General features: G+C 39.0%; 9 protein-coding genes and 1 pseudogene across 15 annotated transcripts; 5 read left to right on the plus strand and 5 right to left on the minus strand.

Annotated features, from left to right (window-relative positions):
* Positions 1-53,109: 53,109 nt before the first annotated feature.
* On the minus strand, positions 53,110-64,758 carry LOC131929050 (lymphocyte-specific helicase). 2 transcript variants are annotated; one of them, XM_059285234.1, is made up of 9 exons: positions 64,632-64,758; positions 58,657-60,678; positions 57,655-57,880; positions 57,057-57,176; positions 56,593-56,709; positions 55,993-56,152; positions 55,572-55,751; positions 53,735-53,880; positions 53,110-53,235 (listed from the first exon to the last, which is right to left on the minus strand). In XM_059285234.1, exons 2-9 carry the CDS (start codon positions 60,657-60,659, stop codon positions 53,149-53,151), a joined length of 3,039 nt encoding a protein of 1,012 aa, XP_059141217.1. In that variant the 5' UTR covers positions 60,660-60,678; positions 64,632-64,758; the 3' UTR covers positions 53,110-53,148. The 2 variants fall into 2 exon arrangements, with proteins under 2 accessions (XP_059141217.1, XP_059141218.1); XM_059285235.1 differs by lacking the exon at positions 64,632-64,758 and adding an exon at positions 64,438-64,513.
* Positions 64,759-67,816: 3,058 nt separating this feature from the next.
* LOC131929051 (glycosylphosphatidylinositol anchor attachment 1 protein) lies at positions 67,817-78,380 on the minus strand. 2 transcript variants are annotated; one of them, XM_059285237.1, is made up of 14 exons: positions 78,300-78,380; positions 77,416-77,604; positions 77,140-77,227; positions 76,931-77,036; positions 76,442-76,604; positions 75,408-75,509; positions 74,804-75,003; positions 74,159-74,370; positions 73,473-73,626; positions 72,916-73,123; positions 71,391-71,512; positions 70,507-70,706; positions 69,795-69,968; positions 67,817-68,900 (listed from the first exon to the last, which is right to left on the minus strand). In XM_059285237.1, the coding sequence occupies exons 2-14, from the start codon at positions 77,585-77,587 to the stop codon at positions 68,627-68,629; spliced, it is 2,175 nt and encodes a 724-aa protein (XP_059141220.1). In that variant the 5' UTR covers positions 77,588-77,604; positions 78,300-78,380; the 3' UTR covers positions 67,817-68,626. The 2 variants fall into 2 exon arrangements, with proteins under 2 accessions (XP_059141220.1, XP_059141219.1); XM_059285236.1 differs by having other exon boundaries at positions 78,270-78,305.
* A 318-nt stretch (positions 78,381-78,698) lies between these two features.
* Positions 78,699-89,765, plus strand: LOC131929052 (nucleolar protein 9). 2 transcript variants are annotated; one of them, XM_059285238.1, is made up of 13 exons: positions 78,699-78,948; positions 81,427-81,701; positions 81,915-82,077; positions 83,249-83,356; positions 83,878-84,040; positions 84,422-84,608; positions 85,063-85,191; positions 86,266-86,388; positions 87,541-87,768; positions 88,212-88,322; positions 88,434-88,581; positions 88,807-88,874; positions 89,400-89,765. In XM_059285238.1, exons 1-13 carry the CDS (start codon positions 78,780-78,782, stop codon positions 89,760-89,762), a joined length of 2,235 nt encoding a protein of 744 aa, XP_059141221.1. In that variant the 5' UTR covers positions 78,699-78,779; the 3' UTR covers positions 89,763-89,765. The 2 variants fall into 2 exon arrangements, with proteins under 2 accessions (XP_059141221.1, XP_059141222.1); XM_059285239.1 differs by having other exon boundaries at positions 89,403-89,765.
* A 448-nt stretch (positions 89,766-90,213) lies between these two features.
* Positions 90,214-100,325, minus strand: LOC131929048 (uncharacterized protein F13E9.13, mitochondrial-like). The gene is made up of 5 exons (XM_059285232.1): positions 100,156-100,325; positions 98,675-98,757; positions 97,815-98,152; positions 92,044-92,171; positions 90,214-91,371 (listed from the first exon to the last, which is right to left on the minus strand). Exons 1-5 carry the CDS (start codon positions 100,244-100,246, stop codon positions 91,154-91,156), a joined length of 858 nt encoding a protein of 285 aa, XP_059141215.1. The 5' UTR covers positions 100,247-100,325; the 3' UTR covers positions 90,214-91,153.
* A 2-nt stretch (positions 100,326-100,327) lies between these two features.
* Positions 100,328-125,741, plus strand: LOC131929047 (G1/S-specific cyclin-E). 2 transcript variants are annotated; one of them, XM_059285230.1, is made up of 12 exons: positions 100,328-100,447; positions 101,436-101,492; positions 102,927-103,032; positions 104,428-104,478; positions 121,621-121,805; positions 122,060-122,195; positions 122,421-122,567; positions 122,731-122,826; positions 123,044-123,190; positions 123,672-123,783; positions 124,023-124,180; positions 124,650-125,741. In XM_059285230.1, the coding sequence occupies exons 2-12, from the start codon at positions 101,479-101,481 to the stop codon at positions 124,800-124,802; spliced, it is 1,305 nt and encodes a 434-aa protein (XP_059141213.1). In that variant the 5' UTR covers positions 100,328-100,447; positions 101,436-101,478; the 3' UTR covers positions 124,803-125,741. The 2 variants fall into 2 exon arrangements, with proteins under 2 accessions (XP_059141213.1, XP_059141212.1); XM_059285229.1 differs by lacking the exon at positions 100,328-100,447 and adding an exon at positions 100,781-101,073.
* A 3,908-nt stretch (positions 125,742-129,649) lies between these two features.
* LOC131929055 (uncharacterized) lies at positions 129,650-134,275 on the minus strand. Its single transcript, XM_059285242.1, has 4 exons — positions 134,062-134,275; positions 133,428-133,734; positions 132,619-132,829; positions 129,650-131,989 (listed from the first exon to the last, which is right to left on the minus strand). The coding sequence occupies exons 1-4, from the start codon at positions 134,167-134,169 to the stop codon at positions 129,892-129,894; spliced, it is 2,724 nt and encodes a 907-aa protein (XP_059141225.1). The 5' UTR covers positions 134,170-134,275; the 3' UTR covers positions 129,650-129,891.
* A 10,327-nt stretch (positions 134,276-144,602) lies between these two features.
* LOC131929043 (large ribosomal subunit protein uL29m-like) lies at positions 144,603-145,649 on the plus strand (annotated as a pseudogene).
* Positions 145,650-148,498: 2,849 nt separating this feature from the next.
* LOC131929044 (hemocyte protein-glutamine gamma-glutamyltransferase-like) lies at positions 148,499-176,183 on the plus strand. The gene is made up of 17 exons (XM_059285227.1): positions 148,499-148,578; positions 148,828-148,943; positions 151,692-151,931; positions 152,557-152,654; positions 153,389-153,548; positions 154,422-154,540; positions 155,703-155,810; positions 157,614-157,788; positions 158,067-158,196; positions 158,745-158,848; positions 164,515-164,677; positions 165,530-165,609; positions 168,822-168,910; positions 169,470-169,671; positions 170,075-170,235; positions 175,088-175,218; positions 176,039-176,183. The coding sequence occupies exons 1-17, from the start codon at positions 148,499-148,501 to the stop codon at positions 176,181-176,183; spliced, it is 2,301 nt and encodes a 766-aa protein (XP_059141210.1).
* A 6,898-nt stretch (positions 176,184-183,081) lies between these two features.
* LOC131929054 (uncharacterized) lies at positions 183,082-211,935 on the plus strand. 3 transcript variants are annotated; one of them, XM_059285241.1, is made up of 4 exons: positions 183,094-183,179; positions 210,015-210,254; positions 210,655-210,768; positions 211,706-211,935. In XM_059285241.1, exons 1-4 carry the CDS (start codon positions 183,124-183,126, stop codon positions 211,842-211,844), a joined length of 549 nt encoding a protein of 182 aa, XP_059141224.1. In that variant the 5' UTR covers positions 183,094-183,123; the 3' UTR covers positions 211,845-211,935. The 3 variants fall into 3 exon arrangements, 2 of the variants coding, with proteins under 2 accessions (XP_059141224.1, XP_059141223.1); XM_059285240.1 differs by lacking the exon at positions 183,094-183,179 and adding an exon at positions 209,181-209,255; XR_009383883.1 differs by lacking the exons at positions 210,015-210,254; positions 210,655-210,768; positions 211,706-211,935 and adding an exon at positions 183,724-183,838 and having other exon boundaries at positions 183,082-183,179.
* Positions 211,936-219,928: 7,993 nt separating this feature from the next.
* Positions 219,929-221,067, minus strand: LOC131929046 (salivary glue protein Sgs-3-like; the record flags this gene model as incomplete). Its single annotated transcript, XM_059285228.1, has 2 exons — positions 219,929-220,374; positions 220,922-221,067. Coding segments are annotated over 2 exons (592 nt in total), but the record flags the coding sequence as incomplete, so codon positions are not given.
* Positions 221,068-223,963: the final 2,896 nt, after the last annotated feature.

Raw genomic sequence — 223,963 nt, forward strand, 5'->3', positions numbered from 1 at the left:
ACTCCGTCTGTTGGGGATCTGTATTCGGCCAACGTGTCACTTTCATATGTACAGTTAAATTTTTGGCCAACATGTTAATCATACGTAAACAGTTCTTTCATTGGCCACTGTGTTAATTAAGTGAAGGCCTAAACTGTTCTGTTTTTGGCCACTGTTTTAATTAGGTGTGCACAAATCTTTGTCAGCTAATGACTGGGCGCTAGAATATTGGGTTCATATTCGTTTTTTGGGATTTCCATTTCTGGGTAGGTTGCTGTTTGTTTTTTTGCAGGTTGGCTTTCTTCTGCTTGTACTAATTGCTAGTTGGTATTGTCAATGAGGCTAGAAACTGAAGTGCTGTCGGGTTGCGGATGTTTGCTGATTCATAACTGGTTGGGCGAGTGACTTGCGGATAACTGCTGATTCTCGGTCGTGCGGGATGCTTGTCGGCTAGCGGACCAACTGGATAGCTGTTGACTAATTAGTTTGCTGCTAATTAGATGGCGGCAGGTTTGTTGACATGTATATGGCGGCAGGTTTGTTGACGTATATAAGGCTGGCGTCTTGATTGTGGACGTGTGGGCTAGCTAGTAAAGCGTTGATGATTTATAAGCTGGCGTCATTTTTGTTGAGAGCTAGCAGGCTTTATGTTGAAGATTAGAAGCCTGGCAGCTGGTTGGCTGTGGGTTAGTGAATCGGCTGATAACGGACGCTAGACATATTGAGGCTGGCTGGTAATACGTTGATGGATGGTTGGGTGGTGTCTACTCTGTTATTTGCTTTTGGGCTGATAATGTTTTGACATATAATAGGTTGACGTCCATTTTCTTGTTGGTAATACATTGACTGATAATAGGCTGGCTTCTTCTTGGTTGTGGGCTTGTGAGCTGACTGAAAAATTATGGTTGATTTTTTATTTTACTGCTTCTCTTTATATATCGTAATATTGTAAAACAATAATTCCTAATCGGATTGATTACTATGCAACACAAACAAATATATTGCTTCTGTTGTATATTGCTAACCATAAACAGTATTGAATATTTATTAGCACTGAGAGCTAAACTGTGAAAACTGAGTGTTAAGAGTTAGGAACTCACCATTTATTTCTGAGTGCTAAATCTTTCTGTCAGTTGTGTTGCAGAATTCTTGTTGGGTTGTAGAATTCTTATTGACTTGCTTAATTCTTGAAGGGTTGCATGATTCATGATGTGTTGCAGGATTCATGATGGGTTGCAGGATTCTTTTGGGTTGCAAAAAATCTTCTTGGGTTGCAGAATTCTTGTTTTTGGCAGGATTCATGTTGGGTTGCAAAAATCATGTTGGGTTGCAGAAATCATGCTGGATTGCAGAAATCTTGTTGGGTTGCATAAAGCATGTTGGGTTGCAGAAATCTTGTTGGGTTGCAGAAATCTTGTTGCATTGCAAAATCTTATTAGGTTGCAGAAATCATGTTGGGTTGCAGAAATCTTGTTGGGTTGCAGAAATTATGTTGGGTTGCATAAATCTTGTTGGGTTGCAGAAATTTTGTTAGGTTGCAGAAATCTTGTTGGGTTGCAGAAATTATGTTGGGTTGCATAAAGCATGTTGGGTTGCAGAAATCTTGTTGGGTTGCAGAAATCTTGTTGCATTGCAAAATCTTATTAGGTTGCAGAAATCATGTTGGGTTGCAGAAATCTTGTTGGGTTGCAGAAATTATGTTGGGTTGCATAAATCTTGTTGGGTTGCAGAAATTTTGTTAGGTTGCAGAAATCTTGTTGGGTTGCAGAAATCATGTTGGGTTGCAGAAATCTTGTTGGGTTGCAGAAATCTTGTTGGGTTGCAGAAATCTTGTTGGGTTGCAGAAATCTTTTCTTTTTTACAGGATTCGCGGGTTGTAAAAATCACGTTGGGTTGTAGAAATCATGTTCGTTTGCAAAAATCTTATTTTTGGAGGATTTGCATTGGGTTGCAGAAATCATGTTAGGTTGTAGAAATCATGTTAGGTTGTAGAAATCATGTTGGGTTGTAGAAATCATGTTGGGTTGTAGAAATCATGTTAGGTTGTAGAAATTGTGTTAGGTTGTAGAAATCATGTTAGGATGTAGAAATCATGTTGGGTTGTAGAAATCATGTTGGGTTGTAGAAATCATGTTGAGTTTCAGAATCTTTTCTTTTTTTTGCAGGTGTCATGTTGTGTTGCAAAAATCATTTTGGGTTGTAGAAATCTTGTTGGGTTATAGAAAGGATGTTGGGTTGCTGAAATCATGTTGGGTTGCAGAAATCATGTTGGGTTGCAAAATCATGTTGGATTGCAGAAATCATGTTGGGTATTAGAAATCTTGTTGGGTTGCAGAAATCTTTTCTTTTTTGCATGATTAGTGTTGGGTTGCAAAAATCATGTTGGGTTGTAGAAATCATGTTGGGTTGCAGAAATCTTGTTGGGTTGCAGAAATCTTGTTGGGTTGCAGAAATCTTGTTGGGTTGCAGAAATATTTTCTTTTTTGCAGGATTTGCATTGGGTTGCAGAAATCTTGATGGGTTGTAAAAATCATGTTGGGTTGCAGAAATCATGTTGAGTTTCAGAATCTTTTCTTTTTTTGCAGGTGTCACGTTGTGTTGCAAAAATCATTTTGAGTTGTAGAAATCTTGTTGGGTTATAGAAAGGATGTTGGGTTGCTGAAATCATGTTGGGTTGCAGAAATCATGTTGGGTTGCAAAATCATGTTGGATTGTAGAAATCTTGTTGGGTTGCAGAAATCATGTTGGTTTGGAGAAATCTTTTCTTTTTGCAGGCCACTGTGTCAATGACATGTTTACAGTTATGCTTTTGGCCACTGTGTCAATGATATGTTTACACTTATGCTTTGGGCCACTGTGTCAATTTTGTGTGCAATTTTTCTTGTTACAGTTCAGTAAATATGTGTTGCAGGATTTCATGATGGGTTGCAGGATTCTTTTGGGTTGCGAAAAACCTTGTTGGGTTGCAGAATTCTTGTTTTTGGCAGAATTCTTGTTGGGTTGTAGAAATCATGTTGGGTTGCAGAAATCATGTTGGATTGCAGAGATCTTGTTGGGTATTAGAAATCATGTTGGGTTGCAGAAATCTTGTTGGGTTGCAGAAATCATGTTGGGTTGTAGAAATCATGTTGAGTTTCAGAATCTTTTCTTTTTTTGCAGGTGTCATGTTGTGTTGCAAAAATCATTTTGAGTTGTAGAAATCTTGTTGGGTTATAGAAAGGATGTTGGGTTGCTGAAATCATGTTGGGTTGCAGAAATCATGTTGGGTTGCAAAATCATGTTGGATTGTAGAAATGTTGTTGGGTTTCAGAAATCATGTTTGTTTGGAGAAATCTTTTCTTTTTGCAGGCCACTGTGTCAATGACATGTTTACAGTTATGCTTTTGGCCACTGTGTCAATGACATGTTTACACTTATGCTTTGGGCCACTGTGTCAATTTTGTGTGCAATTTTTCTTGTTACAGTTCAGTAAATATGTGTTGCAGGATTCATGATGGGTTGCAGGATTCTTTTGGGTTGCGAAAAATCTTGTTGGGTTGCAGAATTCTTGTTTTTGGCAGAATTCTTGTTGGGTTGTAGAAATCATGTTGAGTTGCAGAAATCATGTTGGATTGCAGAGATCTTGTTGGGTATTAGAAATCATGTTGGGTTGCAGAAATCTTGTTGGGTTGCAGAAATCTTTTCTTTTTTGCATGATTAGTGTTGGGTTGCAAAAATCATGTTGGGTTGCAGAATTCTTGTTTTTGGCAGAATTCTTGTTGGGTTGTAGAAATCATGTTGGGTTGCAGAAATCATGTTGGATTGCAGAGATCTTGTTGGGTATTAGAAATCATGTTGGGTTGCAGAAATCTTGTTGGGTTGCAGAAATCATGTTGGGTTGTAGAAATCATGTTGAGTTTCAGAATCTTTTCTTTTTTTGCAGGTGTCATGTTGTGTTGCAAAAATCATTTTGAGTTGTAGAAATCTTGTTGGGTTATAGAAAGGATGTTGGGTTGCTGAAATCATGTTGGGTTGCAGAAATCATGTTGGGTTGCAAAATCATGTTGGATTGTAGAAATGTTGTTGGGTTTCAGAAATCATGTTTGTTTGGAGAAATCTTTTCTTTTTGCAGGCCACTGTGTCAATGACATGTTTACAGTTATGCTTTTGGCCACTGTGTCAATGACATGTTTACACTTATGCTTTGGGCCACTGTGTCAATTTTGTGTGCAATTTTTCTTGTTACATTTCAGTAAATATGTGTTGCAGGATTCATGATGGGTTGCAGGATTCTTTTGGGTTGCGAAAAATCTTGTTGGGTTGCAGAATTCTTGTTTTTGGCAGAATTCTTGTTGGGTTGTAGAAATCATGTTGAGTTGCAGAAATCATGTTGGATTGCAGAGATCTTGTTGGGTATTAGAAATCATGTTGGGTTGCAGAAATCTTGTTGGGTTGCAGAAATCTTTTCTTTTTTGCATGATTAGTGTTGGGTTGCAAAAATCATGTTGGGTTGTAGAAATCATGTTGGGTTGCAGAAATCTTGTTGGGTTGCAGAAATATTTTCTTTTTTGCAGGATTTGCATTGGGTTGCAGAAATCTTGATGGGTTGTAGAAATCATGTTGAGTTTCAGAATCTTTTCTTTTTTTGCAGGTGTCACGTTGTGTTGCAAAAATCATTTTGAGTTGTAGAAATCTTGTTGGGTTATAGAAAGGATGTTGGGTTGCTGAAATCATGTTGGGTTGCAAAATCATGTTGGATTGTAGAAATCTTGTTGGTTTGCAGAAATCATAGTTTGGAGAAATCTTTTCTTTTTGCAGGCCACTGTGTCAATGACATGTTTACAGTTATGCTTTTGGCCACTGTGTCAATGACATGTTTACACTTATGCTTTGGGCCACTGTGTCAATTTTGTGTGCAATTTTTCTTGTTACAGTTCAGTAAATATGTGTTGCAGGATTCATGATGGGTTGCAGGATTCTTTTGGGTTGCGAAAAATCTTGTTGGGTTGCAGAATTCTTGTTGGGTTGCAGAAATCTTTTCTTTTTTGCATGATTAGTGTTGGGTTGCAAAAATCATGTTGTTGGGTTGCAGAAATCTTGTTGGGTTGCAGAAATATTTTCTTTTTTGCAGGATTTGCATTGGGTTGCAGAAATCTTGATGGGTTGTAGAAATCATGTTGGGTTGCAGAAATTGTTTCTTTTTTGCAGGAATCGCGTTTGGTTGCAGAAATCATGTTGGGTTGCTGTAATCGTGTTGGGTTGCAGAAATCTTGTTGGGTTGCAGAAATGAAATCGTATTGTGTTATAGAAATCTTTTCTTTTTTTTTTTGCAGGATTCGTGTTGGGTTTCAGAAATCATTTTGGGTTGCAGAAATCTTGATTGTTTTGGTAGATTCTTGATGGGTTGCATGATTCTTGTTGAAGAATTGTTGATGGGTTGCCAGATTCTTGTTGAGGTTCAGGATTCTTGATGAGATTGAGGATTCTTGTTCTGTTGAATGATTTATGTTTTGTTTCAGAGATCTTGTTGGGTTGCAGGATTTTTTATGGCTTGCAGGTTTCTTGATGGGTTACAGTATTCTTGATGGGTTACAGGTTTCTTGATGGGTCACAAGTTTCTTGATGGGTTGCAGGATATATGTTAGGTTGTGTTATTGTTTTTAGGTGGCAGGTTTCTTAATGGATGGCAGGTTTCTTGATGGTTTGCAGGATTCTTTTTGAGTAGCAGGATTTTTGGTGGGTCACAGAATTCTTGATGAGTTGCAGAGTTCTTGAATGATTGCATGATTTTTTATGGGTTGCACAATTATTGTTGATTTGCATAATTCTTGTTTTTTTGGTAGGATCCTTGTTGGATTGCAGAAATCTTTTTGGGTTGCAAAATTCATGATTGCTTGCAGGATTTTTGATGGGTTACAGTATTCTTGATAAGGTACAGGATTGTTAGGTTGAAGAAATCTTGCCTAATTCTTTTTTTTGTAGGATCCTTGTTTGGTTTGCAGAAATCATGTTGGGTCGCTGAATTCTTGATGGGCTGCAGGTTTTTTTGTTTGGTTGCAGAAAACTTATTGATTTGCATAATTCTTTTTTTTTTGTAGGATCTTTGTTGGGTTGCAGAAATCTTTTTGGGTTGCAGGATTCTTGTTCGGTTGCAGGATTTTAGATGGGTTGTAGAATTCTTGTTGATTTGCACAATTCTTTTTTTTTTGTAGGATCTTTGTTGTGTTGCAGAAATCTTTTTGGGATTCTTGATGGCTTGCAGGATTCTTGATGGGTGGCAGGTTTCTTGATGGGTGGCATGTTTCTTGATGGGTGGCAGGTTTCTTGATGGGTGGCAGGTTTCTAGATAGGTTGCAGGATTCTTTTTGAGTTGCAGGATTTTTGATTGGTGGAAGAATTCTTGATGGTTTGTAGGATTCTTGTTCGGTTGCAGGATTTTTGATGGGTTGTAGAATTTTTGATAGGTGACAGGATTGCATCTTTTTATTGGGTTGCAGCTTTTTGCTGGGTTGCAAAATTCTTGATGGGTTGAAAGATTCATGTCGGTTGCATGATTCATGGTTGGTTGCAAGATTCATGGTTGGTTGCATGATTCTTATTTGGATGCAGAATTCTAGGCTTGATTCGTGTAAGCTCTGGTCTATTGGTTTTGAATGATCTTTGGTTGATGGCTAGAGGTCAGGTTGCTGGTCAACTAATAGGCTGGTTACTTGTCTGCTTCTTTGCGGACTTATGTCTAGTTGTTAGCTGATGTGCTAGCAAATGGTTGCTTGTATGTTATTGCTCTGGATGTTAGAATATTGGGTTTGTAGTCGTTATTGGTATTTCCATTTATGGGTAGATTGCTGTTTGTTTTTGGCTGGTTGGCTTTCTTCTGCTTGTACTATTTGCTAGTTAGTATTGTCAATAAGACTAGGTACTGAAGTGCTGTCGGGTTGTGGATGTTTTCAGATTCATTACTGGTTGGGCGAGTGACTTGCGGATAACTGCTGATTCTCGGTCGTGCGGGATGCTTGCAGGCTGGTGGGTTAGCAACTGGAAATCTCTTGGCTAATTAGCTTGCAGCTAATTAGATAGCAGCTGGTTTTTTGACGGGTATAAGGCTGACTTCTTGGTTGTGAGAATGCTGGTGAAAGGTTGATGATAAAAAGCTGGCTTCATTTGTGTCGTGAGCTAGCAAGTAATATGTTGATGGAAAGTAGGCTAGTCTCTTTTTTGTTAAGGGCTTTGGGCTGATAATATTTTGACATATAATAGGTTGACGTCCATTTTCTTGTTGACTTGAAGGCTGGCAGATATTACATTGACTGAGAGTATGCTGGCTCCTTCTTGGTTGTGGGCTTGTGGGCTGTCTGAAAAATGGTGTGTATTAGTTTACTTAGCTTCTTTATATATCATATAATTAGAATACAATACTTCCAAATCTGATTTATTACTATTTAACAAAAATGTATTGCTTCTATTAAAACTTTGAACATTATTTTTGTTTATTAGTACTGAAATCTAAACTGTGAAAACTGAGCATTAAGCATCAAGCACTCACCAATAATTTCAGAGCGTTTAATCTTTCTGCCTGTTGTGTCGCAGTGTTCTTGATGATTCACAAAATTCATGTTGAGTTGCATCTTCATGTTGGGTTTGTTTAAGGGTTGCAGAGATCTTGTATTGTAGAATTGGGTTGGAGGGTTCTTGTTGGACTGTAGAATTCTTGATGGGTTCCCGGCATCCGGGTTAGATCCAGGTTCTAGCTGGCTGCCGGTTGGTTTCTGATGCTGGTTTCAACGCGTTCTTGTTCTTACCTAATAAACTTACTGTTTGTTGTTTGTCGTTTAGTGGTGTTAGTTGTCTAATGCTAGTTTGTAGACCTTGGATGGTTACGTTTGGTGATTGAGTTGTCGTTAGTTAGTCGGTTGTAGGTTACTGGTGCTAGCTGTGGTTCGTTGGTTGGTGGTCGTTGGTTGGTTGTTAATGGGTAAGTTGTCGTTCGTTGGTCAGTTGTCGGTTAGTGGTGTTAGTTGTGGTTCGTAGTTTTGTGGTCGTTGGTTGGTTGGTCGTCGGTTAGTGGATTAGTTGTCGTTGGTTGGTCGGTTGTCGGTTAGTGGTGTTAGTTGTGGTTCGTAGTTTTGTGGTCGTTGGTTGGTTGGTCGTCGGTTAGTGGATTAGTTGTCGTTGGTTGGTCGGTTGTCGGTTAGTGGTGTTAGTTGTGGTTCGTAGTTTTGTGGTCGTTGGTTGGTTGGTTGGTCGTCGATTAGTGGATTAGTTGTCGTTTGTTGGTCGGTTGTCAGTTAGTGGTGTTAGTTGTGGTTCGTAGTTTTGTGGTCGTTGGTTGGTTGGTCGTCGATTAGTGGATTAGTTGTCGTTGGTTGGTCGATTGTCGGTTAGTGGTGTTAGTTGTGATTCGTAGTTTTGAGATCGTTGGTTGGTTGGTTGGTCGTCGATTAGTGGATTAGTTGTCGTTGGTTGGTCGGTTGTCGGTTAGTGGTGTTAGTTGTGGTTCGTAGTTTTGAGATCGTTGGTTGGTTGGTTGGTCGTCGATTAGTGAATTAGTTGTCGTTGGTTGGTCGGTTGTCGGTTAGTGGTGTTAGTTGTGGTTCGTAGTTTTGTGGTCGTTGGTTGATTGGTCGTCGATTAGTGGATTAGTTGTCGTTGGTTGGTCAGTTGTCGGTTAGTGGTGTTAATTGTCGTTCGTAGTTTTGTGGTCGTTGGTTGGTTGGTTTGTCGTCGATTAGTGGATTAGTTGTCGTTGGTTGGTCGTTTGTCGGTTAGTGGTGTTAGTTGTGGTTCGTAGTTTTGTGGTCGTTGGTTGATTGGTCGTCGATTAGTGGATTAGTTGTCGTTGGTTGGTCGATTGTCGGTTAGTGGTGTTAGTTGTGGTTCGTAGTTTTGTGATCGTTGGTTGGTTGGTTGGTCGTCGATTAGTGGATTAGTTGTCGTTGGTTGGTCGGTTGTCGGTTAGTGGTGTTATTTGTGGTTCGTATTTTTGTGGTCGTAGGTTGGTTGGTTTGTCGTCGATTAGTGGATTAGTTGTCGTTGGTTGGTCAGTTGTCGGTTAGTGGTGTTAATTGTCGTTCGTAGTTTTATGGTCTTTGGTTGGTTGGTTGGTTGGTCATCGATTAGTGGATTAGTTGTCGTTGGTTGGTCGGTTGTCGGTTAATGGTGTTAGTTGTGATTCGTAATATTGTGGTCGTTTGTTGGTTGGTCGTCGATTAGTAGATTAGTTGTCATTGGTTGGTCGGTTGTCGTTCGTTGGTCAATTGTCGGTTAGTGGTGTTAGTTGTAGTTCGTTGGCTGGTGGTCGACGTTTGGTTGGTTGTCGGTTAGTGGTAGGGTTGTGGTTTTTTTGTTTCGTTTTGTTGGTTGGTTTTCAGTTGGGTAGTTGATGCTGGTTCTTTAAGGATATAATAACCTGACGGTTAGTTGGTTAACTTATTTTTTACTTAAACGCTAATGGCGGGCCTCTGTTTACTTGGCTCATGGCGGGCCTCTGTTTACTTGGCTCATGGCAGGCCTCTGTTTACTTGGCTAATGGCGGGCCTCTACTTGAAGGCTAATGGCGGGCCTCTGTTTACTTGAAGGCTAATGGCGGGCCTCTGTTTACTTGAAGGCTAATGGCGGGCCTCTGTTTACTTGAAGGCTAATGGCGGGCCTCTGTTTACTTGGTTCAGGGCGGGCCTCTGTTTACTTGGCTCATGGCGGGCCTCTGTTTACTTGGCTCATGGCGGGCCTCTGTTTACTTGGCTAATGGCGGGCCCCTGTTTACTTGAAGGCCAATGGCGGGCCTCTGTTTACTTGAAGGCCAATGGCGGGCCTCTGTTTACTTGTAGGCTAATGTAGGGCTAGTTGGAATGCTGCTGATGACAATGGCTACTTTTCTTGCTGATTGACTACTCATAAATTGACGAGAAACGATGAAGAATCGTGCTTGTGACTTGAAAGCTACTTGACTTTCTGTTGAAGTCTTGAATAAATTAGCTTGCTAATGATGACATGATGGCTATTTGAATAGCTGATGATGAATGGGCTTATTGTCTATTTTCTTGCTAATTGGCTAGTTGAAATCTTGACGGCTAATAAATAGATTGTTTATTAGTTTACTTCTTATAACACGACAGCTATTTGACTTACTGCTGTTGATTTAACGGCTTGTTGGCTTATTGATGATGCCTTGACAATTAGTTGGCTTGATGCTTATGACTTGATGGCTAGGTTGCTTGCTGATGATGTCTTTGATGGATACTTGGTTTCTTTCACTTGACTTAGCTATTCTGCCTGCTGCTTATCACTTGACAGCTACTTTTCTTTCTACTAATGAATAGATTGTTTATTAGTTTACTTCTTATAACACGACAGCTATTAGACTTACTGCTGTTTATTTAACAGCTAGTTGGCTTGTTGTTGATGCTTTGACAACTAGTTGGCTTGTTGCTGATGACTTGTTGGCTAGTTTGATTGTTGTTGATGAAATGGCGGCTAGGTGGCTTACTGATGATGACTGGATAGATAGTAGACTTGCTGTAGATGACGTGATTGTTAGGTGGCTTGTTGGTGATGACGTAATGGCTATTCGAATAACTGAATATGAATTGGCTTAATGTCTATTTTCTTGCGAATAATGGCTAATAGGCCTGTTGTTGAAATTTTGATGGCTATTTGGCTTGCTGTTAAAATCTTGATAGCTAGTTGGTTTGCAGCTGATGACTAGAGGGCTAGTAGATTTCAAATTTATGAACTAAAGAGAAGTCGGCTTGCTGCTAATGACTTCATGGCTAGTTGCATTGTTTTTGATGTCTGGATGGCTAGTTGGCATGCTGCGGATGACAGGATGGCTAGTTTGCTTTCTGTTAATGAATTGAAGGCTATTCAAATTGCTTATGATGACTTGGCTTATTCTCTACTTTCTTGTAAATGATTGGCCAGTTGGTTCCTGCTGATGACTTAATGGCTAGTTGGATTGCTTATGATGTCTTGATGGATACTTGTTTTGCTTCTCTTGGCAGCTACTTTTCTTGCTACTAATGAATAGATTGTTTATTAGTTTACTACTGATAACACGACAGCTATTTGACTTATTGCTGTTGATTTAATGGCTAGTTGGCTTGTTGATGATGCCTTGACAATCAGTTGGCTTGATGCTTATGACTTGATGGCTAGGTGGCTTGCTGATGATGTCTTGATGGATACTTGGTTTGCTTCTCTTGACTTAGCTACTCTGCCTGCTTCTAATCCCTTGACAGCTACTTTTCTTTCTACTAATGAATAGATTGTTTATTAGTTTACTACTTACAACACGACAGCTATTTGACTTACTGCTGTTGATTTGATGGATTGTTGGCTTGTTGATGATGACTTGATGACTAGTTGGCTTGTTGCTGATGACATGACAGCTAGGTGGTTTACTTATGATGTCTTGATGGATACTTGGTTTCTTTCACTTGACTTAGCTATTCTGCCTGCTGCTAATCACTTGACAGCTACTTTTCTTTCTACTAATGAATAGATTGTTCATTAGTTTACTACTTACAACACGACAGCTATTAGACTTACTGCTGTTGATTTGATGGCTAGTTGGATTGTTGCTGATGACTTGATGGCTAGTATGCTTGTTGTTGATGAATTAATATCTAGTTGGCTTGCTTATGATATCTTGATGGATACTTGGTCTCCTTCACTTGACTTAGCTATTCTGCCTGCTGCTAATCACTTGACTGCTACTTTTCTTTCTACTAATAAATAGATTGTTTATTAGTTCACAACTTATAACACGACAGATTTTTGACTTACTGCTGTTGATTTGATGGATTGTTGGCTTGTTGATGATGACTTGATGACTAGTTGGCTTGTTGCTGATGACATGACAGCTAGGTGGTTTACTTATGATGTCTTGATGGATACTTGGTATGCTTCTCTTGACTTAGCTATTCTGCCTGCTGCTAATCACTTAACAGCTACTTTTCTTTCTACTAATGAATAGATTGTTTATTAGTTTACTACTTACAACACGACAGCTATTTGACTTACTGCTTTTGATCAGCTAGTTGGCTTGTTGATGATGCCTTAATGGCTAGTTGGCTTGTTGCTGAAGACTTGATGGCTAGCTGGTTTACTGATGATGTCTTGATAGATACTTTTTTTGCTTCTCTTGAAAGCTATTCTACCTGCTGCTAATCACTTGACAGCTACTTTTTTTTCTACTAATGAATAGAATGTTTATTAGTTTACTACTTACAACACGACAGCTATTTGACTTACTGCTGTTGATTTGATGGATTGTTGGCTTGTTGGTGATGACTTGATGACTAGTTGGCTTGTTGCTGATGACATGACAGCTAGGTGGTTTACTGATGATGTCTTGACAGATACTTGGTATGCTTCTCTTGACTTAGCTATTCTGCCTGCTGCTAATCACTTGCCAGCTACTTTTCTTTCTACTAATAAATAGATTGTTTATTAGTTTACTTCTTATAAAACGACAGCTATTTGACTTACTGCTGATGATTTAACGGCTTGTTGGCTTATGGATGATGCCTTGACAATTAGTTGGCTTGATGCTTATGACTTGATGGCTAGGTGGCTTGCTGATGATGTCTTGATGGATACTTGGTTTCTTTCACTTGACTTAGCTATTCTGCCTGCTGCTAATCACTTGACAGCTACTTTTCTTTCTACTAATGAATAGATTGTTTATTAGTTTACTTCTTACAACACGACAGCTATTTGACTTACTGCTGTTGATTTGATGGCTAGTTGGATTGTTGCTGATGACTTGATGGCTAGGATGCTTGTTGTTGATGAATTGATATCTAGTTGGCTTGCTGATGATGTCTTGATGGATACTTGGTTTCTTTCACTTGACTTAGCTATTCTGCCTGCTGCTAATCACTTGACAGCTGCTTTTCTTTCTACTAATGAATAGATTGTTTATTAGTTTACTACTTACAACACGACAGCTATTTGACTTACTGCTGTTGATTTGATGGATTGTTGGCTTGTTGATGATGACTTTATGACTAGTTGGCTTGTTGTTGATAAATTGATATCTAGTTGGTTTGCTTATGATATCTTGATGGATACTTGGTTTCCTTCACTTGACTTAGCTATTCTGCCTGCTGCTAATCACTTGACTGCTACTTTTCTTTCATGTGGTCTCTAGTTTGGCAGGTGCCCCATATAATTTTCCCCTGAGTGGGGTGGTCAGGGGCCAGTGTCTGACTCGTGCCTTGCTATACAAAGTACATTCCTGAAGTACGTGCTCCGTATTTTCTGGCTAATTGGCTTGTTGTTGAAATCTTGATGGCTATTTGGATTGCTGTTAAAATCTTGATAGCTAGTTGGTTTGCAGCTTGATTATTTTGCTTGCTAGCTAGTAGATTTCAAATTTATGAACTGAAGAGAAGTCGGCTTGCTGCTAATGACTTGATGGCTAGTTGCATTGTTTTTGATGTCTGGATGGCTAGTTGGCTTGCTGCTGATGACTTGATGGCTAGTTGGCTTGCTGCTGACGACTTGATAGCTAATTAGTTTTCTGTTAATGATTGAAGGCTATTGATGACTTGATGGCTGTTTGACTTCTTACTGGTGGCTGGGCGGTTATTTGGCTTTCTCCTCATGACTTGACTATATGACTTTCTACTGATGACTTGACCACTTTTTGGTTTTCTACTGATGACTTGACGACTATTTTGCTTTCTTTTGATGACTCGACGTCTATTTTGCTTGCTAACTATGACTTACTGCTGTTGATTTGACGACTGTTTAGCTTGCTATTGATGACTTGACCATTTTGCTTGCTAACGATGACTTTACGGCTATTTGACTTACTGCTGATGACTTGACTTTTTGGTTTTTTACTCATGACTTGACGACTATTTTGCTTTCTTTTGATGACTTGACGACTATTTTGCTTGCTACCGATGACTTGACGACTATTTTGCTTGCTACTGATGACTTGATGGCTTTTTGGCTTCTTACTGGTGACATAGCGGTGATTTGGCTTTCGCTTTATGACTTTGACGACTATATGAATTTCTACTGATGACTTGACGACTATATGAATTTCTACTGATGACTTGACGACTATTTTGCTTTCTTTTGATGACTTGACGACTATTTTGCTTGCTAACGATGACTTGACGACTATTTTGCTCTCTTTTGATGACTTGACGACTATTTGACTGACTGCTCTTGATTTGACGACTATTTAGCTTGCTATTGATGACTTGATGGCTGTTTGGGTTCTTACTGGTGACTTCGCGGTTATTTGGCTTTCTCCTCATGACTTGATGACTACATGACTTTCTACTGATGACTTGACGACTTTTTCTTTTTGGTTTTTTACTGATGACTTGACGACTATTTTGCGTTCTTTTGATGACTTGACGACTATTTTGCTTGCTAACGATCACTTTACGACTATTTGACTGACTGCTCTTGATTTGACGACTATTTAGCTTGATATTGATGACTTGATGGCTGTTTGTCTTCTTACTGGTGACTTGGCGGTTATTTGGCTTTCTCCTCATGACTTGACGACTATATGACTTTCTAGTGATGACTTGATGACTTTTTACTGATGCCTTGACGACTATTTTGCTTTCTTTTGATGACTTGACCACTATTTTGCTTTCTTTTAATGACTTGACGACTATTTTGCTTGCTAACAATGACTTGACGACTATTTTGCTTGCTACTGATGACTTGATGGCTGTTTGGCTTCTTACTGGTGACTTGGCGGTTGTTTGGCTTTCTCCTCATGACTTCACGACTATATGACTTTATACTGATGACTTGACCACAATTTGGCTTTCTTTTGATGACTTGATGATTATTTTGCTTGCTAACGATGACTTTACGGCTATTTGACTTACTTCTGATGACATAACAACTAATTTGCTTGCTACTGATGACTTAATGGCTGTTTGGCTTCTTACTGGTGACTTGACGGTTATTTGGCTTTCTCCTCATAGCTTGACGACTATATGACTTTCTACTGATGACTTGACGACTATTTTGCTTTCTTTTGATGACTTGACGATTTTTGCTTGCTAACGATGAATTGACCACTATTTTGCTTGCTAACGATGACTTTACGACTGTTTGACTTACTGCTGTTGATTTGATGACTGTTTAGCTTGCTATTGATGACTTGATGGCTGTTTGGCTTCTTACTGGTGACTTGGCGGTTATTTGGCATTCTCCTCATGACTTGACGACTATATGACTTTCTACTGATGACTTGACGACTATTTTGCTTTCTTTTGATGAGTTGACGACTATTTTGCTTGCTAACGATGACTTGACGACTATTTTGCTTGCTACTGATGACTTGATGGCTGTTTGGCTTCTTACTGGTGACTTGACGATTATTTGGCTTTCTCCTCATGGCTTGACGACTATATGACTTTCTACTGATGACTTGACGACTGTTTTGCTTTCTTTTGATGACTTGACGATTTTTGCTTGCTAACGATGAATTGACGACTATTTTGCTTGCTAACGATGACTTTACGACTGTTTGACTTACTGCTGTTGATTTGACGACTGTTTAGCTTGCTATTGATGACTTGACGGCTGTTTGTCTTCTTACTGGTGATTTGGCGGTTATTTGGCTTTCTCCTCATGACTTGACGACTATATGACTTTCTAGTGATGACTTGATGACTTTTTACTGATGCCTTGACGACTATTTTGCTTTCTTTTGATGACTTGACCACTATTTTGCTTTCTTTTAATGACTTGACGACTATTTTGCTTGCTAACAATGACTTGACGACTATTTTGCTTGCTACTGATGACTTGATGGCTGTTTGGCTTCTTACTGGTGACTTGGCGGTTGTTTGGCTTTCTCCTCATGACTTCACGACTATATGACTTTATACTGATGACTTGACGACTATTTTGCTTTATTTTGATGACTTGACGAATATTTTGCTTTCTTTTGATGACTTGACGACTATTTTGCTTTCTTTTGATGACTTGACGACTATTTTGCTTGCTACGGATGACTTGATGGCTGTTTGGCTTCTTACTGGTGACTTGGCAGATGTTTGGCTTTCTCCTCATGACTTGACGACTATATGACTTTCTACTGATGACTTGACGACTTTTTGGTTTCCTACGGATGATTTGACGACTTTTTTGCTTTCTTTTAATGACTCAACGACTATTTTGCTTTCTTTTGATGACTTGACGACTATTTTGCTTGCTAACGATGACGTGACGACAATTTGACTGACTGCTCTTGATTTGACGACTATTTAGCTTGCTATTGATGACTTGATGGCTTTTTAGCTTCTTACTGGTGACTTGGCGGTTATTTGGCTTTCTCCTCATGACTTGACGACTATATGACTTTCTACTGATGACATGACGACTTTTTCTTTTTGGTTTTTTACTGATGACTTGACGACTATTTTGCGTTCTTTTGATGACTTGACGACTATTTTGCTTGCTAACGATGACTTTACGGCTATTTGACTTACTTCTGATGACTTAACGACTAATTTGCTTGCTACTGATGACTTAATGGCTGTTTGGATTCTTACTGGTGACTTGACGGTTATTTGGCTTTCTCCTCATGGCTTGACGACTATATGACTTTCTACTGATGACTTGACGACTTTTTGGTTTTTTTACTGATGACTTGACGACTATTTTGCTTGCTAACGATGACTTGACGACTATTTTGCTTGCTACTGATGACTTGATGGCTGTTTGGCTTCTTACTGGTGACTTGGCGGATGTTTGGCTTCTTACTTGTGACTTGGCGGATGTTTGGCTTCTTACTAGTGACTTGGCGGATGTTTGGCTTTCTCATCATGACTTGACGACTATATGACTTTCTACTGATGACTTGACGACTTTTTGGTTTTCTACTGATGACTTCACGACTTTTTTGCTTTCTTTTGATGACTTGACGACTATTTTGCTTGCTAACGATGACTTGACGACTATTTTGCTTGCTAACGACGAATTTACGACTATTTGACTTACTGCTGATGACTTGACGACTAATTTGCTTGCTATTGATGACTTGATGGCTGTTTGGCTTCTTACTGGTGACTTGGCGGTTATTTGGCTTTCTCCTTATGACTTGACGACTATATGACTTTCTACTGATGACTTGATGACTTTTTGGTTTTTTACTGATGACTTTACCACTATTTTGCTTTCTTTTGATGACTTGACGACTATTTTGCTTTCTTTTGATGACTTGACGACTACTTTGCTTGCTACTGATGACTTGATGGCTGTTTGGCTTCTTACTGGTGACTTGGCGGATGTTTGGCTTTCTCCTCATGACTTGACGACTATATGACTTTCTACTGATGACTTGACGACTTTTTGGTTTTTTTACTGATGACTTGACGACTATTTTGCTTGCTAACGATGACTTGACGGCTGTTTGGCTTTTTACTGGTGACTTGGCGGATGTTTGGCTTCTTACTGGTGACTTGGCGGATGTTTGGCTTTTTACTTGTGACTTGGCGGATGTTTGGCTTCTTACTAGTGACTTGGCGGATGTTTGGCTTTCTCATCATGACTTGACGACTATATGACTTTCTACTGATGACTTGACGACTTTTTGGTTTTCTACTGATGACTTGACGACTATTTTGCTTGCTAACGATGACGTGACGACTACTTTGCTTGCTACTGATGACTTGATGGCTGTTTGGCTTCTTACTGGTGACTTGGCGGTTACTTGGCTTTCTCTTCATGACTTGACGACTATATGACTTTTTCCTGATGACTTGATGACTTTTTGGTTTTTTACTGATGACTTTACCACTATTTTGCTTTCTTTTGATGACTTGACGACTATTTTGCTTTCTTTTGATGACGTGACGACTACTTTGCTTGCTACTGATAACTTGATGGCTGTTTGGCTTCTTACTGGTGACTTGGCGGATGTTTGGCTTTCTCCTCATGACTTGACGACTATATGACTTTCTACTGATGACTTGACGACTTTTTGGTTTTTTTACTGATGACTTGACGACTATTTTGCTTGCTAACGATGACTTGACGACTATTTTGCTTGCTACTGATGACTTGATGGCTGTTTGGCTTCTTACTGGTGACTTGGCGGATGTTTGGCTTCTTACTTGTGACTTGGCGGATGTTTGGCTTCTTACTAGTGACTTGGCGGATGTTTGGCTTTCTCCTCATGACTTGACGACTATAAGACTTTCTACTGATGACTTGACGACTTTTTGGTTTTCTACTGATGACTTAACGACTTTTTTGCTTTCTTTTGATGACCTGACAACTATTTTGCTTGCTAACGATGACTTGACGACTTTTTTGCTTGCTAACGATGAATTTACGGCTATTTGACTTACTGCTGATGACTTGACGACTAATTTGCTTGCTATTGATGACTTGATGGCTGTTAGGCTTCTTACTGGTGACTTGGCGGTTAATTGGCTTTCTCCTTATGACTTGACGACTATATGACTTTCTACTGATGACTTGACGACTTTTTGGTTTTCTACTAATGACTTGACAACTATTTTGCTTTCTTTTGATGACTTGACGACTATTTTGCTTGCTAACGATGACTTGATGGTTGTTTGGCTTCTTACTGGTGACTTGGCGGTAATTTGGCTTTCTCCTTATGACTTGACTTTATGACTTTCTACTGATGACTTGACGACAATATGACTTTCTACTGATGACTTGACGACTATTTTGCTTCTTTTGATGACTTGACGAATATTTTGCTTGCTAACGATGACTTGACGACTGTTTGACTTAGTGCTGTTGATTTGACGAATATTTAGCTTGCTATTGATGACTTGATGGCTGTTTTGCTTCTTACTGTTGACTTGGCGGTTATTTGGCTTTCTCTTCATGACTTGACGACTATATGACTTTCTACTGATGACTTGATGACTTTTTGGTTTTTTACTGATGACTTTTCCACTATTTTGCTTTCTTTTGATGACTTGACGACTATTTTGCTTTCTTTTGATTACTTGACGACTACTTTGCTTCCTACTGATGACTTGGCGGATGTTTGGTTTTCTCCTCATGACTTGACGACTATTTGACTTTCTACTGATGACTTGACGACTTTTTTGTTTTTTACTGATGACTTGACGACTATTTTGCTTTCTTGTGATGACGACGACTATTTTTCTTTCTTTTGATGACTTGACGACTATTTTGCTTGCTAACGATGACTTGACGACTATTTTGCTTGCTAACGATGAATTTACGGCTATTTGACTTACTGATGATGACTTGACGACTAATTTGCTTGCTATTGATGACTTGATGGCTGTTTGGCTTCTTACTGGTGACTTGGCGGTTATTTGGCTTTCTCCTTATGACTTGACGACTATATGACTTTCTACTGATGACTTGACTTTTTGGTTTTTTACTGATGACTTTACCACTATTTTGCTTTCTTTTGATGACTTGACGACTATTTTGCTTTCTTTTGATGACTTGACGACTACTTTGCTTGCTACTGATGACTTGATGGCTGTTTGGCTTCTTACTGGTGACTTGGCGGATGTTTGGCTTTCTCCTCATGACTTGACGACTATATGACTTTCTACTGATGACTTGACGACTTTTTGGTTTTTTTACTGATGACTTGACGACTATTTTGCTTGCTAACGATGACTTGACGACTATTTTGCTTGCTACTGATGACTTGATGGCTGTTTGGCTTCTTACTGGTGACTTGGCGGATGTTTGGCTTCTTACTTGTGACTTGGCGGATGTTTGGCTTCTTACTAGTGACTTGGCGGATGTTTGGCTTTCTCATCATGACTTGACGACTATATGACTTTCTACTGATGACTTGACGACTTTTTGGTTTTCTACTGATGACTTCACGACTTTTTTGCTTTCTTTTGATGACTTGACGACTATTTTGCTTGCTAACGATGACTTGACGACTATTTTGCTTGCTAACGATGAATTTACGACTATTTGACTTACTGCTGATGACTTGACGACTAATTTGCTTGCTATTGATGACTTGATGGCTGTTTGGCTTCTTACTGGTGACTTGGCGGTTATTTGGCTTTCTCCTTATGACTTGACGACTATATGACTTTCTACTGATGACTTGATGACTTTTTGGTTTTTTACTGATGACTTTACCACTATTTTGCTTTCTTTTGATGACTTGACGACTATTTTGCTTTCTTTTGATGACTTGACGACTATTTTGCTTGCTAACGATGACTTGATGGTTGTTTGGCTTCTTACTGGTGACTTGGCGGTTATTTGGCTTTCTCCTCATGACTTGACGACTATATGACTTTCTACTGATGACTTGACGACTTTTTGGTTTTTTACTCATGACTTGACGACTTTTTTGCTTTCTTTTGATGACTTGACGACTATTTTGCTTGCTAACGATGACTTGAAGACTATTTTACTTGCTAACGATGACTTGATGGCTGTTTGGCTTCTTACTGGTGACATGGCGGTTATTTGGCTTTCGCTTTATGACTTGACTTTATGACTTTCTACTGATGACTTGACGACAATATGACTTTTTACTGATGACTTGACGACTATTTTGCTTTTTTTTGATGACTTGACGAATATTTTGCTTGCTAACGATGACTTGACGACTGTTTGACTTAGTGCTGTTGATTTGACGAATATTTAGCTTGTTATTGATGACTTTATGGCTGTTTTGCTTCTTACTGTTGACTTGGCGGTTATTTGGCTTTCTCTTCATGACTTGACGACTATATGACTTTCTACTGATGACTTGATGACTTTTTGGTTTTTTACTGATGACTTTACCACTATTTTGCTTTCTTTTGATGACTTGACGACTATTTTGCTTTCTTTTGATGACTTGACGACTACTTTGCTTGCTACTGATCACTTGGCGGATGTTTGGTTTTCTCCTCATGACTTGACGACTATATGACTTTCTACTGATGACTTGACGACTTTTTGTTTTTTTACTGATGACTTGACGACTATTTTGCTTTCTTGTGATGACTTGACGACTATTTTGCTTTCTTTTGATGACTTGACGACTATTTTGCTTGCTAACGATGACTTGACGACTATTTTGCTTGCTAACGATGAATTTACGGCTATTTGACTTACTGCTGATGACTTGACGACTAATTTGCTTGCTATTGATGACTTGATGGCTGTTTGGCTTCTTACTGGTGACTTGGCGGTTATTTGGCTTTCTCGTTATGACTTGACGACTATATGACTTTCTACTGATGACTTGATGACTTTTTACTGATGACTTAACGACCATTTTGCTTTCTTTTGATGACTTGACGAATATTTTGCCTGCTAACGATGACTTGACAACTGTTTGACTTACTGCTGTTGATTTGACGAATATTTAGCTTGCTATTGATAATTTTTAATGGCTGTTTTGCTTCTTATTGGTGACTTGGCGGTTATTTGGCTTTCTCCTCATGACTCGACGACTATATGACTTTCTACTGATGACTTGATGACTTTTTACTGATGACTTAACGACCATTTTGCTTTCTTTTGATGACTTGACGACTATTTTCTTGTTAACGAAGACTTGACTATTTTGCTTGCTACTGATGACTTGACGACTATTTTCCGTGCTAACGATGACTTGATGGCTGTTTGGCTTCTTACTGGTGACATGGCGGTTATTTGGCTTTCGCTTTATGACTTGACGACTATATGACTTTCTACTGATGAATTGACGACTTTTTGGTTTTTTACTCATGACTTGACGACTATTTTGCTTTCTTTTGATGACTTGACGACTATTTTGCTTGCTAACGATGACTTGACCACTATTTTGCTTGCTAACGATGACTTGATGGCTGTTTGGCTTCTTACTGGTTACATGGCGGTTATTTGGCTTTCGCTTTATGACTTGACGGCTATATGACTTTCTACTGATGAATTGACGACTTTTTACTCATGACTTGACGACTATTTTGCTTTCTTTTGATGACTTGACGACTATTTTGCTTGCTAACGATGACTTGACGACTATTTTGCTTGCTACTGATGACTTGATGGCTGTTTGGCTTCTTACTGGTGACTTGGCGGTTATTTGGCTTTCTCCTCATGACTTGACTTTAAGACTTTCTACTGATGACATGACGACTATATGACTTTCTACTGATGACTTGACGACTTTTTGGTTTCCTACTGATGACTTGATGACTATTTTGCTTTCTTTTGATGACTTGACGACTATTTTGCTTTCTTTTGATGACTTGAGGACTATTTTGCTTGCTAACGATGACGTGACGACAATTTGACTGACTGCTCTTGATTTGACGACTATTTAGCTTGCTATTGATGACTTGATGGCTTTTTAGCTTCTTACTGGTGACTTGGCGGTTATTTGGCTTTCTCCTCATGACTTGACGACTATATGACTTTCTACTGATGACATGACGACTTTTTCTTTTTGGTTTTTTACTGATGACTTGACGACTATTTTGCGTTCTTTTGATGACTTGACGACTATTTTGCTTGCTAACGATGACTTTACGGCTATTTGACTTACTTCTGATGACATAACAACTAATTTGCTTGCTACTGATGACTTAATGGCTGTTTGGCTTCTTACTGGTGACTTGACGGTTATTTGGCTTTCTCCTCATAGCTTGACGACTATATGACTTTCTACTGATGACTTGACGACTATTTTGCTTTCTTTTGATGACTTGACGATTTTTGCTTGCTAACGATGAATTGACCACTATTTTGCTTGCTAACGATGACTTTACGACTGTTTGACTTACTGCTGTTGATTTGATGACTGTTTAGCTTGCTATTGATGACTTGATGGCTGTTTGGCTTCTTACTGGTGACTTGGCGGTTATTTGGCATTCTCCTCATGACTTGACGACTATATGACTTTCTACTGATGACTTGACGACTATTTTGCTTTCTTTTGATGAGTTGACGACTATTTTGCTTGCTAACGATGACTTTTTACTGATGACTTAACGACCATTTTGCTTTCTTTTGATGACTTGACTATTTTGCTTGCTACTGATGACTTGATGGCTGTTTGGCTTCTTACTGGTGACTTGACGATTATTTGGCTTTCTCCTCATGGCTTGACGACTATATGACTTTCTACTGATGACTTGACGACTGTTTTGCTTTCTTTTGATGACTTGACGATTTTTGCTTGCTAACGATGAATTGACGACTATTTTGCTTGCTAACGATGACTTTACGACTGTTTGACTTACTGCTGTTGATTTGACGACTGTTTAGCTTGCTATTGATGACTTGACGGCTGTTTGTCTTCTTACTGGTGATTTGGCGGTTATTTGGCTTTCTCCTCATGACTTGACGACTATATGACTTTCTAGTGATGACTTGATGACTTTTTACTGATGCCTTGACGACTATTTTGCTTTCTTTTGATGACTTGACCACTATTTTGCTTTCTTTTAATGACTTGACGACTATTTTGCTTGCTAACAATGACTTGACGACTATTTTGCTTGCTACTGATGACTTGATGGCTGTTTGGCTTCTTACTGGTGACTTGGCGGTTGTTTGGCTTTCTCCTCATGACTTCACGACTATATGACTTTATACTGATGACTTGACGACTATTTTGCTTTATTTTGATGACTTGACGAATATTTTGCTTTCTTTTGATGACTTGACGACTATTTTGCTTTCTTTTGATGACTTGACGACTATTTTGCTTGCTACGGATGACTTGATGGCTGTTTGGCTTCTTACTGGTGACTTGGCAGATGTTTGGCTTTCTCCTCATGACTTGACGACTATATGACTTTCTACTGATGACTTGACGACTTTTTGGTTTCCTACGGATGATTTGACGACTTTTTTGCTTTCTTTTAATGACTCAACGACTATTTTGCTTTCTTTTGATGACTTGACGACTATTTTGCTTGCTAACGATGACGTGACGACAATTTGACTGACTGTTCTTGATTTGACGACTATTTAGCTTGCTATTGATGACTTGATGGCTTTTTAGCTTCTTACTGGTGACTTGGCGGTTATTTGGCTTTCTCCTCATGACTTGACGACTATATGACTTTCTACTGATGACATGACGACTTTTTCTTTTTGGTTTTTTACTGATGACTTGACGACTATTTTGCGTTCTTTTGATGACTTGACGACTATTTTGCTTGCTAACGATGACTTTACGGCTATTTGACTTACTTCTGATGACTTAACGACTAATTTGCTTGCTACTGATGACTTAATGGCTGTTTGGATTCTTACTGGTGACTTGACGGTTATTTGGCTTTCTCCTCATGGCTTGACGACTATATGACTTTCTACTGATGACTTGACGACTTTTTGGTTTTTTTACTGATGACTTGACGACTATTTTGCTTGCTAACGATGACTTGACGACTATTTTGCTTGCTACTGATGACTTGATGGCTGTTTGGCTTCTTACTGGTGACTTGGCGGATGTTTGGCTTCTTACTTGTGACTTGGCGGATGTTTGGCTTCTTACTAGTGACTTGGCGGATGTTTGGCTTTCTCATCATGACTTGACGACTATATGACTTTCTACTGATGACTTGACGACTTTTTGGTTTTCTACTGATGACTTCACGACTTTTTTGCTTTCTTTTGATGACTTGACGACTATTTTGCTTGCTAACGATGACTTGACGACTATTTTGCTTGCTAACGACGAATTTACGACTATTTGACTTACTGCTGATGACTTGACGACTAATTTGCTTGCTATTGATGACTTGATGGCTGTTTGGCTTCTTACTGGTGACTTGGCGGTTATTTGGCTTTCTCCTTATGACTTGACGACTATATGACTTTCTACTGATGACTTGATGACTTTTTGGTTTTTTACTGATGACTTTACCACTATTTTGCTTTCTTTTGATGACTTGACGACTATTTTGCTTTCTTTTGATGACTTGACGACTACTTTGCTTGCTACTGATGACTTGATGGCTGTTTGGCTTCTTACTGGTGACTTGGCGGATGTTTGGCTTTCTCCTCATGACTTGACGACTATATGACTTTCTACTGATGACTTGACGACTTTTTGGTTTTTTTACTGATGACTTGACGACTATTTTGCTTGCTAACGATGACTTGACGGCTGTTTGGCTTTTTACTGGTGACTTGGCGGATGTTTGGCTTCTTACTGGTGACTTGGCGGATGTTTGGCTTCTTACTTGTGACTTGGCGGATGTTTGGCTTCTTACTAGTGACTTGGCGGATGTTTGGCTTTCTCGTCATGACTTGACGACTATATGACTTTCTACTGATGACTTGACGACTTTTTGGTTTTCTACTGATGACTTCACGACTATTTTGCTTTCTTTTGATGACTTGACGACTATTTTTGCTTGCTATTGATGACTTGATGGCTGTTTGGCTTCTTACTGGTGACTTGGCGGTTATTTGGCTTTCTCTTCATGACTTGACGACTATATGACTTTCTACTGATGACCTGACGACTTTTTGGTTTTCTACTAATGACTTGACATTTATTTTGCTTTCTTTTGATGACTTGACGACTATTTTGCTTGCTAACGATGACGTGACGACTACTTTGCTTGCTACTGATGACTTGATGGCTGTTTGGCTTCTTACTGGTGACTTGGCGGTTACTTGGCTTTCTCTTCATGACTTGACGACTATATGACTTTTTCCTGATGACTTGATGACTTTTTGGTTTTTTACTGATGACTTTACCACTATTTTGCTTTCTTTTGATGACTTGACGACTATTTTGCTTTCTTTTGATGACGTGACGACTACTTTGCTTGCTACTGATGACTTGATGGCTGTTTGGCTTCTTACTGGTGACTTGGCGGATGTTTGGCTTTCTCCTCATGACTTGACGACTATATGACTTTCTACTGATGACTTGACGACTTTTTGGTTTTTTTACTGATGACTTGACGACTATTTTGCTTGCTAACGATGACTTGACGACTATTTTGCTTGCTACTGATGACTTGATGGCTGTTTGGCTTCTTACTGGTGACTTGGCGGATGTTTGGCTTCTTACTTGTGACTTGGCGGATGTTTGGCTTCTTACTAGTGACTTGGCGGATGTTTGGCTTTCTCCTCATGACTTGACGACTATAAGACTTTCTACTGATGACTTGACGACTTTTTGGTTTTCTACTGATGACTTAACGACTTTTTTGCTTTCTTTTGATGACCTGACAACTATTTTGCTTGCTAACGATGACTTGACGACTTTTTTGCTTGCTAACGATGAATTTACGGCTATTTGACTTACTGCTGATGACTTGACGACTAATTTGCTTGCTATTGATGACTTGATGGCTGTTAGGCTTCTTACTGGTGACTTGGCGGTTATTTGGCTTTCTCCTTATGACTTGACGACTATATGACTTTCTACTGATGACTTGACGACTTTTTGGTTTTCTACTAATGACTTGACAACTATTTTGCTTTCTTTTGATGACTTGACGACTATTTTGCTTGCTAACGATGACTTGATGGTTGTTTGGCTTCTTACTGGTGACTTGGCGGTAATTTGGCTTTCTCCTTATGACTTGACTTTATGACTTTCTACTGATGACTTGACGACAATATGACTTTCTACTGATGACTTGACGACTATTTTGCTTCTTTTGATGACTTGACGAATATTTTGCTTGCTAACGATGACTTGACGACTGTTTGACTTAGTGCTGTTGATTTGACGAATATTTAGCTTGCTATTGATAACTTGATGGCTGTTTTGCTTCTTACTGTTGACTTGGCGGTTATTTGGCTTTCTCTTCATGACTTGACGACTATATGACTTTCTACTGATGACTTGATGACTTTTTGGTTTTTTACTGATGACTTTTCCACTATTTTGCTTTCTTTTGATGACTTGACGACTATTTTGCTTTCTTTTGATTACTTGACGACTACTTTGCTTCCTACTGATGACTTGGCGGATGTTTGGTTTTCTCCTCATGACTTGACGACTATTTGACTTTCTACTGATGACTTGACGACTTTTTTGTTTTTTACTGATGACTTGACGACTATTTTGCTTTCTTGTGATGACGACGACTATTTTTCTTTCTTTTGATGACTTGACGACTATTTTGCTTGCTAACGATGACTTGACGACTATTTTGCTTGCTAACGATGAATTTACGGCTATTTGACTTACTGATGATGACTTGACGACTAATTTGCTTGCTATTGATGACTTGATGGCTGTTTGGCTTCTTACTGGTGACTTGGCGGTTATTTGGCTTTCTCCTTATGACTTGACGACTATATGACTTTCTACTGATGACTTGACTTTTTGGTTTTTTACTGATGACTTTACCACTATTTTGCTTTCTTTTGATGACTTGACGACTATTTTGCTTTCTTTTGATGACTTGACGACTACTTTGCTTGCTACTGATGACTTGATGGCTGTTTGGCTTCTTACTGGTGACTTGGCGGATGTTTGGCTTTCTCCTCATGACTTGACGACTATATGACTTTCTACTGATGACTTGACGACTTTTTGGTTTTTTTACTGATGACTTGACGACTATTTTGCTTGCTAACGATGACTTGACGACTATTTTGCTTGCTACTGATGACTTGATGGCTGTTTGGCTTCTTACTGGTGACTTGGCGGATGTTTGGCTTCTTACTTGTGACTTGGCGGATGTTTGGCTTCTTACTAGTGACTTGGCGGATGTTTGGCTTTCTCATCATGACTTGACGACTATATGACTTTCTACTGATGACTTGACGACTTTTTGGTTTTCTACTGATGACTTCACGACTTTTTTGCTTTCTTTTGATGACTTGACGACTATTTTGCTTGCTAACGATGACTTGACGACTATTTTGCTTGCTAACGATGAATTTACGACTATTTGACTTACTGCTGATGACTTGACGACTAATTTGCTTGCTATTGATGACTTGATGGCTGTTTGGCTTCTTACTGGTGACTTGGCGGTTATTTGGCTTTCTCCTTATGACTTGACGACTATATGACTTTCTACTGATGACTTGATGACTTTTTGGTTTTTTACTGATGACTTTACCACTATTTTGCTTTCTTTTGATGACTTGACGACTATTTTGCTTTCTTTTGATGACTTGACGACTATTTTGCTTGCTAACGATGACTTGATGGTTGTTTGGCTTCTTACTGGTGACTTGGCGGTTATTTGGCTTTCTCCTCATGACTTGACGACTATATGACTTTCTACTGATGACTTGACGACTTTTTGGTTTTTTACTCATGACTTGACGACTTTTTTGCTTTCTTTTGATGACTTGACGACTATTTTGCTTGCTAACGATGACTTGAAGACTATTTTACTTGCTAACGATGACTTGATGGCTGTTTGGCTTCTTACTGGTGACATGGCGGTTATTTGGCTTTCGCTTTATGACTTGACTTTATGACTTTCTACTGATGACTTGACGACAATATGACTTTTTACTGATGACTTGACGACTATTTTGCTTTTTTTGATGACTTGACGAATATTTTGCTTGCTAACGATGACTTGACGACTGTTTGACTTAGTGCTGTTGATTTGACGAATATTTAGCTTGTTATTGATGACTTTATGGCTGTTTTGCTTCTTACTGTTGACTTGGCGGTTATTTGGCTTTCTCTTCATGACTTGACGACTATATGACTTTCTACTGATGACTTGATGACTTTTTGGTTTTTTACTGATGACTTTACCACTATTTTGCTTTCTTTTGATGACTTGACGACTATTTTGCTTTCTTTTGATGACTTGACGACTACTTTGCTTGCTACTGATCACTTGGCGGATGTTTGGTTTTCTCCTCATGACTTGACGACTATATGACTTTCTACTGATGACTTGACGACTTTTTGTTTTTTTACTGATGACTTGACGACTATTTTGCTTTCTTGTGATGACTTGACGACTATTTTGCTTTCTTTTGATGACTTGACGACTATTTTGCTTGCTAACGATGACTTGACGACTATTTTGCTTGCTAACGATGAATTTACGGCTATTTGACTTACTGCTGATGACTTGACGACTAATTTGCTTGCTATTGATGACTTGATGGCTGTTTGGCTTCTTACTGGTGACTTGGCGGTTATTTGGCTTTCTCGTTATGACTTGACGACTATATGACTTTCTACTGATGACTTGATGACTTTTTACTGATGACTTAACGACCATTTTGCTTTCTTTTGATGACTTGACGAATATTTTGCCTGCTAACGATGACTTGACAACTGTTTGACTTACTGCTGTTGATTTGACGAATATTTAGCTTGCTATTGATAATTTTTAATGGCTGTTTTGCTTCTTATTGGTGACTTGGCGGTTATTTGGCTTTCTCCTCATGACTCGACGACTATATGACTTTCTACTGATGACTTGATGACTTTTTACTGATGACTTAACGACCATTTTGCTTTCTTTTGATGACTTGACGACTATTTTCTTGTTAACGAAGACTTGACTATTTTGCTTGCTACTGATGACTTGACGACTATTTTCCGTGCTAACGATGACTTGATGGCTGTTTGGCTTCTTACTGGTGACATGGCGGTTATTTGGCTTTCGCTTTATGACTTGACGACTATATGACTTTCTACTGATGAATTGACGACTTTTTGGTTTTTTACTCATGACTTGACGACTATTTTGCTTTCTTTTGATGACTTGACGACTATTTTGCTTGCTAACGATGACTTGACCACTATTTTGCTTGCTAACGATGACTTGATGGCTGTTTGGCTTCTTACTGGTTACATGGCGGTTATTTGGCTTTCGCTTTATGACTTGACGGCTATATGACTTTCTACTGATGAATTGACGACTTTTTGGTTTTTTACTCATGACTTGACGACTATTTTGCTTTCTTTTGATGACTTGACGACTATTTTGCTTGCTAACGATGACTTGACGACTATTTTGCTTGCTACTGATGACTTGATGGCTGTTTGGCTTCTTACTGGTGACTTGGCGGTTATTTGGCTTTCTCCTCATGACTTGACTTTAAGACTTTCTACTGATGACATGACGACTATATGACTTTCTACTGATGACTTGACGACTTTTTGGTTTCCTACTGATGACTTGATGACTATTTTGCTTTCTTTTGATGACTTGACGACTATTTTGCTTTCTTTTGATGACTTGAGGACTATTTTGCTTGCTAACGATGACGTGACGACAATTTGACTGACTGCTCTTGATTTGACGACTATTTAGCTTGCTATTGATGACTTGATGGCTTTTTAGCTTCTTACTGGTGACTTGGCGGTTATTTGGCTTTCTCCTCATGACTTGACGACTATATGACTTTCTACTGATGACATGACGACTTTTTCTTTTTGGTTTTTTACTGATGACTTGACGACTATTTTGCGTTCTTTTGATGACTTGACGACTATTTTGCTTGCTAACGATGACTTTACGGCTATTTGACTTACTTCTGATGACATAACAACTAATTTGCTTGCTACTGATGACTTAATGGCTGTTTGGCTTCTTACTGGTGACTTGACGGTTATTTGGCTTTCTCCTCATAGCTTGACGACTATATGACTTTCTACTGATGACTTGACGACTATTTTGCTTTCTTTTGATGACTTGACGATTTTTGCTTGCTAACGATGAATTGACCACTATTTTGCTTGCTAACGATGACTTTACGACTGTTTGACTTACTGCTGTTGATTTGATGACTGTTTAGCTTGCTATTGATGACTTGATGGCTGTTTGGCTTCTTACTGGTGACTTGGCGGTTATTTGGCATTCTCCTCATGACTTGACGACTATATGACTTTCTACTGATGACTTGACGACTATTTTGCTTTCTTTTGATGAGTTGACGACTATTTTGCTTGCTAACGATGACTTGACGACTATTTTGCTTGCTACTGATGACTTGATGGCTGTTTGGCTTCTTACTGGTGACTTGACGATTATTTGGCTTTCTCCTCATGGCTTGACGACTATATGACTTTCTACTGATGACTTGACGACTGTTTTGCTTTCTTTTGATGACTTGACGATTTTTGCTTGCTAACGATGAATTGACGACTATTTTGCTTGCTAACGATGACTTTACGACTGTTTGACTTACTGCTGTTGATTTGACGACTGTTTAGCTTGCTATTGATGACTTGACGGCTGTTTGTCTTCTTACTGGTGATTTGGCGGTTATTTGGCTTTCTCCTCATGACTTGACGACTATATGACTTTCTAGTGATGACTTGATGACTTTTTACTGATGCCTTGACGACTATTTTGCTTTCTTTTGATGACTTGACCACTATTTTGCTTTCTTTTAATGACTTGACGACTATTTTGCTTGCTAACAATGACTTGACGACTATTTTGCTTGCTACTGATGACTTGATGGCTGTTTGGCTTCTTACTGGTGACTTGGCGGTTGTTTGGCTTTCTCCTCATGACTTCACGACTATATGACTTTATACTGATGACTTGACGACTATTTTGCTTTATTTTGATGACTTGACGAATATTTTGCTTTCTTTTGATGACTTGACGACTATTTTGCTTTCTTTTGATGACTTGACGACTATTTTGCTTGCTACGGATGACTTGATGGCTGTTTGGCTTCTTACTGGTGACTTGGCAGATGTTTGGCTTTCTCCTCATGACTTGACGACTATATGACTTTCTACTGATGACTTGACGACTTTTTGGTTTCCTACGGATGATTTGACGACTTTTTTGCTTTCTTTTAATGACTCAACGACTATTTTGCTTTCTTTTGATGACTTGACGACTATTTTGCTTGCTAACGATGACGTGACGACAATTTGACTGACTGTTCTTGATTTGACGACTATTTAGCTTGCTATTGATGACTTGATGGCTTTTTAGCTTCTTACTGGTGACTTGGCGGTTATTTGGCTTTCTCCTCATGACTTGACGACTATATGACTTTCTACTGATGACATGACGACTTTTTCTTTTTGGTTTTTTACTGATGACTTGACGACTATTTTGCGTTCTTTTGATGACTTGACGACTATTTTGCTTGCTAACGATGACTTTACGGCTATTTGACTTACTTCTGATGACTTAACGACTAATTTGCTTGCTACTGATGACTTAATGGCTGTTTGGATTCTTACTGGTGACTTGACGGTTATTTGGCTTTCTCCTCATGGCTTGACGACTATATGACTTTCTACTGATGACTTGACGACTTTTTGGTTTTTTTACTGATGACTTGACGACTATTTTGCTTGCTAACGATGACTTGACGACTATTTTGCTTGCTACTGATGACTTGATGGCTGTTTGGCTTCTTACTGGTGACTTGGCGGATGTTTGGCTTCTTACTTGTGACTTGGCGGATGTTTGGCTTCTTACTAGTGACTTGGCGGATGTTTGGCTTTCTCATCATGACTTGACGACTATATGACTTTCTACTGATGACTTGACGACTTTTTGGTTTTCTACTGATGACTTCACGACTTTTTTGCTTTCTTTTGATGACTTGACGACTATTTTGCTTGCTAACGATGACTTGACGACTATTTTGCTTGCTAACGACGAATTTACGACTATTTGACTTACTGCTGATGACTTGACGACTAATTTGCTTGCTATTGATGACTTGATGGCTGTTTGGCTTCTTACTGGTGACTTGGCGGTTATTTGGCTTTCTCCTTATGACTTGACGACTATATGACTTTCTACTGATGACTTGATGACTTTTTGGTTTTTTACTGATGACTTTACCACTATTTTGCTTTCTTTTGATGACTTGACGACTATTTTGCTTTCTTTTGATGACTTGACGACTACTTTGCTTGCTACTGATGACTTGATGGCTGTTTGGCTTCTTACTGGTGACTTGGCGGATGTTTGGCTTTCTCCTCATGACTTGACGACTATATGACTTTCTACTGATGACTTGACGACTTTTTGGTTTTTTTACTGATGACTTGACGACTATTTTGCTTGCTAACGATGACTTGACGGCTGTTTGGCTTTTTACTGGTGACTTGGCGGATGTTTGGCTTCTTACTGGTGACTTGGCGGATGTTTGGCTTCTTACTTGTGACTTGGCGGATGTTTGGCTTCTTACTAGTGACTTGGCGGATGTTTGGCTTTCTCATCATGACTTGACGACTATATGACTTTCTACTGATGACTTGACGACTTTTTGGTTTTCTACTGATGACTTCACGACTTTTTTGCTTTCTTTTGATGACTTGACGACTATTTTTGCTTGCTATTGATGACTTGATGGCTGTTTGGCTTCTTACTGGTGACTTGGCGGTTATTTGGCTTTCTCCTCATGACTTGACGACTATATGACTTTCTACTGATGACCTGACGACTTTTTGGTTTTCTACTAATGACTTGACATTTATTTTGCTTTCTTTTGATGACTTGACGACTATTTTGCTTGCTAACGATGACGTGACGACTACTTTGCTTGCTACTGATGACTTGATGGCTGTTTGGCTTCTTACTGGTGACTTGGCGGTTACTTGGCTTTCTCTTCATGACTTGACGACTATATGACTTTTTCCTGATGACTTGATGACTTTTTGGTTTTTTACTGATGACTTTACCACTATTTTGCTTTCTTTTGATGACTTGACGACTATTTTGCTTTCTTTTGATGACGTGACGACTACTTTGCTTGCTACTGATGACTTGATGGCTGTTTGGCTTCTTACTGGTGACTTGGCGGATGTTTGGCTTTCTCCTCATGACTTGACGACTATATGACTTTCTACTGATGACTTGACGACTTTTTGGTTTTTTTACTGATGACTTGACGACTATTTTGCTTGCTAACGATGACTTGACGACTATTTTGCTTGCTACTGATGACTTGATGGCTGTTTGGCTTCTTACTGGTGACTTGGCGGATGTTTGGCTTCTTACTTGTGACTTGGCGGATGTTTGGCTTCTTACTAGTGACTTGGCGGATGTTTGGCTTTCTCCTCATGACTTGACGACTATAAGACTTTCTACTGATGACTTGACGACTTTTTGGTTTTCTACTGATGACTTAACGACTTTTTTGCTTTCTTTTGATGACCTGACAACTATTTTGCTTGCTAACGATGACTTGACGACTTTTTTGCTTGCTAACGATGAATTTACGGCTATTTGACTTACTGCTGATGACTTGACGACTAATTTGCTTGCTATTGATGACTTGATGGCTGTTAGGCTTCTTACTGGTGACTTGGCGGTTATTTGGCTTTCTCCTTATGACTTGACGACTATATGACTTTCTACTGATGACTTGACGACTTTTTGGTTTTCTACTAATGACTTGACAACTATTTTGCTTTCTTTTGATGACTTGACGACTATTTTGCTTGCTAACGATGACTTGATGGTTGTTTGGCTTCTTACTGGTGACTTGGCGGTAATTTGGCTTTCTCCTTATGACTTGACTTTATGACTTTCTACTGATGACTTGACGACAATATGACTTTCTACTGATGACTTGACGACTATTTTGCTTCTTTTGATGACTTGACGAATATTTTGCTTGCTAACGATGACTTGACGACTGTTTGACTTAGTGCTGTTGATTTGACGAATATTTAGCTTGCTATTGATGACTTGATGGCTGTTTTGCTTCTTACTGTTGACTTGGCGGTTATTTGGCTTTCTCTTCATGACTTGACGACTATATGACTTTCTACTGATGACTTGATGACTTTTTGGTTTTTTACTGATGACTTTTCCACTATTTTGCTTTCTTTTGATGACTTGACGACTATTTTGCTTTCTTTTGATTACTTGACGACTACTTTGCTTCCTACTGATGACTTGGCGGATGTTTGGTTTTCTCCTCATGACTTGACGACTATTTGACTTTCTACTGAAGACTTGACGACTTTTTTGTTTTTTACTGATGACTTGACGACTATTTTGCTTTCTTGTGATGACGACGACTATTTTTCTTTCTTTTGATGACTTGACGACTATTTTGCTTGCTAACGATGACTTGACGACTATTTTGCTTGCTAACGATGAATTTACGGCTATTTGACTTACTGATGATGACTTGACGACTAATTTGCTTGCTATTGATGACTTGATGGCTGTTTGGCTTCTTACTGGTGACTTGGCGGTTATTTGGCTTTCTCCTTATGACTTGACGACTATATGACTTTCTACTGATGACTTGACTTTTTGGTTTTTTACTAATGACTTTACCACTATTTTGCTTTCTTTTGATGACTTGACGACTATTTTGCTTTCTTTTGATGACTTGACGACTACTTTGCTTGCTACTGATGACTTGATGGCTGTTTGGCTTCTTACTGGTGACTTGGCGGATGTTTGGCTTTCTCCTCATGACTTGACGACTATATGACTTTCTACTGATGACTTGACGACTTTTTGGTTTTTTTACTGATGACTTGACGACTATTTTGCTTGCTAACGATGACTTGACGACTATTTTGCTTGCTACTGATGACTTGATGGCTGTTTGGCTTCTTACTGGTGACTTGGCGGATGTTTGGCTTCTTACTTGTGACTTGGCGGATGTTTGGCTTCTTACTAGTGACTTGGCGGATGTTTGGCTTTCTCATCATGACTTGACGACTATATGACTTTCTACTGATGACTTGACGACTTTTTGGTTTTCTACTGATGACTTCACGACTTTTTTGCTTTCTTTTGATGACTTGACGACTATTTTGCTTGCTAACGATGACTTGACGACTATTTTGCTTGCTAACGATGAATTTACGACTATTTGACTTACTGCTGATGACTTGACGACTAATTTGCTTGCTATTGATGACTTGATGGCTGTTTGGCTTCTTACTGGTGACTTGGCGGTTATTTGGCTTTCTCCTTATGACTTGACGACTATATGACTTTCTACTGATGACTTGATGACTTTTTGGTTTTTTACTGATGACTTTACCACTATTTTGCTTTCTTTTGATGACTTGACGACTATTTTGCTTTCTTTTGATGACTTGACGACTATTTTGCTTGCTAACGATGACTTGATGGTTGTTTGGCTTCTTACTGGTGACTTGGCGGTTATTTGGCTTTCTCCTCATGACTTGACGACTATATGACTTTCTACTGATGACTTGACGACTTTTTGGTTTTTTACTCATGACTTGACGACTTTTTTGCTTTCTTTTGATGACTTGACGACTATTTTGCTTGCTAACGATGACTTGAAGACTATTTTACTTGCTAACGATGACTTGATGGCTGTTTGGCTTCTTACTGGTGACATGGCGGTTATTTGGCTTTCGCTTTATGACTTGACTTTATGACTTTCTACTGATGACTTGACGACAATATGACTTTTTACTGATGACTTGACGACTATTTTGCTTTTTTTGATGACTTGACGAATATTTTGCTTGCTAACGATGACTTGACGACTGTTTGACTTAGTGCTGTTGATTTGACGAATATTTAGCTTGTTATTGATGACTTTATGGCTGTTTTGCTTCTTACTGTTGACTTGGCGGTTATTTGGCTTTCTCTTCATGACTTGACGACTATATGACTTTCTACTGATGACTTGATGACTTTTTGGTTTTTTACTGATGACTTTACCACTATTTTGCTTTCTTTTGATGACTTGACGACTATTTTGCTTTCTTTTGATGACTTGACGACTACTTTGCTTGCTACTGATCACTTGGCGGATGTTTGGTTTTCTCCTCATGACTTGACGACTATATGACTTTCTACTGATGACTTGACGACTTTTTGTTTTTTTACTGATGACTTGACGACTATTTTGCTTTCTTGTGATGACTTGACGACTATTTTGCTTTCTTTTGATGACTTGACGACTATTTTGCTTGCTAACGATGACTTGACGACTATTTTGCTTGCTAACGATGAATTTACGGCTATTTGACTTACTGCTGATGACTTGACGACTAATTTGCTTGCTATTGATGACTTGATGGCTGTTTGGCTTCTTACTGGTGACTTGGCGGTTATTTGGCTTTCTCGTTATGACTTGACGACTATATGACTTTCTACTGATGACTTGATGACTTTTTACTGATGACTTAACGACCATTTTGCTTTCTTTTGATGACTTGACGAATATTTTGCCTGCTAACGATGACTTGACAACTGTTTGACTTACTGCTGTTGATTTGACGAATATTTAGCTTGCTATTGATAATTTTTAATGGCTGTTTTGCTTCTTATTGGTGACTTGGCGGTTATTTGGCTTTCTCCTCATGACTTGACGACTATATGACTTTCTACTGATGACTTGATGACTTTTTACTGATGACTTAACGACCATTTTGCTTTCTTTTGATGACTTGACGACTATTTTCTTGTTAACGAAGACTTGACTATTTTGCTTGCTACTGATGACTTGACGACTATTTTCCGTGCTAACGATGACTTGATGGCTGTTTGGCTTCTTACTGGTGACATGGCGGTTATTTGGCTTTCGCTTTATGACTTGACGACTATATGACTTTCTACTGATGAATTGACGACTTTTTGGTTTTTTACTCATGACTTGACGACTATTTTGCTTTCTTTTGATGACTTGACGACTATTTTGCTTGCTAACGATGACTTGACCACTATTTTGCTTGCTAACGATGACTTGATGGCTGTTTGGCTTCTTACTGGTTACATGGCGGTTATTTGGCTTTCGCTTTATGACTTGACGGCTATATGACTTTCTACTGATGAATTGACGACTTTTTGGTTTTTTACTCATGACTTGACGACTTTTTTGCTTTCTTTTGATGACTTGACGACTATTTTGCTTGCTAACGATGACTTGACTACTATTTTGCTTGCTAACGATGAATTTACGGGTATTTGACTTACTGCTGATGACTTGACGACTAATTTGCTTGCTATTTATGACTTGATGGCTGTTTGGCTTTTTACTGGTGACTTGGCGGTTATTTGGCTTTCTCGTCATGACTTGACGACTATATGACTTTCTACTGATGACTTGATGATTTTCACTGATGACTTAACGACTATTTTGCTTTCTTTTGATGACTTGACGATTATTTTGCTTGCTAACGATGACTTGACGACTATTTTGCTTGCTACTGATGACTTGATGGCCGTTTGGCTTCTTACTGGTGACTTGGCGGATGTTTGGCTTTCTCCTCATGACTTGACGACTATATGACTTTCTACTGATGACTTGACGACTTTTTGGTTTTTTTACTGATGACTTGACGACTATTTTGCTTTCTTTTGATGACGTGACGACTACTTTGCTTGCTACTGATGACTTGATGGCTGTTTGGCTTCTTACTGGTGACTTGGCGGATGTTTGGCTTCTTACTTGTGACTTGGCGGATGTTTGGCTTCTTACTAGTGACTTGGCGGATGTTTGGCTTTCTCATCATGACTTGACGACTATATGACTTTCTACTGATGACTTGACGACTTTTTGGTTTTCTACTGATGACTTCACGACTTTTTTGCTTTCTTTTGATGACTTGACGACTATTTTGCTTGCTATTGATGACTTGATGGCTGTTTGGCTTCTTACTGGTGACTTGGCGGTTATTTGGCTTTCTCGTCATGACTTGACGACTATATGACTTTCTACTGATGACTTGACGACTTTTTGGCTTTTTACTCATGACTTGACGACTATTTTGCTTTCTTTTGATGACTTAACGACTATTTTGCTTGCTAACGATGACTTGACGACTATTTTACTTGCTAACGATGACTTGATGGCTGCTTTGCTTCTTACTGTTGAATTGGCGGTTACTTGGCTTTCTCTTCATGACTTGACGACTATATGACTTTCTACTGATGACTTGATGACTTTTTGGTTTTTTACTGATGACTTTACCACTATTTTGCTTTCTTTTGATGACTTGACGACTATTTTGCTTTCTTTTGATGACTTGACGACTACTTTGCTTGCTACTGATGACTTGATGGCTGTTTGGCTTCTTACTGGTGACTTGGCGGATGTTTGGCTTTCTCCTCATGACTTGACGACTATATGACTTTCTACTGATGACTTGATGACTTTTTGGTTTTTTTACTGATGACTTGACGACTATTTTGCTTGCTAACGATGACTTGACGACTATTTTGCTTGCTACTGATGACTTGATGGCTGTCTGGCTTCTTACTGGTGACTTGGCGGATGTTTGGCTTCTTACTTGTGACTTGGCGGATGTTTGGCTTTCTCCTCATGACTTGACGACTATAAGACTTTCTACTGATGACTTGACGACTTTTTTGCTTTCTTTTGATGACCTGACAACTATTTTGCTTGCTAACGATGACTTGACGACTTTTTTGCTTGCTAACGATGAATTTACGGCTATTTGACTTACTGCTGATGACTTGACGACTTTTTGGTTTTCTACTAATGACTTGACAACTATTTTGCTTGCTAACGATGACTTGAAGACTATTTTCCGTGCTAACGATGACTTGATGGCTGTTTGGCTTCTTACTGGTGACTTGGCGGTAATTTGGCTTTCTCGTCATGACTTGACGACTATATGACTTTCTACTGATGACTTGACGACTTTTTGGTTTTTTACTCATGACTTGACGACTATTTTGCTTTCTTTTGATGACTTGACGACTATTTTGCTTACTAACGCTGACTTGACGAATATTTTGCTTGCTAACGATGACTTGACGACTGTTTGACTTAGTGCTGTTGATTTGACGAATATTTAGCTTGCTATTGATGACTTGATGGCTGTTTTGCTTCTTACTGTTGACTTGGCGGTTATTTGGCTTTCTCTTCATGACTTGACGACTATATGACTTTCTACTGATGACTTGATGACTTTTTGGTTTTCTACTGATGACTTAACGACTTTTTTGCTTTCTTTTGATGACCTGACAACTATTTTGCTTGCTAACGATGACTTGACGACTTTTTTGCTTGCTAACGATGAATTTACGGCTATTTGACTTACTGCTGATGACTTGACGACTTTTTGGTTTTCTACTAATGACTTGACAACTATTTTGCTTGCTAACGATGACTTGAAGACTATTTTCCGTGCTAACGATGACTTGATGGCTGTTTGGCTTCTTACTGGTGACTTGGCGGTAATTTGGCTTTCTCGTCATGACTTGACGACTATATGACTTTCTACTGATGACTTGACGACTTTTTGGTTTTTTACTCATGACTTGACGACTATTTTGCTTTCTTTTGATGACTTGACGACTATTTTGCTTACTAACGCTGACTTGACGAATATTTTGCTTGCTAACGATGACTTGACGACTGTTTGACTTAGTGCTGTTGATTTGACGAATATTTAGCTTGCTATTGATGACTTGATGGCTGTTTTGCTTCTTACTGTTGACTTGGCGGTTATTTGGCTTTCTCTTCATGACTTGACGACTATATGACTTTCTACTGATGACTTGATGACTTTTTGGTTTTTTACTGATGACTTTACCACTATTTTGCTTTCTTTTGATGACTTGACGACTATTTTGCTTTCTTTTGATGACTTGACGACTACTTTGCTTGCTACTGATCACTTGGCGGATGTTTGGTTTTCTCCTCATGACTTGACGACTATATGACTTTCTACTGATGACTTGACGACTTTTTGGTTTTTTACTGATGACTTGACGACTATTTTGCTTTCTTGTGATGACTTGACGACTATTTTGCTTTCTTTTGATGACTTGACGACTATTTTGCTTGCTAACGATGACTTGACGACTATTTTGCTTGCTAACGATGAATTTACGGCTATTTGACTTACTGATGATGACTTGACGACTAATTTGCTTGCTATTGATGACTTGATGGCTGTTTGGCTTCTTACTGGTGACTTGGCGGTTATTTGGCTTTCTCGTTATGACTTGACGACTATATGACTTTCTACTGATGACTTGATGACTTTTTACTGATGACTTAACGACCATTTTGCTTTCTTTTGATGACTTGACGAATATTTTGCCTGCTAACGATGACTTGACAACTGTTTGACTTACTGCTGTTGATTTGACGAATATTTAGCTTGCTATTGATAATTTTTAATGGCTGTTTTGCTTCTTATTGGTGACTTGGCGGTTATTTGGCTTTCTCCTCATGACTCGACGACTATATGACTTTCTACTGATGACTTGATGACTTCTTACTGATGACTTAACGACCATTTTGCTTTCTTTTGATGACTTGACGACTATTTTCTTGTTAACGAAGACTTGACTATTTTGCTTGCTACTGATGACTTGACGGCTGTTTGGCTTCTTACTGGTGACTTGGCGAATGTTTGGCTTTCTCCTCATAACTTGACGACTATATGACTTTCTACTGATGACTTCACGACTTTTGTGCTTTCTTTTGATGACTTGACGACTATTTTGCTTGCTAACGATGACTTGACGACTATTTTCCGTGCTAACGATGACTTGATGGCTGTTTGGCTTCTTACTGGTGACATGGCGGTTATTTGGCTTTCGCTTTATGACTTGACGACTATATGACTTTCTACTGATGAATTGACGACTTTTTGGTTTTTTACTCATGACTTGACGACTATTTTGCTTTCTTTTGATGACTTGACGACTATTTTGCTTGCTAACGATGACTTGACCACTATTTTGCTTGCTAACGATGACTTGATGGCTGTTTGGCTTCTTACTGGTGACTTGGCGGATGTTTGGCTTTCTCCTCATGACTTGACGACTATATGACTTTCTACTGATGACTTGACGACTTTTTGGTTTTTTACTGATGACTTGACGACTATTTTGCTTTCTTGTGATGACTTGACGACTATTTTGCTTGCTAACGATGACTTGACGACTATTTTGCTTGCTACTGATGACTTGATGGCTGTTTGGCTTCTTACTGGTGACTTGGCGGTTATTTGGCTTTCTCCTCATGACTTGACTTTATGACTTTCTACTGATGACATGACGACTATATGACTTTCTACTGATGACTTGACGACTTTTTGGTTTTTTACTGATGACTTGACGACTATTTTGCTTTCTTGTGATGACTTGACGACTATTTTGCTTTCTTTTAATGACTTGACGACTATTTTGCTTGCTAACGATGACTTGACGAATATTTTGCTTGCTAACGATGACTTGACGACTGTTTGACTTAGTGCTGTTGATTTGACGAATATTTAGCTTGCTATTGATGACTTGATGGCTGTTTTGCTTCTTACTTTTGACTTGGCGGTTATTTGGCTTTCTCTTCATGACTTGACGACTATATGACTTTCTACTGATGACTTGATGACTTTTTTGTTTTTTACTGATGACTTTACCACTATTTTGCTTTCTTTTGATGACTTGACGACTATTTTGCTTGCTACTGATGACTTGATGGCCGTTTGGCTTCTTACTGGTGACTTGGCGGATGTTTGGCTTTCTCCTCATGACTTGACGACTATATGACTTTCTACTGATGACTTGACGACTTTTTGGTTTTTTACTTATGATTTGACGACTATTTTGCTTTCTTTTGATGATTTGACGACTATTTTGCTTGCTAACGATGACTTGACGACTATTTTGCTTGCTACTGATGACTTGATGGCTGTTTGGCTTCTTACTGGTGACTTGGCGGTTATTTGGCTTTCTCCTTATGACTTGACTTTATGACTTTCTACTGATGACTTGACGATAATATGACTTTCTACTGATGACTTGACGACTATTTTGCTTTTTTTGATGACTTGACGAATATTTTGCTTGCTAACGATGACTTGACGACTGTTTGACTTAGTGCTGTTGATTTGACGAATATTTAGCTTGCTATTAATGACTTGATGGCTGTTTTGCTTCTTACTGTTGAATTGGCGGTTATTTGGCTTTCTCTTCATGACTTGACGACTATATGACTTTCTACTGATGACTTGATGACTTTTTGGTTTTTTACTGATGACTTTACCACTATTTTGCTTTCTTTTGATGACTTGACGACTATTTTGCTTTCTTTTGATGACTTGACGACTACTTTGCTTGCTACTGATGACTTGACGGTTTTTAGGTTTGTTACTGATAACTTGACGACTAGATTGACTTGCTATTTATGACTTGACGTCTATTTGACTAACTATTTATTACTTGACGGTTTTTTGGGCTTCCTACTGGTGACTTGACTTATTACTAATGAATTGCTGACTTTTTTCTTTCTTCTGATGACTTGACGACTTTTTCCCTTGCTGCTTATGACTTAGTGGCATTATACGTTGCTACTGATGACTTGACGACTACTTTAAATTCTGCTGATGACTTGATGGCTATTTGCCTTGCTAATGAAAACTTGACGGCTGATTGGCTTCATAATTATGACTTGACGGCTTTAGGCTTACTACTGGTGACTTGGAGGTTGTTTGGCTTTCTCGACTGACTTGACGACTATATGACCTTCTACTAATGACCTGACGACTTTTTTGTTTTCTTTCGATGTCTTGACGACTATTTTGCTTGCTAACGATGACTACGGCTATTGACTTACTGCTGATGACTTGAAGGTTTTTAGGACTGTTACTGATAACCTGACGACAAGATTGACTGCTATTTATTACTTGACGACTATTTTACTAACTATTTATTACTTGACAACTTTTTCGATTGCTACTGATGACTTGACGACTATTTGACTTGTTACTGATTACTGGACTACGATTTAGTCTGTTACTGATGGCTTGACAGTTATTTGGCTTGGTTATGATGGCTTGAAGGCAAGTTTACTAGATGATAATTGCTGATTGGTTTTCAGTTAATGACTTGTAGGGTATTTGGCTTTATGCAGACGACAAGCCTCTTTTGCGAGCTGTTGACGGCTAGTTGAGTTGCTGCTGATTAATAGAATGTTGATGGCATGATAGCTATTTTAGCGGATTTTGTTTAGATGCTACGAGTTAGCGGGCTGCGAGTAATTTGATTGCTAATTAGCTTGCAGCTGGAATTTTGAAGTCTGTTTCGCGGGCGATTTATGCCTTGACTGCTTGGTTTTGGTTTTCTGTTGAATTGAAGGCTTTCTTGCGTGTTATAATTGACTAGGGCAGAGGCTTCTGATGACTTGGATGTAGTTTACTGGCTTCTGATGACTTGAGTGTAGTTTACGGGCTTCCATTTTCAATCTGGATATTTCTGGTCTGCTTTTTTTTTCTCGATAACGTGCTGTTGTTGTCGGTAAGTTGGTTAGCTTGTCTGTCAGTTGTATTTACGGTGTTGTGGTTTGTAGTTTTTTGTGTCTGTTAATGGATTAGTTGTCGTTGGTTGGTCGGTTGTCGGTTAGTGGTGTTAGTTGTGGTTCGTAGTTTTGTGGTCGTTGGTTGGTTGGTCGTCGATTAGTGGATTAGTTGTCGTTGGTTGGTCAGTTGTCGGTTAGTGGTTTTAGTTGTGGTTCGTAGTTTTGTGGTCGTTGGCTGGTTGGTTGGTTGGTTGGTTGGTCGTCGATTAGTGGATTAGTTGTCGTTGGTTGGTCGGTTGTCGGTTAGTGGTGTTAGTTGTGGTTCGTAATTTTGTGGTCGTTGGTTGGTTGGTTGGTTGGTTGGCCGTCGATTAGTGGATTAGTTGTCGTTGGTTGGTCGGTTGTCGGTTAGTGGTGTTAGTTGTGGTTCGTAGTTTTGTGGTAGTTGGTTGGTTGGTTGGTTGGTTGGTTGGTCGTCGATTAGTGGATTAGTTGTCGTTGGTTGGTCGGTTGTCGGTTAGTGGTGTTAGTTGTGGTTCGTAGTTTTGTGGTAGTTGGTTGGTTGGTCGTCGATTAGTGAATTAGTTGTCGTTGGTTGGTCGGTTGTCGGTTAGTGGTGTTAGTTGTGGTTCGTAGTTTTGTGGTCATTGGTTGGTTGGTTGGTTGGTCGTCGATTAGTGGATTAGTTGTCGTTGGTTGGTCGGTTGTCGGTTAGTGGTGTTAGTTGTGGTTCGTAGTTTTGTGGTCGTCGGTTGGTTGGTCGTCGATTAGTGGATTAGTTGTCGTTGGTTGGTCGGTTGTCGGTTAGTGGTGTTAGTTGTGGTTCGTATTTTTGTGGTCGTTGGTTGGTTGGCCGTCGATTAGTGGATTAGTTGTCGTTGGTTGGTCGGTTGTCGGTTAGTGGTGTTAGTTGTGGTTCGTAGTTTTGTGGTCGTTGGTTGGTTGGTCGTCGATTAGTGGATTAGTTGTCGTTAGTTGGTCGATTGTCGGTTAGTGGTGTTAGTTGTGGTTCGTAGTTTTGTGGTCGTTGGTTGGTTGGTTGGTTGGTCGTCGATTAGTGGATTAGTTGTCGTTGGTTGGTCGGTTGTCGGTTAGTGGTGTTAGTTGTGGTTCGTATTTTTGTGGTCGTTTGTTGGTTGGCCGTCGATTAGTGGATTAGTTGTCGTTGGTTGGTCGGTTGTCGGTTAGTGGTGTTAGTTGTGGTTCGTAGTTTTGTGGTCGTTGGTTGGTTGGTCGTCGATTAGTGGATTAGTTGTCGTTAGTTGGTCGATTGTCGGTTAGTGGTGTTAGTTGTGGTTCGTAGTTTTGTGGTCGTTGGTTGGTTGGTTGGTTGGTCGTCGATTAGTGGATTAGTTGTCGTTGGTTGGTCGGTTGTCGGTTAGTGGTGTTAGTTGTGGTTCGTAGTTTTGTGGTAGTTGGTTGGTTGGTCGTCGATTAGTGAATTAGTTGTCGTTGGTTGGTCGGTTGTCGGTTAGTGGTGTTAGTTGTGGTTCGTAGTTTTGTGGTCGTTGGTTGGTTGGTTGGTTGGTCGTCGATTAGTGGATTAGTTGTCGTTGGTTGGTCGGTTGTCGGTTAGTGGTGTTAGTTGTGGTTCGTAGTTTTGTGGTCGTCGGTTGGTTGGTCGTCGATTAGTGGATTAGTTGTCGTTGGTTGGTCGGTTGTCGGTTAGTGGTGTTTGTTGTGGTTCGTATTTTTGTGGTCGTTGGTTGGTTGGCCGTCGATTAGTGGATTAGTTGTCGTTGGTTGGTCGGTTGTCGGTTAGTGGTGTTAGTTGTGGTTCGTAGTTTTGTGGTCTATCGTGGTCTGTTGTCGGTTAATGGTGGTAGCTTATGTTCGTTGGTTTGTGTTATTTTGTTTGTGATATGTTTTTGTTTACTGTGTACATATACACTTATGCTACACACTTATCTGATTTTCACCATTTCTGGTCATCTAGCTGATGGGTCCTCTAGCTGATGGGTCCTCTAGCTGATGGGTCCTCTAGCTGATGGGTCCTCTAGCTGATGGGTCCTCTAGCTGATGGGTACTCTAGCTGATGGGTACTCTAGCTGATGGGTCCTCTAGCTGATGGGTCCTCTAGCTGATGGGTCCTCTAGCTGATGGGTCCTCTAGCTGAAGGGTCCTCTAGCTGATGGGTACTCTAGCTGAAGGGTCCTATAGTTGGTGGGTCCTCTAGCTGATGGGTACTCTAGCTGATGGGTCCTATAGTTGGTTGGTCCTCTAGCTGACGGGTCCTCTAGCTGATGGGTCCAGTATTTAATGGGTTCTCAAGTTAAAACGGTCCTTTAGTTGATGAAGCCTCTTGTTGATGTTTCCTCATGTTTGATTTTCTTGTTGATGGGTTCTATTGACTACGTAGTGACGATGTTCAAAAATAAACAGTCCTTGCTTATTCCACGAACAAATCATAATCCACACACAGAATCCACACAACTTTGCCCATTTAAATGTGTGTACCAAAGATAGTTACGTTATACAGTTGAGCTAGTTTATCTTGTGAGGTCTTTACAATAGGCTACACACTGCAAAAAATTTCCTACATCAATAATTAACACAACCGGCCTGTTTTCACAAGAAAGGGAAATAGTTGTTGAACACACCATGCCATGGGTTTTGACATGCGTGTTGTTTCATTTATCTCCCCTCCCCTCTCGGTTGTCTGTGCCACCAGTAGTTTCCCTTTGACCATCTCCCATTGGTCGTCGCGTGAACACGAGCTCAGCCACCCACACGTCAAAACACATCAACACATGTTAACCTTGCACTAGACACTGTCCTACACCCATCGAACATACACGAATTTTACACCATCTCACTACACATTGTTTACACGTAGAACTTTCACGTACACACAAAACTCCGTCATCACACAACCTACCCAACTGTAGTCACCAAACAACATATACATATATCAGTATCTATATATTTGTTAACCTAGCTTAGATCTTTTTAAAACAGTTTTGTATAACTAAAGTATCTATCAACATTGTGAAGTACTAAGGGTATAATTCGGAATTCTTTCTCGTAACTTGTTTTAAAAATGTAATACTACATCACACAAATCCAACACGATTCAATTTGCATTATTTTCTTTGAATTGTTTTAAACCGAAGGTGGATTTTCCCCCATACTTTAAATTTAAGAATGCTTCTTAAACACTTAAACAGCTCACGAAGAAAGAGAGAACTAGTCTTTGAAACTTGATGTATTTTATTAGATAAATAAGATGCCTCTAACGTGTAACATTTAATAAACGATTCCCATCGTCATCTTTTGATCCCATGGCACACGAGGTAGATGAAGTAGAGTTCATCTGTTTCAATGGCTCGGCATAAAGCGAGCTAATATGGTCAGCACTTTGCCTTTATTTCCCAAACGTGTGTTAGGTACCCATCAGAGCTGGAAGAACTGAGGGACATCATACACACTCGAGCTGGGAATCCGAACTCGAGACCTCTATGTGGGCAGTTCGCGAGACTTCTTGGTAAGCAGTTAGCACCCTTCCTAAATAAACAAGTAGCATACAAAAATTTGCTTTCGGGTTAAAATCTGGATGGCTCCATATTAAACTTCATGTGTTCTTCCATTCACAACTAATATTTTAACGTCAGAAATGTTATAAAGACTTATCGTTTTTATTAAGCGTTTTACTTGTCGACTGCAATTGGATTTAATATCTTATGAGAATTATGTTCTACGAGCTGACCCGCGACGTAGCACACGCAGCTATTCAGTTTAATCCTATTTTTCAGTAGTTAGTGAAGGATGAATATCCTCACCCCTCACGTTCCACTCCTCTTCCCCCCCCCCCCCTCCCCCGCCTCCGTGAAAGCAGCCGTCTGTAAAGTCAATGAAAAGAGCAGGCAGAACATGCGGGTGGGGGTGGTAGCGATATGGTCTGTTGAGCTTACGTCTTGGTGGTGTCTCGCAACGTTGAGAATTATATATATAGAGATTATTTACATTTATGTTTGAAGTTTTAGATAATCAATTTAACATCTACTAGAAAAAGATGTGATAAAAATGTATTTTTATTTTGACAGGATCCACATTAAAGTGGACGAACTTTTAAAAACAATTTATTCAAAGATGCCGTGAAGAAAATATATTATGAATTATGCTGCACTTACAAATTACAGAAACATTAACACATTACGGAAACAGTTTACAAGTTAAAGATCTAGACACACTTTATAAATTACAGACACATTCTTCACAAATTACGGAAACACGTTCCAAATTAGGGAAACACTTTACAAATTACGGAAACACTTTAAAAATTATAGACACATTTTACAAATTAGGGACACACTTTACAAATTACGGAGCCATTTATGAAACTGTCCAGTCCTGCTTTACATATTAAATAAATAACTAGTAAAAAAAAAACTGTTGTGGTTTTGTTTATTCACTGATGTTGTTTCGTCCTTAGTTGAAGTCGTTAACTTGTCTCCTCACTCTTCCATTCCCCCCCCCCCCCCCCACTCCATTCTACCTTAGCCTACGCCTCCACCACTTTTTCTTCCAGATTTGTTTCTCCGAGGGGTGGGGGCTATATAATTTCGGGGGGGGGGGGGGGCTACTTTTTCCGGGGGGGGGGCGGACACCGGTAAGAATCTGTTTTCTATATAAATTCCATTTCGTTGGGGGGGGGGGGGGGGAATCCGGCCTCCACCCTCCTCATCACATTCTGTTCTACCCTTCACACACTCATACTTTTTTGCTGCCTCCTTTTTTTATACAACCTCCTCATACCCTCCCATGACCCGGAGGAGAGGACAGGGGAGGGCAGTAGAACTGTATATCTCATGTCAATACATCACTCTAAAATAAATAGCTTATTTTTTTTTCTTGTAGCTTCTAGAGACTTTTATTTTAAACACACTACTCTTGCGAGTGTTTCAAGTTTCATTTATATTCATTTAAGAGAAGCTGTGTATATTTTAAAAGGAATTTACCTCAAAAATATTAAAATATTCTTTTATGGGTGGGATTTTGGTGCATAAAAATCATCGCATAATCACAGATCGCGCGTTGTGAGAGATATCAGGACCAGGTATAGCTGTCTGATATCCAGGGTTACGTACTGCATCATTTATGTGGTGATCACATTCTCATTATCTAGCTCACTCAAAGCGAAGTACTGCTGTCTGTAGTGCTGATACTTGAAAGTTGGGTAAGGCCGTTTAGTAAAAACTAATCAGTCCATCTTTAACAGGATGCGGTGGTGACGATTGTAATTAGTTTATGATAATTTATTTCATCTAAATTACCAGGCTAAGCAAGGCACCTTTGAAAAATAGCACTGTAATTAATTTTTATACAAATGTACAAAAACTTTTTTTAAAAATACTTTTATTAGTAAACTAAAAATAAAAATTTGGTAACAAGGTTTTTAAATCACAAAAATTAAAGAAAAACAAATACCTACATCAACAATATATTTTACTTTACAATACAAAAAAAAAAAAACATGAAAAAAAGGACAAAAAATTTGAAAGTTAAAAAAATGATGTACACCAATTATAATGTTGTGAAATACTGCAGCATAGATAAAACACAACCAAAAAAAAAAAAAAAAAAAACATGCCAGCTCATTTTTAGTTTCAGCGTGTATTATTTAAACAAAAGTTTTATACACACATTTCTTACACTAAAATTATTAAACTGTAATTAAAATTTTGGTTGCCAGGGAATTTACATTTCTTATACTAAAATTGTAAAAAAAAAAATATATACCATTTTGAACTTGTCGGAAGCTATTAAAATTTGATGTCAAAATTATTTAGATTTAGATTACACTAAAACTTTTCTGCTATTGAAATAGGTTAAGATCTATGTTTAAAATAGAGACTGCCCAACTACACCCCAAAAGTTTTGTTTGGGCTACACAATTTTTGTTTTATTGAGTGGTGGTTTGGACAAAGTACTTTTTGTGCATTTGATACTTTTAAAAATTATTTTAAGTATGAGAGAGTTATTTTTTTATGTATAAGATTTTAAATAATTTTTTTTTATAATGAGCTTACTAAAGCTAAAAATACTTTTATTTTATGTAATAATGGAATATTATTTATTTTTTAAATGGAAAAGAAAACTTTCTCTAGTTTATTTTAATTTGAAGTAATTTGTTTAAAAAAAAAATTTTTCTTTAAAATAAACATAAAAATTCACTTAAAATTTTCATTAAACTGCTAAGTCATATAGAAAATATAAATATATAAATATATACGTCACAGCTGTTTCCCCACACTAATTTTACTTTTAAAAATTAAGTAAAATTCTAATGCTTTAACTATTGACAATTTTAACTGTAAGACTAAAGTAAATTTACTTTGTATAAGATCTTCAAACATATAGTCCTAATAAAAGATATGTAATGAATGCTACTAGTAGTAATGCCCTGTTACAAAAACAGAGTTACACATGTTTCAAGTAGTAATGCTAATTAACAAAGACATGGTATGCTTCTAGTAATATAGTTATATAACAAAGGCAAGGATAATGAATGCTTCTAGTTTGTAATGCTTACTAAAGGATAAAGAATACTTCAAGCAGCATCCAACAAACAAAAATCCCAGAGATTGTCATAATGTACAATTTCAAGTCTTATATAGTAATAGTATTTTTAAACTAATATTGGTAATACTACTTTAGTCTGAAATTATAAGTACATTTTCAAGACTAATAGAGTAATACCATATTAGTCTAAAATTATGATATTTTCAAGACTTGTATTATCTTTGTATTAACATTTTAGTCTAAAATTATAATATTTTCAAGACATGATATTATTCTTGTATTAACATTTTATACAAGTGTTGGTCCAAGAAAACAATGGGAAAAAATATAACACCAAAGGCAATTTAACAACAATAACATAAGTAATAAGTAAGCTCCACATATTGTTTTCACAAGGTTTTAAAAAGAAAATTCTTGTTGAAAATGTCATTACTAATTTATAATTATACATAGCAGTAACAATAACAAGTAAAAAAATAGTCTTTACAATGTAAATTTTGTGTTACCTGTATGTTATATGGTCTTATAACTTGTGCTAGCAACATTTGAATTATTGGTTTTTAACACGTTAACCAGATTTCTAAAAAATCTATATATATAATTCTCTTCTGGGAGACCCTAGAAAACAAGCTGTAAGCGCGCTCCCTACCACCCCCACATGGTCTGGTGAGCTGTGGTTCACGCTAAATATTTACAAGCAGAGCCAGGTTTAGTGACGACTATTAGGGGCAGATAAATTAGTTTGAAACGATTTTAAACGTAGGGGGGTGGGTAACTAAGTGGAGTTTACTTTAACGAGGGGGGGGGGAAGGAGGGGGGGGGAAGGAGGGGGGTTATCGTATGATATGCCGCGGGTCGGCTCGTGTGTTATATTTGTTGTCAGAGTAATAAAACCATTTTAAATTCAGGCATTAGGTTTATAAAAGAACAGAAAACAATCTGTTTCAACTCTATACTTAAAACAAATTACCTGGTTGTGAAATAACTTTGACAATACACTTCTTTAAAGTAATTAAACTGCACTACAAATTGTAGTAAAAAAAATTAACAGTAGTTCGATAAAAGCAATGACTGTTGTATTTAAAACCTTCGGAGCGAAAGCTAGAAAATTTTATGAAAAGTGATGGAAATACTAAAAAAATTAAGGCAATGAAAGATGAGTACACAGGGATGAATTATACAATACAAAAGTATTTTTAACTTTCAATGAAAAGCTGAAACAATGTTATAATATTATATTAAGAACTTTAATTTACAAGCAGAATAATAAAAAATTACATACTAATGTGAAAGTAAACACATCAAAATTTTGTTGTTCTAAAACACATTTTAAAACACTGAAGATGTAGGTTGTATGCCGCAATAAGGAAGAAGGCGACAAAAAAATAACACCAAAGTCATTTATAATTACAGTAATTCTAAGATCGCACTGAGTTTATAAAAGTATTAACAAGATTTAACCAGAATTTTTAATTATTATAAACATGGACTGGTTGTAGGTGTTGAAGTCAGTAAATTTAAACAATTATTATGAACTGAAAGAGAATGTAAGAAATGTACATTGGGATACATATGAGATAACAACAGGTTAAAAAGCAATGTAAGATTTAAAGTCATCAAACCCTAAAATGACCGAGATACAACAAAAAAGCTGATATCTTAGGAACTTTGTTACTGTAAATAAAATGAATAAGTAAAGCTTATATTACTATTGTAAGTTTATTACGCAAATAAACCCAAGACAAGATCCTCCATATAATTGAGTATTCTATCTAAGCTTTAAGGCAAGCAAATATCGCACAAGCCACAGGCACTGAATGAATCACTTTCTTGTAGAACAAATTGATGCATGTCGCCCCCACTGCATACCTTGAAATACTGAACACAGAGACCAAGGCTAATGACCCCAACAAGCTTAATGCACTCACATTATTCTGTACAGATTATTCACAGCAGGAATACATCTGGATGAACCAAATGTAAATCTGACACATGTAGCTTTGTATCTCCTGTTTTTAAATTTAAGCAAGAATACATAAATGCAATCGAAAGATGCAAGCTTTATTTTACAGAAAGAACAATTTCTGTTTTTTAAATTAAAAAAAATAATTATTGTTACATATTCTAAATTGAAGACACATTTTGCACCATGTTTTATATATAGTTATATATATATATATATATATATATATATATATATATATATATATATATATATATATATATATATATATATATATATATATATATATATGAACATTTTGATTCATTATGCATTACTAGGGTCACTGTAAAAAAACAACTAGGTAAGCTTTTCATGGATAAAAAATGTCAGTTTTCAGGTGTTTCTATATATGTAGATTATAAAAGTCTATATATTTTTGTATTAAATAATCAAGAAAATTTCAATATCCTAAAACATATACATAGAGAACTGTACAATTACAAATGGTACCAATTTAAAATAGTTCTATTCATGCTAATGTATCAAATGATGATTCTTAATGTTTTTATAAAAACAACATTTCTTTTAAAAAAAAATAGTGTATACAATTTGTTAGATCACTGGAATAACAATTAGCTCAACTGAGAACAAGCACTCAGAACATCTTCCATGTCAACACTTTCTGCGTTACTTTGTTCATCCACTGTTGTGTCTATAACCTGTAAACAAACACAATTTTAGTAGTTGAAATTATTTTTAGCTGAATTTGTAGCAGACTGTAAAATACTTCAGCTAAAAGAGGACTGCACTATACATTTATAATTTAAAACATAATTATGTAATTAATTTGATTGTTTAAGACTTTTTTCTCTGTGTGTGTTTGTGTGTGCAAGTGTTTCATGCAAGATGACTGAAAGAAACTCTGGGTGACAAATTTATTTATTTAAGAACTATAAAAACAGACATTTTGCATTTTTATACTGTAGTTCAAATTTTAAAATTAATCTGACCCAAAAATATACTTTCTTTTCAAAATAAAAAATATACATTTATAAATTTACATTTGTGATGTGTCTATATAGTGTGGTCAGATATTTGAGCATACAAATGCTAACTGAAAAAGTCATAAATTGAAAGTTTAGTTTCATTAGAACATTCCTAAGTCAACCAAGCACTAATTATTTTACCAAATGTACAAATCTTATTAAACATCACTACCTTAAAGAGCTTTGCTGCTTGACTCTGACTGTCTGGGTCAGCTTGCTTTCCTTTCTTCCCCTTCCCTTTCTTTGCCTGTGGAGCTTTTTTAGGTTTGGCTTCTTCAGGTAGAGGAGTTGCTTGTGTTTCTTTCAATTTATCAGTACCTTGAGTTGAGTATTGAGAGCTCATAAGAAAAATATTTTAACCTACAGATAAAAATATGCTGAAAGTTTTAAACTTCTTTGTTCTTAGTTAAATATTATGTGTCAGCTTGTTATGCATTATGTTGGCATGTTTTAAACTAATCTGCTAAATTAAAGTATTTTAGCCCAGCAAGCAACTTCAGCAAACATGTTTGCATAAAAAGCTGAACTTTAATCAATTCTTGCTGATGATCTAATTCAGTGCTTCAAAGATATGTCCATGAATGCAAAAAATTTCGCATGGCTGCTATAAAATGCCATATAATACCTCTACTTTAAGTTACTTTAACATACTTTACATAAAATTTTCCTAACAATAATAATCATTAAAAAAGTTTTAAAAAACCCACGTTTTCTGATTGAACTAAAAAGTAGAAAATAAACGCTATACATCACAATAATGCAAGCGATCACTCTACTATAAGCGATGAAAAACGTGGGGCGCCGAAGTAAAAGTTATATTACTATTGATTAGATAATACTATTGACTTTTATTAGGGAGCTTGTAGAGAGTCAACAGTATTAGAAACTGTAAGAAAATGACGGCGCCCCACGTTTTTGATCGCTTATAGTAGAGTGATCGCTTGCATTATTGTGATGTATAGCGTTTATTTTCTACTTTTTAGTTCAATCAGAAAACTTGGGTTTTTTAAAACTTTTTTAATGATTATTATTTTCTACTTTTTAGTCTTTGTTTGTTTGCATTAAAATCTTGCTATCGATTTTATCTTTTCACTTTTTTTGGGTAAACGAAGACAACTCGTAAAAAGACAACTCGTAAAAAGACAACTCGTAAAAAGACAACTCGTAAAAAGACAACTCGTAAAAAACACGTTGTGTTAACACATAGATTTGAACCCGTGTCGAGTGGGATAGCAATCGTGTGCCCAACCACTCGACCATATCGTCTTTCCCAAACTGGCCTACCTCCTGTAAGATTTAACTCGGTTCAAACTAAATTATCTGCCCCTAAGCCTGTGGCGATGTGGGATCGTTCGCTTCACTGCGCGCGAGGTACGCGTCGCTCGTTTTTTTCTAATGGCTCGCAGAGGAGAATTATATATATAGATTATATAGCGGTCTAAAATGCTCAATAAAATGTTTCCATTGATAAATTTAGTAATAATAACAATAGAATATTCAATGGTCATCCAAAAGAAAGCTTCCCTGAAAATTTCAGCGCGCTAGCTAACTGGGAAGTGCCAGAAATTTCGATTGCAAGATTTGATTGGAAAGACAAACACAGAAACACAGACACAGAGAAAGCAAGTTAAAGAAAACGTGGGAAATACTAGAAAAAATACAGACATGACATGGTGAGTGATTTGTGTTCCAGACAAGTTTAGCAACTTACAAAATGCAGAGTTCAATCGATAACATACTTATTAGTTAAAATAAGCTTATAATAGTATAATATATAATTAGAGGAAAAGTGTAAGGTAAGGAATCTTCTGGAAAGTTTTTTAAAGAAAAAGCCAGCGATCAGAAAAGAAATCAGAAAACTTCCTTCAAATGGAAAATCCAGATTTCCACAACAATGAAAATGTTAACATTTCATCTCTGTTGATAATACGTAGTCTATAGAAATTAAAATACTAGCGATGAATACAACAAAACATAATCAACCTAATCTTTAAAAAAATATTTCTGACTTTTTTTCCATTTCTCCAGTAGATCAGATCTGTCAAGAAGAAGGTCGAGCTCTGCTTGAGTGATGACATAATTGTCACCTTTGATCTCTAGCTCATGGTCCTTTGAGTTCAGCAGGCTGCGCAACTCTTCAGGGGTGATGGGTTTAGCTTTAGTTGTGAAGTTCCCACTTTTGAATTTACCTACACATGGAAGTAGTGAAAAGAATGTTCATGTCAAACTGAAAATGAGGTTTAATTGATTTATATATTTTTTTTTACTATAAGAAACAAGCAAAGAAACAAGTGAAAGTATAAATCTTTTAAGTTTAAACAGCTAGCTACATACTTAATGCATTGTTTTATTTATATTGCTTTCTGAAATTTTTTTACAGGAAAGCTTTTCATAAACAAAACAACAGTGAAAAAAAGGATTCAAAGCTACCTTTGTGGATAATCATCTTCTCAAGTTTTCTTTTCGCCGCAGCTCTTTCAATAATCTTTTGGTCGATTGTATTGGCTGTAACAAAGCGGTAAACAACCACTGGTTTTGTCTGACCAATGCGATGGCAGCGATCCTGAGCCTGGAGGTCACACTGTGGGTTCTACAAATAAAAACGGCAGTAAAAATATGACAAAAATTTAGATTATGTTTTATAAAAACATTGTTTATCTTTAATAAAGAACTGGTAGGTATTTTTAAAAACGAAACTTTATATACAAGTAATTAACAGGGAAATAACAAAAAATATAACAAATTTTAGTTTAAAAATTGATTCTTAAAAGAGTCATTGTTAAAATTGGCAATTAACCAGTTCACTGTCAGCTCTAATAGGTTTATTTTTATAAGTTGAAGGTTTTTTAATTTTCTTAGCTGAATAGCTATATCCTTATTAAGTATTTAAATTAGAGTTGTAAGAATTATTATTTTATTATGATAATATGCAAAAAAAAAAAAAAAAATATGCTTCAGTGCATAAAGTCAGTAAAGGGTTATATGAATAATTATGAAGTAGAGTAAAATGTAGATGACAATTGTTCTCACCCAATCACTGTCATAGATGATGACAGTGTCTGCAGCTGTCAGGTTTATACCAAGACCACCAGCTCTTGTGCTCAGTAAAAACAGAAATTTATCCTTCGTCTCATTAAACACATTCATCTGTCACAAAAATAAAAGTAAACGAAAAGATATAGAGCCTACATATTTTTCGGAGCAAAAAAAAAATGTACAACTTATAATCAAACAATTTCAACACATTATATAAGAACTGTACGCAATGCACTTTTTTTTTTTTAATCAGTTACAATAACGTTTGAAAGCTATAATCTCTAACATTTTAGCTTCTGGTACTTTTTTTTTACATTAATTAAAAAAATCAGCTTTTAAAAAATTCTATCACCTAAATGACTTTTTTATAGATGGTATATACTCCACAAGCATACTACTAGCTATCAAATACATATTAAAGAAATATAGTTTCAAAAAAGATTAAAAGAGAAGCTTACACTGTCTTTTCTATCATTCATTTGTGTGCTGCCATCAAGACGGCAGAAATCATATCCCCGAATCTGGCAAAAATCTTCTATAAGATCCAGCATTTTTGTCATCTGACTAAATATTAATACCTGAAATGGTAACAAGAATGATATTAAATTACAATAAAACTTCTATTTACAAGTAATATGCACACCAACAAAAACACAAATTTAGACAATTATCGAAGATTAATTACTTAAAATTGTTTTTTAATTTAATCACACTAATTGAAAATAATATTATAGTAATTCAGTTAACTTGTATTGGTTCAAATGATTCCTTAGCGTTGTTTTTACAGAGAGAAAAACAGCTTATTAACTACACATTAACTTAAGAGTAGAATGAAGTGCCTCTGAATGTCTTGGTGACGTATGAATTAATGACAGAAGATGCAGTGGAGAGGTAGTGCACCTGGCTTAGTCCTGACCATATAATCCCTTCTTTAGGCTGAGGTACAAACTCTACCATTGTGACAGTCATGTCTAAAAAGGCATCACTTCTTAATGTGCCAGCGGGACCACAGACTAACATAACTACAATGATGATAACTTAAAATTCCAAACATACCCTGTGTCCCCTTTTCTTAAGCTCCTTCAACATACGATCCAGAACCAACATCTTCCCTGATGAGGTAACAACACCTTCGGTGAGTGCAAGGTCGCCCGTCTTAGGGTCAAGCGGGTGCTCCAGCAAATAAGGATGGTTACAGCATTTCCTCAGCTGCATCATGACATTTCTCATCTTGATTGTAACCTGAGAGGTCCTCTGTTTTTCTACTTTGTCAGCCCTGTTGCTGTTTACAACCAGTTGAAAAGGAGTCAATTATAAAGCTAAAATTTTAAATTAAAATATACAGTTTTGTTGAATTAAAACAACACTGGTTTACTTTAAATGTTAAGATTCCGCTGATCTGTATTTTTTTCCCTTCAGGTTAAATCTGGATATAAAAGTTGACTGAACAATAAATGGGTAAATGGGGTAAAGTGAACAAAGTTGAACAGCATTTCTGTTTACATTTAACATTTTTAAAGATGGAATTGAGTTGTATTTTTTAAAAAAGGCAGATTCTATCCGGAAAAAGATTTGCATGCTCAATGGAGAGAAACTGTCTCTTTCATTTGCTGTGATGTTTTCAATGGTACTGCGAATGCGTGTTTACACACCTATCCCTAACTCTAGCACAGCTATTAAGGTCACTATGCACAGAACTAGTTTCATGTTTTCAGCCGAAACATCTTTTTCCTAGTTGCTAAAAAAACAAACAAAACACAGGATTCTAAACTATAGTCAAAGTGCTAGGAAGATTATATCAGTCACACTGATTCATCATTTAGAAATATCAGGAATTAGCATTTGTGACAACAAAAACATAATATCTATATAGTATATTCATTATCAACATTATACTTGGGAAGATAGTGAAATAAAAAATTAATATGTTTATCATAATAAGAAATATTTAGCAACAGGCACAATAGTAATGCAAGAAACGAAAGTTCTACAATATTATTAACTAGCTTTAGTTTAGCAAGATCTTATAATCTTCAATTAATCTTACATAAAACTTACTTGGATTTGTCTTTCTCACTGAATGTATGTATCCAACTTTCTATCTCCTTTTCTTCTTCCTCCCAATCTTTCCATCTCTTCACACTGCAAGCTTTAGAGCCTTCCTTTTTGTTTAACTTCTTCTCTTCCTCAGTTTCCATCATCATCTTGTAGTCCACCACGACAGATGTGGATTTCCGTTTAGGACGGCCACTTGGAGTTGTCTCCACCTTTTCTTCCTCTTTGTCTTTGGAGTCAAGTAAGTTGAAAATTGTTCTGTCCACCAGCGCAGAATAGAAAGATTTTTGCTGTTGTGTCAATGGGGCGTAAACAATAATTTCTTTCTTTGGGGGTATGTTTAAATCTACATCCGACTTCAACCGACGCAACATAAAAGGAGACAGAATCTGATGAAGCATGCTAAGAATATTGTTGGCACGTTCCTGATTCACAATCTTCTCCTCAGATGATGCATCGCTGATGCAGTTTATATCAAACCAGGTCTCGAAACTGCCGAGATCATCAAAAATCTCTGGTAAAAGAAAATTAAGCAGGGACCACAATTCAGCTAAGTTGTTTTGCAATGGTGTGCCCGTTAACAAAAGTCTATGTGTTGATCTGTATAAACGTAGCTCCCTTATAAGACGACAATGTGTGTTCTTTATTCTATGACCCTCATCCACAATCAGGTATTTCCATTCATGGTTAGCCAGATATTTCCTATCGATCATAGCTATCTCATATGACGTAATAACAACAGGCTGTACAGATACCCCTTTACGAATCTCATGCTTTCTACGAATACGCCTTGACATATGCGCCCTTGCATCTTTGTGACCGTGGTAAAGAATTGTGGGAACTTTGGGAGCAAAACGCTGGAATTCCGAAAACCAGTTAGGAATGGTGGATAATGGAGCACAGACCAGAAATGGGCCAGGTATGCCCATGTATACCAGGTGTGCAAGGATTGCAACACACTGAACAGTCTTGCCTAGACCCATCTCGTCAGCTAAAATTCCATTTACACCATTTTCATAGAGAACCTTAAGCCAGCTGTAACCTTCAACTTGGTATGGTCTAAGTACCCCGCCATCCATTAACTTTGGTTGGAGAAGGGGGACCTGTTCACCGTTTATCACACGCTTTGAGCATTCATCTTCCTCGACACCAAAAGTTAAAGCTTTTTCAAAGAGTTCTGGCTCTTCTGGTTTTTCCCCGCTTGGTCCCGGTTCATTGTTCAAGGAGCTGGGTATGTCATCTTTCTGGGCGGTCTCACCTGAGTCAACTTTAACACTGTCAGAATGGTCACCCTTATTATCTACATTTTCATGGGTTGGAGATTTACTTTGAGGTGATAATGTTGGACTACCAACCGTTTTGGCTCTTTTCCCTTTTGTTTTTACAGGTAAATTATCAGTATCCTCGTCTGACTGTTTGCGTTTATTTCTCTGTCTCGCTGGCCTCTTTTTTCCAACCTCGTTATCACTTCCTATTTGTTTTCCAACATTTTGATGGTCCTCACCAACACTTTGCTTGGCCTCTTTGTCCTGCTTTCTCTTCAAATTTTTTTTCTGAAGCCTCGCTCTTCTTTTTTCTTCCTCTTCTTTCTGCTTTTTGATGCGCTCAACAAGATATTCAGTATACATGGTGCTCTTGCTGAGAAGAAATTTTAGCCGCTCGAATTTCTGTTCTTTCGATTGATCTGTCATCTCCCGAAGTAGCATGGCTTCTTCTTCTTTTCTTTTTTCTTCCTCCTTGATTGCTGAAGAGTACAGCCTTTTCTCCTCCTCCAGCATTTCCTCTGTGATGATTTTACTGGGGTCCACGGGGAAAGAATCAATGGATTCCTCATTGGAGATGCTGCTGCTAATGCTGGGAGACTCACATCTCCCGCCAGAAATGGAGCCATCGCCAAAAGTCAAACAAAGTGCTTCTTCTTCTGGAATGTTTGAAGCACACATGTTTTCAGGTTTGGAGGGGGAGCCATTTTCAGAAGCCGTTGTTGTGCTGTAAACTGTGCTCATAGTGAATGGCTCCAGGAATCTGTAAACAGAAACATTACAATAATTTTTATTATATATTAATGTTATAATTTTAAATTATAATTAATAGTCTTCTAGGTATACAATAACGATTAGCCATACAATGCAATGACAAATTTTTCCATTGAGATCCTGTTTGTTCATGTATCATTAACATTACAAACTGTGCATATACAGGAAGGTAATACTAATATGCTGAGAAAATGCTGACAATGTCTATATAGATTAAGAAGATGTAGTCTCTATTAAAATCTGTCAGGCTTTTAAAAAACCCTCATGTTTGATTTCTCTGATGGTAATAGGTATGTCTAAGGTCATTATTGGTTATAAAAGAAAAGTAAGAATAAAAATGTATCAAAACATAAATATGAAATATTGAAAACTTAATGTTCATTTGAACAGTCACTTTGAAGGGTGGGGCACAACATGATGATGTTATTTGGAGGGCTGTTTAAAGTCTTGCACATTCACTATATTAATTAATGTTCTATGTATGTCATCAGGTTGTATCAACGATAGTTTAGCTAGAATCGTTACCCTTAAGGTGCTCCTTAATTAATACTACACTACACAAATTCAGCAGATTTTTACCACAGTTACAAAAAGCTATTTCAATTTCTTTCATAGAACCTCCGTGGTGGCTGTAGTGAAAAAATTTAAAGCTGACCCGTACAATCAGAAAATATTTTAAGAATTGATGTCACAAAGTTGCAAATGCAGAAATCTTGAAAAATACCATTTGCATTTAAGAATGCACTTCTATTTATTGAAAACAACCTAACATTATAACCTAAAGTTTGTTTTAATAGACAAACTATGAATAGCAATAGCACATATCAGTAAACCCCACTTTGTTTTTTTTAAAAACTCAAAGCTTTTTCAGTAAATATTTTAAATCAACTTTAACCTTTGAGGACAATATTTTTAGTTATGTTTATTCATGTGGCATATCTATCTAAAAATGAGAAAAAACAAAATTGTTTTGGCTTCTTCCAAATTATACTAGAGTCTATGCTATTCCAGTGTATGATAATACCTGAATAATGGAGTCTTATAAGACTGCTGGTAGTTAAATAATTACACATATGACTTACTTATGTCAATGAGCCAATGCTAACCCGTATCTCTAACCATCTATATATATAATTCTCTTCTGGGAGATGTTAGAAAACAAGCTGCAAGCGCGCCTTGCAGTCCCTCTCTTCCTCGCTATCCCCCCCCCCACCTCACATGGTCTGATGAGCTGTGGTTCACGCTAAATATTTACATCTTACAATCGTAGAGCCGGGTTTGGTGACTGCTATTAGGGGCAGAATATTTAGTCTGAAACGATTTTAAACTTAGAGGAGGTAACTAAGAGGAGGCTGCTTTCACGAGGGGGGGGGGGGGGGGGTTAGTGTTTTAAAGCAAATATTTTCAGTGGCAGCATTGGAACTGTCAAATTCACAAATTATGAATTACTGAAAAGTAGAAAAAACAACAACTAAATAGCGGCGTATGATACACCGCGGGTCGGCTCGTAATAATAAAACTGAGATTACAAAGCTACAAATAACCTAACCAGAAGACAATGGTTGTACAATGATTTTGCTGAGTTAACAAAAATACTAAATAAAAGCATCAAATAAATAAAATAGGGCCTACATGCAAAAGTGTTTTTATCACAAAATGTGTTTTCATATAGATCTAGAGCTGCTGCACATGATTTTTAAATATTTAATGAAAGGCCATCTTGCGGCTATTCCCTCCCATTGGGGGCTATTAGATTAGTACATGGAGAAGAAGATATCTATTAGTATTACTATTACTATTATCTCTAAGACTTATCAGAATCTGAGAATATTTCAAATTAATAACTAAATATTAGCTAGACTAGTCTATATATAGATCTATATTCTATTAGGTTCTAGCGTAGTCAAGGCCTATACTATACTAGATCTATGTATTCATTTTCATTGCCTTAAAAATAAAATTAAATTAAAACATCATGACATCCCCAGTCAGGGACTGACTAGTCACTGAGGAGTAGGCGTAGCTTACTCTAGCTGCCTAGCAGCTAGCCTAGCTAGATCTATCTACTAACTAGAGATCTAGATTAGAATTATTAGATCTAGATTAGATCTAGAATCTAGTAGCAAGAGGCTACTCATCTCTTAGCTCTAGATTATCTAGATCTAGCTACTTGGCTAGAGTCACTCCAGTAGATTATGATGAGTAGTCTAGACTGTTAAAATCAGCAACTCTGGATTCTAAATATTAATATCCCCAGGGTTTAACTAAAAAAAGGATCAGTAAAATCACGTAACTGGCTGTCAAAGATATTAGATCTAATATTTAAATATATGACACATGTTTCTAAATTATAAAACTTACCTTTAACATTAAATGGTGATCTTTACTCCACCAATAAAAAAATCATTTCAATTATTAAATTATTTGTTCAACAATAATTGTAAATTAAATTATATCAATTCTATGATAACATACACATAACATGGTTGAAATATCATGAATATTGACAACATTTAGATACAATTTTAGTAATCTAAAATCCGTTTAGCATTGTACTTCTTTCTTGCAAAAAAGTAGTTGCGCAGAACAAAAATGACTTTTTAAATTTGACCAACATTGTAACAAAACCACATACGCTAAGTTAAATATTTTTACTTTGTGTGGATGTATACAATGTTGGCACCAATTAGGCCAATTTTCATTAAGATATTCCATATAATAAAAATTTGGCAACAGATTATGTGTTGCCTATAGCAGAATTTATTGTTTAAAATTAAGGGGGGTATATGAGTTTAAACCCCTTTTTCATTAAATAAAATATTTTTAAAATCAAATTTGAACAATGGTAATATCAAAGTATATAATAACCTTCATTTTTACAATATTTCTTGCATATAACCAAAGTAATCTAAAATCTACTCAACATTGTACTTCTTTCTTGCAAAAAAAGTAGTTGCGCAGAATAAAAATGACTTTTATTTTGTCCAACATTGTAATAAAACCACATAAGCTAAGTAAAATATTTTGACTTTCTGTTAATGTATACAGTGTTGGCACTATTCAGGCCAATTTTCAGTAAGATATTCCATATAATAAAAATTTGGCAACAGATTGTGTGTTGCCTATCAAAGACGCTTATTCAAAAATTTTAGGGGGGTGACCCTCTTTGTTAACATTATTTTTTATGATCATTCTCAATCCACTTCAATTATATTTATCTTACTCTTTTACTGATATCATAAGCTTGATCTTAGTGAATTTTCATTAAAAAATACCTGCTATTTAAAAAGTTACAGAGATTTTAGTTCGCATCCAAAAAAGTAGGGAAGCAAAAAATTGAGAAAACCCCATAGTAAAAAAACCCGAAAATTAAATACGTTAAAAATTCATAACTCCGTAACCGTTTGAGCTAAAATTAAAATAAAAGTATCTTTGTTCTTGTCTAAATGAGCTCTATAAACTGGTGCTACTACATTATTTATTTTTTTAAAATTGAAATTTCATCCAAGTCCCTAATTTTTACACATGGACATTCCTAGCTTGTTTGGGTTTACAACTTAAAAATAAACTTTTGCTTTGCACTCATGTTGATGTCGATGATGGGACACAGATTAAAATAAAAATACTGAATGTTTGTTGTGTCTTAAGTTCTTAAGTCTCGAAGATCTATTCTTATCAAGTACATTTTACACAATGAAGAAATTAAACACCCATACGCCATACACACGTTTTATTTTTTTATAACCACCTTCTTGCTTCAATCTTCGTCTGCTGCTAATAATGCCCCATAGCACGAGTAGTCTAGTGTGGGCGAGTGAGAGTTCTCTCTCGCGAACGGTGGTGTCTGTGAACGCGAATGTTCAATCGGGTAATAAACAATGAATTGCTTTCTAGCACTTGAACGTTCGTTTTATTTATTAAAATCAGGCTAATTACACTCACTTTCTTAAGCAGCTTACGGGGAATTTTCTATGTTTATAAGTTATGTTGTAAGTGTCAAATAATTATCGATGACCATTCATCTACTATTTTTGTTCAGATGTAAATATGCCACTTAAGCCTATTTTCCCGCCATTATATGCAATGCCAGATTTTTTAAATTATATTATTGCTTTGTAAATTTTGTTATAAATGTTAGCCTACATATTTAGTCATATAATACAATTTTCAGCAACATATAAAGGCATTATTAACACACTTACGTGGTAAAAAAAATTAGCCCACTATCATTAAGTCTTAATTGATATCTATATTAAAATTCTCTGAAACTAACTAAGGTGTTATGTTATCGTATGATTTAGGCCTATTATACTTCATCAGTAAGTATTTAAAGACACTTATCTCTTTGGGAGGACAAAAAGAATCAATATTGTAAAAAGAATAGTAACAATAAAAAAAAAAGAAAAACTATCATTCTTCTATTTTTTTTTTTTTTAAATTTCAGTTATTAAAGTACTTTAACTTACTATAGTAACTATATGAACGGCTTATAACTTTGGGGAAGAATATAAACACAAAAAACAGCATTTTAAGTGTATTTTGTAAGCATGTCTTTACATCTTAAAATATCACTCAGTGGTAGCATCAGCAAATAGACCTATAATACTATTTTAGTCATGCGGGAAAACATGCTATTGTAGTAGGCATAGAGTCTCGCATAGTATGTAAGTTTATTGTTTTACTCACCGATACTCGACTAAGTCTGTTGATGAAAATCCAAATAATAAATTTTCCATTTTTTTAAGTAGTTGTCACTGAAATCTTCTATGCTTTCTTTGTTTCTATCAACTATAATCCCTATGATCAGCACAGCGAGTCCCCGAAAACAAAAGTGTCACGCTAAAGAATATAGAAACAATGGGTGGTAATTTTTTGCGTCATTTCATATCTTAAAGGTTGCCTAAGATTTAAAAAAAATGCAAATAATTATTTTAATTTAATACATTTTACTAAGCCTAGATAGCTGGATTTTTTTTTATTCTTCTGACCACTATAGAACTGTGTCACCAGTTCTCTCTGCGATTTCATTGGCTCGCGTGACCGACCATTCTTCTGTCGATGCAAAATGTTCCTTTGTCGTGACCAGCGTGTCTTCTTCATCCCAAGCTGCCAATCACAAAAATCGAGACCACAATGCTAGACACACGTTCCATTTGCGCGTGTGAGTGAAAAGGAGCACGGGAGAAAGGGGGGTGGGGTGGGTCAGGTGGTGAATTTTTAAAAAACCAAGCCTTTTGACTGTCCACCGTTGTTAGGCTACGTTACAAGTAGGCTACATGTAAGCTATAATTGCAGTATGTTATTAAAAGTTATTTCAAAATATATTTCAATATCAAACAAGGAAAAAACATTTAAGTAGCTCTGAAAAGTAAGCAGTATCTACTAGTTATTGTGCCCCGTGTGTAAATGTGTGTGAGTGGAGGGGGGAGGGGTAAATTTAAAACAATTCCGGGGAAGCGAGTGTGGAAAGTAATTTTCTTAAAAAGTTAAAATATTTATTATTTTCTATTTCGTCCGAAAATACGACAGTACAGAGAGAAATACTGGCACGACCCCTCGCCTTATAAAAAATATATACTTTTTTACGCCCTATACACAAAGTATTAACTATATTCATTTAAAGAGTGCATTTATAAACGCCAAAATAATAACAGGCCTACACTATTTTCGATCAGAGCCCGTCAAATAAATAGTGTGTATCCGGCATTTCCAGAAAGATGGAATATGGTCCAACCATTTGCATTATTAATTGCCGCTTCCAGCAAGCCTAACGGTCGCTAGGCGTGGCCGCATAATGACGGAGTCCGATTGAATGCTGCAGTGGGCGTAGCCGGTCATAATGTCAGTCCCTGAAGCTAGAGAGTCAACGTGATCAATGCATGGCCTTCACGCCAAGAAACAATGAGTATTGAGTTTAGTTCGTGTTGTTTTTAAAAAAAGAAAAAAAGGTTGGTTATGATGTGGATGGGCCCTATACATTGACTTCTCGCGTACGTAAAATTACAGTCACGACATAGAAGCTGGAACTAGTCGTTGTTCACAGTGGGAGCAGTGTTTCATTCAGACTTTTTTCTCCGGGGATGGGGGGGGGGGCATCTAAAATTTGGGGGGGGACGGGACGGACGGACACTGTTAAAAGTATATATTTTCTATATAAATTCCATTTCGTTCGGGGGTGGGGGGTAAGACTTTTTCAGGGGGGGGGGGGGGGGGCGAAGAGATTTCTGGAAGAAACTGAGTGGGAGAAGGGGTGTCAAAAAATTACGTCACCAAAATCAGAACCCTTTCATTCCTGGGATTGTGATGTCAGTTATTATTTAAAGTGCATCAACCCCCCTCCCCTCTTCTTCACAAATATGGATAGCATATCCATTAACAATAAACTTTGTATAATTAGCTAAATTGATCTATTCTAGATGGATTGTATATGGATATAGGGCAAAAATATTCTTTTTTTTAGAGGTTTTTTTTCCATGCACATAATACAAAACAAGCTTATTCTGTGGGTGGGACTGGTCCTTCACTTATATTAAACCAGTATTGAAAAAATATCAAGTCAAACCAGCTATTTAGAGGTCAAGAGCCTCAATTACACCCACTGTTACTGGATAGTTATATAGGACTATATATGGTTTTCACTTATATCTAACTGGGAAATGACATTCAAGAAAGTAACAATAAGTTATTAACAAAATATAAATTTTACTTTAATTTCTACAACAAATTAACAACATTGTCATCAGTGTATAAAACAAACATTAAAATAACAAATATATTTAAATACGAAGGTGCAATACAAAGCAACTTAAACAAAAAATTAGGGCCTATGAATAATTTGTGAGGTTAGGTTTGGACCGGATAATTGTCCAATGTAAAATATTACAACTACAGGTAACAGAACTAAAAAAACTATCTTTTACTGTGTTTCTAACTGCTATACTATGCATTCAAGACATTTTTAGTCAATTAAATTTAGAAAATAAATTAAAATTTAAAATCTGAAACTAATGTGGTTGACTAGACCAGAGTTCTTTAAGGATAATGCAAAAGACATGCGTCAAACAGATCTAAAAATTATACAGAATATATAGTATTTTCTTCTGAAAAACTCATCAGTATTTAACAATGCACACCATGTAAACACTAGGGCTACTAAAACAAATGGTCGTTAGTTATAATTTTAATAACTAATCCAGATATTCTCAAATCTATTAGGACGTGCAAGTAAGACAGGTTTCATTTGATTATTTGGCTATATGTACAGCTTTTCACGGTGGATAAACAGGAATGTATTCAGGCTTAAGCCACTCCATATTAGTTCAGTCATCCGGTTCAAATGTGCAGGAGTCTCATCAGGCATCATTTGACCGTAAATAGTTAACAGTGGTACTTGGTGACAATGGTCACCTTTAATATTTGATAGAGAGATCTTCACAAACCATGCTTGTGTTAATCTAATGAAATGCACAATTCGTGATTCACAGAATTCACCCCTGCACAATAAAGCCAAGACATAGAAGTATGGTGTTAATTCAGATATTAATCAGCCTACGTTTTCTTTAGCAATGTTGATAAAATGGAATTTTAAAGAAATTTGATTACAGTTGTATGTATTTCCAACAAAAATCTTAAAATGTTAGAAGAGATGTATCATAAGTTTGGTGATATCTCCACTAACATGGTTTTATAAAAACACAAGTAAAAAGAAATTTTAAAAAAAATTTAATTCTTAAACACTGAACAAATACCTCAAAACAAGTAAAAATACTGTTACACTATTTATAAATCCAAACAGCATACTGTTAAAAGTATTACACCTTCAATACATTTTCTCAGTTAATTTACATCCCTACCACTGTCTTTCAAAGATCTAACAAAACAAATATAAATAAGAATTTTACTTGGCAATATTTATCCATACAGGCATATAAACAATTTTAAACCTCTGATTTCTTAGCATCTATCCACGGAATTGCCCAAAAAAGAAGCCAAATTGGAAAAATAACAGCAGTGATGATAGTTTCTGTCCAAGCATTAAAAAGATAGGAGTCCATTATTCCAAGAAAAATGAGGCTTTTGCTGTTTGCAAATCCTTGAGTCAAAAGTTCCAGTACAGAATTTCTAGGCATGGCAGAGATGACGCCCACAATAAACATAAGACAAAGTGGTGACACTAGGACTAAAGCAATCATTTGGAGCCAGCGAACAAATCTGTGAAAGTGTAAACATATAAGTAAATTACAACAATGATTTGATTTAAGAATAAAAGCATGATGCCTCTTACTTGGGTGCAAAGACATGTGCAATATAAACAAAAACAGCAAAACATAAAGTGATTTTTAAAAAATATTTTAAAACTATGTTATTTCTTTTTCTCCTGTTACTAAGATTTACACAGAGACAAATTTTGATCAGCTGAGTGCTGATAGTACTTAGAATCTGGAAGACTAACATTCTTTAAAATTATTTTTCTAATATAATTTCATTAACTAACATAATTTTTATCTTTATCATTAATTTTTTTTAAAATTGATATATAAGCAGGTACTGCTCTCCCCCTTAACCCATAATGCTAATTTCTATTTGTCTACTTCTCCACATAGTTCACAAAGCACACAAACTTGTTATCTTGGCAAAAACCATAATGATAAAAAAAAGAGTAAATATGAGCAATGAAAAATATTTTTCAGATGAACTGATCAAATAGGTTTGCAGGTAAGAAAAGGGGCAAACAATACACAAACTCATGATGTAAAAAGAAATTTATGCGTAAAAGCATACTGACAGCTGTTAATGATAAAAGATTAACTTTCAAATAAATATGGTGCAAAAATAGTTTAATATTTAGATACAATATTTAACAAATAATTTTAGAAATAGGTTAAAATGTCTAAGCTTTTATAAACATTTATATAATATGAAACAATAGTTCATGAAATAAGATCAATTTTCCACTTCATATACAACCATTTTTTACCAATACATTTTTATTATAAACTGAAGTGTAAATGCATTAAAATCTTCGTAACTTTAAAGTGTTTTTTCCCTGTTTTTTTTTTTAAAAACATGACATAACAAACACAATGTGGCAACTCAGACACCTACCTGTATGAAGATGGCCTGACAAGAGTTGTCACTGGCACCATAAAGGCTGTGAGGAAAAAAGCTTGTGAAATGTTGAGAACTGCAATAGCGGCCAGAGCCAAAGTTTGGGCAATGAGTGCCACAGATTTCAGCAGTTGCCAATCAAGTGACAAGATGTCCAGCTCAGATGATTTTCTTAAAGAAGAAAACACGGTGATTACAACAGGAAAGTTTTGTTTTAAATATTGTGTTTTGTTAATTAAATAGGAAAATGAAAGGAAAAATAAAGGAAAAAAAAAAGCTGAAGTAAAACAAAATCATGGACAGAAAGGAAGAGCGTGTAAAAAGTACTTGTAAAAAAGTAATTGATTAAAATATGTTTACAGCAAATTATTTTTCAATTTCAGACTATTTCATTTTAAAAGATTGCAAGATTAAGTAATAAAACATTGGATACAGCAATTTTGTTTGTAACTGACTGAATAAGTTTCTTGAAAGGCCAAATATTTTTTTTTTAAAACAACCACCCAGCGTAGAAGCAGCTGTGTAAAATATTTATCAACAGCAACATTAACATAACAGATATGTTAACCTTAGATCACCTGCCATATGGTTGTGTGGTCACTTATTTAACCTTTCCATGACTAACCGTAAAACAGTTACCAATCAGAACCAGATAGCCTTTGACTGAAGATAAAACTCTAACAGTAAAATAAAATAAAAAAGCTGTTACCTTTTCATAAGCTTAGGGTAAACAAGTGCTGCAGTGAAAATGGCAACCAAACTGTAAGCAAACACGTCCTCAGTTTGGATGCGGAATTTAGGCATAATGTGGGTGAGCAGTTCTGGCCCTTGGTGGGCCATCCAGCTGAGCAGCAAAGAGATCAAAATCACAGGGACGATTGTAGTCACTCCTTTACTGGACTTGGGTTTCTGTGACAAAGGTGAGTCAAACTATGTATACAACAAAATTAAACTTCAAGAAACATACTATAAAGTGATGGACAGTTGAATAATGACAGCATAAATTTGAAAAGGTGGTGCTCGTTAGCTGGGGATAGCAACCCATCTAGGAGAGAAAACTCAAAATCAAACAACTGCTGCTTTGGTTGGAAAAAGGCTATTGAAGCATTTCCCGAAGGAAAAGAAGGCTAAAATCAGTCAACAGCCTATATGGTGCACAACAAGTTGACACATAATACTTAAACGTGTTGGAGGAAATCTCTTCCAACATTACAATTAATAACGAAGAATAAGTTAAGTGAGTCAAGAATATCCATGGTATGCAAGCAAATAAGAAACAAACATGAAAAGTAGAGAAAATTATGAGGAATGGTTATAATAATTTTTATTCTCATGTTGTAACTGGGATTCTCAGATAAAAATATTCTACATTGAGATGGTGGAGGAAGTGTTTTGTTTAGTATTGTTTTTGAGTTTACTTATACAATGTTTATTTTATCACTTTTCAAACGTTTTATTTTTGGAGGAATGAGGTTTTAAAAAAAATGTTTAATGCAATTCCATATTACTTTTATTACATAAAAAAAAACTACTCAATTGAACAGAAAGTGACTGCTCCAATGTTTAGGATCAACAGGGTATAAACTTACAAACCTCATCTTCCATAATGGCAGCATCCCCTGATCCTCTTTTCCCTTTTTCTGTTTTAGTTTGATCATTATTTGTCTCCTCTTTCTGGCCAGATTTCAGTTCTTTCTTTTTAGATTTTGATTTTTCTAAAATAAAGAAAGGCATCTATCTATTGAACTATAGATGTTAATATAAGACAAATTAAGATAATGCAGAAAGCATTCAGATCCAAAATTATAGTTTTGGGACAATTTTCCTCAATTTTCAAAGGAACAAATATAAAAAATATCAATACACTATGCATCAGCTTTGTTACATATAAATTGAGAAATAAAAAAATTTGAGAGCACAGGATTATTACTAAACATATTACAAGTAAATTGTTGGTTCACCATAATCATCTAACCCAGGGGTCTCCAAACTTTTCAGTCCGAGGGCCACATTAACTATCAAATTTCAGTTCGGGGGCCAGTTTCTTCCAGGCATGTCGTTGATTTTTCCTCAGCCATCACCAACAAACGTTTTTTCCGTGGACAAAAAGATCTCGGCGGGCCGGATGAGAGGTCCTCGCGGGCCGCATCTGGCCCGCGGGCCGTAGTTTGGAGACCCCTGATCTAACCCGAAATAAGTTTTTAAAATGAAGTACTTTCAAGTAATCTGTGAAATTTAATACTCACAGTAAAATATATTTCATTACCAAATCATAAAGCCTGCTTACCTATAATTATGTAAAAAAAACTACAAAACAACTTCTCTATGTTAATCTTCAAACCCAAATGTTAATAATGTACACATGTTGGGTCAAGATAAAAATGTATCTTTTAAAACATTTTACTTTAATACTAACATTACATCACTAGTTATAATTATTTAGGAAATTAATCATTAATTAAAAAGTTATAATACAGCCAAAGTAACCTAAAATATGTTTTAATGATTATTTATAATAAACAGCATGTACTTGCAACAAGGTATTTCTAGTGACTGCTGACCATAATAAATGAATCTGCTTTATTTGACCAAAAACATAAATTTGTCACAAACATGAATACCTTTTACTAAACATGATTTTAAAATGCATGGCTTGAAGTAAAAAATTCTGAACTCTTGTTGTCTAAAACAGACTGTTATTAGGAACATACTTGGTCAGAGCACATTTTGTTTCTCTTACTTTATCACATTAAAACCTGAGCAGAATTTGTCATATAACTTAATTTACGCATTTAATTACGCAAATTATCTCATTAAGAAAGAATTATCCTTAATTATTGATAATGTACCTTCTATAAAGTTAACTCCATGCATTAGTACTGAAAAATTCATCAATCAATATCTAGTAAAGGATATTATGAGTCATGTTTAAAGACAAATCTGTTTTCTGCTATTGTAAAGGATAATGAATTTAGAAAATGAAAAAAAAAATGAAATGTGTAAAAATAAAAATCAATTTATCACATGTATAGGAAACTAATGCTATACATATCTCATTTATTTTCTAAGATTTGTAAACTTGAAAGAGAAGCAAATAGAATTGAAACATTTTTCATACTTTCTATGGCAGGATCTGGTTCGTCGCCTCTACTTTTGTTTTCTCCTTTCTTTAGTTCTTCAGCCTTCTGTTTGTCATCTGTTTGTGTGTCACCCTTCTGTTTATCTGTTTGTGTGTCACCCTTCTGTTTATCATCTGTTTGTGAGGCTTCCTCCTCCTCTCTTGTCTTAGAATCATCGCTGTCAGATCCCACCCACAGGGCTATACCGTAACATGTTAAGGAAAGTTTTTTTTTTATCTATTTAACAATCTACTTTTTATTCAATGATAAAGAACATTGTTAATTTGTACAAATTTCTGTTTAAAATGGCAGCTTATTTGTCAATTAAATTAGTTAGCAATTATATAGGTTTCAGCTATTTTAGTATTTTTTGTTGCATATTTATCAGATATCGTCACATTTACCTTACATTTGATTTTTCAGCTGAATTAATAGTCATTTTTTTTTAAATTTTAGTTTATGTGTTTCTGGTTATCTGATATGCTTCAAATAAGCTAAATTAACTCAGGGTGCAGCTAACCCAAAAATATCTAATTAAAATTGAATGAAAGGATATTTTGATCAGGCCAGCCAAAGCCATCAACCCAAATGGTGGCATGTACATTCCAATAGACACATATCTACTGGTAGATGGGAGGAGATAAAAGAAGAAAGACTGATGGAACCTCTCCAGCAGATTGTTTAAGCTCCTGAATATTCCCTCGATGATTCTGTAAGAAAGAAAGTTAGTTAAGATGAGCACAGCAAACCACAAACTAGTATTATTTCATTATTACTGACATTTGAACAAACACAATAAATACTAAAAATTCGTTGTAGGAAAGGCCAGTGGTTCACAGACAAGCTTGAATTCTCACAGAAAAAGTTAATTAGTTTCCCTTTTTTTAAATGTCATTATCAGAATGATTACAAGAATTTTTTTCTTAAGTATTTGAGAACAATATTATATGGGGTCATCCATTATTTATGACGTCCACACACGGGAGGGGACGGGTCCGAAAAAATTGACTTTTGCTGACGAGTGTGGACTTTTAATAGGGAATTATGTGGACTTTAGTGGAGGGGGGGGTCCAAAATCCAAAAAAAATTGTGGACGTCATAAATGGATGACCCCTATATGTCAATATTTCTTTAATCAATAAATATTTATACAAAACAATAAACAATGGCTTTTTCCATAACTAAGTACATGTATTGCATCATAGATTTTTTTTAACAACACTAAACTGGCATGTTTCTTACTTGGCAGTAGTGCTGAGATCAGTTGACCTATAACCTCTAGCAACAACCCCTTCTAGAGTGACAGCTTCAATGTGAAACTTCTGGAACAGACCATGGTTTCCAGAGGGGGCGCCACTTGCCTGGTACCACATCATTTTTAGCATAGTGGACAGTGCTTTCTTATAATCATCAAAAGAATCCCCAAACTCAGTGTGAATGTGGCCTTTGTCTTCCTAGAAAATAGAATAAGTAGGAAATTATTACTAACACTTTTTTTATTTGATCAATGAACATCTTCAAACTTTAAAATTTTTTTTTATTTTGTCCTGGTCATATTATTAGTCCCATGAGTAAAGGGCTTTACCAATTTAAGTTCCAAATATCAATGTAATACATTTCATCATTGTTGTTGAATTAAGTCTAAATTAATGCATTAATTGTTGTTTAAACTGCTTATTCTATCGCTACACTTTTTCATGGTTGGACTAACCATTCTACTATATAAAACATAAGAGTAAGATAAATAGTTTGAATAATATATTTAAAAAAAAAAACTTTTATGAAGTCTAGATGAGTTAAAATAATTAACAAACTGTTCAACTACCATTTACAACAAAACAAACAACTGTGTGTCAATTCATATCTAACATCACAAATAAAACTTACCAGAGATTTATGTAGTGCCACCTGTGAGCGCTCCCTCCTGCAAAGCCTGACCACCAGGTTGACAAGGTCAAGGTTAGGCAGCTGACCATTGAATCCCTCCAGCTTGATGTTGAAATAATTGATGTTCTCCAGAGGAAGTTCAAGGTTAATAGCAGCAATGATTGGACCACTCCTGCCCTCAAGACTGTCAGACAAGATATCTTCAGAGGGAAAAATTTTTTAAAATAGTAAATCAATACACAATTTTTTAGCATCAAAAATCAATTTTTTTAAAGAAAAATGTCTTCTATAAGCAAAACAAAATAAAACAGAAAAATTGCCTCTTTTCTCAGAGGTTTATTTTATTGGATCTACAGTAAAGAGCAGAAACTATTTTTCTTATTTTGAAACTGTTTTCATTATTCAAATCAACATTAACAGCATTTTAAGCCTAAATAATATCTTCACACTATAAGGGTAGATAATATAGAGATTATATGTAATTGTGTGGCTATCAAAAATATTGACTCTTCCAACACAGACAGTGGAAAAATGAGTTATTATAAGTAATGCTTTAGTTAGAATAACAATCAACTGCCAGTACCAAAAAAACCAAGCTACTTACAGCGAGACTTAGTCTGGTGATATCCATCTAACCAAGCCATAGCACCAATTTCATCAAAGTCAGAGAACAAGAAGATGATGTCCTTGCTCCAGTATGGTTTTTCTGAAATAATGACAAACTATGCAACTGATTACTGGGAACTGAGCTATTAGGTACAACATTACTAATATTACGCTTTAAAAGTGTCTTAGTAAGTAAAATGATTTTTTTATGCTGATGTGAATAATGGCAAAAAAAACAACAACATATATAGAAGTATTTATCTAATAAATGCCCTAAATAATAAGTAAGCATTATAATTTACAGTGCTAACTAGAAAGAAGCTAACTTAATACTGTCCATACATTAGATTGTGATGTTTTATTAAAGAGATCTAAATAAAATTGTATAGATCTTTTATTTTAAGAGAACACCATGAAAGAAATTAAATAGTCTAATTAGGTGTAAACATTAGAAAATATCCCCTAGGATAAATTTATACATCTATATATATAATTCTCTTCTGGGAGCAGCTAAAAAACAAGCTGTAAACGCGATCCCTACCTCCCCACCCCTACATGATCTTAGTGAGCTGTGTTCACTCTAAATGTTTACAAGCAGAGCCAACGATTTCAAACGTAAAAAGGGGGGGGGGAGAGGGAGAGGGGGGGGGGAAGGAAGGAGGGGGGTTATGGTCCTTACAGTGTTTTAAAGAAATAAAGAAATATTTTCAGTGTCAGCATTGGTACTGTTGAATTCACAAATTATGAATTACTGAAAAGTAGAAAATAAAACAACTAAATAGCGGCGTATGTTATGCCGCGGGCCGGCTCGTCTTCATATATTTTAATAGATCACCATGAAAGAATGTGAACAGTCTGATTCGGTGTAAATACAGAAAATATCCTAGGATAACTGGGAACAAATAGCTGGAGAAGAAAAAAGACAATAGTAACACAATATAAGGATGATGGAGTACCAAAAAAATGAATAACGAGGAACAAAGGTTTGATTATTCCTGTCAACAACGTTTTAAACCATATTTTGCCACTTACTTTTAAATTCTGTGGCTAAAGCAAGTGCTAAAGCTATTCCTCCTCCCGTCCCTGTCTTCTCTTTGCTGCCCAAGGGCCGAAGTGGGACAGAAAGAACAATAGCCTCAGTACTGGCTGACCTTCGAGCTCGAAGAATAGAAAATATATTTTCACCCTTCACAACCTGAAAAACAAAGATTAAAAAAAAAATGACTTTAATAAAGAATTAATACAGAACATAATTTTCATAATTAAATATATGCTGTCAAAAGAATGATTAAAAAAGAGTAAGGATATATAGTTAAATCATTTGAGAGTCTGATACACATTAATGTATAGACAAAAAAAATGTGAAAAGATTGACAAAAAACTGATTATATCACAAAATAATTGAAAGCTGAGTGTTTTGTTAAAATTGATAAGCTTAAAACATAAAAAGCATTATATACCAAATACAAATAAACACAATTTTATTTAATTAAAGAAATACCTCAGTAAAATCAAACTTACTGTTGTGGAGATGGACTTGAAGGGATAAACAACAGAGAAGTTCTGTGAGAAAGTCTCCAATCCCATGTCCTGGAACTTTTTATAAATCCACTTGTGTGGTGATACTCTGCAAAAGAATTACATTAATTCAGTACTACAAGTTCATTTACCAAAAAGCAATGGTGGGTGTGTGTGTGTGTGTAACAAATGTTATTTTTTAAAAAAATCACTTTGTATCCTTCTTTAACTCAGCCTCCACTTCACTTTTATACACTACAGCTGACTGCAGAAGAGATGGTAGATCTGACTCCACCAAACCTAGAGAAACATAAAAAAGTATGATTGCCACATTATACATTTTAACAAACATACATTGAGCTAATAGAACATTTTAAGTATAGAAATTTATAAAGCACTTTAACAATCTCATAAGTATAAGGGTGATCCATATATGATTACATCTGCATAGTTATACAAAAATGTTAATGAAAATATTATATTATTACCTGGCAGTAAGGCATTTTCAGAAAAGTAAGTTCCAGCATTTAAGGGTTGATAGGCCAAAGCTAAGAACCACAATAGTCCAGCAGTGTATGAAACAATGCATAACTTTAGATTGTGCTTTATAAGTAAAGCTATAAAGCGGTTGCGTTGCTTTTCACTTGTCAGCAAGCCCATTTTCTTATCACTTATTTCTGGACAAAAGATTAAATATTTAAATAATAAATTTATAATTTTTTTTAAACTAAAAAACTTGTTAGTAATATTCAACAAAATTGACTTGAAAAAGTTGAGGTAGGCCTACTTTTGTCATAGGTAGACTCAAACTTGGGAATTAAAAAGGCCTAAACTAAATAGTAAATAGGAGCAAATATTTTTCTAGTTTACACATTACTATAACTTGGCCACATTTATGTAGCATAACATCTAGATCTATTTGGTTAATTCAGTCTTTTTTATTTTAAGTCTAGTGACTAGTGACTCTAGTCTATAGGCCTAGATAATACATTTAAAAAAAATAGAGACTGCAATGGAGAGTGGAGATATAGTTGAGACTTAACTTTTAGTTACTAGATCTAGATCTACTAACTGCTTACTGTTACTAGATCTAGAAGTTTAAACTAGTTTAAAGTTTAAAGAAGACTTCAGTGAAGAAGACTCAACAAGACTGTACTGTACACTACAGAACTGAGCAGTATTATTATTATGAATGAATGGATTTATGTTTTAGCTTAAGTTTTAAAAGTCACTTTACTGACTTTTGTTTAGTAAAAGTAAACATTTAATTATAGATCTAGAATATATAGGTCTAGATTCTAGATAATATAAAATTATAAAATTAAAACATTTTTAGTTTTACATGATTTTTATTGAAACTAGGAAAGCTTACCGGCTTACTTCCGTATCCGCTTTTAGCACTTGCATTCGCTTTATTATTAATTTTATAATTTACAACAATTTTAACTTCAATATTAATTTCAACTAAATCTAATTACTCAACCAAAAACTATTTAAGCTTAAAAAAAGCAAATCTATAGAATAAAAGATCTAGATTTAGGTCAAGACTCTAAATGGCCATATAAAATTTTCAGATATAAGAGTTTAGCAACGTCTTACATTGAATAAATGTAATAGCTTAGATTCGATCTAGAGCTTAAGAGCTAGGCCTGTTCCCCCAATTTCAAGGGACGCAAGGCAAGTATTATGTTCATTTTGTCGAAATAAGAATATACCATTTAGTTCCCTTGTTTAAAATTTTTGAGTATTTTAGTGCTGAAGAGTTACGTTTAGAAAACCAAAACAGACCCATGTGCAGTTACCATAGAATACGAGTTTTGAATACAATTTAGATCTTTAATCTTTTTTAAAAATGTCAAGGGGAAGGGGCTCATTTAGAGGGAAAAAGGGATTTCCCGACGAAATGAAACCAAACGGACCTAAAATCGGCTATTTATCAGAAGATGTAATGGCTTACTATCGAAATGTGTCGTCAACTCTGGAGGGCGGTGGAGCTTTCGATGATGACCCTGTTTTGGAAGGTTAGTTTCTTACTAAGTTTCTAGATCTAGGCTAGATCTACTTATTTAGTGTAAAAAAAATAGTGTCTTGTAGTGACACGGTTGTCTATTTTGTTACTTTTAGATCTCCAGATTATAGATCTAGATTTCTAGATCTAGTTAAGTACAAGCAACTTTCTTTTTTTTTATAAAAAAAAAAGATAGTCTGTCTGAGTCTGTCACTGTCACACTGTGTTTTCCTTTTTCGGTAATCTATCGTTTTAGGGCATTTTAGTTACTACTTTAGGTAGATCTAGATCTATGTAAAATCGCCCGCGACTAGTAATGTGAAAACAGTTGACTCCTTAAATTTTAATAATTATCATAAACTGATAAAACCATAGTTCTAGATCTACAATCTTCAATTAATTCACTTTTGTACTCGCCGGGCTATTTTAATAGTTCTATTATTTTTAAGGATGCATCTATTCGGACCCGGGTCCCAATAGCCACGGCCGCTATTGGGACCCGGGTCCTAATAGCCTCGGGCGCTATTGGGACCAGCCAATAGAATTGTTTAGATTTAGTTATACAAAAGTTCTTTTAAGATGCAGAATATATCTTTTCTGTTGTGATTTTTTTCCTTGTAGATCTAGATCTAATTCTAAATGTTGAGATCTTGCTTTAAATACCCGATATCATTACTGACAAATGTTATGATGAGCAGGTGTCGTTAGGTCTATAACATAATTATGGTCTATGGTATGAGCTTCTATGGCCGAGCGAATGTTGAGCGCGCATGTTAAAATGTGTTTTATTTATTTTTTCTTCTGTTAAACGTAATTTGATTTTATAGGTCTGTCCGTCCAAATATATATATATATTTATAATTATATATATATATATATATATATATATATATATATATATATATATATATATATATATATATATATATATATATAAAATTGTATAAGATAGCTCATATAGGCTGCAGACTACAGATCCCGGGCCCGTTTTCTTGAACACGAATATCTCGCATGCGTTGTAGTACGCTTTAATAGAAGCAAGATGTAACATTTGAACTCACAATGACCCCAAATCCGTTTTTCCCTCTTACTGGCTTGGGAGAGGGGGGGGACTACGACGTCGACAAATCTCGACAAACTCATAGCAATGGTTTTGCTATGACGTATGCTAGACGCCTACACTGCGTACACTGTTCACATCTGAACCAAAGTGAACCCAGAGTGACCCTGGCTACACCGTGTCGGTATTTTTCTTGCGCTGACCAGAAAACGCGAGCTGGCGATCAATGGAGCAACGATGTTTTTATAATTGGCGTGTTTAAAAACCTAAATCTAGAAAAAAAATCTATTTTGTAATAAAAAATAATTAAAAAAGACACAACTCAAAGGGAATTTTAAACTTAGATAAATACACTTTACTTCACACAAAATAGAGAGCTTCATAGGTTCCGATCCCGTAACTGATCGAGATTCGGGAGGTACTGCGTTCTCCACTCGACCACGACGTCTTAAGATTATTTTAAGTATTTAGTATTTAATGATTTTGTATATACAGCTAAATATATGTTATTTAGATATAGCAACACAAGAACTAACGCTAGATAATCCGCATAACTAATTACAATAAAAGACAACAAAATACGAGCAAATCCACAAGAAAAATCAAATAAACATAAAAGGTATAATTTTAATACAGGTTGTACAAGTGCTTAACGAACTTAATGCAGGGTCCCAATAGAGGCCGAGGCTATTAGGTCCCGGGTCCCAATAGCGGCCGTGGCTATTGGGACCCGGGTCCTAATAGCCACTTCCTATTTTTAATGAGCCGACCCGCGGCGTATTACATGCATCTTATCTATTTAGTTTTATTTTCTACTTTTCAGTAATTCATAATTTGTGAATTCGACAGTGCCAATGCTGTCACTGAAAATATTTGCTTTAAACTTTAAAACACTAAAACCCTCCTTCCCCCCCCCCCCCCCGTGAAAGCAGCCTTCTCTTAGTTACCTCCCCTAAGTTTAAAATAGTTTCAAACCATATTATCTGCCCCTAATAGCCATCACTAAACCCGGCTCTATGATTGTAAACATTTAGCGTGAACCACAGCTCATCAGACCATGTGGGGGTGGTTTGTGATATACCTAGAGAGGAAGAGAGGGGACTGCTAGGGGCGCTTACAGCTCGGTGTTTTCTAACGTCTCCAAGAAGAGAATAATATATAGATGACACCAACTTTTTAGCCTTCATTCTCCAAAGCAAATTTTAAAATGCTTTTCTGGCATATTTAGCCCTGAAAAACCTGCCAATTTGCTTATGGTAAACATTTTTTTAATTCTAAGAAGCTCATTGGAACTAAGATGAAAAATTGTCAGAAGTCATGCATCTGGTGTGGACGCTATAATGTTGTTAGCAACCAGCCACGCCTCCAGGTAACGAGCAATACTACTAATAGACTTAATTATTTATCATTTCCTTTAAATTTTAACTCTAGAGCAGTTCTTGAAGAATGTCTATACAACACTGAAAGATGAAGCTATTCAAGTATCTCAAAACCAGACTGTGAGTCGAATTCTTGAGATGTTGTTTTCACACAGCCAGCCCTACCACATGCATGATTTGTTCTGCCAGTTTTCAAAAGAGCTTTCAATAGTGACATTTGATCGCTTTGCCAGTCACGTCTTCCAGTCCCTGATCAGCTACTTGCCAGCTATTTATGAAAATAAAGATGAAGTGGAAAAGAATCAAGGACAGTCTTCAAATCTTCATGTAAGAAATAAAAGTTTAAAGAATTTTTTTATTTTTTTTAGTTTTTAGAAGTTTAAGTAAAGTGAAAAATGTAATATTTTGGAATAACTAGAAATGGTACTAAAATTTGTAGATAATTGCGGAATCCTTTAATGTAATTTAGCATTAATTGTTTGTGAAATTATATAGAAATTACACATAGATTAATTTGATATTTGATTTTCTCCTTGATAGACTTCTGTAGAGCAGGTGTGTAAATTCATGGAGTCGCACATGCGAGATATCATGACACACACATATGCCAGCCATGTGCTGAGATCTTTTCTTGAAGCGTTGGGAGGTGTTCCTGTCAAAGAGGAAGTTGTAAGGAGTCGGGTGTCTCGGAACCAGCGCAAAGGTATTGACAGTTTTATAAAGTGCAGTAATGTTTTAAAATTTACAACTGTGGTTTGAATAGGAAGAGTTTCACCGCATTTCCTCCATATTTTGTTTTAGCCTAGTAAATGATTTGTATGGGACAGTGTGGCAGGGTTTAGAGCGCATAACTTCCTACCCTTAAGTCTTGAGTTAGATCTCTGACTCAATTCCACCCAACTCACATTGGCACCTGACTCAAGTTAGGGAGAGTAAAGGTGGCTGGGCATAGAACTCACCTATCCCTTCATATAAAAGGGTAACAAAAACAGGTGAACTCTACTTCAACTTCTCTTTTGACCACCAGGTCTGAAAGGGTTACTTTACTTTAATCAAATACTACCAATATTACTGTTATTTGTCTTTATATTACTATATTTGGGTTAAAAAGTATCTAGAATTATTTTGTAGAGTCATTTATATTTTACAAAGAAGTAAATGCAAATTGTTGGGAAATTGCAAATGTTTGTTACATTAGTAGCAAATGTAAATTGTAGCTTATTTCCCGAACTAATATACCATAATGGCTTTTGACTCAGTGTTGATTAATTATCATTTAAAAATTCCATTTAAATATTGTGTTAATACTTAGTAATTTAAATATAAACTTTACCCCTATAAAATCATAATGATGACCTTATGTTAAACCATAAGATTTGAATGAAAGTGTGGTGAAATAGATGGAAGGTGTGTATGTGGAACATAGTAATGTAAATTGTGTATGGATACCCTGATTTAGACTGTGTGTAGTCCACGTTTGTTGATGTGTGTGTTGTTGAACATTGTGAAAGAGTGTAACAAGGGAAGTGACTGGTCAAATGACGGCTGATGTGTTGTGAGTAGAGATAAAGGAGAGGCATGCATGCATCAGTGGATGGGTGTGGCAGTCATTGGTTGTACTTATAGATGAAAGGATAAGACATTGGAAATAAGAGAGAAGTGATAATGCTGTTACTTGGAAAAAGTCCATATTGAAACACTCGAGCATCTTGTGTTTGAGTCCCTTCTTGTTGAAACTGGTAAATCACCCCTCACGGAAATTTAGGACATATTTATTAATAATACTTTACATTTTTTAAAAAGACTAAAAACTTTTATTTCCTGGTAATTCAAACAAATCAGTTAACGAGTATTTATTTTTCTTATCCAATCAGCTGAAACAGTTGGACCAGCAAAGTTCTCTTACAAGGCACTCAGCAGGGACTTTAAATCATCATTTGAGTTGCTAACAGATAAACTCATGAAGCTTTGTAATTATGAAGGTACTTTATTTTTATTTATGGGTTTTTACAAGTACAAATTATTTGTATATTTCACCGAACTTTGTAAGAAAAAAGTTATTTTTACATTTTGGAAGTAATTAAACCAAAGAGGTTTTGCATTTTCCTTGGCAACATGAGTTGACATGTTTATAGAATTTACTAGAGATCTTATTCATAGTTAATTTGAAATTCCTGTACTGCTCCCTTAAATCTGACCAGAGTTGAAAAAACTTGCCTTTTCTGACTTATTAGTTAGTAGGAAAAAAGAAATAGTCATTAACCTTGGCTATCAAAGGAAAGGTGTTGTCAGCTAGTCTTCACTATGCTCAGCTGTCTTTAATTTCCATAGCTTATTTCAGGTACCCATCAGAGTCGGGTAGACTCAGCAACATCCTGACATTTCTGATGCTAACAAAAACCATACTTTTAGGTTATCAAACATGCACTCAGCTACATTTCCAATTTTTACAGTATATCAGATGAGACTTGTGGGTTAAACATTTTTCTTTAATCGTCCACAGACCACTTAGCAGACTCTAATTACTGCCCAGTACTACAGACAGTCCTGCTTACTCTCCACAAGACATCACCTGAAGCCTACAATGAGCTGTCCAACACAATTATAGAGAAAACTTGCACAATGACAGAGAGTGCAGAGTCTGCACCAGATGATGTCACAAAGAAGTGAGTTGGTTGGTTGATACAAATATTTTCATTTAGTCAGCGCTTGTCGGGTGAAGTAGTACTAGATTGTTTTTTTTTTACCTCTGCATAAGGAGGGAGAGTGTTGTCATCACCATACTTAGTGGGTTTTATTTGGCTGATTGACTATGACTTCAGCCTGTTTTTTATCTGACTGAGCTTCCACAGCTTTTTGTTTAATCAGAACATCAGCAAAGGCAGCAGTTATTAGAATACAGAAGATCCTATCATGGAACAGTAGCTTCCCTCACCCTGATCTGCCCTGGGGCACACAAACAGTTCAGAACATTCAGACCGTCGCTTCACCACCCAACCAGAGCTTCAATGTATTAACCTAAAAGATAATATTTGAATCACCTACAGGATTCCAGACATAGTACAGAATGAGATTGGCTCCTATCTCATTGAGCTGTTGATCACACTGGCAGATAAGAAAAAGCTGAAAGAACTGTACAAGCTCCTATTTAAGGACAAGCTTATCTACTTTGCTGCTCATCCCATAGCAAACTATGTGCTACAGAAACTGCTGACTGTTGTTGACAGTAAAATGGTAGGCATAGTTTTCTGGGTTTTTTTAATTAGCACCAATTAACGTTGTTCATTAAAATGATGTTAGGACAAGAAAAGATGTTTTTTGCATGTCTTGCAGTGTGGTTTATTTAAAAAGTGCTGCTTGTTCATGTTTCAGTCTTGTTTGAAAATAAATAATAAAAATATCCTCCCCATTATAACACCCCCCACCCCCACCCCATTCAAATGTAGAAAAATGCTACATATGAATGACTCCATTATAATATTTTCATTCTAAATGCTAAAAAATACAAAATCCATTATTTTATTTATTTAAAAATGTGCTCTACAAATGTTTTAACTTTTAGTGTTAGGATCAGCACCAGTATGATTTTAAAAAATTAGGGCTTCCTTTTTGAAAATAAATACATGTTTTTTAAAAAAAAGATTATTTAGCTACATTTGTAAAACATTTTAAGTAATTTTATTTTCAGTTTCAGAAAATTTTAGCTGACATAACCCAGTATATGGAAGATATTTTAGCAGTCAATCATATTGGTGTGATAACCAAGCTAGCTGAGGCTTGTTGTCGGACCAATTCTGCCCAGGAGGAGTTTCTTGAGGTAATTATGTTCTATATCAAGACAATAGTGGCGCAGTATGAATTGTACCCAGCCCATTCTCCCCTTGGCTGGTTTGTACAATTGTGGTCAAACTATTAAATAGAATTATATAAGGATTAGATCTAGTCACCTTGACTAAGTGACTTATTGCATCCTGTGCTTATTTTTGTTAATTGATTAAAACAAATCATTAGATACTTAATCTAGGTTAATTACTGATTGACAGAAGGATTAGTTACTTTCAAATGACCATATAATATGTATTCTTTAGCAGATGGTAGTCTAACACACAAGGAACATTAAATGACAAAACAACCAAGTTTTACTTTGCACTGTTTTTTAAGGTGCATTGTCAGAACAACTTGCATCATATTATCTAAGCTAACTGATGGGTACTACTGGCTAGGGTCATATCAAACGAGGCAGTTTTGCCAGAAGACTTGCGTCTTTATGAGAACCTCATTGACAGGGACCCTTATGTCAGGAGTCCTAATGACTGAAGCCCTTTTGTTGGGAGCCTTATTGACGGGTCCATTTATGGCTAGCCGTTTTGAAACTGCATTGTTTTGTAAACATAGGCATGCATTTTTTTAACATAAATTTCTTTCTACTGTACGCTTATTTTGCGCTCTGCCTAGAATGGGCATAAAATAATCTGGGATTACATTATACAACTATTTTATACGTGACATTTGTTAAAAAATGAAGTTAAGTATAAAAAAAAATTGAATTTATTTTAGTTTGGAGTCAGTTTGCGGCGTTGTTCTGTTTTTCATTAGCACTTTTTGTTTAAAAGATAGCTACAATCTTCTACAAGTTGCAGCTTTTACTGGGTGTTTTTTCCACAAACTGTGAACTGTGAAACCTGCTAAAATGGTTCATCATATCTCAATTATTTCTCGTATTTCAAAGCAAAACATCGCTTGTTCTAAAGCATGTATCTAAAAAAACAATTGTCTAGTACCCGTGTATTTGTTGATGGTGTAATTGATGTCAAAATGTGCAACTATATGAGTTTTACAGTCAGTGTAATAATATAAACACAGCAGTAAAAAAAAATATCTTCCATTCCAGGCGCTAATGGCAGCTTTCCACTGTAAGACACCAGAGACAAGAAAAAGCAAAATTGTTCCACTTTTGGCCTCTCTACAAACATATGAGATGTTTTATAAAGAGGATTCAAGCCAAGGAGATGGGGTAATAGCTCTTAACATTATGTTAGTAAATAAGACTCTCTTTTTTGATCAACTATCATCATCATCTTTTCCATTTTATTCCCCAAGACATGTGGCCCTGCACAGAAAGCTGTTTACACTTTTGCTGGTCTCTGGCAATTTTCTTCACAGCCCCCCAAAATAGTCCTGCCCTGTCAATTGCTTTTCTGCTGTGAACCTCCTGTCTACCTTGGCCTTATTGTTCAACTATTTACATTTTACACATTGCTCATTATTTCTTGTTTCACTATTAAATGTTTAAAAAAACAATTTATACACTTTGATTTTGTACCTGTGATTTTTTTATGCTCCTTTACTGTCAATTCACTAACACACTTTTCTATACAGCTGAAAGTTTGAAGTAGTGTTTTGGCTATAAATGAATATTGTGAAGATAGGACAGAGTTTAGCTTGTCACTAGCCCTGTTTCCTTTTTAGGCAGAAGGTTTCTGGTCAAAATAGTTACACGTCTGTTTTATATGCCAATTTTGAGATGTGTCCTTGAATCTGGCCAAACTAAACAGTTCTGTCTTGTATTATGTGTTCAATCTCTTTTATCATCTTCACCCATTGCTTTATATGGTAAAAATCAGTTTTGCGACAAAACAAATTTAATCTAACTGGTTATACAAAAAAAATTGATTGTTAGATTGTTAGTACAGTCATACCTAAGTTATTGTGGTAAATAAGGACCAGAACCGACAGCTATAAGTGAAAAACCGCGAAGTAGTGCCATCCTCTCAATTTTTACATTTTTGTATATGAAATATGTATAATATCGATAAGTGTATATGAAACCATATAAATGTTATCATTAGAACATTAAAGAAAAGTTTCAACTAAATGCAATATTAATAGTATATATTACATGCTTAAAATAATGTATTAATAATATAATATAATATGTGTGTGTAATGAGTGTAGATGTAAAAAAAAGTGTTCTTCCTCAATTTTGAATTTTTATGAATATTTTTGAACAATCAGTGATATTCTGAAGCCGCAATAAATGAATCGCAAAGTAGCAAGGGATGACTGTAATTTTACTTTACATCTATTATATTTGGCAAATAAAACTATTCTATATTGAGCTAATTATGAATTTACATTGAAAATGTATCAATGTACTTTGTTACAGACATCCAGAAGTCTTTTGAAGACTGTGAACTTCCATGGCTCACTCATTTTACAACAGGTTTTTAATTTCACCAACACAAAGCTGGTTGCTTCAAGCTTGACCAGTCTCTCACCCACTGAGATCGCAGGCCTCTGCTGTGATAAATGTGGAAGTCACGTGATAGATGTTTTCTTTCAGAGCGAGACTATACCTGATAAAATTAAAAGCTCCTGTATTAAAAACCTACAGGTAAAATAACGTTTTTATTTTAGAAATAAAACCAACATGAAAACCTTTATAATAACAAGCTTTTAAATGCACTGAAAATTAAAAAATAAAACTAATTTGTTTTTTTATAATGAAAGCATATTAGTTTTATTTTCTTATTTTCAGTGAATTTAAAAACTTGATATTATAAAGTTTTATATGTTGGTTTTATTTGCCATTTTTTTAGTTACTTGTTCAAAATGAAGTTAACACTATATGAACTACAACTAAAAAATATTTAATCTTGATTTTACATATCAAACTGAAAGTATGTAACTGTTTTACTGTACCATTAAAATGGGGGGACACAAAATTTAGTTACAAGTACGTTTTTGGAGAAAGGGAATATATGATTTACACTATTCATTGAGTGGATTAATGGCTCTAGTATACATTTCTAAACACTGTCTACGTTACATTTGCAGGGGGTGTATATAAACATTGCTTGCAACAGAAGTGGATCACGCTGCCTGGAAAATATATGGAAGTGTTGTTCTCTCAATCAGAAAACTTTAATAGCGGAAGATCTATCCAAGGTAAACTGTTTTAATGTTGTAAGTTAATTACATTGTCTTAAGAGTTAAACATTGCTGCTTAAAAGAAAAAATAAATATCTATGAATTAGTGTTTTTTGTTTGTTATTTCAGCATCAGGAAAGGCTGGAGGGTGACCAGTGGGGCCGTTACTTGTATGCAAATTTTGCCATCAGTAAATTTGTCCAGCGTAGGAAAGAATGGGCGGAGATTCAAGGAGCAAACGCTAAGAAACAACAAATACTTCAAGAAATTTTGCAAGGTAAAAAAAAATGGAATTTTTTTTTTCAATTTACATTTTAATGTATTTTATTTTTAATGTATTTTATTTATAAGCAATAAATACTATTTTCTTTAAGTTTAAACTTTAACTTTTCTTTAAGTTTAAAATGTTAACTTAAATATTTTCTTGTGTGAAAATGTAAGCTTTGTCAAGTGGATTTATTTATTTGTTTTGAGTGTTTTTTAAATTGTTTATTTTCTCTAGGCAATGCTGGCAAGAAGAAAAGAAAACAAAAATCTGGAGTTACAGAGGCAGCTCAAGTTGAAGAAAGTGTAAGTTTTGTTATAAATTTATAGGTATTCTTAATAAATAATAGTAATTATAATAAAAAATAGTCACTAAAAATTGTCCTTTTTATTTACTAATAACCACTTACAAAAACTTCTTTTTTATTTCTTAAAAGTATTTGTTAAAATATTTTCATGATTTTACTGGTTTAATGTTTGTGTTTTCAATAATTATTATTTAACTGGAATCTTTTTTTGTTTAAATATGTTTTCTTTTGCATTATGCGCATTATACTTTTTCTTATGGTTAAACATATTGTAGCCTTATATAGTTGGAGATATTGAGGTCGGGGAACAGGGTGTTTCAGTGGTGATTTATGTTTTAAAATGTTTACATAAAACCAAATACAGGGTCTGAGCCAACAGTCTGTTTAACATGTGCTGTTTGCTTTTCAGTCACTGTTGGTTAAATGACACCTATAGATGTGTTGGTTTTTTAAATATTCATAATGCGTTAAAATAATGTTATGGTTATATTTTGTTTACAATTATATCAATTTTTTTTATCAGCAGCCAACTGAATCACTATCCATAGACACAAAGACAAAAAAGCGCAAACAAGAAACAAATGATTCCACTAGTAAAAATTCATTTAAAAAAACAAAGCTAGGCACCCAAGATAATCCTGCAGATGAGGAAGAAGTCCATCCAAAGACACAGAGTGAAGAGACAAAACTTAAGAAAAGACAGAGAAGAAAAGAGAAGCAGAGAGTTGTCAGGAATGTTGACACAGATGACAGTGCTGCAGCAACTGGAGGGAGCAAGAAAAAGAAGAGCTCGGAGAAAACAAATGTAAATAGTAAGACCCTGGATGAGGACATTTCTCAAGTCAAAAAAGACAAGTCTGGAAAAAAGAAAAAGTTGAAAAAATAAATAATTAACAATTAGAATTTGTATTTCTTTTGTTTTTGCACGTGATTATTCATTTATGTTGTTTGTCTGTTCTTTAGAATGCTTAAGGATGAGTCATACAATTCTATTACCCCCTTATAACAAGCCCAAATGTGTTAAAACTATAAATAAGACAAGGGGTGCAAGTAACATTGGATGACAAATTTTATGGAAAAGTGTGATTACATTTACTTTGTTACTTCTCTATAGACTGGTATGGAAGTGTAGTGTATTTAAAGTCTATAAGTGAACCCAGTATTATTAGGTGCAATGTCATTTCTTACTTTTTTTTTTTTGACTAACTGCAGCATGACATCAAATGACTTGTGAGTATATAGCTGCCAAAGCACCACACAAAAATAATCATTCAGCAAAAAGTTATTTTAAAATTATTTTGTATGGTAATAAGCAACAATGACTCTTAATTGTGAAAACAGCAGTTTATTGGTGTTCTGTAAAATCATCTAAAGTGAGCAACTGTGAACATATAAGTTGCCATAAAGATACCCCTGTAAATTGTAAACATGGTATAACTATAAAATAAGGCTGACCAGAATATATTTGTGATATAAAGATTAACAATCATGATGATATAACATCAACTTGACCAACTTGCAAATCAAATGGTTACATGTCTTTTGAATAAGATTGGGATGAGAATGAGTGTTTAAGTTAAACCATTTTTTAATAATGAACACATTTATAAATTTTCATTATCTCAAAGTACAGAAAAAAAATTGTTATACACAACACTAATCTATAAAAATATCAATTTGATATCGACACCATTGGAATGTTTTATGTTCCTAACAGATTTCCAGTCTACCAGCAGTTTTTAATGAACAAGAACATGTGTAAAATTAAAATGCTTGGCATTGCAAAACAATTATATTACTTAAAATCACACAACCAATTGCTTATACAAAATGTACAATATCATTAGTGACAATTTTAAAATCTAGTAATTTCTATGTAAAACATCAATTAAAATTTAAAAAACAATAAAGTTCTGACAATAATGAAAAAAATCTGAATATAATATTACAAGTGATAATTTTACATAACTACCTTGGTACATCATTTCTACATAGAATATAGATCCCTACAATTGCAAAAAAAATACTACATGAAATGACAACAATCCATAAAAATCTAAGGACAATAAAATTGATCTGAACTCAAGTCATAACTGATAAAACAGTCAATTGTAATACTGCTAAATGTGAAACATATTCAAGTATTGGGTTTCATTTTATACCAGATAAGTTAACCTGCTTAATGAAAATGGATAATAAATTACAAATGGTGATGCAGGCTGTAACATGAGCCAGTGTTCTCTAGCCAAGCAGAATCAAAAAGCTGATTATAATCCACTACATAATCATTGTTGATTCAATGGGGACGTGCCTGACCTGGTGGACAGTCTCCATAAACTTCTGGACCCTGGCCACATCAATCTCCTCCAGCCAGTTGCTGTCCAGCTTGAAGTGTGAGCCCACGATGACAGCATGGGCCTGGCTGTACTGGTGGTAGTTGTCCTGGGTCACCCCGGACCCAACAAGCACTGGGATGGTGACACCTCCCAGCACGGCTAAAAAAAAGCACAGAAATAAACTTTGGCAAAACACATTTTTAATCTACATTTTACAACAAAAAATAATAATTTCAGGGTTTCTTGTAAAGATGGCAGGATATAGTATACTTTATGTAACATAAACTTTGGTTTCAAAGTACATTTCTTCAATGTACTCAATTGTTTCTGAGTGGTGTGGCAATGATGTGAACTCACCACAAACATTTCCATGACCTGTCAGTTAACAGATATGAGCATTAGCCAGAAAACTTATTAACCTCATCAGCTCTGTGTTGCATGCAGCATGTTAAGTACCAATATTTAGGAGCAATTTTTTGTGGATTCATAATGCTAGGCTGACTAATTTTAATCAGTTTTGCTTAGTTTTTCTTAAGCCTATTTCCAGTAAAATATCAAGCGGACACTACATTCACTGCAGGTTCTAACATGTCCGACAACCCCCCCCCCCCCCCCCCCCCTCCAATTTTTGGTGGAATCGTTATGCTAGGTTGAAAAACTAATCAATTTCTCAAGGTTGTTAAGTTTTTCTCACAACATATAAGCCTATTGTCAGTAAAATATCAAGCGGACATCACATCCACTTGAGGTTATTTACACTTCCAAACCTCCCACCCTGCCAAGGTTTCCAACCTACAATAAGATACCCCCAAAAAAAACAGCTGTTTCTACCTTTAACTTCTGTATCACTAGCAGCTTTCCCAGTGGCATCCCCTGTAACAATAACTCCATCACTCAGGAAGAACTCAGCAGCTTGAGCTGTGTTGACTATATCCACGTCACTTGTTATAGCATGAGCGCTGTGGATACAGGGATTGTTATGTACAGAGATGGGATGGAGTGGTTGGATGGTAGAGCACACAGGGATTGTTGTGTACAGAGATGGGATGGAGTGGTTGGATGGTAGGGCACACAGGGATTGTTGTGTACAGAGATGGGATGGAGTGGTTGGATGGTAGGGCACACAGGGATTGTTGTGTACAGAGATGGGATGGAGTGGTTGGATGGTAGGGCACACAGGGATTGTTATGTACAGAGATGTGACAGTATGGGATGGAGTGGTTGGATGGTAGAGCACACAGGGATTGTTATGTACAGAGATGTGACACTATGGGATGGAGTGGTTGGATGGTAGAGCACACAGGGATTGTTATGTAAAGAGATGTGACAGTATGGGATGGAGTGGTTGGATGGTAGAGCACACAGGGATTGTTATGTACAATGGGTCGGCGTGGTCGAGTCGGTAAAGCTCATGGTTGCTAAACCGAAAAGCCACGAGTTCGAACCCTCGGGCAGATGAGGCTCTTTAGCTGGGGACAGCCACTCTTCTAGGAGAGACAACTCCAAAATTAAACAACTGCTGCCTTGTAGTTTGTTCTTGGTTGGACAAAGGCTATGGAAGCAAATCCAAAAAGAAAAGCAGGCTGAAATCGGAGTCAATGGCCTCAATGGCGCATAACCAGTTGACACGTAACGCTTAATTGTGTTGGAGGCGTGGTCGAGTCGGCAAAAAGCTCATGGTTGATAAATTTGAACGAAGTCTCGAATTCAAACCCACTGGCAGATAAATCTCGATCCCCTTCAACACTAATAATTAAGAACGAAGAAGAAGAAAAAGAAGAGTTATGTACAGAGATGTGACAGTATGGGATGGAGTGGTTGGATGGTAGAGCACACAGCTGCTAACCCAAAAGTCGCAAGTTCGGATCCCAAACTTACCTCTGTAGGACATCCTGAGTCTACCGAACTCAGATGGGGACCTACTTCATATTAGGGAAAGAAAAGTGGCTGGGCATAGAGCTAACCACACTAGTTCTTCATATACTGAGTTAACAGAAAAAGGTAAACACTGTTTCCTCTGCCCTATTTACTACAAGGACAGAATGGATAACTTCATTTTTTTTTTTAAAAACAATATTTCAGCGTTACTTTTGTTTATTTATAATTAACAGCTCAATAGAATTCAAGATACCTTATCATGTTACAAAAGAAAAGGTCTGTTGAAATGTGCTACATTGTGATAGATTACCAAAAACATACTGGAAGCTAATTGGGTCTGTCATTTAGGAAAGTTCTGTATCACTGCCAGGAGATTCTTCCACTTTACAACTTGTCAAGATACTTAAACATACAGGTGCAGACTAGTCATTAAACCTTGTAGGAGTTACTAACTGTGCTGGGGTATGGGCGGCTAAACACAGATCTCCCTAGTCCTCATTCTGAGCTATCTTTTCCATGTGTTTCAGCTGTAACTTATCTAATTGGTGCCAGCCTCAAGTTCACATCACCAGGGTAACCTTTCCTTCCTTTGCTTTGTTGGTTCCATTTACAGCTTGTCTGGTGTTTTTTGTAAATTGTGGCAAATCTAGCCCCATCTTCCCTTTCTATTGGTCTTTGGCCTGTCCTTTGAAGAAAGTTGGCACTGCTAATGGTGTCTGACCAGGGTTTTCTTCAACACAAATATTAGTTCAACATGTTAGGGACCTATAGCCAGTTGACTGACTTCAGCCTCCTTTTTTTTCTTTCATAGCCTTTGTCCTTCCAAGAACCATCTGCAAGGCAGCCATTTGTTATTTTGAAGATTTCTCTCCTAGAAGGGTTGCAGTCCCCAGCTAATAACTTGGGAATCTGAACTTTAAACTTTTGGAGTTAGTTACCATGTGTTCTCATGCCTGACCAAGGTGTGGAACAATATTCTCAAACAAAGCCATCAACAAGACTATCTAAAGCTCCACAACTACTAGCAAGTAGAGAAGTCCTTTGGATGTGCTAGTAAAATGAGGAGCAGATGTAGCTTCAGATCAACAGTTCCTGGTTCCTTCATTCAACATCAAGCTGTAGTCATTCAGCAGACCACATCACAAATTTAACATGTAATGTTTAAAGTGCAAAAAGAAACAAGAATCCTTCAACTGTGAAGTTGAAAGCCATCTAAAATTGATGGAAGAAAGTATGGGAAACTATTGGTTAGAGTTGTTACAAATTTGCAAATCAGCAGGTTATGAAGTCCAGGGTCTGAAAAACAGGGAACTCAAAGAGTGGATGACACCAGCTAGAAGAGATTTAGAGTAAAACATTAACCAATGCCTGGACCAGCAGAAGAAGGAAGTCCCATCAATCAGAGTGCAAGAGGTGACTAGAAATGCCATCAATCAGAGTGCAAGAGGTGACTAGAAATGCCATCAATCAGAGTGCAAGAGGTGACTAGAAATGCCATCAATCAGAGTGCAAGAGGTGACTAGAAATGCCATCAATCAGAGTGCAAGAGGTGACTAGAAATGCCATCAATCAGAGTGCAAGAGGTGACTAGAAATGCCATCAGAGTGCAAGAGGTGACTAGAAATGCCATCAATCAGAGTGCAAGAGGTGACTAGAAATGCCATCAATCAGAGTGCAAGAGGTGACTAGAAATGCCATCAGAGTGCAAGAGGTGACTAGAAATGCCATCAATCAGAGTGCAAGAGGTGACTAGAAATGCCATCAGAGTGCAAGAGGTGACTAGAAATGCCATCAGAGTGCAAGAGGTGACTAGAAATGCCATCAATCAGAGTGCAAGAGGTGACTAGAAATGCCATCAATCGGAGTGCAAGAGGTGACTAGAAATGCCATCAATCAGAGTGCAAGAGGTGACTAGAAATGCCATCAATCAGAGTGCAAGAGGTGACTAGAAATGCTTCAATCATGAAATGACATAAGAGGCTGCATGACAAAAGGGTAGAGCAGAATCACAGGAATTTTGTCAGGCAAGAGTACCAACCCCAGTAGGCCAGTGAAGAATAAAGTTGACTTAACAATAATGGGATAAAGAACAGAGATATCGTCAGGTCCAATGCTTTGAGAGTATTTTTAATACATCTCCCCCCTCCCCCCATCTATTCCAGAGAGCAACAGAACTACTACACATGAACATATATTGAGAGTTATTGATTTGAGAATCAGAAGATCAGCCTAAAACAAAAAAAAAGCTGGAGTTTGGACCCTCACCAAGCAGCTTGATGACCTTGACTTTGTAGCGTATCTCCTCTCACATCATCAACAACATGCCCATTCCAAGCTAGGCAAACTCGCTCAAGACACTCTTGAAGAACAACTTGATGAAAACAAAGGTGAAGAGAATTTTCAACAAATAGGAGCTTTTACTTCATACAGAATAAGTCAGCTTGGTTGAATGGTAAAACATACAACTGTTAACCCTGAAAGCCTTGAGTTTAAGTCCCTGAGTTCACACAGCTCTGGCGGGTACCTAACTCAAATTAGGGAAAGTAAATGCATTTGAGCATAGTGCTGACCACACTAGGTCACAGACAATAGGTCACAAAAATAGGTGAACAGGTTTGAAAGGGAACATTTACTTCAAGTTGAAGGAAAAACTAATTCTGAGGTAGACTGCTCCAAATATATTGGATTTGAAGTAAGCAAGGTATGAGAGAGCAGTTGAGGACATCAAAAGTCACATAAGCAGGTCATGGTGCATTTTACCATTATCTGGAGTATGGCAAGGCTGCATGCTTTTGCCAATAATCTTTTTGATAGTCTTTGACTAAATCATGAGAAGAACAACCTCAGACCAAAAATGGTGGAATTCAGTGGACCATAACTTAACAGCTGGAGTATCTAGATTTTGTGGGTGACATCAGCATCCTCTCACATCAACAACAGCATGCCCAGCCCAAGCTAAGCAAACTCAGTGAAGAAGCTCTTAAGACAGGCTTAAAGTTAAAGATCAACTGGAAAAAAAACAGAGGTGATGAAAGTTAAAAATAAAAAGGAGCTCCCACTAGAAATGACTATTTTTGGGGGTGAATTGCTTCACGTATCTAGGAAGTGTAGTAAGCAAGGTTGGGAGAGCAGATGAGGACATCAGCAAGGCCAGGTATGCATTCAACACTCTTAACACAACCTGGACGCCAAGAGCACTGTCTACACTTTCCAAAATACGACTATTTGACAGCAATGTGAAATCTGTTCTCCTCTATGGTTCTGAGACATGAAGCTACACAAACTAGTAACAACAAACATCAGATTTTCATTTATGGATGCTTCTGCCACAAGTTTAACATCAGGTGGCCTGACAAAATTACCTATACCAAACTGTGGAGAAAAGCTGGGCAAAGAAATATAAAACAGCAAATGTGTAAACCAACTCGTAACATCACCAGACAGGCTCTAGATTGGAATCCCCAAAGTAACAAGAAAGTAGGTTGGCCAAACCAAACTTGGAAAAGGTCAGTTGTCAGTGAAGCTGAAGCAGCTGGAATGTCGTGGGTCCAACTTGGAGGAATCCCCCAGAAGGGGTCCAAAGAAATGATAATGATGAATAAACTTCAGACCTTGGTAAACATATGCCTGAGCCACATCAGGTGGCCTGTGAAAATTACAAAGTCTATGCTATGGGAAAAACCTAGGTAAAACGCTTTGGTAAAGAAATACAAAAGTACAAATAAGGATGGATTGGATATACCAACTAACAAAATCAACAGACATGCATTAGATCAGAATACCCAAGAAACAAGAAAATTGGCTGATAAACATACATAGGAACACAAGAAGCCAGAATGTTTTGGACTCAACATGGAGTTTAGTTAGTTAGGTTTGCCAGTCGTCCCTCCTGGGACATAGGCCGCTGACAAGAGCTTTCCAGACGTCTCTGTCCTGGGCTAGTCTCTCCAACTGACCCCAGGTGTATCCAATCTTCTTGGTGTCTTCTGCCATGTCACGTCTCCAGGTCTTTCTTGGTCTTCCTCTCCTCCTCCTGCCCTGTGGATTCCAGATGAGGGCCTCTCTTGTTATGCTGGATACAGACTTTCTGAGTGTGTGGCCAATCCATTTCCATTTTCTCTGGAGGATCTCTACTTCAACTGGCAGTTGATTTGTCCGTTGCCATAGAACATCATTTCTGATGGTTTTAGGCCAGCGAATTCGCAGGATCTTTCTGACGCATGCGTTTATAAATGATTGTATTTTCTTCTTATTTATGGCAGTTATTCTCCATACAACATGGAGGAGTCACCCAAATTACAGTAAGATGGAGAGAGCATTGGAGTACCTTTGCTTCACAAGAGGTCCCAGTGAATAATGTTGAGACTGTATCAGTGAGATCAATATGTTCAGTTAATTTGTAAGAACTAAGGGGGAATGTTCATGGGTTAAGTGGTTTAGAAGTGACTGCCAGTGAGGGATTATTTCAGTAAAAAGATTTTAAGTTTTGTTACATGAAAACTCAAAACTTTCAAGTTCTGTTCCTGTAAGATGTTCAGTACACCCAGCTCTGATGGCAGGCTGGTATGGTGGAGAGTAAAGGCAGATAGTAGACTAGCTGACCACACATTTCGTTTATAGAGCAAAGGCAAACCTATGCCCATCCTGAGAACTTCTAGTTTGAGAGGAAGCTTACCTTCATTTTAAAATAAAACTAGGCTTTCACCATGAAATGGACAGCTCACCTGTGTTTCTTCTTGACATCAGTAAACACCATGACATCTTCAGCATTTATGTGTTTACGAAATCTCATGAGTTCACCAGCGCAAGCATTCATCAGCCCTTCATCAGCTACATGAGAAAACACAAATCCCTCTGCTCTGATAAACTGCAGCCCAGCTGCTTTGGCTACTGCCAGGGCTTCTTTGTTGGCTCCAGCTAAAACCTGCACGCCCACCGGAGCGTGGGAGAAGATGCGCTTGACTTCATGGCAAACAACAGACATGACTGAAGTGACTTCAGGGCCAACTTGAGAGCTATGCAGGTAGGGTATATCATGCATGTTTTCTACAATGATTCCATCCTAGAACAAAATATTTCAATCAATATATCTTAATTAGATTTGTATTCTACTATATTTGAACTATAAACAATTTTTAGAAATAAAGTAATAAATGTTATTTGCATTTATAAATATTATCTATGATAATTCACAGTTCACCAAACCATAAGTATTATGATCATCACTATCTTTTCCCATCTGTGCCTAAGGCATATGGGGCAGATGAAGTAGAGACCATCATTTTCAATGACCTAAGCATACAAGGGGGCATTGTGGTCAGCACTATGCCCAGCTGCCTACGTTTCCCTGACGAGAGTCAGGTACCCATCAGAGTTGGGTGGACTGGGACGGATGTCAAACAGACCCAAGTCTGGAATCCAAGCTTGAGACTTTCAGGTGACCAGACATAAGCTCTACCATTGACAACACAGGCCCTAAGTATTGTGATAAAAGACAGAAGTGCCCCTGATCACCTTAAATGATAGTTGGAATATCCATTTTATTATTTGAATATTTTTTTTAAATAAGAAAAAATATACATACAACCCCAGCATGTTTATAAATAGCTGCTTCTTTACATGCAATGTCAACTATTTCCTTTACAGAGTGACTGTTCCGTGGAGTACCTGAAAATTGTGATAAGGAAAGGACAATTGTAAGTTAGTTACTTGGATTGGCTTACTTTCTTTTGGCTAAAACTAACCATATAAAATATTCCCAATTGCATTACTCGTATTATATAGGGCCTACTACCAGAGGCATAGCGAGGGGGGGGGGGGCGGGGTGCGGACCGCACCGGGTGACACCAGGCGAAAAATAGTAAAATATACAGAGAAAAATTTGAGGGGGGGGGGGGTGCACATCGAAAATTGAAAGTTTGTCCCTGGGAAGGGTTGCTATGCCTCTGGGGGGTGACACCATTAAGTGCCGCACCGGGTGACACCCGACCTCGCTACGCCACTGCCTACTACTACTAGTATTACTACTCCTTCCTTCCTTAGCATTCTGAATCATTGTGGTAGTGCAGTCTAGTAGTTAAAAACTTAAAAAGTAAAAGTAGACTTAAAGTTTTAGTGCTTTCTACTTATTTTATTATACTAGATCTATAGAAATATAGATGATGATGAATCCTGAATGAATTGAATGGGGTAACTTTAGGGCTTGGGGTTCGTTTAAAGTTTAACTTCACTGTTACTGTTTCACTCGCAACTTGAGCCATGCTCACCAGCATTTCTCCCATTTAGTACTCAGTAACACTGGATACCGTCAGATCAGATACTCAGTACAGTTACAGTTGAGTATTGACGTATGTATTGTGTCACAGTGTGACAGTACAACTGCTGATGAGCTGAGGGAGGAGCAGCATAGCGTGCATGACAACTAGATCTGGTAATCTATCGTTTTGGGTACGTAAAATCGCCCGCGACTTGTAATGTGAAAAACAGGTGACTCCTTACATTTTAATAATTATTTAACATTTTGAGGAGGATTTATGTTTTGAAAAATACAAAAATGTTTCCTTGTTTCATTTATGTACCTGTTTTTAAACAGTTGAATTAAAACTTTTCAGTAATAGATGAACACCAGCGATGTTTCCAACAGATGCAACCATGCTCATTTACTATAGCAGCCATCTTGTTAAAGTTTTATTTTTATAGACTTATAGCGCAAGATTCAAGCGGAAGTCACTCTATTTTACAAATGGCCGCTGTTTATATAGCAAATCTTGCTTGCAGACACTGCTGTTTAAAGTTAATTTCTGGCCTATATTGACATATTTAGCCATTGATTTAGGTTTATTATTCATTTATCTATAATATTTGACACAAGCATATCACAATATACTTCTATTACAGCCTTGACATTGAGGTAACGTTTTCGTACATTAATAGCCGCGGGCGATTTTACGTACCCAAAACGATAGATTACCCTAGATCTAGATGTAAAACCGTTTATTTTTATTAATGGAGGAAAACTAGCTTTAAATATCATTGTAGCACATACACATTAAACTAACTTCTGACCTGGTAACGCTCTAACATGAATCATTCCAATAACATTGCCAGTTTTATGTTTGAATGTTCCCCAGAAACGTTCTAGTACGGAGGCCGCCATTGTTGTTGATATTTTTGGAGGTGTGTCTCAACCAACCAATCAAAACATTTGACATGCGCAGTGGGCCGCAACATGGCTAAGTTGATGGTTTCAGAAACGGCCCCTATGCCATTGCTTTTTTCTGTAATCCTTGAAAACAAACATACCGCTTAATGCATTTTATGAGCTAACATGAAAATTCGATTTAAAAGCTTTCGAATGGTATGTAACTTTATTATATCCAGTCACACATATGCTTTTTTTCAAGTCATATACTATCTGCCTGTCCGATTGTTTACATTTTTCTGATACATTCGTGCTAGGGCTATGCGTTCACTAGCAATGGGTACAAAGACTGGACGAACCTAAAGACGAATTGTAATGACAGTTTCAAGTTATTTTTATCAGTTTTGATGTTTTAGTGTTATTTATGTTTGTAATTTTTGTGTATTCGCGCCGATCTTTTCGGCTGAACTCGGAAATCTGACTTTTTTACCATTCTTCCCGCGATGACCGCCGATTCTGCTGATAAAGCAGTTGGGTTGACACGTTGAAAGAAAGTGATCGGCAATATCAAATTTAATTAAAATAAACGGCTAGTTTTCGACGTTATTAGTTGGAATTTGGCTAATTTAGAGTATATCAAGATAAAACTGAAAAATTAAGTCAAAAAAGTAATAACAGAGTACTATACGATGACCTCAATTTGGCGCCGAAAGCAAGCTTTGTGAAGTGATTCGGCGGGGAAGTCCGGCTGTGACTGAAGAGACCTCAGAACGAGCCTTCATACGGACTGTGCAATATGGTTTAGGACTAGTCTTCCAGTAACGTTTTATACCTTTACTAAGGTTTGTTAACTTATGTTTCAATGTGCAACCGGAAAGTTCATTTATATAATTTAGTAGTGACGTATTGTCGGGTAAAAGCTGATGCAGCCAGCTCGACATAGCCGTGTCAGCAGGTGTCGGTGTTAAAAAAAATCGCCAGACAAAATGCATTAAGACTGTCTCGCCACATCCAATTTTAATATTTCCAGATCTATAGAGCCTATTTCTTTTAGGTATTAAAAAGTAACTAAAATATATCGTTTTGTTTATCTATGTTTGATATCAGCTCCTGATGTTTCTCCATTATAAATGGGTAAATTAATGGATAACTATTCCCACCCATACTGGATGACTGGACTCAGCTGATTTTTGTCTTATTTCAGTGTGGAATAAGAGGAGTGTACTGTTTATCCCCAAAGAAGAAAAATGTCAAGAAGAGGGTAAGTATAGTATAAACTAATATTCCTGCTTTAAAATAAGATGATTTCACTTTAGTCATTGCATTTAATTATTAATGCTAATAAAACAGTGAAAAATTAATAGATCCAGCCCTAATTGAAATAGAATAGGCCCAAAGCCCTAAGTATTATTTTCAATGAATTGGATATTTTTAATTATTCTCTTTTTCCATATTTTATTTTAAGTTTTTGTATTCTAAGCCTATAAAATACCTTCATTTATATATATTATTAAAGTTACTAATTTTTAGTGGTTATAATGAAGTGATAACTGAGACACATGATGTCACTCAATATCAATGATTATTGACAGTACAGGTGCATTTCTTTGCCATATGGTCAATCTTAAAGTGATGGATGTAAACTCAAATAATAGACTTATTTTTGTTCATTTATTTCAATGAAGGTTTGTCACCTCCCCTATCCACATTAATTTTGATGAGTTTGTTAGGCTATAGAATATAGATCTAATAATAGCTGGATTCCATTTACCTTTGGTGCACCGTGGGTTTAGATTATGGCTAGTCACTGAAACAATTGTGATGCTAGGAAAATGTCTGTGATTATTTTCTTCAATAAATAATTACTGCTTAGGCCATATAATAGCTGGATTCCATTTACCTTAGGTGCACCGTGGGTTTAGATTATGGCTAGTCACTGAAACAATTGTGATGCTAGGAAAATGTCTGTGATTATCTTCTTCAATAAATTATTACTGCCTAGGCCATGTGGCTTAAAATACTGAAACTTTGAAACACTGATCAGTACTAAAAGAACTATACAGATGAGTGTTATTTGAAGCTGGAGAACTGCACCATGAGCATGAGAAAAGAAAAATGCTGTTTGAATTATACAAAATATGAAATCCTCATCATTTATAACAATCATTTATAACTGACAAGTAACAGACTTCAAAGCCTTTATTTTTATTTTTATTCTATTCTTTTTTTGGTATCATATTTAGGTATGTAGGCCTAATGTTATGTATAGAAATAACAAGGATGTCTCTTTAGCCTTATCCAATGGCATCACTTGTTTCCTATGCTAGTATGTCTGACAATATGGTACTTACTGTCAAAGACTTGTTCAGAATTACTAATAATAATGTTGTGTGATCAGAAAACTTAAAAATTACTGACTCACATGGTAGAATGACCACTTTGTTAAATGGCTTTGGTAAACATACTTGGAGCAAAAAACTCCCAACAGCCTATAGTAATGTGGGCATCAGGATTTTGTAGCTTGCAAGTCAAAATTAAAATAAATCATTGTGCAAGAAATGGTCACAGTACTAAAAAGTTAGAAAAGGATTAATGTTCACTTCACACATCTACTGTGCTTACTAAAAACCTTTTCTAATATTTTACAACTTTGCTGAATACATAAATCTTGATACCAGAATATTTTTTATTTTAGCCAGAGGCATGCGCTACGGTCTAGGTCATCAGACAATGAATCAGCTGTAGACTTCCCCTCATCTAAACGCAGAAGAACAATGGAATCAGCAGAATTAGATGTCATTGTAAGTATTTTTTTATCAGTCGTTTGTTTATATAAACTGCAATGTATGTATGTATGTTAATGTATATTCAGGCCAATGTTTGTTTTCTGTGTGGGTGTAGAACCAAATAAATTACATCACATTCTTAACATACATTGCCCTTGTTATATTGTTTTCTGTTGAATTGCAGTTTTTTTCATCTGCATCACTGGTTTTTTTTCCCTTTTGATCCCAAGTGTATTGACCCTGAACAAGGTCTAAAAATATACCTACCTTTCAACATTGTTTGCTTGTCATGGTTCACAAATCTTTTGAGGCATACGTTTAAAATCCTGATACAGTTTAGGGCGTCCTTATGACATACTGCTATTCATCATATTTACATTTTTCCCACGCTAGGTGTGCTATTTGAGTACAAAATTAAAGAGAAAAAACTTTAGTTACACCATCCATTCTTACTTAACATGAAGCCAGAAGCTGTTCTGCTGCTGCACATTAATTAACATTGTTTTAAAGGTTAATTAAACCCATATGTTATGTAGACATATTACAGTTTGGTATTAGTGTATAAATTCTTATCTGAAGTCTCAGACATGAGTTAATTTCCTTAGGAAGTCTTATCTGAAGATGCAATTTTTCATACCAAATAATTATTTTTGTTAAACAATGTTAAGTCTGATTCTTTTTTTTTTTTTTTTAAATTCTTGATTTTGAACTTTCTTAAGTTATTACTTCAAGTACCTACACATGATCTGAGCTAGAACCATGAGTGGTACTGGAAGATTAATCTCTGGTCATGTTGGAACTTAGCAAAGTATTTGTTTGACCTTATGTTTGGATATAGTTGGGTTAAATTTTCCATGAAACAAGTGGAAGCATGTTTTGTTATCTTTCAAACAGCGAGGATCAATTTTTTTCTCTCTCTCCTCCCTTTATCCCCCTCCTCCATTACTTGATGCTGTGACTTGGACATTATCATAACTGGGGTGCTATGTGTGTCCTCTCGTCAGCGTGACATGGACAAGTGCTCTCTAGGACCCAGTGATCTGTTTGAACATGTTTTTACGTTTTTTGTTTCGTTGACTGTCAGTGGTGACTTTTTATGTTTGTCGCAACTTGTTTTGAGACCACTCTCTGCTGTGGCTGGAGTGACTGTCTTTTGCCCCTTGATAAGCATCTGATTAAAATAATAGGGCAAGTCTTTAGTTGTTTTGTTACTGGTGAGGGGGGGGGGGGGATAAACTTCTGAAACTGGAGTATGTGATACCAGGTAGTAATCTAGGGCAGTTGACATCACCGTTCAGCTGTTATCATTGGCTATTTATAAGCTTGTCCCCCCACAGTGTGGGTGTGTTACTTGGTGTATCAAGTTGTTCTAGTGCAACATTGAAACTTTTTGTTTTACCATTTACACAGAATGAAAATCAAGAACTGGCACAGCCCAACAGACAACACTTCAGAATCAGGGTGAGTTGTTTTATCCTGGCTTCATTCTCTTGCTCATCACTTCGATCAGCCACTCTGAGTTAGATCTGGGTGTAAAGTTACTTTCATTCTTTTTGTGTAACTGTTGATTAATGCCATCTTTAAACACTAACTTCTTGTTCTTAAATGTAATATTGTTATATGGCCATCAACGGTCTTTTGATTTATTTATGTAAGTGCCTTTCACTAAAATATTTAAAGACTGTTCACATTTTATGTATGAAAAAAATAATTTAAGTACCTATTAACTTAGCTAATTATATACATTACTTTGAAATTGTGTATTAATGGTAGGCCATTTTTCACATTCTCGTTAATTCTCAGCTACCGTTATTTTGTTGTTTTTAATTTATTATATTTAATCAATAAAACCCCTGCACTGTGCTGACTCAGCTGTCTGGTTGAATGTCCTATTGTCTTAACACCAGCCTGCGGAGATATATTTTTTAGTGGCTGTTTGTTTAAGAACACAGTGGTTGCTGATGCTAATTGACTGTTGAATTAGTTTCCTAATGACAAAGTTGTAGACTAACAAATAACTAATTATTAAATTCTCTATATTTTCCCCTGATTTTTATGCAGCAGTCCTTAACAGTGAAGGAATACATTTAATTTTTGCTATCAAAAGTTGTCATCTGTGATTGTGAAATATTCACATTTTAAAAAAAAAATCTACCATTTATATTTTAGCAAACTATTATCTTTTATTACAAAATAATCCTTAATGTACTGGTCATTATTTTTTTACGAAATCATCTCTATTGAAATGGGGTTTTGAAGTTTGAAAGTAATTTTTCCTGAGGATAAAACAAAAACAACTTTAATTAGTGGAATCCATGGTTTGGTTCTCAAAATAGCATTTTTAAAATGTGTGTATCTGTCTGTTGGTGCTGTTAGAATTCTAAACTAATTTCTTAAAGTAAGAACTGGTAGTAGTGTAGTTGTAGTTTTGTCTTGTAATAAATTGTCTAACAATAATAATTATATTAGATCTAGACGTGGGATAAGTCAATGAAAATCCCCCAGTCCTCAAAAACAAAAAACTGCTGCGCTTGTGGGTTTTTTATTCCTCAATGGTCATGACCCACGTTTTTTATTTTAATTCCGCTTACCGGTGCCCAAGTCATTGTTCAATTTTTTCTGTTTACGTTTTTTGTTTGCTTGCAACTTTTTTTTGTGTGTCCGCGCCGCGTGCAATCACCTCTGCCGCCTATTTCGCTTTGATATGGCCCCGCGTACAGATTAACACTGGTACTAATATTTGCGCTCCAAACCTGCCGTTTCCACCTTTTTTCTCTTCATTATTAGGAAGTGGGAGGGGGGGGGGGCATTTCTTTTTTTTTACCTTCCCCGCCCCCTCCTCATCTTCACCCAATCTGCGATCACCGTTAACAGATTATGATAGTGCGGGGGAAATACGTGACCTATTTTTGCATAAAGGACTTTAAGCGCGAATTTTTTTTTCGTCTTCATTGCTAAAAAAAAAACAGGTGTTGCTCCTATTTTTTCCCCACTTAACTTCCATTATTTAGAAAGTCTTAAGTTAGATTGTTTAATCTTTAAAAATGATTCTTTTATTCATTGTATTCTGTTTCGTATTTTTTCTTCTATCATTTACTAAACATAAATCTATCTGACTTTGTGTGCCTGCTCTCAGCTCGTCTGCTCCCATTTCTGAGTGCAGGTAGGCGTCTGCCGGCTTGTACGTGCAATCATTCTCCCGCCATATACTGCTCACCGGCGTTTCTCCCTCTACCCTCCCCTCGCTTGTGGGCTCAGCTCATGTCTTTATGCAATGCGACGCGCGCGCGTACGAGCACTTTCTTGGCCATGACGGGCCGTCTAGTCACTGGCTTTTTTTCTTCTTCCAAAATAAGCAACTCACGTGTTTTTTTATGGGCACACACACACCATCCTGTATGGGTACACACCATCCACCATCCTGTATGGGCACACGCCATCGTGTATGGGTACACACACCATCCTGTATGGGTACACACCATCCTGTATGGGCACACACCATCCTGTATGGGTACACACCATATGTATGGGTACACACCATATGTATGGGCACACACCATATGTATGGGCACACACCATATGTATGGGTACACACCATCCTGTATGGGTACACACCATCCTGTATGGTACACACCATCCTGTATGGGCACACACCATCCACCATCCTGTATGGGTACACACCATCATGTATGGGTACACACACCATCCTGTATGAGTACACACCATATGTATGGGCACACACCATATGTATGGGCACACACCATATGTATGGGTACACACCATCCTGTATGGGTACACACCATCCACCATCCTGTATGGGTACACACCATCCTGTATGGGCACACACCATCCTGTATGGGCACACACCATCCACCATCCTGTATGAGTACACACCATCCTGTATGGGTACACACCATCCTGTATTGGCACACCATCCACCATCTTGTATGTGTACACATACCATCCTGTATGGGTACACACCATCCTGTATGGGTACACACCATCCACCATCCTGTATTGGCACACCATCTTGTATGTGTATCCACCATCCTGTATGGGTACACACCATCCACCATCCTGTATTGGCACACCATCTTGTATGTGTATCCACCATCCTGTATGGGCACACACCATCCTGTATGGGTACACACCATCCTGTATGGTACACACCCGTGTTGGTGTGTGGGTCGGTGAAGACATCTGCTCATTTTTATCTTATTTATCTTTTAATTACTTTTTTTTTTGCTGTTGTTATTCTAACGTTGTTGATTTGGTCAGCCGCCGCCGTGTAGGCATGATGCTAGTTATTTTTGACAGGATGTTGTGTTTGTTTTAACTACTGTGGCCGACTGTTGACTTGTCTCTCTGCTGACGTATGTTGTTGTCACTCAAATTTTGTTTTTTTTTTCTTCAAAAGAATATATCGTCTTAATGAAAGGGGTGGAGGTACCTTTATGTGACCTATTGTCAGGACAGGTCCGTGTGTGTGTGTGTGGGGGGGGGGGGGTGTTGAGACCGGACTGTGTCAACTGGTGTGGTCATATAGTTAATACACTGAGGTGATGTATTGAGTTTAACCAGCGTGCATAAGGCCGCGTCTCACTCTGATCGAGTAGCCGGTACCCATGGAATAGCATAACTAGAATCGATCAATTTTTAACATGCATTCTATTTTTGGGTTTGTCTGTACATTATGTCATGCACGTCGGGATTGGGGGGGGGGGGGGGTTCTTCCAGTGATTTGGGGGGGGGGGGGATAAACTCTTGACCCAGTATAGATTTTATTTTCAAACCCCATTTTTTTTTTTAGTTTTTAGATCAAATTTTAATTTTTACTATTGGAGTGGATTAGGTGCTCCTTATTTTTATTGGGGGGGGGGGGATAACGGTTTGGCTAAGGGCTATTTATTTTTTATCACACGGTTTCGATAAGCAATTAGAAATATTAACTTTAAAAAGCATTTTCTTGTTGTCGCTTTGAGGCGTAATATATATAAAAAAAAATCATACAATAATATGGGCCATGTTTATTTTGGGCGTGTTGGTCATATTGAATCTATATTTAGATTCGAGTTGATCGTGCATCAAGTACTGGGTGAACAAGATCGATTTGGTGGCTGAACTTTTCTGCACGTTGTGTTTATTTATGGTGGGAGGTTTAGAGCTTTGTCCTAAAATGCATTTTTTGTGGTGTGTGGGGGGTTTAATTCATGTGGTTGGGCTGCCCTGGTTCGTGTGGCTGTCAAGTTAACCACCCCACCACATTATAAATGTGATCTTTAAAGCAAATAATCCCGAATTATATTCCGAGCATGGGTGGGGAGTGGGGGCGGAGGGGAAGCACATGTCGCCTTGAATTATTTGCTGCGTCTGCAGTGGCCAGTGACGTCACGGCTCCTGTTACACGTGACCCCGCGGTGAACGATATGGAGCTAACGTTTACGTCATTTTAATTATTGTTGTCGTAAAAAAATAAGGCCCAGCCTTGTATAATATACGTTTTATTCATTCTGCTTTCGTTTATTGTTTATATTATTTATTGGTCTGTTTGTATAATATTGACCAATAATAAATAGTCGAACAAGCGGGCTTGTTATCGATTATAGGGAACTAGTCAATTCATCATTAGATTGAATAGCATTGTAGTGTTGGTATTAGAAAGATTGATCGTATGTACGCTGTCACGCAAAGGTAGCACAATAAGCTACCATTCGTCGCAACTTTCGTTTTTACAACATGCCACGAAAAGTGGTGGCGGGCGGATACCGTGACGTGACAAGACCTGAAATTAGAGTAGCCTCCCTTGATGCGATAGTTTTTGTTTTGTACCGCTGGCTGACCACCTTGTGAGTGACCTGCCACCCCCCTCTGTCCGTGTCAGGGGTGGATGTTATTCCCTCGCCGTATGTGTGTCTTGTGTGGTGTTCATGTAAATAATTAGCAGTTATACGCCCCCTAAGGTGATCATTAGTGACGTTGATGAGCCTGCTGTGAGAGTTGGTCAGCGACACGGTTTTAAACCCCACCAACAACAAGCGATGGCGTTCTTTCTTTTCATTTTTTTTTTTTTTAATGATTATGCCTTTTCTTCAACCTTTCCTGTAAGACTTTCATTACCTCTACTTCTCTTGTAAGACGAATTTCTGATGTATATAAAACATTTCAGAATAATCGGATACATCCGTATTTCTGTTTCGAATGAATGAACTCATTATGACGTAATAATTAGGGAATGACCTCTGTCGTAATCAGTTAACTTTGGTAGCAGCTGAACATCTTAGACCTTACGTCTACAGATGGTCAGCTCTAGCATTCGTCTATGGGCGGTCAACTCGACCAAAACGTCGATGGACGGTCACCTAGACCAAAAAGTCGATGGATGACCTAGACCAAAAGGTCGATGGACGGTCACCTAAACCAATAAATCGATGGACGGTCACCTATTACCAAAAAGTCTATGGACGGTCACCTATTACCAAAAAGTCTATGGACGGTCACCTATTACCAAAAAGCCTATGGACGGTCACCTATTACCAAAAAGTCTATGGACGATCACCTATTACCAAAAAGTCAATAGAGGATCATATCGACCGAAAAGTCTTTGAGAATTACCACAGCTCAAGGCAGACCCCGGGTGGCCAGTGGCAGCTTGTCCCAGTTGGAACAATAGCGTGTTTATGATGGCCAAGTTTTAATGAATAAAACCCCTCGGGTTAAAATGTGTAACAATAGGTTTCATGGCATGAATAGCTCAGTTTTCCCACAAACATGGACATGCTGTGCTGGTTGAAACGACCCTATAAATTAGTTACCAAACCATTCTCTTCTGTGGTCATTTTGTGTACCAAAAACTTTTATACCTTTGAATTAGTACACTAAATATGTGCCCTGACCGTGTAAAATTGTATTGTGTACGTTTATCTTGACCTACTTTGTTGGCTACTGTTTACACTGATTACCTAGTACAGAAAAAAGTGTACTCTGACCTAGGAAATTTGTATTGTGTACAGTATTTTCTACTGTTTATACTGATGACCTACTTTTGGGGAAAAGTGTACCTTGACCTAGTACATTGTGATCTTGACCTAGTGCTCTAAAGCAGTACGTTTGACCTAGTGTACTTAAATTTTACCACGTCATTTTAAAAGTGTACGTGTACTTTTGACCCACTACACTTGTCTGCTCCTATACTTTATCGTACAACATAAAATGTGTACTTGGCTTACTTCAGAAAATATATAGGCTACTTCGACTTAGTATACTAAAGGTGTAATTTGACTTAGTACACGAAATGCTTATCTTTTTAAAATTCTGTCCAAAGTGATAAATAAACCGTCCCTGTTACCCTTCTTATAACATCACCGCACTAGCAAATTATTAAACAATCCTAAAATCTAACAATACAACTTTAAAATCCTACCTTATGCTCATATACCGAGTCATCTTGTACGATTGCCATATTGTAACTAAGAAATATAACTCAAACATCACGTGATGCCACGAAAATCAGTCCAATAACTTATTAATACGTTTCTATAAATCGATTATATCGATTAAAAAAATTCCGGTTTGACAAAGAATGAAGTTAATCGCTTATTAGATCTCCCCAGTTTTTTTTTTCTTCTTGTCTTTGTGTTTGACGGCTTGAAGCCGACGACACCTTGTCCAATTTACATTTCCGCACCAGATGTCGCCTGGTTATAACCACGGACCCCACAGTCTAGTTTCTTCCGTCTTATATGATAAGCGGACAGAGGTTGGGGAAGGACGCTTCTTGGAAAGCTAAATTTAGAAATGGGTAGACCCCTTCTTGTGTTGTCAACTTGGTGGATGTTGTTGGTGTGTGTTGTTTTCTCTGCACGTGGTCGGTGGTGAGCAAGGAGGTGAGGCGTGGGCCGATCCGGGTAACATCTTTAAAAATAGATGTAAGTAAATGCGCTACATTTGTTTTGTGTTGATGGGGTGGGCTGAGTCGATACTGATTCAACCAACCGGTTCTCTTCAACGGTAAGTTCAATATACTTTATTATCGAGTTTAGTTTTTATTTTATATACTTTTAAGGGAGAGGGGGGAACAACACTCTGAAACCATCTATCTATTGAAGATCAGGTTTTCAAGTAGAACCTACATTTTTTTAAAACGTAAATTTAGCAGAAAAATGTCTACAAAAATCTTGTACACGCTCGTCTAATCCAATCCAAATTACAATGGCCAACAGACTTAAGGCACTAAGGATTTGAGTGGACCGTGCTTGTTTCCTCCTCCCCCCTCCCCTCAGTCACAGTTGGCTGACATGACTCACCACGGGTGAGTGGACCCGGGGCTCGTTGTTTGCCGGCCTTGTCCAGACCGAGGGTCTAAACTTGTGTTGGTTATCGTGACCGAGGGTCTAAACTTGTGTTGGTTATCGTGACCGAGGGTCTAAACTTGTGTTTGTTATCGTGACCGAGGGTCTAAACTTGTGTTGGTTATCGTGACCGAGGGTCTAAACTTGTGTTGGTTATCGTCTGCGTCCAGCTTTTGTCGAGGTGTTTTTATTTACCCGCCTCGTATTGTTGGCTGTTTGCGGAGCGATGGGGGAAGGGGTGGGGAAGATGACGCAACCTTTGTTCCTCCGTCGATGGAACTGCCAGGACACGCATTGATGGAGCCGTGACGATATTCTTAGACCGGCCCGGCCCCCACGCGAAAATATTGACGCTACCCACGCCCTTTCACTTTAGTATGGGGTGTAACTTTTCCACCCACGGGGTTTGTGGGTGCCTCGGAGCATTCCATTCAGCTTTGTTAGGGGCCTTTTGTGGGGAATTTTCACATCCTTTACCTAAGTACGGCGGCGCTTTAAGGTACGACTCAATGGACGACTTAGAATACTGGGTTTAACCAGAGTCAATGTTTATCTATCCCAAACACTGCATCGACATTGGCCCACACTACCCTAAATATAAACGACCATGACCTACACTACCCTGAAAAGTATATCGACATTAACCCACACTACCCTAAACAAAAACGACAATGACATTTAAAAATATATCGACGTTGGCCCACACTACCCTAAACATAAACGACAATGACATTTAAAAATATATCGACTTGTGGCCAACTGTACCCTAAATATAAACGACAATGACCTACACTACCCGGAAAAGTATATCGACAGTGGCCCACACTACCCTAAATATAAACGACCATGACCTACACTACCCTAAATATAAACGACCATGACCTACACTACCCTGAAAAGTATCGACATTGGCTCACACGCAAAACTTGGACCTTTTTGTTTTGCAAAAATCCATGTCCTAGTCTTGACCTCGACCTGCACAAGAAATTTTAAGGCAATACAAAACAATACTTAACTGTCATGAAAATAAAGCAAACTCATAGACCTAGATAAAGTGTCAAGTTCTAATTTGCTCACTTCTCGCCACAAATTGTCTGTGTACAGCCGCCTCCATAAAGATGGCTCAGTGGCAACATGTGGATGTTGTTGTATTCGGATGTGGATGGTTAATGTGTGTGCTCGTGTGTTTTTAAAAACTGTCGTGTTTTTTTTTTTTAAAACAGATTATCTTCCCAGCACACGTGAAACATTCAGATAAATTTAGAAAAAAAAGGCTGATACGTATAATTACTTAAACTTCACATGATTAAATGTTTTTGTTTAGTAGTCAATTGGCTGTTATTGTGTTGAAAGTGTGGTGGTGATTTCTTGTAGTTCTTGTTTAACATTTTGAAGAAGTCATTCGTAATTTCTTATCCCTACAACACCCTTCCCTTTATCGTTGAACTTTCTCGTCCGGTCTGGTCATGTTATAGTTTCAATAAATTAGCTATGCATGTTATAGAATCGCCCTTCCCCCCCCCCTTCTTCCCCGCCCCTGATGATTAATTCATGCCCAGATTTCCAGCACTCTGCACGGCCCGGTCATGGTTTAGTTGCCATGGCACCCACTGGGTCCTTCCTGTTGGCCACGCCTCACCTAGGCTGCTGGTCACGTGGCATGTCCAGCACGATTGTCCCTTGAGCATCAAGCATTGATGTCCACCCCCAACATACTTTATTAACTTAATCTCTCTAAAAATGTTTGCTTACTTTCAATGATGCTTTTATATAAACTTATAAAAAAAAAAAACAGTTATTGCTGGGAAATTGTCTACAGTTTTAGAGTATTTCAACCAGCTTCATAGTTGGATGGTTTTTGTTTTTTTCTTCAGATACCCACATTTTTGTTTATTTTTATTTCCCCTCCTAAAAACCAACGAACCGTAACCGAACAAGGTCCAGTGATCCAACCACTATCTCAAACCGTCGGTTTTATTGCTAAATGCTATTATCTCCCGATGGATGGGCTTAAGGTTGCTGGTGGGCACTAATGACTTGCGATGGCGTGTGTGTTGGGTAACGGTCATGGTAGTCCTGCCCCAGGGGGGGGGCGTCAGTCAGAAATAAATACCGGGTGGGTTTTTTAATTGTTGCCTACGCCTAATTAGATCTTTAATTGCCTTTCCCTGGCCGGGAGATAACGGAGACAGGGCGTTGGGAGAGTGGGGGTGTTACGGTTGAAGAAATAATTGCGAAGGGGTTTTTTTTTCTTCTTTTCGGATAGCGTGACGGGTTCGGTTTTAGATGGCGTGGGTTCGCATCCTTGACACCTGATGCCTAGGGAGGCCGAGGCTTTTATCTGAACCTTCATGGAAAAATTTCATGCCCGTTAATGTCCGCGTGGAATAGTTCGAGGTGTGGGAAGGGGGTGGGTAGGAGAACCTAATTACCTGGACTAATTAAAATGTGTAGTTACACACATGACTTGGAGGGGGGGGGGCTAATATCCTCTGAGATGTTGGTCTAATATCGTTCACATTACTGATTTAAATTTCTTAATGGTGTACTGTCCTATGCTAAGATAATAAATCTGTATCATCCATGTATAAAATGTGTTCAAGCATAAACAAGAAAGAAAGAAAGACGTTCGATATAGGTCCGCATGTGAACATAACAACGGATTTGTTTCGTATACATGCCGCGAACACTTTACATATGTTCAATATACATGTACAACAACAAACATGGATATGTTCCATATACATGCGAGAACACTGAACATTGTTACTAAATCGTTGCGCATGGGTTGCTAGTCCGCAACGCTTGACTGGCTATGTATGAAATCTTACAAAACTTCTTCCGTGCTTTCCAGGAAAGAATTCCTGATAGATAAAAGTAGGAAAAAAAAGCTTTAGAAATATTTCTCTTACATGGTTCACTACCCTCACCCACCCTATACCCGTCTAATGTTAGAATGTGTAGATGTAAAGCTCGAGTTTATGAGAAAGTTTTGTAATGACTTGAGGATAAGTCATGTGATTACACAACTTGACTTGTGTGGGAAAAATCTCGATTAAATTAGAACTTTGATTTGCTTATTCAGGCCGGAGTGTCCCGCGTCTCTAAGCTGAGTGGATAAGTTTAATTAAAAATGGATCATTGTGGATAAGTAGCATTATCTTGAGCCGTTGTGGACAAGTATAGTTATCCTGGGTTGTTTCCTAGACCAAAGACCGCGAGCTGTAAGTGTTGTTGTGGATAAGTACAAATATCATGTGATGTTGTGGATAAGTACAAATATCATGTGATGTTGTGGATAAGTACAAATATCATGTGTTGTTGTGGATAAGTACAAATATCATGTGTTGTTGTGGATAAGTACAAATATGTGATGTTGTGAGGGGACTAAAGGACGCAATCACGGTGGGTCGTTGGATTGAAAACAAAAACATGCTCGTCCCCCCGGGCTGATTGTGTTGGTGTGCTAGAAGTGATACCTGACCCTGGCGTGGGTTAAAAGTAAAATGGACGCGATAATTATGTTAGCTACAAACAACCTCTATCGGGGCGATAAGGGGGGTGAGGATGGAGTATGTCCATGGGGGGAGGGGGTGCCTGGCTTACACTCAGGGGTGGCAATACTAGTTAAAAATCTTATGATGAATGAGAGTTGTGGGGGGGGGGTGCTTTATTGTTGAGTACTTGGGGGTGGGGGGCCTTTATTGTTGAGTACTGTGGAGGGTATTACGTAGTTGACCACACTTGGAACATGGTTCAACATTCTTTTCTCATTAGCATGCGGCTGTTGAACCGCCCAACTTCCTGCCCTGTCCAGGGGGGGGGGTGGTATTTCTGAATAGCTGTGTAGGACCTTGGTCGGGGGGGGGGGGGGCATTGCTGAATAGCTATGTAGGAGCTTGGTCGGGGGAGTTGATGACAAGTTTTCTATTTATTTCAAATTAAAAATATTTTGTTAAAAATTTAATGTATTAGCCAGTCTGGCCACACCATATTATTTAATATTCAAATTTGCTATTCCCCCCCCCCCCTCCCACCAGAATCACTTAGTTCGGGGATATTTAATAACTTAGTCCAGCGTAATTGAATACCTTTTTCCGCATCATCCTTCCTGGCACATCAACTCTCTTTGTCGTTTTTTTTTTTGGCCATGAAATCTGGGGAGAGAAAAAAACCAGCCACGTGTCTGTGATCATTAAAAAAAATTCAAGCTGGCCAAAGACAAATTCACATCAAAGCCTCCAGCAGATACAGATCGCGGGTGCCCAGTCACCGATGGTTCGGTCGGTGATCCCTTCACGCGTGATCGACCCGTGGCATTTGAAACAAAAATCGATGAGATCGTCAATATTGCTTTGTTCGGCCTTTCTGTTTCATTGAGGGGCGGAAAAGACGAGAGAGACACTACTCGCGGTCATCGCCAGGCGATAGATAATTAAACGGGGGCTAATAATAGCACCATCGTGTACAACGAGACTAGCTGTTTGTTAAAAAAAAATGTCGAGTTAATTTTTCGGCCCACTTTTTGTAGTTAATTGTTTTATTAGCTTCTGAGCACAGCATTGATCACAATTGCTTATTCGTGGCAATTAGCGTTTTATTACCTGACCACCCTACCTCCCTCTGTTTAAGTTATCTTACCTACCTTGTTTTACTCTGGACATCCTCCCTTTCTCCATTGAGCTTGACCATCCATCCTCCCTTATTTTACTTGACCATCCTCCCTCACTCTTTAACCTGACCACCTTCCCGTGTTAATCCTGACCATCCTTCCTCTCTCAACTCACCGCACCCTCCTCCTCCTTTGAAGCTGACCATCCACCCTTCTTCCGTTGAAGCTGACCATCCTCCCTTCCTCAGTTGAAGCTGACCACCCTCCTCCTCCTTTGAAGCTGACCATTTAAGCTGACCATCCTCCCTTCCTCAGTTGAAGCTGACCATCCTCCCTTCCTCAGTTGAGCCTGACCATCCTCCTGTTTAACCTGCCTAATCCCCATTTGTTTAGCTTGACACACCTCCCCCCTGTCCCCACCTCCCAGTATTAGTACAACCCCCACCTCCCCCAGTCCCGATGTACATGAACTGCGGCACGTCCCCATCCCACCGCCCCACCGATTAAACTGGACACTCCCCCCACCACTCTCATCCTGCTGACCAGACCTAGGCACTGTGAAGATAATCTTAATCCCCACCGCCAACAAGGATAATCCATTAATCTTGTCGCGAGGAATTTACAAAGCTTCACCAAACATGTACCAAGGATTTATATTTTAGTATCAAAAGTCACATGGCGACTTAAGAAATCTCCTCCACCCCCCACCCAATCATTTCCTATGGGCCTATCACACGGGGGTCTAATGGACCCTGGAACACGTATTCTAGGCTCCAACTTAGTGTAAACATCAAACATTCTTTAACACCAAACATCGTGGAACGCCTCCCACCTCCCCCTCCTTGGCTTAAATATGTAGGCCTACTACTTTTATAACAATTACTTGATGCAAATCGTAATTGTGACCGTTTGTTTATTTCGTCGTAGTCTACATCATGAACACACACTCACACACACTCGTATTATTTTACACAAAAAGTAGAGTAATTCGTTTAGAATCATTTAAAAAAAAAATTCTTCATAATATGGTCAGTTTTGGGATAAAAGAATGTATATATTGTAACACAACGCAGTCTTTTAAAAAAATTCTCCTTCTCTCCTATCCTCCCCTTCCCCATCTTGATAATAAAAAAAAACCAGACATGATTTTTGTTACCAAACTACAATTGAGCCAGCCAATAATCATTAATCCTCTGAAACAAATCGCCTGTAGTCCGGCTAATTGCCAGAGATCATCTCCTTCCATCCATGTATTCACCTGCTGATAGAGCATTTGTTTTCTTCTCTTTGCCGCCCCAACACCTGTCTTACGATTATGCAATACGTTTTTATCAGCCCAATTTTTGTTTCTCTCAAGTCATGGATCATCTCTTCTTACTCCCCCCCCCCCCTCCCCGAAATCACCTCCTCCCCCCCTCCCCGAAATCACCTCCTCCCCCCCCCCCCCTCCTGCACCAAAACTAAAACCTCGTGGTCTCGTGAGATTTGACCGGCTGACCACTGAAAGAAGCAGCTTGTTTTCGCCCCCTCTCTTTTCTTGACCAGACAGCGTTAAAAACCATCCATCCTGTCTAGAGGCTTCCATTGAAGTTTTAACCTTGACCTTGGCTTCAGAAAGTCGCACATAAATTTTCTCAGTGCATTAAAGCATGGCCGTATTGTATTCCTGTCTCTCTCTCCCCTCCCTCCTATATCTTTATTTTTCATCACACATGTCGCAGTTTTGGATTTAAAAAAAAAAAAAGTGTTTTTAGTTATACCTATACTAGTTATACTAAATATACACAGCAATCTAGGGAATTTAAAATGGTTGGTACTGATGTCGATCACGTGGTACCCTGGAAACCGTTATAACCTGGATTAATTGAATACGTCACATGACATCAATTTCCTGCCCCGCCGATCAAGACTTTTCAATTTAGGTCTAGTGTTTGTTAAAAACTAGAATCGGCTTTTGACCTGGTCTGCGCCATTGGGCATATCACTCAGCTTAGAAATGGAAAGGAAATAGAGGGGGGGGGGGGGTGGAGTTTGGCGGGAGAAGTAAAAAAAAAATCCTTCAACCGAAGGTCAGTACCCCGAGGGTGCCCCCCCCCCTGTGACGTCCATTCAACAAGCAGACGATTACGTCACCGGAGATTCCCGGGCGTCCACTCCCGTCCCGCCCGAGCGGTTCATATCTCGTCTCGCATGAGTTGCGATGCTGTATTGAAGCCGTCTGGCCGATGAATGTGAGGCTACCGCTGTGCCTAGCCCGCTGACCCGGTGTTTTATGAGATGTTCGAGAATTTCATTCTTTAATAAATTGTAGACCCCATTTACAAGCAAGTTGCTCAAACTGCATTGAAATAGTTATTAATTTGCTATGTACATTGATTTGGTCATCTTTGAGCCATGTTCGCACCAAGTATGCAGCGAATGATGCAAGGTCACCCTAACATTTGTTAGGTTTTCCACCACACATAAGGCATTCTTGGATTCATTTTTTTCATCGCTGTCTACTGAAGATTATTCATCAGTAGTTGGTTGTAACTTGATGGCTGAGGTTGCTGGATGAACCCAACTCCTTCAAATGTTGGATCCGTAGTGTATTGGTACAATCATTATTTTATCCAGACGATGAAAATGTATCTGCTCATCCATCTAGCCGCCTTAAGTTAATCTTGTTCTTTAGGGGCGGGCTGGGTGTGTTTTACACGTCTGGGGAAAAATACGCTTTAACCCACTTACTGGACAAAAGGATAAGTCAAGGCCATGTTTTGTTCTCGCTAATCAGCCTCGAGCCGGTCTGCGATGACGTAGTGGATTGTTTCAACATGGACTTGACCACAGGTGTCATCAGCGAGGCGTGAAAAAAAAAACCGCGACGACGTAAGTATTTTGTAACAAAAGCACTGGCGTCAGTGAGTCTACAAGAGCGGTCATCTTCCGGATTAAGATAAGCAAGTAGACCGGACAACAACCACATGTGCGGACTGCCCGGGGAGGAGTCGGTGGGGTGGGCAGGGCCTATTTAAAACTAAAGAAGACATAGATGGCCGGCTCACTTTCAGTTGGGAGTTGAATTTTAAGCCAGTCAAGTGGATCATTGCTTGCCCGGTCTGACTTGGTTTCGTTGGAGAGTTGGGCGCAGTCGAGTGTTCGGATTTTATAGCGTGACTAGCGACTTCACCATTTTATTCATCGTGCTGGCGGCTTCACATCTTTAGGACCTGCATATTTATCAACATTGTATTTCGGACTTTCAACCTTTCCGTGTTGTCTGGACTGGAGTTATAAAAATTTATTTTGGACTTGGTTTGAATCTCTGCACGTGCTCAAGTATCTGCATGTGAGTGTGCAAATAACGTGCAGCATGCCTCAGGAGCCGAGCCTTCTGACGGAGTTTGCCGAGTTCTGTGAGAACCAGATCTACGTGCAGCTGGATGTAGCGTCAGAGGTCGAGGTGTTGACATCCTCGCCAGTGGTGAGAGTCCTTTAAAAAACTTTTGGATAGTTTGATCAACTTTTGCCCCACTGCTAATATCGTAGTGGTTTCAATCCGAAGTTCTAAAAGTTTAAATTTACGTATTTTAGTATTCATTTAAGACTTGAGTTTGAATGAGGATTTAAAATGCGAACTAGCAAGGTAATTATATTATTGTGGTTTTTTTTTTTATTCTTGCCGTTTATCGGAACAGTGAGACCCTTTATGCAATCAACGTTCTGAGCTAGGTTTGCTAAAGGATATCGCTCGTCTATTTGAAAAGAATCATGTTATTGTTCAAAGATGGAAACAATTTCATATCAAAGAAGCATGTCTTAACACCCTGCATACTTTAAACTTGATTGGTCTTAGCAATTGAGAATTATTTAAATTACAAGTAAATATTTAGTAGGCTTTTTTTATTGCATTTTAAATTAAAGCAAGCTTCTAAAACTGGAGTCAATGAACCTTTCGCTTTCAGCAAATAATCTGATATTTTTTTTGTAAGTTAAGATGTCGGGTTCTAGAGTTCACATCCATATATTCACTGATAACACCCAGCAAGCACAGCCAACACTTGCGTGTTCAGCTTGGCTGTTGAACTCATCAACACATGTGTTGTGATGTGTGAACGATAGTTTTCCCCGTAACTCCCCCCTCCCCTACATGACCACCTGTAGCGTTCCCGCGTGTTTCAGTACTTTCGTGTGGACACTACCCTTGGTCGTTTGATGCAATTAAACTTCATTACCACTTCCCTAACTCGAGTTAATGTGGGTACCAGTTGGTACAGAACCCGTAACTTTTCATCACAACGTAATAAGTAGCCCATTGACTTCGTTACGTCCTCTATTTCCGGTATCTTTAGAACAGTCCCAAATATTCTCAACTTCGTTCAGAGGGAAAGACAATTTTAAAGACGTAGAACTTTTAGTTATCTCCCGTTAAAATAAAATTATAAATAAAAAACACACCTTTGTTTTATTGGCGCGTAATCTCAGTGAACACTGGTCATCGGGAGCTATTTTTGGAAAGTGATGAAAAATACCGTCTTTATTCTTAGCTTGGTCTAAGCTTAGTGACCACGGCTAAGGCTGTGTTTTGGTTGTATTAGTTAGGAAGGCTCTTCACCAACACATAACTTTTTGGACTAGTGTATTGAAGCAGTGTTTTCATATGTGGAAGATCCTAATGTGCCTAGTGTTTATATTGTTAAAAGAATGGCGTTAGGCAGTATAAACAAACATTTGAAGACAATGACCATAGCCACACCTGATATGTCAGAGTACTTTAATGTTGATGATAGTTATGAGGAGACAGAAGAGGTTTTAGATGGAAGTACTTGGTCTTCTGAAAAGTTGGAGAATGACAATTTTGAGGCATGTTGGTATCTAGAACTTGTTCTTTGTCTTTAAATACAGGTTGTTACAGGTGGTTAAAAATAGTTTGATTTCATCAGTATCTATTGGAGATTGTCTAGTCTATACAGACAGATCTAACATATCAATGGTTCTATTGCAAAGACTTTGCTGTCATATAACTAAATGTCAACATGTTTTCATGATGTACATGTTTTTTTCTTCAGTATTTTTGAGCAATATTTTTAATAGAACTATAAACTGAAATCTTTAAAGATATGTCTCTTCAATAAACAATTATTCCTGTTTACTTAGAACTTAATACACTCGGCTTGTTAATGTCCAATGCTAATCCTTAGCCTATTCCTACGATAAGCCTAACCCTATTTTCTAACCATAACACTAGTCAAGATTACAATACTACTAACAATTTTACACACCTATTTTTGGAAGTCTATTACAGGATATCAGTATTTTCAATGAAATTTTGCAAGTTGTAAACTAACATAACTACTTTAGCCAGATAGTTAGCTCTACGTTTCAAAATCGGAGTATAGTCTATTTGGGAATTATTTTAAAATATAATTTTTTTCCAAATTGTAGTAGATCTACATACGCCTGTGTGCTTTTTTGTCTTTGGTGCCAAAGGAAATAACTTAAATTCTCTATTACTTCTTCACAATTAGTGTTTATTATTATTATCCTTTTTAGTGTTAACTTTAGGAGATAGTTTAAAGTAAAAATTATGTTCCTTTCCAGAAATCATTGGATATCATCTTTGCTATTAACTTAAGGAAAATATTTTTTCTTTCTTTCCAGAATCAGTGGATATCATCTTCTTTGGTGCCAGCCACAGGTGCTTCCTCCTCAGAAGATGAGGTAGACGGGGGAGAGGTCTCTACCCGGGGCACAGACAGGTTCCGGTCACTAGATTTCCAGTTGCGCTTCACAAATGTGTTCACCACGCCACTCGGCTCAAATAAATCTCCACTTCCCAGCTTTAAGTAAGTAACCTCTTTGTACTTGGCTTTAGACTTAAAAAATACAAATTCCTTGTGTTTCCTATAAATGGCTTTACTGGCCACACTTGACTTTAAAATTTTCAAGTAGTAGAATTTAAAAAATGCTATTCCATTGTATATTCTGTATCCAAGTCTTTTGGACATCTACAAAAAAAATTTAATTACAAAATTAGCAAAATCTTAGTTCAGTATGAATGTTTTTAATAATCTCCTATTCCGTAATTTCCATTTTCCAGCTGGGCAGATTCACAGGAAGTTTGGCAGAACATGATCAAAAAGGAAATGACATTCCAGCGGGATTCTGGTCTGTTCCAGAACCATCCAGAACTCCAGCCTCGCATGAGGTCCATCCTGCTAGATTGGCTCTCAGAGGTAATTGGCTTAAAACCCACACACATTTGTACCCCAGGACTGCTATAAACCACCCAACATTGTAGGCTTTAAACCCACACACATTTGTATCCCAGGACTGCTATAAACCACCCAACATTGTAGGCTTTAAACCCACACACATTTGTACCCCAGGACTGCTATAAACCACCCAACATTGGCCCAAGGGAGAGCAAATGTATACAAATACTTGTGCCAATCCTTTAGGTGTGCGAGGTGTACAGGTTACACAAAGAGACCTTCACCTTGTCAGTTGATTTCATTGACCGGTACCTGAGTGTGACCAAAGGAGTCCCCAAGACACAGCTGCAGCTCCTTGGTATCTCTGCTCTCTTCATTGCTGCCAAGTTGGAAGTAAGTTGACATTTGATTGGTTCAAGTATAATGAAAAATTGTGTGTTTCATTGGCACATGAAGTAGCCTGAACCTTACAAAAGAGTTATAATCATATAAATTTCTAGATTAAATATTTGATTTTTTTTACTTGCTCTATATTTGTGTCATTTTATTCTCCTAGGAAATATATCCCCCTAAGCTTGCGGAGTTTGCTTATGTGACTGATTCAGCGTGTTCAGAGAAAGATATTATTAAACAGGAGATGATCATTGTTAAAGTAAGTCTTTAAACACCAGCTTTTATTTCTCAATACAAATATAAATAAAATATTTATCATTATAAAAATTGTAATTTACAGATTAAATTTTAATGCCAGACTAAATCACAATATGTAGAAATCACAATATGTAGTGAAAGTGAATATTTTAAACTGCTGCGGTAATTTCCTGTACATTTTGTAGTAGCTTGAAATTTTAAAAATAATTTTTTCCCAGGCTTTGAAGTGGGACCTCTCACCCATGACAACCAACGCCTGGCTCGGGGTGTACCTTCAGGTGGCCAACATGGAACACATCACTGACCAGGAGCTGGGCTTCGTGTTCCCACAGTTCTCCACACATGCATTCATCCAGATCTCCAGAGTAAGCACAGTTCTCATGTTTCTTTACTGTGGGTGTCTTTGTTTGTTTTAGTTGTGTTTCTTTACTGTTGGTGTCTTTGTTTGTCTTAGTTATGTTTCTTTACTGTGGGTGTCTTTGTTTGTCTTAGTTATGTTTCTTTACTGTGGGTGTCTTTGTCTTAGTTATGTGTGGTGATTTAGGCAATAGGTGTGTTTGTTTAGTGTCTACCTCTGGTGATAAACTGTGTGTAGTGGTTTAGGGGATGTCTGTTTAACTGTGTAATGGGTGAAGGAGTGTTTCTATTTTAGCTAGCTAAATTCTGTGATTTATGGAATGTGTTAGTTGATATGATATAGGAAATGTCTTATATGAATAGTTCATTCCGTGATTTATGGAATGTGTATTAGTTGAGCAATATGTACTGAAGTAGGAAAGTCTAAGTAGTGGTTTATTGTGTTGCTGTACAACTGGTGTAACTCTCCTTATTTTATCATTGTTTTAGCTCTGTGACTTGAGCTTGATGGACGTGGGATCCCTACAGTTTAGGTACAGCATTATTGCTGCGTCAGCCCTGTATCATCACACAAACGAGCAGCTTGTTATGGACGTCTCAGGTAAATAATGCAAAGTACCTTTCTTTTTTTTCTTTTAAGTTTACTACCTTCAGAAAATTTGTTATTGGATTTTAAAAATTTAATTTTTATTGAATTAAATTGTATTCCATTCAAACAATTTAAACTGTACAAGTAATAATACTTGTACATTCTCCTAGAGCCTTTTTAGTCTACAAGACTTGCATTATTTTATTCAAGAACAGCTTCGCAAGTATTTTAAACTTTTTTTATTGTTCCAGGTTTTAACTGGGCCGACCTTTACCCCTGCATCAAGTGGATGGCACCTTTTGCCAAAGCTATCCTGGAGGTGGGCCAGTCCCCCATCAAGTTCTTCCAGAACATCAACTCTGAAGACTGTCACAATATACAGACACATAATGTGGATATGGCACTAGTTGTGAGTACAATTTTTTTAAATTGTGAAGATTTGTCTTTAGACTTAACGATCCATAAAGTAGAGTACACATGGTTGAGGCATACTTTCCCAACAAAAGACAGGTGTTTATCAGAGCTGGGTGGAATAGGGATGTCCTACAGCCCCAAGTCCAAACTGAGATCCAAACTCATGACTTACGTGCTATCAGCCCAAGACTATTGGCTGCACGGTTATTTATCTAACAGAATATAAGAGAATATGAATGGCTAGTTTTGTTTTAGAAGGCTTCTGTACATTATGTAGATCATATCAGTCAATAATAAAAACACATTTATTTATTCATATTTCCATTTTGAGTTTGGCCTAATCATGGGATCATAAGGACACTATGTTTTTTAATATTGATTTTCATTTTAAGTTGATCTTTAATACGCTGTTTTGTTTCCTTTTGGTATTTGAAATTAAATATAATTTTTTTCTTTTTGTGTAGGATCGCGCGGCTGCTCATCAAACTGCATTCAAAGAGAAAGAACGTGAGTGTCCATCATCTCTGGACCTCTCTGCTCAGCTTGTTGGACTTCTGACCCCGCCCAGCAGAGGTCACCCAGAAGCTGTGATGGAGGATGATGACCCAGACAGTTAGTACCAAGCTACCACACACAATTTTTTTACTCTGTGGATTTATGTTAATGAAATGCATAACTTGTGAATTGGAATGTTTTAATTACATGACATTCTTAATGTAAAATAATGTAAAAAAAAAAAGATTTAAAGAAACTAAAAAAGATAACATGTAAATATTAGAAACAAGTTAAATGTAAATGAAATATCTAGACATTCTTCCTACTTGATTTCTGTGCATGCAAGTGATTTTGAGTCCAAAAGAGGTTGAAACTGTACATCTGAGATGGTTTCTGTATTGTTTTGAGGAATTTTGTAATGTGTTCAGATGTGTTAAGTACCACTTAAATGTTTGTGTTTATCATCTGAGATTGTTTATCTGTATTATTTTGAGGAATTTTGTAATGTGTTCAGATGTGTAAAGTACCACTTAAATGTTTGTGTTTATCATCTGAGATGGTTTATCTGTATTGTTTTGAGGAATTTTGTATCGTGTTCAGATGTGTTGTGTTTACTGTGTGACCACTTAAATGTTTGTGTTTATTTGTTTGTCATGACAGTAGCCCATCATTCCATTTTTACTGTCACGGGAAAACATTTGTTTTTATAAACAAAAACAAAACTTTGTTGTATGTGTAAAGTTAATTCATAATATAATGATGACCATAATATGTTTTAAAATAATAATGCATTTTGTATCATAAAAGTGTACATAGTTTTCATATTACTCAGTGACATTTCAGTTTGACAAAAAAAAAAGTTGTGTACATAAGAAAAAAAAGGGTTTAGTAAATTCTAATATATTTTTGTTTGTGATTAAAGTCTTCGTATGCATACTGTCTAAGGAAAGATAGTTGATTTATTATGTGCAAAAATATCCAGTGGTGTAATGCAATTTTATTTTCGTTGCTACCAGTTGGTCAAGCTGTTGGCTAAAAAAAAAACCAGAATATTTTGGTTATTGTCACAATATTTTGGTTGTCACAATATTTTGGTTATTGTCACAATGTCCAAACACAGCTTAGCCATGTCAGTCATCTGTTTGTCATTTTTAAAATGTATACGCATGAAAGAATAAGTGATAAATCTATGCCACAGTGTGAATGATTTGTCAGTGATAAATCTATACTAAAAAGCTGTGTGAATGATAGCGATTGACCTGTACCATTGAGCATTTTGAGTGATTGATCTCTACTTCAGAGCTGTGAATGATTGTGTTGTCAAAGTGTTGTAACACAGTATTGTATTGCCTTCAAGTGCCTTATGTGGAATATTTATTCTCCTACTTACATAAATTATTTCAGTTTTCTGCTCAACTGCTTATTTTTTCCTGAATTTTTTTTTTTTTAAGTTAAAGAATTCTCGTAGTGACCCTCATTTTTAAAAAAAAAAAAATCTGTTTTCTGATGACTTTCAGGGTTACGGGTATTTAGTAAACAAATATTTTAGTAAACAAACCCACAGCTTACTGCCATGCTGCTGGTAATTGTTCTATTGTGATGACATGACACTTCTTATGATTGAGGAAATGTGATTTTTCAAAGTATACCAAAATATAAATAATTTAATTGGCCATATAGGTCACCTTATTTTACTTATAAAAAAATTATTTTTCATTTTTTTTTTATAGTGTTTTCTTTGTATTTTTTTGTATTATTTTAAACTTGAGATAAAACACTTCTAGGGAGAGAATGAGTTAAAATCTTTACTAAATCTAATGCTATGAGAGCAGACCTTCTACATTTCCACAAATATTTTGTTTTATATTCCACATTTTTCATCTTTATAAATGAATTTCCTTGCTTGAAAAAACAGACTTTTGAATATTAACTATCCATTGTTTTCACTTTTTAAAAGTATTTACCTTGCAGATATAATTCTGTCTAATGGAAAAAAAATATTCTTTTTTATATGTGGAAATATTTATACAGCCACTAGAATAGAAATATTTTTTTTACTGCTAGGAAGATTGTTTTGCATATTATAACAGTGATTTACAATACTTAACATTATCCTATCAAAGCATTATCTATTAGCATTAACACTATTTATATTAAATGGTATTACAGTGACATAGAATTCAGTTGCAATGTCACAGACAAGTTATGATAAAAATGGCTGTTAAAATCCTAAGAAGTTAATGTTGTGTTGGTATTGTCTGTTTGAATATTCTAAAATGAAATTATTTTAAAAAAACTCTTCCCTGTTTATGCTTTTTATTGTACTTTCTACCAATAATATCTTTCCTTTAATGTCAATTAATTTTTTTTGTAAATGGAATGTTTTTTTTTAAAGTGAAGAATGACAACCCAGTGGCTTTGTTGTTTAAAAAAAAATTGTGCATTAATGTTCTTTGCATGACCTCAGAATGGTGACCAGCATCGTGCAAAACTGTTATATATCTTTATTTATGTGTGTATGTATTTATTGACATGTAAAATTCAAATAGCTGACATACAAGTTGCGTGCTAGAAAATTGCGGGTCGTGCAATCAAAATAATCTTGTTTGATATTATGCAATGTCAGTTCACTTGGTTCAAATTTTGCTTTCAATCCCTACATAAGTGTCCTGTTTGTTGATGTTTTCTCACTGATTAAAACATAAATCTTTTTTAAAAACTTCTTTGAATAGTATGTGAAAATGTGTTTGTACATAAAATATAAAATTCAGAATGTTTTGTTGTTAATCCTGATCCAAAATATCATGACTACTTTAGCTTAGTTTTTTTTTTAAATCATAGTAAAAATGTAATTTTAATTAATGAATTAGTCGGATGTTATACAATACGGTTATATGTATTTTAAGTATAGGTAGTTCTTAAAATTGTGGAATGTTTGACTTCTATAAGTGCTGCATTGCCATATGTGTTCATTAAATAGTGCATTTAGTTTTTAGGCATTAATTTACTTTAAAATTAAGGGCCTACATCTTTGTATTACTGTTTGAAATGTAATAGGCATTAACTTACTTTAAAATTTTATGAGCCTACATCTTTGTATTACTGTTTGAAATGTAATCTAATCAACATATCACTGATCTGTTTTTTTTTTCTTTTAATTATTATTAAAATATGTGAAGTAGTAGATCTAGTTGGCATTAAAGTAACAGTGTTCATTTTTTTAAAATGTTAATCTGTTGGCATTTAAATAACCAGGTGTTCATTTTTTTTTAAGTATCTGAAGCAGTTGGCATTAAAATAACCAATAGTGTTCTCTTTTTTTTTCTAACTCTAAAGCATTTGCCTTTTTAAAATGAATTTTTTCTACAACTACATTTGTGTAAGATCGATCATTTAGTCTCTTGGGTATTCAAAAATACTATACGTGTTGGTGCTTAATGTATGCTTTGTATGTTTGTTTGTTTTTTAAATTATGGAAGAATTGTTTCTTCGTTTCAAGGCTTTCTTAAAGATGTTTTTCAATGGGCTTTTGTAGATTTATTATTGAAGTCATGAGGATGTATGCATTATTGTGTAAGTTATCAGGTGCTTATATAACTTGTTATAGCTAACTTTTCTATGTGAACAGGACCATACCTTTCTCACAAACAAAAATTCAAGTATGTCCAAATTATAAATTCCCAGTACTGAAAGTTTGCAAGAATTTTTCTGTGTTCTTCCTGGATAAAGGAGTGGGGTTGCTTTATGTAGTTGAACCACATGTAATTTGAAGCTTATGGTGGTTTTAAAAAAAAAAATGCTGTTTAATTAATGCGTCCTTCCTTCAGTCATGCTGCGCCATGAAATGGGGGCTTTAAATGTACAAGTGTTTTTGTTCATTCCAATGGCAATATGTATTAAAAGTAAATTAAAATATCTCACATCTTGCATTGTTACATTTATGAATACTCTATTTTGCTTTTTTTTTTTTTAACCCTATCTTTGTAGCATCTTGATTTTAGTCTGCATTAAAAGGTTTAAAAAGTGACAGTAACATTTGAAGGGATTGTGTGGTCAGCAAGAGTTCAGTGTAAGCTACCGATCTGAGCCAGATGGACCATAGATGTAAAGTCCGAAATTGTGACTTTCGGGTTAGCAGTCAAGTGCTTGACTGACAATGACTAGACCAGCAGTCTCAACAGCCAAGTCAAAAAAAACAGAAAACTATCTCCAAGCAAGATTTAGATGTGAAAAATAAATGCCAGTAAAAAAAAATCACAGTGAAATATTCCTGTTTGCTTATAAAATCATTTAATGCAATTGTGACTGAAATAGTTAAATACATAAGCCTTTAAATTAACATGTCTAAAGAGGGAAAAGAAAATTTATTTTATTGGTAAAATCAAAATAAGACTGAAAAAAAAAACAAATTGGAGAGTTGCATACTGATAGGTTTCTTGTATTATTACAAGTCCTACATTAAGAATAACGAGCCGGCCCGCGGCATAACATGCGCCGCTATTTAGTTGTTTTATTTTCTACTTTTCAGTAATTCATAATTTGTGAATTCGACAGTACCAACGCTGCCACTGAAAATATTTCTTTAAAACACTATAAGTAGCTCGTTAAGGACCATAACCCCCCCCCCTTCCTTCCCTCTCCCCCCCCTTACGTTTATCGTTGGTTCTGCTTGTAAACATTTAGAGTGAACACAGCTCACTAAGATCATGTAGGGGTGGGGAGGTAGGGATCGAGTTTACAGCTTGTTTTTTAGCGGCTCCCAGAAGAGAATTATATATATAGATATCTTTTTCATCTGTTTACCTACAACTTGTACTTTCAAAACAAATCAAATAATTATAATATATGCTCATGTCTACTCCACAAAGATAGTTACCCTAAAGTAACCAGTAGTATCCAGATTATAAAAAAGTTGTACATTACTACATATACCTCAATCACACTTTTTCAACCAGTATTCTGTAAATATTGATTAATATGCAAGATAGATGATATACTGATAATGAAAATGTCAGTTGTGTTTTGCTTTTTAACAAAAAATAAATAAAGGGCCTGTTTTACAAAATAATTGCATGAATAACAATAAACTATGTATTTACAGAACAAAGTATACAAAACAGTAATATGCAAATAAATTATTTCTTAGTTCAATTTGAAAGACTTTAATTAATCCGTAACAGTGATGCCATTACCAAGAAGTAATTATCTTGTCTAATTCATCAGGCCATTGTTATCATTAATTCTTGCAGCAGCTAATCCAGACGGACTTACGTAATCACCTTTATCACCGTGAAGGTTGAGTGTTGTTAAGTTTGCCGTGACTTGTGACAGCTGTGCTACGTTGACACTGTCTTTAGTGGCTTTCATGGTCATGTAGTCTTGATGTGGATAACTCAACTGCTGATTGTATTGTACGTTGTATCCAATATTAGCAGGGCCCCAGGTAAAGTTATTGGGATATGTGTTTGGGGAAAGTGGGAAATTCATACTGGTTTTCGTCATGCCATTAATCACTGGATATGGACTGGGGTAAGGGACAACTGACAATATTTGTGCTGGGTAACTGGATTGTGGGTAAAAGAAGTTTTGTCCTACAGGTTGAGTTTGGGTGGGGGAAAAGTTGACGGGGTTATTAGATGCCAGGAGGTCAACGTTTGTAGCTGGTGTCATAGGAACTGGTAGCTGATTGGTTACCATTGGGTGGGAGTTAAATTGTTCGTCGTCAAAGAAAAAACTGATTAATGGGTCGGAAGAATCACTTTTGGCAGGTTTAGAAGAATTAGTTGAATTCATCTGTTCTACTGTTTTCTGCGTGCCCGGTGTGTTAGTGCTGGCCGATGATTTTTGTGCAAAGTTTAGGAAGTTAACGGAAATCGGATAATCTTGTTTTGGATGGTCAGACGTAAGCTGGTATGAAGATGTGAATGGCGTAATATCCGAAGAACGGCGTCTTTTGGTGAGGGCGTTGGGCATGTCTGGAATGCTGGTATAAATGTCACTCATGCTTGAACTTGTGCTACTGGCCAGCTCTTCATTGCTCGAAGTTTTAAAAACTTTCTTTTTTGGTAATAGGTTTCGGGTGTCACCCCCACAGGCGATACAAAGACCGTTATCTGATACAAAGCGAAGCCTTTCAGCTCGAATTTCATCACATGTACATAATTTAGCGGAGTCTGCTTTTTTTTGAGAAAACAAATGAAAAACATTTCTGGGTGATTTTTCATCCTGATTTCTGTTTAAACTTTGTGTCTTTTGGCTGATAAAACTTTTGGAGCATGGACGTGCAGGCAAGGCAGGAGGTGAGTCACTTTTCTTTTGTTTTGCCATTTTACGCACTGAAGATTTCAGTTCATCCAGTTCTTCATAATCATTTTCTGTCTTTCCTTGTGCGCTCCGATTTTTAGCCAATGCTTTTAAATCTCCAGTGCTGCTGGCTCGTTTTCTATTTAAATCAGATAGTAATTGAGACCCTGGATCTTTGAGTGTAGAGTTGTGAGTTTGGTTAGTTTCCTGGGTCAGTTTATTCAGTGTTCTAGGAAATGTCATGGTGGCGAAAGGGAAAAAATCATCAGCCTTCTCCTCACTCTTGTCAACAAAGCTAACAGACTTGGCAGGTTTGTTTAAAGAATTCAAACTGTCAAAAAGTAAATTTGTTGATATGTTTGCCCCTTTATTCTGATCACTGCTTTGATTGGGCAGGATTTGAGTGAGGGAAGTGAAAGTATTGCTCCTAGGTTTCGACCTACCTTCCACATCTTTAATTATAGTATAACCGCCGTCTTTTGTAGACTTGTTTTTTAAAGACGAATGACGTCTGTGTTTGACATCAAGATTGTCAAAAATGGCATAGGTGGAGCCAAAATTATTACTCTCCACATCGGCACTTTGAGAGTGCTCATCGCTTTCCACTAAGGACTCAAGCTCAGAGCCTGACCTACCATTAACAGAGGTTTGGTCTATAAAACTCGGATGCCTCATAAAAAGGCCACTGCTGGAGTTACTTTCTGATTTAGAAGCGGAGGAGCCACCCAGAGTTGGGGATGACCCGAGGTGGGTGCCGTTGGTTGAGCTGGAACTATCAGACTCTGACCGGTCTCTTGAAGGGTCCACAAACATGGGGTGGTTGTCCAGGAGATGCTGGAAGCTTTTCTCACTTCCTGTGACAGAAATGGCTCTGCTCCTCGGAACTGTTTTCCTGGCATTCTGCTTTTGTGCAAGAGCCAGGCAAATTGATTGCCTGATGGCGCTGAGGATGTTTTGAGCCTCATCACAAATGAACCGAAAGCAGCTTTGTCCAGTTGGTGAATTACTGAAATAGAAATAAAAGTCATGCATTTATGTTCATTTTAATGATTTATTTATATAATGTTAGAACAATGACTTCAGATTTCATTTTTTACAATTAAGAAATTATTAATTGACCTATGAATTAACTATTTTAAAAAAAAGTCATATTTAACACAAGAAAATATTTTTAGGGAAGATTTTAAGAATAAAATGGCTACTGAATTGAATTTGTATTTAAAAAGTAGCTATGAAAATGAAATATATATTAACAAGTTAAATCAAAAGTTTCTTAGCAAAATCACATTATAATAAACTTAAATAAACAGTTCAACAAAATAGGTTTTACAATATTTTAATTTCAGCTGAATGTTGTGACTGGTTTATTAAATTAGACTAAAGTAAAGGAAACTCAAGACTTTTAGAGTTAATCTGGTTCTTTTAAATTTCACACATTATACTTTATTTGTGAAAAAATGCTAAGATCATAAAGCTATTTGTTTTAAACTTTGTTTCCCTTCTGACTAAACAAAAATAATACACATTTCATTGATTTTTTAAAGCTGACAACCAATTTAAAATGAAAGCAGTGTTAAAGTTTTATAAAAAGTTGAAATTCTTTTAATGTAAGTAAACAAACAATAAACTACTCACGGTCCACATTCAATGACCAACACATTCATGACTCCAGTGGTCTGGTTCTTCTCCACATTAAACCTCATCAAGGTGCTGAGCCCCCAGCTGATGACCGTCTTGTGAGTGTCCACTAGGCTGATGCAGGTGGGCGACACAGTCATGGTGTAGTCAGCTGTTAAACTCCATTTTTTGGAGTATTCATTGGCAGACACAGAAACTTGGTAGGTGTCTGTAATCAGAGTGAAGTTTAGTTAAGAACAAGGAACTTAAAAAATGGAAACATTTAACCCTTTGATATGCTGCATGTTACATTACATTGGCAGACAAGAAACTTGATTAGTATTTGGGATCAGAGAAAAGTTTAGTTAACAACAAGGAGCTTAAAAAAATGGAAAAGTTTAACCCTCTAACAAGCTATATATTAAACTGCATTGGCTGCGTCAGAAACTTTGTTTCTATTATTAGTCAGCTTCAGTCAGAAATGTAGAACTTTAAAAAACATGTAAATCCTTTAACCCTTTGTGCAATAGTAATAGGGCTGGTAAGTAGGTCACCAGCCAGTTCTACGGCTCAATAAAACCTGCATGAGCCATAGAACAGGTTGGTGACCTACTTACCAGCCACATAGAAGGATAAAATAGATTAAATGTATTTATATTTTGTCATTATGTTAAGTATTGAATTTTGCCTTGGTGCACAGAACTGCCCACACTATTCATTCATATGCTCAGGTTACAGAAACAGCTGAACTCTACTTCATCTATACAACTGTTTCACTTAAACCTTATTTTTGTTGTTGTTTGAATCTACTTTACAGTGCGCAGTACCTTTGTTTGTCTCAATCTGGTCAGGGGTGAAGATCTGCTGCAGGGTCAGCATCCAGCTGTAAGACTCCAGGTCAGAGAAGCCGCTCAGCACCAATACTGGGAGGCTCTCCACAATCTCAAAGGCGTTGTGGTGAGTCTTGGACTTGGCCGTCTGGATGCAGGTCACGTTTTCTAGCATGAAGGTGACTTTGTCAGCGGACTGGCCGCGCCATTTGGCTTCGGTGTCGTAAAGATCTAGCTTCGCAGCGTATTTATCACTTGATAAATTGTTCATCACAGTCAGGACTACCCAGCGTCGACGCCATGACTGAAGTATTAAAAATATATTATAACAAACATTGTTTAGTACCTAATTAATTTTTATTTAATGATTATTTTTGAATTCTTGTAAATACCTTTTATCTTTCTACACACAAAAAAACAATTATTTTTTTTATGACAAAAATCATGAAACAAATTAAATTTAAAGTTAAATATTGAAAAAAAAAGTAGGATTTCTTTCCTGCCTTACTTTTATTTAAACTGGCAGAGTAAAAAAAACAACTTCTGCCTTACAGCAACATTTAAAAACTTAGACCAACTTGCTAATATACTGCGCAACTATTCCTTACTTAATTCCAGTATTTTAATTTACCTTCAGTTTTCTGCCCTTAACTTTAGAAGATTGCTTGATATCAAGATACCCAAACTTTTGTGTAGGAGTGTCAAAAGACATTTCTGTGATAACATGAAGGTTGCACATGCTATTTAATTTTTAATCCATGAAAACTGAACAGAAACACATATAGTCCTCTGCAAATGGAGTAAATCCATCATTAAGCATTCACATTTGCTTTATAGTTAACACCCAGGAATAAAACATGAAGCACTGAAACAAAAAAAAGAAAGTTGCATTAGTATATAGATCTATAATTAATATTTTATAAAATTTATTGAATTGAGTTGTAGCACTAATACTTGTACTTATTACAGTACATTACAGTTGTGTTATTATTTGCTGACTGGCACTTCTCATTTCTATTCTAATTGCTGTGTCTAATTGTTACACAATGCTGTGTGTCTGATAAGTCATATCAGCTTAATTAATTAATGTTAGATGTGTGTCACTGTGTATGTTTGCCAGAGGCGTAAGCAGGGGAGGTGTCGGTTATGGGGGAAGGGGGGGGGGGGGTGTTTGAACCCTTCACAGAATCCCCTTATCCACACCAAGAAAACTCTATTATGTTAAGTTACTCCTATAGGCTGATGTTTGCTTTCTATATCTAGATTCTAGCACTAGCAGTAGTGCTTTTATGACAATGAATACATGTAATGTGTAGGCATTATTAATTATAATAATTATAGAATAAAATATTTGTTATTATTTCTTTTTTTTAAATTATTAATTAAGCTGCATCTTATTTTAAGATCTAACAATTGGTTTCAGTACTTATAGTGACAATCTATTTTAAATGTTCATAGGCCATAGGCCCTATTCTAGATCTATATATAAGTATTAGGCTAAATAACGGAGGTCAGTATGAAGCAAACTAACAAGAACATTTAATATTTCTGTTGGCTACCAGTTTGCCAGAATTAACTCCCAGTACTGATACAGGGAAAGGGAGACAACAATTATAAATAAGGCTCACCTTGTTTGGAAATTACTCACTAATTAAATATTTAGAAAAAAAAACTTTATCACGAACACAAAAAAATTATTTTAGAAAACTTTAATGTAAGTTTCCACGTCTGATTTCAGTTCACAACTCCACGTCTGCACTTAAACTTCGTTATGCAATGCAACTTTTTAAACCACCACGATAAATTAAAAGAATCTTCCACACTGATAACACCCTCATCTGTGGACACCATGTACACACACATACACAAACACACTCATACACACACAAGTTACGGTTATCTCTGTGTCGATACGTCCATTCTAGTGCCTGGTATTGAAGGTGGGCTATCTGCTGATTGTCACCCAATTAACATAGACCTCTATCGCGGTTGGTTTTATACGATCGTGGTCTTTCGATCCTTGAACTAACCGTTTTCGTTCCACAAGTGTTTTAAATAAGAGTAACAAACTAGTTTGTGAGCTTATGGAAGAAATGTATTGATGGATTACAATTAAATTATTTAAGACAAAAACCACTAGACCTAGTGATAGGTATCAAATATAGGCCCTAGATCATAGGGGTCATCCATAAATGACGTCACGCTTTTTTTGACGATTTTTACCTCCCCCCTCCCCTCCGTCACACGTCGTCACAAAAAGCCAGACCCCCCTAAAATGACGTCACACCTCAACCTACAACCCCCCCCCCCCCCTCAAAATTGCAGTTGAATTTTTTTAAACATCGATATTTTTCTAAAATCTTGTCTAAACTATTACAATTTATTAAAACAGTTATCTAAAATGCGAAATAACGTCTAAAATTCGTTTTCTAACATTGCTTTTTTATAATGCAAAATGTGAGTCGCAACATCTGAACCCCCCCTCCCCCTCATCACACATCGTCACAAAATTACGGACCCCCCTACCCCCTACGAGTGTGGTGTCATTTATGGATGACCCCTTACCAGTTTTGTCGATGATATATAGATCTATAAATAAACAATGAAGTTGTGAACTCGCATTGTCCATTCTTCCACCGCACTAAAAGAATTTTAAAGAATGTGCAGCCATGGCGGATGACGCCCCATTTCCCCCACCCCGTTGACTACGGAAGAGTAAGGAGTGCAAAACAAGAAGTGGTGTGTGTGTGTGTGCATTATTTTAGTTTTAGACCAAGATTCACATATAATTGAAACACATAATATCGATATGTGTTCCTAGTTCCTACCATAATATTAATACGTCTCTCACACAGTGTTCTCCGGGGGAAGGGGAGGGCGCGGACTTAATTTTTCCGGGAGGGGGGGGGGACGGAAACTGGTAAAAGTATAAAGTTTGGTGGGGGATGGAGGCGGAACACGTGCTTCAAAGTAGGGGGGAGGGCACTGCCCCTCCCCCTCCTCAAGATATGCCTGAAAGAAACACTGCACACACATTGAGCTACATCATCGTTATGGTCTAATTTACTCCTTATAGTATAAAAAACCAAACACACCCCAAACTAGTATCCTAAGATAGTCACGGTTATTTAACTTATGAGACTTACAATAAATGCCAGTTTGACGGCTAATGAGTTTTTGTCTGTATGACCCTTATAATCAATGACGTAAGATTTAAAAAAATTTAAAGTACTAGACGGTTTATCACTGTGTGACGCAGCCAAATACAGTCGGATTGTGTAATTGCACTATAGACACACGCATGAGAGCGAAGGTCAAAACGTGTTAGTGTTTGTATCTGCAAGGATGATGATTGTTTTTATAACGTTTCTTTACAAAGCCCGCTGCGCAATGTAGATAGAGGCATGGAAGTATATAACAGAAAACTCACATGTGCGCACGCACACACACACACACACACACACACACACACACACACACACACACACACACACAAAACAAGAACAACAAAAATTTGATACTTTAAGTTAATTTGAATTACATTTTCCGCTTCTTTTGACTTTGCTCAAGAGTAGACGGACTTATTATGATTAGACTTGGCGGGTGGGGTGGGGTGTTTGGAAAAAAACGTTAAAAAGTTAGTGAAGTTATTTATGGACGTTGGCCTCAAAGTGTTAGAAGATTAAGGTTTGGTGTAACACAAAGTCAGACCCTTCCTAAAATAAAGTCATACTTCAACTCCCCCAACCCCCAAGTTTTTACTTTTTGTTCTTTTTGAATTGGCCACTTCTTTTTAGAATATTAACTGAGCCGGTCGCAAACTTTTCACTTTAATATCACAATATAGGCCACCTTTTCATTTAATCATAGTTGGAGTTCATTTCAACTGAACAAATTTGCGCAAATTTAATAGGGTCGCTTTACTAAAAATGTTCTGGTGGGGAACGGTAGCCCGATTTGCCCATCCTCAACCCCATACAGAATCCGCCAGAGGCGTAGCGAGGGGAGGGGGGCGGGGGGACATATGTACCCGACCCGGGCGCCGACCTTGGGGAGGGGGGGGGGCGCCAATTTGAAAGTTTGAGGGGGGTGCAAATGAAGGTATGTTTTTACTCAAGCAAGTATATTCCACTAGCGCCCCATTAAGGGGAGGGGGGGGGGAAGGGGGAGGGTGCGGTCCGGACCGGATGACACCATTTAAAAGGTTACACCAAATTGAAAAATCATAAAATTGGCAATGCTTTATCCAGTTAAAATATTAAACTAGAAGCAGAGAGGGGTGACGCCAAACCAAACTTTGCGAAACTGTTAGAGGGGTAGGGGTAGCACCCGACCTAGTGACGCCACGGATATATTCAATGTTTGTTAGAAAGATGTGTGCTTAGGAGACTAAGTACTGTCCAAATCCTATTATTTGTCAGCTATTTCTCAAAGATCTCACTGTAGATACGCCACTGTTTTGTTATTTTTGCTTCATCCTGTTTTAAATTTGACTCACGTACAGTGTTTCTTCCAGACTTTTTTCTTCGGGGGGGGGGGGGGGGGGGGCGGACACTGTTAAAAGTATATATTTTCTATATAAATTATATATATTTCATTTCGTTCCCCCCCCCCCCCCCCCCCCCCCCCCCCCAAGAGATGCCTGGAAGAAATTCTGCTCACGTATCAGAACTCAGGTTAGATGGTAACAACATTTCTAAGAATCCCCGCACCTACAACTACACATACTGGAAGAAATCGTTGGCTCGATTACTTTGTACTGCATGGCGGTACCAGCCGGAGAAAGGACGGAAAACGCGACACCGATTATCAACGAATGAGGTTATCGGAGATAGTGTGTGATACGGTGTCGATATCATACACCGACACGAACTGCCAACTTACTCAACTCTGTTTAATTGGCATCCAGTTTCGAATAACCGGATAGTTGAATAATATATCCACATTTATCAAATATGAAGACGCATTTTGAATTTTATTTCCGTTTTAGCGAGAGAATGTATGTGTAGGCGTTAGATTTGTGGATATAATTAGGTCGCTGTGGTACCGGTAGCAGAAGATAAAGGGCTGCAAATGTTGACTTTAATTACGCATATAATCTTTGTTGATTTTTAATTAAATGGTCAGGGTTAAGGGCATGAACCCGCATGGTCATTGTGTGATCGATATTGTTGACATTCCTGGCATTTTTTTGTGTAGATGTCTTAGAGCAGAACTTTTACAACATCTAACCCAAAGACACGTACGAAGTGAAGTGTCAGCCTACCTAGCCTAACTTAATTTATTTAGGAAAACTTTGTTATACTTCAATCGAACCCTTACACAGGGTACAACTTCTTTGAGATCATGCACACATTATTTAACACACAAATAAGGCGTTTCTAGCCCCCCCCCCCCCCCATTAAGAAAACGAAACGTCAGACACTTAGAATGACGTCACACGTTGACACCCCTCTTCCTCCTTTCTGTTCTGATTTTTAAAAAAAATCTTGTTCTAAAATATGAAATGAGCTTTTAACCATAAAAGATTGTGTTCGTTAATTAGTGTTACATTTTTAAAAATGTTACTTTTTAAACGACGGGTAAATTCTGTACTTTTTAAAACGCAAACTTGTGTTTCGTCACACTTCGTCCGTACCCCCCCCCTTCCCTCCCAGAGTATGATCATCACAATGTTTCAACACCACTGCCCGTCACACTTCGTCACAAAAGTTCATACCCTCCCCCTATGGGTATGATCATTACATTGTCTCAATAACACTCAGTATTTCTTCCAGACTTTTTTCTCCGGGGGGGGGGGGGGCACTTGAAATTTTCGGGGGGGGGGGGGGTTAGACTTTCTTCGGGGGGGGGGGGCGAACACTGTTAAAAGTATATATTTTCTATATAAATTATATAAATTTCATTTCGTTCGGGGGGGGGGCGGTAGAATTTTTTCGGGGAGCGAAGCCCCCCGAAGAGATGCCTGGAAGAAGCTCTGATAACACTACTGCACTATCCCTTTATCACAAGACCACAATACACACCATAAAGGTATTATTTAAAAGGCTGTGCGATTAGACTATACAAATACAAGTCATAATAAATAAATTGCTTCAGACACTGCTTTATCATAGTACCTTTATAGAAATATATTGTATTTAAATTCCCTATATGCTGCTCTAAATATAGAACTTAAAACACACGTTTAAAAAAACACACAGCCAAATTTGCCTTCTCTGCCAAAAAAAAAATGTACGATTCAGTTCCTCACATAAGTGCCCGTAACCTACATCGATTTTATTTTTACAATACAATAAAAACACTCCTAAGACTGGAAAATGGGGGAGGGGGTGTAGTAGTAAAAATAAGAGATAAACTCCGACCTATTTTTGACTAACATAAAACAAATTGAGAACATATTTACTTATGGGTCCCAATAGGTATTCTTATCTTAATCAAATAGACAGACATAACATTTTTGATAAAACCTTGAACTAGGGGGAAAAAAATAGCAAGTTCAAATTTTTGTGTAGGCCTAACTGTCTTCCATGGTGAAAAAAATTAGCATTTTTATAAATCGTAAAATAAATCTTTTAGAATATTATATGTATCATTTCTGCATAAAGGCAGTCAAAGCAATAGTTTATGGTAATTACCAGGTTTATTGAGACGGGCGAGATCATTATTTTTTTTTTTTTTTTACATCGACGAAACACGAGTTTGTTGCTGATTCTTTTTTACTTTCTATACGAAGAATAGAGAAAGTATTGTAATCGTGCAAACAAAAAAAAAATCGAGATTTTTACAAATCTCGACGTTTTACACCTCACTGATACGGAAAAACATAATTTTGCAATTTTGTCCGTATGTCTGTGTGTCTGTTCGTGTGTGTGTCTGTGTGTGTGTCTGTGTGTAAACACGATAACTTGAGTACCGTTACGGCTAGATTGATAAAATTTCATATATAAGTATTTTATCAAAATCGTAGATCCGTATCAACTTTTGAGCGATTTCCGATAACCGGAAGTGGTACTTTTTCTACTTGAATTTTTCAAAAGCCTATAACTTGAGTACTATTTAGGATAGATAAATGAAATTTCACATGTAAGTAAAAGATCTCTACCTTCTGTCAAATTTTGAGTAATTTCCGTTGACCGGAAGTACTAATTTACGCTATTTCCTATTTCTAAAAAAAAAAAACGCATGTAAATTTATAAAGTACTAATAATATTGCGCACTATTATGCACATTTTCTTTTGGCGTTCGCTTGGTGCGCAATTCTTTTTTCTATGAGATTCTATTCTATTTTGAAAAGTTTAAGTAATTAAAAACCATGTCTATATTCCAAGTTATTTAAGAATATTCGAGAAAGTTTTGGGGAGATCACTCCTGGTTTATTGTCTCTAGCCTTACGTTTTAAAACAAATGTTTCAATTAAAGCTGAAAAAAAACAGACATTTTATATTCAAAAATTAATTATTAATACTTGCAAATACAGGCTATTTGGGATAAACATTACTATGTGTTCTACAGCCTACATATCGGTAAATATGTTTTTACAATATTGAACGTCAATGTGACCGAGTTGAGACTAGCTCAAGTATGTTTACATTTAAATTACACCACCAGATAGCAACGAGAAGAAAATAACATTTCTTGTTTTGTTTTTATATATTCTAAGGCAACCGCCTCATTCGAATCAAGTCAACCGACCCCCCCCCGCCAAGAACGAAATAGAAAATCATATACTATTTACAAAGAAAGTATATACGTTAACGATTAACCCCCCCCCCCCCCCCCCAGGTAGCAAATTGACTGAAAAAACATTTGTCATAATGTCTGTTTGCAAAGAAGTTTAATTATTTAAAAAAAATATGTTTGGCGTCTTGCACTTAGGTCAACATCAACGCTAGACTTCTAAACTAATCTTTAACCTAACTCATCAAAGTTTCTTCCAGGCATCTCTTGGGGGGGGGGGGGAGCGGCCGAAGAAAGTCTACCACCCAAGGGAAAATAAGTCTGAAAGAAACACTGTACCGCATATAAACCGACCTACGGCTTCAACTATCCTATTTATCTGGCAATACAGTGAAATGAATTGTGACGAAAGTCTGAAGCGAAGCAATAGAAGACGTAAATTTGTTGGTAACTTAAGATGGAGATTAGTTTATTTATAAGCAGAGGTGGTGTAACATTAGCTATAATACAAACGGATGTTTCAAAACCTGAAGCCAAAAGCTTTGAAAGTTACTAGAACAGTTGTGGTTGTTGAGACAGGTCACGAATAGTCTTTACAATTCTTTTATTTATTACGAGCCGGCCCGCGGCATAACATACGCCGCTATTTAGTTGTTTCTAATTTTCAATAATTCATAATTTGTGAATTCGACAGTACCAACGCTGACACTGAAAATATTTCTTTAAAACACTATAAGTAGCTCGTTAAGGACCATAACCCCCCCCCTTCCTTCCCTCCCCCCCCCCCCTCCTCCCCCCCCCCCTACGTTTAAAATCGTTGGCTCTGCTTGTAAACATTTAGAGTGAACACAGCTCACTAAAACCATGTAGGGGTGGGGAGGTAGGGAGAGCGTTTGCAGCTTGTTTTCTAACGGCTCGAAGAAGAGAATTATATATATAGATAGATTATCCATTTGTTTGTATATTGTTTTAAAAAAAATGACTTCTTTCAGCATGACATTACAAGCGGCTTTATCTCTTTTGTATGCCTAACTTTGTATTACAGCTCAAGAGGATATCTACAATCCTAACATTAAGCAACCTCACCATTCTATGAAGAAAACAATCTGGCCACCCGTGTTTTATTCCCCAGTATAAAATTACAGAAAAACAAAACCCAAACACATCTCTTGAAGCTTGTGCAAGGCCTCCCAAACAAAACAACCAAAAAAACCCCCACAGCATTCGGTACCTTACCACACTAAAAAAACGTTAACATTCTTTTTACTACCTTCTATGGGTGGGTGTGAATGTTTGTTTTCCTACTCAAGATACCCCCCCCTCCTCTCTCACCCACTCTTTTACAAGCGTTCCAGAAGGTCGCCCCTCCCCCTCCCACAATAAATTTCAGCGATTTAATAGATCTTCACGTCAAACAGAAGTAGAAGAATACACCTCAGACAACATTGTCTAGCCCTGTCTAACAATCGAGTTTGTTCACAGAAAGGTGAACCGGAGAAGTTTCATTTGACATATTGTAAGTCGTTGATTATTAGCATCTAATTATCAATTTACATTCATACTTTATAATTGTTTTAGTTTAGTATATTACAGTGCAATAAGTTTATAAAACATACGTTTAAATTTAGGTTTAAAATTAAATCCTGATTGGCTAGACCCGTGAAAACCACGTGCCGAGTTAAGTTTGCCTTTCAGACCTCACGATAGGGCAGATGAAGTAGAGTTCACATGTTTCTTGACCTCGGCATTATGGTCAGCACTTTTCCCAGCCACCTTTACTTTCACTGACGTGAGTCGGGGTACCCATTAATGCTGAGTCCGTGCCAGAGGCGTAGCGAGGGGGGGGTACATATGTCCCCGGGCGCCGACCTTAGAGGGCGCCAAAATGGGTTGGAAAAACAAATTATAAATAGTTTGAGGGGGGGTGCAAATCAAAAGTTTGAGAAGGGGGGGGGGGTGCAAATTGAAAGTTTGTCCCCGGGCGCCGGGAAGGGTCGCTACGCCTCTGGTCCGTGCACGCACAGATTAGACTACTCTAAATTAAGTTGCCTATCAGAGTATTCAGCAGCTTACGGTTCTTTCCATCAGGCTGTATATCGTGGCTTTGAAATAGCAAACGTAAATTTTGAAATTTGTGTTAATGTACGACCGAACACTTTTTTATGCTACTTAAACACTGTATATATTAAAATTGAATGATCATAGTGTGTCTCTTCACCTAGGTATACACTGGGGAAATTTATTTTAAAAATGTAAAAATGTGTTTGGTTGTGGGCAGTGGCGTAGCGAGGTCGGGTGTCACCCGGTGCGACACTTAATGGTGTCACCCCCCAGAGGCGTAGCGACCCTTCCCAGGGACAAACTTTCAAATTTTCGATTTGCACCACCCCCCCCCCCCCCCCCCCTCAAGCTTTCGATTTGCACCCCCCCCCCTCAAGTTTTCGATTTGCACCCCCCCCACCTCAAACTTTCGATTTGCACCACCCCCCCCCCCCTAAAGTTTTTCTCTATATATTTTGCTATTTTTTGCCTTGGTGTCACCCCCCTAAATGGTGTCACCCGGTGCGGTCCGCACCCTAGCCCCCCCCCCCCCCCCCCCCCCTCGCTACGCCTCTGGTTGTGGGATATTCCGTAGTGTAAGGAGATGAAGAGTCGTCATCTTTTCCTTTTTGTGCCCAAGACGCATGGGGCCATAGAAAGATACCTCCACTTTTGTCGGTCACCGGCAATTCTCTGGTAACTTCAGAATCTACTCAATTTGCTACCCAGGCTTTTCTCCTTGCTTGACATTAAGGGGACAGTATCACCTAGACTAAGGGAGAGAAACAAAAACATTAATTTAAAAAACTGTTCGACGTACATATGTCAGCTTTTTATAGTAGTAGTAACGTTTCTTCAGCTAAAATACAGGATATAATTTGATAAATATAAAAATTGCAAACATTTTTCTAAAATTTAATTTGTTAATTTTTCTTATATTTTAACAATTTTTCAAAACCATAAGTAAGCTACTCAAAATTTGATATATAGTTTCCTTACGTCAAAAGTGTTTAATGATGAGGTTATATCGGTTTTAATTTTAACTTTCACGTAGGTGAATTTTATAGGGACAAAAATGTCTGCTCTCAGACAATGTTTTTTTCGGATAGCAGTACTAAACAGTTTTTCTAAGCTTAAAAATATATCACAAACCTGTTCTTTAATTAAGCAGTTTTCTAGTCTTAGACTGTCTACTGCTACTACATCTATACTAGCCCAGGGGTCGGCAACCTGCGGCTCGCGAGCCGCATGCGGCTCTTTTGATATCAAGATGCGGCTCTCCAGCTTCTTGAACAAATACTAATAATCTTAATAAAAAAATAAAATATTTGAAATAAAACAAATGTTAGTGGCTCTTTAAAACCAGGGAAAATTTGAAAATTGTAACTTTTGGCTCTTCCGCTTCAAAAGGTTGCCGACCCCTGTACTAGCCAATCATAAACTGCCAGCATCATGTCCAGTTCATTCATCAACGAGCTTTCACACATCTCCACCTGCTCAAGATTTGATCGCAAAGATGTTTGGGGGGAGACAAAGGCGTAGCGACCCTTCCCGGCGCCCGGGGACAAACTCAAGATTTCGATTTGCAGCCCCCTCAACCTTTCAATTTATTTTTCCAACCCATTTTGGCGCCCCCTAAGGTCGGCGCCCAGGGACATATGTTCCCCCCGCCCCTACCCCTCGCTACGCTACTAAGGGGAGACAAGTGTATTATCTGGCCGACCCTACAGATTGGATGAGTTACGTTTAAAGAGCAACCAGGACATTCACAAGCTCTGGTATGTGCTGTTGAAAGAGAGGAACATGCTGCTGACCATCCAAGAGGAGTACCACAGAAACGTGGAGCTGTTTCCTAATCCAGAGAGAATCACAAAGGTTGAAGAGAGTGTGGAGAACATCCTGGAAGTGGTCAAAGAAAGAGACAATGCCGTCTCACTTCTAGAGACAGGCAAACCAGCAGGGTCTGGTGGCGCCTACGTCAGAGATCAGAGGCGTAGCGACCCTTCCCGGCGCCCGGGGACAAACTTTTCGATTTCCTCGAGATTTCGATTTGCACCCCCCCCCCCCCCCTCAAACTTTCGATTTGCACCCCCCCCCCTCGAGATTTCGATTTGCAGCCCCCTCAACCTTTCAATTTATTTTTCCAACCCATTTTGGCGCCCGGGGACATATGTCCCCCCCCGCCCCCCCCCCCCTCGCTACGCTACTTTCAGAGACTTAATAGGCCGGGTGGTGTGGCGCAACTTCAAGGAGTACGGCATCCCCCCCCCCCCCACACACACACACGAACAAAGACTACAGGCTGCTGTACCCAAGGTTGTTTAAGAAGGTTCACCTGAGGTTTCTGCCGCTGTGGCGCGAGAAGGTGGCCAAGCAACGCTGGTACAGGTACAGGTACAACCAGCGGAGGGCGGATGTACAAGAAGCTGGAGGAAAAGTTCCCACATTTGGAAGGGAAGTTGCGGGCGGAGAAAACCTGAGGAGCCCAGAATTATTTGAAGCTAAGAGCACAAGAATGTTTCATCTATTGTACAATAAAAAGTTTGAAGAAAAAAAAATGAAAATTCTAAAGTCCCTCCAGATTGGCCTGACTTTGAATAACTCTAAATGTACAAAATTTGTCACAGTGGAAATCTGCAAGTTCCACCCATACAGAAGCGTAGCGAGGGGGGGGGGGGACCACGGGGGGGTGGTGCGTACCGCACCGGGTGACACCATTTAGGGGGGTGACACCAAGGCAAAAAATAGCAAAATATATAGAAAAAAATTTGAGGTGAGGGCTGCAAATCGAAAATTGAAAGTTTGTCCCTGGGAAGGGATGACACCCGACCTCGCTACGCCACTGCACCCGTATGTTAATATGTTATGCATCCCCTTGCGTATCTTCAGCAGGAAAGACCTAAATATGGGTAAACTGTAGCCCAACATTTCTTATAATTTTTTTTGTGTCAAATTATTTATAAAAAATGTTTGCATCATACATTGACTTTCTTTTATGTACTGTTTTATAGTTCCTTAATTATAACTATTATGGTAAAAAAAAATTTCGTCAATTTTCCATTGTCTGGGTGATACTTCCCCCTTAAGGCAAACCACCCGATCGACTATCAGACTACTTTCCTCTTCCCCCCTAGACAAAATACTACTTACGCTACTGTCTGGTCAGCAGAGTTTCTTCCAGGCATATCTTCAGGGGGGGGGGGGCTCTGCCGAAGAAAGTCTACCGCCCCCCCCCCCGAACAAAATGGAATTTATATAGAAAACATATACTTTTACCAGTGTCCGCCCCCGGAAAATGTCCCGCCCCCCCCCCCCCCCGAAAATATCTAGTGCACCCCCGGAGAAAAAAGTCTGGAAGAAACACTGCTGGTCAGTTTTTACACTTAACAAACGTGCAGCAGATATGTAATGTGCGGGCGTCCATTTTACATTCAAACTTCACAACACCAGAGGCGTAGCGACCCTTCCCGGAGCCCGGGGACAAACTTTCGATTTGCACCCCCCCCCCCTCAAGCTTTCGAATTGCACCCCCCCCCCCTCAAACTTTCAATTTGCACCCACCCTCAGTCTTTCAATTTATTGTTCTAACCCATTTTGGCGCCCCCTAAGGTCGGGGCCCGGGGACATGTGTGTGTCCCCCCCCCCCCCGTCCTCGCTACGTCTCTGCACAACACAGTACCTTTTTTTTAAAGAAAAAAATACTCTACTTATCAGGGGTAAAAACAAGAGTGTCAACGAAGCGAACATAAAATAACACATTTATTAAACAAACAAATAATCAATCTTCTAGTTTAAAAATCTCTCTCGGCGACTTTCGGTCTAGACATCGCAAAAAAATGGCCCTCACTAAAGGGACGCGACTAACATAACTCGTCCAACTGGATAAATCTTAAATTATTTTTAGTACGAAAAGGGAGGGGATCGGGTTTGGCTTTGTATTTTTAATTCCCAACATCGTAGACAAGAAAGTTTTTGATCTTAGTTTCCGCACATCAGCGTACGACACACATTTTTATGTAACAATTTCTTCATCGTCTCTACAATCTTGCTGGTATGATCCTATTATAGTATCGAATCCCTAGGCGATTCATTGATTGAGCTACTCCTATTCTAAGAAATGGAATTTATATAGAAAACATTAACTTTTACTAGTGTCTCAGCCTCCCCCCTTCCTCCCGAAAATATCAAGTGCCACTCCCCTCCCGTAGAAAAAAGTCTGAAAGAAACACTGTATGGAAAAATCTTAGTAAAATAGATAAGAACAACTTGCCGTAACCATTATCAGAATGGTAGTTGGTGGGTGGGGAGAGAAACGAGGGTTAAACTGTTTGTTGTCGTTATAATGGGACTTCCCTTGGTGATTTTTCAGGGGTTAAAAGCAGTAAAGTTGTGGAATGTTATTTGTATACACACCTACACCTACACCTGCACCCACACCTACACCTACACCTATACCAAAAACACCTATATCTACACCTACGCCTACGCCTACGCCTACGCCTACGCCTACGCCTACGCCTACGCCTACGCCTACGCCTACGCCTACGCCTACGCCTACGCCCACGCCCACGCCCACGCCCACGCTTACGCCTACGCCTACGCCTACGCCTACGCCTACGCCTACGCCTACGCCTACACCTACGCCTACACCTACGCCTACACCTACACCTACACCTACACCTACACCTACACCTACACCTACAAATTAGTACCTACAAATAGATATACAACTACTCATAAAAACATGGTGAGAATGAATTAAGTTTTTATTTTTCGCCGACCCGTTGAAAGGATCGGCATGTGAAATCTATATGCTTTAACTCCCTAACCTCTTGATGTATTGTGTAAAGCTAGGGCGCTGTGAAATTAAATAAACCACTTGATGGATGAGTGGTTTTTGTGTGTTAAAGTGAGTGGTGGGGGGGGGGGGGAGTCTCTGCGTGATTTCAGATCACAACAGATGACACGAAAATAGAAAAATGATTTTACAAGGCATTGCTATTATTCTGTGCTCAACGCTTCAGTGAAACTGCAGTTACCAAAATTCCGAATGTGCATATTATATATATATATATATATATATATATATATATATATATATATATATATATATATATATATATATATATATATATATATATATATATATATATATATATATATATATATATATACATACATACATACATACATATATATATATATATGGAGAAGGAAATTGGGGCTTTATGTACTCCACCTAGTAAACATTCAGACAAATCATAAAGAACATTTTTTTTTTCAGACTGTTTATATTTACTTTTTTCCAGGCTAAGCTCGACACAGGAGGTATCTAAGATCTCAGCACCATGTTTAGATTCGGTTCTCTGGGCTCAGGACAGACTGGACGTTTAGGCTCCAACTGGTCAGGGCATCGTCCCTCTTACAGGTCAGATGTTTACATTTGGTACTCGCTATGTGTTGTATTGTTTAAAAGAAAAGTGTAAATCTGAAGATCCTTTTGCTTATCTACTTTTATCAGCAGTCTCTGTACGTGACATAGTTTGTTGCTATTGTTGTATCCACCCACATCATCAGTCTCTGTACGTGACATAGTTTGTTGCTATTGTTGTATCCACCCACATCATCAGTCTCTGTACGTGACATAGTTTGTTGCTATTGTTGTATCCACCCACAGCAGCAGTCTTCGGCCATTTCCGGTTCCCAGTTTTGTCAACTACTATCTGTACGGCTCCACTGACGGCAACAAGCCGGCGACAACCAAACCTGGCACGGCAGCGCAGATTGCTCCAAGTGAGTTCAAAGTGGTGGTGTCCCTTTACCTTGACCGCCTAAACCTAACCTTTTTCTTTGGTTATATGGAACCAGAGGCGTAGCGACCCTTCCCGGCGCCCGGGGACAAACTTTTCGATTTGCACCCCCCCCCCCTCAAGATTTCGATTTGCAGCCCCTCAAACTTTCAATTTGCACCCCCCCCCTCAACCTTTCAATTTATTTTTCCAACCCATTTTGGCGCCCCCTAAGGTCGGCGCCCGGGGACAAATGGTCCCCCCCCCCCTCGCTACGCTACTGTAGGGAACTTAGGGTTAACCCCAACTTTTGTGCGAACACTAATCATGAACATAAATTTAAAGAAAATATTATACGGCAATACTATATGGTATTGTCTCTGACAACAGTGACGGGTTAAAATCATGAGAATATAATGTAAAGTCGTATCACAGTAGTAATCAAATTTAACACCATTGCATGAAGAGACTAAAAAAATAAATCTTATCATGAGAATATAATGTCAAGTCGTAAATAGTAATCAAATTATTAAAATTGCATGAAAAGACTAAAAAAATAAATCACATGAGAATATGATGTTAAGTCGTATCAGAATAGAAATCAAATTAACACCATTGCATGAAAAGACTAAAAAAATAAATCACATGAGAATATGATGTCAAGTCGTATGAGAATCGAAATAAAATTAACACCATTGCATGAAGAGACTAAAAAAAAAATAATCTAATCTTAAATCTTATTGTGACATTGAATTATAAGCAGACTCGACACTAAACAAGCGTATTATACTAACTTATACTGAATCTAATCCTAACCATAATACGTGCGTGTATACAGTGGCTTATAAAACAACATAATGCAATTTTTGACACTTAGCTTAAAGTAATCTCAGTATGCTCTTAAAAATTCAGTATTAAAAATGTAGTTTTCCTTAGTCTATTATCTGATACCTATCTGAAAGTTTAAAAATACAGTTTAATTTGTATAGTTTATTGGTATCTGATAGGCCCCTACCTATCTGAAACTTTAAAAATACGGTTTAATTTGTATAGTTTATTGCTATCTGATACCTATCTGATACCGATTAGTGGCTAATATTACAGCAGTACCTGAGTTTAGCAGTCGCTGGTAAGGTGTTGGTTTTGTTTGTTGAGACGTCGTGCCCTTCTTCCGTGACACGGAACTAGAGTATTGTGACATACACGCTATCACAGTCACATCAGTAACAAGAAATTACAGTATTGTGCCATATTCGCTATCAGAAATATAAGTTTTTTTTTTTTTTTAACATCGCCATCGACTAGCTATCATATAACGAGTTAGTACCCACCGCCCCCCCCCCCCCTACAACATTCAAGTCAGAACATGATTTTGACGATATTAAAAAAAATATTGGGGCGAGAAAAATGTAGTAGGACTACGGAAATCTCATCATTCTAGAGAAATAAAGATTGCTACAAAACTTCTTTAAAACCATTATTATGTAAAGTATCCAACTGATTTAATCATTTAAAAGAAAGATTGTGTAATATGGTTGCTTGATCATGATAAGTAGATGGAAGTAATAAAAAATGAGAATTTATTTTAAAAAATCATTGTTATACAACACTGCTCTATACCACGCCAGCCTACACCATTGAATTCAATAAAAATAACATGATAACCAGATACACTACCATTCTATCCTACCCCCCTCGACATACTTCAATAACGCCCCCCTCCCCCTTGTTGTAGCATACAGTCCCTCTGTCCATTGGCAGGAGGGGCACCCAGAGTATGTAGCATACTGTCCCACTTTCCATTGGGACCTAGGGGCACCCAGATTATGTAGCATACTGTCCCACTGTCCACTAGTACATAGGGGCACCCAGAGTATGTAGCATACTGTCCCACTGTCCACTAGTACATAGGGGCACCCAGAGTATGTAGCATACTGTCCCACTGTCCACTAGTACATAGGGGCACCCAGAGTATGTAGCATACTGTCCCACTGTCCACATTGGGACCTAGGGGCACCCAGAGTATGTAGCATACTGTCCCACTGTCCACTAGTATATAGGGGCACCCAGATTATGTAGCATACTGTCCCATGGTCCACTAGTACATAGGGGCACCCAGAGTATGTAGCATACTGTCCCACTGTCCACTAGTACATAGGGGCACCCAGATTATGTAGCATACTGTCCCATGGTCCACTAGTACATAGGGGCACCCAGAGTATGTAGCATACTGTCCCACTGTCCACTAGTACATAGGGGCACCCAGAGTATGTAGCATACTGTCCCATGGTCCACTAGTACATAGGGGCACCCAGAGTATGTAGCATACTGTCCCACTGTCCACTAGTACATAGGGGCACCCAGATTATGTAGCATACTGTCCCATGGTCCACTAGTACATAGGGGCACCCAGAGTATGTAGCATACTGTCCCACTGTCCACTAGTACATAGGGGCACCCAGAGTATGTAGCATACTGTCCCACTGTCCACTAGTACATAGGGGCACCCAGATTATGTAGCATACTGTCCCATGGTCCATTGGGACTTAGGTTCGTAGTCCTACTAGGACATAGGCCGCCAACAAGAGCCTTGCTGGTTCTTGACTAGTGTCTTCAGCTATTCCTATGATAACCCATCTTTATTGATTCTTCAGTTGTTTCCATGGTAACAGATATTTCTTAGTTCGCTCTCCAATCCCCGTCCTTTCGTCAGTCTGATATCAAATTTAAAGCGTAACGACAATTGTTCCAGAGCCCGACCATGATTCCACAGTTACAAAACCAGACCCGAGCAAGGTACTCACGGTGGACAGCCTTGACCTCAAGGTCACGGAAAACACCAAGGCTCACCACACGGACGAGTACGACATCAGCCAGGCCAAGACTGACCCCAAGTTGGTGGTGAGGCGAGGTCAGCCGTTCAACATAGAGATCAAGTTCTCCAAGGGATACAACCAGGAAATTGACGATTTGCGCATTGTGTTCGAGGCAGGTTAGTGTCCCTTGTTGAATAAATTTTACCTTTAACCATGATCGAGTTTTCGATATTAAAAAAAAATAATTCTTTATTCCACTTCAACATTATTTACCGCATTAATATGATTGGATGCAGGAAAATAGTTAAATAATTATCATTTAAATAGACTCCGCTAATATTAATAGGAAAAACAACAATTCCTTCTCTCAATGTAGTAATTTACATTTACAAACTAGCGGTTTATGAAGCAGATGAAGTCCGGTTCACCTGTTTGTATGAACTCGGCTAATAAATTGCCTAACCGTATTTACTTTTCTTAGCGTTATGTACCCAACAATAATTAAGAGCGCGCGGGATCCGAACTCTAGACTTGCAGGTTAGCAATTGTGCTTTCTACCGCCCTAGCACGCCGACACCAGTATACTAACGAGATGTTCACTAACTTCCTATAGGACTAGTCGAACCGCGGGCTGGAGTGGTGAAGTAAAGGCTTTAAGACGCCATCTTAAACCTAGCTGAAACATGAGCCTATTAAACCTATTAATTAACTTTCTGATTGTTGATAGTATGTTAGTGGATTTATCCGATTAAAAAAAAAAAGAAAATTCGCTCTGATAATCAATTTTCCATTTTTGTGTAGGTTCCAATCCATCGGTCACCCAAGGCACCAGTGTTGAGTTCATCTTATCAGACGACGACGAACCAAAGAAATGGGGCGCCAAGATTGATTCACAGAAGGTGAGAGGTTGTTCGTTCATGACGTCTGTCATACACATACTGTCAGACAAATACTACACTGTCATACAGGAAAATAAAAGACATATACTACACTGTAAAACAGGACAATAAAAGACATACACTACACTGTAATACAGGACAATAAGAGACAGATGCTACACAGTAATACAGGACAATAATAGACGGATGCTACACAGTAATACAGGACAATAAAAGACAGATGCTACACAGTAATACAGGACAATAAAAGACATATGCTACACAGTTATACAGGACAATAACAGACAAATACTAACTAGACTGTAAAACAGCATAGTAACATCAACAACACGAAAACAGACACAACATTTGCAATACAGCTGGTCAGTTATCAGTCACGCTGGCCAGGTTGTTTACCGTTGTGGTGACCTTGATCTTTGGTCTCGGTTCTTTAATTACGACCCCCCCCCCCCCAACTTCGAGTCTAAGTGTCTGCCGTCTGAGAATGTTACGACCCCTCTTTCTTTTAATTGAATGATTTCATTAAAGCATTGTCACTGTTCTTTCAGTTGTATGTTGTCATACAACCTTAACATCGCACGTGTTATGTATCACACTTGTTTACCAATACTCATTAAAAAGATATAGCCCATCAGTAGCGTCATAACGCGGGGGCTGGGGTACGGTTCGCAACAAGCGACACCCCCTTGTGACGCCATTGTTGACAATAATGTTACAAACTTACTCCCCCACAGGACACGACACTGACCGTCACCGTGTTCACCCCTCCCACCTGCTACGTCGGAAAGTGGACGCTGAAGATTGACGTGGTCAAGAAAGTTGACCGTGACGTCAACATTTTCAGATACCAGCACAGAGATCCAATATACATCATCTTCAACCCGTGGTGCAAAGGTAAAACAGCCGTCGCCTGTTTCATTACATTAAATCAGGGGTTCCCAACCTTTTTTTACTCTAGAGCACATTCTAAAATATCGGTAGGGTGGCGGGCACCACCTATTTTAAATCGACAAACTCCTTCTAGAGGCGTAGCGACCCTTCCCGTCACCCGGGGACAAAACTTTCGATTTGCACCCCCCCCCCTCAAACTTTCGATTTGCACCCCTCACCCTCAAACTTTCGATTTGCACCCACCCCTCAAACTTTCGATTTGCATCCCCTTCAACCTTTCAATAATGTTTATGAAATAAATTCTGTCTCTGTCGAATAGTGAGAGGCGGGCACATACGAATCGTTCGGCGGGCGCCATGGCGCACGCGGGCACGGGGTTGGGAACCCTGCATTAAATGAATATTTTTTTCTTCTGACGATTTCTACACGCCTCTCCTCGTTATCATTCATTGTCATAAAAATCCAGAACCTTCGCTAAATAACGTCACACTTCAAGCCCCCCCCCCCCCCCCCCCCCCCCCACTCCCTCTTTTTGAAACAGGTAATTTTTATTTTTATTTTTAACTGGATAGGATGTATTAATCTAACTTTAAATTACAATTTACAAAATAGTATTTATGCAAAATAAATGCCGCATTTCATCCACAAAAATTACTTTTTAAAATGCATGTAGGACGTTGTACTTTATTACACCCCACCCCCACCTCCCCACCCTTTCAGATAATGTCAAAAAATTAAAACGAAACGAGCGAAGTTCATTATCCTAGTATTTTATTTGGTTTCACATGGGATTTATTTTTTATTATGGATTTTGCTTTGCTTACATATGAGTGTTTAATTAGGTTAGCTAATGAGTTAATTATAAATTTGCTACAGATGACGCCGTGTACATGGAGAAACAGGAACAGCTGAATGAGTACATCCTGTGTGAGACAGGCGGCATCTATGTGGGCAGTGAGAACAGTGTGAGTTACAGGCCATGGAGCTTCTCCCAGGTAAGTGGTGGGGTGGGGGTGTAGGGGTGGGGGTGTAGGGTGGGGGTGTAGGGTGGGGGCATTTATGTGGGGAGTGAGAACAGTGTTAGTTACAGGCCATGGAGCTTCTCCCAGGTAAGTGGTGGGGTGGGGGTGTTTGGGTGGGGGTGTAGGGTGGGGGTGTAGGGTGGGGGCATCTATGTGGGCAGTGAGAACAGTGTTAGTTACAGGCCATGGAGCTTCTCCCAGGTAAGTGGTGGGGTGGGGGTGTAGGGGTGGTGGGTGGGGGTGTAGGGTGGGGGTGTAGGGTGGGGGCATCTATGTGGGCAGTGAGAACAGTGTTAGTTACAGGCCATGGAGCTTCTCCCAGGTAAGTGGTGGGGTGGGGGTGTAGGGGTGGTGGGTGGGGGTGTAGGGGTGGGGTGGGGTGGGGGCATCTATGTGGGCAGTGAGAACAGTGTTAGTTATAGGCCTTGGAGCTTCTCCCAGGTAAGTGGTGGGGTGGGGGTGTTTGGGTGGGGGTGTAGGGTGGGGGTTTAGGGTGGGGGCATCTATGTGGGCAGTGAGAACAGTGTTAGTTACAGGCCATGGAACTTCTCCCAGGTAAGTGGTGGGGTGGGGGTGTAGGGGTGGGGTGGGAGAAAGGGGGGCGGGGTGGGGGTGTAGGGGTGGGTTGGGGGCATTTATGTCGGGAGTGAGAACAGTGTTAGTTACAGGCCATGGAGCTTCTCCCAGGTAAGTTTGGTGGGGTGGGGGTGTAGGGGTGGGGACGTAGGGGTGGTGGGTGGGGGTGTAGGGGTAGGGTGGGAGAGTGGGGGGTGGGTGGGTGGGTGTGTTAGGGTAGGGTAATGCGTTGGTATTTGGTATGTATGTTGAATGCACAGGAAGCGAGATAGAGAGATTTAGACTTTTAGTTTTAGCGAAGAGTAAAGAAGATCAAAAAGTTAGGAAGTGGCCTAACTTTTTCATGAATGATGCAAAGAAGTTCTTAGTGGATGGTTTTTTTTTTAGTGTGTGAAATTAAACTGAGATAATTGAGCGAATTTTTCTGTAAATACAGTTGGCTACTTTCATTATTATAACTATTGCCACTGGATATGTATGCTATTAATTACCAAATTGACTTGTGATGTGTGCACGTTTGTCTGCAATCGTCCGCTACACAATCACGTGACATCAACAGTTCGACTCCTGTGTCCTGGACGTGGCACTGTATCTGCTGGACAAGTCTGGCATCAACTGGGCCGTCAGGGGGAACCCCATCCCCATCGTCCGCAAGCTGTCGGCATTGGTGAGTCTACGTCATGGTTGGTAGCAGCAATCAGGTAGGTATACCCCACCCATAGGCCTATACCTAACACAGGGACCACACTACACCAGCACCTCTTAGTGTCATCCACCCACCGACCCCACCCACCCACCTATGTGCCCACCTACCACAACCACCCACATATGTGCCCACCGACCCACCCACCCACATAAGTGCCCACCGACAACCTATGTGCCCACCGATCCCACCCACCCACATATGTGCCCACCGATCCCACCCACCCACATAAGTGCCCACCGACCCACATATGTGCCCACCGACCCCACCCACCCACATAAGTGCCCACCGACCCCACCCACCCACATAAGTGCCCACCGACAACATATGTGCCCACCGATCCCACCCACCCACATAAGTGCCCACCGACCCCACCCACCCACATAAGTGCCCACCGACCCCACCCACCCACATAAGTGCCCACCGACAACATATGTGCCCACCGATCCCACCCACCCACATAAGTGCCCACCGACCCCACCCACCCACATAAGTGTCCACCGACAACATATGTGCCCACCGATCCCACCCACCCACATAAGTGCCCACCGACCCACATATGTGCCCACCGATCCCACCCACCCACATAAGTGCCCACCGACCCACATATGTGCCCACCGACCCCACCCACCCAAATAAGTGCCCACCGACCCCACCCACCCACATAAGTGCCCACCGACAACATATGTGCCCACCGATCCCACCCACCCACATAAGTGCCCACCGACCCCACCCACCCACATAAGTGCCCACCGACAACATATGTGCCCACCGATCCCACCCACCCACATAAGTGCCCACCGACCCCACCCACCCACATAAGTGCCCACCGACAACATATGTGCCCACCGATCCCACCCACCCACATAAGTGCCCACCGACCCCACCCACCCAAATAAGTGCCCACCGACCCCACCCACCCACATAAGTGCCCACCGACAACATATGTGCCCACCGATCCCACCCACCCAAATAAGTGCCCAACGACCCCACCCACCCACATAAGTGCCCACCGACAACATATGTGCCCACCGATCCCACCCACCCACATAAGTGCCCACCGACCCCACCCACCCAAATAAGTGCCCACCGACCCCACCCACCCACATAAGTGCCCACAGACCCCACATATGTGCCCACCGATCCCACCCACCCAAATAAGTGCCCAACGACCCCACCCACCCAAATATGTGCCCACCGATCCCACCCACCCAAATAAGTGCCCAACGACCCCACCCACCCAAATATGTGCCCACCGATCCCACCCACCCACATAAGTGCCCACCGACCCACATATGTGCCCACCGACCCCACCCACCCAAATAAGTGCCCACCGACCCCACCCACCCAAATAAGTGCCCACCGACCCCACCCACCCACATAAGTGCCCACCGACAACATATGTGCCAACCGATCCCACCCACCCACATAAGTGCCCACCGACCCCACCCACCCAAATAAGTGCCCACCGACCCCACCCACCCACATAAGTGCCCACCGACAACATATGTGCCCACCGATCCCACCCACCCAAATAAGTGCCCACCGATCCCACCCACCCAAATAAGTGCCCACCGACCCCACCCACCCACATAAGTGCCCACCGATCCCACCCACCCACATAAGTGCCTACCTATCTAATATTGTAACCTTGACCAAATCTCATGTTGTAACCTTGACCAAACCTCATATTGTAACCTTGACCACATCTCATGTTCTAACCTTGACCTAACCTCATGTTGTAACCTTGACCTCATCTACCAACAGATCAACGCACAGGACGACAACGGCGTGCTGGAGGGCAGCTGGTCAGGCAACTACCCGGGTGGTCAGTCACCCGTCTCCTGGACCGGCTCGGGGAAGATTCTGGAAAAATACTGGAAAACAAAAACGCCGGTGAAATATGGACAGTGCTGGGTCTTTTCCGGATTAGGCACAACCCGTAAGACCCCAGACCCACCCCCTCAAACAACCGTGTTATGTTTTTTTTTTAAATTGTTTCTTATCAATAAAATCTTATATTCACTTAGTTATCGGTATGTTAGAAAATATATTGGAAGTTTACAAGTTTATTGAGTTAACTCTACTAAGTAGGCCTGTAGGGCTGGTAAGTAGGTCACCAGCCAGTTCTATGGCTCATGCAGGTTTTATTGAGCCGTAGAACTGGTTCGTGACCTACTTACCAGCCCTATAACTAAGTCAAACTTGGCTATTTGCAAGTGTGTCGTACCCTGGGAATTCCCGCACGAAGCGTCACCAACTTCGAGTCGGCGCATGACACGGACGGGTCCATTACAATAGACTACATCAACGTGGCCGGAGGCTGGAAGAACGAGCGGGACTCTGTGTGGTAGGTGGAACAGTCTAGGTTAGGGGTCGTGTGTCTGACACTTTGAGATGGGGAAGCCCCCCCCCCCCCCCCCGAAGAGATGACTGAAAGAAACACTGTTCCAGGGGTTATTAAAATTTCCTGGGGGGGGGGGCACTAGTTAAAAGACATATTTTTTATATTAGGTTTATTTATATTTTTTTATTTCCTTCTATTTCGTCTGTATTGGGGGCAGTGTTTCTTCCAGACTATTTTCTCCGGGGGAGGGGGGGCACTTGACATTTTCGGGGGGGGGGGGGGGGGGCGGTAGACTTTCTTCGGGTGGGGGGGGGCGGACACTGTTAAAAGTATATATTTTCTATATAAATTATATAAATTTCATTTCGTTCGGGGGGGGGGGGGGGCGGTAACAAACTCTGATTAGGGGTGGGGGGGGGGGATTGCTGGTGGAGGGAGGGAAGGACGTGTTCCATAAAGTTAAAGTTAATTTACTTACGACATTACGTTGTGAGCACGCCTGTACCAAAAAAAAAAGTAATTCCGCACTGAAATTTCGTATGGTACCCTAGGAATTTCCATGTATGGAACGAGGCTTGGATGTCAAGGCCGGACCTGCCTGAGGGTTATGGCGGCTGGCAGGCATTCGATGCCACCCCACAGGAAACCTCTGACGGTAAGTTTTTTAACACGAATTTTTTAGCGCAATTTCCATAATGGGATTGCGATTATTAACTCGTCATTTCTGGATTGCTGTGTGTCCGCAGCCTTTAAGTAGTATCTCCTCCTCAACGAAGCAATATCGAGGACTAGTTCCAAAAGCAAATATGTTAAGCAAGTTTCGAGGATGAACATAGGCCAAAAAAATTTCCGGAATTCCTTCCTGGATTTCCCGGAAAAGCCAAAAAAAAAAAACTCGAAAAAAAATGCAGTTTTTGGCCCATATCTCGGCAACCAGACCACTTAGCGACTTGAAACATTTACCAATCGATTCCTGCCATAATTTAGAACAATATTGCCGAAGAAAGTTTTCAAAAATATCCTTTCGTTCGGTCACAAAATTTTTTAAAAAATTACATAAACACCTACAAACCGATCGTTCTCCTAGCTTGAACGCACCCCATATCTATTTTTAGATAACATAAGGTAATTGCGCTTAAATTGTCACTAGACTTTTTATTAACTTGTTTTTTTACATATTCCAAAATTTATTACACATTAGCTACTTTACATGCAGATTTAGGTCAAATATTCGAGAAAAATATATACACACAATTTCCCTCAATGAGAGAATACACAAAATAGTGTATTTTGACCATGAGATTGGAAATCAAAATCAATCACAGTTAACATCCCTAATTACTAAAACAACTTCATAAAGCTGTTTAGTTTTTTCCCTCAAATACTGAATAGTTTAAAATTAAAGCCTAAAAATACATTTATTGTTGGCAAGTATAAATAAACCGGGAGTGATCTCCCCTAAACTTTCTCGAATATTCTTATATAAAACAACAGGGGATGGGAACTCGGGCTATTGACATGATTTTTAATCCATTTTAAATACTTAAAGTTTTAAAAATAGATTAAAATCTCGTAGACAAAATAATTGCACGCCAAGTGAACTAGTGAACGCCAAATAAAAAAGTGTACAATAGCGCGCAATATTATTAGTACTTTAAAAATTTACATTAGTTTTTTGAGAAATCAGAAGTAGCGTAAATTACTACTTCCGGTCAACGGAAATTACTCAAAATTTAACAGAAGGTAGAGAATTAGATCTTTTACTTACATGTGAAATTTCATTTATCTATCTGAAATAGTACTCAAGTTATAGGCTTTTGAAAAATTCAAAGTAGGAAAAGTACCACTTCCGGTTATCGGAAATCGCTCAAAAGTTGATACGGATCTACGATTTTGATAAAATACTTATATATGAAATTTCATCAACCTAGCTATAACGGTACTCAAGTAATCGTGTTTACACACGGACACACACACAGACACACAGACATACGGACAGAATTGCAAAGCCCAGTTTTTCAGACTGGATTACGCATAAAACCTCTTAATTTTGATAAATCTGGATTGATAATTTTTTCCCGATTAAAATAAGTCCTCTATACTTCGGATGTGATGAAGGACTGAGGTGTAATACGGTGAAAATTGTTAAAATTTCAAGTGATTTTTGTGCACGATTACAATACTTTCTCTATACTTCGTATATACGAGAAAGTAAAAAATGGACATTGATGTTAAATTGTTGAACAAAAAAAATTACTTGATCAATTTAAAAAGTTTAAAAGAAGTAAAATAATTTATGAGATAGTCCATCTGTTGCTAACTATTATTGACAAGAAGTAGATCTACACAGATGTGTAGACAGAAATACAAACACACTAAAGCTTAGGGGGGATGCTAAGTAAAAACTTGAGATATGTTATACAAGCTAAGTTGTGACTTTATTACTAAGGCATGGAGTTTAACCCTTACTTTTCATAACAGCCAACCTTCAACAGAACTGTAAAAAGTACCAAAAAGTTTTTTTTTTCATGTTTTCATTTCTCATCAAATTACAACCTTCGAAGTTCTTTCTCTTCAAATGATGCTGGTGAATGACACATAACAGGTGTAAAAAGTCTAAGAATTGTCTGTGTAAGTTGAAATAAAAAGTAAACATTCAGTAGCGTGGTTTCTTAGTATGCATGGTTGGCCACAAAGAGAGATTCGCCAGTGGCAGCGCCATCACCACCACCCTGGTACTGACCCACAGCAGCAGCACCGTCAGCCCTAGCACGTTTCAACAATTCTTCCTGTCCAGCTTTGAAGCCACTGTCTGTTCCAGCCCAAGCCTTCAACACACTAGCCTGTAATGCACGGCCGTATGAGAAAGTGAGTGGCCAGGGTTTGCGTCCAGCAAACTGGTTAATAGCATTTAAGTTGATTGTTGCATCTTCTTCTGATTGACCACCAGAAAGGAAGGTTATAAAAATACTAGCAGCTGGCACAGTCCTGTTGAGAGCAGTCACGGTTGCCCTAGCGATGTCTTCAGATGTGTATTTCTTAGTGCAGCCCTGGCCGGCTGTCACCATGTTGGGTTTCAACAGAGTTCCCTACAAGAAGATGTTGTGGTCAGCCAGAGCCTTGTAAGTGAATGCAAGGACCTGTTCTGTAACCCTTTATGCTGTCACTAGATCAGGGGTTCCCAACCCTGTGCTCGCGGGCGCCATGGCGCCCGCTGAACGATTCTTATGTGCCCGCCTCTCACTATTCGACAGAGACAGAATTTTTTTCATAAACATTGTTTCAAAATATGATTTATTTTTAATTTTTTTTGACTGCCTAGGTTTATTAAATATGTTCGATACTTGTCCCAACTTGTCTAGCGGCGAGCCAGACTGCACTATTTACGCTAGCCTGGAACGGCTAGTGCCATTTGCACATCATACCTTGTACACGCAGAAAACCTTTCTTTACGTTTTGTAACTACATTTCTCTGTGAGTATGCAATTTGAAAAAAATGCCAAATAATTTTATTATTTTGAAACATTTTTGTTTATTATTTATTAATACATTATGACTACAAGAAAATAAGAAAATAAATTATTGGGAAAATGACAAGTTATGGAAGGAGTTTGTCGATTTAAAATAGGTGGTGCCCGCCACCCTACCGATATTTTAGAATGTGCTCTAGAGTAAAACAAGTAATTAAAGCAAGTTAATTAAAAAAGTCTAGTGACATTTATACGCAATTTCCTTATGTTATCTAAAAATAGCTCTGACGTATAATGCTGAGGTGCGTTCAAGCTAGAAAAACGATCGGTTTGTAGGTGTTTATGTAATTTTAAAATTTGTGACCGAACGAGAGGATATTTTTGAAAACTTTCTTCGGCAATATTGTTCTAAATTATGGCAGGAATCGATTGGTACATGTTTCAAGTCGCTAAGTGGTCTGGTTGCCGAGATATAGGCAAAAAACTGCATTTTTTCGAGGTTTTTTTGGCTTTTTCGTGAAATTTCTTAGTGCAGCCCTGGCCGGCTGTCACCATGTTGGGTTTCAACAGAGTTCCCTACAAGAAGATGTTGTGGTCAGCCAGAGCCTTGTAAGTGAATGCAAGGACCTGTTCTGTAACCCTTTGTGCTGTCACTAGATCAGGGGTTCCCAACCCTGTGCTCGCGGGCGCCATGGCGCCCGCTGAACGATTCTTATGTGCCCGCCTCTCACTATTCGACAGAGACAGAATTTTTTTCATAAACATTGTTTCAAAATATGATTTATTTTTAATTTTTTTTGACTGCCTAGGTTTATTAAATATGTTCGATACTTGTCCCAACTTGTCTAGCGGCGAGCCAGACTGCACTATTTACGCTAGCCTGGAACGGCTAGTGCCATTTGCACATCATACCTTGTACACGCAGAAAACCTTTCTTTACGTTTTGTAACTACATTTCTCTGTGAGTATGCAATTTGAAAAAAATGCCAAATAATTTTATTATTTTGAAACATTTTTGTTTATTATTTATTAATACATTATGACTACAAGAAAATAAGAAAATAAATTATTGGGAAAATGACAAGTTATGGAAGGAGTTTGTCGATTTAAAATAGGTGGTGCCCGCCACCCTACCGATATTTTAGAATGTGCTCTAGAGTAAAACAAGTAATTAAAGCAAGTTAATTAAAAAAGTCTAGTGACATTTATACGCAATTTCCTTATGTTATCTAAAAATAGCTCTGACGTATAATGCTGAGGTGCGTTCAAGCTAGAAAAACGATCGGTTTGTAGGTGTTTATGTAATTTTAAAATTTGTGACCGAACGAGAGGATATTTTTGAAAACTTTCTTCGGCAATATTGTTCTAAATTATGGCAGGAATCGATTGGTACATGTTTCAAGTCGCTAAGTGGTCTGGTTGCCGAGATATGGGCAAAAAACTGCATTTTTTCGAGGTTTTTTTGGCTTTTTCGTGAAATCCATGAAAGAAACCCGGAATTTTTATGGCCTATGTTCATCCTCGTAACTTGCTTAACATAATTGCTTTTGTAACTAGTCATCGATATTGCTTCGTTGAGGAGGAGATACGACTTAAAGCCCGGACACACATTCATACATCCATACATTCATCCATCCATTCCCAGAAATGACGAGTTAATAAACGCAATTCTCCAGAATGGAAATTGCGTTAAAAAGGTTGGGAACCCCTGCTCTAGATCATGATCACCATCAGGCAAAACCTCTGGTTCAACAATTGGGACAAGACCATTCTGTTGGCAAATACTGGCATAACGAGCTAAAACATTAGCATTTTCAAGCATGGCCTGGTATGATGGAGTGAACTCAGAAATCTTCAAAACACATCGCCATTTAGCAAACCCACATCCTCCCTTTTTGTATTCTGCACATCTTTCGGCAAGACCGTCCAAGCCTTGTGTTGTGCATTCATTCAAACTTTCAGGGAATGGAACAACACCTTTGTCGACTTTAATACCGGGAATGATGTTTTTTTTCTTGCAAGACCTTGACAAATGGCTTTCCATAAGCTGTGCTCTGTCTAAAGGTCTCATCAAACAAGATGACACCACTGATGTTGTTGGAAACAAGATGACACCACTGATGTTGTTGGAAACAAGATGACACCACTGATGTTATTGGAAACAAGATGACACCACTGATGTTGTTGGAAATGCTGTTGTCATCTGTGAACAGGAGCTTTCTGTACTTGCGTCTGTTGTTCTCTGTGTTGGATAGATTGATGCTCTCCAGACGCTCTCCCATGGTGCCCACAGACTCATCTGCAGCTAGGATCCCCATCCCAGGTGCCACAATATCTCTTGCAATCTGACGCAGCTCATCCTCCTGGGCTGGTGTTAGGTACTGTGTAAAGCGAGACTTGGATTTTGCCATTGTTGATTCTAAAATGTTTTAACTTCGTCCGTGGTACAAAGTTTTAAAACACGTAGCTTAGGCAATCAAAACATAGATACCCATAGAGTTACGGTGAGCAATTAAATAGTTATAGTATGTTTTATTATTTATATCTAGTGAGACAATTTATTTCTCCTGTTCGTGGTATAAACTATATTTTCCAATTTTATTAATTATTTTTACGACGCATTTTAAAAGAATGATAGAAACCATGTAAGAATTTTATATTTAATTCTTAAAGATGTATATCTTAAAGATAATATTGGCTGCTCTAAAAAAATCAATTGTGTGGATGTTTATTATTTATGGAGTTGTCTCCCTGTATCATAATAAAACTTCCAGGCCTTTATCTTGTATCTCCATAAAATGTCAAAAATAACCGAAGCCAAACACGTATGATAAAAACTTGTCTATTACAGGCATATATTGCTGCGGGCCTGCCTCTGTGATTGCCATCAAAGAGGGGAGAATTGATCTGCCGTATGATGGGGCTTTTATTTTTGCTGAAGTCAACGCTGATAAAGCGTTTTGGAAACACGACAGTATGGGCAAACTTCAGTGTGTGGACCTTCTTAAAGATGTGTAGGTATTTTAAGATAGACTATCTTCATAAGGATGTGTAGTCAGTGTAGGTATTTTAAGATAGATTATCTTCATAATATGTGTAGGTATTTTAAGATAGATGACCTCCATAAAGATGTATATAGATTTTTAACATAGACGACCTTCATAAAGATGTATATGGATTTTTAATATAGTTGACCTTCATAAAGATATACATGGATTTTTAATATAGACGACCTACATAAAGATGTGTTGGTATTTTAAAATAGACGACCTTCATAAAGATATGTAGGTATTTTAAGATAGACGACCTTTAAAAAGATGTATATGTATTTTAAGATAGACGACCTTTAAAAAGATGTATATGTATTTTAAGATAGACGACCTTTAAAAAGATGTATATGTATTTTAAGAGAGACCATTTCTTTATGAGTATGTGTAGGCATTTCGTATTAGCATAGATATGTACACATATCTTCGTAGTACAGACTCTCTTTTTGAAGATGTGTACGTGTCCAGGTTAACTGTGATCTCTAAAAAGCAACTTTAAAGTGTTGATAATGTGTCTGTAAACGGTTGGGTTGATATTACAGGCTGGTAGAGCTATTTACCCAGCGTGTAAACCCAAAGTCGTATCTAGCTATACAACAAACGTTTACATTTATTCTTTCATAAAGAGAGACAAAGAGTGTCAGTGCATTTTTTTTCATGTTGAATATCACAATATCCTTGATGATGTTGTTTGATTTTGTTGCTTGATGATTTTGCTTGGTGATGTTGTTTGATGCTGTCGTTTGATGATTTTTCTTAGTGAAATTTGATGTTTTTTTTTGTGATATTTAATGATGTTGTTTTGTTTTGTGATTCCAGTGTGGGTAAACACATCAGCACCAAGGCCGTCAACAACCATCAGAGGGAAGACGTCACAGGCCATTACAAACACCCTGAAGGTGAGAGCTTAACACAGTGGCGAAAATTTGAGAGCTAAATCGAACAAAGGGGCGAGTTGTGAGAGCTTAACCAAACATAGGGGTTATAATTTGAGAGCTAAACAAACACATGGGTAGTTAACTAGCTTGTAGCCAGTTGTAGACAGTGTTTGATATTTGGTTAACTAGCCTGTAGCCCATGTTTGATATTTGGTTAACTAGCCTGTAGCCCATGTTTTATATTTAGTTAACTAGCCTGTAGCCCATTTTTTATATTTAGTTAACTAGCCTGTAGCCCATGTTTTATATTTAGTTAACTAGCCTGTAGCCCATGTTTTATATTTAGTTAACTAGCCTGTAGCCCATGTTTTATATTTAGTTAACTAGCCTGTAGCCCATGTTTTATATTTAGTTAACTAGCCTGTAGCCCATGTTTTATATTTAGTTAACTAGCCTGTAGCCCATGTTTTATATTTAGTTAGCTAGACTGTAGCCCATGTTTGATAATCTTTAAACTAGCCTGTAGCCCATGTTTGATAATCTTTAAACTAGACTGTAGCCCATGTTTGATAATCTTTAAACTAGACCACGGGTTCCCAACCTGGGGGTCGCGACCCCCTTGGGGGTCGCGAATGTCTTTCTGGGGTGTCGCCAACTGGTATACTAAACCTTAGTAATTTGAAACAAAACATAAATATTTAGAAGAATTTTTGAAATTCGGCTTCATTAACATCACTGGAAATGTACAAAGTTGTTCTCAGTCACGAGTTTATGAAATCTTCAAAACTAAAACGCCATTTGAGACGAGTCATTCGGAACACACCAAAAAATATATGGAGTTCTTTCGTCGGTAAGAAGCTAGTTGCAAACGACAGAGACTTGATCGAACAGGAAGTTTTCACCAGCATTAGTGCAAGCATCAAATGAAGTCGCGGTGAAAAATGCAATGCCGAGCATGAAAAAAAAAAAAAAAAAAAAAAAAAAAACAATAGGAGAAAATCTCATCAAACGCTGCATGTACGTAAATGTTAAATAACATATTTTTATCGAAATTAAGCTTTCACCATTGTTTGCGTTTTAAGTTGATAAATCAACAGACGAAATGTTGTAAATTGTGTTTTTGAATTGAAATCTGAAATCAAATTGTTCTTGGAAGTGCAAAGGAAACAAGACTTTTTGGTATACTTAAAACGACATAGAGTGGTTGGAGAGAGTATCATACCTAGCAGATGTGTTCGAACATCAAGATAAGCTTAACCTGAAGCTTCAGGGAAAATGAACGAATATTATAACTTTCCATGATAATCTCGGGGCCTTTTTTATCAAAGCTGCAAAATCGGTAAAGAAAATAAATCTTGGAAATATTGTAATTTGAGAAACTCTGCGGTGTGGTAGATGAATCTGATTGTGAGATAATTAAAATTTTGAAAGAAGCGATTTCTGGGCATCTTGAATCTCTTGAAAACGAACTGCATTGCTATTTCTCTGAGCTGAAAAAAGAAGAATCTGCATTGACGCATTACCCATTCTCTACTTCCCTTGATGTTGCCAGCATTCCCGATGAATTACAAGATGAATTCTTTGATTTTCAGAATGATTCCGAGTAATATGAAAAACTGCAGACACAATTTTGGTTTAGTATTCACCATTCATACCCAAACGTAAAATTGATTGACTTTTCGAGAATATATTTTCAACACTATTCTTCGATTAAAAACAAAATTAAGATAATTATAATGACATAGGTTGGCGTTAACAAAAAATGTTTTTAATTAAAAACTTAACCACGAAGGTTTAGTGAATAGTACGCAATTTTACTCATGCTATTAAAATAGTTATCAAGAGTAGTTCACATTGAAAGTCTACTAGAAAATCTTATTTTAGTGCTTATTAATTTCCATACTAATTTCGGCTTTTTAATTCTATGGGGGGGGGGGGGGGGGGGTCGCGGGTCACTTACTTTTTATAACAGGGGGTCGCCACTCGAAAAAGGTTGGGAACCACTGAACTTGACTGTAGCCCATGTTTGATAATCTTTAAACTAGCCTGTAGCCCATGTTTGATAATCTTTAAACTAGCCTGTAGCCCATGTTTGATAATCTTTAAACTAGCCTGTAGCCCATGTTTGATAATCTTTAAACTAGCCTGTAGCCCATGTTTGATAATCTTTAAACTAGCCTGTAGCCCATGTTTGATAATCTTTAAACTAGCCTGTAGCCCATGTTTGATAATCTTTAAACTAGCCTGTAGCCCATGTTTGATAATCTTTAAACTAGCCTGTAGCCCATGTTTGATAATCTTTAAACTAGCCTGTAGCCCATGTTTGATAATCTTTAAACTAGCCTGTAGCCCATGTTTGATAATCTTTAAACTAGCCTGTAGCCCATGTTTGATAATCTTTAAACTAGCCTGTAGCCCATGTTTGATAATCTTTAAACTAGCCTGTAGCCCATGTTTGATAATCTTTAAACTAGCCTGTAGCCCATGTTTGATAATCTTTAAACTAGCCTGTAGCCCATGTTTGATAATCTTTAAACTAGCCTGTAGCCCATGTTTGATAATCTTTAAACTAGCCTGTAGCCCATGTTTGATAATCTTTAAACTAGCCTGTAGCCCATGTTTGATAATCTTTAAACTAGCCTGTAGCCCATGTTTGATAATCTTTAAACTAGCCTGTAGCCCATGTTTGATAATCTTTAAACTAGCCTGTAGCCCATGTTTGATAATCTTTAAACTAGCCTGTAGCCCATGTTTGATAATCTTTAAACTAGCCTGTAGCCCATGTTTGATAATCTTTAAACTAGCCTGTAGCCCATGTTTGATAATCTTTAAACTAGCCTGTAGCCCATGTTTGATAATCTTTAAACTAGCCTGTAGCCCATGTTTGTTTAGTTTGATAATCTTTAAACTAGCCTGTAGCCCATGTTTGATAATCTTTAAACTAGCCTGTAGCCCATGTTTGATAATCTTTAAACTAGCCTGTAGCCCATGTTTGATAATCTTTAAACTAGCCTGTAGCCCATGTTTGATAATCTTTAAACTAGCCTGTAGCCCATGTTTGATAATCTTTAAACTAGCCTGTAGCCCATGTTTGATAATCTTTAAACTAGCCTGTAGCCCATGTTTGATAATCTTTAAACTAGCCTGTAGCCCATGTTTGATAATCTTTAAACTAGCCTGTAGCCCATGTTTGATAATCTTTAAACTAGCCTGTAGCCCATGTTTGCCCTCAGGTTCCGCTGCCGAGAGAGCGGCTGTCAGAAATGCCAATCAGTCCGTCTCCAACAGAACAAAACCTAACCTCTACAGCATAGCAGCTAATGTAAGTCACGTGATAGTTTACCTGTGTCCAACAGAACCTAACCTCTACAGCATGTCAGCTAACGTAAGTCACGTCATAGTTCACCTGTGTCCATAGAACAAAACATACCCTGTACAGCATAGCAGCTAATGTAAGTCACGTGATAATGCATTAGGTAAACCTCTACCCCTTACCCCTTACATCAATACCCTTTAAACACCTACTCCTTTCATCACTCCCCTTAAAAAAGAAAACCCACTTGACATAGTAAACTACCATCGCCATCGAATACCACTTTGGGTAAGGCGATATAAAATTACACCATGATGGTGTGAAGACGTGTCTATACTATAAAATGACGTACAGTTCACCATGATGATGTAAAGACTTGTCTAGCCCTGTCTATACTGTGACAGGACGTACAGTTCACCATGATGGTGTAAAGACTTTAACAAGGTCTATACTGTGACAGGACGTTCAGTTCACCATGATGGTGTAAAGACTTGTCTAGCCCTGTCTATACTGTCACAGGACGTACAGTTCACCATGATGGTGTGATGACTTGTCTATGTTATGACAGGACGTACAGTTCACCATTGTGCAAGACACTGAGAACACCTTTCTGGGCAACAACTTCGAGCTGTCGCTGGTGGTCACCAACGGCGCGAAGGTCAAGCGGACGGTCAGTGGTCAGATAGAGGTTAGCTCCATGTTCTACACAGGAGTCGTGTCGGATAAGATCAAGTCTGACCCTTTCAAGATCGTGGTTGAGCCTGGAAAAGGCAAGTATCGTATATTTTCACAAGACCGAAATACTGAATACATCATATTGTTTAACTACACTGAAAGTTCCCTATTCAAACTTAAAGTTCCATGTGATAAGTGAGTTACCTGTTTCTTTGACCTCGGCATATTATTAGAAGAGATAGTGTGGTCAGTACTATACCCAGCAGCCTTTAACTTCCCCTAGCGTGTTAGGTACCCATCAGAGCTGAGTGAACACGGGGACTTTCTACTTACTTGAACCTAGATTCGAACTCGCGACTTTCGGGTGAGCAGTCTAGTGCTCTACTACTAGGCCACTCCTTCCCTCAATAACACTGAAATCTGTAATTAATCTACATCGAGCTTTCATTTTAGCATTACTAAAGATATTTCTTGAACCCATTGTTTATGTTCTATCAGAAACAACCCACAAGCTGGTGGTGACATTGGAGGAGTATGAAAGCAAACTTAAAGACTTCTACATGCTGGACGTTTCCGTGTGGGCGGAAGTGGAGGAAACGAAACAATTCTTCATCAAGAAACAAAATTACCGGCTACGGAAACCTCATCTAAAAATAACGGTAAAAAAAATTATTGGATTGGATTTTCTGAAAATCTTTACATTATTGTTGTTCTTTAAACAAAATACCTATATTTAAGTATTTAAATAAATCTATTAAATGGTCATTGTTATAGGTATTATCTTTAAATCATGTTTTTAATCTATTCTACACACTCAACTATTTTAAAACAAACGTGCTTTAAAATATAAATAACAACTCTTTTAAGAGCACCATAAATAAGGACACAACCATTTTCTTGCCTTGGATGTAATAGTGTAAGCGCTGTTAGCTGAACATGTGTTAAAGATATTTCTTAAGCGAAATTAGTGGAAATTCTGTTACAAAGTGACTCCCTACACGCCTTTAGCAGACGAGGTTATTTAAATAATCAGTAAAAAATATAAATAAACAACTTCGGCTGCCAAGTTTATTTTTAAAATCTATCTGTACCTACTATTTGTAATAGATTGAAATAATTGTGAGGTCAAGGGAACTCACTCTTCTGTATTAGTTATATTTATAATATTGTTATCTTGAGTGATGTCCCTTGTGTACTTCCTTCCGTCCTCTCTGTGTGTTACCATCGTGATGTAGTTAGACCCAATAAATGTGTTATATACAACCACAGGCTTCTGTCGTCAATCTATTATAACTGGCGACGAAGGATAAACATCTACTAGAAAGAGCACCTACTTACGCAAAAAAGAGGTTTGCTAGAGCTTATTAGCTAATTATTTCTAGAATTATGGCGCTGTATGGCCAAATAAAAGAATTTGATGCGAATGATGAAATCATTCAAGATTACCTAGATAGGTTAAGCTTTTACCTAGAAGCTAACAACGTGACGATAGAAGCCAAAAAGAGAGCTGTTTTGTTAACAGTCATAGGGCCTCAACAATTTAGGCTACTAAAAGACTTATGCGCACCAGCTAGTCTAACTACCAAGAGCTTTAACGAGCTGAGCAAATTGCTAACAGACCACCATGCGCCTGTACCATCAAAGTTTCTATGTCGAGCTAGATTTGACAGTAGGACTCGTCAACCAAACGAGTCAATATCAGAATATGTTGCTGCTTTATGTCATCTAAGTAGATTTTGTGAATTCGGCGACACGCTGTCTGACAGACTATGTGAAAAGTTTGTGACAGGTGTAAACAGCCCTGATATTCAAAGAAAGTTGCTGCTCGAGTCAGATCTAAAATTGGAAAAAGCAATACAACTTGCAACTTTATTCCAGCAGTCATCTGATGTGGCGAGATCTTTAGCACCTTCAGAGATCCATGCAGTAAACAGCAGGTTAGTCAATAAACATCAACCCCATCAGAGCATTCCAACTTATGCTAAACAGCCTGCTCGTTCAAATCCTAGATCTAAATCTAGTAATAATTATCAAAAATGTCATCGATGCAAAGGTCCCCATGCATCTCATCGGTGCAAGTTCAAGTTAGCAACTTGTTATAAGTGCGGTAAGCAAGGTCACATTGCCAAGGCCTGCTTTGCAAAGTCTTCGTCTGTTGCTAAATCTAGCCAGTCAAGACAGTACCGCAACCAAAAGCAGCACTATGTTAACTCTCACCAAGACTACCTAACCCAACCAATGAACCACTCTACCTGTGAAAATGCTCGAACTGATTCGCAGCCGGATTTCAACCTGTTCTCTGTGAAATCAATAAGTCATGCTCCCATCAATCATCTCAATGTACCAGTTTATATCAACGGTAAGAGCATCAGCTTCCAACTTGACACTGGAGCATCTCTAACAGTCATAACAAAGAAAGATTTTGACGCTGTCACAGGAGGATCAGTGTCTCTACAGCCATGTCACAAGTGTCTAACAACATACACTGGTGACAATGTTCCGGTAATAGGAGAGTGTATGGTTCATGTAAGTTATAATGGTCAAAGTGTTAAACTTCCTCTTCTTGTGGTTGAAGGAAATGGACCGCCATTACTAGGTAGGAACTGGTTAAGTAATCTTAAGTTAAATTGGGAGAGTATTTGTTCATTGAAGAATGTAAAAGAATCTAGTCTTACTTCACTAGATAAAGTTATATCTGAAAATAAATGTGTTTTTGGTAATCATGGATTACTAAATGATAGAACAGTGAAGTTAAGCATTAAAGATACAAATCCAAGATACTGCAAAGCTAGAGTTCCACCTTATGCAATGAGGAATAAAATTGAAAATGAGCTAAGTAGATTGGAATCTAATGGCATTATAAAGAAGGTAGACTATTCCGATTGGGCGACACCCATTGTGCCAGTGTTAAAGAAGGATGGTTCTATAAGAATTTGTGGAGATTACAAAGCTACACTGAATAAGCAAATAGAGCTAAATAGGTACCCTATACCTAACATTGAGGAAATCTCTTTGAATTTGGCAGGAGGAGACAAATTCACTGAATTAGACTTTAGTCATGCTTACACTCAACTAGAACGGCATCCAGATTCAAAAGTCTATACGACAATAAACACACATAAAGGACTCTACCAATATGAAAGACTATGTTTTGGCATATCATCTAGCCCTGGAATTTTCCAAGCTGTCATGGACAATATTTTTAAGGATATTCCAAATGTTTGTGTGTACTTTGACAATGTGTACATAACTGGTAAGAATGACACTGAACATCTTAAAACACTTGGTAAAGTATTGAAAATTGTTGGTGAAAAAGGTTTAAAGATAAACAAAGATAAATGTCAATTCATGTTGACAGAAATTAGTTTTCTTGGTTATATATTGAGCAAACAAGGTATCAGACCTCAACCTGAGAAAACAAAAGCCATTAAAGAAGCACCCAAACCTGAAAATACCCAACAACTAAGAGCTTTTTTGGGCTTGATAAATTACTATGCAAAGTTCATAGGAAATCTGTCTGGTAAACTATCACCACTGTACAAGCTGCTACAGAAAAATGCAACTTGGCACTGGGGTAAACAACAAGATACTGCTTTTAATACAGCAAAAGAGGCTTTGTCTGCTGACACCTTACTAACTCACTATGACCCAGGGAAAAGACTTGTATTGACATGTGATGCTTCACCAGATGGTGTAGGAGCAGTCTTGTCCCACATGGATGAGAAGGGTGACAGACCCATTGCTTTTGCCAGTAGATCTTTGAACCAGGCTGAGAAAAATTATTCTCAGTTAGATAGGGAAGGCTTAGGCATCATTTTTGGTGTTAAGAAATTTCATAAGTTTCTGTTTGGTAGGAAGTTCACCATCTTTACAGATCATAAACCATTGCTAGGTTTATTTGGAGAAAACAAAACCCTACCTGAGCATGCCTCACCAAGAATTCAAAGATGGGCTATCACACTAACTGCATACAATTATGAATTGAAATACAAACCTGGATCTGAGAATAGTGCAGATAGTCTTAGTAGATTACCTTTAGAAAACCAAAGCCTGAGCTATGTACCAGAAGATGTATTTGTTCTCTTCACTATCATGGATAACTCCAATATAAATGTGAATGATATTAAAAGAGAAACACAAAAAGATGAGTGCTTAATAAAAGTATATGAGTACTGTAAAAATGGTTGGCCTGAAGAGTCAGTGAATGAGGACTTAAGGCCATATAAAATAAGAAAAATGGAATTAAGTCTAAAAGATGGAGAAGATACAGTCCATTATCAGTCAGAGTTGCCTAAACAAAGTATTTGTAACTTAATAAATGATTATGGTGATATGGCAATTTCAAATGTTTTAAAGAGAATACATTAGTAAGAAAGAATGTGATCATCAAACAACTTTGCTAACATCATTAGCACTTACAGAAACTAAAAGGGTAACATCAAAAGAAGAAAAAGATTTTTGCCATTTAATACACCCACTTCAAATACTGGATCACAGTTGCAAAGTGATATGGTCCAGAATATTACTCATAAACAGTATTTTTGGTTACCAAAAAGCACTATCAGATTACCTGAGGAAATTGATCAATCAAAGAAATCTATGTCAGTCAAGGATCTGAATAACAGCATAATACTTTCAGATGCCAATTCAAAAATTGTTCCATTAAATCATGACAAACATTCATTGAAAGAGAATTTGGTGTTAATAAGAATGTGTATCTAAGAAATTATGGGAGAAAGGAAAAATGGATACCAGGTCAAATTGTTCAATGTACAGGACCTGTGCCTTATAAAGTAACTTGTGCAGATAATAAGTGTGAATCTGTCAATCCCACCAAATCTGAACAGTTCACACCAACTTAGTTTGTTCCACAACCAAGTTCTGTTGATATGAGTGAACCAAGTTGTCTGGAGTCAGAAAATGTAAATTCTGGAGTTAATGATTTAAATCCTAGACCTCCTGAGATAGAGAATCCAGATGGTCAGAATCTTGAGTCACCAAATCAGAAGCCACTGAGAAGGTCAAGCAGGACAATCAAAGTCCCAAATAAGTTAGACCTATGATTCTAAAGGTCAAAAGGACTTTGACATTATTGTTTTGTATTTTGATTATGTTGTAGCATATTGTGCATTGTTTGTAAGGATGTAATCTACCATAGTGTTCATGTTACAATATAATTGGTGATTTTAGGATACTATCAATTGTTCTATTGAGAGATGTGTTATTGTGTTCTAAGGGTAAAGGGATGTAATAGATTGAAATAATTGTGAGGTCAAGGGAACTCACTCTTCTGTATTAGTTATATTTATAATATTGTTATCTTGAGTGATGTCCCTTGTGTACTTCCTTCCGTCCTCTCTGTGTGTTACCATCGTGATGTAGTTAGACCCAATAAATGTGTTATATACAACCACAGGCTTCTGTCGTCAATCTATTATACTATTAAACTTTTTTTTTGTAAAACTACTTTTTACAACTTTTAAATAAAAAAATATAAATGTTAATTTCCAGGGCCCGAGTGCGGTTGTGAGTGGTCAAGAGTATAAATATAACGTCTCGTTTGTGAACCCACTGAACCGTACACTGACCGACTGTTTTGTCGTGGTGGACGGACTGGGCAAATCAACCAAATTCAGACAAAGGTAAGTACAATATGCTGGTCAAATAGGGGCCAATATAGGATGTGTGGTGTTATGTTTTGAAGCGGATTTTCACGTTAGAGCTTATACACTACTATCAGTTTGTCTTCTAAAGTAATGTTTTTCAGTTTGTTTGGTAAAGATCCCTAACGCTGTCTTCTAAAGTAATGTTCTTTTCAATTTCTGTTTTGTAAAGATTTCTACGCTGCCTTCTTAAGTAATGTTCTTTTCAGTTTCTGTTTTGTGAAATACTTCCACGTTGTCTTATAATGTTCCTTTCAGTTACTGTTTTGTAAAGATCTCTATGCTTTTTTTCTAAAATCATGTTCCTTTCATTGTCTGTTATAGTTATACGAGCCGACCCGCTGCGTATCATACGCCGCTATTTAGTTGTTTTTTTTTTCTACTTTTCAGTAATTTATAATTTGTGAATTCGACAGTACCAATGCTGCCACTGAAAATATTTGCTTAAAAACACAATACCCCCCCTTCCCCCCCCCCCACGTGAAAGCAGCCTCCTCTTAGTTACCTCCTCTAAGTTTAAAATCGTTTCAAACTAAATTATCTGCCCCTAATAGCCGTCACCAAACCCGTCTCTATGATTGTAAAATGTAAACAGCGTGAACCACAGCTCACCAGACCATGTGAGGGGGTGGGGGGTTGTAGCGATAGAGAGGAAGAGAGGGGACTGTAAGGCGCGCTTGCAGCTTGTTTTCTAACGGCTCCCAGAAGAGAATTATATATATATATAGATTATATATATAGATACAATATTTCTACGCTAGAACTGAATGCTACACTGTGTTTTTTCTCTACTCCCCAGTAATGTTCCGCCCAAGAGCACCTTCATCGCCACCATTCCAGTGACTCCTATCAAGTCCACCAAATCAGAGATCATTTTAAACTTCAACTCGGAAGAGCTCCAGGATATCAATGTTTCCCATCATTTACTCATTCAAAATGCTTAATATTTTTAAAATGTAGCATAATTTAGCAGTTACTTAAACTTATATCAATGCCTGAAAATGCTTACAGCTGCTCATTTTAAAGATTTCTATTTTTCTATTTATAACGAAATTTTATAATTATCCTGTACGTTTATTTTATCACTGCCATTTCTACTGAGTTTCATACACTCCTCTAAGAATGTGAATTACTGAACAAACGTTATATACTTCAAAGGCCATATTACATATTATCTTGCCTAGGCCAAAAATATAAGGTTACCTCGCCATGTTTATCTATATAACATGCTTCCATCCCCACCATCCAGTAATCTTTGATTATAAATTAGTCTTCCCTCACGTCATATCCCAGCCCCAACATCACTTTTAGAAGATTCACATATTACTTAAAATAAAAAAAAATCAATATTGATCTTTCACACCATCCTGTTTAATGTTATAGTCTTAATTTATAAAACAGTCCTATCACACTAACCCCTAGAATATATAACAAAGCCAGACCCCCCCCCCTTCCCTACACACATACAAACTCCGAAATTTCACAAACACACAAAAATACATCACCACACTTAGAGTAGTCTATAAATGACATCACGTTTCGCTTTTTTGTGGTATAATTTGGACCCCGCCCCCCATCGTGACTCATCCTCACAAAAGTCTTTGTAAGGAATGTGGCATCATTTTATAAACGACCCCTCAATAACACTTATTTATTTCAGCTATAATTAACATTATTATTTTATATATAGGCACTACAAGTGCATCCACCTGGTAATTAACTGAAGTAGAAGGCCTACACGTTATGCTGCTTGCAAAAATTAGCATGACTTCTGGCAATCACAATCTAATGCCTAAAAGTTATTTTTGTATATTGATAATTATAAAACTTAAACTTTCCAAGTCTTAACTCAAACGTGACGTTACTGGTGCCTTAATTAATCTAACCGTTGATCCGTCTGGGTGCTTTCGCCAACCAAGACTGGGGAAAATAGGCGAGCATAAGCTGGTATTAGAGAACATCGTCTTTTTTAATTACACCTCTCTACACGCAAGAATACCACAAGAGAAACCATTGACAAACTCATGTACACAAGGTTCCCAAAACTTTGACTTTTCCCACACAACGATATATAAGTACAAAACAGGTATTTGGTGCTTTAAAGCTTTATTGTCCGTCTAGCAAGACATATTATATATTGGTCAAATACAAACTTTATAATGTGTTTTTATGTTTATATGTTATATCCGTATATATATATATATATATATATATATATATATATATATATATATATATATATATATATATATATAGCTATTGTGTCTTGTAATAGTTGTAAGCTTGAATTATGTTATGAAAAATATAAAATATTATTTTGAAATTTAAAAATGTTTTTTTTTTATCAGTTACCCTTAAACAATATTTTTTTTTTACACAAACACACCACTAACCTACCATCCCTTTTTTTTTTTTAATATTTACAATGAAAGCCTATATTACATATATTCGGTACGATTACTACATTTTAAAATGTGTCAGCCTAAAAAAAAAATCACATTTTTTGTGTGTAAATCTATCAATTTCTTTGTTTACTTAATTTTTTATATGAGCTGTCAGTTTCCAAAACATGTCGCAAAAACTATAGATTAAACGCAACACTCTATCTTTCATAAAGTAGCCTACGTAGTAACAGTGGCGTAGGCAGAGGGGTTAGGGGGGGGGGATCATAACCCCCCCCCCCTCTCCCCATAGACCCCTCGGTCTCGGTATATATATAAAGTATGAGGGGGGGTGCAAATCGAAAGTTTGAGGGGGTGCAAATCGAAAGTTTAAGGGGGGGGGGGTGCAAATCAAAAGTCTCAGGGGGGGGGGTGCAAATCGAAAGTTTAAGGGGGGGGGGTGCAAATCGAAAGTTTGTCCCCGGGTAAAAATTGGAACCCCTTCCCTTTGAGACGATCCTGGCTACGTCACTGCGTAGTAATAATATAGACCTAGTGTACACAAACGGAAAACTCAGCTACAGGCATCTTTCATAACCTACCTATTGATATAGATCTAGTGTCCACAAGGGGATCGCAGTATTGTTGACGGCGACACCCACGAAGACTCATGTATTATTGGCCTTATCAGAAACAAGTCAAAATTCAGCGTTCACTCAACCATGCGTTTAATACGCCTTGTGTTTATATAATAATCAATAATTTAAGCAGATATTTATCTGCAACCTTTATCTTCATAAACTCCCCCCCCCCCCAAACACCGTATTTCCCATAACGTGTAGGTGTGTGTTACCAAGACGTACTTAAAAAGAGCAGGTTTCTGTGTTTTTCAATACGACAGAGGAAAGCGTGACACAAAGGTAAAGGCATGGCGTCACGCTTTTAAAAATTATTTTTACCTACCCCGTCCACATCGTCACGCAATGCCAGACACCCCCCCCCCCCACACACACACAATTGCAATTTTTTTTTTAAACAACGATTTCTTTCTAAAATAATTTAAATATTCTCTATGCTTGGCCAGCCTTGAGTACAGGGATGGGCTGGGCCGCCGGGGCACCGAAAGAAATAGTGGGCCGCCATGAAAAAAAAACACTCGGTGGGCAGTCAGAATCAGTGCCGTATTTGGTGCTTTGATTAAAAAAATACTTTAGTTGATTAACTCTTCCAATTTGTCGTTTTGTTATTATTGTTTATTGCATTTTGTAACCTAAAGTAGCACGTGACTTTGAAGGGATCCGTGCTCCCTCAGGCATGGATGGAATATAGCACTATTATTAAACAATTTTACGGGGCAGTTTTTATTCAAATGTTTTTAGGATTACTGGGACTCAGCATGACCGAATATATTAATCAAATTAGTTTTAAAAATTCAAGTGTGTCGTCACATTTTTTTGAACCCGCCCCCTTCTCCTTTTGTCACAATATTCCTACCCCCTCCCCCCCCCCCCCCCTTCAGTGGCGTAGCGAGGTCGGGTGTCTACCGGTGCGGCACTTAATGGTGTCACCTCCAGACAAAATTTCAATTTTCGATTCGCCCCCCCCCCCCTCAAACTTTCGATTTGCACCCACCCCCCATCAAACTTTCGATTAGCACCCACCCCCTCAAACTTTCGATTTCCACTTCTTAAAAGACTATTTAACACTCGAATTAATCATTAATTAAGTGGAATTATCATTTTTCTCTATATATTTTGCTATTTTTTGCATAGGTGTCATCCCCCCTAAATGGTGTCCCCCGGTACGGTCCGCACCCCCCCCCCTCTCTCTACCCCACTGCCCCCCTCCCTCCTCTTTCTAGTCCAGGAGTGTGACATCGTTTATGGACGATCCCAAATATCACTGAAGAGTGAAGAGAAAAGCAGTGATGAAAACTAAGTAAAAGTAACATAAAAAATGCACATAAGCATTTAAATTCAATTATGTTCAGTGAAGTTAAGTTTCATTAAGTGTAGCATTAAGAATGTAACGGGTAAGTAGATCTAGATCTAGATCTAGATCTAGATCTAGATGAAAAATTTATGTTAGAACTTGTAAGTAATGTAAGCCTTGGCTTAGAAGAAGGATAACTACAACAAATAAACCGGGAGTGATCTCCCCTAAACTTTCTCGAATATTCTTATATAAAATAACAGGGGATGGGAACTCGGGCTATAGACATGATTTTTAATCCATTTTAAATACTTAAAGTTTTAAAAATAGAATAAAATCTCGTAGACAAATTAATTGCACACCAAGTGAACGCCAAATAAAAAAGCGCATAATAGTGCGCAATATTATTAGTACTTTTAAAATTTACATTAGTTTTTTGAGAAATCGGAAGTAGCGTAAATTACTACTTCCAGTCAACGGAAATTACTCAAAATTTTACAGAAGGTAGAGAATTAGATCTTTTACTTACATGTGAAATTTCATTTATCTATCTGAAATAGTACTCAAGTTATAGGCTTTTGAAAAATTCAAAGTAGGAAAAGTACCACTTCCGGTTATCGGAAATCGCTCAAAAGTTGATACGGATCTACGATTTTGATAAAATACTTATATATGAAATTTCATCAACCTAGCTGTAACGGTACTCAAGTTATCACGTTTACACACGGACACACAGACACACAGACACACACACACACACAGACATACGGACAAGATTGCAAAATTATGTTTTTCCGTATCAGTGAGGTGTAAAACGTCGAGATCTGTAAAAATCTCGATTTTTTTTTGCACGATTACAATACTTTCTCTATACTTCGTATAGCCCCCCCCCCCCCCTATACGAGAAAGTAAAAAATTAACAAAAATAATTTCCAAACAAAAGAGTTACAATTTATTAAAGGCGGGTGTTACAATGAGTAGAATAGTTCAATAGTGTAGATTCACTGTAGAATGTAGATCTAGATCTAGATCTAGAGCTAGATTCTAGATCTACGCCTAACTACGCACAGCATAGTTTACTGTAAAAGATGTAAAGACAAAATAAACAGACCGGTATACCAACAGACCGAATATTATTGTATAGATTTAGATCTAGAATTAAGGCCTAGCCAGATCGATCAGTTTCTGACACTCAAGAGTTTGTTCATTCGGGACTGCCAGTGGCTAAGGTCTCAGTATGAGTATTCAGAACTCAGACCATTAAACACTCTTTTTACTCTTCACTACTCAACTTCACTGTGCTTTAAACTTTAATACCCCTCTGACTTCCACTAACAGTGCTATAAATAGCTAGATCTAGATCTATTAGCCTATAATAATTATTAATACATTTAGGTTAGTGTTAGACTAGTATTTCTCACTAGCCCGGGGGCGTGGCCGGTTGCTAACAACAATATGGCGTACGGACCGGATGCATGACTTCCGACGATTTTTCGTCTTAGTTCCAGAGACCTTCTTAGAATTACTTTTAAAAATGTTTATCACGAGTAAAATGGCGGGTTTTCACGTTATAAAAACATGCAAATCTCGAGTTCAAACCCTCTGGCAGATAACTGAGATAAGGCTCGATCCCTCCCAACACTAAAAATTAAGAACGAAGAAGAAGAAAGATCAGAGGCGTAGCGACCCTTCCCGGCGCCCGGGACAAACTTTCAATTTGCACCATAAAACTTTCAATTTGGTTTTCCAACCCATTTTGGCGCCCCCTACGGACAGCACCCTAGGCGACCACCTAGTTCGCCTTATAGGTAGCGCTTGCCCTGCGTGCAAGGAAAAATTACATGAAATTCTAATACTTTTCGCCGTTTTACACCTCCCCACTGTATCGTATAAGGAATATAAAGGATGTAATCGAGCTAAAATCAAAATATATTTCAGATTTCTCAAACACTATCACATCTATCGGACTGTTCCTTTTTAAACTTTTCACGTTGGTCAAAACTCGATGACAATGCAATGTGACTTAATTAGATATTTAATTAGCTTTTAAAAAATTAACTAAAAGTTTCTTTATGAAGAAAAATATTTCCGCTCATTTATGCACAAAACGCTTACATTCATTTTTTCTACTCGATTACATTTTTTTTAAATTAAGTATTTAATTAAGTATTTTAAAAAATAATTAAAAAACAACATTCATATATCCAGATTGCACTGAAAGTGCCATTTCTCTTACTCTTAGCACTAACAAGAAATTTTAAGGGAGATCACTCCCGCATTATTTTGTAATGAGGCTTGACGATAGGAAAAAGGGAGTAAAAAAATTAGCTATATTCGCATAACGCAATTTATTGGTGCCGCGGAAAATAAAATAATATAATACTTATCTCAATTTAGCACAAACAAGAGGGATAGGGCGAACTGACTTCAATGTGATGTTTGCACAGTTAAAATGCTATACATGGGGGGGGGGGGGGGATTTTTTTTACAACATCCCACGTCATTAAAAAATTGATATATATCGACTAAAATAACTCATTAATGGACAACTCTCTTTTAATGCATACATGAACGTATTACAGTTCTACACTTATTATACCATTGATTACTAATTCAGTTTGAATTTGTCACCATCATTTATTTTGCTTATAAACCAAAGTTTCTATACGAGGGCTAGTAATCAGAAACTATTGGACGACTGGGAAAGCTTGATAAAAAAAAATGAAAGGTTTGTTCTTAAATGACGACCGAAATAATCGTAGGTCATTCACTGCTATAAAAATGTACAACAATTGATTGGGCTACAAAAAAAAAATGTTTTTGTTGTATGCTTTGGTTTGGTCTTACGTGTTTTTTTTTTTTTTTGGATAGTTTTGTCATCGTGACTTTTTTATAAACACACCCCTGACACACCCCTGACCTACTCGCCGGATATCCTCCCCCCAGATACACACGCCTTAAACACATCCCCACCCCATATCACAGGGACACATCGTATATACACACCTTGAGTAGCTTAAATAACTTACACTACACATTTGTAAGTACACACTTTAACTTTTAGTAGTCCTATTCTGAACAGTGGCGTCACAAGGGGGAGGCGTGGGGCTCCACCCCACCCTCACTGAGCGTCACCGTATACCATTGAGCCACAGCACCTTTAACAACGCACTAACACACCTATTTAAACTCTTTCTGAAAAAACATTATGTTACATTTGTTATGTTAAAAAAAAAAAAAAAAAAAAAAAAAAAAACTATTCATATGAGCTGCCCCGAAACTCGACTTAAAATATCGGCCCAGCTCATCCGCTATTGTGTCTTTTGTTTCATCTCTTTAATGATCTATACCTTGTATTTACTTTGGTGCACAGACGTTTTCTTTTGTCATATCGATTTAGGGAATACACTGCAATAATTTTAAAACATGTGAGGGGGCCAGGGGAGGGGCTTGGGGAGGAGGGTGGGGTGGTCTGGACAAAAGACATGTCCCGAAGAACACATCATGTTTCTGTATAAACATTGTTACAGTGATAGTTTACCATTGGGCATATGCTGGGTAGCTGTTAGAAATGTTTGCTTCACTTAGTTTGTTGATGTTTCTTCTGTTTAGCCACGAGCTGTTGGGGTAAGTTCGTTAACTGGGGTAAGTTCGTTAGCTGGGGTAAGTTCGTTATTTTGTGGTAAGTTCGTTAGCTGGGGTAAGTTCGTTAACTGGGGTAAGTTCGTTAGCTGGGGTGAGTTCGTTAGCTGGGGTGAGTTCGTTAGCTGGGGTAAGTTCGTTCGCTGGGGTAAGTTCGTTCGCTGGGGTAAGTTAACAGTTGGGGTAAGTTCGTTAGCTGGGGTAAGTTAGCTTTTGGGGTAAGTTGGTAAATTTGTATAAGTTCGCAGGTTTGGATGAGTTCATAATTTTGTATTAGTTCGTTAGCTGGGGAAAATTCGTTGTTGGGGTAAGTTCGTTGGCTAGAACAAGCTCATTACCTACTACCTGTGGTAAGCTTGTTACCTCCTGTAGATTCGTTGACTGTACTAAATTTGTTAACTGAAGTACATTCGCAAACTGGGATAAGTTCTTTTGCAAAAATAGGTTCATTAAAATATTATACCTTTAATAAAATTATGACAAAATGCAAAACCCAAAGATTCGAAAAGCATCAGACTGCCTCTTCCAGATCCCACTCCAACCCTGAGGTGAAGGACACATCCAAATGCAGGAGAGTCTGCGACAACGATCGATTCCCTGGCCTTGTGTGTGAGCTAGTGGCTCTGTCTTTGACCTAGAGGGTGAGTTAGTGGCTCTGTCTTTGACCTTGTGTGTGAGTTAGTGGCTCTGTCTTTGACCTTGTGTGTGAGTTAGTGGCTCTGTCTTTGACCTTGTGTGTGAGTTAGTGGCTCTGTCTTTGACCTTGTGTGTGAGTTAGTGGCTCTGTCTTTGACCTAGAGGGTGAGTTAGTGGCTCTGTCTTTGACCTAGAGGGTGAGTTAGTGGCTCTGTCTTTGACCTTGTGTGTGAGTTAGTGGCTCTGTCTTTGACCTTGTGTGTGAGTTAGTGGCTCTGTCTTTGACCTTGTGTGTGAGTTAGTGGCTCTGTCTTTGACCTAGAGGGTGAGTTAGTGGCTCTGTCTTTGACCTAGAGGGTGAGTTAGTGGCTCTGTCTTTGACCTTGTGTGTGAGTTAGTGGCTCTGTCTTTGACCTAGAGGGTGAGTTAGTGGCTCTGTCTTTGACCTTGTGTGTGAGTTAGTGGCTCTGTCTTTGACCTTGTGTGTGAGTTAGTGGCTCTGTCTTTGACCTAGAGGGTGAGTTAGTGGCTCTGTCTTTGACCTTGTGTGTGAGTTAGTGGCTCTGTCTTTGACCTAGTGTGTGAGTTAGTGGCTCTGTCTTTGACCTAGAGGGTGAGTTAGTGGCTCTGTCTTTGACCTTGTGTGTGAGTTAGTGGCTCTGTCTTTGACCTTGTGTGTGAGTTAGTGGCTCTGTCTTTGACCTTGTGTGTGAGTTAGTGGCTCTGTCTTTGACCTTGTGTGTGAGTTAGTGGCTCTGTCTTTGACCTTGTGTGTGAGTTAGTGGCTCTGTCTTTGACCTTGTGTGTGAGTTAGTGGCTCTGTCTTTGACCTAGAGGGTGAGTTAGTGGCTCTGTCTTTGACCTAGAGGGTGAGTTAGTGGCTCTGTCTTTGACCTTGTGTGTGAGTTAGTGGCTCTGTCTGTGACCTTGTGAGTTAGTGGCTCTGTCTGTGACCTAGAGGGTGAGTTAGTGGCTCTGTCTTTGACCTTGTGTGTGAGTTAGTGGCTCTGTCTGTGACCTAGAGGGTGAGTTAGTGGCTCTGTCTATGACCTAGAGGGTGAGTTAGTGGCTCTGTCTTTGACCTTGTGTGTGAGTTAGTGGCTCTGTCTTTGACCTTGTGTGTGAGTTAGTGGCTCTGTCTTTGACCTTGTGTGTGAGTTAGTGGCTCTGTCTTTGACCTTGTGTGTGAGTTAGTGGCTCTGTCTTTGACCTTGTGTGTGAGTTAGTGGCTCTGTCTTTGACCTTGTGTGTGAGTTAGTGGCTCTGTCTGTGACCTAGAGGATGAGTTAGTGGCTCTGTCTGTGACCTAGAGGGTGAGTTAGTGGCTCTGTCTTTGACCTTGTGTGTGAGTTAGTGGCTCTGTCTTTGACCTTGTGTGTGAGTTAGTGGCTCTGTCTGTGACCTAGAGGGTGAGTTAGTGGCTCTGTCTTTGACCTTGTGTGTGAGTTAGTGGCTCTGTCTGTGACCTTGTGTGTGAGTTAGTGGCTCTGTCTTTGACCTTGTGTGTGAGTTAGTGGCTCTGTCTTTGACCTTGTGTGTGAGTTAGTGGCTCTGTCTTTGACCTTGTGTGTGAGTTAGTGGCTCTGTCTTTGACCTTGTGTGTGAGTTAGTGGCTCTGTCTTTGACCTTGTGTGTGAGTTAGTGGCTCTGTCTTTGACGTTGTGTGTGAGTTAGTGGCTCTGTCTTTGACCTTGTGTGTGAGTTAGTGGCTCTGTCTGTGACCTAGAGGGTGAGTTAGTGGCTCTGTCTGTGACCTTGTGTGTGAGTTAGTGGCTCTGTCTTTGACCTTGTGTGTGAGTTAGTGGCTCTGTCTTTGACCTTGTGTGTGAGTTAGTGGCTCTGTCTGTGACCTTGTGAGTTAGTGGCTCTGTCTTTGACCTTGTGTGTGAGTTAGTGGCTCTGTCTGTGACCTAGAGGGTGAGTTAGTGGCTCTGTCTGTGACCTTGTGTGTGAGTTAGTGGCTCTGTCTTTGACCTTGTGTGTGAGTTAGTGGCTCTGTCTTTGACCTTGTGTGTGAGTTAGTGGCTCTGTCTGTGACCTTGTGAGTTAGTGGCTCTGTCTGTGACCTAGAGGGTGAGTAAGGGGCTCTGTCTTTGACCTTGTGTGTGAGTTAGTGGCTCTGTGACCTTGTGTGTGAATTAGTGGCTATGTCTTTGACCTTGTGTGTGAGTTAGTGGCTCTGTGACCTTGTGTGTGAGTTAGTGGCTCTGTCTTTGACCTTGTGTGTGAGTTAGTGGCTCTGTCTTTGACCTTGTGTGTGAGTTAGTGGCTCTGTCTTTGACCTTGTGTGTGAGTTAGTGGCTCTGTCTTTGACCTTGTGTGTGAGTTAGTGGCTCTGTCTTTGACGTTGTGTGTGAGTTAGTGGCTCTGTCTTTGACCTTGTGTGTGAGTTAGTGGATCTGTCTGTGACCTTGTGTGTGAGTTAGTGGCTCTGTCTTTGACCTTGTGTGTGAGTTAGTGGCTCTGTGACCTTGTGTGTGAGTTAGTGGCTCTGTCTTTGACCTTGTGTGTGAGTTAGTGGCTCTGTGACCTTGTGTGTGAGTTAGTGGCTCTGTCTTTGACCTTGTGTGTGAGTTAGTGGCTCTTTCTTTGACCTTGTGTGTGAGTTAGTGGCTCTGCCTGTGACCTAGAGGGTGAGTTAGTGGCTCTGTCTTTGACCTAGTGTGTGAGTTAGTGGCTCTGTCTTTGACCTTGTGTGTGAGTTAGTGGCTCTGTCTTTGACCTTGTGTGTGAGTTAGTGGCTCTGTCTTTGACCTTGTGTGTGAGTTAGTGGCTCTGTCTGTGACCTAGAGGGTGAGTTAGTGGCTCTGTCTTTGACCTTGTGTGTGAGTTAGTGGCTCTGTCTTTGACCTAGAGGGTGAGTTAGTGGCTCTGTCTTTGACCTTGTGTGTGAGTTAGTGGCTCTGTCTTTGACCTTGTGTGTGAGTTAGTGGCTCTGTCTTTGACGTTGTGTGTGAGTTAGTGGCTCTGTCTTTGACCTTGTGTGTGAGTTAGTGGCTCTGTCTGTGACCTAGAGGGTGAGTTAGTGGCTCTGTCTTTGACCTTGAGTGTGAGTTAGTGGCTCTGTCTTTGACCTTGTGTGTGTGTTAGTGGCTCTGTCTTTGACCTTGTGTGTGAGTTAGTGGCTCTGTCTTTGACCTTAAGTGTGAGGTAGTGGCTCTGTCTTTGACCTTGTGTGTGAGTTAGTGGTTCTGTCTTTGACCTTGTGTGTGAGTTAGTGGCTCTGTCTTTGACCTTGTGTGTGAGTTAGTGGCTCTGTCTTTGACCTTGTGTGTGAGTTAGTGGCTCTTTCTTTGACCTTGTGTGTGAGTTAGTGGCTCTGTCTTTGACCTAGAGGGTGAGTTAGTGGCTCTGTCTGTGACCTTGTATGTGAGTTAGTGGCTCTGTCTTTGACCTTGTGTGTGAGTTAGTGGCTCTGCCTGTGACCTAGAGGGTGAGTTAGTGGCTCTGTCTTTGACCTAGAGGGTGAGTTAGTGGCTCTGTCTTTGACCTAGAGGGTGAGTTAGTGGTTCTGTCTTTGACCTTGTGTGTGAGTTAGTGGCTCTGTCTTTGACCTTGTGTGTGAGTTAGTGGCTCTGTCTTTGACCTAGAGGGTGAGTTAGTGGCTCTGTCTTTGACCATGTGTGTGAGTTAGTGGCTCTGTCTTTGACCTTGTGTGTGAGTTAGTGGCTCTGTCTTTGACCTTGTGTGTGAGTTAGTGGCTCTGTCTTTGACCTTGTGTGTGAGTTAGTGGCTCTGTCTGTGACCTAGAGGGTGAGTTAGTGGCTCTGTCTTTGACCTTGTGTGTGAGTTAGTGGCTCTGTCTTTGACCTTGTGTGTGAGTTAGTGGCTCTGTCTTTGACGTTGTGTGTGAGTTAGTGGCTCTGTCTTTGACCTTGTGTGTGAGTTAGTGGCTCTGTCTGTGACCTAGAGGGTGAGTTAGTGGCTCTGTCTTTGACCTTGAGTGTGAGTTAGTGGCTCTGTCTTTGACCTTGTGTGTGTGTTAGTGGCTCTGTCTTTGACCTTGTGTGTGAGTTAGTGGCTCTGTCTTTGACCTTGTGTGTGAGTTAGTGGCTCTGTATTTGACCTTGTGTGTGAGTTAGTGGCTCTGTCTTTGACCTTGTGTGTGAGTTAGTGGCTCTGTCTGTGACCTAGAGGGTGAGTTAGTGGCTCTGTCTTTGACCTTGTGTGTGAGTTAGTGGCTCTGTCTTTGACCTAGAGGGTGAGTTAGTGGCTCTGTCTTTGACCTTGTGTGTGAGTTAGTGGCTCTGTCTTTGACCTTGTGTGTGAGTTAGTGGCTCTGTCTTTGACCTTGTGTGTGAGTTAGTGGCTCTGTCTGTGACCTAGAGGGTGAGTTAGTGGCTCTGTCTTTGACCTTGAGTGTGAGTTAGTGGCTCTGTCTTTGACCTTGTGTGTGTGTTAGTGGCTCTGTCTTTGACCTTGTGTGTGAGTTAGTGGCTCTGTCTTTGACCTTGTGTGTTAGTTAGTGGCTCTGTCTTTGACCTTGTGTGTGAGTTAGTGGCTCTGTCTTTGACCTTGTGTGTGAGTTAGTGGTTCTGTCTTTGACCTTGTGTGTGAGTTAGTGGCTCTGTCTTTGACCTTGTGTGTGAGTTAGTGGCTCTGTCTTTGACCTTGTGTGTGAGTTAGTGGCTCTTTCTTTGACCTTGTGTATGAGTTAGTGGCTCTGTCTTTGACCTAGAGGGTGAGTTAGTGGCTCTGTCTGTGACCTTGTGTGTGAGTTAGTGGCCCTGTCTTTGACCTTGTGTGTGAGTTAGTGGCTCTGTCTTTGACCTTGTGTGTGAGTTAGTGGCTCTGTCTTTGACCTTGTGTGTGAGTTAGTGGCTCTGTCTTTGACCTTGTGTGTGAGTTAGTGGCTCTGTCTTTGACCTTGTGTGTGAGTTAGTGGCTCTGTCTTTGACCTTGTGTGTGAGTTAGTGGCTCTGTCTTTGACCTTGTGTGTGAGTTAGTGGCTCTGTCTTTGACCTTGTGTGTGAGTTAGTGGCTCTGTCTGTGACCTAGAGGGTGAGTTAGTGGCTCTGTCTTTGACCTTGTGTGTGAGTTAGTGGCTCTGTCTTTGACCTTGTGTGTGAGTTAGTGGCTCTGTCTTTGACCTTGTGTGTGAGTTAGTGACTCTGTCTTTGACCTTGTGTGTGAGTTAGTGGCTCTGTCTTTGACCTTGTGTGTGAGTTAAAGGCTCTGTCTTTGACCTTGTGTGTGAGTTAGTGGCTCTGTCTTTGACCTTGTGTGTGAGTTAGTGGCTCTGTCTTTGACCTTGTGTGTGAGTTAGTGGTTCTGTCTTTGACCTTGTGTGTGAGTTAGTGGCTCTGTGACCTTGTGTGAGAGTTAGTGGCTCTGTCTTTGACCTTGTGTGTGAGTTAGTGGCTCTGTCTTTGACCTTGTGTGTGAGTTAGTGGCTCTGTCTTTGACCTTGTGTGTGAGTTAGTGGCTCTGTCTTTGACCTTGTGTGTGAGTTAGTGGCTCTGTCTTTGACCTTGTGTGTGAGTTAGTGGCTCTGTCTTTGACCTTGTGTGTGAGTTAGTGGCTCTGTCTTTGACCTTGTGTGTGAGTTAGTGGCTCTGTCTTTGACCTTGTGTGTGAGTTAGTGGCTCTGTCTTTGACCTTGTGTGTGAGTTAGTGGCTCTGTCTGTGACCTAGTGTGTGAGTTAGTGGCTCTGTCTTTGACCTTGTGTGTGAGTTAGTGGCTCTGCCTGTGACCTAGAGGGTGAGTTAGTGGCTCTGTCTTTGACCTAGTGTGTGAGTTAGTGGCTCTGTCTTTGACCTTGTGTGTGAGTTAGTGGCTCTGTCTGTCACCTTGTGTGTGAGTTAGTGGCTCTGTCTTTGACCTTGTGTGTGAGTTAGTGGCTCTGTCTTTGACCTTGTGTGTGAGTTAGTGGCTCTGTCTTTGACCTTGTGTGTGAGTTAGTGGCTCTGTCTTTGACGTAGAGGGTGAGTTAGTGGCTCTGTCTTTGACCTTGTGTGTGAGTTAGTGGCTCTGTCTTTGACCTAGTGTGTGAGTTAGTGGCTCTGTCTTTGACCTTGTGTGTGAGTTAGTGGCTCTGTCTTTGACCTTGTGTGTGAGTTAGTGGCTCTGTCTTTGACCTTGTGTGTGAGTTAGTGGCTCTGTCTTTGACCTTGTGTGTGAGTTAGTGGCTCTGTCTTTGACCTTGTGTGTGAGTTAGTGGCTCTGTCTTTGACCTTGTGTGAGTTAGTGGATCTGTCTTTGACCTTGTGTGTGAGTTAGTGGCTCTGTCTTTGACCTTGTGTGTGAGTTAGTGGCTCTGTCTTTGACCTTGTGTTTGAGTTAGTGGATCTGTCTTTGACCTTGTGTGTGAGTTAGGCGCTCTGTCTTTGACCTTGTGTGTGAGTTAGTGGCTCTGTCTTTGACCTTGTGTGTGAGTTAGTGGCTCTGTCTTTGACCTTGTGTTTGAGTTAGTGGCTCTGTCTGTGACCTTGTGTGTGAGTTAGTGGCTCTGTCTGTGACCTAGAGGGTGAGTTAGTGGCTCTGTCTGTGAGCTAGTGTGTGAGTTAGTGGCTCTGTCTTTGACCTTGTGTGTGAGTTAGTGGCTCTGTCTTTGACCTTGTGTGTGAGTTAGTGGCTCTGTCTTTGACCTTGTGTGTGAGTTAGTGGCTCTGTCTTTGACCTAGTGTGTGAGTTAGTGGCTCTGTCTTTGACCTAGAGGGTGAGTTAGTGGCTCTGTCTTTGACCTTGTGTGTGAGTTAGTGGCTCTGTCTTTGACCTTGTGTGTGAGTTAGTGGCTCTGTCTTTGACCTAGTGTGTGAGTTAGTGGCTCTGTCTGTGACCTAGAGGGTGCGTTAGTGGCTCTGTCTTTGACCTTGTGTGTGAGTTAGTGGCTCTGTCTTTGACCTTGTGTGTGAGTTAGTGGCTCTGTCTTTGACCTTGTGTGTGAGTTAGTGGCTCTGTCTTTGACCTTGTGTGTGAGTTAGTGGCTCTGTCTGTCACCTTGTGTGTGAGTTAGTGGCTCTGTCTGTGACCTTGTGTGTGAGTTAGTGGCTCTGTCTTTGACCATGTGTGTGAGTTAGTGGCTCTGTCTTTGACCTTGTGTGTGAGTTAGTGGCTCTGTCTTTGACCTTGTGTGTGAGTTAGTGGCTCTGTCTTTGACCATGTGTGTGAGTTAGTGGCTCTGTCTGTGACCTAGAGGGTGAGTTAGTGGCTCTGTCTTTGACCTTGTGTGTGAGTTAGTGGCTCTGTCTTTGACCTTGTGTGTGAGTTAGTGGATCTGTCTTTGACCTTGTGTGTGAGTTAGTGGCTCTGTCTTTGACCTTGTGTGTGAGTTAGTGGCTCTGTCTTTGACCTTGTGTGTGAGTTAGTGGCTCTGTCTTTGACCTTGTGTGTGAGTTAGTGGCTCTGTCTTTGACCTTGTGTGTGAGTTAGTGGCTCTGTCTTTGACCTTGTGTGTGAGTTAGTGGCTCTGTCTTTGACCTTGTGTGTGAGTTAGTGGCTCTGTCTTTGACCTTGTGTGTGAGTTAGTGGCTCTGTCTGTAACCTTGTGTGTGAGTTAGTGGCTCTGTCTTTGACCTTGTGTGTGAGTTAGGGGCTCTGTCTGTGACCTAGAGGGTGAGTTAGTGGCTCTGTCTGTGACCTAGAGGGTGAGTTAGTGGCTCTGTCTTTGACCTTGTGTGTGAGTTAGTGGCTCTGTCTTTGACCTTGTGTGTGAGTTAGTGGCTCTGTCTGTGACCTTGTGTGTGAGTTAGTGGCTCTGTCTTTGACCTAGAGGGTGAGTTAGTGGCTCTGTCTTTGACCTTGTGTGTGAGTTAGTGGCTCTGTCTTTGACCTAGAGGGTGAGTTAGTGGCTCTGTCTTTGACCTTGTGTGTGAGTTAGTGGCTCTGTCTGTGACCTTGTGTGTGAGTTAGTGGCTCTGTCTTTGACCTTGTGTGTGAGTTAGTGGCTCTGTCTTTGACCTTGTGTGTGAGTTAGTGGCTCTGTCTTTGACCTTGTGTGTGAGTTAGTGGCTCTGTCTGTGACCTAGAGGGTGAGTTAGTGGCTCTGTCTTTGACCTTGTGTGTGAGTTAGTGGCTCTGTCTTTGACCTTGTGTGTGAGTTAGTGGCTCTGTCTTTGACCTTGTGTGTGAGTTAGTGGCTCTGTCTGTGACCTTGTGTGTGAGTTAGTGGCTCTGTCTTTGACCTTGTGTGTGAGTTAGTGGCTCTGTCTTTGACCTAGAGGGTGAGTTAGTGGCTCTGTCTTTGACCTTGTGTGTGAGTTAGTGGCTCTGTCTTTGACCTTGTGTGTGAGTTAGTGGCTCTGTCTTTGACCTTGTGTGTGAGTTAGTGGCTCTGTCTTTGACCTAGAGGGTGAGTTAGTGGCTCTGTCTTTGACCTTGTGTGTGAGTTAGTGGCTCTGTCTGTGACCTTGTGTGTGAGTTAGTGGCTCTGTCTTTGACCTTGTGTGTGAGTTAGTGGCTCTGTCTTTGACCTTGTGTGTGAGTTAGTGGCTCTGTCTTTGACCTTGTGTGTGAGTTAGTGGCTCTGTCTTTGACCTTGTGTGTGAGTTAGTGGCTCTGTCTGTGACCTAGAGGGTGAGTTAGTGGCTCTGTCTTTGACCTTGTGTGTGAGTTAGTGGCTCTGTCTTTGACCTTGTGTGTGAGTTAGTGGCTCTGTCTTTGACCTTGTGTGTGAGTTAGTGGCTCTGTCTTTGACCTTGTGTGTGAGTTAGTGGCTCTGTCTTTGACCTTGTGTGTGAGTTAGTGGCTCTGTCTTTGACCTTGTGTGTGAGTTAGTGGCTCTGTCTTTGACCTTGTGTGTGAGTTAGTGGCTCTGTCTGTGACCTTGTGTGTGAGTTAGTGGCTCTGTCTTTGACCTTGTGTGTGAGTTAGTGGCTCTGTCTTTGACCTTGTGTGTGAGTTAGTGGCTCTGTCTTTGACCTTGTGTGTGAGTTAGTGGCTCTGTCTTTGACCTTGTGTGTGAGTTAGTGGCTCTGTCTGTGACCTAGAGGGTGAGTTAGTGGCTCTGTCTTTGACCTTGTGTGTGAGTTAGTGGCTCTGTCTTTGACCTTGTGTGTGAGTTAGTGGCTCTGTCTTTGACCTTGTGTGTGAGTTAGTGGCTCTGTCTTTGACCTTGTGTGTGAGTTAGTGGCTCTGTCTTTGACCTTGTGTGTGAGTTAGTGGCTCTCTGTGACCTAGAGGGTGAGTTAGTGGCTCTGTCTTTGACCTTGTGTGTGAGTTAGTGGCTCTGTCTTTGACCTTGTGTGTGAGTTAGTGGCTCTGTCTTTGACCTTGTGTGTGAGTTAGTGGCTCTGTCTTTGACCTTGTGTGTGAGTTAGTGGCTCTGTCTTTGACGTAGAGGGTGAGTTAGTGGCTCTGTCTGTGACCTAGAGGGTGAGTTAGTGGCTCTGTCTTTGACCTTGTGTGTGAGTTAATGGCTCTGTCTTTGACCTAGAGGGTGAGTTAGTGGCTCTGTCTTTGACCTTGTGTGTGAATTAGTGGCTCTGTCTTTGACCTAGAGGGTGAGTTAGTGGCTTAGTCTTTGACCTAGAGGGTGAGTTAGTGGCTCTATCTTTGACCTTGTGTGTGAGTTAGTGGCTCTGTCTGTGACCTAGAGGGTGAGTTAGTGGCTCTGTCTTTGACCTTGTGTGTGAGTTAGTGGCTCTGTCTTTGACCGTGTGTGTGAGTTAGTGGCTCTGTCTTTGACCTTGTGTGTGAGTTAATGGCTGTGTCTTTGACCTAGAGGGTGAGTTAGTGGCTCTGTCTTTGACCTTGTGTGTGAGTTAGTGGCTCTGTCTTTGACCTAGAGGGTGAGTTAGTGGCTCTGTCTTTGACCTAGAGGGTGAGTTAGTGGCTCTGTCTTTGATCTTGTGTGTGAGTTAGTGGCTCTGTCTTTGACCTTGTGTGTGAGTTAGTGCCTCTGTCTTTGACCTTGTGTGTGAGTTAGTGGCTCTGTCTGTGACCTAGAGGGTGAGTTAGTGGCTCTGTCTTTGACCTTGTGTGTGAGTTAGTGGCTCTGTCTTTGACCTTGTGTGTGAGTTAGTGGCTCTGTCTTTGACCTTGTGTGTGAGTTAGTGGCTCTGTCTGTGACCTTGTGTGTGAGTTAGTGGCTCTGTCTTTGACCTTGTGTGTGAGTTAGTGGCTCTGTCTTTGACCTTGTGTGTGAGTTAGTGGATCTGTCTTTGACCTTGTGTGTGAGTTAGTGGCTCTGTCTTTGACCTTGTGTGTGAGTTAGTGGCTCTGTCTTTGACCTTGTGTGTGAGTTAGTGGCTCTGTCTTTGACCTTGTGTGTGAGTTAGTGGCTCTGTCTGTAACCTTGTGTGTGAGTTAGTGGCTCTGTCTTTGACCTTGTGTGTGAGTTAGTGGCTCTGTCTGTGACCTAGAGGGTGAGTTAGTGGCTCTGTCTTTGACCTTGTGTGTGAGTTAGTGGCTCTTTCTTTGACCTTGTGTGTGAGTTAGTGGCTCTGTCTGTGACCTTGTGTGTGAGTTAGTGGCTCTGTCTTTGACCTAGAGGGTGAGTTAGTGGCTCTGTCTTTGACCTTGTGTGTGAGTTAGTGGCTCTGTCTTTGACCTAGAGGGTGAGTTAGTGGCTCTGTCTTTGATCTTGTGTGTGAGTTAGTGGCTCTGTCTGTGACCTTGTGTGTGAGTTAGTGGCTCTGTCTTTGACCTTGTGTGTGAGTTAGTGGCTCTGTCTGTGACCTAGAGGGTGAGTTAGTGGCTCTGTCTTTGACCTTGTGTGTGAGTTAGTGGCTCTGTCTGTGACCTTGTGTGTGAGTTAGTGGCTCTGTCTTTGACCTTGTGTGTGAGTTAGTGGCTCTGTCTTTGACCTTGTGTGTGAGTTAGTGGCTCTGTCTTTGACCTAGAGGGTGAGTTAGTGGCTCTGTCTTTGACCTAGAGGGTGAGTTAGTGGCTCTGTCTTTGACCTAGAGGGTGAGTTAGTGGCTCTGTCTTTGACCTTGTGTGTGAGTTAGTGGCTCTGTCTTTGACCTTGTGTGTGAGTTAGTGGCTCTGTCTTTGACCTTGTGTGTGAGTTAGTGGCTCTGTCTTTGACCTTGTGTGTGAGTTAGTGGCTCTGTCTTTGACCTTGTGTGTGAGTTAGTGGCTCTGTCTTTGACCTAGAGGGTGAGTTAAAGGCTCTGTCTTTGACCTTGTGTGTGAGTTAGTGGCTCTGTCTTTGACCTTGTGTGTGAGTTAGTGGCTCTGTCTTTGACCTTGTGTGTGAGTTAGTGGCTCTGTCTTTGACCTAGAGGGTGAGTTAGTGGCTCTGTCTTTGACCTTGTGTGTGAGTTAGTGGCTCTGTCTGTGACCTTGTGTGTGAGTTAGTGGCTCTGTCTTTGACCTTGTGTGTGAGTTAGTGGCTCTGTCTTTGACCTTGTGTGTGAGTTAGTGGCTCTGTCTTTGACCTTGTGTGTGAGTTAGTGGCTCTGTCTTTGACCTTGTGTGTGAGTTAGTGGCTCTGTCTGTGACCTAGAGGGTGAGTTAGTGGCTCTGTCTTTGACCTTGTGTGTGAGTTAGTGGCTCTGTCTTTGACCTTGTGTGTGAGTTAGTGGCTCTGTCTTTGACCTTGTGTGTGAGTTAGTGGCTCTGTCTTTGACCTTGTGTGTGAGTTAGTGGCTCTGTCTTTGACCTTGTGTGTGAGTTAGTGGCTCTATCTTTGACCTTGTGTGTGAGTTAGTGGCTCTGTCTTTGACCTTGTGTGTGAGTTAGTGGCTCTGTCTTTGACCTTGTGTGTGAGTTAGTGGCTCTGTCTTTGACCTTGTGTGTGAGCTAGTGGCTCTGTCTTTGACCTAGAGGGTTAGTTAGTGGCTCTGTCTTTGACCTTGTGTGTGAGTTAGTTGCTCTGTCTTTGACCTTGTGTGTGAGTTAGTGGCTCTGTCTTTGACCTTGTGTGTGAGTTAGTGGCTCTGTCTTTGACCTTGTGTGTGAGTTAGTGGCTCTGTCTTTGACCTTGTGTGTGAGTTAGTGGCTCTGTCTTTGACCTTGTGTGTGAGTTAGTGGCTCTGTCTTTGACCTTGTGTGTGAGTTAGTGGCTCTGTCTTTGACCTTGTGTGTGAGTTAGTGGCTCTGTCTTTGACCTTGTGTGTGAGTTAGTGGCTCTGTCTTTGACCTTGTGTGTGAGTTAGTGGCTCTGTCTTTGACCTTGTGTGTGAGTTAGTGGCTCTGTCTTTGACCTTGTGTGAGTTAGTGGCTCTGTCTTTGACCTTGTGTGTGAGTTAGTGGCTCTGTCTTTGACCTTGTGTGTGAGTTAATGGCTCTGTCTTTGACCTTGTGTGTGAGTTAGTGGCTCTGTCTTTGACCTTGTGTGTGAGTTAGTGGCTCTGTCTTTGACCTTGTGTGTGAGTTAGTGGCTCTGTCTTTGACCTTGTGTGTGAGTTAGTGGCTCTGTCTTTGACCTTGTGTGTGAGTTAGTGGCTCTCTGTGACCTAGAGGGTGAGTTAGTGGCTCTGTCTTTGACCTTGTGTGTGAGTTAGTGGCTCTGTCTTTGACCTTGTGTGTGAGTTAGTGGCTCTGTCTTTGACCTTGTGTGTGAGTTAGTGGCTCTGTTATTGACCTTGTGTGTGAGTTAGTGGCTCTGTCTTTGACGTAGAGGGTGAGTTAGTGGCTCTGTCTGTGACCTAGAGGGTGAGTTAGTGGCTCTGTCTTTGACCTTGTGTGTGAGTTAATGGCTCTGTCTTTGACCTAGAGGGTGAGTTAGTGGCTCTGTCTTTGACCTTGTGTGTGAATTAGTGGCTCTGTCTTTGACCTAGAGGGTGAGTTAGTGGCTTAGTCTTTGACCTAGAGGGTGAGTTAGTGGCTCTATCTTTGACCTTGTGTGTGAGTTAGTGGCTCTGTCTGTGACCTAGAGGGTGAGTTAGTGGCTCTGTCTTTGACCTTGTGTGTGAGTTAGTGGCTCTGTCTTTGACCGTGTGTGTGAGTTAGTGGCTCTGTCTTTGACCTTGTGTGTGAGTTAATGGCTGTGTCTTTGACCTAGAGGGTGAGTTAGTGGCTCTGTCTTTGACCTTGTGTGTGAGTTAGTGGCTCTGTCTTTGACCTAGAGGGTGAGTTAGTGGCTCTGTCTTTGACCTAGAGGGTGAGTTAGTGGCTCTGTCTTTGATCTTGTGTGTGAGTTAGTGGCTCTGTCTTTGACCTTGTGTGTGAGTTAGTGCCTCTGTCTTTGACCTTGTGTGTGAGTTAGTGGCTCTGTCTGTGACCTAGAGGGTGAGTTAGTGGCTCTGTCTTTGACCTTGTGTGTGAGTTAGTGGCTCTGTCTTTGACCTTGTGTTTGAGTTAGTGGCTCTGTCTTTGACCTTGTGTGTGAGTTAGTGGCTCTGTCTGTGACCTTGTGTGTGAGTTAGTGGCTCTGTCTTTGACCTTGTGTGTGAGTTAGTGGCTCTGTCTTTGACCTTGTGTGTGAGTTAGTGGATCTGTCTTTGACCTTGTGTGTGAGTTAGTGGCTCTGTCTTTGACCTTGTGTGTGAGTTAGTGGCTCTGTCTTTGACCTTGTGTGTGAGTTAGTGGCTCTGTCTTTGACCTTGTGTGTGAGTTAGTGGCTCTGTCTGTAACCTTGTGTGTGAGTTAGTGGCTCTGTCTTTGACCTTGTGTGTGAGTTAGTGGCTCTGTCTGTGACCTAGAGGGTGAGTTAGTGGCTCTGTCTTTGACCTTGTGTGTGAGTTAGTGGCTCTTTCTTTGACCTTGTGTGTGAGTTAGTGGCTCTGTCTGTGACCTTGTGTGTGAGTTAGTGGCTCTGTCTTTGACCTAGAGGGTGAGTTAGTGGCTCTGTCTTTGACCTTGTGTGTGAGTTAGTGGCTCTGTCTTTGACCTAGAGGGTGAGTTAGTGGCTCTGTCTTTGACCTTGTGTGTGAGTTAGTGGCTCTGTCTGTGACCTTGTGTGTGAGTTAGTGGCTCTGTCTTTGACCTTGTGTGTGAGTTAGTGGCTCTGTCTTTGACCTTGTGTGTGAGTTAGTGGCTCTGTCTTTGACCTTGTGTGTGAGTTAGTGGCTCTGTCTTTGACCTTGTGTGTGAGTTAGTGGCTCTGTCTTTGACCTTGTGTGTGAGTTAGTGGCTCTGTCTTTGACCTTGTGTGTGAGTTAGTGGCTCTGTCTTTGACCTTGTGTGTGAGTTAGTGGCTCTGTCTTTGACCTTGTGTGTGAGTTAGTGGCTCTGTCTTTGACCTTGTGTGTGAGTTAGTGGCTCTGTCTTTGACCTTGTGTGTGAGTTAGTGGCTCTGTCTTTGACCTTGTGTGTGAGTTAGTGGCTCTGTCTTTGACCTTGTGTGTGAGTTAGTGGCTCTGTCTTTGACCTTGTGTGTGAGTTAGTGGCTCTGTCTTTGACCTTGTGTGTGAGTTAATGGCTCTGTCTTTGTCCTTGTGTGTGAGTTAGTGGCTCTGTCTTTGACCTTGTGTGTGAGTTAGTGGCTCTGTCTTTGACCTTGTGTGTGAGTTAGTGGCTCTGTCTTTGACCTTGTGTGTGAGTAAGTGGCTCTGTCTTTGACCTTGTGTGTGAGTTAGTGGCTCTGTCTGTGACCTAGAGGGTGAGTTAGTGGCTCTGTCTGTGACCTAGAGGGTGAGTTAGTGGCTCTGTCTTTGACCTTGTGTGCGAGTTAGTGGCTCTGTCTTTGACCTTGTGTGTGAGTTAGTGGCTCTGTCTTTGACCTTGTGTGTGAGTTAGTGGCTCTGTCTTTGACCTTGTGTGTGAGTTAGTGGCTCTGTGACCTTGTGTGTGAGTTAGTGGCTCTGTCTTTGACCTTGTGTGTGAGTTAGTGGCTCTGTCTTTGACCTTGTGTGTGAGTTAGTGGCTCTGTCTGTGACCTAGAGGGTGAGTTAGTGGCTCTGTCTTTGACCTTGTGTGTGAGTTAGTGGCTCTTTCTTTGACCTTGTTTGTGAGTTAGTGGCTCTGTCTGTGACCTTGTGTGTGAGTTAGTGGCTCTGTCTTTGACCTAGAGGGTGAGTTAGTGGCTCTGTCTTTGACCTTGTGTGTGAGTTAGTGGCTCTGTCTTTGACCTTGTGTGTGAGTTAGTGGCTCTGTCTTTGACCTTGTGTGTGAGTTAGTGGCTCTGTCTTTGACCTTGTGTGTGAGTTAGTGGCTCTGTCTTTGACCTTGTGTGTGAGTTAGTGGCTCTGTCTTTGACCTTGTGTGTGAGTTAGTGGCTCTGTCTTTGACCTTGTGTGTGAGTTAGTGGCTCTGTCTTTGACCTTGTGTGTGAGTTAATGGCTCTGTCTTTGTCCTTGTGTGTGAGTTAGTGGCTCTGTCTTTGACCTTGTGTGTGAGTTAGTGGCTCTGTCTTTGACCTTGTGTGTGAGTTAGTGGCTCTGTCTTTGACCTTGTGTGTGAGTAAGTGGCTCTGTCTTTGACCTTGTGTGTGAGTTAGTGGCTCTGTCTTTGACCTTGTGTGTGAGTTAGTGGCTCTGTCTTTGACCTTGTGTGTGAGTTAGTGGCTCTGTCTTTGACCTTGTGTGTGAGTTAGTGGCTCTGTCTTTGACCTTGTGTGTGAGTTAGTGGCTCTGTCTTTGACCTAGAGGGTGAGTTAAAGGCTCTGTCTTTGACCTTGTGTGTGAGTTAGTGGCTCTGTCTTTGACCTTGTGTGTGAGTTAGTGGCTCTGTCTTTGACCTTGTGTGTGAGTTAGTGGCTCTGTCTTTGACCTAGAGGGTGAGTTAGTGGCTCTGTCTTTGACCTTGTGTGTGAGTTAGTGGCTCTGTCTGTGACCTTGTGTGTGAGTTAGTGGCTCTGTCTTTGACCTTGTGTGTGAGTTAGTGGCTCTGTCTTTGACCTTGTGTGTGAGTTAGTGGCTCTGTCTTTGACCTTGTGTGTGAGTTAGTGGCTCTGTCTTTGACCTTGTGTGTGAGTTAGTGGCTCTGTCTGTGACCTAGAGGGTGAGTTAGTGGCTCTGTCTTTGACCTTGTGTGTGAGTTAGTGGCTCTGTCTTTGACCTTGTGTGTGAGTTAGTGGCTCTGTCTTTGACCTTGTGTGTGAGTTAGTGGCTCTGTCTTTGACCTTGTGTGTGAGTTAGTGGCTCTGTCTTTGACCTTGTGTGTGAGTTAGTGGCTCTATCTTTGACCTTGTGTGTGAGTTAGTGGCTCTGTCTTTGACCTTGTGTGTGAGTTAGTGGCTCTGTCTTTGACCTTGTGTGTGAGTTAGTGGCTCTGTCTTTGACCTTGTGTGTGAGCTAGTGGCTCTGTCTTTGACCTAGAGGGTTAGTTAGTGGCTCTGTCTTTGACCTTGTGTGTGAGTTAGTTGCTCTGTCTTTGACCTTGTGTGTGAGTTAGTGGCTCTGTCTTTGACCTTGTGTGTGAGTTAGTGGCTCTGTCTTTGACCTTGTGTGTGAGTTAGTGGCTCTGTCTTTGACCTTGTGTGTGAGTTAGTGGCTCTGTCTTTGACCTTGTGTGTGAGTTAGTGGCTCTGTCTTTGACCTTGTGTGTGAGTTAGTGGCTCTGTCTTTGACCTTGTGTGTGAGTTAGTGGCTCTGTCTTTGACCTTGTGTGTGAGTTAGTGGCTCTGTCTTTGACCTTGTGTGTGAGTTAGTGGCTCTGTCTTTGACCTTGTGTGTGAGTTAGTGGCTCTGTCTTTGACCTTGTGTGAGTTAGTGGCTCTGTCTTTGACCTTGTGTGTGAGTTAGTGGCTCTGTCTTTGACCTTGTGTGTGAGTTAATGGCTCTGTCTTTGACCTTGTGTGTGAGTTAGTGGCTCTGTCTTTGACCTTGTGTGTGAGTTAGTGGCTCTGTCTTTGACCTTGTGTGTGAGTTAGTGGCTCTGTCTTTGACCTTGTGTGTGAGTTAGTGGCTCTGTCTTTGACCTTGTGTGTGAGTTAGTGGCTCTCTGTGACCTAGAGGGTGAGTTAGTGGCTCTGTCTTTGACCTTGTGTGTGAGTTAGTGGCTCTGTCTTTGACCTTGTGTGTGAGTTAGTGGCTCTGTCTTTGACCTTGTGTGTGAGTTAGTGGCTCTGTTATTGACCTTGTGTGTGAGTTAGTGGCTCTGTCTTTGACGTAGAGGGTGAGTTAGTGGCTCTGTCTGTGACCTAGAGGGTGAGTTAGTGGCTCTGTCTTTGACCTTGTGTGTGAGTTAATGGCTCTGTCTTTGACCTAGAGGGTGAGTTAGTGGCTCTGTCTTTGACCTTGTGTGTGAATTAGTGGCTCTGTCTTTGACCTAGAGGGTGAGTTAGTGGCTTAGTCTTTGACCTAGAGGGTGAGTTAGTGGCTCTATCTTTGACCTTGTGTGTGAGTTAGTGGCTCTGTCTGTGACCTAGAGGGTGAGTTAGTGGCTCTGTCTTTGACCTTGTGTGTGAGTTAGTGGCTCTGTCTTTGACCGTGTGTGTGAGTTAGTGGCTCTGTCTTTGACCTTGTGTGTGAGTTAATGGCTGTGTCTTTGACCTAGAGGGTGAGTTAGTGGCTCTGTCTTTGACCTTGTGTGTGAGTTAGTGGCTCTGTCTTTGACCTAGAGGGTGAGTTAGTGGCTCTGTCTTTGACCTAGAGGGTGAGTTAGTGGCTCTGTCTTTGATCTTGTGTGTGAGTTAGTGGCTCTGTCTTTGACCTTGTGTGTGAGTTAGTGCCTCTGTCTTTGACCTTGTGTGTGAGTTAGTGGCTCTGTCTGTGACCTAGAGGGTGAGTTAGTGGCTCTGTCTTTGACCTTGTGTGTGAGTTAGTGGCTCTGTCTTTGACCTTGTGTGTGAGTTAGTGGCTCTGTCTTTGACCTTGTGTGTGAGTTAGTGGCTCTGTCTGTGACCTTGTGTGTGAGTTAGTGGCTCTGTCTTTGACCTTGTGTGTGAGTTAGTGGCTCTGTCTTTGACCTTGTGTGTGAGTTAGTGGATCTGTCTTTGACCTTGTGTGTGAGTTAGTGGCTCTGTCTTTGACCTTGTGTGTGAGTTAGTGGCTCTGTCTTTGACCTTGTGTGTGAGTTAGTGGCTCTGTCTTTGACCTTGTGTGTGAGTTAGTGGCTCTGTCTGTAACCTTGTGTGTGAGTTAGTGGCTCTGTCTTTGACCTTGTGTGTGAGTTAGTGGCTCTGTCTGTGACCTAGAGGGTGAGTTAGTGGCTCTGTCTTTGACCTTGTGTGTGAGTTAGTGGCTCTTTCTTTGACCTTGTGTGTGAGTTAGTGGCTCTGTCTGTGACCTTGTGTGTGAGTTAGTGGCTCTGTCTTTGACCTAGAGGGTGAGTTAGTGGCTCTGTCTTTGACCTTGTGTGTGAGTTAGTGGCTCTGTCTTTGACCTAGAGGGTGAGTTAGTGGCTCTGTCTTTGACCTTGTGTGTGAGTTAGTGGCTCTGTCTGTGACCTTGTGTGTGAGTTAGTGGCTCTGTCTTTGACCTTGTGTGTGAGTTAGTGGCTCTGTCTTTGACCTTGTGTGTGAGTTAGTGGCTCTGTCTTTGACCTTGTGTGTGAGTTAGTGGCTCTGTCTTTGACCTTGTGTGTGAGTTAGTGGCTCTGTCTTTGACCTTGTGTGTGAGTTAGTGGCTCTGTCTTTGACCTTGTGTGTGAGTTAGTGGCTCTGTCTTTGACCTTGTGTGTGAGTTAGTGGCTCTGTCTTTGACCTTGTGTGTGAGTTAGTGGCTCTGTCTTTGACCTTGTGTGTGAGTTAGTGGCTCTGTCTTTGACCTTGTGTGTGAGTTAGTGGCTCTGTCTTTGACCTTGTGTGTGAGTTAGTGGCTCTGTCTTTGACCTTGTGTGTGAGTTAGTGGCTCTGTCTTTGACCTTGTGTGTGAGTTAGTGGCTCTGTCTTTGACCTTGTGTGTGAGTTAATGGCTCTGTCTTTGTCCTTGTGTGTGAGTTAGTGGCTCTGTCTTTGACCTTGTGTGTGAGTTAGTGGCTCTGTCTTTGACCTTGTGTGTGAGTTAGTGGCTCTGTCTTTGACCTTGTGTGTGAGTAAGTGGCTCTGTCTTTGACCTTGTGTGTGAGTTAGTGGCTCTGTCTTTGACCGTGTGTGTGAGTTAGTGGCTCTGTCTTTGACCTTGTGTGTGAGTTAATGGCTGTGTCTTTGACCTAGAGGGTGAGTTAGTGGCTCTGTCTTTGACCTTGTGTGTGAGTTAGTGGCTCTGTCTTTGACCTAGAGGGTGAGTTAGTGGCTCTGTCTTTGACCTAGAGGGTGAGTTAGTGGCTCTGTCTTTGATCTTGTGTGTGAGTTAGTGGCTCTGTCTTTGACCTTGTGTGTGAGTTAGTGCCTCTGTCTTTGACCTTGTGTGTGAGTTAGTGGCTCTGTCTGTGACCTAGAGGGTGAGTTAGTGGCTCTGTCTTTGACCTTGTGTGTGAGTTAGTGGCTCTGTCTTTGACCTTGTGTGTGAGTTAGTGGCTCTGTCTTTGACCTTGTGTGTGAGTTAGTGGCTCTGTCTGTGACCTTGTGTGTGAGTTAGTGGCTCTGTCTTTGACCTTGTGTGTGAGTTAGTGGCTCTGTCTTTGACCTTGTGTGTGAGTTAGTGGATCTGTCTTTGACCTTGTGTGTGAGTTAGTGGCTCTGTCTTTGACCTTGTGTGTGAGTTAGTGGCTCTGTCTTTGACCTTGTGTGTGAGTTAGTGGCTCTGTCTTTGACCTTGTGTGTGAGTTAGTGGCTCTGTCTGTAACCTTGTGTGTGAGTTAGTGGCTCTGTCTTTGACCTTGTGTGTGAGTTAGTGGCTCTGTCTGTGACCTAGAGGGTGAGTTAGTGGCTCTGTCTTTGACCTTGTGTGTGAGTTAGTGGCTCTTTCTTTGACCTTGTGTGTGAGTTAGTGGCTCTGTCTGTGACCTTGTGTGTGAGTTAGTGGCTCTGTCTTTGACCTAGAGGGTGAGTTAGTGGCTCTGTCTTTGACCTTGTGTGTGAGTTAGTGGCTCTGTCTTTGACCTAGAGGGTGAGTTAGTGGCTCTGTCTTTGACCTTGTGTGTGAGTTAGTGGCTCTGTCTGTGACCTTGTGTGTGAGTTAGTGGCTCTGTCTTTGACCTTGTGTGTGAGTTAGTGGCTCTGTCTTTGACCTTGTGTGTGAGTTAGTGGCTCTGTCTTTGACCTTGTGTGTGAGTTAGTGGCTCTGTCTTTGACCTTGTGTGTGAGTTAGTGGCTCTGTCTTTGACCTTGTGTGTGAGTTAGTGGCTCTGTCTTTGACCTTGTGTGTGAGTTAGTGGCTCTGTCTTTGACCTTGTGTGTGAGTTAGTGGCTCTGTCTTTGACCTTGTGTGTGAGTTAGTGGCTCTGTCTTTGACCTTGTGTGTGAGTTAGTGGCTCTGTCTTTGACCTTGTGTGTGAGTTAGTGGCTCTGTCTTTGACCTTGTGTGTGAGTTAGTGGCTCTGTCTTTGACCTTGTGTGTGAGTTAGTGGCTCTGTCTTTGACCTTGTGTGTGAGTTAGTGGCTCTGTCTTTGACCTTGTGTGTGAGTTAATGGCTCTGTCTTTGTCCTTGTGTGTGAGTTAGTGGCTCTGTCTTTGACCTTGTGTGTGAGTTAGTGGCTCTGTCTTTGACCTTGTGTGTGAGTTAGTGGCTCTGTCTTTGACCTTGTGTGTGAGTAAGTGGCTCTGTCTTTGACCTTGTGTGTGAGTTAGTGGCTCTGTCTGTGACCTAGAGGGTGAGTTAGTGGCTCTGTCTGTGACCTAGAGGGTGAGTTAGTGGCTCTGTCTTTGACCTTGTGTGCGAGTTAGTGGCTCTGTCTTTGACCTTGTGTGTGAGTTAGTGGCTCTGTCTTTGACCTTGTGTGTGAGTTAGTGGCTCTGTCTTTGACCTTGTGTGTGAGTTAGTGGCTCTGTGACCTTGTGTGTGAGTTAGTGGCTCTGTCTTTGACCTTGTGTGTGAGTTAGTGGCTCTGTCTTTGACCTTGTGTGTGAGTTAGTGGCTCTGCCTGTGACCTAGAGGGTGAGTTAGTGGCTCTGTCTTTGACCTAGAGGGTGAGTTAGTGGCTCTGTCTTTGACCTAGAGGGTGAGTTAGTGGCTCTGTCTTTGACCTAGAGGGTGAGTTAGTCGCTCTGTCTTTGACCTTGTGTGTGAGTTAGTGGCTCTGTCTTTGACCTTGTGTGTGAGTTAGTGGCTCTGTCTTTGACCTTGTGTGTGAGTTAGTGGCTCTGTCTTTGACCTTGTGTGTGAGTTAGTGGCTCTGTCTTTGACCTTGTGTGTGAGTTAGTGGCTCTGTCTTTGACCTTGTGTGTGAGTTAGTGGCTCTGTGACCTTGTGTGTGAGTTAGTGGCTCTGTCTTTGACCTTGTGTGTGAGTTTGTGGCTCTGTCTTTGACCTTGTGTGTGAGTTAGTGGCTCTGCCTGTGACCTAGAGGGTGAGTTAGTGGCTCTGTCTTTGACCTAGAGGGTGAGTTAGTGGCTCTGTCTTTGACCTAGAGGGTGAGTTAGTGGCTCTGTCTTTGACCTAGAGGGTGAGTTAGTCGCTCTGTCTTTGACCTTGTGTGTGAGTTAGTGGCTCTGTCTTTGACCTTGTGTGTGAGTTAGTGGCTCTGTCTGTGACCTTGTGTGTGAGTTAGTGGCTCTGTCTTTGACCTTGTGTGTGAGTTAGTGGCTCTGTCTTTGACCTTGTGTGTGAGTTAGTGGCTCTGTCTTTGACCTTGTGTGTGAGTTAGTGGCTCTGTCTGTGACCTTGTGTGTGAGTTAGTGGCTCTGTCTGTGACCTAGAGGGTGAGTTAGTGGCTCTGTCTGTGAGCTAGTGTGTGAGTTAGTGGCTCTGTCTTTGACCTAGAGGGTGAGTTAGTGGCTCTGTCTTTGACCTAGAGGGTGAGTTAGTGGTTCTGTCTTTGACCTTGTTATAGCTATTCTATCAAGTGACCAACTGGGGGGGGGGGCTGTTATAGCTATTCTATCAGGTGACAAAGTGGGGGCTGTTATAGCTTTTTTAACAAGTGACCAAGTGGGGGGGCTGTTATAGCTATTCTATCAGGTGACAAAGTGGGGGCTGTTATAGCTATTCTATCAAGTGACCAACTGGGGGGGAGGCTGTTATAGCTATTCTATCAGGTGACCAAGTGGACGGCTGTTATAGCTATTTTAACAAGTGCCGTAATATATGACTGCCATACGCAGGTTATCAAGTAAATAAAGACCAAACCATCTAACAATTGAGAGAAGTATTAAACAAGTGATTATTGAGTTTTGTAGTAATTAGTGTTGCTTGTAAATCTTTTAAAATAGATTTTGTTTTGTGATTTAATACATTCCAGTGCAGTATTTTGTATTACGTTTCAATAATTTTGTGCATTGTCTCTGGTTGGCTTATAGCTACATTGCTAATGAGCAAGTGAGCATTAAATTTAAACCAGTTTATTGTTAGAAAGAATGTTATGTTAAGGTGTTCCCTTTGAATCCAGTTTGTGATATTAATTAAATAACCTGCATCCATGTGTAATTAAAGCAATAGGATTTATAGTCTTATAGAGACTGAGCTTTACTTACAACTAAATGAGTTTCCTGTCTAATCCCTGTTTGATTAACTGCAGACACAAATATTTTTCGGGGGAATAATAAATTCAAACCTTATTCAACTGATACACGAGCAAACACCCCCCCCCCCCCACACACACACACACCGCAATCACGCACCTACGCACTCAGACACACTTGCAATCAAACAGAAATACAAACGAACACATCCTCAGCCAGTGAGGGATTAAAGGGGGGGGGGGGCTAGTTAAGCAGCAGCCTGGAGACCCCGATTATTTTTTGGCCCCATAATTTCTTTTACAGACTATAATAAATTAAATTTGTATAATGTGTTATTTTTATACTAGTTCTATGGTCATGAAAAGCAGTGTTTCTGCCAGACATTTTTCTCCGGGGGGGGGGGGGGGCACTTGATATTTTCGGGGGGGGGGGGGGCGGTCAACATTTTCCGGGGAGGCGGACACTGGTAAAAGTATATTTTCTAAATAAATTCCATTTCGTTCGGGGGGGGGGGGGGGGTGGGTGGGGCGGGGGTGGGTAGACTTTCTTCGAGAGAGCCCCCCCCCCCCCCGAAGAGATGCCTTGAAGAAACTCAGAAAGATAAAAGCATTTTTTTAAAATAAAAAAGCAAAAATCACCTAAAAATCACAGAACATTTAAAAACAAACAAGATTTAATTATTTTCTGCTTGCACATGGTTTACTTAAAGCGCAGGAGCCTAAAATAATATATGTTAATTATGACGTAGCGTGCTCACAAATTAATTTCCCTCAATAATTAATCTAGCTTAACGGCCGTCCACTACCTCACTAATATAGCCGTCCATTACTTCACATTTAGCTATAGATCCCGAGTGTTTTTTTTAAATAATGCATTTGAATTTCACATTGGCTTTGAATGTTAAAACGCATTTTATCGCTGCTGATTCTAATCAGAAAGTTATGGGCTATAATTAAACTGCCTTTAACTTCCAGTTTGTTTCCTCTAATCAGTTTCATTATACCATCAACCAGTCAACGAAATGCCCATGTCGTATTCCAATGCGAACAATTATTGTTTCTGATAAGTTGCTATTGTATGTCACTTGTATGTCCTTATTCTAACAAACACATAATCCAGCTATGTGCCATATCATAGCAGAGACGTTTCCAAAAATAGAACATATATAGGCTGGCCTAAGAGCGAATGAGCGCCTGCTTCAAATTTCCCTCTAAACTCTAAACTCAGACGAGGCTTACTTTTTCTGACAATACTAATCTTTTCTAAAAGGACTACGCATCTTAAGGAAATTTAATGGACGCGAGAAAGGTATTTGAGAGGCCCATTAAATATTTAAAATAATAAATACATAAAAACGTTTATAATTACAAGCTTTTAAAAATGCACTAAAAAGAAGAAAATAATACAATGCTCCATACGTGTGTATGTAGGGGAGGGGAGGGAGTAGAGTGCACTGCCACCCCTCCCTACCATCAAAGAGACGCCTGAAATAAGCTCTCGGTGTCTATTGTCAAGAAATAAACATTTTCATTTATATTTTCAAAAGATTTCAGTGTTTTATAATATCCAGGCTGAACAGCACATAAGCTAGGCTACATTAGGTGTATGTGTTAGAATGCCCGTCCAAGAAGAGATATTCTCACGTTAAGAAAGTGAGGTAGATCTATTGCGAAATAAATATCAAATGTTTGACATGAAGCAATGACAGCTGTTTTTAATACTGTCCGGGGAAAATCTAAGGTTTGTGTTTGAAATTTAAAAAAAAAAAAACTTTTATGATTTTAGCGTTAAAACATTTAATTAACTAGAATAAACCAAAAAAGTCGGTACAACGTCAAATTCAGTATTGATAACAAGTTTGGGGCCCTAAAACTGCAGCTTGTTGGGCTTTATCCCCCATTTCCCATCTCTTGATATTCAGTTGTTGTTAGCCTTTAGTAGAATGAATCTTAAGAACAAGTGTCGGAATAAATACGTTACGTGTCACATTCAGCGAGCACATTTTCTAAAAGTAGGTGATCAAACCATTATTATGCCAGAAATAAATTGTAGGCTATCATTTTAGGGAAAATCGCTTTAAGTAAAAATTGTCTGAACATAGGCCGTGACAGAGGTCGTCCATAAATGACGTCACACTCGTAGGGGGGAGGGGAAGGGTCCGTAATTTAGTGACGGTCTGTGATGAGGGGGAGGGGGTGGGGGTTCAGATGGTGCGACGTCACACTTTTGCATTATAAAAAACAATGTTAGAAAACGAATTTTAGCCATTATTTCGCGTTTTAGAAAACACTTTTAATAAACTGTAATAGGAATTGATTAAAATACTCTATTTTGATAGAGTTCAGACAAGATTTTGGAAAAATATCGATGTTTTAAAAAAATTAAACTGCAATTTTGAGGGGGGGGGGTTGTAGGCTGAGGTGTGATGTCATTTTAGGGGGGGGGGGGTCTGGCTTTTTGTGACGATGTGTGACGGAGGGGAGGGGGGAGGTAAAAAACGTCCAAAAAAGCGTGACGTCATTTATGGATTACCCCTGACAGCTAATGTTAGCAATAGTGGACCATTGAACTAGTTAAGCAAAACAAGATGTGACCATTAAATTTACATGTTTTTGATAAAAGAAAATGGAGGGTGGGGGGCTTTTAAGATCGGAACCCCTGCTGGTGTCCTGTCAGCCCCCTCCTCCCTTCCAATTTTTTCATTCGCTACTGATTGTAATTATCTACGCCTTCGTATCTCATTGGCAGTAGTAACATTTGCGTGTATCATATCGATTCAGAGCAGTGGCGTAGCGAGGTTGGGTGTCACCCGGGGACAAACTTTCAATTTTCGATTTACACCCCCCCCCCCCCTCAAACTTTCGATTTGCACCCCCCCCCCCCCATCTCTTAAAAGGCTATTTAACACTCTAATTAATCACTCTATTAAGTGGAATTATCATTTTTCTCTATATATTTTGCTATTTTTTGCCTTGGTGTCACCCCCCTAAATGGTGTCACCCGGTGCGGTCCGCACCCCCCTCGCTACGCCCACGAGTGGGGTTAATGGAGTGGGTGGGTGGACAAAAGACATGTCCCGAAGAACACATCATGTTTCTGTATAAACATTGTTACAGTGATAGTTTACCATTGGGCATATGCTGGGTAGCTGTTGGAAATGTTTGCTTCACTTAGTTTGTTGTTTTCTCTCCTATTGAGCCACAAACTACTGGGGTAAGTTTGTTAACGAACGTTCGTTAGCTGGAATACGATCGTTAGTTAAGGCTAGTTTGTTAGCGTGCAGAGGGTTCATTAAAAGTGGTTATTATGTTATTTAACTAAGGTAAATTCGCGTGATTAGGTATGTTCTTTGAGCTAAGTACTGTAGCGAGAAAGGCTCAGTATCTGCTATATCTGCTATATGTGGTTAGCTCGTTAGTTGGAGAATGCTCGTTGGCTAGGGTACGTTCGACAGGTGTAGTGGGATCGTAAACTGGAGTACATTCATTAAAATTTTTAATTGTAATTCTTCTTGTTCGTTCTTAATTTTTAGTGTTGGGAGGGATCGAGCCTTATCTGCCAGAGGGTTTGAACTCGAGACTTTTTTCGAATTTATCAACCATGAGCTTTGCCGACTCGACCATGCTTCCATCACAATTAAGGATTACGTGTCAACTGGTTATGCGCCATTGAGGCCATTGGCTCCGATTTCAGCCTGCTTTTCTTTTTGGATTTGCTTCCATAGCCTTTGTCCAACCAAGAACAAACTACAAGGCAGCAGTTGTTTGATTTTGGAGTTGTCTCTCCTAGAAGTGTGGCTGTCCCCAGCTAACGAGCCTCATCTGCCCGAGGGTTCGAACTTGAGACTTTTCGGTTTAGCAACCATGAGCCTTACCGACTCGACCACGCCGACCCCTTAATTGTAATTAAATAACGACAAAATGTAAAACACAAAAAAAGCGAAATAAACTCAGCTATAACTGTCTCTTCCAGATTAAACTCTTACGCTGAGATAATAGACAATTCAAAATGCAAAGAGGTCTCCGACAGCGAGCGATTCCCAGGTCTTTTTCTAGACAGCGACAGCCTCTACAGTCTGATACACAACCACAGCAGTTTTATGAGCGGTATATTCCAGATTCAAAATGAGAGCTTGACCACGCACTGGCCAAAAGATAGCAACGATGTGACCAATCAACAAAGCCGTAGAGGAGCGGATCCATGTTGTGTCACGTTAGTGAAATTTGATTGGTTCACTTTAATTGTACGCTGTTAAGTGGTCTACCTCAGCTAGACGTTGTGTGGTTCACTTTAATTGTTAAATTGTTAATATAATTGTTAATTTTTAAGTTTTGAAATTAAAAACAAAGGTTTAATAGCAAGCTGTATATAATTATGCAATATTAAGAAAAATGAATCCTTTTCTTTAAATACATAATAAATAACCACTATTTAAATAATAAAAAAGAAAAGCGCGAGTCGTTAATTAATTTTTTAAATGGTATTCTATAGGGCTACATCATATAGTGATGCAGAAGGAGATGTGTGTGTGTGTGGGGGGGGGGGGGGTTCTAGTTCCGCCATTGTGCACGTGCTATCCCACTTTAAAACCAACTTTGTGTTGATACCACAGCGTCATGACTGTAACCACACCATGGTACGTCACATCGGTGTATGACAACCTAAGTTACAGAGTCAAACACCTCACCTCGACCTATCAGCTTCTAAATCAGGGAAAGTGCGCTGCGTAAGTCTCTTTTTCACACACATACACATACGAATACGCAAACTTTGATATATATATATATATATATATATATATATATATATATATATATATATATATATATATAATATAATATAATATAATATAATATAATATAGCCAATATATATATATACAGAGAGAGAGAGAGAGAGAGAGAGAGAGAGAGAGAGACCGACATATACATAGAGGCCTATATGAGTACACTAGTTAAAGAGTATACAGGTCACAGGGCATAGAATGATTATAACATCTTTGAATATCCCAATCACATAAAATAATAGGTCAAATCTACTTCTGCCCGATTGACCTAAATTAAGACTGAAATTGTAACTTTATTTGACATACATTCTGGTGGAAGTGCAAACAATTTTATCCGGTTCGTGTCACCCTTTGCTCAATCCTGTTTATAACTTTCAATTCTTTCTTAAAACAACTAGACAAGGAGATTTATCTTTGGGTTTACAATTTTCGTTTAGGTGTCTCTCCCCCCCCCCCCCCCCCCGCTCCGACTGTTGTGAGGCTGCTGCTTACTTCCCTTACAGATCGCGACAGTGGTAAAACGCAGGCTTGCTAACTCAAAAGTCGCGAGTTCGAACCCGTTCTCGAGGCCCACATTCTTCATTCAACCTACTGTCCCTTCGTCTAGTTCAACCTGAAGTGATGTTCTGGCAGTATTGAGGGATACCCTGGTGGGGAAAAAAGTGGATGCTTAAAAAATAATGTATTCTCTCTCTCTCTCTCTCTCTTTCTCTCTCTCTCTCTCTCTCTCTCTCTCTCTCCGGCTGCACTCTCAAGAATTTCATTGAGTCTTACATAGAAAATAGTGTTTGATCGGCTGCACTCTCTGTATATCTGCTTCATAATTTAATTTAACTTTAAGTTTACAGCAGGTTTTCTGCGAATATTTTTTCTCACAGGCTAGGCTCCCCTTGTACACTATCTGGTACTTGCCAGCTGAGGAACAGAGTCCAGTGGATCCTTGTAGAGAAGGACGACGGCACCGACACCTTTGTCCCGGTTAACGCCGGCAACGACTGTTACTGTCAGTACCATTAAAATGTTACTGTCAGTATTACTAAAACGTTACTGTCAGTATTATTAAAACGTTACTGGTACCAATAAAACGTTACTGTAAGTGTCATTAAAACATTAATGTCAACACCTTTGAAATGTTACTGTCATTATTATTAAAATGTTATTGTCGGTGCTTTTAAAACACTGTTACAACATGGCTAAACAAAATATATCCGGACATAGATCGGATTTGGACACACGACTTGTATCACAAAGAGTGAAGTGGGAAAAAAATAGTAAGTTTCAACCCTTAATTTACGGAACTAAGTTCTGAATGAAATTGGTTCTTAAACAATGCGTTATGATATTGCTTTTGGCACTCTTAAAGCATATGTCAAAGGAAATTTAGTTTCGTAAATTTTAAATGGTCCAAATATATATTGATACTTATAAGTACCGTCAAGAATGTAGAACATTTTTTTTTCAACAAATAAAAAAAAGTTACAAAACAGGAATAACTTGTAAAATGTATTAACTTATACCATGGCAATCGTTATAACAATCATATTTGTAATTTTCACACATAAACACAACACTAAAGCATATTTTTAATGGATTTTCTATAAGATCACATCTAAGTCCTTCTGATTGTACCAAACACAACAAAAGGTGCCGACATGTCCTACTCCCTTATCTATATATATAATTCTCTTCACGGGGACCATGCGAGACACCACGTAAACGCACGCCGTTACTCCAACGCTCTCCAGGCATATTGCTACCACCCCAACCCCAACCAGTCTGGTGAGCTTTGGTACACGACGAATGTTTACAATGATAGAGCCGGGTCGATGGCGGCTATTAGGGGAAGATAATTGAGTTTTTAAAAGATTTGAAACTATGGGGAGGAAACAATTTCTGCTTGATCTTTTCATTGTCGTCTGTAAACTGTCATCACGAACGGCTGCTTTCACGGGCCGCGGGGGGGGGGGGGGGGGGGGGTGACAATTTTTCGCAATACTTATATTTAACAAACCTTAATATTAGAGCTAGAGCTAGAACTAGACTTAGGCATACAAACAACTTTACTAAACTTAATAAACTAGCCTGCAACTGCTATCTTCGTTTTTGTTATACATTTACTAATATAAATCTAAATTCAGTTACAATATTTGTTATGTAAATCATACGCTAACCTTCTTCTAAATATATAAATATCAGTTTTTGAGTACATTTCGATAATTTATAATCAAAATAATAGCTATGTCAATCCACGAGGTAGAATACACAGACACCCCTGTCTTTTAGTGCGGATACTGCCTAACAAAACAATACGCGAAGAACAAAATAGAACAATACCTCAGTGACCAGCACCCTAACAACGACGTCTGTCATGAAATCTTCTACACAATGAACCCAGAAAAATAAATATCTTACGTATACGCTGACGTCAGAAGATATGACAGACAACCATCTCCAAACCGAGTAACTCATTCAAGTTCAGACAACTCCATCCTTTACCCACTTTCATGTATTTGTTTCTATTAAATCCACGTGTTTTATAAAATGAAAATAAATCTGAAATATTATGATTTAACGTTACAATTTTTTTTTAGTTAAAAGAAAAAAATCTGTACATTGGAAAAAAAAAAGAAAGACAAAATAAATAAGTGTACTCTTTGCCTTCAGAAATTTCTTTCACGCAACACTATTTCCCGCTAAGCTCCCCACACCCGGACTCCACCCTTCCCTTCACACATACGAACACAAACGTCCCTCACACACGCACAACAACAAACCACGTTCTAATGTAATATAAACTTCTTTTGTCAAATCATTGCTAAAGTTACCAACAGTTACAATTTTACTGTTACCCAGTTAGAGTACCGACACTTTATCACGCTTTGTTGGCTGCACGTTGTCATCAAATCCAGAGTTTCTTCCAGGCATCTCTTCGGGGGGGGGGGGGGGGGGGCAAAGCCCCCCCCCGAAAAAAATTTACCGCCCCCCCCCGAACGGAATGAAATTTATATAATTTATATAGAAAATATATACTTTTAACAGTGTCCGCCCCCCCGAAGAAAGTTTACCGCCCCCCCCCCCCCCCCCGAAAATTTCAAGTGCCCCCCCCGGAGAAAAAAGTCTGGAAGAAACACTGATCAAATCAATTTCATAGTGTCGTGGCCAACCAAGGTGGTCAACTCGCTTCCCTTGAGGTCTAAGGACCCCCCCCCCCCCCCTCACCTCCGAAGTTGTTTAGGTAAACAAATCGAGCCTTTGAAACAACTCACGCTCGTTGTAAATTTTTTAAATTACTGGTTTTGTAAAGAAGTGTGCGATCTGGCCCATTTTTGTAATACAAATTTCTTAAAAAAACTTAACAAGCTGCTTTTGGTGTAGTAAAGATTAATGTTAAAAACTACGACCAGTTAAAATTAAACGGGTCAGGCAGTATGGGATTGCGTGAACTAAAAAAAAGAATTTATTTAAAAAAATCTTTGTGGATAATTCAATTGAAGTGTTTGAATAGTATGATTCTAGTTTTGACCTTCCACCCCTCTAGGGTTAGGAATAAATCCACTTGTCCATGCCTATGAGTCCAATTCTTCTTTGTGAACTCCTTCACAATAACATACACGTTGATCGAGTGGACAGACAACATACACATACATAGAGACGTTTGACATTACACATTTTAACACTGAAAGCGCATATTGAAACAATTACTACTAAAAAGGTTTAATAATTACTAGAAACATTTACAAATAAAAATATATCATTCAATATAAGTGTCCTATTCTATTTGACTGCTACTCTTTATATTACATATTATAAGCAATCTTGGCTCTGACAAAAACAAAACCAATTCTCGACATGCATCAGAATAGGATGGAACAAACATATACATTCTCTAAAGAAAGGGATGAAATGTGTATGCGTGTTTTCTTTTTCCTGCTAACTTGTACATGAAATTATACTGCAAATTAAAATATTTTTAATTAAAAAAAATTGAGATACATTTGAAAATGGAATATTAAGTACCAAGTGATGAGCACTTAGCACAAAATGTGGACATAAACACATGAGATTAGTTAAAATGTTAATAGATACAATGTTGTAAACTTAGATTTTAAGAAACAATAAACTTAATTTAAGACTAATGATGGGTAAAACAAATTATAATATTGTTGGGTTAAACGAGATAAACAGAAGTCTTAGCTGACGGGATGATGTGACAATTTAGTTATTAAAATAATATTCCTAATTTGAACAAATATAATAGACAAGTATAAATAAAATCTAAATAACTTGACAAATAATTTAGCTATAAGAATTGCATTCATAATTTGAAGTAAAACAATAAATGTAATAGTAACAGGTATACATAACGTCTACGTGACTTGACAAATAATGTAGTTATTAGAATTGTATTCCTAATTTGTAGTAAAACAATAAATGTAATAGCTACACGTACACATAATAACAAAGTGACTATACAAACAATTTATTTATTAGAATTGTATTCCTATTTTGAAGAAAAGCAAACATGATGGAAACATTTGCACAAAATGACATGTACGTGTTTAGACACACTAATGCTGGCGGAATGAAACAGATCAAGACGAATAAATCTCTTGACATGACTGTACAGTTTTGCGTGTACACTAGTGTACAGTGCTCTGTCTTTGGCCATTGTGTCAACTTGGTGTGTACATCTAGGGCCATTGTGTCAACTTGGTGTGTACATCTAGGGCCATTGTGTCAACTTGGTGTGTACATCTCGGGCCACTGTGTCAATTTGTGTCAATTTGGTGTGTACATCTAGGGCGACTGTGTCAACTTGGTTGTGCATAATTCTGTTATGGACCACTTGCTTATTAGTCAGCTGGTTGATTTTCTGCTGGTGGGTTGTCAGCTGGTTGGTTGGGGTAACTGGGTTGGTAGCTGGTTGGTTGTTGCCTGCCAGTTAGGATGTCGGCTAGGGGCTGGCTGCTGTATGCTGATTTGTTTCGGCTAGGGGCTGCTTGTTTTGTAAACGAATTGACTGGCGGTATGGTTCTCTTCTGTCTAGCTGGAGTTGGTGCTAGATGATTGTGGGCTTAATGCTGGATTATTTCTGGCAATAGGTTTTTCGTGGTTGGTTGTAAGGTCATTGCGCTGTTGGCTCCTGGGCTGCATGTTCAGTCGTTGGCTCCTGGGCTGTTGGTTGGCTCCTGGGCTGCTCGTTCAGTCGTTGGCTCCTGGGCTGTTGGTTGGCTCCTGGGCTGCTCGTTCAGTCGTTGGCTCCTGGGCTGCTCGTTCAGTCGTTGGCTCCTGGGCTGTTGGTTGGCTCCTGGGCTGCTCGTTCAGTCGTTGGCTCCTGGGCTGCTCGTTCAGTCGTTGGCTCCTGGGCTGCTCGTTCAGACGTTGGCTCCTGGGCTGCTCGTTCAGACGTTGGCTCCTGGGCTGCTCATTCAGGTGTTGGCTCCTGGGCTGCTCGTTCAGTCGTTGGCTCCTGGGCTGCTCGTTCAGTCGTTGGCTCATGGGCTGCTCGTTCAGTCGTTGGCTCCTGGGCTGTTGGTTGGCTCCTGGGCTGCTCGTTCAGACGTTGGCTCCTGGGCTGCTCGTTCAGTCGTTGGCTCCTGGGCTGTTCGTTCAGTCGTTGGCTCATGGGCTGCTCGTTCAGTCGTTGGCTCCTGGGCTGTTGGTTGGCTCCTGGGCTGCTCGTTCAGACGTTGGCTCCTGGGCTGCTCGTTCAGACGTTGGCTCCTGGGCTGCTCGTTAAGTCGTTGGCTCCTGGGCTGTTGGGGTTGGCTCATGGGCTGTTGGTTGGCTCCTGGGCTGCTCGTTGGCTCCGGGGCTGCTCGTTCAGTCGTTGGCTCCTGGGCTGCTCGTTCAGTCGTTGGCTCCTGGGCTGTTGGTTGGCTCATGGGCTGCTCGTTCAGTCGTTGGCTCCTGGGCTGCTCATGGGTACTGGGCTGCTCGTTAGTTAGTTTGTGTTCGTTGGTTGGTTTTTGTCCGTTGGTTGGTTTGTCTGTTAGTGGGTTAGTTGTCGTTCGTTGGTTGGTTCTTTGTCGATTAGTGGTTTTTAGTGAGGTTCGTTGGTTGGTTTTGTCCGTTGGTTGATTTGTCTGTTAGTGGGTTAGTTGTCGTTCGTTGGTCTGTTGTCTATTAGTGGTTTTAGTTCATGTTCGTTGGTTGGGTTTTGTCCGTTGGTTGATTTGTCTGTTAGTGGGTTAGTTGTCGTTCGTTGGTCTGTTGTCTATTAGTGGTTTTAGTTTAAATTCGTTGGTTGGGTTTTGTCCGTTGGTTGATTTGTCTGTTAGTGGGTTAGTTGTCGTTCGTTGGTCTGTTGTCTATTAGTGGTTTTAGTTCATGTTCGTTGGTTGGGTTTTGTCCGTTGGTTGATTTGTCTGTTAGTGGGTTAGTTGTCGTTCGTTGGTCTGTTGTCTGTTAGTGGTTTTAGTTCATGTTCGTTGGTTGGGTTTTGTCCGTTGGTTGATTTGTCTGTTAGTGGGTTAGTTGTCGTTCGTTGGTTGGTTCTTTGTCGGTTAGTGATTTTAGTAAAAGTTTGTTGGTTGGATTTTGTCCGTTGGTTGATTTGTCTGTTAGTGGGTTAGTTGTCGTTCGTTGGTCTGTTGTCTATTAGTGATTTTAGTGAGGTTCGTTTGTTGATTTTGTCCGTTGGTTGGTTTTTTTCCGTTGGTTGATTTGTCTGTTAGTGGGTTAGTTGTCGTTCGTTGGTCAGATGTTGGTTAGTTGATTTAGTAAGGTTCGTTGGTTGATTTTGTCCGTTGGTTGATTTGTCTGTTAGTGGGTTAGTTGTCGTCCGTTGGTCTGTTGTCTGTTAGTGGTTTTAGTTTATGTTTGTTGGTTGGGTTTTGTCTGTTGGTTGATTTGTCTGTTAGTGGGTTAGTTGTCGTTCGTTGGTTGGTTCTTTGTCTAGTAGTAATTTTAGTTGTTTGGTTTTTGTCAGTTTGTCGATTTGTTTGTTAGTGGGTTAGTTGTCGTTCGTTGGTCAGTTGTCTATTAGTGGTTTTAGTGAGGTTCGTTTGTTGATCTTGTCCGTTGGTTGATTTGTCTGTTAGTGGGTTAGTTGTCGTTCGTTGGTCAGTTGTCTATTAGTGGTTGTAGTGAGGTTCGTTTGTTGATTTTGTCCGTTTTTTGGATTTTGTCCGTTGGTTGATTTGTCTGTTAGTGGGTTAGTTGTCGTCCGTTGGTCTGTTGTGTGTTAGTGGTTTTAGTTTAAATTCGTTGGTTGGGTTTTGTCCGTTGGTTGATTTGTCTGTTAGTGGGTTAGTTGTCGTTCGTTGGTCAGTTGTCTGTTAGTGGTTTTAGTTTATGTTCGTTGGTTGGTTTTTGTCCGTTGGTTGATTTGTCTGTTAGTGGATTAGTTGTCGTTCGTTGGTTGGTTCTTTGTCTGTTAGTAATTTTAGTAAAAGTTTGTTGGTTGGTTTTTGTCCGTTTGTCGATTTGTTTGTTAGTGGGTTAGTTGTCGTTCATTGGTCAGTTGTCTGTTAGTGGTTTTAGTTAAAGTTGGTTGGTTTTTGTCCGTTGGTTGATTTGTCTGTTAGTGGGTTAGTTGTCGTTCGTTGGTCAGTTGTCGATTAGTGGTTTTAGTGAGGTTCGTTTGTTGATTTTGTCCGTTGGTTGATTTGTTTGTTAGTGGGTTAGTGGTCGTTCGTGGGTCCGTTGTCTGTTAGTAGTTTTAGTAAAAGTTTGTGGGTTTGTTTGTTTCCTTTACCTTGCTTGTGATTTAATGGCTTGTTGGTTTCTATTGTTAATTAGACGGCTAGTTTGTTTGCTGCAGGTGACTTCATGGCTAGTTGGCTTGCCGCTGGTGAATTGACGGCTAGTTGGCTTGCTGCTGGTGACTTGAATGCTATGTGGTTTTATAATGGCTAGTTGGCTTGTTGATGGTGACCGGACGGCTAATGGCTTGCTCCTGGTGACTGGACGACTCGTTGGCTTGCTGCTGGTGACTTGACGGTTAATGGCTTGCTGCTGGTGACTTGACACCTAGTTGGCTTGCTGCAGTTGATCGGACGGCTAGTTGGCTTGCTGTTGGTGACTTGACGGATTTGTGGTTTTATGGCTTGTTGGCTTTTTGTTGTTGACTAGATAGCTAGTTAGGTTGCTGCTGATGACTTGTGGGCTAGTTTGTCTGCTTAATGTTTATGAATTGGGGGCGGCTAATAACTAATGTTGATAAGACTTCTAATTGGTTTGATGCTGTTGCCAAAACTGCTATATATCTCAATGTTTATGAATTGGGGGCGGCTAATAACTAGCTAATGTTGATAAGACTTCTAATTGGTTTGATGCTGTTGGTTTGATGCTGCTGGTGACATGACGGCTAGTTGGCTTGCTGCTGGTGACTTGACGGATAATGGCTTGCTGCTGGTGACTGGACTGTCTCCTGGTGACTTGACGGCTAGTTGGCTTGCTGCTGGTCATTTGATTGTTAGTTGGCTTACTGCTGGTGACGTGACGGCTAGTTGGCTTGCTGGTGAATTGACGGCTAGTTGGCTTGCTGCTGGTGACTTGACGGATAATTGCTTACTGCTTGGTGACTTGACGGATAATTGCTTACTGCTTGGTGACTTGACGGATAATGATTTGCTGCTGGTGCCATGACGGTTTTGTGGTTTTATGGTGGCTTGTTGGCTTGCTGTTGTTGACTAGATAGCTAGTTAGGTTGCTGCTGATGACTTGTGGGCTAGTTTGTCGGCTTAATGTTTATAAATTTTGGGCTAATAACATGCTACCGTTGATAAGACTTGTAATTGGTTTGATGCTGTTGCCAAAACTGTTATATGGCTAAATGTTTATGAAGTACGGGGCTTGTTGGATTGCTGCAGCTGACTGGATAGCTAGTTGGCTAGCTGCTGGTGACTTGACGGCTTTGTGGTTTTATGGTGGTTTGTTGGCTTTTTGTTGTTGACTAGACAGCTAGTTAGTATGCTGCTGATGACTTGTGGGCTTGTTTGTCTGCTTAATGTTTATGAATTGGGGGCGGCTAATAACTAGCTAATGTTGATAAGACTTGTCATTGATTTGATGATGTTGACACAACTGTTATATGGCTCAATTTTTATGAATTGCTGGCTAGTTGGCTTGTTGCCGGTGACCGGACAGCTAGTTGGCTAGCTGCTGGTGACTTGACGGCTAGTTGGCTTGCTTTTGACTGATTGCTGGTGACTTGACTGATAATGGCTTGCTGCTGGTGACTTGACGGCTAGTTGGCTTGCTACTGGTGACTTGACTGATAATGGCTTGCTGCTGGTGACTTGACGGCTAGTTGGCTTGCTGCTGGATGCTGGACGGCTAAATGGCTTGCATGTGAATGGACGGCTAGTTGGCTTGCTGCTGGTTAATGGACGGCTCGTTGGCTTGCTGCTGGTGACTGTACGGCTAGTTGGCTTGCTTTTGACTGAATGCTGGCGACTTGACTGATAATGGCTTGCTGCTGGTGACTTGACGGCTAGTTGGCTTGCTGCTAGTGACTTGACGGCTGGTTGGCTGGCTGCTGGTGACTTGACGGCTAGTTGGCTGGTTGCTGGTGACTTGCTAGTTGGCTGGCTGCTGGTCACTTGATTGTTAGTTGGCTGGCTGCTGGTGACTTGACGGCTATTTTGCTTGCTTCTAATAAATAAAAGATTAAATAGATTAATAATAAAGCTCTAACGACTTTTCTATTTGCCCAGGTGACTTGACGGCTAGTTAGCTTGCTGGTGATGACTGGATGGCTAGTTGGCTTGATGCTTGTCTCTTGGCGGCTAGTTGGCTTTCTGATGGTGATTTGGCTAGTTAGCTTGCTGATGATGACTTGACGTCTAGTTGGCTTGCTACTAATAAATATAAGATTAATTAGCTTATTAATAATGCTCTGACGACGTTTCTACTTGCCCAGGTGACATGACGGCTAGTTGGCTTGCAGGTGAATAGACGGCTAGTTGGCTTGCTGGTGAATTGACGGCTAGTTGGCTTGCTGCTGGTGACTTGATGGTTAGTTGGCTTACTGCTGGTGACTTGACGGCTAGTTGGCTTGCTGGTGAATTGACGGCTAGTTGGCTTGCTGCTGGTGAATTGACGGCTAGTTGGCTTGCTGCTGGTGACTTGACGGCTAGTTGGCTTGCTTTTGACTGGACGGCTAGTCGGCTTGCTGCTGGTGACTGGACTGCTAGTTGGCTTGCTGCAGGTGACTCGACGGCTAGTTGGCTTGCTGCTGGTGACTTGGCTAGTTAGCTTGCTGATGATGACTTGACGTCTAGTTGGCTTGCTACTAATAAATAAAAGATTAATTAGCTTATTAATAATGCTCTGTCGACGTTTCTACTTGCCGAGGTGACTTGACGGCTAGTTGGCTGGCTGCTGGTGACTGGACGGCTAGTTGGCTTGCTGCTGGTGACTGGACGGCTAGTTGGCTTGCTGCTGGTGACTGGACGGCTAGTTGGCTTGCTGCTGGTGACTGGACGGCTAGTTGACTGGCTGCTGGTGTTTGATGGCTAGTTGGCTTGCTGCTGGTGACTTTATGGCTAGTTGGCTTGCTGCTGGTGACATGACGGCTTTGTGGTTTTATGGTGGCTTGTTGGCTTGCTGTTGTTGACTAGATAGCTACTTTGGTTGCTGCTGATGACTTGAGGGCTTGTTTGTCGGCTTAATGTTTGTGAATTTTGGGCTAATAACATGCTACTGTTGATAAGACTTGTAATTGGTTAGATGCTGTTGCCATAGCTGTTATATGGCTCAATGTTTATGAATTACGGGGCTTGTTGGATTGCTGAAGCCGACTGGATAGCTAGTTGGCTAGCTGCTGGTGACTTGACAGCTAGTTGGCTGGCTGCTGGTGACTTGATGGCTACTTGGCTTACTGCTGGGTGCTGGACGGCTAGTTAGCTTGCAGGTGAATGGACGGCTAGTTGGCTTGCTGCTGGTTAATGGACGGCTAGTTGGCTTGCTGCTGGTTAATGGACGGCTAGTTGGCTTGCTGCTAGTGACTGGACGGCTAGTTGGCTTGCAGGTGAATGGACGGCTAGTTGGCTTGCTGCTGCTTAATGGACGGCTAGTTGGCTTGCTGCTGTTTAATGGACGGCTAGTTGGCTTGCCGCTGGTGACTGGACGGCTAGTTGGCTTGCTGCTGGTGACTGGACGGTTATTGGCTTGCTGCTGGTGACTGGACTGTCTCCTGGTGACTTGACGGCTAGTTGGCTTGCTGCTGGTGACTTTATGGCTAGTTGGCTTGCTGCGGTGACTTGACGGATAATGGCTAGCTGCAGGTGACTTGACGCCTTTGTGGTTTTATGGTGGCTTGTTGGCTTTATGTTGTTGACTAGATAGCTAGTTAGGTTGCTGCTGATGACTTGTGAGCTAGTTTGTCTGCTTAATGTTTATGAATTGGGGGCGGCTAATAACTAGCTAATGTTGATAAGACTTGTAATTGGTTTGATGCTGTTGCCAAAACTGCTATATGGCTCAATGTTTATGAATTGCTGGCTTGTTGGCTTGCTGCAGCTGACTGGATAGCTAGTTGGCTAGCTGCTGGTGACTTGATGGCTACTTGGCTTACTGCTGGATGCTGGACGGCTAGATGGCTTGCATGTGAATGGACGGCTAGTTGGCTTGCTGCTGGTGACTTGATGGCTAGTTGGCTTGATGCTGGTGACTTGACGGATAATGGCTTGCTGCGGTAACTTGACGGATAATGATTTGCTGCAGGTGACTTGACGGATAATGGCTAGCTGCAGGTGACTTGACGGCTTTATGGTTTTATGGTGGCTTGTTGGCTTGCTGTTGTTGACTAGATAGCTAGTTTGGTTGCTGCTGATGACTTGAGGGCTAGTTTGTCGGATTAATGTTTATGAATTTTGGGCTAATAGCATGCTATTGTTGATTAGACTTGTATTTGTTTTGATGCTGTTGACAAAACTGTTATATGGCTCAATGTTTATCAATTGCTGGCTTGTTGGCTTGCTGCTGTTGACTTGAGGGCTAGTTGGCTGGCTGCTGGTGACTTGACGGCTAGTTGGCTTGATGCTGTTGACTTGACGGCTAGTAGGCTGGTTGCTGGTGACTTGCTAGTTGGCTGGCTGCTGGTGACTTGAAGGCTAGTTGGCTTGATGCTGTTGACTTGAGGGCTAGTTGGCTTGATGCTGGACACTTGACGGATAATTGCTTGCTGCGGTGACTTGACGCCTTTGTGGTTTTATGGTGGCTTGTTGGCTTTTTGTTGTTGACTAGATAGCTAGTTAGGTTGCTGCTGATGACTTGTGGGCTAGTTTGTCTGCTTAATGTTTATGAATTGGGGGCGGCTAATAACTAGCTACTGTTGATAAGACTTGTAATTGGTTTGATTCTGTTGCCAATATTTATGAATTACGGGGCTTGTTGGATTGCTGCAGCTGACTGGATAGCTAGTTGGCTAGCTGCTGGTGACTTGACAGCTAGTTGGCTGGCTGCTGGTGACTTGATGGCTACTTGGCTTACTGCTGGGTGCTGGACGGCTAGTTGGCTTGCTGCTGCTTAATGGACGGCTAGTTGGCTTGCTGCTGTTTAATGGACGGCTAGTTGGCTTGCCGCTGGTGACTGGACGGCTAGTTGGCTTGCTGCTGGTGACTGGACGGTTATTGGCTTGCTGCTGGTGACTGGACTGTCTCCTGGTGACTTGACGGCTAGTTGGCTTGCTGCTGGTGACTTTATGGCTAGTTGGCTTGCTGCGGTGACTTGACGGATAATGGCTAGCTGCAGGTGACTTGACGCCTTTGTGGTTTTATGGTGGCTTGTTGGCTTTTTGTTGTTGACTAGATAGCTAGTTAGGTTGCTGCTGATGACTTGTGAGCTAGTTTGTCTGCTTAATGTTTATGAATTGGGGGCGGCTAATAACTAGCTAATGTTGATAAGACTTGTAATTGGTTTGATGCTGTTGCCAAAACTGCTATATGGCTCAATGTTTATGAATTGCTGGCTTGTTGGCTTGCTGCAGCTGACTGGATAGCTAGTTGGCTAGCTGCTGGTGACTTGATGGCTACTTGGCTTACTGCTGGATGCTGGACGGCTAGATGGCTTGCATGTGAATGGACGGCTAGTTGGCTTGCTGCTGGTGACTTGATGGCTAGTTGGCTTGATGCTGGTGACTTGACGGATAATGGCTTGCTGCGGTAACTTGACGGATAATGATTTGC

Source organism: Physella acuta, unplaced genomic scaffold (assembly GCF_028476545.2).
Source record: "Physella acuta isolate Inbredline_101_S28 unplaced genomic scaffold, ASM2847654v3 ptg001586l, whole genome shotgun sequence".
In the NCBI taxonomy this organism is placed as follows: Eukaryota; Metazoa; Mollusca; class Gastropoda; family Physidae; genus Physella; species Physella acuta.

Coding starts and splice junctions, on each gene's coding strand:
- LOC131929050 (XM_059285234.1), bottom strand. CDS start 60,659: ATGAGCACAGTTTACAGCACAACAACGGCTTCTGAAAATGGCTCCCCC. Junction 57,881..58,656: donor AGTGAGAAAGACAAATCCAA/GTAAGTTTTATG, acceptor GGTTGTAAACAG/CAACAGGGCTGACAAAGTAG. Junction 56,153..56,592: donor TCATCTATGACAGTGATTGG/GTGAGAACAATT, acceptor TTTTATTTGTAG/AACCCACAGTGTGACCTCCA.
- LOC131929051 (XM_059285237.1), bottom strand. CDS start 77,587: ATGGGCTTGCTGACAAGTGAAAAGCAACGCAACCGCTTTATAGCTTTA. Junction 77,037..77,139: donor GAGTTAAAGAAGGATACAAA/GTGATTTTTTTA, acceptor ATTCTTTTGCAG/AGTATCACCACACAAGTGGA. Junction 69,969..70,506: donor TACCCTAAGCTTATGAAAAG/GTAACAGCTTTT, acceptor TTCTTCTTTAAG/AAAATCATCTGAGCTGGACA.
- LOC131929052 (XM_059285238.1), top strand. CDS start 78,780: ATGTCAAGGGGAAGGGGCTCATTTAGAGGGAAAAAGGGATTTCCCGAC. Junction 82,078..83,248: donor GTCTCGGAACCAGCGCAAAG/GTATTGACAGTT, acceptor TTATCCAATCAG/CTGAAACAGTTGGACCAGCA. Junction 87,769..88,211: donor CCTGTATTAAAAACCTACAG/GTAAAATAACGT, acceptor TTACATTTGCAG/GGGGTGTATATAAACATTGC.
- LOC131929048 (XM_059285232.1), bottom strand. CDS start 100,246: ATGGCGGCCTCCGTACTAGAACGTTTCTGGGGAACATTCAAACATAAA. Junction 98,153..98,674: donor TTTATAAACATGCTGGGGTT/GTATGTATATTT, acceptor ATTTTGTTCTAG/GATGGAATCATTGTAGAAAA. Junction 91,372..92,043: donor TAGTGATACAGAAGTTAAAG/GTAGAAACAGCT, acceptor GCTTTTTTTTAG/CCGTGCTGGGAGGTGTCACC.
- LOC131929047 (XM_059285230.1), top strand. Junction 122,827..123,043: donor AGGAGATGATCATTGTTAAA/GTAAGTCTTTAA, acceptor ATTTTTTCCCAG/GCTTTGAAGTGGGACCTCTC. Junction 123,191..123,671: donor CATTCATCCAGATCTCCAGA/GTAAGCACAGTT, acceptor TCATTGTTTTAG/CTCTGTGACTTGAGCTTGAT.
- LOC131929055 (XM_059285242.1), bottom strand. CDS start 134,169: ATGTGCAACCTTCATGTTATCACAGAAATGTCTTTTGACACTCCTACA. Junction 133,735..134,061: donor TTAAGGGCAGAAAACTGAAG/GTAAATTAAAAT, acceptor TTAATACTTCAG/TCATGGCGTCGACGCTGGGT. Junction 131,990..132,618: donor TTGGTCATTGAATGTGGACC/GTGAGTAGTTTA, acceptor TTTCTATTTCAG/TAATTCACCAACTGGACAAA.
- LOC131929044 (XM_059285227.1), top strand. CDS start 148,499: ATGTTTAGATTCGGTTCTCTGGGCTCAGGACAGACTGGACGTTTAGGC. Junction 148,579..148,827: donor GGGCATCGTCCCTCTTACAG/GTCAGATGTTTA, acceptor ATCCACCCACAG/CAGCAGTCTTCGGCCATTTC. Junction 175,219..176,038: donor TCAACCAAATTCAGACAAAG/GTAAGTACAATA, acceptor TCTACTCCCCAG/TAATGTTCCGCCCAAGAGCA.
- LOC131929054 (XM_059285241.1), top strand. CDS start 183,124: ATGTTTGCTTCACTTAGTTTGTTGATGTTTCTTCTGTTTAGCCACGAG. Junction 210,255..210,654: donor GCGGATCCATGTTGTGTCAC/GTTAGTGAAATT, acceptor TTGATACCACAG/CGTCATGACTGTAACCACAC. Junction 210,769..211,705: donor AATCAGGGAAAGTGCGCTGC/GTAAGTCTCTTT, acceptor TTTTTCTCACAG/GCTAGGCTCCCCTTGTACAC.